Here is a 288,358-nt window from a genome sequence, read left to right as displayed (position 1 = left end):
TTACCTTAAGTTTTTTCACCTCTAGTTGCACAGGTGACATGCTGGTAGAAATGAGGTAATTTCAGTTTTCCTGCATTAAAATCACCGGCCACTAGGAGCGCCGCCTCTGGGTGAGCATTTTTACAGCTTGTTGAGTGTGGTCTTAATGCCAGCAACGGTTTGTGTGGTAAATAGACAGCTACGAAAAATATAGATGAAAACTCTCTCGGTAAATAGTATGGTCTGCAGCTTATCATGAGACATTCTAACTCAGGTGAGCAGAACCTCGAGACTCCGTTACTATTAAACATCACTCACCAGCTGTTGTTTTACAAAGAGACACACACACCCCCCCCCCTGAGCTTCCCTGCCGATCTATAGAAAAAACGACTAGATTTATAGCATGCTAAATGGTAACATATAATTTGAGTGGTAATGTGTCATTTGTGTGGTTTCGTATTATTTTGTCAATTCGATACAAAAAATGTCAGCTCCTAAAAGCGGACTATTTCACACCACTATCCATTTAACTTACTCTTTAATCTAACCAGATTTAGGCCCAGAGCTGTGGTTTCATGGTTATAGTATTTTGATGAAAGGCTATTTGTCTGAATGCTCCCTCTACCCATTATCAACGGGCTATATTGTTACAAACAAACATTCAGTTCTGTAGCATTTTCCCAATTTATGGGAAATATAATTATTCAACGGCAAGGACAAGGAATAGAGTATTGTCTCATTGTCTGCAGATTCTCCTAAATTACATTACCTGTCGTCATCATTAAACATTAGGAACAGTGCTTACTTTAGTAAACCATAGCTAAAATCTTCCCTACATAATATTTTTCCTCTTGGAAATTCTGAGAAAAGCTCTTGGAAAGTGTGTAATTTGTCTCAATTGAATACATAATACACCAAATGAAGTACTAATGCATTTCCAAGGTGTTAAATTCTGTCTCAGAGATTTATTAAATAAGTAAATCAGAGTGTAGGTATCCAGCAATTCACCAAATGACAAGATGCTTGTTGGATCCTCCCCACGTCTCCAAATGGAACTAATTTACTCAGTGAAGAGGAAGCACTTTCTCCAAGAGAGGGAGAGGAGTTGTTAAAACACTTCCATTAAACTGGGGGAATAAATATCCCAATTCCTGCCCAAGGTGTCTTCATTTGGACCCAAATGGGTGAAATGCTGTTGCCATGGGGACATGGCGACGACTGCAGCCCTCCTCCCAGCTGTTTTGGTAGGGTTTTGTGTGTGTGTGTGTGTCTCTCTGTCTGTGTGTGTGTGTGTGTGTGTGTGTGTGTGTGTGTGTGTGTGTGTGTGTGTGTGTGTGTGTGTGTGTGTGTGTGTGTGTGTGTGTGTGTGTGTGTGTGTGTGTGTGTGTGTGTGTGTGTGTGTGTGTGTGTGTGTGTGTGTGTGTGTGTGTGTGTGTGTGTGTGTGTGTGTGTGTATTGATGCCGCCTCCGTGCTGTGTTCCCCTTTCAGACTCCAGAATAGTGTCTCTACTAATCCGTGAAAGTTGCGGCGCTCTGAACCAGTGGCCAAGCCTTTTCCCACTGAATCGGGGCCCAGGGTCTGCACTCTACTTCACACTTGATTGGTCCCTCCCGTGGCAGGACTCCCCTCCCTGCTGGGTGTGGGCCCGTCCCCCTCGCTGGGCTGCTCAGCGCTACCTAATCGGCTTCTCTCCGCCATAATTACCAGCGCTGAGCCTGAGACTCACCACCGCATCACACTGCCCCATACCGTATCCCAAGCCTGCCTGGCCTAGCTGCCCAGGCCTCACCAGCACTGGCACTCCCAGCCCCAGACCTGGCCCGAGCCCCTGCAGCCTCTTCAAGGAGAGCACCTTGCCCTACAGCACTGTGGGCTTGGCTGAGTTTGGAGAGAGCTCCTGGGGAAAGCCTTGGAGTAGGGGAGAGGGTGGCACCAGCCAGCCAAAACACTGGTGCTGCTCTGCTGCCCGTCCCCCTGTCCCCCGTCCTCCGTCACCCCGTCCTGTTTGAGCTGATGTGTTTATTTGGGGTGAAATGGGATGCAGCACTATAAGGAGCTCTCAAAGGTACCTCCATGTGCCACAGAGCTGCAGTTGAATCCACCCTGTGGAGACAGAAGTCCTTTGAAATATCTGACCAGCCTAAAGACCCACTCTCACAATGGGACCAGTCAGTCGTAGTGGGAATAGTCTCTGTGGAGTCTGTGTGGGCTATAGGTGGGACACAATCACATTGTCCAAAAAGTCCTTCTACTTCATCTGCTCATCCATGTGTAGTATGAGAAATGTCAAACAAAAGATATGGCTATCTTAGAATGTCCTCTATCAAGTTAGGATTTGACAGAATCTAAAAGAATTCATCATAATAGTAATACATTTTCCTTTTTGCGCAGTGTCACGGAAGTCCTATTGCAATAGGATTACGTCCTATTGCAGCATGACTGCGAGCAGCAGAGCATATGGGACGGGCCAGGTGAAACGCACTGTCCTGGCAGAGAATCCAAAGTCTGTCAGAGTGGAAGACACGTCAAAGGGCACAAAGTGTGCTGGCACAAACAGTAGCCCAGAGTGTTTATCAGACGGATACCCAGCACTCGTTAGCTTATTACTCTCTTATTAGGGACATTTTTCCCTTGCATGGGTTGGCATAGTCCTGCTAGCTTCTCTTCACGCGGCCCAGGCTCTGTCAGAGCTGATCAAAAGATATTTCCTCACATCTCCAGACGCCGGGGGGAGAAGTAGAAAAGAGGAGAGAGAAGAAAAGAGCCAGAAGGGGGCATACTGCTCTCTCTTTACTCTGGTCTTTTGGTGAATGAGGACTTTTCTCTCTCTCCTTTATTCTCCTTTTCTTCTCATTCTTCCTTTGGAGAAGAAAAATACAATTGTTGCCGGTATTTCCCATCACATTTCGCCAAATAATTTTCAAGCATTTTCCATATCAAAAACAATTATCATCAGATAAACCCACACTAGTCCAATGTGGAATTAAGATAATTTTGGGGGGAGGGGAAGAAAGTCTCCACAAATCTGACTGGCTTCCAGGCAGCCAAGACCCCCTCGAAGTGGGAATGAAAAGTGTAACTCTAGCCTCTCAGTTGTACGTCTCAATCCATAATCCTTCCCCAAAAACCTCACCAGAGCAGCCCCGGCCGCCACTCCCATGGCGCTCCCCGCCGGTGCCATGCGGTGCCGGGTTGGCCTGCTCAGATGTATGGGACAGTCCAGTGTCAGACTATCAACCTGAAAGGGATTTTGGCTTTCTTTAGTGGTTAGCGAGGTGGTCAGGGAAGCAATGGTGGGCTCTCTCTAAGCATCTAATACCCAGTACTGGGCCTCTAGTCCATCACAGACACCTTATCCTGGTCTCACATATCTTGGACACACTGGACATTACCGACACCGGCCCGGTCTGGCTCTGGTAGCCACAGACTGTAGCAGTGTAGATGGCCGCAGCACCGAGGTGAGTTACCCTCTCTGGGTGTTTAATGCAGGTCTGAGGACAGTGGTCAGTGTCTCTATGAGGACCTGTTGCATTCTGACTAGTGTCTGAATGTCCAGGGCTATACAACTGGTCTGTGCTAGGCTGCTATGGACAGAGGGAGGGCCGTAACATCCATATTACTCGGTGACAACCTGGCTTCATTGGATGGTTCAGAGGGCTGGATGGGTGTGAAGACGTCAGCTGCCGGTTGGCTGTCTCGTTGTAGCATTGCAGTGTTGGTGGCGTGTCCTGATTGCACAATACATTGAAAGCTAGCATGTTAATTATCAAGGCAGACATATTTAACGTAGCACTGTGAATGTATTCTGTATATTAACCTGCTTCGTCCAGAGGCATATTTATATTTCAGAGGCAGCTTCATAAAATAGACACAAAAATAGATGGCACGGATATTCTCTTATTCTCATGATACATTGGTCCAACTGTTACCATGGGAGAAAAAGTGTATAAAAAATGTATTGATTTCCAAGAAAATATCCTGGGGATGTTGAAAAATAGGGGCTAATTGGAAGACCTATAACTAATTGATCATGGATATGTAAATTTCACATTTTCAAAGGGTTGGGAGCCGTTAATGACGTAAGAGTACATTTACCAAAATGTTTTATTTCCAACACATCTGTCCATAGCTACAAAATCCATGCTTGGAGCAGCTGTCTGAGGAAGACCAATGTGGGTACCTCACTACCAACGGCCCTACTTACCTAGAGAACCTGACAGCGGATCTACCGTAGGCACATAGAGTTTGGTAATATTCTACAACTGTTGATAAATGAGCTGCTCGGGAAGGGCCTTGGTCCAGTCTTTCACAGCTCAGTTGATCTCCATTGAAGTAAACAAACCCAAGGTCACCTCTGGACAGCTTGGTCTATACATCCCGTGGGTTGGTGTGTATGTTGTCAGGGTGGGGCGGTGGTGGCAGCGGGTGGTTGAGTCAACTCAGAGGAGGAGATCAGCTCATCCCATGTTGTGTGTGTGTGTGTGTGTGTGTGTGTGTGTGTGTGTGTGTGTGTGTGTGTGTGTGTGTGTGTGTGTGTGTGTGTGTGTGTGTGTGTGTGTGTGTGTGTGTGTGTGTGTGTGTGTGTGTGTGTGTGTGTGTGTGTGTGTGTGTGTGTGTGTGTGTGTGTGTGTGTGTGTGTGTGTGTGTGTGACAGCCATGTGGCAGGCTATTACTCAATACCGTCTGGAACATTCTAAGCAGGAAATGGAAACGTTGCGGGGAGGCATTTGTGCAATTGTGCACATACGTTACATAGTCTACTCTACCCACTCCCCATATATCGGGGCGAATGCCTCAAAAACATACTAGAATAGAAATACTTCTACGTATTTGCTATTACGAATATAGTTGGTGATCATTATTTAAAGGGAGAAAGGCAGGGCCATAGACAGCCGAGTGGATACAGTTGAATGCTTACAAAATGGTCGCCATGGTGCTAAGCAGCTGAAAGAGCAGGAAGAAGATGGAGCGTATATATACTGAATGTTGTTTTCCTGTTTGTGTAATATACTTTTTTGGAATTGAGAGTCTGAGAGGGTATAAAATTGTAGATACGTGGATCCTATGTCCCCCCCAAAAGCTGAGCCCATACAGTATGTTATTTTTTGAACATTTACCCCACCCACAGTTTAGATATCTTACTCGGTTAGTCCTCACTAAAAACAATTTGCTGATGTACAGTATCTACCTTCTGCACCAGCATCAAGCTCCATTCATCCTTAAAGAGAAGTATCTCTTCTCAACAGTGATAGTTACAATACGTTGCGAAGGGCAGACTGAATCATTTCCGCACCCCATTTCAGTTGATTACGATATCAAACAATATGTCTATATTCACACTTATGTCTTGAGATGGATCATAATTTCAACATTTTCAAATGAAAGTGGAAGGGGAAAAAGCCTATAGTGGAGGTTTACTGAAATACATCTTCAGAAAATTGTAATGTGAATACTGGTATCTGTACGTCAATAGCCAAAGCATGCTAGCAACAATGTTAGCCTAGCAACCTTACTTGGGAATTAGGAATATGGAGGCACTCTTCCAAAAAGTCCCTCCTTTCATTAAATCCTATGTATTTGTAAAATATGACAGCATACGAAAGTCTCTTTGAGCCTTTGTACTTGAAAGCGTTCATAGTTTCAAACTAGAAAAGCTTTCCAAATTCTTTACCCTTTTTTCTCCCCACGAGATAGGTTAACTTGGGGAAATCATGTGAGAGTCGTTTGTCTTTGTAATTGAGAATGAAAAGGATAAGGTAGCTAACTTTCTGTAACTCCTTTTAGATTCCGAGGGCTATAGCTACTAAGGAGAGGGGAACTCATGCATAGTTTGAGGTGTCCTCTATGGTGTACACATGGTACATACAGTAGGCTATGGAGAGTATTAAGGAAATACTTATGAATGAATACCTTGAAATATAATAGCGAAAGAGAAGTCCACATGTTTCATCCTAGCCACCAAAAACTGGATGTTAGGTGCTAGGTTTTACCTAAAGACATAGGATATTACTGTTGTGTTTATCATCCATGTTCAAGTATAACACTTACAACACTTTACGTTTTCCCAAAATATATTGTATTGTAGTATATTGAATATTGCCCGCTAATCATTGAAATAGCACCAAATAAATTGAACGGACCGATATAATACCCTGTGCCTTGATTATGATGCTAACGAGTGTCTGCTTGATCTTGTAAAAAAACGACGAGCACTCTGCTAAAAATCGAAACCGAGAATGACACAAAAGATTGATAAAGAAATGATGATGTGTGTCATTGTTACTTGGAGGGCCACTGTAAAGAGTCATGATGACTGTGGGGGGAAACACTGTTGAGAGAGTGTAATGTCCCCTCTACAGATGAACGTATGAAAGACAGATGGTGTGCTTTCATTTCACAAAACTCTGAGATGTTTCACATGTCAATCTCGCAGAGAGAAACATCTGACATGGCTGACAGTTTGGATCAAGTCTCGGACTTAGTTGATTCTCTCAATTCATTAAATGTCATTGGATTATGACTCAAGAGTCATCCATTCGTGGCCTTTTTCCCTTGAAGAAATAATGTGCCTCACTGGAAATAAAATAAACTTCTCCCAATTAGACGCCAACTTGAAATAGCTAATGAATTTCTCGTCCTTTTGATGCCGCCCATAAACTTTTACAAACAGAAAACAATTGAAATAATGAAAAGAAAACTCACAGACAGATGGTAATATAAAATGCAAACAAAGAAACAAAGGCAAAGTGCGTAATAATTGCGTCTGTATTGATGTTTCAGTCTTTCAGAGAAATTGTCTGACATAAGCTATAAAACTTTCAAACAATGCTGGATGACGTGTATCTTAGCTTTGCATCTGCATGCATTGTGTGATGTACAGAAAGCTCTCACCAATCAAAAGCTATGCATGTTTAGAATAATAAACATTCCCTATTACATTGCTCATTGTAATAGGTCTGTCTCATAGCTTGTCTTTACTATGCACTTACATTTCAAATGTCTTTACCTAATAGGCTAGTGCTACCCTGCACCTGCCTAACTACCATAGGTATTAGGGACACTATTCTAAAGAGGAATTAGAGTTACTGTCACAAAACGTATTACTTAGGGATGATTCTGTTTCATTCTTTAAAAACCATGTTTGTGTGTACCTTAACCAAAAGGCTAATGAGTTGCCTAGAAGCAAAGAAGTTGAGAAGTGTGTCTGTCTTGTGTGTTGGTCGTCTCATGAAAACTCATTAGGGCTCTCTTTGACAGTAAGGCCAGATGAGTTTATCTGTGTGCTGGATAAGGTTCTTTCTTTCCTGTTTCTTCAGCTTCTAGCATTTTGTGCAATAATTGGTTTAAACGCAGGCTCATTGCTCGCAGGAAACTTTTATAGATTGCTAGCAAATACAACTGGATATTCATTGGTGAGCAATGGCTGTGTATTTTTACCCTTTCAACCCTAGCAGCAGCCACAATACAGTGACAATTGAGGGTGTTGTGTCTGTATAGACGTACATGTACAGATCTACATTTTTACACATTCTTCCGAAGTTGGATGAACTTACATAACAAATTCTGTTTCAAGGATAATAATATCAAATTGATTTCAGATGAATAAATATATATATATATATACAATTACTCCAAACTGGTGTATTCATACTTGCTTATGTATTTTTACTGTATCGTATAAATCCATTTGTATCAGTATTCAAGTTAGTCAATAAATGTATCTGAATTTTAAAATAATTGAAAAAGTACAATGAACTAAACATTTGTATAAAGTTATTTTGGGGGATGCAGCGATTTGTTTAATTTTGTTATTCGGCTTCAATATTACTGATGTGTTTCGGTGAACTTAATAATTACAGCATAATGCCCTCTTGAAGGCCTTTCTATTTTTTGGTCATTTGAGTTTTGAGACAAGAAAAAAAATCTTAGTGAGATAAGAGGTTATTCTTTGTGGGACACTGTTTGTTATTTGTGTGGGATTCATTTCAATATCACATTTTATTGGTCACATACACATATTTAGAAGATGTTATTGCGAGTGTAGCGAAATGCTTGTTTTGTGAAACTAATATCTTGATACCTCTTGATTTTACACTGATCTGATAGCAATCCACAGTCAGATGAATCAAATAGAGAGAACATGTATTTCATAATATATCAATGATAAAATATCAATAAACACATTCATGGAAATCATGTAATGTGATTCAAATCAGAAACAACATATTGACAAATATTTATTATTGTTTCTCAGTAAATTCAAACTCATGGTCCTTCTGTAGCTCAGTTGGTAGAGCATGGCGCTTGTAACGCCAGGGTAGTGGGTTCGATCCCCGGGACCACCCATACGTAGAATGTATGCACACATGACTGTAAGTCGCTTTGGATAAAAGCGTCTGCTAAATGGCATATATTATATTATTATTATTATATTAAAAACATAAAATGCAACAATGTGGTCGGAGGTAGTAAACCAATATAGTACCTTTCACGAAAAAAATTGAAAGCAATCCTTTGAAAAATATTTATTTAGCTTTCTAATGTAATGTCCCATGAAAATAACTCAAGGAAAATGCTTCAAAATGCATTAGCAGGTACGGCAATAAATGTAAAAAATGCTGTCCCAAAAATTTTTCCATGAGGTGTTTTGCAGTTACTACGTATTCCATTTGGTTTTAAATGTGAGCCAGTGCCAAATGGCATGTACATGTGATACGGTCAGCGAAAGGATAACCGAGGATTTACCTCGTTTAGCAAATCAACATATTAATAACTATTAAGAGTATACTTACTGAGGTAATTTTGTCTGTCATAGTAGGACTCACTGTAACACAGAAGGAGAAACATGGAGCTAAAATGACGGCGCCTACTGAGGACACCGCTGTCTGACTGTCCCGTAGAAGACAGGTAATCAAGCGCGAGATTCAAACCCAACTGAGCATAGGTGTTGCTCAGTCAGTAGCCTAGTTGATAGAGCATTGCACTTGCAAAGCCAAGGTCATGTGTTTGATTCCCACGAGGGACCAGTAGGAAAATGCATGAACTCACTACTATACGTTGCTCTGGATAAGAGCATCTGACAAATTACTAAAATGTTTTAAAAAATTGCATATTAGTATTAATAGCTTTAATAACATATTGGTGTCTTCTTATTGTTTTTTTTGTGGGGGGGTTTCACACAATAAATATGTAGTTGAACTTGGCGCCTGTGGTATTGCCTGTTCAGCCATTTTAACACAAATAGCATATGGCCCCACAATAGTGTCACTATACTTCAGTAATTGTTTTAGTGTCTGTTTCCTGGCATTCTGTATATTTGTCAGGGCCACATGTGACTGGTGACCTGTTTACTTGGTTCCCCTTCCACACCTCAGAGAGGAGAATGGAAAGGGGCAGGTGCAGCTGACAAAGCCAGGCAATTCAATAACCTTGGAGTACTGTAAGGGGCATGTTTTCACGAACACGTAACTGCTTGGATCAATGTAAACAGTCTTAACACCTGTGCTACAGGGTTAATAGCACCATTTGTTGTGTGAAACGGGTAGTGGAGATGACGGCAGTTGACGTCAGACAGTGCATGGGGGGTAAATACAGGGAGTGTGTGGTATTTTTAGCCGATCTTCGTTCAAGGACAACAAAAGAAGGGTTATATAACTTCACGTTTTTCGCCTGCCATTTTAATTTGCCCATGTCCCCTGAGCAGGGCCCATAATCTTCCTTTCGGAAAAATGGGTCGCCATTATATAACCAGGAAGTGCCTGCCAACGTCCTGCAGCTTGTTTATGGTGACATCTTGTTGCCGGGGTGACGGGGTCCTGCCAGTGTGTCGTCTTTATTCATCCTTACGCACGGCTGGCATGGGTACCTCCCGGCAGCGGCAGCCCCAGGAGTCACCACTACCCCTCCCCTGTGCCCCTCCTCAGACCCATTCCTCAGTTCATGTTGACAGGCAGCTTGGGGGCAGACCCACAGCCTGACCCAGAGCAAGAGGAACGCCAGCAGTGCTCTGAAGGACCTCCATTCTAGGCAGGCATTTAGTCGGCCCACTATCACCACCATAGTCCTCTTATAACTAATTAATGATTGCAGAGTGCTCTGTTCTGCCCTGAAACCATGTAAAACCATGCTCACTTACTAAAATGTCTTAAATGAGCCTTTGATCCCTCTTAGACAATGGAAGTGTGTGCATTCTTACTCACACCTTGCACTCAATTGACTATTGAGTCTTTGAAAAAGAGGGGGCAGAAAATGCAAAAACAAATTTGGCCGCAAACAAGGCACTGACCCATCCATGCTCCAACAATCTCTAAAGTACTTTCAAAAGTTGGCCATGGCAAAAATGACGGAACATTGAATTATTTCTGAGATATCATGGGAAGAGCGTACCACAGCCTATTTTGCTAAATAATAAAACACTAAATAATCCAAATTTGAAACATGCTGCGACAGACTGTTGTGATTACCTTTTAATCTGAGGGCTGAATTCCTAATTCCAGGCGGGAAAGTTTCCTCCCGGGCAGCAGCAGGAGGCGCTGTAAATCAGTTAGCCTTTTGATAACGCAACGCGAGCGAAAACAAACATGGCTGATGAGGGGGGCAGGGTTAGAAGTACGTTTCAGTGGCTCTGCAAGTTAATGCAACATTAACATTGGATGAGCTTTTGGGAGCCTGGAGCATCGATATTAAAGAGATACCCCCTGCACCCCTCCTATCCACAGGCAGGCGCAACAACAGAGAGGAAGACGGACCGCTTTGACCTCGGCGCACCATCCCAATGTCATAGCCTACTGTAGGAAAGTCTGTGCTGCGTTTGGAGCTACGTAGCCTAGCCAGGAAGCAGTCAGCAATTTAGCTTGTGCAACACAACACAAAGCAACATGTATTAACCAAGGTGTTGTGGTAGCATTAAATCACGCCTGTAATGAGTTGTTTACATCTCTTTTCAGTATTATTTCTTCTCGTTTGGAATGCTGTAACCAACCGCATATCCAGTTTTCAATGCAAATGTTTAGGCCGCTTCCCTTTCGTCATTGTAATCCGTTTGATTGAATTTACGTATTTCATGTTTCTTTTGAAAGTATCTGTGCTGAGAGTCTCCTGAGAACAATGTGGTTTGCTGTTTCAGGTCATTTCAATAGCAGCGTTTCCCCCCCCCCCTCTCTATAGTTGTGCTAGAAACTCTGAGTGTGCGGTGCCCAGGGGTTTGACGAGAGAAACATACAAGGTTTCGATGCTTGTTTGGTTTCAGTGAACCCCAGGCTAGGAAGATATAATAGCACATTTACACAACCGCCCAACACACACACACACACAATCACAGCCACATCCTGCTTTCAGTCATTACGTCAAATCATGCCATTTATAAAAAGCGATCTCGTGAAGTTGTCGTTAACAGGATTGTCAAAAAGGTCAGGTGCCGTATTAGGGTGCAATTGACAGAAATATTATCATTGGTTGTAAAACGTAATTAGACACTGAATAACCATGTGAGTGACAGTATTTAAATTTATAATGGATTTTTGGGGGGAAATATTTTCCTGGAGTGATTGCTAACTAAATATTAATTTGGAACAATACATGTCTTTGACTGTATCCCTGTTGAGACATCCCTCTCCATTACATCTTATGGCCCAGTTTACCAAACAGACTGGGAATATTGGTAATTTGACAGCTCATTTCATACTACCCAACACTAGCAGGCCTGTGACTTTCCCACTTTCACCCAGTTATACAGATGATGGTGGCAGACAGAACACATGCCATGTTGATGGCCTGATGGTGCCCAGGTGGTGCCCTGATGGTGCCCAGGTGGTGCCCGGCTGTGTACTGTCTCCTGTGGTCAAAGCCAGACCTCACGGAGATGCTGTCTTACGTACTGTACTGGTCTCCTATACAGAACCAAGGTCAAACCGAATGGTAACCAAAACCACATGGTAACCACAACCAAAACAAGAGGAGACCATTACCATTTACATGAGCAGAGTATATGATTTGCATAGTGTTAATGTATAAATTAAAAGCAAAACAACATGATTTCACTGTGTAATAAACACTGCAAATGTGGTGTTACCGCAGTTACATTTTCCACATTTCTGATAAAGCCGCTGTTATTGCAATTATGTCTTGAATGACGAGCCAATTCTAATTTGGTGTCATCAAATTATTTGGGCGGAACATAATGAAGATCAATCGAACATAACTCTATATTTCTAAATAGGTCTGTGGCCATTAATCAACCATTTAGAAAAACATTGGATGTAGATTTTTATCCTTAAATTTCAGAATTGCATTTGATGTGTTTTGTACAACACAGTGTCCTTGTTTTAGTAAAACAGTCTCAATTACCAAATAAGAAATGATCTGTGTTGTCCTTCCACTGGTAACACCAGATAACATCTCCATCCATATAGCTGTGACGTCAGAGATTATGAACTGAGATACATCACCGTGAGCATGACCAATGAAAATACAACTCCATCGTTAATGGTTTGTCTTATCAAGGTCAAAGAGCGCTGTTGAATGGGGTATTACATTGAGACAGTAGTGGCTGATAGCATTGTGATAACCTAGGCTCACTCAGGACTAGCTATATCCTTTGGCTCTGTGGCTCGACGGTGCTGAGGGAAGCAGTACTTCGTGACTTCGGGGAACATTAAGAACCAAATCGACATTGCTGCTGGGCCTGAAAGAATAATCATGTGAGAGAAAGGGGAAAGAAATCACCAAAATGAAATTGGCAAAGCAGGCAGGGTGTGCAGCACACGGCAGTGGGCTCCTCTATAAAGACATCTGCTGATTACACAGTTTTGGGAGGCCTGGTAGAAAGGAGAGGAGGCTGGCAGTGAATCGTGTAAAGAGATTGAGACCACACGACGGCCCGCTGAAAGAGCACAGCACACGATTCCACAAAGCCAGCCGCTCGGAGCATGAAGCCATAAAGACGTGAAGTGGAAAGTTGCCTTCGCTCTATTTTACACAACAGGAAAAACCTGGCTGCCCAGAGTGGCAGAATACTATTAGGGCCTGAAATCCAGTCAAGGGGCTTTCTACCGTCTGGTTCAGGCCTTCTAGCACTCGGCAGGCCCACAAGAATATCCACCACACCACATAAGCTGACTTTAATTATTCTCGCTGTCATTGTGCAACAAAAAAGGAACACTTTTTTTTTACTCTGTTGGCACAGTGATGAAAAGGAACACTGACTGCGTGCACCTGTATAAGCTATGTTGTGTGATCGCCTCCCAAGATGGAGGCAGCTTGGTGAATGCCATTCTTGGATCTGACTGACATGCGGATAGATAGACAGAAAGTCATAGCTGCTTGCCTGTGTGTCTGCCTGTGGGGTTCTGGTTTGGTTGCCGTGTGGCTGGTGGAGGCGGATGCCTGTTTCAGGTGGCCCACGTGCGGCTGTGGTGTGGTGTATGGGGCTCCCCAGGGAGAGACACCATGTCTCCATGCTGCAGACACCTGCCGGTAGGACGCAGCAGGGGTAGCCCTGGGTGTCACAGTGCCTCGGTAAAGGGCCCAGAGCAGTCCACTTCACAGACACTGCTGAGATATGCCGCCCACGCCATTCTGTCACGCTCCTCCTAGCCTCGTTTTCTGTTACGAATCGATGGCGGAGATTGCCAGCTATGTTATTTCGCCCTTTACCTCTATCGTGCAGTCGATTCACCTTCTTTCGCCACACAAAATTGAGGCCATATGGAAATGTCTATGTATAATATAGCATTGACAAGGAGAGTATTGTAAATCTGAAGGAAATATACATTTTTATCGCTTATCAGAAAGATTTATTTACGTCAAGGGACAGAATATATTTGAGAGTTTTGATTTGTTGTAATGGTTCTCATCTATAACATCTGATAAAAACAGAATCAAGTCACTGTTATTCAAAAATATGGTAATGATGCAATAGGCTTGTATTAAGTAAGGGATAATCAACGAGGAGTTATGCGTTCTCTGGAAATAATGCACAACGTTTAAGGTGTGTGCCACTGACCTTCTGCAGAGTTCTATTCTTTTCCAGAAACGCATGGAGCCCCGAGTTGATTATCCCACTTATACCACACCTATAATTTAACACATTTGCCAGTAGAACTGTGCTAAACATCCAATGAAGTAGCAATCAAGTTCATTAGATAGTCCCAGTCGGTATTAGATGGAACTTTACCCGCCTGTGGGGAAAACAATCTGTGGTTACCTAGGTTACCCCACCTCACAGCCATTTTCTTGTTGTCTGCTTGTTTGAGTCAATTACAAAACTACATTTAAGAAAAGTACAACATGTCTAAAGATTAATTTTCAGCTCCTGAGCTTCTCGAGACTTTCTCAAGAAAAATGTAATATTGGAAGGATTCCCTGTATTATTGTAAGGATGTCCCTTTTCATGACGGTGCTAGCAGCCATGTGATTGAATGCTAGCTAGCTACCGACCTGAACATTTAGCTAGCCAAGACCAACAACACAAACAAACAGACTATATAGTGAGTGAAGTTGCAAACAGACTATACCAAACAAGTTAAATATCTTACCTGTGATTAAATGTTTTCCACACATAGCTATGTGTAGCCTACTATACACAATCTTGGTATTCTGTCAACAAGCTTCATGAGGTAGTCACCTAGAATGCATTTCAATTAACAGGTGTGCCTTCTTAAAAGTTCATTTGTGAAATGTATTTCCTTCTTAATGCGTTTGAGCCAATCAGTTGTGTTGTGACAAGGGTGGTATACAGAAGATAGCCCTATTTGGTAAAATACCAAGTCCATGTTATGGCAAGAACAGCTCAAATAAGCAAAGAGAAACGACAGTCCATCATTACTCTAAGACACGAAGGTCAGTCAATACGGAAAATTTAAAGAACTTTGAATGTTTCTTCAAGTGCAGTCGCAAAAACCATCAAGCGCTACGATGAAACTGGCTCTCATTGGGACCGCCACAGGAAAGGAAGACCCAGAGTTACCTCTGCTGCAGAAGATAAATTCATTAGCGTTAACTGCACCTCAGATTGTAGCCCAAATAAATGCTTCACAGAGTTCAAGTAACAGATACATCTCAACATCAACTATTCAGAGGAGACTGCATGAATCAATCCTTTATGGTCTAATTGCGAAGAAATCACTACTAAAGAACACCCATAAGAAGAAGAAAATTGCAATGGACATTAGACCGGTGGAAATCTGTCCTTTGGTCTGATGAATCCAAATGTGAGATTTTTGGTTCCAAACTCTGTATCTTTGTGAGACGCAGAGTAGGTGAACGGATTATCTTCACATGTGTGATTCCCACCGTGAAGCACGGAGGAGGAGGTGTGATGGTGTGGGGGTGCTTTGCTGGGGACACTGTCTGTCATTTATTTTGAATTCAAGGCACACTTAACCAGCATGGCTACCACAGCATCCTGCGCGTTATGCCATTCCATCTGGTTTGCGCTTAGTGAGACTATCATTTCTTTTTCAACAGGACAATGACCCAAAACACACATCCAGGCTGTGTAAGGGCCTGACCAAGAAGGAGAGTGATGGAGTGCTGCATGAGATGACCTTACCTCCAAAATCACCCGACCTCAGCACAACTGAGATGGTTTGGGATGAGTTGGACTGCAGAGTGAAGCAGCCAACAAGTGCTCAGCATATGTGGGAACTCCTTCAAGACTGTTGGAAAAGCATTCCTCATGAAGCTGGTTGAGAGAATGCCAAGATTGTGCAAAGTCATCAAGGCAAAGGATGGCTACTTTGAAGAATCTCAAACATAAAATATATTTTGATTTGTTCAACACTTTTTTGGTTACTACATGATTCCATATATGTTATTTCAAAGTTTTGATGTCTTCACTATTATTTTACAATGTAGAAAATAGAGAGAATAAAGAAAACCCCTTGAATGAGTAGGTGTGTCCAAACTTTTGATTGGTACTGTACATTGAACAACACAGCAGATTTTTGGCATGTTTTGTTATTTCTATATTACTAAAAATCAATATGAAATTGGCTCTTTTACAATGGGGGTCTATAAAAAAAGAATGTTTGTTTTCACCAATTTGTGGGTTTGGTCAAGGGGAATTCCTTACTATTACTATGAATATAGACCCAGAGTACAGCTACAGTGGTTGCCTTGGTAACCAAACAAACAGACTTGCTAGCTTAGCTAATCAAATCATCCGTCTTCCTAAATTTTGGCTTGCTATTATGAAAATCGAATTCAACAACGCCAATAATGTTTTCAATTAGATTTTTGCTTTCAAAGGCAGCTCAAACATAGAACATGTAAGAATGTTTGACAACACCGTTGGTTATTACCGTTCATTAGAGAAATAAAAAATGCCCTTCAAGCCAATCAGAAACGAGTAGGCCTAGTCAACAACGCTGTGGCATACGAGTGGAACAACAGTGTAACACTATGATTCTTAAAGCTCATAATGCATATGTGTGGCAAGAGAAAACTACAAAGAACGAATGTGTGCTGCAAGAAAAGACTGGATCTGGGTTAAAAGAACAACTTCATTTTTGACATCTCTAAAGAGTTGTGGTGGGAGGTTGTGTGAGGTGTCAGAATTATTCTCTTTGCTTTACGACAGTTCTGACTTATCCCACTGACTTTGATTCATATTTTCAGTGCAACATAACGTGTGGTGGATGATGGATGATTGCGCAACAGCTTTGATTCCATTACGTTTCCCTCAAAAGCATTGACTGATTGATAGACAGATTCAAAGGAAACGGAAGAGCGATTCAAAGATTCCTACTTCCATATTGAGTTGGGTGTCTTGAAGTATTATACTTTGCCTCAATGGGTTTGGAGTTCTGGTAGAGCAGCACATTTCTGTGTTCATACCTTACTTGCTTTCCAGCATTCGTCAGTAGTTCTGGCTGGAAGGATAGGAATACTGTACTGCCATCTTTGATTTGGGCAAATGGCATCCTTTCAAAATGATCTAGTGTCAGCCGATAAAGGCTGTATGTTGTCATTGTAGATTGTATCTGTATCTTATTAAGTCAGTCTGCATCTTGTTAATTAAGGCAAGGTTTACATTAAGCAAACTCCTTACAAAGACAACATGTGTAGGTCAGGCTTAAGTTTCTTTAGAACATCTAAACGGCATCTGTTTCTGCCTCTGTCCAGCGCATTTGTACCACTGATTATGTTCAATCAATGTGCCTGATGTGTGCTTTTTCTAAGCCTCCCCTCTGCTCCCGACCTTTCACCTATGCCCCCTCTCTCTCTTTGCTGTGCAGGTCAATGTCCCCTTACCGACGCCCATACAGCCACATGCCACACTTCAGCATGCAGACATCCAGTCCCAGGTAAGTCAGTCCCAGGTGCACCCCACAGTGCCCCTCATCCTCTCAGGCTCACCCCCCGGTCCACAGGTCAGACCCGGGGCCCAGCATGCGCCTGCAGCAGGTCACGGAGGACCCCTGACGGCCCGACACCCCAGAGATGGGACTCCAGGCTGGCATGTAGAGAAGTGTTTGAAGTGGGTCTGAGCAGGGCTGTGTTACTTTGCCTTTAATTAGCTCCAGCAGCTGCTGCTTCCTGGTTGAAGGACCCCGGCACACTCCACCACTCCACTGTCTCCCTAATCTCTTACAGGTGACTGTCAGACGCACGTCAACCTACCCGCCATGCAGGACTTAGCTGTCTAACCCCCTCTCACTTAGGTGTTGCTCTGTCAAAGAGAGGAATGCTGAGCTAAACAGTGTTGCTGAGAGGAGTCGCTTCCTAACATATTCCCGCTTTGTTTTGGTTTGTGAGAAACAAAATGGAGGACGCTCACATCTCTAGCTTAGTGACCAGAGAGCGTTTCCAGCCGAGCCAGTGTAAAATTATGCAAATATGTATCCAATTAACCACCATTTTCCCATTATATCGTTGTAGTTGCTCTTTTATCACTCTGTAGAAACATAAGGGGTCTGAATAAAAGGCAAAAAGCGGGGAGAGCTTTCTCCTGATGACAGTAAACGTTCCACTCTGCGTTGCTCGTCTGTGTTTTCGGCTCGGGCAAAGAGATCCTAACTGTTGGAAATTGCACTCTGAGGACTGACAGCTGGAAACTGATCTCAGATTAGAAGCACACACCTCTCTCTCTCTCCCTGCTCTCCTTTTTCACTCCCAAGTTGGCGGATTGCTCCTTAAAAACTCCACCAGAGATGAAAAAAGAGAGACTTCACAGTTGGCTTTGGCATACGAATGCCCTGGACTCATTAAATTAATGGGGGCCAGATTCCCCTTACTGAGCGTGCACCGATGCCCTTTGAGTTTGCTGGGGCTAGAGGGTGTGCAGCACTTTGAAAGCTGTGACCGGCATATTGAACCCGTTTTAATAGAACCCTTTGGAAGCTCCTGGTAGGATGCGCAGTAACTCCTCGCCTTTAAGTTCCCGCACCTCTCTGTGTGATCTCGTCAGATAGCCGCTTCAGCCTCGGATAGGGCCCAAACCGGGGAAGGGGGTGCAGGCGAGGCAAATTAGACCAGCGGTGTCCGTATCTCAGCCGAGGCCATTCTTTCCCGGAGACGTGAGTCCTTGAGAAGGGGTGCAGTGCAGTGCTTTGATGTGGAAAGTTACCCGGTGTATTACTCTGAAACAGGAGGCTTTAAGAGAGATTCAGTGGGATTCCCTTCAGGGAACAGCGGGGGAGTATGGCCTATCGTTGGTCAATTGTGCATACAGTGCTGATTTAATTACACCAGTGTCTCCTCTGCTGCTCAGACTGTACTGTACAGGTCAGGAGGACTCCATGACCATTATGACTGTCATCGCCCATTCAACGTGACGACACAAAGCCAAATCATTCCACAATAAGGGGTGAATGTCAAGAATGCAGAGAGGGGTTCATAAAGAGGGCTCTGTGGGAAACGACAACAAAGGTGGAGACTCTGGTAGCACAGAAAATAGCATGTAATAGTTTTGAATGGTAATCTATGCCTATGATGCACAAAGAATCCACGACACAAAGGACAAAAGTAGGACTTAAAAAAATAAGAATTTAAACGTGTGAATTTTGCATATGTGCCCAACAGCTGAAAGATGTGTGGATAAAAAAGCAAAGAAGGCTGCATGCTCATTTGCATAACAAAAACTCCCCTTAAGTACTAATAAGCCACCCTTAAGGTTAATCGCAACCAGGAATACTGATGTTAAGATAAGAGTAGAAAAATATGAGATAACTCTCTTTGGCTGCAATGAAGATATTACTCTTTGAACTGATTGAGCACTCAGTGATTTTGCTATTGATATAAGCATTAGGCAACAGCTAGCAAGCCCAAAAGCATTCCCGACTATTTCCTGGGAGGAGGCTGAAAGCGCACTATAATATAATGATTATCTTCCTCTGATTCTCCATTCAGTGCTGTGGTGTCACTATGACTACCTGAGATGCTATTGAACACAGCACCGCCGAATAGAAAAGCATCCCTCACAATGAAAGAAGATTACCCATAGCCGGGGAATGAGGTGGTGCTCCTTATTCAGGCAGGCTGAAATATCCTTTAAACACCCCCTAATAAGACAAGTAGCGGGCATACGCCACAGACAGACAGACAGACAGACAGACAGACAGACAGACAGACAGACAGACAGACAGACAGACAGACAGACAGACAGACAGACAGACAGTAGTGTAAATACCCCAGACAGACAGTGAGAAGAGGGGATCCAACTGGGGAGCCCACTGAAAAAAACATATCTACTGAGGCTAGAAGTGGCTGACTTATGTTGCCAAGCACGAGCAGAGTGAGATACATATCCAACTACTGCATCCCTTATCTGTTAGCATCTGTATGAGACAGAAACAAAACAGCACCATACCATAGGACCCTTCTTTGACAACCATGTTTGGCTGCTAGGATTTGATTCTCATACCCCAGCCTTGACAGTAATGATTTCATAAAGGCTTAGATTTTTTGGCTCGATCACTGTGGCTACAATATTGCTGGATCTCTCGTACTCATGAGTGATTCTATAAGCAGAGTACATTTCACTGCTGTGGTGGCTGATACTTACATGTCTCGCACTCTCAAGTGTGGCGGTAATTTATGCTCTCGCCAGCTCCCATCATCTTGATGCGATTCACACACTGACAAGAATCCATCTCCTTGGTATCTGGCAACAAAGAGGGTTGGGGGAGGGGAGAGAGACGGGTGCAGATATTTTGTGATCACCGCTGACACAGTCAGAAAGGGAGGGAGAGGGTTACAAGGCAGATAGAGATCATGCGAATGCCTAACCTGGCTAAGTCTATTCCAAAGTGCACCCTTCCTTTCCTCCCTGCCACATACACAGTCTAAACAGATTCTCTTACACCCACACACACAAACACACACACACACACACACACACACACACACACACACACACACACACACACACACACACACACACACACACACACACACACACACACACACACACACACACACACCGTGACATTGGTGCACAAGAATACAAAAACATCCCTTAAGCACACTGCAGCTCCCTTTCACTGAAACTGGAGTGCAAAGGTACATTCCTTGCTCTGGACGGTTGGTTTCCTGCTTATTCTGTTTGTTTGAGTGTGTTTAATTAGCTCACTGTAATTCTGATTGAAGACATGAGAATCTATGGGGACTCGTGGTAGTCCATGTATGTCCTCCTCCTCAAGAATGCAACTGAAACACTCTTGGGATAAAATACATTTCTGAAAAAAGTTTTCAAATATTTCTCATTTCTTTTTATCTTTTAAAATAGATTAATGTGATGTGGGCTGTGTACAATCATTCTCAAAACGAAAATAAAACACCTCAAGATTTGCTGCCAATGTGAGCAGACTTCTTTCTCCAATAGTTTTCACAGAAAGAGAAAGAGATAGAGAGAAAGAGAGAGAGAGAGAGAGAGAGAGAGAGAGAGAGAGAGAGAGAGAGAGAGAGAGAGAGAGAGAGAGAGAGAGAGAGAGAGAGAGAGAGAGAGAAATAGAGGTATAAACTCTTCAAAGATAAGTATTATTTAGAGACTACGATTCATTTGGCAGCTTATATTTTCAGCCCCCAAAAAGCTCAAGCTAGTCCGAGGCATACTGTGGGTTGTTTTCAGCTGCATCGAAGAGAAAAAATGTGGCTTGGTCCGAGGCCCCCAATCCCCACTCCCCTTTTCAAAGACGGACCTTTTTTCAGCTCCTAGTGGTCTTTGCACATTGGTGTGGTGACTATGTGCTTCACAGGTGGGAGTCTGCCTCCATCGAATAAGCCAGTTCACTAAGGACGGGATTTGGCGCTGTTATTTTTCTATTAGGGAAGAATTATGCTAAGCCTTCAGAAGCCATCTTTGTGTTGCTATGGCAGCCCATATTTCCTGCCGGGTTGCGACCTTGAATGACTACAGTGCAAAGCCAAGTAGCACCGAGATCCTTTGAGGATTAGGAAACGTGGGGCTCATAGTTATGCAAAACACCTCAGATATGATTGAACCTTGAAAGGCTGAATGACAAGTTTATTGAGATCGCCGCTCTTTTCATCTGATCATTGTCAGTCGAACGTTCCCAATCACATGGCATTCGTTGATCTGCAGCTTTTCCGCTTGCTTCTGTCTAGGTCAGATCTGTCTGATAGACATTTGCGGGGCTTTTCATTTATCCAGAAACCCAATAGCCGTATACTTCATATTAATCAGTTGTGTCTTTAACAAGATGAATCACATAATGATATTGATGCAAATCAATAAATATCTTGATCACAAAAATTGCCTAACATCTGATGGCATATCCATCACTTTGCTCAATAAAACAGTTGCATTTCAATGGATATTTCCTCTGATGCAGAGATTGTAGTGCAGCTGTAGGCTAGGCTACTGTGGCCCTGGAGAGCTCTGGTGTAAAGCTTTACATTATTCATATTTCAAATGCATTTCAATCAATACCCCTACACTAAAGAAACATCTAAAAATGATTTTGACATTTGAGTTGTGTTTTTACTGCTTTACTCTAAATTTGAATCTTAACATTAGTTTTGATGCGTACGCAACTGGAATCTGTATCAATATATATGTTTTTCAAATGTCTTATAATTTCACTAGTGTTTTAAAGCCAGCCTTCAAAGTCTCAAATGAATATTTTCAAGAGAGATGTATAGACAGCAACTCAAAGCTGACACAGGGATGGGGCTTTGAACATACGAGATTGACACTATTGTGGTCACAAAGCACAACAGGAGACTACTTTGAAGAGGAAAGTGCTTTGGGTATCAGATATCGCCTTGGAAATAGTGTCCGAAGATAAGCTCAAGTATTAGACCTGTTGAATCGGCATACTACTTAGGACAAGAGAAACAAGGCTTGAGTATAAAGCTACTTCCTTGACTACCCCCGACTGGAGATCTGGAAAGGTCAACACTTTAACTTCAGAGTTTAAACCCAAGATTAGCTAAAACCCAATGTTTTATCAGAGGTTTAGTTTCTCCACACTACCTACCAGGACTCAGGAGGGAGATGGGACTTGCTATGCAAAAAAAACATGACAACTTAGACAAACTAGACAGGAGTTTTTACAAAATAAAGCGCTGCTATCAGAGGAAAGTCTTGTCGTTGGCTTGGGAATTGATCAGTTTCAAGCTCAAGCTGTGTCCTTGTCAGTTGACGGGTCTGTAGAAGATGTTACACTTTCAGACTATGCCTATGCCTTGTCAATGTGGACGCTTGAGGAGTAGAAACAAACTCTAAACACTGTTTTGCGCGACACTAGCCACTCTCATCAACACGATTTCGACAAAATGTGTCAGTCACCCATCTCCCCTAGCAACCTAATCAATCTCTGAGGTCCCGACAGGAAGTAGGACTGTGAATACAGCTCTCTGTGTTTCTGTTCCTCAACCTTCTGCCATAAAATGGTTCTATAGTCTTTCTGTCAGTGTTCGGTTAGGTTTGACAAAAGTGACATTCACATATTGGGTTGTTCTGTTGTCACAGTCGTGCCTGGCTTAAAGTGCTCTCAATGTGAGGTTTGGTCCGCTTTGATGTCAGGGTCTCCAGAGACCTGGTTTGAGCATGCTATCTGCGTCAACTGTTCTCTCCCAGCCTATCCTGAAAAGAGTGACACAAGAACTGCCAGAGCAGAGATTGACTCTTTCATTTCCTACTGACTACAAATGAAGGATGCTCAGAAAGTAAATTCAGGGGGTGCCAAGCATACATTCACGCACAAACACACAGAAGTCACTAACTTTTGTTAATATTTTCTGCAACTAAGAAAAACTGCTGTATTTAACATTAGACTATTATCTCACCGTAACATTCTGTTTACAATGCTATGTGGCACACAGGAGGCTGCCGAGGGGAGGACGGCTCATAATAATGTCCGGAATGGACATATGGAATGGCATCCATGTGTTGGATACCATTCCACCTATTCCGCTCCAGCCATTACCAACTTCTTGTGATGTGGCAACATCCACCACTTCCAAAATCAGACAACAAATTATGTTGGGAGACAGATTCTACAGTAACATGATTATTTTTCCAAGCATCTCTAAAATCTATGTCATACAGTTACAGGTCTAACGCAGCCATTTTTATATCAATGTCAAATCATTTCTGGGTAGGGGCGCAACTTTGGTTTTAGAAGTGTGGGGGGTGTAATGTATTTTTAATTTTTTAAATGTATCTGGTTGGATAAACACTCTAAACAGCCTACCCGACCGCTCATAGGCGTCCGCCTGGTCCAAAAGAAAACTGTCGCCTCATTTTGTATCACATTCCAATTATAAAACTGGAGGGACAAAAATGCAATTTCCTATCCCTTGTCCCCTGTGAAAGTTGCGCCCTTGTTTCTGGGTAACAATTAAGTACCTTACTGTGATAGTTACATTAAAATGGGCTAAATTTATTTTGAGCAAAAAGATTTTTCTCAAGCAATAATTTTGCTAGGATTGTCTGGGAGTGGTCTGAGTGGGAAGGGAAAATTGAAAATGAGCTGTTAGAGGTTTGGAACTATTTGTTATTGGTATATTAACCAATTTACCACATGTTGTATTTGACCAATAACATTTTGATTTGACTTGATTTGGTGATGTCACCATGGAAAGCTGAAACTCCCATGCAAACCTGCTGATCAGGAAATAACACTGACTATAATGTTTCACACTTTTAGAGTGTTAGTTTCATTAACTGTTGTACAATATGATACAAATCACAGAAAACACGTAATTTTCACTGGACTGGACCTTTAATGTTGTAATCACTAATCAGGTATGAATTCACTGTTATGCCCCAAAAGTGTCACATTTTGATAAAACATAAAATATCAAACTCTAAATAACAAAGATGCTATGGTATTCCCAATGCTAGTCATGTAAGCTTATCCGTTCCCCTGTCACAAGGACGAAATGAGAGCATCCTTGCAAAGAAAACCTAATTCCATAATATTGATTATTTATTCATTCATTGAAATGGTAGGAATATGGGCTAGTTGGCCTATTTGATATACCGTCACAAGTTGCTATTCACTCATCACTCATTAGATAACGTGCATCTTAACTGGATTTACAATTTTAGGAAGAAAAGGCTTGATTAATAAATATCTGGTAATCATGTTATATGCCTGTAAAGTCACGAACAAATCCCTCGCGCCCCCCTGCAACGCAAGGCTCACCTGAGATGCAACCTGAGCACCACGTGACGTCTGCCCTTCATACCTTCGCACAATGAGAATTGGCATTAGCGGGGATTAAAGAAGAATATTTCAATTTACCGCAGGAATTTACCTGACAGTGCCAAAATAATTATCCGCCCTTCATGAAAAACCGAATTATGGGAACCCCAAAGACAGACATCTGAAATTGGGGTGAAGAGTATTTAAAAATGGCTGTCAGTCAAATAACTAGGGAATTTATCTTATTAATGTAAATAATTAAACGAATGATTATTGGCTAAATAAGGGCTTGGGACCCCTTTTTGTCCATATGTGATTGAGGGTAAAACAACAACAAAATATTCGGCTATCCTTTCGAATTTAAAAGGGACGGGTTTTTGCCTTGGTCATGTGTGTTACATCGTTATATATTTCATATTCCGTACAATGACAGTCCTCCACCATTTCATACCATATTTCTTGCAACTTCGGTTTAAAAAGTAGCCTATTTGTGCTGGTATATCACAATACCACGTTTTAACTTAGGCTAAATTACAATTATGTTGTTGTTTTTTAGAGGGGGTGAGATAGATGTAGTTATGTTATATGAATTTAGCAATTCATCTATTTGAAGAATTATTTAATATTTTGCGACAGGAAGACGGTTTACTTTTGTAAACCAAATTAGGGATTATACAACAATTGACTGATATAATAGTACGTGTGTAGCCTATGTAGGTTATAGGCTAAACTTAGATATGCCGATAGACAGAGCCATGCACCAGGCCATCAGCAATGCTTCAATTACCTCACATGGCGGTTATATGCAGCTATATTTACACTGGTCAAGGAACAGAGAAGTTAAAGGTCACTGTTTCGTTACTTTGTAGGTCATGTTATAATACAGCCTATAATGTCTGTCGTCAGTGGCCTATGTAAAATATATATATATATATATACATTTGAGGTGAATAAAGTACATGCATTAGTTTAGAGACTATGACAATACGCCAAACGTAAAACAACAATCTCTTCAAATTGTGTTTACATTTAGATGATCAATCTTATCATACATTGATGTGTGGCAGGTGTCCTAAAAGTTATGCATTTGTAGCGGATATTGTGCCTTTTACACCTGTTGAACACAGATTGTAGGCCTAATAAAATAATGCCACATTTAGAAATATTAGCAGACATACTGTCTGTCCTGTTAGATAATGTAGACAATTTCCCTCGTATGACAGATAGTTTTCCATGTAATTGAACATGTATTATAATTGCCTATTTAGGTACTAACTTTGATTATTTATTTGTCTTTCTTATTTTATTTCTTAGACTGGCAATAATATAGCCGACCCATAACAAAAAAGTCGGAAGCCTAATTTCATATAGCCTAACGATTTCTAAAACGGATATCTCTATTCAAGAGAAGTAAACACTGAATTAAGAAAACATTGTGAGAGTGCGCATTCAGGTTATGGTTTGACTTACCAAACTCCAGATCGAAGTAATGATAATAACCTTCCACGAATGCATGGTCCGGACTGAGAAAATAATGTAGGCCGATAAGCTAAACCCCTACTGAAAGTAACTTGTCAACGAAACCTGTAATACTTCAGATCGTTGAGTTTGTGTGATTTAAATGATTTTGACGGCATATGACAATTTATCCAACTAACGTTTTCAGTGACAAATTGGGATATGCTGCTAATTCACAGTAGCCAAAAGTTTTCACACACTTCGGAAATCATAGAGACTGATATAAAATGGTATTCGTCACATGCTTCATAAACAACAGGTGTAGACTAACAGTGAAATGCTTCATAAACAACAGGTGTAGACTAACAGTGAAATGCTTCATAAACAACAGGTGTAGACTAACAGTGAAATGCTTACATATTGGCCCTTCCCAACAATGCAGAGAAAAATAGAGAAATAATCAAATAAAACACTAGGAATAAATACACAATGAGTAATAATAACGTGGATATATTATATACATAGGGTACGAGGTAATTTAGTTAGATACATACATAGAGTTAGGGGTAAAGTGACTAAGCAACAGGATAGATAATAAACAGTAGCAGCAGCGTATGTGATTAGTCAAAATAGTTAGCGCACTCCACACGATTAAAATATCCAAAACATGTCTTCTCCATAACTCGTTGTGTCGCAAAAAGTAACATTAGGCTATATTTATATATCTGACGAAATATTGTGTCTATTAATCTCGAAATTGCAGAACTGTGTGATTCTCTGATTGTGAAATGATTAATAGACACCATTGAATAGGCGATAGCCGGAGCCTTACCTAACCTGCTGACTACATTCACAGGTGTGTTTTGGCGGACATGGCTCGTCCCTCGGGGGTGAAGCTCTCTTTAGGACACTTTAGCAAAACCAAAAGGAAGTTACAATGGGATTTATTCAAGGCTCCTGAAGTGTTCTCCACATATCGCCCCGAGAAGGCCCCTTTTCACTAGAAGGCGATGCACCACTTCAGCATTTATGTCCGGCAGAAAAAGATGAGGCCCTCCTCTATCCCATGTAAACACGGCGCTATGCATTGTGTAAATTACGTGGATTAGCCCCCTTTTGTTGCAAGAACACTGGACCTCAATGTACACACAGGAACTGATTCAAACCTCCCCCAAAGCCATTTGGCCTTAACTGACAAAGTTAAGGAAGCGTTACATCCATATCACTGCACGAATATTTTTACCGGAAATAGGTCGTCAAAAGGTACCTGATATTGTTGAATATGAGTTGTTTTCGGTGTCTGGAAAAGGCTGGATTGTGATGTGAAGGATAAAAATGTGACTTCTGACTTCACCTTTGAAGCATCGGTGAGAGTAGGATACATTCAGGATACATACATTTTGGTTGCCACCCCGAAATTGAAATGACTTTATATTAAGGCAATTTCCGGGTTTGTGCCCTGAAATGGCCTTACCTTATTTTCTATCATTTCAATTACAAAGCAATTATTTAATTGTTCACACGAATACTATTTAGGCTAGAGTACGCCATAGAAGCAATGTGTATAATTATATTGATCAATGCAACAACTGCTTAACAATTGTTATAAGTCTACAATGCGATAACAAAGTCTATATTAAATAGAAGGGGGATCGAATAATAAATGGTACTAGAACCTCATGCATTCCAAAGATGAGTACGGCAAATTGTTCCGAAATTAGTTCAATATTCGTTCATCAAGAAGAGGGTTATGGGAATAAATGTTTCCGTGGTGACCCTGATTTTGCGTGCGTTTTCCTATTTCTCCTATTTCAGTTGGACTAACTTTTATTGAATATTAACCTAACGTTTTAAACTATGTTAACTTTATAGGCATAAAGCCTAATGACTTCTTAGACGTATTACAGTTTTGTTGATGCCTTAGCCGAAAGCTAATACTCGACAAACAAGTATTTGTTTGATTGATGGCTCACTAAATGTGAATGGTACACATTTCAGAGGCCGAGAAGTTATTCGATTTTGTTACAGAACATCTCTCAAATATACGTGCCTTAATTACCTTTAAAGAGTATCATTTTTTGTTGTTGCTGAAAAGACACAACACGAAAATAAGTCTCAGGGCATCACTGTATATAAATAAAATAATGTATATATTAAGCTATAGGGACTGGCTAAATGATGTGTGTGTTAGAAATGTGTTCTCAAATTGTGCAAAAGGTCAAGTTAGCTTTTTAGTTGTAAAGTTTCTTGCATCTGACCTAGACCCTGAACATACCTTATCATGTGTTTGCCTATACATATACACATACAATGTACACATACATACAATGTACACAATGTACATGCCTTGTTATAAATGTAAAAAATGGGAAAATAATTATTGATTCATTGTGTGTCTCACGTGTTGGACTGTTTAATATCCTGAAATGTCTCTGATGTTGTGTTTTTTTTTTTACAATGTGTTATATAATAAATGTAGCTTCACAACTGAGTTTCAGTCCCCACTTACTTCTATGATTGAGGTCTGAAAGAGTGTGGCAGAAAATGATTGAAAGCCAGCAAGGCACTGAGAAATTAATTTGAGATAAGACATCACAATTAGTGGAAGTGTGCCTAATAAATGACATTACTTCATTTCTAATCATTTTACATGGAGGATTTGAAGCCAGCTAAAAAAAACGTATATAAGATGATATAATGACAACAAAATAACCACTTGATAACATTAATCTAACATGTTTATTTGAATGCTTTAATTTTTTAAAATGTGTTGAATGTTGTCTTGTAATTATAGGGCGTTCGGCATTGTATAAGTTATTCGTGATTTTGAGTGATTTAAACAGTGATTAACTGAACAGCTCCTTTTGTTTACCTTTCGATTGATGTAAAAAAAAAATAAGTAAAATGGAAACGTTTCTTTCTCATTCACTCCTTTTCAAATACTATGTCAAATTTAGTCATGTCAAAATAAAAACGACCAGTTAGAAATTTAAGTTTTATAAAAATACGATTTTTCTATAAGTCAAAAGGCACGGAAATCGTCTGAATTTGGATAGTGGTTCGAAATTGTCCTCTAAGCGTAAACACGGTCCACAGTAGCAAGGTACGAAATTAAAAAGATATAAAACAATAAGATAATGGAATAGTTTTAGAGCAGAACGTCTTGCCTTGACGAAATGTGACAGAAACGTTTCACTGGTTGTTTGTTTTGCGTCAGACGTACGGGAGTCAATCACATTTCACAGCAGTTATTGCCTCTTCTACGCACCTGTGACCTATGAAAACTTGACTTCAGGTGTGCAAAAGTTCATATATGTAGAGAAGATAGTCCATGATTTTTTAAACTGAACGAATTAGTAATGTTTTTCCCAAAAATAATCATTTATATGGACGTAATTGACCGCATTAACTAAGTAATGTATCAGTATGCGGTTTAACGTAGGAATGAAATGCAAATGAATACGAAAAATGAATCAGATCTTGACCTCATAATGTGTAGGCTGTATAATGTTAACACGTAGGCCTATTACTAGAAAACGTGCTTCTTTGTGAACCTGTCTCTTACCTGTCAATCCAACTTGGTGGACTGAAATGTGTTACCCCTCCTTATTGACTGAATTTGTGCTTTCTTCTAGTCTAAATTGTAAAGACATAATGATCTATGGTGTAATCCTAAACCAGAATGCATTGATAAAAGTGACCACCAGAACCTAGTGTTAATATTCATAAAACATTTTCAATGATTTTATTCAATTATGTTGATGCATATTTTACAAATTATTTTGAGTATTTCATTCATTTTGTCTCGGTGCCTGTCGGGCATTTAACTAAGGAATGCAGGCCTAACTTTCACTAAGGAATGCAGGCCTAACTTTCACTAAGGAATGCAGGCCTAACTTTTACTAAGGAATGCAGGCCTAACTTTCACTAAGGAATGCAGGCCTAACTTTCACTAAGGAATGCAGGCCTAACTTTCACTAAGGAATGCAGGCCTAACTTTCACTAAGGAATGCAGGCCTAACTTTCACTAAGGAATGCAGGCCTAACTTTCACTAAGGACTGCAGGCCCAACTTTCACTAAGGAATGCAGGCCCAACTTTCACTAAGGACTGCAGGCCCAACTTTCACTAAGGAATGCAGGCCCAACTTTCACTAAGGACTGCAGGCCTAACTTTCACTAAGGAATGCAGGCCTAACTTTCACTAAGGACTGCAGGCCCAACTTTCACTAAGGAATGCAGGCCTAACTTTCACTAAGGACTGCAGGCCTAACTTTTACTAAGGAATTCAGGCCTAACTTTTACTAAGGAATGCAGGCCTAACTTTCACTAAGGAATGCAGGCCTAACTTTCACTAAGGAATGCAGGCCTAACTTTCACTAAGGAATGCAGGCCTAACTTTCACTAAGGAATGCAGGCCTAACTTTCACTAAGGAATGCAGGCCTAACTTTTACTAAGGAATGCAGGCCTAACTTTCACTAAGGAATGCAGGCCTAACTTTCACTAAGGAATGCAGGCCTAACTTTCACTAAGGAATGCAGGCCTAACTTTCACTAAGGAATGAAGGCCTAACTTTCACTAAGGAATGCAGGCCTAACTTTCACTAAGGAATGCAGGCATAACTTTCACTAAGGAATGCAGGCCTAACTTTTACTAAGGAATGCAGGCCTAACTTTCACTAATGAATGCAGGCATAACTTTCACTAATGAATGCAGGCATAACTTGAACATCTATACACTTGAAAACAATCTCTTCAAATCAGCTGCAATGATGAAACCGTTCATAAAGGACCATGTCAGATTTGAGTTGCTGTATGATTCACAAGAGACATGCTTCCTGCTGCTGTGATGCAGTGAGCAGTGAATATGTATTAATCAAGCATGTATCCTGGATGGATACATGATCATTATATACGGTTCATTCATAAAACTCACTGCCAATGTTAATTTATCATATTTTACATTTGTTTTGCCAAACAGGTAAATAGCCTACACCACAAAACCCAGAAAACATGCACCACATAAACCATACGAATCCAGTTTTAGGAAAAAGCCTCAATATTATTTCCACCTGAAAGCATGACCTGACATTCGTGTATGATTCTAAACCAAAGCTGTCATTGTTGTGTCTTTTCCAGGCTGCCGACTGATTTAATTGGGCTGTATTTTACTTTGTGTGTAGGACGAGCCAACAGAACATCTGACCATGGAGCTTGCCAGGCAGTGGATCCTACAGGTCTGCAATCACAGAGAAATCATATCATTTTCCATCCATATTAAGGTAGAGAGATTGCCAAAATGTTTGTTGTCAAATGCACATCATACGCTTGGCGGGAATGGGCAAAAGAATTAGAATGGAATTTCAATCAATACATATCCTTCTCAGGTCAACAAATGGGCTAGATAGATTGTTACGGAGCGGATGGTGTAAAATGGAGAGAGACAACTAAGAGGACACTCGTCTCAAGGTAAGCCATCCATCTACTTTTAGACGAGTGTCCTCTTAGTTGCCTCTCTCCATCCCCTCTGTAAAAGTCTCTCTAGCCCAAGGCTGGACAATGACCAGGGGGAGAGAGAGGACAGGCTGTACAATTACGCTTGAGATCAGACTAGAGACTCATCTTAGAATAGGACATCTGGTAGAGAAGGATCTGTGTGACATCAGAAAGATACGGTGGCAGCGATAGCAACACGTTACAGTGGCATCATTTCAGACTAACTACAGGGGAGGAACTACAGTAAATTACATTGCACTAGACAGGTGATTGTAGGCTTCGGCATAGTACTTAACATTACAAAATCGGTACAAGCAAAAACTTCACATTTAAAGTGACAAGTGGTGCATAACTGTTAATAATAATAATAATAATAATAACTGCAACTTTTTACACTTTTTACATGGTAATTACATACATATTTAGTTACATTAATAGAGGGCTAATTAAATGGCAAAGGTGCCTGCAGGGATGAAGTCATTAGGGTGGAGGGGACTATAATATCATATAAGAGAAGGGGAATATTCCTACCCTGTCAGAAAGAGCTACCACTGAATAGGTCAAATGGGAAAAAGCTGCTGAAGATGATGAGGGTGAGAAGAGAGGGTAACCCTTCGGCCGTGTGAGGTAATGTCGTCCTAATGTAAGTGAAGCCAAGGTGAGGAGGCAGGTAGGATGGAGAGGAACGATTGGCCTGGCACAGACCAGGTGGATTGATATGCCCTCTTACACAGAATAAAATAGGAAGATTATTTCATTGTCACGTTGTGTAGTTCATATGCCAAATCACTGTTAATCATTTACATGCATTTGTACCCAAGTGTGTATGACAATGTGTGTGTCTGTGCTTGTGTATGAATGCCCATATGTGTGCCAGTGTATGTGTTACTGTGCATGCGTGTATGCCTATGTGTTGTCTGTCCATTAGTAAAGTTAAAAACCGTGTTGGAGGAGCCACGTCCCCTGAACACACCAGGCTCCATTCTAGCAGGAGCACGTTCAAATGTTCAAATTTTACTCTACACTCCCCCCCCCTCACTTTTGTCCTAAGAGGGCAATTAAGGAAACAAACGTTTTCCCCCAGATTAGCTGACTGCCAGCTTTGCATACTAATGTAATGCCAAGTGGTTACAAATAGTGAGTGCTCTAATTACCGGCACTGTTTTCAATCAGAAATTGCTCAATTTCCCAGGATGAGGTCTCCATGGCTGGAGGGAAAAAAACACAACCTGACAGAAGCAAGAGACAATCATCATCTGTGTGTGTGGAGTGTGTATATCTCTGTGTGTGTGGAGTGTGTACATCTGTGTGTGCATATGTGTATGTGTGTGTGTGTATATCTGTGTGTGGAGTGTGTATATCTGTGTGTGTGTGTGTGTGTGTGTGTGTGTGTGTGTGTGTGTGTGTGTGTGTGTGTGTGTGTGTGTGTGTGTGTGTGTGTGTGTGTGTGTGTGTGTGTGTGTGTGTGTGTGTGTGTGTGTGTGGAGTGTGTATATCTGTGTGTGTGTGTATGTGTGTAGTGTGTATATCTGTGTGTGTGTGTGGAGTGTGTATATCTGTGTGTGCGGAGTGTGTATATCTGTGTGTGTGTGTGGAGTGTGTATATCTGTGTGTGTGTGTGTGTGTTTGTGTGAGCGTGTTTGTGGCCTTGTGTGACTGTGAGTGTGTGTATGCAAATAAGTTCATCTGCCTTTCTGTGTATGCAACAGACGCAGGCAGGCACAGCCCTCTCCATCACTGGTGCCCCTGACAACACAGGAAATGGATCCCACCCGGTGGCAGCCTCAGCCTTCACACTATTTAGCACCACAATTATCCCCCATTCATTCACAGGCTGGATGAACCATATAAGGCCAACTGTGATTCAGCGATGATCAGCGCAATGTGAAACCACGGGTCTGGCCTGGCAATTTGATGTAATTGTGCTGCTGTGATCTTCTGTAGTAGGTGAGACACCTCCTTTATTGTGCCATTCTACTGGAAGGAGAGAATTGGAATGGAGTCTTTGATTTTAGGTGGACACAGTCATAATATCTGTAAGAAGTACAATGGTGTAGCATATCGTGGGTGATCAAACAGAGTAGGGGAAAATGAACAGTGATGTAAAGTACTTAAGTAAAAAATACTTTAAAGTACTACTTACGTCTTTTTTGGGGGTATCTGTACTTTACTACCTTTCAAAAAGTTAGGGGTCACTTAGAAATTTCCTTGTTTTTGAAAGAAAAGCACCTTTTTTTGTCCAGTAAAATTGATCAGTAAAATTGATCAGAAATACAGTGTAGACATTGTTAATATTGTAAATGACTATTGTAGCTGGAGACAGCAGATTGTTAATGGAACGTCGACATAGGTGTACATAGGACCATTATCAGCAACCATCTCTCCTGTGTTCCAATGGCACATTGTGTTAGATAATCCAAGTTTATCATTTTAAAAGGCTAATTGATCATTAGAAAACCCTTTTTGCAATTATGCTAGCACAGCTGAAAACTGTTGTTCTGATTAAAGAAGCAATAAAACGGGCCTTCTTTAGACTAATTGAGTATCTGGACCATCAGTATTTGTGGGTTCGATTACAGGCTCAAAATGGCCAGAAACCAAGTACTTTCTTCTGAAACTCGTCAGTCTATTCTTGTTCCGAGAAATTAAGGTTTTCCATGCGAGAAATTGCCAAGAAACTGAAGATCTCATACAACGCTGTGTACTACTCCCTTCACAAAACAGTGCAAATGGTCTCTAACCAGAATGGAAAGAGGAGTGGGAGGCCCAGGTGCACAACTGAGCAAGAGGACAAGTACATTAGAGCATCTAATTTGAGAAACAGACACCTCACAAGTCCTCAACTGGCAGGTTCATTAAAGTACCCGCAAAACACCAGTCTCAATGTCAACAGTGAAGAGGCGACTCCGGGATGCTGGCCTTCTAGGGAGTGACGGTTGCTGATAATGGGCCTCTGTATGTCTATGTAGATATTACATTAACAAAACTGCCGTTTCCAAGCTACAATAGTCATTTACAACATTTCCTGACACACAAAAGTACTCGTTACATTTCGAATGCTTAGCAGGACAGGAAAATGGTCCAATTCACACACTTATCAAGAGAACATCCCTGGTCATCCCTACTGCCTCTGATCTGGCAGACTCACTAAACACAAATATTGCATTTGTAAATGATGTCTGAGTGTTGGAGTGTGCCCTTGGCTATCGGTAAATATAAAAAAACAAGAGAATGGTGCCATCTGGTTTGCTTAATTTAATATAAGGAATGTGAAATTATGATACTGAAGTGTATTTTAGTAATTACATTTACTTTTGATACTTGAAGGGATACTTCAGAATTTTTGCAATGAGCCCCTTAATCTACTTCCCCAGAGTCAGATAAACTTATGGAGACCATTTTTATGTCCAGTATGAAGGAAGTTAGAGGTAGTTTGACGAGCCAACGCTAACTAGCGTTAGCACAATGACTGGAAGTCTATGGGTATCTGCTAGCATGCTAATCTCGGTTGGAATGGAGGTAGGGCAAGGAACGAACATCCTCCCACCACCATGGTCATGGGGAGCTGTAGGGACGGCACAGAGCACAGTGAACCCGGTGACCTTTAGCTAATGGAGGTCTGGCCTCTGATCAATGCACTGAGAGACTGACAGAGGCCATCTTGCCCTTTCACTGAGAGATGGGATGGAGGGGACAGAGGGGGACGGAGGGCGGCAGCCAACAGGCGCGCCATGCAGCCATCGACCCTGCCAGTCTCCCATCCTGTGGGTGACAGCTGTGCCAGCGGGCCTGGGGATGGTAATGTCAAGATGCCACTCTGCCCTGCCACCAAGGAAGGACAGCCAACCTCTCAGTCTCTGTGCTGTAGGGAGGGAGGGAGGGAGGGAAAGTCACTGCAGATTTATGTATTATGGCTTTGTGGTCAAATGGAATCAGCTTAACAGGTGTAGGATCTTAATTTAAACACCCTGTTGCAGGAGAAAATTCCTGAAATGCAATGCATTTACATTTTGAGGTTTAAAAAGGCTTCTGAAGGTTATAATTTTACCTTTTAAATTTCAGACTTGATTTTCCTTTATGAAAAATGGATTCTAATTCACATAATAATTCACATTTCCTCTTGCTGCAGGATTATTTTCCTGCTGTAGCAAACTGGCTCAAATTATGATCTTACATCTGTATCAGTATAGTGTAATTAAGAATCTGACGAAAGACTGAGAGAGCAAGTGTTTACAACAAGTTTATGGACAGTTTTGCATTTAAATGTAGTGTAATTACAGTATCAGCGAAGACATAAGCCAAGTTTAGGGCAGTGTAATAATATTAGCATTTTCTGTGGTTGTAACTTGAAATGCAGTGTTGGGGATGTAAATGTTTGTGTAAAGCTTTGGGGTTGAGATGTTGAGATGTCATTTTGTCGTGTGATGCTCGGTACAACCCAGATGGCTCATTATTGTGTCTTTCATCATAGTAGAGCCTCGGAGACACACATGAATGACATACAGCTCCATACACATTAGCATAGAACAACAAATGAACAACAGTTGGTGCACTGTAATGAATTGCACACCTCGTTACAATCATGCAAAGCAATTCATAAGACCAAGCGCACAAAAATCACATTCCATACGGAGGGGGAAAAAAAGCTCAGAGATAAGATTTGGAGCAGATTTCTCTTTTTATTATCGTTATCATTAACAGTAATTTGATACTCAAACCTCCTGTGACCTCTTCACAGCATCCTCCTTTCCCAGAAGAGCCACTCAATAGCATGAGCAGAAGGCAAAGTGCAGAGAGAGAGAGAGAGAGAGAGAGAGAGAGAGAGGAGAGAGATAGTGAGATAAAGATTGATAGTGTACACTGCACAGTACATTATACACAATATATGCATGCAGAGAGAGAGAATAAAGTGTGTTAGAGATTGATAGTGTGCACTATACAGTCAATTATACACAGAGAGACAGAGAGACGAAAGATTGAGAGAGAGAATAAAGAGAGAGAGAGGAGAGAGAGAGAGATAGTGAGATAAAGATTGATAGTGTACACTGCACAGTACATTATACACAATATATACATGCAGAGAGAGAGAGAAAAGTGTGTTAGAGATTGATAGCGTGCACTATACAGTCAATTATACACAGAGACAGACAGAGAAACGCAAGAGAGAGAATGAGAGAGAGACGAAAGAGAGAGAGAGAGAATAAAGAGAGAGGGAATAACGAGAGAGAGGGAATAGTGAGAGAGAGAATAGTGAGAGAGAGAGAGAATAAAGAGAGAGAGAATATTGAGAGAGATAGTCCGTAATATACATTATAAACATGATTATCATATCGCTGATGTACTTTTATATGGTGCTCCTCAATGCACATTCCTAAAATTCAAATGCAATCCAAAACAATTTAGAAGTGGAAACACATGAAGACGTCATGCGGTCACCGCGGGCCAGTGGTGGGGCATACTGTCTGTGTGTGATTACCATGCAGTTACACTTACTGTACATTTGGCCATAAGCCCCACGGACGGACCGACTGAGGAGAATATGGGGCAATCTGAGCGGGGCATGTCTGGCCTGTGACAGGCTCAACTTGCCAGCGTTTCCTCCTTATCAGGAGCTGGGGGTGGCGAAACTAATTGAAAAGCTACTTAGGTTTTCTTCCTCTCATATAAATGGATTACAGTCTTTGCCTCCATGCTTTGGTCCTATGTTTACTCAATGAGATTTGACACTAGAGTGGAGGGATAGGTCCACTCCCAATTTGATCCCACACGCCCAATTCCATACTAACAATCAGCGCCTGTCTCCGTCTCACACCCTCCTGTGTTTATTATCTTAGCAGGCCAATAAAATGGCCCATCATACTATATATACTGTACAAACATGTTAATATATGTATACATGTGGGGATATGGTATGGGGGAGGCTGACACCCTTGGCCAGGGACTTACGTGGGTGCAGGGGAGTGAGGAAAGGGGTGCAAGAGAGAACCCCGTGGATCCACTGAGTGGTGTGGCAGACTCCCCAACCTCCTGCTAGGATTTGTTGGAATGTAAGAGAGGAGGATTTTAGCACCAGGCGAGCCACGCCAGAGCCACGCAGACTTCATGCCATCTGTCTCCCCCCTCCGTCCTCCTTTTGCCAAACTCATTAGACCTTTTTTTCTCTCCTTTTCATCCCTTGTCACAAGACTAGGGGACATACTGGGATCTGCTAAGGCATTGGAGGAAAGAATGGAGGGAGGAAATGGAAGAAGAAGCTCAATAAACAGATTTAGAAATCTGGGTTCATTAATATGTATTCATGATGTACTGACAGCCTGAACAACATGCAGGCTCTGTATCACAGAGGAACTGAGTCTTCATATTGGGCATGTTGTATCAAAGTTTAATGACCATAAAACACTTCCCCGAGTCAGTAAAGTCAGTCAGTGAAGTCTAACACTGGATCTAAGGCATCAATGTCAAAAAGGTATTCTTTTTAACAACATATTCTCGTATATTTAACTTCTATTGTCCTTCAAGAGTGGCAGATTTGTTTTTATACTGCATGTAACGTTTTCCATTGGTAGGAATCTGTGAGGTAGTGACACATCATACATTATTATGTATGAGTTAGTGAAATTGAAGCCTGTTGTGATTAGTCAGAAACATGTCAGATTAATTATCATAACTGTCAATATGGTGTCATACATGCCCCAATTACTTAATGACCTAATAAACAGTATCATAAATAACAGTGTGTTGTTGATATGGTCATTTGAACCAGTAATTAAGTCAAGTGAGTATTGTTGTATATGTACTGTATGTTCAAATCAGGAAAACAGTCATCTACAAACCTTAATTGAGCAGGTCAACTTCACATCCATAAATCCCTGAAAACAAATGTTTTTACAACATGACGCTTTTGACAAACAGATTACACATTTAACCAAGTTGAGTAGGACTCAGGATCATGATTCAGAGGGCATTATGAAATCTAAAACAGATCCCCTCATCAAATGGCTCTGTGAGCCGTGTGGTGGTCTGATGGGGTTGACCCCTGGCCCTCTCCCTGTGGGGGGCGGCTGGGGAGGGGGCGCGGGAGATCACACGAAGGCCCTGTTCTGGCTCCATGTCCAAACAGCCTGGTCTGTTCAGGAGGAGGGTGGAGGGGTGGAAGTGTACCCCCTCGTCCTAAAGAGAGCACCAGGTGGCAAGGATGTGGGCAGGGGGCTTTTGATGCTGACCCCTGGTCCCTGGGATGGGATGGCTCTAGTCATTGATCCAGCCAGAGGAGGGAGGGGAGCCAGGTGCCCCTGGTGGCGATGGGGATCAGCTGCTACAGAATGGGTATGGAGGAGAGGAGTCTGGGCCACACTGGTCCCAGTCATGCCAGTAGTCACAGCCCCAGTGTTGACTGGCTGTGATGTTGTAGACAGGGTGCTGGTCTAACACTGAAAGCAAAAGGGAACAGATTAATGAGTCGGTGTCTCCAAACTTTTGACTGGTACATTCAAGGATTTTTCTTTATTTTTACAATTTTCTACATTGTATGCTGCCCTATTTGGTAAAAGACCAAGTCCATATTATGACAAGAACAGCTCAGATAAACAAAGAGAGACGACAGTCCATCATTACTTTAAGACATGAAGGTCAGTCAATACAGAAAATGTCAAGAAGTTTGAAAGTTTCTTCAAGTGTAGTTGCAAAAACCATCAAGCGCTATGATGAAACTGGCTCTCATGAGGACCACCACAGGAAAGGAAGACCCTGAGTTACCCCTACTGCAGAGGATAAGTACATTAGAGTTACCAGCCTCATAAATTGCAGCCCAAATAAAAGTAACAGACACATCTCAACATCAACTGTTCAGAGGAGACTGCGGGAATCAGGCCTTCATGGTTAAATTGCTGCAAAGAAACCACTACTAAAGGACACCAATTAGAAGAAGAGACTTGCTTAGGCCAAGAAACATGAGCAATGGACATTAGACCAGTGGAAATTTGTCCTTTGGTCTGATGAATCCAAATGTGAGATTTTTGGTTCCAACCGCTATATCTTTGAGAGACGCAGAGTAGGTGAACGGATGATCTCTGCATGGGTGGTTCCCACCATGAAGCATGGAGGAGGAGATGTGATGGTGCTTTGCTGGTGACACTGTCTGTGAATTATTTTGAATTCAAGGCACTCTTAACCAGCATGGCTTCCACAACATTCTGCAGAGATTCGCCATCCAATCTGGTTTGCGCTTAGTGGGACTATCATTTGTTTTTCAACAGGACAATAACCTAACACACCTACAGGCTGTGTAAGAGTTATTTGACCAAGAAGGAGAATTATGGAGTGCTGCATCGGATGACCTGGCCTCCACAATCCCCTGACCTCAACCCAATTGAGATGGTTTGGGATGAGTTGGACTGCAGAGTGAAGGAAACGCTCTTCATATGTGGGAACTCCTTCAAGACTGTTGGAAAAGCATTCCTCATGAAGCTAGTTGAGAGAATGCCAAGAGTGTGCAAAGCTGTCATCAAGGCAAAGGGAGGCTACTTTGAAGAATGTCAAATACAATATTTGTTTAACACTTTTTTTGGTTACTACATGACTCCATATGTGTTATTTCATTGTTTTGATGTCTTCAATAATATTCTACAATGTAGAAAAATAAAGACAAACTCTTGAATGACTAAGTGTGTCCCAAACCTTTGACAGGTACTGTATATAAAGTTCCCACATATGCTGAGCACTTGTTGGCTGCTTTTCCTTCACTCTGCAGTCTAACTCATCCCTAACCATCTCAATTGGGTTGAGGTCAGGGGATTGTGGAGGCCAGGTCATCCGATGCAGCACTCCATAATTCTCCTTCTTGGTCAAATAGCCCTTACACAGCCTGGAGGTGTGTTGGTGAAAAAAAAGTGCAAACCAGATGGGATGGCATATCACTGCAGAATGCTGTGGTAGCCATGCTGGTTAAGTTAAGTGTGCCTTGAATTCTTAATAAATCACTGACAGTGTCACCAGCAAAGAACCCCCACAGCATCACAACTCCACCTCCATGCTTCACGGTGGGAACCGTGAACCACACATGCGGAGATCATCCGTTCACCTACTCTGCGTCTCACAAAGACACGGCAGTTGTAACCAAAAATCTCATATTTGGACTCATCAGACCAAAGGACAGATTTCCACAGGTCTAATGTCCATTGCTTGTGTTTCTTGGCCAAAGCAAGACTCTTCTTCTTATTGGTGTCCTTTAGTAGTGGTTTCTTTGTAGCAATTCGACCATGAAGACCTGATTCACATAGTCTTATTTGAACAGTTGATGTTGAGATGTGACTGTTACTTGAACTCTGTGAAGCATTTGATTGGGCTGCATTTTCTGAGGCTGGTAAATCTAATGAACATATCCTCTGCAGCAGAGGTAACTCTGGGTCTTCCTTTCCTGTGGCAGTCCTCATGAGAGCCAGTTTTATCATAGAGCTTGATTGTTTTTTGTGACTGCACTTGAAGAAACTTTCAAAGTTTTCGAAATTTTCTGGATCTATTAAAGTAACGATGAACTGTGGTTTCTCTTTGCTTATTTGAGCTGTTCTTGTCATAATATGGATATGGTCTTTTACCAAATAGGGTTATCTTCTGTATACCACCCCTACCTTGTCACAACACAACTGATTGGCTCAAACAAGAAGGAAACAAATTCCACAAATTAACTTTTAACAAGGCACACCTGTTAAAGTTTGAATCCCCGAGCTGACAAGGTACAAATCTGTCGTTCTGCCCTTGAACAAGGCAGTTAACCCACTGTTCCTAGGCCGTCATTGAAAATAAGAATTTGTTCTTAACTGACTTGCCTAGTAAAATAAAGGTAACATTTTTTATTTTTAAATTAAAAAAATTGAAATGCATTCCAGGTGACTACCACATGGAGCTGGTTGAGAGAATGCCAAGAATGCCAAAGCTGTCATCAAGGCAAAGGGTGGCTACTTTGAAGAATGTCAAATATAATATTTGTTTAACACTTTTTTGGTTACTACATGATTCCATGTGTGTTATTTCATAGTTTTGATGTCTTCACTATTATTCTAAAACGTATAAAATAGTAAAAATAAAGAAAAACTCTTGAATGAGTAGGTGTGTCCAAACTTTTGAATGGTACTGTACATGTTCGTGTAGCCCAAAATGTTTGGATGCTACAAACAGAAGTTGGCAGATCGGCTGAAACAACTTCAGACAAGTCCCAAGAAGCTTGTGTGGGTCGTAGATCAAAATGGAGAACGCCATCGTGTTCGGACGCTACAGACGGTCTGACAAACACCGGTCTAGCTCTGTCACCTTTACCGCAGATGCGAAAGTGCGACAAATGCGGTGTGTTGAGAAAAATCCCAGATATCTTTAGCTTAAACAGACAGATTTTAAAAACATTTTTAATGCTAATTCGATTTCCGCGGCGGAGTGGATGTTGACTCTCGGGTGCTTTAAGAAAAGTTTTTCAACAGAATCGGCGGAATGACTAGACCCCTGCTCACACGCAAACACAGTTCACTTTCATAATTTGCTCCTTGTATAATTCCATCTCGCATCTGAGCACTCTCCTCTCACCTTTTCCCTTCGCTTATGGACTTCGGTGCAAAACACATCAGCTGCCATAACCGCTAACCTCTACACACAGCCTACATCATTGTCAACATATTATCTAACGTCATAATCAATATAGCTAATAGAACTAACGTGTTAGTAAACCCGCTACAATCATGCAGTACAGTGTACAGTCAGTAAGCAGTTCAACAGTTACACCGGCAAAACCCAGTGGCAATACATTTAGAAAACCAAAAGCTGCCCTTGACTTGGAAAAGTTCCAGTGTTGGCTACACCATGGTGCTACCCTACAGACTGTTGTTGAGGCTCCCATACACCTTCATTGCAAAAAAGTATGTTTTAATGAATTATTTGGTGATGTGAATATATTTAGTGTAGTTTTATCTAAAAAAAAAGGATAACTTTGTGTTTCACTACTTACATTTTTTCTGAAATCCACTGAGGAGGATGGCCCTTCCCTTCCTCCTCTGAGGAGCCTCCACTGATATCATCCTCACAATGTGATCTTGCAATTCCACATGTGAAAGTAAGATGAACACGTGGAGTTTTCTTACATGTGAAACGGCAAATGTGATTTCCACATGATAGTTTTCAGATGTGAAAATGCAATTGACATGTGAGGGGGAAACATGTTATTCACCTCACATGTGAAACGAAGGTGTTAACATGTGAACTCAAAATGTGGTTTCACATGTGACGTTTAAGCTCAACATGTGAAAACAGCCATTACACGTGAAAAAGCGATTTTCACATGTGAAACTGCAAATTTCACGTTTCATTTGTAAGGGGATGCATGGATTATTTGACTGGAGACGTTTTTTGATTGAAATGGGGTGAGAAAAACAGCAAAGTGACATCACCGTGAAAAAAGTCCATGTTGAATGACTGACAACCAGTGTTAGGTGCACAACTAGGTTAGAACAGAAAACATAGAATGAGCAGAATGCCTCACCAATGTCAGAGGTGTAGTAACAAGATCAGCCAGTCAATGAATGAGGAAGAATCTCTGTCAAATCTAAATGAATGTGTTAAATCTTCATTTCAATCGACTGTGGAACAAAATACGACTTGGGAAAAATAGGAGTGCGAGCAAGCCAGTGAGAAATCAACGTTTCAAATGTGAGCACCATTACACATCCAAGAGATGTAAATCTCAATTGAACTTATCTGGTTAAATAAAGGATAAATAAATAATACATTTAAATAGTAGTGTTGCTGGTCTCTCATTCATAATGAGCTGATGTCCTGCTGGAGTCGCTGGAAGAAGACAGTACCTCAAAATCTGCCAGCACTTCCAACACTGTGTCTGTATCTGGGCCAGGCTTGGAGGAGGGTTAGTGTTATCAGTGTCTAAACTCTGTACCTTCTGTGTCTGTAAGACGTTTACTACACACACACACACACACAGACATTCACGTGCGCACACACACACACGCACACACACACACACACACACAAACACACACCCAAAAGACAGGGACTATAATCCTCCCACTTCCCCGGGGCTTGGATGTGAAAGCAGGCTGGATGGAAGAAGAAATTAAGATGTGTCTGATTCCAACAGCAGCCAATAGGAGAGCAGCGCCTTACACCCAGTGCTCTCTGATAGGTTCTCCTGGCCCTCTTCATCTCCGGGTCCGTATCATTCTCTCTAATCACAAGCACACCAGCAGTCTGACCCAAAGACAACAAGACCCAGGGAGGGATGGAAGGAGGATGGAGGGATGGATGGAAAGAAAGTGTGTGGGAGGGAAGAGCAGCCAACGCACGGTGTCAGTAGTAGCCAGTGTGTTATTATTATTAATAAAGCATTAAAAAGTGAGCACATCAAAGCGTACAGGGGCCATGCTATCATACATGAAAGTAACATACTATAGCTTAATGTCTCCTAAGGCGTGTTATGGTGACGCTGCTTTCATTTGAAATGCATTGTGTGGCGAATGGATTTGTGAGAGTGGAGAAAGCGTGGCGTGGTTGCAGACCATAATTTAAAACCTGACCTCATAGGCTCTTCAAAGCCGTAGTGACTGAGGATATTTAGTGCTTACTGGTGTAGGAGACCCGCGCCAAGGCTGTATAAACAACAGATATGTACATACTGGCATAGCTGGTGATGCATAGGCCGACCACATGATCAATACTCACTGCAAACAACAACAACAACAACATTTGGGAAACATTTTATTTATGTTGTTCCTATTATCAGATCACACAGCACATTATATTGACATTCATTGGGAATAAAAATGTCTCATTTGATGTTACAATTTCTCTTTTTCCGCCCCATAAACCATGAATCCTCAATTCTGCAATTGGCACTATTGTGGTAATACTCGTTTTGCAAATGGAGACGGCTGGAAGTAAGACATCTCTCTCTCTCTCTCTCTCTCTCTCTCTCTCTCTCTCTCTCTTACCACCGACGCCAGGTAATTATCCTAATCTACCTTCCTTCTCCGCTCCTGCTCTTCTCTCCTCCACCGCATCACGCTGCTTTGGACCACCTCTGTGCCTTCATTATCAGCACTGGGAGTGTCTAATGGCTTGGCTCTCTCACAGCGCAGTCTGTCGGAGGAGAGACAGCCTGCTGAGGAAAAGAGATGGAGGGACCGGAGGAGAGGGGGGAATTGGGGGTAGGAGGAGGAGGGAGGAGGGGGAGAAGGGAAGGAGATACAGCACTGAAGGTTAACATCTCAATCACTTCGGGGCAATTCTGCCAGACTCCGTTAGCTCCAGCTTTTCAGGCGTCTCCCTGAAAAACGAACGGCGGTGGGACGAGTTTGTCTGTCGCAATGTCAAAGAGGTGGCGAGGAGGAGGACACTTTGGAGGTGGACAGTGTGCTTGTGTGTGTGTGTGTGTGTGTGTGTGTGTGTGTGTGTGTGTGTGTGTGTGTGTGTGTGTGTGTGTGTGTGTGTGTGTGTGTGTGTGTGTGTGTGTGTGTGTGTGTGTGTGTCAGGATGAGTTGGCCATGGGATGGGTGTATTTAGGGCGACGGGTCGTGTTTTAAGATGGGACAGGACGGCTGGTGCACCACAACATACAACAGACTCCCACCTTGTCTCTTGGAGACAGCAAGCCATTTAACATACAGAAGGACTGGGGGTGGCAATTCAGTTGCAACATTTTTTTCTAAATGACACCCTTGACGGATGGAAAAATGTTGGGGTCCCTGAACAGATTTATGCGCTACGAAAATAAAATGTGTGACATCGAGACAAAAAGACAGACATTTTCCAACCTACTTTTGAACCCCTAAAGAGAGCAGTGACAAACGCTACCACACCCACACTCCTTCTGTAGCATACCTGTTTTTCAACACTCCAAGAATGTCATATAGTCAAACTGTGATATTGTATGTTGTATATGGCACAAACACAATATACATGGACTCATTCCAAGTGTACTGTAACTGTACATTTCATCCATGGAGGAACGACACAGATTGAGATGGTCTCTGCTTCCGTCTAAATATACATATATATATATAATATAATATACATACCATACAGTATATATAATGAGTTAATGACTCTTGCACTACATGCCTTTAGAATGGTACTACCTTGTACTCCATTTAAATGCTAATGAATAGTAATGAATGTGTATTATATAGTGTTTACGACTTGCACACATAAAACAAATGTTTTAGCCTACACATAAACATACCACATGGGTGCACCCGCTCACTGAAATGACTCTAGATACAGTATAGCACATTCTGTTGAGTTGCTAAATACTATGCAAATACATAGAGAGCTGTGCACCACTGAGATGAAAGCATGATCTCCGTGTAGAGCCTGGGTACTGTTTGGTCACCCATAAACAATTGGGGCAGTGTTAGCCTAAAACGTGGCATTAGCGCAGTATTAGTCAACAGCCTGAGTCAATACACCCCACTGGGCTCCGTGTCCTCCTACAAACACAAACAACTGCTCGAGCAGGCCTCTGCAACTAGATGGAAACATCAATTACAGTAAATTACACCGAAACAGTGAGAAACACTTTCATTTGTTTAATCTCCTGAGCTGTTTTGGATGAAAGCAATGGGCGCTGGAGTAAGATAGCATTACATAGTCCAAAGTTATTACCCCCCCATAATGTTTATACATACAGCGGGAGTGGGCTATTTATATTTTGCTCCTCAGGATGTACTACGAAAGGAGCATCAACTTCAAATAATGTGTTCAGGGTGCGGCCCACTATATGGATGGAGACCCTGAAAATCCACGGCAGCTCCAATGTTTGTCTGGAGGAGCTGCAAGCATCCGGAGTTTCATAGCAGAGAAAATGGCCACAGTTCCATTGAAACACAAAAAGCTTTATGCGCTTGTGTAGGGGAGGAAAACACACACATTATGTGATTAGAAAATCATTTTAAGTCACAATCCTGGGATAGAGGCCTCTCCATTCTCTATAAGGTCGACTTTAAAGAGGAGAAGAAAACAATGGACCAAATACTCACTTGCTGCATCCGCTCATTCTCTCTGCACAGAGAAACCACAAATGACTAGTCTACTAAATTCTAGCTCTTTTCTAGCAACTCAAACAGTAACTATGCACCAAAACAAAAAGCGAAGAACTTCAACCAAGCACTGTAATGTTTCAATGAGCTGCTTTGCCATGGTTGATTATCGAGGGGGGTTGGATGCAGTGGACAGACAGATGAAGATTTTGGCTGTTCCAGAAAGCTTTTTTTTGGGGGGGGGGGGTTGGAGTAAATGAAAGACAAATGCCAGTAGTGCCCACTCAGCTATTTCCCCTGTCAAGATCAAAGGCTCCGCTGGACTGGCCTCTCCGCGGGAAACTTGAAATGGGCCCTGCCTTTGTTTGCTGTTGCTAGGAGACCTGCAGACAGCTGAAAGTGTTTGCAGTGGGGTACAAGATCAAAAACATTTCCAATATACATTTTTAAGACTGCTGTGTATTCCAGGCTTAGGCTTGTAATTTACAGGACAAAAATAAAAGACCAAGAAATAATGATGTCTCTGTGTGTTGGTCATGGACTAAATTGACGATTTGCTTGATTTTTGCTGTTGGCAAAGCAAGGTAGTTTAATAGTGACAGGGTTGCATGTTTATAACACACTTGGAAGGGTACATCACTGCTCTTTTCTGTAGTAGGCCTAAAAACAGTATGATATAAAGAGAAGTGAGAATCACACCTTATGTTATATCTTTTGATATTGTTATGGAGAATTAACATAATGGACATATTAGTTTGGTTAGTCGAATGCCCCCCCCCCTCTCACACACACACACCCTTGCCCACAAACAGTGGACCAATCAGGCCCACATCCAGTTTGATATTTACAGGGCTGAAGTTAACCTTAGCCACAATGCTAATTATAACATTGTTATGGTTTAATGGGCCCCTTGATAGTTTGGGTGCCTACACATGTGTCACTGGGTGCTCATTAGCCATTATTAGGTCGACACTCAACTAATGTCCAAACCTGCTGAGCCAGAAATTACAAGTGTCCCCTTGATATTTACAATACTGTCCTTGGTAGGTATGCAATGTGTCTGTTTGTTTAATGAGAGAGTAAAGGTGTGTTCAGTTTGTATGTTGACCAGATCAATGATGAATACATAGTCCAAGTAAGCCACTCCTATTAAATCTTCAATTACATAACATTTAACATTTAACATTTAAGTCATTTAGCAGACGCTCTTATCCAGAGCGACTTACAAATTGGTGCATTCACCTTATGACATCCAGTGGAACAGCCACTTTACAATAGTGCATCTACATAACATCAGTGTGGAGCCACTTAAACCAACTATATGACTTACTTTACCTGTAGCCATGTCTGAAGGACCAATCAATCTGCTTCCTTTCTATTCTTCCAATTAGGAAATGTATACCTTGTGCGTAATGGGTTTATCTTGTGCGTAATGTGTATATCTTGTGCGTAATGGGTATAGCTTGTGCTTAATGGGTATATCTTGTGCGTAATGGGTATATCTTGTGCGTAATGTGCAAACACAAAACGTGAAGCTATGGTGTTGCAGCAGTGGCATGTCCCATTTAAACTTGTTTAACCTCTGTTAGCTTTCTAGCTCTTCTCAAATGTCTTTAAAAATAGCTGTTTATGGTAGCGTAGTCTACTCAACCAACCTTATAGACAATTCTATAATTCTTACAATTCTTATAGACATGTAATTACAGTGGCCTCTGGTCCAAGGGCAAAACCGCCTCGTGTGGTAAATGTGTAATTAAAAAATACCAAATGAGCTCAATTGATATATTAAGGCGGTGGGATCTACGTTATACTTAATGTAACAAGTAAAACTGCGATCGCCATGAGAGTGACCTTCATGTCTGGAACGATTGAGATTAGAATCGTGCTGCGTCTGCCTGTTGTTTTCACCAACTCGGGCCAACTGGCACGGCATTGGCGTCCTCTCCCGGCTCCCAGTCTGCCGTGGTGACAATGACAACCAGATACCGCATGGCGTGCAAAGATGACAGAAATAGTTGCACGCCAAAGGATTGTTGGAAATTCCAGACAAACATCACGCTACCAGTAGTGAAAGTCGTTATGTAGCTTCTCGGCGTGGAAAAATGCCTTATAGGGTGGAATAGTCATCCCTGACCTGGGCTATATGTCGATTCACATTTGTAAAACATTTGCAGCATCGTAACTACACTCAAGTAGACTACATTTAAACAAGTGTTTGCTGTGTAAGTAAACTGTAGCCTATTTAAAAAAAATGTATGACATTTTATATTAATTAAGCTATTCTAGTATTAGCTTTGGGTGGTGTATTCAGAAGTGTATTCTGTCTAACCATAATGCTACGTATGCATCCGGTGCGTACTCTCTGACTAAGACAGATTTATGGACACTGTCGCTCGATTTGGGGATCCAATAATAACGCAGCTGGTAAAATTTTAACAGACTACAGTACAGAGCGCAGCAGACCAGATTCTACATCGACATCGTTTATGTCGCATCCCGCTCACTTTATCTCCCAGCCCTTTTTCGTCAACGGAGAGAGAGACGTCAGGGCTCTCCAGTCGCTGCACAGAGGGACCCACCCCTGTGTGACATCATTCAGAGAACGTACTGTACGGGAGCTGTTTTCAAAGTGTGCATCAGCAGTCTGAAAATCCTGCCAAAAACACATGAACAACAGCAGAGTAAAACGAAAAAGTAGGCTAACGTGCTAAACAGATTTGGGATTTGCACTCTCAGAAAATATAATGTATTCAATTTGTTGATGAGGACAGCACAATTTCTGTTTTTATGTGTTTGGTTGCATGTATTAAAAAAAATCGATATAAACTGAAACCAGGATATGAATCCAATTTATCCACAAATTGTTTTGCTTGTCTGACGTCATAATTTCCCTGTCTTGGCATGATTCATATGTTGGATTAAACACCATTAAGCCCAGTTTTAGGCGATAAGGTGACAAAAAAATGCTGTACTGCAGGGGTCTTCAACATTTTCTTGCCCAGAGCGGAACCTCCGCCCAGGCAATCCGGCAACCCAGAGCACAATACGTCTAAAGGCACCCTACTAAAATGAGAAAAAGCCTGATCATGCAAAAACGGCGATCCAGTATTAATAGGCAATTGCTACTTAATAAAAATATTAAATATACATAAGTAACTTAAAAGGCTAAGGTTTCGTTATTGTGCTAGACCATGAGCTATATGATCCATTTAAACCTGATAATGTATTATAGGCCTAAAAGCGCACAGGTGGGACTATTAGTGACCCTTTGGCAAATACATAGATATAATGACGCAAATAGTACAAATGCTGCACTGTAAGAGATTTTAATAAGCAAAATAATGATCATGAGACAATTATTCTGAAAACACACCGCAACAGGCTGCCTTTTTCGTTAGTCACAATATTAGGCTAAACAGAAAAGTAGGCCTAAACTGTTGAACGTTTCATCAAGTCAGTAAGAGTTATCCTTCCTCTAGCCCCTGGCGATAACAGTTCACCTCTCTTGTCGGACGGCTGTTGCTTGAACCCTGGTCCCACGTGGTGACAATAAAATGCCTCGGTTACTAGGCCTTGCATAAAAGGCGAACAGTTTATAACGTTGTGAAGGAAAGGTAGAGCCTGTGAAGGAGAAAGATTTAGTAACGGGGAGAGGATGGAATTCCTAGAGCGAGGTCAGAGGGCCAAAGTTACCTTTTACAAGCCCCGGAGGCTGTATGTGGAGACCATCGACGTAGAACCAACAGTTACAACTCATTATAATACCAAAGACTTGTCATTGTCATCAATCAATAGGCCTATCAATCATCAATTCCACTTGACAATTGTTTTCTATTATATAATAGTTTATTGGGTTAACCAACTTTAGGCTAAACAAATAGGGTTTCATATATATCATGCCTATGTGTTGGTCTAGCCATACGCCTATACATCCTTTCATCTTTCTGTCTGTTATATCTGTCTTTAATTTTAAAGCAGCTGCTATTCAAATTGACAAACAATAAAGTCAAATTCGTGAAGGCCTAGTCTATTGGATGCTGTGCACAACTGTTCTGGCGAACTGGGGAACAGAAAAGCCGTTGAGTTACAATGAACACAGATAGGTAACAAAATAAACAGAATAGGCATAATATGATTGGACTTCGACTCCAAAAGCGATTATATAAAAATGGGAAAGTTATCAGTGCATAATCATCAAGGAGATGAAAATATATTTAAGAGTAGCCTAAGAGTGTTGATCTTTTCACAGTCTTTCAAATAAGTGTTATTGAGGAGGATTTGGTGTGAGATTCCCTTTTCATTAGAACGGTATTATAAAGCGTAGAGTTGGAGACAGAAGGGCGAGGCTTACGTCACAGTCCAAGAGTCACCCGCCGTGTGTTCGGCGTCTCCAAGTAAAGATTTATCTGCAAAAAAAAGTTTGGACTGACAATGTGGGTGGACAGGGCGTGAAACTACTATCATCATCAGTTTTGAATGAAAGAAAGAAAACATATCTTCAACAAAAAGGGAGGCTCATTCCAATTCAGCTGCGTTGTTAGGACAACGAGAACCATCCCTCAGATGATTAGTTCCACTTCAAAAGAATTTACTTTCCGCGGTGAACGTCCCCCCTTTTGTGTCCTTACACAGGGGTTTCACACACCAAAAGAATAATTGTATGTTTAGCCAGTCTGTTTATTTTTTCCTCTGTTCGAACGACATTTGTATTAAATAAATATAATACTTATCACAATGCCCTAGAAGTCCATAAACATGTCCTACTCCAGACTAAAATGCTTGAACGCTCAGACATCATCATAATCTGCGCCAAAGAATAAAGACACATGACCTAAATAATACAAACGGTGTAGGATGGCAGCATCATTTAAATGGTACCCTTACCCACGCTGTTTGGAGTCGATTTCAAAAGTTGTAAAGAAATCCACAACTCCACCGTCATACAAAACAAACAATGTGGATAAGTGGAAAATAAAATGCGAAATAAAGCAGAAAGTTTTTTTCCACGTTCAAAAGAACTGGGAACTCATAACTCCACTTCGGACTTCAGTGGTTTCAAGACAACTGGGAACTCGGGAAAAAAACGAGCTCTGACTGGGAAAAATCGTTTTGAACGGTCATCCGACTTGGAATGTTGGAGATTTACCGATTTCCCAGGTGTTTTGAACGCAGCATATCTTGTTTGACATGGCAAAATACAATAATCAAACCTGTAAATAAACAAAAAAATGTAGTTAATAGTTTAATGGAACAGTGGATGGCAACAACACAATATGAACAACTGACCATAGTCAATATGGGCTTAAAAAGTTCGTCCCTCTTTGTTAAATGTTCTGAATATCCCTATTCAAGAGTTACACATACTGTTACACATGCTTGTGTGACCAATTCTTCCACATATTGCTTTCTATCAAAGTAAAGATAATACGTACACAACTGGGCTCAAATAGAGCAATAGTAATGTCGTCTTTTTGTAGGCACTAACGGAAGCTAACTCCACCATGTTTACTTGCAGTGGTGGAAAAGTACCATATTGTCATACTTGAGTAAAAGTAAAGATACCTTAATAGAAAATGACTCAAGTAAAAGTGAAAGTCACCCAGTATAATACTACTTGAGTAAAAGTCCAAAAGTATTTGGTTTTAAATATAGACCTATTTTAATTAATATTATCAAAAGTAAATGTAATTGCTAAAATATACTTATCAAAAGTAAATGTAATTGCTAAAATATACTTATCAAAAGTAAAAGTATAAATCATTTACATTCCTTATATTAAGCAAACCAGAAGGCACGGTTTTCTTGTTTTTTTATTTATGGCTAGCCAGGGGAACATTCCAACCAGTGGTGTAAAGTACTAAAGTAAAAATACTTTAAAGTAAGTCGTTTTTGGGGATATCTATACTTTACTATTTATATTTTGAGCAAGTTTTACTTTTACTTCACTACATTCCTAATGAAAATAATGAACCTTTTACTCTATACATTTCCCTGACACCCAAAAGTACTCCTTACAGTTTGAATGCTTAGCAGGACAGGAAGATGGTCCAATTCACGCACTTATCAAGAGAACATCCCTGGTCATCCCTACTGCCTCTGATCTGGCGGACTCACTAAACACGAATGCTTCGTTTGAAAAAAATTGAAGAGTGTTCCTGGCTACAGGTAAACAACAAATAAATACAAATTGTGCTATCTAGTTTGCTTAATATAAGGAATTTGAAATTATTTATACTTTTACTTTCACTTTGATACTTAAGTATAATTGAGAAATTACATTTAATTTTGATATCTAAGTATATTTAAAACCAAATACCTTTAGACTTTTACTCAAGCAAGTATTTTACTGGGTGACTTTCAATTTAACTCAAGTCATTTTCTACGAAGGAATCTTTTGACAATTGGGTACTTTTTCCACCACCGACTCCAAAACTCAGAAAATGTACAAACTAAGCATTTGTGTTTGGTGTGTTTGCCAGATCAAATGCATTATAGATGACCAGGGAGGGATGTTCTCTTGATAAGTGCATGAATTGGACCATGTTCATGTCCTGCTAAACATCCAAAATGTAATGAGTACTTTTGGGTGTCAGGGAAAATGTATGGAGTAAAAAGTACATTAATTATCTTTAGGAATGTAGTGAAGTAAAAGTACAAGTTGTAAATGAAAAAGAGTAAAGTAAAGTACAGATACCTCAAAAAACTACTTAAGTAGTACTTTAAAGTATTTTTACTTAAGTACTTTACTACTGGTTAGTTGGCCAAAGCCTATGGGAAATTAATGGGGTATTTGGAGTTTTTTTTGATAAACACTGAATATAAGGTCTGTGGTAAACACAGGCTTAGGAGATATTATACATTTTGTTCTATGAGATAATCTTCATCAGCTAACATCACTTTTTGTGAATTGTGAAGCATTTATGTAATCAAAACAAGTAAAAAGCTAATGATGTGCTGCTAACATGTAAAAAATAAAACTACACCTCATGTCCAATGCATTTGACATTTAGCTAACAGCCTTAGCCAACCTTATCAGGTGGACTTAGCCCAATATGTACTCTTAAAGAGCCTACCATTACTCCTTAAGGTCCAAGGACCATGTATGCTATTTCGGAGGTAGACTGGCTCTGGCAGCCAAAACAGCCAATTACTCCATCTAGACATGAATTGATTCTCAAGTGCGATATGGTTCTGGAAACATAAAGCCCTTTGCCTTCATATCACATCAAAATTATTTCACAAATGCAAAATATACACTTAATGTATACAGTTTTAACCGGCTGTATCACAGTGGTAGCTGGCAGTAATTTTCAGTAGCAACAAGTTTCTGGCGGCCTTCTTCCATTACACACTGACACACTGGTGTTCAGCACTTGCTAGATTAGCTAATCAGCACTGGTGGTCTCTCTGTCTTCCGTCTGTCTTCTGTAAACACCCGCTGTAACATGGAGATATGGCAGAGTGGGAACCCTAAGCCTATAAAGGTGTGTTTCAATGTAACCTGTCGTTTTTTGACAATTATTTCTCGCTAATCTGAAATATAATGTCCTTTACTTCCAAAACCGTTCCGCAGGAGACGTGTGTTAATGTTCAGACCAAGCGTTGGCGCTCTTAACAAAACTCCCCCATACAGAAGGCGCCTTCGTCCAATGACTCTTCCGTGTAATGTAACTGAACTGAGTGTCGTGATCAAGGGCTAAGGCTGACCCAAAGTCTGGATAACATCATTTGAGAATTGATAAAACAAGCACCTTACCGCTGAGGAGACATGGTTTCAGCCTCGATCAAAAAAATATACCATCCTTGCGTTTTAGTTCGAGCAGGTAAGCAGAAATCTAACTAAGCTAACTAGCTTTTTGGCGGACTAGTGTAGCACAGACTAGTTTGTGTGTTCGGCGTAGTGACATAAAACATTTTGCGACTAATGTTATAGTTCCATTTCTCTGACAGTTTAGCGATTCGTTAGCAACTGACTTATTTGGAGCACAAAGGATTGATAATTCATAAAGGTCATATTAACTGATTGATATTATCTCATTGAACGAAACGTATAAGATCTCCTAACCTTATTTTCTGTGTATATCCCAAAGCCCCATTCCTTTCCCCATTAATTTCCCCAACAGGAATGGCCAATGAACCAGAGGTAGAAAATTCTAACTCATGTACATTTTTTAGGACTACACGCTGGTGAGCTCTATTGACTTTGACTCTGGCTCTCTGTTAGAATTGCTTTCAACCTTTTACATTTTTAAAAATTGAACCTTTATTTAACTAGGCAAGTCAGTTAAGAACAAGTTCTTATTTACAATGACGGCCAAGGAACAGTGGGTTAACTGCCTTGTTGAGGGGCAGAATGACAGATGTTTACCTTGTCAGCTCGGGTATTCGATCAAGCAACCTTTTGGTTACCGGCCTAACGCTCTAAACACTAGGCTACCTGCCGCCCCTTATAGCACCTGAGCATTCAGCATAAGTATCAATCACATCCATAAACTCTGGGTAACATTGAAAGCATATTACAACTACAGAAGCATATGTCAATGAAAGAAGCATAGCCTATTACTTTATAGCATCTCACCAATACCCCTGCGTCTTTGATAAAGGCCTATATTACTAGGAAAATCTATTCAGGGAATCCTGTCCGGGTTTTGGCCCAGGAGTCTCCATCCATCCTCTCTCTTCATGATCTGTGATAACTCCCTGGCACAGGACACACCAGGAGCAGTCCTTTAATGTTGGCAACTGTCAAAGCTTTGATTTCTGATTGATGAGTAAGGGCTGTGCAACAACAGAGCTATCCAACCAACCATCCAGTCCCCCTCCACAACCTGGTACTTTCTGTACCTAAATGGGTTAGAGCCTCTGCCAATTCACCCAGCGTTCTGGAAACAGGACAAGGAGGTAGGTAGTAAGATATAAATCATTCATGTGGTCATCTGTAGCCTTGGATGATATGTCTGGGGTGCTAGCTAGCAAGTATGTTTGATGAATGGGGAACAATGGAGCCTCTTCAGAGGAGGAAAGGGTGGACCATCCTCTTCAGTGAATTTCATAAAAATAAAAATAGTGAAACATTTAAAAAGTTATCAATTTTAGATAGAACTATATTAAATATAGTTAATAATAACCAAATAATAGATTAAAACACACTGTTTTGCTATAAAGGTCAGCAGTAGCCTCAACAGCACTCTGTAGGGTAGCACCACGGTGTAAACAAACAGTTAGTTTCCATCCTCCTCTGGGTACATTGACTTCAATACAAAACCTAGGAGGCTCATGGTTCTCACCCCCTTCCATAGACATACAGAGTAATTATGACAGCTTCCGGAGGCCGTTCTATCAGTGCTTTTGCAGCATTAACTGACATGTTGCCCACCCAATCAAAGGATACTGTCATTAATTTAGTACTGAAACCATAACGTACAGCTAGCTAGCTAGCACTGCAATGTATAAAATGTGGTAAGTAGTTGACTCAAAGAGAGGGAAAGATGATAGTTGAACAGTTTTGAACAAATACATTTCTTCAAAAATGAAGGAGAAGCAAGAGAGAGAGAGACGGAGAAATAGCCATATTTCCTTGTATTTCACTTGTTTCCTTGTTTTTCACTTACTTAGCAAGCAAATGCAACTTGCTAGTTTAGCATACTCAAACACCTGGCTCAAACAGAGAGGGATACTATGTTAGCTAGCTGGCTATGGCTATCCAACACTGGAACTCTTCCAAGTCAAGGTAAGCATTTGGTTTTATTAATTTATTGCCGGCGAGGCCTGCCGGTGTAACTGCTAAACTGCTTGCTGATTGTACACTGTTATGCATGATTGCAGCAAGTTTACTAATGCGTTAGTTCTATTAGCTATGTTGACCATGACGTTAGCTAATATGTTGACAGCTATGTGGGCTGTGTGTAGAGGTTAGCGGTTATGATATGAAGGTTTGTCTTGGAACTTTTTTTTTTTGCCTGGTCACAGACATGTCATGTGTTGTGAACTGAAGTCCACAAGAGAAGGGAAAAGATGAGAGGAGGAGAGCGTGTAGATGCGAGAAGGAATTATACAACGAGCATTGGCTGCTATTAAAGTGAACTGTGATTGTGTGCGATCAGGGGTGTATCCATTCTGCAGATTCTGTTGAAAAACTTTTCTTCAACGGAAGCAAACAGGAATAAACGTACCTGAATTTGTCCAATAGAAACTCTCATTTGCAACTGATGGACTAATGACTACACCCTAGATAAGCTAGGAGCAAGCAAAAGAGTACAAGGTGGTATTGTGTCATTGTCTGTCACCTTGATTACTACATTTTCTTCTCTTGACCTGTGCACCTACGTTGTAAACTTGCATTCATAGGCTAGGTTGTAGCAACTTCATGATGGGTATAGGGAAATTGGAGTATCATGTAGTCTAAACCTATCATTTAGCTGGGTAAATGGAATATGAATGAGTCATCCATTATGCTGTAACAGAAATAAGTCAATTCTCATTAAAAAAATAATTGTCCTCCCTCATCTTAAACAGCACCAACCGCCACTGATGAGGAGTCTGTTGATCCAACACCACGGTAAGACATTGCATCCCGTCTACATTGTACTATAGCTCCGCGAATAACATTTCTCCCCAAAAACGGAAACATTTTATGGTTAAAATCAATACCACTTTAAATTAACAACAACTCATATTTGCTTTATAGCGCATTAATGAAGTATTCAAAGATGCTTCCCAGAGAAGCAAAGTTATTAGAAAAGGTGAGATTAAAAGCATCAGGTGCTTTGCCATATAGGCAAATGGGTATGTTTTGTTTCAAGTGGGACGATTACACGGATGAAAAACTGAAACAATGTGCAAATGAGCAGCCTTTCAGTAAAAATATGGGGGGCAATCCAAAATGACTGATCCATATATCCCATATCACTGATGTGGCATTGAATATAGTCAGTATGAATACATAAATGTTCATTTGAAAGCTTAGGGTTAAATAAAACCTTTGGGACATCAAGATGAAATATTATTGGTTTTGGAACATATGGGAACCATGCTGGTATTGGCTATTGGCTTCTATGCAGTATTACAGTGTAATAACAAAGCGGCCTCTTCAGTTTCAGACACTATATATGGGAGAGAGAACCTATTATGATTCTCTACATTTAGTTGAAGTCTGTCCTACCTGTGGTGAGGTCACACACAGCTGACCCTCTCTTCAGCTCCAGTCTTCTATGAACCCAGCATAACCCCTCTATGGAGCTATAGACATAGAGAGACATACTATGTCTATGCCAGGAACTTGGAGAAAGAATATTTAAGATCAAAAGACAGTGACACCCTCAGAAATAAATACAATTATGTTTGAACTTAATGCACAAAGAAATCAAAGCATAGCTATAACATACAATTTCCCCCATTCCCATTAAAGAAGGAAGAGTTGACTTGAAAAAAGGACACATTCTTGACTCAAGTGCAACTAATTGCTTCTTTCATCTATCCAATTAAAGGCAGAATTCTAATCCAAGTAGTTTATTTCTTGTTTTGATAACTCATCACGTGCCACAGCCTTGTAATCAGCACAAAAATGTGAGCATTGCATATTAATTATTTCACTGAGGGATGCTTTATGCTATTTACCCTGATGATTTAGATCTTCCTCCCACTGTACTGAATAGAATTCCTCTTGGGCTGCTCCGAGGACTTTGAGGGTCTTAACACTTACTAGGCTTTTCGCAAAAATACCCGCGGCTACACACATATAACACAATGTAAACTTGCAAACTTGTCACGTTTCGACCGCTACCTCTGCGGGTAGTGCACAACACTTGCCTGACAGTTGCACCCCTCTAAGCAGGGCAGTGTAAACAGAATTGTCTCGTTGAGCCAACAATCTTAAACGTGATTAATGCCTGATGTCCACCACATGCATATGCTTTTTATTTTGCTGGATGTCTTGCCTGTATTTTCTGTATTTACTTGACGCACATGTGCTTCGCTTTTCAACTAGCTAAAAGCTAGCTAGTTGGAGTCTGTGTGTGTACTTCCGCTTGTACCACCGCACAGTAAACAACGCAGGAGTCGAAAGGATGGAGCGCATGCGGTACACAGAACGCACCGCAGCCTAGTGCGGCACCCCCAACGTAGGGTTGTGGACTGCTCCATTGACAGTGAATGACTTCCGCCGGAACGCAAAGAGTTTGATGCATCTGGTGGACATGAGGCGTTATGCTTGATCCAGCAATGCGGAGCGGAGGCTCTGTACGTGGCTCTGGCTCTGTGATGCTGTGCACCTACCAAATTTTTTGTAACAATGCGAAGGGAAAGAGAACTCCTGGAAAGAAATCAGGGAGGTAACGGGGATAGATGCGGTAAAGAGGTCAAAGGATCGCAGACTGTGGGGGATAGAAGGATGCCGGATTGGTGCACATTCAAGAAGTGGATAGTTGTCAAATCCATCATGTTTTGTAACAGGCCCACAATGTGGTTACTAAAGTCAGGTGTGGATTTATTTGGCTGTTTTCACTGCATAACATTTAGAAGTTGTCCCTTTTCAGGTTTAGAAGAAGTGACTGCTAAATGCTAACTCTCGCTCGTATAAGCTGGTAGCATAGTTAGCATACAAAAATCAATGGTTGTAGTCAAAGTAATTTTTTAACTGTAACGCAGTTCATTGATGACGATGACATGAACATGTATTCAGGTTGACATCCATACAAACATTATATTCCGATTTTTACTTTGACATAGTGTGAAATACACATATACACAATAGCCTAAATGTACAGTAGGCTAATTTTGCTGGGGGGCAAGGAGGAGATTCGGGATCTTTCTCTGACACGTTTTCATGGCATTTACATTGTTTTGGTCGAGTCCATCTATGGATGGGGAAGCTTACCACAATAAGTGGAGGTAGTTGCGGAACAAGCTCATAAAGCTGTGGAAATGCAGGTGGGAAAACGGTTCTGCCTTTTTATATCATACTATCTTGGCTGAGCTCCTACGTCAAGCACCAGGAAAATGACTCCAACATCTCAGAAGAGGTAAGATTTGTCTTTTTGTTTAGCCAGTTGCTGGTATTTAGCTGGCTGACTATAGACATTAGCCCTGAATCACTACGAGTAGTGCAATTTAAGTTGTGTAGATCAATTTATTGGATGCCTATGACCAGTGGCATGTATTCGTGGATGGCAAGGGAAGCCAGGCTTCCCCCCAAAAAAACATACCAAATTATTTATTTAGTCTCTCTGTGTTTCATAAATGTCCTTCAATTCGCAAGAGGCTGAACGTATCTCACCAGAGAAAGCATTCGAGTGAACGAAACAGCGCCCCCCTCTTTCTCAATATGTGTAGCCCATCTATATGATGCTGTCTGGTCAAAAAGAGTTTGACACTGTTGTCGCCCATAGCATTTAATGCAAGTGAAGTCTGTGAGCATTTGGCTAGTATAAAATAGCCAATCAGCGTTGAGCTAAACTGAGTGAGCTCAGCTGTGAATGGTCCTGGCGCACAAAAAAAAAAGTGTCAAGTGAAGCAAGTTTGGATTTGGTTTCACACCAATAACATTACAACTGAAGCCAAATGTCAACGACAGAAAAGAAAACATGTAATTGTTGCATCTCATTGTGTTGTTGTCCTCCAGTGGCTAGCGAGCTGAAATCGGTCCTTTCCTAAATCAGCCATGGCTGCAGATAGGGACTTAGAATTGTGGTTTTACTTAATTCTCTGTACTGGCCAATGACAATAATGCAGATTCTGATCCAACCATAAATTCATACATTGCGCACCTGGCCTGAGAGGATGGAAGTTCAACGTGTAGCTAGATGTAGTAGGCTAGCATTAACTAGCTGGCCTGGCGCATCGTTGCCCATGAAAGGAAGCATTTTAGCCAGGTAGCCTAGGACAACAAAAAACAAAAGTGTGTAGTGTGTGACAGAGTCATAGACAGTTTATGCTAAATAAAAGAGGAGGATGGCATTGGAGTTTCTCTACAAGTAAATCAAATCAATTAAAAAGTAGGGTGAGTCAACATGTTTTTTCTACTTGCACACACACACACACACACACACACACACACACACACACACACACACACACACACACACACACACACACACACACACACACACACACACACACACACACACACACACACACACACACACACACACACACACTCACATAAATAAGTAACATGGACAGCCACATATTTATCTTACATTGATTGGACTAAATATTTGTTGGTATCTTTAGTTGTCACTGTATTAGACTATGCATAGGTGATTAGATGATGTTGAAGTGTTGAAGTTGAAATGGTGCTGGAATAGTGGAAGCAGCTCCTGTTTTCTTTGCGATTTGAGGTACTTCTCAGTGGTTCCAAATCAATAGTTGTTTAGTAGCCTGAAAATGTCAGAAAACATGAACTCAATTGACCATGCTTTAGGTCATATAACTGTTTGTTTACATAAAATATGTTTTGTGGACATGCTCTCCGGTTTTGTGATGAAACAAAGGTGTGGTTGAATATATTCTGCCCACTGTTTCTTCTTATTGTCTCAGCCTTAGGCCTATATAAACATCCTTTTTTCAAGACCGTGTCTTTTAAAGATAATTCGTAAAAATCCAAATAACTTCAAAGATCTTCATTTTAAAGGGTTTAATCACTGTTTTCCATGCTTGTTCAATGAACCATAAACAATTAATGAACATGCACCTGTGGAACGGTCGTTAAGACACTAACAGCTTACAGATGGTAGGCAATTAAGGTCACAGTTATGAAAACTTAGGACACTAAATAGGCCTTTCTACTACCTCTGAAAAACACCAAAAGAAAGATGCCCAGGGTCCCTGCTCATCTGCGTGAACGTGCCTTAGGCATGCTGCAAGGAGGCATGGGGACTGCAGATGTGGCCAGGGCAAGAAATTGAAATGTCCGTACTGTGAGCATTGATGAGACAGCGCTACAGGGAGACAGGAGGGACAGCTGAACGTCCTCGCAGTGGCAGACCACGTGTAACAACACCTGCACAGGATCGGTACATCCGAACATCACACCTGCAGGACAGGTACAGGATGGCAACAACAACTTCCGAGTTACACCAGGAACGCAGAATCCCTCCATCAGTGCTCAGACTGTCCGCAATAGGCTGAGAGAGGCTGGACTGAGGGCTTGTAGGCCTGTTGTAAGGCAGGTCCTCACCAATCATTACCGGCAAAAATATTTCCTACGGGCACAAACCCACCGTCGCTGGAACAGACAGGACTGGCAAAAAGTGCTCTTCACTGACGAGTCACGGTTTTGTCTCACCGGGAGTGATGGCCGGATTCGCGTTCATGGTTGAAGGAATGAGCATTACACCGAGGCCTGTACTTTGGAGCGGGATTGATTTGGAGGTGGAGGGTCCGTCATGGTCTGGAGCGGTGTGTCACAGCATCACCGGTCTGAGCTTGTTGTCATTGCAGGCAATCGCAACGCTGTGCGTTACAGGGAAGATGTCCTCCTACCTCATGTGGTACCCTTCCTGCAGGCTCATCCTCACATGACCCTCCAGCATGACAATGCCACCAGCCATACTGCTCGTTCTGTGCGTGATTTCCTGCAAGACAGGAATGTCAGTGTTCTGCCATGGCCTGCGCAGAGCCCGGATCACAATCCCATTGAGCACACCTGGAACCTGTTGAATCAGAGGGCTAAGGCCATTCCCCCAGAAATGTCCGGGAACTTGCAGGTGCCTTGGTGGAAGAGTGCGGTAACATCTCACAGCAAGAACTGCTAAATCTGGTGCAGTCCATGCACTGCAGTACTTAATGCAGCTGGTGGCCACACCAGATACTGGCTGTTACTTTTGATTTTGAACCCCACTTTTAGGGACACATTATTCCACTTATGTTAGTTACATGTCTGTGGAACTTCTTTAGTTTATGTCTCAGTTGTTGAATCTTGTTATGTTCATATGAATATTTACACATATTATGTTTGCTGAAGATAAACGCAGTTGACAGTGAGAGGACGTTTCTTTTTTTGCTGAGTTTATGACGTTGTCAAGGCATAAACAGGGTAGCCTAGTGGTTAGAGCGTTGGACTAGTAACCGGAAGGTTGCGAGTTCAAACCCCCGAGCTGACAAGGTACAAATCTGTCGTTCTGCCCCTGAACAGGCAGTTAACCCACTGTTCCCAGGCCGTCATCGAAAATAAGAATGTGTTCTTAACTGACTTTCCTGGTTAAATAAAGGTAAAATAAAAAAATAAATAATTAAAAATATAAACTAACAGGTTATAGAGCAAACACCACAATTATCACAACACATACAGCTTTTTTCCCCTGGCTTGGCTTCCTCTGTGATTTTACCCAGGCACCGCTACTGCACATGACACTCTCCGCTCTACTCTGCTCCCTGAAGCGCAAGAAGTATGAATGCTCTGACTTCTACGAAGGCCGTATCGCTATAAATGCTGTACGGCCACTGTAAACCCAGGGGTGACCATGAATCGGCTTTTACAGTAAAAATGGTAATAGTATAGCAATGTTTTTAAAACTGTTGAAATGTCCGGACATTTTCTTTATTTTGTAAGACTTGTTTTATTGAATTTTTACCTGGAATTGTAGTAACAGCCTGTTGCATTCTGAAATGATCAGTGAGCTTTAAATCTCAAGTGTATGTTTGTTGTTGTTGCTTGACTGCACTGAGCCACCTAGGTCCAGGCAAGAAGCAAATCCCCAGGGAATGATCAACCTTTTCAGGAGATGTTTGCTTTTACCTCATATAATGACTTCCATGATCTTGATGAAAATGAAACCTGGTTTGTTCTAAGGTTACTTTAATATGGTAGCTTGTGTAAGCCTAAGAGCTCCTCTCTAACGATGTTTCAGCTAAACGTCACTACAGCCAGCATGTTTATGTGAGGATGCAGCAATGATTTTGTTTAGCTAGCTTGCTAGCTATCGTTTCCTAGCTGTGTAGCCTATATTATAATATGAATGACTGCATGATAATGCTACTGTACTTTTATATTCTTATGGGAGGGGTAAACTTTCATTATTGATTTGCTAACATTACTTGATCAAATGTTGTTACTAAGCTAGCATGTGTCAGCTATGTAATTTAATGTGAACGATGAGAAAATAATGATAATAATTCTTGTGGATTGTTGCATTATTCAATAGTGTAATATGGTTTGGTTGCATTATTCAATATCGTAATATGTTTTAGAAGAAAAGTTGCTCCGATTTTTAAAAAAAGTGTGTGCTTACTGGCTAGTGGCTAGTAGGCCTGACCCATTTAGTCCACTGGTCGATTGTTTGGTTGATAGGCTGTTGGTCGGATGAGATAATTATGGCAGCTTGTCTGAGTAGACCAATCCATTGCGGAGGCCGCGGGGTTGGCACACCAGTATCCCCAGTAGTACATTTATCGTTAATTCCCACCATTTCTCATCTACAATGTGTGTTTGGTTATGGTAATTTCTGCTAATGCATTCAATATATTATTATTACAGTCTTACCGTTGTCATTGTAGGAGTGGACACATTGTTTGCAGAGCGCACAGTAGGCTGTGAGAAAAGAGTTTTGGTTTATTTCATTCCATTTACGAGTTGTCAATTTAATCAAAATGTGCATATGAAAATCATAATTGGCACCCAGGTCAGAAGAAATGGTAGGATAACTTGGCAGGTCAGAAGAAATGGTAGGATAACTCCTAATTGAAAAGGTTGCGGATAGCTGGTGTAGTCTATTACCGACAACTTCAGGAACTTAATGTCAGAATCTGCGATAGGGCAGCGGGAGGAGGAGGGTGGGGATTTTTTTTTCTTTTTTTCTGGTTAGGCTACATTGATCTATGGCTCTATCTTTAGTAATTTTGTAATTTTTAATCGTAGTGCTTAAAGCATCAGACAAGCTCAGTAGCCTACATATAGTTCATTTTATTCAAACATAGGGGGTGTCTATATATGGAAAAAATACAATAATGTGAATAATGTGAATTGAAAAGTCGAAATCTCCTTCATCACTACACTCCTCTAAATGTCTTTCATCTCTCGTAGTGGGAATAGGGCCTAACTGACAGATATGCAGGAGACGTCAGAGGATGTGGTGACAAAGCTAACCGCTAACTGATAACTCTTTCCATTTATCTCCATTTAGGTGGGTGTGACGCGGGTGTTAAAAAGGTGTTGAGGATCAATGGGATGTTGACATTAGTGCAGGGATCTTTTCCAAAAATCATCAAGGTAGGTGCCATCGCACTTTGTCATGTGTGATTTTTGCAAAAATGCCTCCCTGAAATTCCCCTACTCTACCTCAAGCTGCTACGTGCGTGGAAAACCTACAGTCAGTCACCACATTCAGCTCAATTCCCCAGATCTTCTAGTGATGAAATAACCCAGTTCCATGAAGTAACCACAGCTCTCAACCAGGCCCAAACGAGATGCTAATGTTTTCACTCAGGGAATGCAGGAAAAGACAGCACGCAACGCTCTCACAGGTTCTAGGAGGATATACCTCAAATGCAACTAATAATAGTGCATCCATTGTTCCATCTTGACTTGGAATTTCATATGATGTACTTCAAATATCAGATCAAATATATGGGTCAATGGGAACTCTGTGGAAAAGAAAGGAACACAAAAACAGAATGGAGGAAGGAAACATGGGGAAAATATGCACTGCTGACTACAGATCTAAGGAATGCAGCAGCTATTAAGGAAATGATTTGGGAAGAGTAACGGCACAGAAGATTAATTAACCGAGTTGGTTTTTAAACTGATTGAAAGGGAATATGTCCGCACACGCATGGAGGACTAATTATTTCCAACCCGTACTTGTCTAAATAGGCTTTGTAAACAGTAGTGCCAGTGACATGAAATGTTCAAAGGATATCCCCCCAAAAAAGGGGGTGGAATGATCAGAATGCGCTGTTTCATAACTGGTGACTTACAGTAGTGCGATATTGAAACCTCCCACTACCTCAATGGGTACTACTGTAGTACCCATCACACAGGCCAGGCACACGATGCAAATGCAGAATGTAAAACACAATCCAAACCCCAATGCCAGTTGCATTACATCTCTGAATAATACAAAGTGTAAACATAATTATGTCAGTCACTCCACTTTGCCTCTGGCGTCGTACTCGTTTGTGTGTATAAACAATGGCCCGCGCTGTTACACAGATGTATTACTGTGTTTGCCTATTCACTGATTGATATAATTTTTCTTCATAGAAGATGTGCATATCATCCCACTGGGCACACACTGGTTGAATCAACATTTTTCCCACATCATTTCAATGAAATTACATTGAAGCAGTGGCGACCCATCATTGAGGGCAGGTGGGGCCGGGCCCCACCTGTTTGGAGCCCCACCTGTTTATCTAAAAAAGAAATTGATGTCACATGTCAGTTTGCAAACAATGTAAAAAATAATTATAGAGTTAATAAAGCCGCATACAAACATGGTCTCTTTCTTGAGTAAGGCAGCTCCAAAATGCAGGTGTTTCAGCCGAGCTCAGTGCTTTCTGTGGTGGAGGGTCAGCCAGCAGAATATACAGAGTGTATGGGTTGGTTATCTTTTCTAGTTGCACCGTGATTGGCTCAGTGTTCCGTCACTCATGGGGACACTACGTCACTGCAGAATCTACAGCGAGAGCTAGGCAGTTCAAGCCCCCTTTGGGTGCTGCCATAGATTTACATTAGAAGTGCCCATCCAAGAAGGCTCAAGGTCATTGGTCACAGATAAAATGATGTCAAATCAAGTTATGCTGTATCTACCACCGTAGCTTTGATTGGACTGATCATGTTACTTATAAAATCTTAGCTAGCCAGCTATACAGGCAGTCATCGTCGACAGTTGGCAATCTACTGGCAAATCATAAAATAAAAAACATTCACTTGCAACACACCATGGGCCAAAGATGGAATACATTGACCATGCTGTCAATCCAGCATGACTTCTGCCCCGTTCAAAACAACCGGAAACTCGGAACTGGGAAATCTCAGACTTCAGTGAGTTCAAGACAACTGGGAACTCTGACTCGGAAAATACATTTTGAATGGTCATCCAACTTGGAATTGTAAGCCGGGAACTCAGGCCTCTTTCCAGAGCTCCGATCTGAAGATCACTGACGTCGTGGTTCAACCTTTCATTCAGAGTTCCCAGTTGTCTTGAAAGCACGATTGATGCCCAAAATTTGCCCACAGGAAGGACCGCCGCGCCACCTTCTTGTTCAAGTGAGCACAGCACAACAATCTCTTGTATGCTGCAGCATAAATTAGCTCATGTGCTTTTCTTCATGAAGAGGGGATGCTATCTAATGTTGTTGGGTCTGTAACCATGTTGACAGTCTCTTCCCATTCAAATATTTGTTCTCAACCGAAAGTTCAGTAATAGACCCCTGTAATTCCATGTTGGCGTTCGTTATTATTGAAGGACAATGAGGTTCTTATCGACTTACACACATCCTCAAGGAGTCAGTAGAAACCACATTTGTTTAAGCAAGTCAGCAATATCAGCTAAGGTTTGAAAAAGTGAGTAAATGAGGCTGAATGAACTGTTTCGCTGCCAGACGAAGCTCCGCTGATAACCAGGTGTAGCGGTGGTAAGGGTTCACTCCATGGTGTTGAAAGGAAAGCGCCGCTGTTGGGACAGCTTTCTGTAGGCACTAACAGACCCTCATTTATGTGTATGTTTTTAGTATTGAACTTACGGAAGTGTTACTTAACAACTTCAGTTCTGTATATTTTCTTGAAAAGACCATACATACCAAACAACCCCAACCCCATATGATCATTAAGGTCACTGATCACTAAACTTCACTTCATGAAACTTGGTAGCTAATCCCAATGGGATGCAGCCGTGACCCGATACTGTATATGTCAAGCCAACAGGGAATTTACAAAGGCACATCATGCACTGAACTTTCATGAGCAACTAGGTTTTCTTTTTTTAGACTGAATTAATATTTTGAAACCCCTCCCAGACACACAGGGCCATTGAGTAATTCTGTCACTTACATAACTGGGAGAATAACATCTGTGACATTCACAACAGCAGTAATGCAGGTTTATGATAATGTAACAGATATGGGTATAGAGCTGGGGATGAGTGCTAATTACCACAGCTATATCCCCCTCTAATAACGGGCTAAAAGAACTCTATAAAATACACTCTGTTCTTCCATGGGGAATGGATTTTTGATCCCCCACCCAATCAATATCATCTATATTATGATTATTCCAAAGGAGTCGAGATAGAATACCGTAATATCTGCCATGGTCTTTTTCAAAGTCATCGGTTTTGGAGGATATGGGAAAACTTTGCAGCTTTAAAAGTCGGATTGTGATCAACCCACAAATAGGGACACGTTACTTGACGGCGTGTCACTTCATGGGAAAAGGAGTTGTTTTTAGATGGAATGTGCTAGAGAGTACATGCAGACACAGTAGATCCCATTACCATATCGTGGCACATGTCCGATAAAAGGTTACAGTACCTTATTGATCATCAGAAAGATGAAGGGACAGTCCACTACTTTCCCTTTCTCCCTTCTAAATCCACTACCTGGCTTCCTCAAAGGGAGACTGTTGACTGCTTACCCTCTCCCATGCCCCATCATGCTCCCTGCCCTGTGGGTACAGATATGCAAAGGCTATCAATATCTCCCAAACTTCAGAGGTGCCAAAATGGCATGAGACGACATTGCTAGTTCCGGCCCTCGGCGATTTGCTGTATGTACGCATGATTTAGCATGTTATTTTTGGTGAAGACAGATAAAACAACCAAAGCGCCTCTGAGGTTGGTCTAAAACCTATTAACAGTGCATCCTTGGCTTCACCTCTGAATCTCTCCGTCTCGGGCCTACACTGTAGGGTCAGCACCACACAAAATCCCATTTGTCCTCTCCATTAATGTCACAGCCTTAAAGCAACATATCATCACAGTTCCCGAAGCTTGCTCTCTAGCTGTAATTGAAATGGCCCAAAGGGAATTCCTTGGTTCTGGTTTCCCCTTCATCCCCCCCATCCATCAATGTAGAGTCTGGCCCTGGAGCTCTTGTAATGCGGAGAGGTTAACAGCGAGATCGCCACACACATGCTCACTTACTGACTCCTGAACCGTGGCGCCTCAGGGCCTTTGCATGTGTATCTACTGTATGACATTTGTGAAAAACGCCATACATCGTCATGTCAAGTACATATTCATTTAGCTGCCAGGTGCCAAGGAGAGCTCGAGAGCATCAACAGCAAATGGATGGACTTCAATGGGGATGTGATCAGAAACGCCATGTTTCCTTCAGATGTCGAATTCACAGGCTTGATTACACAGCCCCCTCGCGACGCAACCTGCTACAGATCAAATTAAACACCTGCGATTACACGCGGCTTTGAAATACCCTGGACCACAATCAATGTGATCCCTCATTTAAGCTCATCCTCAAAAGATGGAGATTTGACGATTCATACAAAAGGTATTAAAATGCTATATCTCACAACAACCGCAAATTGTTACTAATTAAATGTGATGGACCTGAAAGACAGCAAAGACAAGAGGCACTTAAGGTCTCCTGGTGTTGTAATTGTCAAATCTAAGGGATTCTTCTCTTTGGATTATGATCAAATTCTATTTTAACATTCTTTAACAAGTGCTCAAAATGCATTCAGTGTAATGTAAAAAATAAAAAATAATGTCTAAGCTAATAACCAGCCATGGTGACGTGCACAGACACAGAAATGGGCTAAGATTTCTGCTCCAATGTGCTGTTTTAAGCATATTCATCTGGCTTTCACATACATGAAAGCTGCCAATTGCCCTTGCCAACAAGTGGAGGACATTAAGTCAATCGTCCTAGTTGATCTCTGATAACAAGGATCTGGATGGGAGATCATAGGCAAGGGGCAAAAGCTATGGTCATCCCCCTGAAAGGATGGAATTGCCCCTCGTGGGTCTTGGGCTTGCTAGAAGTTGCCCCATCTTCACACAGCGCCAAAGAAAACCTTAGAGACGTGGATTTTGAAAGATGGACACAAAGGATTCATTGGCTCTCCTTCGGAACACATGGGACCCCCCAACCAATACAGTGAGCCTCCTCTCAGAGGGTCTCCCGTTGACTTGCTGTTGCATCCTGCCATGAGATAACCATTGTCAGCTGCATGGGAAAACTCCTGAGCTGATTGGCTGGATAAAGACCTTTAAAATCTTCATGGCTGCCCAAAGACTGGCTCATCAGAAAACTATCAGAAATATCTCTTATGTAAGGCATGGATAATGAATGAAAACAGAGGGGAGAAAAAATATTTGTGAGAGCCATTCGGAGGGGTAAATTGGAATGCATCACAAGACAAAAATGCATCAGATACAAAGATGGGCGTGATCTTTCTCTCTTCCCAGATGCATATGTTGATAGCCTTATTTGGGAAAAGTCTGTGACAAAAAAAGTCTGTGAGCTCTGTATGTTGGGGGGCTTGGGCTTAAGTTGAAAGCGGAGCCCCAATTGCGAAGTGTGAATAGAGGGCTGTTTTAATAAGCCTGGTACCAGCTGAGCTACACAGGGGTCTGGCACCACCACTGACACCAGAAAACTGCACTGCAGATGAAGATGAGAGAGAAATCCAAGGGATCAGTCTGACCAAGTCACCAGATCAGAGCTCATGGGGATTTCTGATTTCTGATTCGCCATTTCGCTGTCCGTAAAAAGAAAGAAATATGAAAAATTAAGCTTTTATATGCTCAGTTGTAATCATTGCATTGTCTTACATAAGAGACCTGCCACTGATGGCGCGGTTCTTTTGAACGCTTGTTAATGTCAAGTTGTCAACAGGCACATAGAGGACCGTAAACAGATTACCTTGTGTGTCCCACGACTCAATGATACTCTCCATGAGTGACATCCTCCTCTGACACCTGTGCTTGATTTCTCTGATAGCCTGATTACATACTGTACAACCTAACCTTTATAATCAATGTTGAGTTCGTCTTCACCATCACTCTCATTACACCACTGTTAGCAACAGAGTTGCGTCTGTGCCAAGCCCTTCTGAACCCCACGTGCTCCGTTTCGAGAGAAAATTAAAATGAGATGAACACGACACTGAAAGAAAGAAGACAAGAGGCGCAGCTGCTTCCAGTTTACCATGTAAAGGGTTGCAGTTTAACGTGGCGAGAGCCAAGGACCAGATGAAAACACGAATGGGGGCATAGATAAGTGGAGCTTCATATATGGTGGGTGAATATGGTGGAGGGCACTATAGCTACCACAGGGCCACACTGGCGAGTATGCAGAGATTAGGGGGCCAGTGTGAAGAAGTCATGGAGTGTTAGGATAGCCAAGAGCAGAGAGAGAGACAGATGAGAGAGAGAGAGGAATGAAAGGGGGCGTGGAAAAAGAAGGGGGCGGTGGGCAGGGATGAATGAAAAGAAACAGAGTTAGGGAGCCACAACACTACTGGCTTGACCTGGGGAAGATGGAAAAAGCCAGGGATCCAATTAAAATCACACTTGGTCGGCCTTACCCCTCTCGCCATGCTGACGCAGCCCCACACTGGCCGGCCTAGCGAGGTGGCTATACCATAGCAGTGAGCTTATACGGGTGCCACGCAGCGCTTGCAGGTTACACAAGATGTCTTACATGGCGATCGGCTATCAAGCATCTCGCCCAAAGACCTGGTGTGAAAACGCGTCTCACCCTCTGACACATTGGTGGGAATCTGGCCCTGTATGCCATAACAGAGACCGGCACAGCAGATAGGCTATGTGCGACGGTGATTCTGACGGACTCCAAGGTGAAACAGACATAATCACGTGAGTTCGAATGTTACGTGTACAGCCAAAAAAAAAAGGGGGGCGGCTGACTCTTGTTGCTAGGCAGAGAAGCAAAATAAAGATGGCGGACAATAAACAGCAAACTGGGAATATAGGGTCCCATCATGCAGTACCAGTGATTAGCAGGGAGAGGGGGAGGGGCAGGGGTGTGGTAGGGCTGAGTGGTTATGGAATATTGCCATTGCTTTGTCAGGAAAAATAATATAGAGCGGGATCTGTAAAGGCTTTCTGCACCGAAGAATTGTGGCTATTAGGGAAAAGAAAATCTAATTTCAGGGTGTTCCGCTCTGGCCTTCCTATGTACACCATCACTGCGCTTGCATAACAGATCAAATTGAGAAATTGATTTCCCCAAGCAAACAGAGACAATTTCTTGGGCAATTATGTGCACAATGGAATTACTGTCTTCCCCCAAAAATGTTTTCTGAGAGCAGATGTACCATCTTCGGAGGAAGAAATCATAGTCGTGACATAATGGAGAATACATAACCTTCACAAGGATAATAGTTGAGGTTTGGATAGGATCATTTTGATGGAGGAGGAAATATCAAATAACCTTACTAACCTGCAACACGTCTCAGACAGACCCTAATCCCAGAATTAATATTGGTGGTATCCAACCAGAGAAACATTCGATTTTGATTGATATTTGATTGCATAGCCAATAAAGGTGAATTGAGCTTCCAAATCATGTTGTTGATTTCTGGTCAAAATCATGGATAAATTACAATTACTATGCACGTTGATGACTTTCTGAAAATTCAATCATGTTGATACTTATGTTGAAATAATGCAGGAATAATATTAAGTTGACCAATTCTTTTGCCTGGTAGGACAACCTTAATAACATTAAAAAATACAAAAATAAAGTGTTTAGTTACGACCGGTGCTCTCTGGGTAACATCGTTTCCTTATTATTTCACCAATAACATATCAATCTTATCATGTTGCATCGATGCAACTTTTTTATTCAATTGATCAAATAAAGTTATCAACGTACCTAGTTTTCGGATCAATTTAACCCAGGTCTTAAACAATATGGTTTAAGGTTTTGTTTGAGAATTGTATTCACGTTTGTTGACAACTCAATCAAACATCAATCAAACTCGATGTTGTTCTGGCGTCTTTGCCAAGTGGCTGCTGACTCATGAAGCAAGCATGACACACACCAGCTGTTGATAAAGTTCATCTAAATGAAAGGAAGGGGAAATGAAAGGGGATACCTAGTCAGTTGCATCACTAAATGCATTCAACCAAAATGTGTCTTCCGCATTTAACCCAGGGAACCAGATTTAACAGATCTTATGAGGTTCTGGAAGGAATAAGGCGAGACTCTCGGTCCATTCTAATGCTCATATTATTTAGGGGATTGCACCTCATCTCACGTTGGTTGAGAGCCTTCTACTCCTCTCCAATCTGAGGCTCTGACAATTGTATCATCTCACGTTGAATATTACAGTACTTTTTTTACGAGTTTTCTGAAAGAGGGCAACATAAAAAAACATCATAGCATCCCCAATCAAATGTCTACTCTCTCGAAAAGCAAACAGTCTCAAGTTAAGCAATTCAAACTAGCCAGCTTATTAGTAAGGGGATCCTTGTGGTGAGATTGGTGGATGACTTCTCAGACAGATGGCTTGAGTCTCTGACATGCTCATTATTTATTTCCCTGGGCTGACAGGGAGAGCAAAAACCCAACTGCGGTCTAACTCAGTGGGGTTCGCAAAATACACCATCAAAACATCCTGCCTTGTCTAAAGAGACGTCCTCATGAATATCGTGTATGACATACACTAATACAGCATACTTCAGTTTACATGAAAGCCCTAACACGCTTATCACCTTTTGCAGCATCCTGAAAAGTGCCACCTCGTGAGGAAATAGACTGTGTGCGCTGAGCTGGCGTTGTCGGCGATGGGTGCTGGAGTGAAAGCAGGCAAGGAAAGAATGGTTTAGATGGTGGAGAACTCGGCCAAATACATAATAGGACACACAGCTTGTGCAGCCATGTCCATTGATATCAAGAGGCTGCAGGTGATGGGCCTCAATATCCTGTAACTAAGAACATAAAGCAGACAGTCAGTCGGTCTGAGCTGTTACCATGACATCGCTGTAGGCCATGACATCATCGTTACAGGAGCATTGTGGGAGGAAGAAAATCAACAATGAACTTGTTTTAGTTTTATTTGGGAAAAAAAGTATGTGCCACCATATTAGTTCACTTTCATCAGAGAAACACTACTTTTAGAGAAATTGATGAAGATATCCGCTGTGACAATAATGAAAACACTTCTGGTCTATCAAACTTTCAGAGTAACACAATCATATTGTAGTCCAGATTTGCACATCAGAGGTAGAGGATAATATGCATGGGAGACCAAAAATGATTCAGAAAACAATCATGTAGCACAGTTCTATCTTCCCAAAATCGTCAGACACTGTCCCTACTAGCCACACTCGAACATATCCGTGTTGACGACTAATCTAAATCGTTGCTGCCCCCTTATACATAGAAGAGAGTATTCCAAGAAACTGAACAGTGTGTGACGAAAAAGTATGGAATGGCAGACTTTCTTATCTTTTGAATATAAGAAAAGCACATAGTGTGGTACACCAAAATGGTCTCCTTTAATTATAAACTGCCTGCACGTGTCTTTCACTGCACATAACAGTAAAAGACATCAATCCGCGCAATAGCTAGATCGTTGGGTAGTATGATTAGATTATGTTGTGAATGAAGCAGCAATGAGGTCATCATTGTGAGTGTGATCACCATCAGGTGGTATGGCTACTGTATACTGAACCCTTTCCTCCAGTCAACAAGTGGACATGGACACTTATTGCGTGCATCGTTTTCAGCCTGCCACAAATATGAGGCCTAGTTAGCTGTGCTGAATTCTGTGGTCACTGCTTTTCCAGAACCTATCCCTTTTAAGTAGACTGAAATGATTTGCGCCGGAGGCTCCATCTTTGACAGTGGGAATTGGGTATGTAAACTATGAATGAGTTATACTATAGTAATAACTATCTCGGGATGAAATGGGTAGTTTTAACAGTAATATACTACAGATCATTAGTGGCACTGTGTTCAGACACAGCAGACAGACAGGCGATGAATGGGATGGACGGCAGTAGGACGTTGTGCTGTACTAGTAGGATGTGTCTGTGTTACTGTAATATCTTTATGTGTAACTGTAATATCTGTACTAGGATATGTTTGTGTTACTGTAATATCTGTATTTAGTTCTGTCTGTGTTACTGACATATCTTACAGGATATGTCTGTGTTAATGTCATATCTGTACTAGGATCTGTTTGTGTTACTGTACCATTATCAGATGAATGGATGACTTATTAATACTGGAATAACATACGCTGGTTAGACAGGCAGCCAAATCTAATATTTTTCCACTAATTGGTATTTGGACCAATCAGATCAGCTCTTTTGCTAATAATTGGGCGAAAGATCAGAATTGGTCTGCCTGTCTAAATGCATCCATAGCCACACATGCACATGGTTATACAAAAAAGATAACAAATTGGTATATTATAACAACACTTGAAACAAATAATAGAACAATCTATATCAGGGATATCTAGGGCTGGCTCGCTCTAAACATCAATGAATGAATTGTTCACAAACTGATTTAAAACCAATGCAAGTACACTGCGATATAAGTCAGATTAAACATCTGAATGGCTACCTCCAAGACTGGAATTCCGCCAAAACTGCATAGCAAACTCCCACAGAGAAACAATGGTGCAGATCTGTGCACTTACAACTGGGATTCAATTGCATACAGGGATCAAAACCATAGGGCAGAAAGATAAAGTACATTAAACTTTGCTTTACAAGTCAACTGCATATAGTAAACAGTGATTGTTATCAACACCATGTATTTTCCCTGTACAGGAATAATGCTATTCTTCTGCAGTACACTTTTGATTGAATTTCACCTATGGTTCCAAAGGTCTTCTTAATAAACAGAGTCCGGGCGGGGCCATTAGTTTTGCTACACAAATCAAATAAATATAGATTATATTTCAAAACATGAGCAAATTGGTCTAATGATCTCACATTTCAAAGTTTGACACAGATTGCCAATGTAAGATGTTTACCAGACCCAACCCCAGAGAAACACCCACACTGTAAAGACATCTAACTATATTTTAAGAGTGTCGAAAAAAACGGATGCCATTTTTATTTTGAGGTCAAATGATTAGAAAATATGAGGAATTAATAGTAAAATGTAGTTAATCACAAAAAATGGATAACATTCACCTATAGGACTACAACTTTGAAAATGTGTGTTGTGCTTTTGCATGGTGCGCATGCAGAGATGGAGAGCTTGATGGGCATTTTAGGAAAACTATAGTGTGATAAATGGACTTGCAAAAGGGACCAGACAAACTTTACTGGAGGCAAATACGCACGTATTTGACATCAGTTGCTGCTTATCAAATAAAACCTGTCAACTGTCAAGAGCTCAAGCATTTGGTTTGAATGTTGATTAATGTCTTCATAAGTGTGCACTCCTAATAAGATTTTACAAATTCATGTACAGTATGGGCATGTGTATAACACATTGTGCAGCTCATGGTTGGCTATTTTAGTCGAACCAAGATTCTCAGAATTCAGCGTAGGCCTGTGCATAAACGCAATGAATTTCATAAAACGCCAATTCAATTCCAAGAAACCTGAAAGTGAATGCACGGATATCTAGCACAAATAAACAAAGGGCGTTGAGTCTGCGTCACTGTGGCACTAGCACATTTTCTTTGAGAATGCATTGGGTTTAATCACACACGGCCTGATCAAAGGGAATAGAGACACTTTAATGAAATATTGAATGCATAATTAATGTTACAGTATGTACAGTATAATTTTAATTAAACATTTTAATTCTTATCAAGGAGGCTGTGGATTGTGTTCTCAACTGATCCCGAAAAAAACGTATTTTACACAAAAATGCATAAAATATCCACACAGAAACAAAGAATGCAAGTGTATTCTGAGGAAGAATGGGGTGCAGGGGGAGAGGGGATCATACTGTAGGCTTCTCCACTCATCCTTCTTGGAAGAAAGCAAAACAGCTGAAAGCTGTATTGGCCTAATACACTGTCCTTTCATCTGATGTTTAACATTATATTTAACAAATGAGTGTAGTAGATCTTATAGTCAATATGTGTTTGAATTACATTACATTTGAATTACAAATCATAGGAATGCATAAATTGGTCCAATTGTTATTTGGCCTCAAAATTGAACTTGACGAGAAATAATAGGTTTTAATTCAGATTTTATTTCCAAGTACTGCCTTACATTGAACACGACATGGGTAATGCACTTTTCTATGCATTCCCACAATACAATACAGTAACATTCCATGAATACCCTGTCCTTTACATATGCTGGTTTAGCCTTCCAAGCAATAATACATGTATAGTTCCTTTTATAACACTTTTGCTACTATATTCACATATAGGCCATTTACACATAGACAATCCCGTTAAATCCATTTAGTTTCTTCATCCTATAGCAAGCATCATTCAAATGATAGGCAGCATTTGTATTTATGATGTCCTATTCTAATTCTCCAACAGGAGGGGGGACACACGTCACTGTAGCCTACACATGTGTTAAAACAGGCACGTTTCTTACACGTGACACAACTCAAGGCCCACCACACATAGACGCACGTAGTGTTCGTGCGTCACGGAACAGTTAAAGCTTGCCGTCACGCATTCTGCAACGCTGTGTATATATATATATATTAGCACGTTTTCAAAACTACGACACATAATGACTTCAACATGGCACATGTCTTTATGGCCTACAACATCAACCAAATACAATCAATAATATATAATCCAAGAATAGCAGATGTCATAACAAAAATAGGCCCACGTTTTGTAGGCCAACGTCACTCAGGCGACATGACTGACTCAAATGGATGATATGTCGTTATTACACTGCTTTGGTGAGAAAGAGTCCACGCCGCTGTGGCACGTATACCACCCATTGACAATACTTTTCTGAAAGGGTGAGGCAGTGTTAAATGTCCTGGAGCTCTGGGCGAAACTGTGGCCTGCTTGGTTGCATGGGTATTGGGTGGGCTCAGGTCTATAACCGCTCCTCTGGATCAACAATGGATCCAAGAGGCCATCTGACCTATGTGAGGAGTAGTCCAAACTGTTGTCGAATGTGTGATGGAAACGTGTCCTCATACTTGACTCGTTTCGAATCTCGGGGGATAGAGACTGTTGGGAGGAGGTGAGGGGTTGAGCGCGCGTCACGATGGTGGACGAGGCCGTTTCGCCTTGATCCGTTACTTCGGGTGACCTGGCCTCTGCAAGGTGCTCCCCGTCCCCTTCGCGCCCATCGCTGCGTTTCTCGCTGTAGTCCTTGCAGTGGAGCTTCATGTGCTTCCGGAGGGAACTTGGGTGGGTGTAACACTTCTCACACCCTCTGACCTTGCACATGTAGGGTTTATCACTGGAGTGCACGTGAGAATGCTTCTTTCTGTCGCTGCTGTTAGCAAACCTCCGATTGCAGCCCTCGAACTCACACTTAAAAGGTTTTTCACCTAAACGTGCAGAGAGAGAAATGACCGCTTGTTACGATATGGTGCCTAATGGGTTGTCAACCTCTGGGTTTGTAAACTCATCTAAACTTTGTTATACATTTGCACATAAACAAGACAGTGACGATCGAAATAATCAACATTTTATGTTTATGAGCAAGTGGTGTGTAGGCTATAGGCCTAATTCCAAAACTTTCCTAAAATGTTTATATTTGAAGTCCTGTCGATTTTAGTTTTGGGTGCATTTTTTTCCTGTGCAATGCCAATGTGCAATAACCATTCACGTGAATACCTACATTACAATGTTTCGTGTTTGAACACAATTGTGTTGTCTTACATAACCTTGGGTCTAATATTAACCTTAAACTAACTTCGACTGTAGGCCTAAACCCCGAATAACGTGTAGAATTGCACAAAGTGTAATGAACATTCAATGGAAACCGTGGGTTATATTATAAGACCCCCCCCCCCCCCCAAAAAAACATCTCAATTGACACTTCTGTCGAAAAGTTAACCTGTCGAGATATGATGATAATCATGAAGATTAATCAACATGGCAACAAGTGGAAGATATAATTCCCATAGAAGTTTACACTACCCGTGAAACTCTATTCATATCGTAAATTATTCATCCCAACAGTGAGACCAAGGCCGCAGTAAATAGGCCCATCATCTATCTCCCCAAGTCCTATTAATGTGCTAAAACTATGTTTGAACAATTCTGTCTTATATCCAGTTAAAAAGGCAGAAGATCACAAGTCATATTGCTACAGAGGAATGAGTATGTATAGGCCCAGTCTTCAAATTTCGATTAAGCCTATATGGCAAAATATGTTGAAACAGCATGGGTTTTATCATCTCAAAAAGTACCACCATTTTCTAATAAAATGTGTTTGACTATTTCTAGACGAACATTTATTGGAAATGTGATATGTTACTGTTTCCATACACGCATCTGCATGTACCATTCAATTAAATGGACACCATAATAATCATTCATTCGAAATACATTTTGGCACGTGCATTTTAACATCAATGTTTGCTATAACGTGGCTTGTGGCATGTATAATATTTAAGGGTTCTTACCATAAAGGTTTGCCACTGAGGATTTTTCTCATTGTGTTGATTTAGACAACTCTGGCCACCAACGACATAATTCTTAATTTATTTAAGTCCAAATTACATTTACCTTTAGGGAAGCATTTGACTCTTTTATTAAAAATATATATAAAAAAAGATCAACATAAACCGTGTTCAATTATCGACTAGCTAAATGTCAACTGCACTTTAACATTTAAATCCTGTTGATCTCTGTGAAACTTAGCAGAGATCAGACTACAAAGGCACTGTGTTGTCTATACCTCATAACCTACTTGGCATGTTGTGTTTTTCTACTACAGCGCTTCCAGCGTTGTTCCTGCGCCCGCGCAGAGAGGAGTCGTCCCTACTGGGCTGCAACTGTGCGAAGCGTAAAAGCTACGTCACTACTCTCCGGTGTCCCGGCATTCATTTATTTATTTATTAATTAAAGTGAATGAGTGGGAGAAGCACCCACATAACTGGGCCTGAACACTACTAGTTTGTATCTGTAGTACTACAGGTCTTCTGTCCCGCTATTAGCACTAGCTCATGCTTCTCTCCTGTACACGTACCCCCCCCCCCCCACCCCCCTACAACAATCACGACAGGCTGGCTATAAAGTCATCACAATATTACAGAAACTACACCCAGAACAACAGCACCACCAAAAACATAAATAATGACATCCACAGACAAAAATATAATCATCATCATCATCATCATCATAATAGGCTATGTACATTTTAATCATATACAATCTTGCATGGCAGACAGTGACCTATACTGTCATTCAAAACAATCAAAAGTTTGTTCAAATAATTGTTTTAGCTAGCTTTTTCTAATATGTTTGTGCACTATAAAATGCTACTATAATGCCATTATACTTAGGGAGATAAGTTTGAGTTTTATGACACAATCTAACTCTCACAATCGAACTATTTATATAATAATATAATTTGATAAAATACAAACATTTCGAATATATTTAAATTAGGTTATCAACATTTTCTCAGAGGGTAAATTTAGTCCCCCAAAAAGATAAAAGGTTTTGGCATGTTAAATGATTTGTTTTTTATGTATTTGACTAATTTTTATGTTAGCCTATTACTATTAATATTATTATTATTATTATCATTATTATTATTATTATAGTTGACACTCATAGTTACATACCTGTGTGTGTCCTCTTGTGAATCTTGAGGTTCTCTGATCTTGCAAAAACTTTTTCACAGCCGTGGAAAGGGCAGGGAAAGGGCTTTTCCCCTGTGTGGACTCTGACGTGATTCACCAACTTGTATTTCGCTTTGAAAGGCTTTCTGTCCCTCGGACAGTTCTCCCAGTGACACACGTATTGAGAGTGCTCTGGTCCTCCGACATGTTCCACTGTCACATGGGTGACAAGTTCATACATAGTCCCGAAAGTTCTGGCGCAGGGCTGCTTCCCAGCCCCCTCTTGGCTGTCACTCCACTTACACACAAGCTCATGCTTCAGGTTCTGTTTGGAGCACCTCAGGAAAGCGTCACCCACTCCACGTTGAATTGCCATGTTCAGCGGTTTGTAGAGACCCAGGAACTGAGAGACAAGTTGTTGGCTGTTTCCCCTGGGGCCGCTGATGCTCTGGCCGTAAGGGTGCGTCCGGGTGAGGAGGTCCCCAGGTAGACCCAACATCACTTGACCAGAGAGGTCTCGAGTCGCGTCGGAGGAGCCATGGGCCTGCTCGTGATAAGCGGTGAAAAAAGCGTGGCTTCTGCTATCTCTATAGCTAGGCAGGTCACGGTACCTTCCAATCCCGCCATGTTGGTTACTTCTTGATGCCAGTTGATCAGTGACGGGTGGCATGCCGGCTCCAGAACGATTGGCTCCAATGATGATGCCCCTAGGGCTGTGCTCTAACCGGTGGCTGGGGTATCCAGAGTCTGCAAAATGGGGAACCGAATGGTCAACATATGCACTGTACCTCGTCTCGGGATAGTCTCGCAAATTGTGCGAGGGGCAGAGCTTTAAGGAACTGCCAGTGGGGTGCCCTATGTGCTCCCCTGCCAAAGGTGGCAGCACCACGCTGGGTTCAGTATTGCTCTCCCCGGGGTTGACGCAAGAAAGAAGGCAGCCACTAAACCTCGACAGAGTTGTCATGTTTTGTTGTGAGTTTGCAAAATCAACCAAATCTGTGCTCAAGATTTACCTAGAAATATTGTTTCCATTTTCTTTGCTGTTTATCATCTGTATGTGAAATTCTTGGCCGTGAACTTCGCAGGAGCAAGAACCAGACTCAAGTTCGTTAAAGTTGGTGTGACTCCCATGCCGTTCACTTTGCCCTCTTGATTTGTGGCAATAACCGTGGTAGTAAAAATGCTTCGAAACAGGCCATGGTGCAATATAAAAGCACAGCAGGCAAATCTGCTTTAAAAAAATGGCGCTTTGGGATTGGTTGGAATGTGGTATGATTGACAGGCGCTGGGTTTGTTTTAAAAGGGACACGCAGGCGTTCACTGCACGACTCCGTTTTCAAATATCTCATAGAAAATGCTTTGAAATGTGCCGCGGTATAGGCTACACTGCCAAATATTGGTGTCTCTTTGACTCTAGGCGCCACATTACAACCGCCTATTTGTAAAAGTCTAACGTAAATGTCATAAATGTCTTCAAATGCTGGACATTTTTTGTGTGGAAGTCTAATAGACGATATTGAGATGCAATGTTAAAGTATCAAATGTCAGAACTTTTCATTTAATTCCATGTGTATTTTACTGGAAGGAATAGGTTAGAAAAATACATTCTAAGTTAAAGGTCCAATGCACCCGTTTTTATTTCAAAATCAAATAATTTCTGGGTAACAATTAAGTACCTTACTGTGTTTGTTTTAATATAAAATGGTAAAATGTTTTACAAAAATAGCATCTTAGCATAGAGCAATTTCTAAAGCAACATTTTTGCTAGGACTGTCTGGGAGTGGTCTTAGTGGGAAGGATAAAACTAGCTGTTATTGGCAGAGAGGTTTGGAACTCTCTTTGTTATTGGTCTATTAACTAATTTACCACCTGGTGATGTCACCAGACAGGCCAAAACTCCCACCGAAACAGCCTGAAATTTCAGGCGGTCTTTTCAGACATCTCTTACACTAAAAAGGCATTATCATAATTTTCACAATTTCACAGTATTATTCCAAACTCATAGTGTGGAAATATATATAAAACACAGAAAGATCACGTTTTTGACTGCACTGTGCCTTTACGTTTCCGTTTTTCAAAGTCCTGACCAAGTGGGGTAAGGCTGCAGACAAAAACAGGGTAAGGGTAAGCCCTATACCCTAAAAAGACCTAAATCAATCACATATCAATACATTTGGCGTACAACAACAACTATATTTAACTAAACAAAATAATTAAGCAACTTTAAAACATGGGTACATGAATGGTGGGGTACAAGCTTATATCCTCAAGGCAAAAGGGCAACAACACTATCAAAACAAACAGACAATATGCATACGGATTTTTCTAACTATTTTGGAGAGAAGAAACGTCAAAATGTATTTATTGATATTCGAATAGGCATACATTGACTTTCCAATGGCTTTCCATAAACCGCTCATTTCCTTCCATTATTGCCAGTCTACTTCTCAATTTCGCTGACAACTCTTACACACCGATTGGATTTTCTCACGTCGTGCTGCAGCACCTGTTTTAACGAGCATGTTTAGCAAAGTCAACCTTCTTCATATCTAGACACACAACTAAGTTCAACTGTAACTGCTGTCATAGCAATTCATATAGGCTATCCTAACGCCTTAAGGGTATGCACTCTGTCATGTCTTATGCATGTAGGCTACCATCATGGGAACAATATGTGATGTACAATTATTTGTAGATGTTCAAAATAAGTCCAATCTGTCACTTGTAAAAAATAAATTAAAAAGAACAGTGAAGAATATGACTATTGTGAAAAGTATCTCTCCAAAGGCTGCAGCGATACAACACAGGCTATGCAGCGATGCTGCAACAACTCATCTGTCTGGCAAACACATTTCAAACAGTAATTTATCCTGCCAAAGGATTAGAGTTGTATTTAGTGGGTTTAATTTGTAAATTATACAGGCCAATAAACCAATGTTCCCAAATTAATAGTCCATGCGTCTTCGTTTGTTTATAGTAGGCCTCTATTTTCCTTTAAGCCGTTTTGTGATTCGTTTTGATGCAGAGGTGCACATTGAATGTAGATTTAATTAGTCAACTATTATTTCTCAAGACTGTATTGTCCTCTAACTTTCAAAGTCCAGTTTCAACATTGTTGTTCTGACGTCACACTCAAGGGACTAGGCCCAGACAAAAGGAGTGAGAGGCCCACTTGACATAAAGTGCCGTAACATAGACAAACACCATTGGTCAAACTCGGTAATTATTGTAATGCATGCTCATGTTAGTCGGCCTTTAACCTGGCGCATTTCCGAACAAAAATGTAGAAAAACTTCACGTTTTAGTCACTAGCATAGTAATACGTAGCCTATGAAATAGTCTACAAGGGGGTTTCGAGGTTTTAGGGTATGTCTTCGTTCCTGAAATAAATTGTAAAAACAAAAAGTAGATCAACAAATCTGGTAAAAACTAACTTTTACGATCAGTTACGCCCCATTGCCACCTGTCTCTGCATCACCTTTCGTTGAGGCACACAATCTCTCAGATACGCTGTCTATTTATTGAATATTGACATTGCATATCGCCTGACTTCCTTATAATAATAGCAACATGCAACAAACGCATAAACAACCAGACATCTTTACATTGTGTGCTTGAACATTTCACGTAAACTTATCAATCCAAATATGTAGCTAGCCTATTTAAAGCCAAAATAACATTGGTGGTGCTTGGCGGTTTATGTCTGGTGTTTTGTGAAGAAGAAGAAGAACATTTATGCATAAAAATAGAAGCAAAATGAGTATAGACACTAAAATAAATAAATAAAACATTGCAGAGAAGTGATATAGGCTACTGTCAAAATGAAGTGAGTCATTCCAGCTTATGAAGTAGACAATTCTGCAGACTTGCTTAAAGCAGGATATTCATGTTTCCCTAATACACTATACACATGCACAATCCACATGAAGGCCTTTGTCATCAATAAACTGAAACATACTGCATAGTACAATATTTATTAGTGTGATTAAATGTAGTACAGTGGTAGCCTACAGATCATGTGCACATGTTATGGGGCAGTTGGAATGTTGATAGCCGTAGGATGTTAGTCGTTTTTCTTGAAAATGATTAGTTATATAGTACCCAGAAACGCAAAACTGTACAGTATGCATGTGTAATAGCTTTGACTGCGAACTCAAGACATACAGTTTACAGCTAAGTTGTGACAAATCAACACAAACAAGTAGTGTCACACTAATAATATTGATTGCATTCATTGTAGAATGATACATGTCAGGCTAACAGGCCTACATGAAATGATACACACGATCACAATCAAGTGTCTCACTTCACATTCAAGACACACAGCGATAGAATAGCAGAACCTGAGGTAAACAGTGGTTTATGAGGCCTGAGTTGTCGCCTATAGCCACAGCAGAATCAAAATGCACCCAGGCTTCAAAGATCACAAAAATGCTGTAAATGGTTGTTCGTCTAGAAGTATATATTATGAGGACAATATTATGACAGTAGTTGAATATCAGTGCAATAACCTAATGGATTTTACCTAGACTTAGCTCTATTTAGCTTTGTCAATGTGTCTGCGATGATCGGATACAGTTTAAAATGGCACCCATTGCCCATGTTAGAAAGGGCCCTCTGTTCAGCACACAGTAAATTGCACAGCATTGTTCATGACCTGTTATTACCTCGTCCTATATGGTAAATTAACAGGAATCATACCCAAATAAGTGACAAACAACTATGCTCAGGCTCTTTGTTACACTGTAATAGAGAGAAAAAAATGCACAGGAGCCATCGGGGACTTCATGTATTTGATATGCACCCATTTAAATTCAGCCAAGGTTGAAAAGAAGCACATGAAAAAGAACCTAGCAATATCAGTTCATAGGTCATCATTTTTGGTGATTTAGACCATTTTAACTCTCTGATAAATGGTAGAGTGTATCCGTGTATCCGCATGTGTGTGTAACCCTGTGTTTATCTGTGTGTGTGTATCTGCATGTGTATCCGTATGCATGTGTCTGTGTATGTCTGTGTGTGTCTCTGTGTGTATTCGTGTGTGTGTGTGTGTGTGTGTGTGTGTGTGTGTGTGTGTGTGTGTGTGTGTGTGTGTGTGTGTGTGTGTGTGTGTGTGTGTGTGTGTGTGTGTGTGTGTGTGTGTGTGTGTGTGTGTGTGAATAATGTGATAATGGATGAGACTATTCACTGGCACTGCACTCTTGTCATGACTTTATGAAATTTAGATGAATTAAGAGGTTTGGGGTGAGGCCATTTGCAGACAGATGTTCCAATACATCACAGCGAGGAGTCAATTAGTCATATTGATAAACCACATCAAAGATGTAATTAAAAAGCCAACAGAGAGTCAATGGTATATATCTTAAACTTGCAGTAGACTCACTTGTTCCAACCCATGAACTGACCACGAACACCAAAGATTGTACAGTTACTTCTTGAACTATCATGTTTGAAACGTGCCTTTCCAATATTAAAAGCTGAGTAGAACATGTCATTAGCAGTAGACGGGTTACAAACCCTGAAAGATGATGACTGATTAATACAAATAGGTGAATCTTTGAGCAAAGGGTGCATCTATGTAACTTCAAAACTAGTCCCCCAAAAATTGCAGGAAACAATTGAGGCACTCCATCCCACATAATGGCTAAGGCAGGAAGAAGATCCGGCAGATTTGTACTGTATTCCTCCTCCGTATCGTACATGACCTTTATGACCTTGGCTGCCTCTGAGTAGCAGAAGGGGTACTTGTGTCTTTAACATGGACAAACAGTGGTCAGGTGATATAATGTGTCCCAGATGGGACGGTAAACAAGTTACACAAAGCATACGAAACCACAAAGTTTCTAAGAGCTTCTCATTTCTTTCTAACCATAAACTACAGACAGAATCCCAAAATGGACCTTAGGTTAAGGTGTTTTAAATATGTATATGAGCACATGAACATGTATACCCATTTGTTATAGTCCCATGGGATATAGGCATTGTGTATTGTCCAATCTGTTCTAAGAAAAGATGTAGGGATCAGTTCAATTTTGACAAGTGAAATATGACCCTCTCTCTTGTTTTTTTTCGCTCCGCTGATTTTAGAGGTGAAAAGATAAGCCTTTCCCAGAAGCTGAGCACAAATCTATTCACAAAGTATATTTTAGACAATATTTTCCAATAACACCTTGTATCAAAACTTGCAACAGCTACTTATGTTTTCATAATCATACCCACATGCATACCTAAAACAAGATTGGTTGAAACATGAGTGCATCTATAATCCTACAAATATTGCAATCCATTACAAAAAGAACAATACATCGACACAACATAGCAGTAGCCCATTAATGTACTAGTGTATTAAACAGCATTTACCCATTTCATTCGAACGTCTTCATGTAGAGAATAAAAGACTAACTCAATTACTGTCGATCATGCAATAAATCATCTTTATCCTGTGATTCAATTCTGCAAGAGATTCAGTAGTTTTACAAATGTACACACACAAACACACATATGTATATATTCGATTAGGATTGAATTTGTTAACATCGATGGTGAATGAAATATAATATTTTTGTTTGGTGACTATTGGGTTAACTGTTGAGCAGGAAAGTTTCCTCAATAAACTTGTCGTGGGCTACTGCACGCGCGGCTTCAGCTCAGGCACCGCTACACCTCTGAGAGAGGCCCAGCCATGCTATTAATGTACAGGCATTGCACAAATACATCTACATTAACCTGGAACTTGAATAGTTTGTAAAATATTTCAAATGTGAGCTATCAAATCATTTGTTTACCATGTCCAGTATAGTTTTCATTGATTTTGTGTCGTAAACATCAATATAAATTACATATGAGTCCAGGTAAATTTGATAATATAGGTAGGTATATTTTCTGCAGGAACTTTGAATCGCAAGACTAATTAATTGTTCATTATAAAGGCAATGGTGTTATTATCAACTCAAGAGAGCGATTTGTATAGCTAAACAATAGTCTTTATAAATATTAGACTACCAGAACAGTGTTTCTGATAAGCTCATGCGCATGCTCAGGAGAAAAATTATGAGCTTGCAACCATCTACCAAAAATGATTTCCTCGCTAAAACTACATGAATTACCTTGGAAAATAGAACACTTAAGTAAGGCATAGCAAGCAATAAATAGGCATAAGTTATTTACAATTCAGATTGGGACATTCCACTATCTGTGGTTGATTGTTGAAAAAGTATCGGTGTACAATCATGAAGAGATAGCATATCAGTTTGTACTCAAGCAATCAAACGAAAGCAAAATAACTCTATTCATGACAGTTTCTACATTTTAAAAATGAGTGTTTGGCTGCACCATCAATGCAAACGAGGAGACGAGAATACATTTTGTCAGCAAAAAAACCCAAGATGTTATCCGTTCATCCAAATCAAAATGTTAGGCCTATACTGGCAATACAGACCGACAGTGTTGAGAAGCAATATATCGAGGGCAAAAGACACAGGCCTAGTTTTCAGTATCAGGACCTACTCCGTTATAATTGCAACAGAAACAACTTTAGGTACTCTTAAAAATTCTCCTCCTAATTTAATTTGTAGATAGGCAAAAGTGGTAGGTTACCTTTGCAGTCCTATTCAACAATTCTCTAAATATTTTTGTATACCAAAACAATTCATTATATTGTATAATCTTGGTGACATCTGAGAGGCCTACGCTTTGATAATTCTAAAAGGAGCGTCGGAGGTGATTGTATTTTAAAAAAAAAATTATATCGTGATAGTAAGTCCAGTATGTGATCTTCAGTTTGTTACATCAACATCGCAAAATGTGTTTTTCTTGTTTATATTACAACCAGATAGGTCATGGAAGGTGTTGTTGGACACTCAACTAGGCTATAGTATTTTCTAATAAGTTAATGTAATATAAATAAAGTAGCGTTTTATGTGGTGCTGTGGAAAGTTGTAGATAATGTAGATAATGCTCGCATCTGAATCAATGTACTCGTCTGAAATTCAAGAACATTCGAGTGTAGGCGTACCTGTAGGTGTTTTTTTTACATCACATTATGTGTTTGGCTCTCCTCGACGAGCAACAGTTGCTTTTGATTATTTGGTGAAGACAGTAACCTGTAACAACACACGAGGCCTTAGGAGGCCAAAGGTCGGTGAACCTATCTTGCCATAGTCTGAACTCCAAGACTCCTGATACTGCAGAAAAGTTGGTTGCTAATAGAATTGAATTGTGTGTTCCGTTGCAGAGACAAGTGTGCACGTGCTTCTCATCGTTAATAATTTTATAGTAACACCCTCACTGTGAACATACCACATATAATAACCTTACAGAGTCCTTTCGTTTCAACAAGTCAATAAAATATCGAAGAGGAAAAGTTAAGAAAACTTAACTGCCTGTCACTTGTGAAAGTTCAGAAAGGTCTCCATAAATCTCATGTTCTAAAGCTTCAAGGCTATTCACAGTTAACTCATGTGCTCCCTCTCTCACACAGTGTGTGTGTGTGTGTGTGTGTGTGTGTGTGTGTGTGTGTGTGTGTGTGTGTGTGTGTGTGTGTGTGTGTGTGTGTGTGTGTGTGTGTGTGTGTGTGTGTGTGTGTGTGTGTGTGTGTGTGTGTGAGAGAGAGAGAGAGATGAGAGAAACTAAAAGGGGTTTGTGTGTGTGAGTGTATGCGTGTGCGTGCGCGTGTGTGTGTGTGTGTGTGTGTGTGTGTGTGTGTGTGTGTGTGTGTGTGTGTGAGTGAGTGAGTGAGTGAGTGAGTGAGTGAGTGAGTGAGTGAGTGAGTGAGTGAGTGAGAGAGAGAGAGAGAGAGAGAGAGAGAGAGAGAGTGTGAGGAGGGAGGGAGGGAGCGCACGATAGAGAGGGGAATCATGCCATTTTCCGTTAAAAAAAATGTTGTTGTTGAGTTTAGGAACGCAGCTGAGATCTATCTGTTCTAGAAGAAGCACACACGTTTAACTTTGATGAAACAAGATGACTGATAGGAGTAAATGATGAACATGTATCTTAAAAAAGTTACCACAAAAAAAAGAAAAAGTTCTGAATATCATAAACAAGTGTCCCGAGCTGACTTTCAACGAAAGCACAGATTCACACACCCCCACAGCATCCGTACAATTACTCCACGGTTGCTTTCCTTCAAAAGAAAAGTAACCGTAACAATTTAAATATTACATAAATAAGAAAACTCACCTTGCAATTTAAAATACTTTTTCTCGAAGAGGAATATGTTGTGGGAATGATTGCGGGGAGGAGGGCGAAAGCAGACTGAAGGACTGATTTGAAGATTTTTCTCTTTTTCTTTTTTCAGATGTCTAAAATAAAGAATGTGAGCTCCTTCCTGGGACAGATTGAGGGGAAAGGGATGTGAAAGGATTGGAGTTATAAAGCGCCGCTTGAAGCACTCAACGCGTCTCTGAACTTGATCAGATTTTATGTGTCCTGCAGCGAGTCAGCGGCAACCCTGTGAAACTCGCTCAATGGCACGAATTTTTGGATAAGCAAAAAATCTCAGGATATTACAATTACTGCCATCTTTCTTTCTGTCTTTTATTCCTGCGTCTTACACCCAATAGAGCTTGGCAAAAAAACGACCCCCTCCTTTCTCAAGCGGCTTCAAGAAAGCCACATTTCGGATCTCTGCCAACTACATTCATGTTCTCAGTTAATAAGAGACTAAATGCTCAGATAAAAAGATAGATAAAAAGATAGATAAAAAGATAGATAGATAGATAGATAGATAGATAGATAGATAAACATTAACATTAGTAAACATTAATTATGTCGTGTTACACATGTATTTTTTTTAAAAACTATTCAGACATGTAGGCAGGCTATAACCAAACGTTTACAAAATGATGTCCCCACCAAAATGCACCAATTAAAGTGTTATGTTTTTGCATAGAAGCTGAATTGTGTTTGTTGGTAAAACAGCATGCTCGTGGTATGCCTGAATTCTTCAACATCGATAAAAAAGAAAGGCCTTGGTTTGGATAATGGTATACTTTTTCCTAATGTTGCGAGAACCCATTTTCAGTAACTTTGTTTCATTTCATAGCCTACGGGCATATCTACAACAAACATTTGCAATGACTATTGGCCTCTGGTTTAATATTTACAGTTTATAATGGTGTTAATCCAACTTCTGCAACAGTTTCTGCGTTATAAGACGGAAAATAAATAAGGCTCATGGTATTGAAGCGAGAGTGCTCCGATGCCTTACCTGAAAAATAATGCCTGCACGAACCAATCAAATTAAACCATTGAGACGAACTGCCATTTTCAATAGCAAACCGTGCCAATCAACAGACATCTAGCCAATTAACTCTCTTCTTTGGCGTCACGTGCCAAATGGGTAGCTGGGTTCTCATTGGGCGTCGTAGCACTGCCTCCCGAGTTCATTTATGTGCAGGGAGTGAGTGATTGACTTTATCAGTCCAAGGACATCATTCGTCTGGAAAGGGGGGGAAGTTTGATCCTCTTTCTCACGGATCCCAGTTACTGGAGTTTTTCTCCTCGCTCTGTAAGCGAAGGATTGTTTTTTTGGTGTTTTTACAGTAAAACAAATCTTATTCTACGTTTCAACGCACTGAAATCGGGTTCCCGTTATCCGCGGTTAGAGTGAGCTCCACTAACCTGGGGTTTCAGTTCATTTTTTCTTTTATTTCGTTTTCTAAGTTCGTTTGAGCCCAATGACTATGCTCCTTGACAGCGGTCCGCAGTTCCCATCGCTAGGAGTGGGGGGTTTCGGAACACCGCGGCACCATGAGATAGGGAACAGAGACCCCGGGTTGGGGCTCAATCCCTTCGCTGATTCATCCCACTCCGCAGCTTTCAAACTCAGCCCAGTGGCTCACGATATAACCTCCAGCCAGACTTCAGCTTTTACCCCGCAAGCCAGTGGATATGCTGCTGCCCTGGGACACCATCACAGCGGACAGGTGGGTTCGTACGGCGGGGGACCGTTCAATTCAACCCGGGACTTTCTATTCAGAAACCGTGGCGTTGGAGAGTCTGCTGCATCGAGTGCCCAGCATGGGATCTTTGCCGCTTCTGCTGGGAGCCTGCATGGACCTCCTGGAATCTCCGATAACCCTGGACATCTGTTGTTTTCAGGGCTCCACGACCAGGGCGTGAGCCACACTTCCCCAAGCGGACATGTAGTCAACAGTCAAATGCATCTTGGTTTACGCGGGGACATTTTTGGAAGACCCGATCCGTACCGTCCGGTCGCCAGCCCTCGGACGGACCCCTACGGCGCTCAGCTCCACAACTACAACCATCCAATGGGGCTGAATATGGGGATGAATGTGCCGACACACCACGGTCCTGGGGCCTTCTTTAGATACATGAGGCAACCCATAAAGCAAGAAATGTCCTGTAAATGGATAGATGAGAACCAGATGAACCGACCCAAAAAGACTTGCGAAAGGACTTTCAGCACAATGCACGAGATGGTGACGCATGTCTCCATGGAGCACGTTGGCGGCCCCGAGCAAAGTAACCACATTTGCTTCTGGGAGGATTGCCCGAGAGAGGGGAAATCATTTAAGGCCAAGTACAAACTTGTGAACCACATTCGAGTGCACACTGGAGAGAAACCATTCCCTTGTCCATTCCCTGGCTGTGGGAAAATTTTCGCCAGGTCGGAAAATTTGAAAATTCACAAACGAACACACACAGGTAATTACTTTCGTCAAGTTTGCTGACAAACAGCAGCTACACATTGTGCATGGGGAAAAGAATAGACCGAGGCAAATATTGTTGAGAGATTGTTGCATTTTATAGAGTAATCCAAGAACGAGTGAAGGCCGCAATTTGGTTTGTATTTTAGGATGGGATAAGAAATATGTTGGAACGGAAATAAAATAGGATTATACGCACTGAAAATGGCATTTGTTGAACGCTCGGGATAACCTAATTCACATCTCAATATCAAACGTGCATATGTTGAAGTTGTATTGTGTGGACATATTTCTCGATTGGAGATGCTATTCTTGCTCGCTATCAAGGTGTTGATCAAGTTACATTGTGTGTATTAAGGGAGAGACAGACACATACTTCCCCCAAACTAAGGTGTGAGCGAATTATCTTAACTAGGCCCACATTTAGACAGACACCCCTCAGTGTGGTTTTGTGAGTCTGGTCCGCTAGTCCTTGTTTACTAGGCTAGCCTATGTGCTACTCCATCCTATTCAAATCAGTGCAGCAGTGGGTTTTAACACTGTAGCCTATTTAAACACACTACGGCAAAGCACACAACAGTAATATCAAAGTCTATATACTACATCAAACATTCCTATAATAGCATTCACTGGTCCATATGTGTTGCCGTTGATGTGTAGCCTAACAAATGTAGGCCTATATTGAACATATCATGCTTGCTGTTGCTATTCACAGAGCACTATTGTTATTCACAGGGCAGACTTCATCGATGGTGAATCAAGCCAGCATCCCTATTATATCTTGCATAGGCAGGCCTATGTCGGGAGGGTAGGTTTATCAATCCACTGTGTACAGGGGTTAATGAATTGTGCTTATTCCATCTTGCAGGTGAGAAGCCGTTCAAGTGTGAATTCGACGGCTGCGACAGACGCTTCGCCAACAGCAGTGACAGGAAAAAGCACATGCACGTGCACACTTCGGATAAGCCTTACATCTGCAAAGTGTGCGACAAGTCCTACACGCACCCCAGCTCTCTCAGGAAACACATGAAGGTAATTAAACGTGTTCATTTCACCCTAAACACACAAACACAATACTCTCCCTACACCAAGGAATCAGCGCCCAAACAGTATCACGTTTTCTCTGCTATCTCACTGGTTTGGAATGTAATAGAATGCATATTTATTTCCCAAACATTAGGCTACTACTTGTGGGCTAAATTGGAGAAGGAAATAGCGCAGCAATGCATTAGAAATTTGATAGATCAAAGGGTAAGGTGTATTGACTTAAGCTGAGTTGACTCGTATTGAGTGTGTGCAACATATTCAACGTTAATTCTTCATGCTATAGGGCCTATAGACATACAAATATATCATAGCAACTCCTCTTGTTTTATTGTACTATTATTACAGGTACACGAGTCTCAAGGTTCTGAGTCGTCTCCAGCAGCAAGTTCTGGATATGAGTCGTCCACACCACCAGTTCTGGTATCAGCGAACACTGAAGACCCAACAAAAACACCACCGTCAGCCGTGCAAAACACGTCGGGGCACAGCGATGGACTGCCACCCAACTTTAATGAATGGTATGTTTGAAGTCATAACCAGGCTCTCAATGTGGACCAAGATTAAAAACTCACACCAAGGTGTACACAAAATTGGATTGGAGCAACACGAGGAGATGAGAGTAAGCCAGCAGTAGCAGGCCTCGTCCTTTCTCAGGATTGGGGTTTGACTTTTATTCCGAGTTCGAAGAAAACAAATAAATCATAAATAATGAAATAATACTTTCTAAGAATAAATAAAACGTTTTTTTCCCTTTTTTAGTTTACAGATATCAAATGATTATTTTATTTTTCATTTTATGTATTTTCTCAAAATTGTATTTAAAAAGAAAGAAAAAGGAATAATATTTCACGGTGTTTTATATAATGGTGACATACTACAGTCGCCTTTCAATTGATTGTTAAAACTTCAGACAGTCTTAAGAAACGTGCCAAAGTCTTTGTCTTGAACTTGAACAAAAAATAAATCATAAATAAATATATACTCGTGAATGTATTTCCTTGTTTGATGGGGTCGAATCTGTTGTCAATGTCAGTTTTCAGGTGGAGAAATGTGGTATTAGGTTACGATTGTTACCGTTGAATATAACGTTGCCTTTTGTTAATAACGTTGTAAATACATATCCATGCTGCCATATTTATCAATTTGTAATTTAATTATGGGTATAAGTTCTGAAACTTAAAGATATTTATGGAAATGTTTTCTAACAAGACTGTACAGATTTGGGTCATAACCATCTTAACATTGAACAAAGTGATCAACTCTAAAGCGCCAATATTGCGATTGTATCTTTTTTAAGCAATATATGTGTCTTATTTGGATCCAAGATATCATCTATATAAATATGATGAATTTGTCTATAATTTGTCTATATGATGCCCATTTTTCCATCACTTATTGTTTAGCTTGTGAGACCATTGATATGTGAATCATCAATTCTGTAAATCTGAATTGTTTTCAAGTGAGTTGACAAACTATATAAAACGGTTCTGTCCATATCCCTATAGTCAAATTAACTTTTTTTGTACATTTTACTTCGATAGAATCAGAGAATAGAGCTCAACTGTAGCATAATTTCAGTACACATTCGAACGATCCATCAGCTATTGCACCCGTCGCATTTACAGATGTTATACCTAGTTCATTCATGAATTCCAAGTATTTCAAATTCGGGTCAAATACCCAAACATATGAGCCAGTATGGCAGTCCTTTATAGTTCCAAAAATGTCTTTGTGCAAGTAGGCCTCTGTTAAAATGTGTGCATCGGCAACAATGGAACTGTCACAACACAGTATCTTCAAAATAAAAGTGTTTTTGTCTGTCAGCTTGCATTGTTTTAAATGTAATTATTCTGTGAAACTAAGCGTGTTATTTGTTATAAGTACTGTGGTGTTGCATATAGAGAAGTTTGATTACACATTTGCTTGTTTTGTGTGAATAAGCTGTCGAGAAAACATTTTTGTGTGAACAAAATTTAGTCTGGGAACACTAATAGATATATGTGGGTTGGGGAAAATATGTTCAGTGGCACAAAGAGTTACAGCATTGCATTGTAACCTATTTTCAAGAATTGAATCTTATGCATACCACAAAATATATTGTGCTTATGAGAACGATTTCAGACCACCAGCACTACAAAATGTAAAAACAGTACCTCGTAAGTGACAGTGATAAATAAAATACGTTTATTTAAATAATTTAAGGAATATATGTTTTATATACTATTTTCTATACATCAATTTAAAAGAAACACTTTTTTCTTATTCCCACAACCCGTATGCCCCATGTCCTGTCAAAGCAAATTTTTTGATGTATAAACGCAGCTAGAATGTGATGTTGTAACACTTTCTGGGAGAAATGGGTCACGCACCAAGTTATTCCTGAAAAGCAAAATGTTTTACTGATGAACTGTGTCACTGTGCCACAATCGAGGCAAACGATGATACAACAGCGAGCCTATTTGTTATTTAGCGGAAAGAGGCAAAGGTTCCTTATACTTTTTAAAGTAGGCTATTGTTTGTTGGTTTGTTTGTTTTACCAACTATTTATGAAGAAATGTGAACATACATTTTGACTGAAATAAAATAAATAAAAAAGTAACAGACTGCGACGTTTATCATTCTTTGTCATTGTTGTATTACTCTCGGCTAAGATCATATATACATTTGATTTGTCTTCGAGTCAGTGAGACTCGGCACTTTACTTGAACTTGACACTGAGGAAGGCGCCATCTTAGCATCTTGTTTCTGGGGCGATAGAAGGACAGGAAAAGTTACCGACTGTAGCCTTGGTGCTTTTTAAAAGAAGGTGCAATTGGGGGAAACATTCGCCTGTGGGTATGAAAGTGCCACTTAAATGGGATCACAACGTGAGAACTATCAAACTAGCAACTACTAAAAAGTAAGCCAAGAGAGTGAGTCAAATGAGGACATAAGCTGGCGCGAAAGTATCGTCATACAGCATGCTAGTCAGGCTGCCAAATGTAATCACAACACTATATCCTTCGGTTTACGCGTGCATTTGCTGAGTGCTGCTGACCGTTGACAATGTATGTATGGCCCACTACAGCGAGAAAAAGTTTGAAAAACCTTGTAGTAGTTTATAAACTGAGGAGTCTCATCAAATATGAATTGTATGTTGGCTACTTCGCAAATATTAAATCATATAGGCTATCAAACTAAAATGAATGAAAATAAGTAATCATGCTAAACAACTTTATTTGCATTAATCAAAACCCTTGAAACAAAATGTGTTTACCAACTGGTAGGCTAACGTCTGCATTTTCATCTTCAGTAATAATGCGGGAAGCCTATTGTGTTTGAATCGTGATTTAACTTGTGATGATTGTAGGCTATAATTGTAAATGAATGTTGTTTGCTATAAAACGTATTTACTGCGCACTATTTGGGGCCCAACCCCCACAGAATCTACCCCAATTCGAGGCCTGCCCTACCCCCCATCTTCAAATATAAACAGATTTAACAATTTATTCAAATTCCGTTTTCCCTCCTCTTGCGCAAGCGCACTTTTGTATTTCACAAGGACATGTTTTTCCCTTACCCGTGCAGTTCAAGTTCTTTCTAGCGGACCCCATGACGTCAAAAAATGGGACAGGCTTTCCCTGCAAGTAGCTCTGTGAAACAGAACGCTCACGAAAGCTGAACCACGCATTTATGACGATGATGATGGCATAACGGAAGAATAGCCTAACTCATACCTTATGCAGGCAAATATAACCGAATAGAACCCGATAACTCCAAACAGAATCGTGTTTTGAGATGATGAGAAAACGGGGTGTAACCAAAAGAAAAACATGAAAGGCTCCTTTATGAGGACTCTCAATGGGATTAGAAAGCACTGGCAGTCACGTGGTAGGAGATGTGTAGCGTTTGTCTGACAGTGTTGTTTGTGAATACAGTAGTAGGCTCTATGTATTTGAATAGCAATAATATGAAGTGTTCATTCATTTCGACATATGGACGGGGATATATTTGGAACCACATAACAGCACGGCGCACACAATCTCTCCACGACTCTCGCGCTCACAGTCACAGATGAGCTCACATCACATTGGGAGTAGCCTAGTCATTTTGAAGAACTATCCTGGTCATAATGGGGAAACAACAAACTGGCAAAGTCTGCATAAACTGTTACGATATTATTCATTGAAAACTAAACCAACCCACCCCTTAGCCTTCCTCCACCAATCTCACTCTCATAGCATGTGCTGGCTAAGCGCAGAAGCACCGTCTGTAAGAGGATAAACCGATACAAGCAGGTTCCAAACGCTTTTTGTCACGCAACCGAGTTTGTGATCTTAATAAACTCGCTGGCTAAAAGATCTCGCGCAAGGCATGCTGAGTGAGCGTGTATCAGAGTTTGGGTCTGTCACGCAGTGCCATAGAGGTATGTGGAATTTGGAAGGCACAGCACGCCTGTTTAATATTATGAAAATTATTTTAAATCATGGTGTTGGGTTCCCAGTGATACAATAAAGTTCAAGCGGTCAAAAAAAATAGGCCTATATGCAGTTGGGCCAAATCTTGAACTGGTCTCTTTCTTAACGCAATTGCAATCTAAATCTAAGACAATCAAATTCCAACATCGGTTTTGGTTCTGAAATAAATAAAAAATACAATAATAATCAGATAACAATCAGATGTAAATACTTAAATACTACTTAGTTGTAAATAATGTATTAGGCCTACTACGTTTCTTTTTGAGTGATGCGGCAGGGTAGCCTAGTGGTTAGAGCGTTGGACTAGTAACCGGAAGGTTGCAAGTTCAACCCCCTGAGCTGACAAATCTGTCGTTGAACAGGCAGTTAACCCACTGTAGGCCGTAATTGAAAATAAGGATTTGTTCTTAACTGACTTGCCTAGTAAAATAAAGGTTTAAAAAAATAAATGCTGTTGTGCATGAAGAAAAAACCCCAAATGTGTTCATTTGGAGATGAAATAAAACAGGCGCCTTTACAATAATACAACAAAATGTAGTGTTAGAGCCTTGAAAAGGCTTCCATTTTAATAAAAACAACTGTTAATTTAAAGTTCTCAAATCAGTGAAAACAATGCTGCCTTGGGACACTATTAAGCATATGCGTAATTAGCTCCTTATAACCTCAGATGGATTTAGTATTCGGGTTAAATGCCACGCATTGCAACAATCAAAGTAACACTTAATAATATCATTAACATTTGCATACAGACTAACAGTCATCAGAGAATTACCTAGCTGTGGCCCATCACCATCGATTTGCACGACCATCATATTAACCTGCTTATCAATTACTGATGCTTATTTCACCTGCAGATCGAGGCCTGTTGATTATGCATAGGTATTCACTGAGAACCGTAATCCAGGATGTGTGACATTTCTTTTTTTCTCGGGCGTGTTACATGACTTTTGTGATGGTAACCAGGTGGTACAATGGCATTGTTATTTACTTCAATGATTCCTAAATTGACTATTTAGAAATATTTACATTTCCAATTTATTTAGCAAGTTATCAGAAAACATTTAATTTGCAATGTTAAGTCTGTACCTTTACTAATGGGAAACTATTTATACAAGTTACAAATCATTAATTCAATCTGTACTGGTATTATTTGAAAACAACTCTGTCGCTTGAAATCATTACATTTACATTTAAGTCATTTAGCAGACGCTCTTATCCAGAGCGACTTACAAATAATATCAGTATAATAATATTCCCTTGATGTAAAAAGTTTAAGAACCCCTAATGTAATTAAGACAAAAATCTGTCTGACACAAATAACTGCAATTTAAAAAGCTTTGTTGGAAATGCACTTTTCAAACAGCACCATTCAAGTACAGATGAGTGTAGCTAAATCAGATACATGATCATTTAGTTTAAATGTGATGTATTCCTCCAGTCCCAGTTCATTTCTACTCTTTTGACATGCTTCAGACCAGATGCATGCTTCACTTCAGTGTACTGAATTTGCTATTCAGCACACCAACAGTAGGCCTACTTTCACACGCACATGCACACACATTTACAATCAGATACATACATGCTTGAAGTTTATGCAGAAAATATTTTCTTTTCTTTCATTTCCAGCTAATTTAGCTTGACCAGCTTCCTATTAAAAACAGATGAACGGAATGAACGAAAACCTTGTCAAACTTTCTGTTGACCCTCCCTGGTCTCTCATGTTAGGCCTACTGGAAAAAACACGACACAATGGCACACAAAGATATCAACTCAATAGCCTATTAACACTGTCTGCTTCTCAAGTTTCCAGCTCATGGTGTCATCACAGTGTCATTAATTCAATATTGGGACCCCCGCCTCCTCCCCCGCCAATTACTCCCCAAAATAATGTTTCCATTGCAAAACTGGCGCAAAACGTAAGATTATCAATTAGGCGTCCAACAAGACAGTCTTGATTAGATTGAATTGCCTAACATCTGGGAGGGTGTCAGAGTCTTGATGAATTCCTCATCAGCGCAGGCCTGGGAGTCGTCGCTAATATCCCCAGAGTGGAAGTTGAAGCAAACGCTCTACCCTGCAAGCAGGTGTTCAGCTATAGTGAAGTACATTTGTCTTTTGACAGATAAATATTCCACACTTTCAGAGGTGCTAAATTAGCAATTGACATAATTTTTATACTTGCCATTTCCGAAAACCACTCCAAGACGAATTACCCCCGTACCCCGTAACTCATCACAAGAAGTCTCTGGAGAGAGAGACCACCTTTCTGCCTGGACTCTCATAGGATTTCAAATAGACAAGGGTAATTACACCTGATTATTGAAGATGATATACAAAAAGCTATTGGTAGTCCTAACCATTGTGCCCTGTTGAAAATGCCATCCATACCAGCTTCTTCTCATCACTCTCCCACCCATATATATATACGCATGTGTCGGACCTTGCCATGTTTTCTTCAATTAATCTCGTGTATTTGATTTAGTTTAGCTCAGGTTGTAACATTATAGTTTTCAGTTGTTGTCTCAACCCGCATGGGCCAACGTTTGCTTCAACAAAGTTTGCACCTGAAAGCCGCTCCGTCTTTTGTTATTGGGCCGCGAGGACACCCCACTGTGGCAGTGTCTCGCCCCGGGGAATGGGTAACAGCAGATCACTGCCCTCCCGCCTACCTTAGCCTTTCAAACTGAATATCTAGGACAATGCTTGTTAATGTCTCTCATTTGAAAAGGTGAATTAGAAGAGGGGGTTCCAAAGTCTTTCAATTTAGACCTGAAAATACTGCTAACGGCCAAAAAGTAACTTTCACGCGAGTTAGAGGATGTTTGAATGGGAAGATAAGACTTAACAATGTGGGCACTGAAAATGTGTAGCAGAGCTGTCAACATGCCAACTAGCGCGCCCACCACCGCTCCAGTTACGTAATGTGGCTCGCCACATGATCCACAGTTTCCCGCGGGGTTTTAATGGTTAGGAACATGACGAGGCAGATCAATTCACTCTCCACGAACTGACTAATGAGTTAACTCAATTTCAATTCACACAAAAAAATGTATAGGCCTATATGGATGTGCTAATATAATAACCTTTTCACAAGTCTTTATCCAGAAGATTTATCCAAACGTTGACACAGAAAATCAAGGAAAGGGAGAAATAATCGAAGATCTAATACAATTTACAATTTTGTCATGGAGCTGTCAATCAGAGCAAAACTGTTTCAAGGCAGCTGGAACTATCGGTGCATAACAGTTGTGTGAAATATACCCAATATTTTTTGCGCATTCCATACAAAATTGCCCCCTGCATCTCCATCCGGTTAATCCAGTAGATGCGTCTGCTCTGCTCCATTGCATATCCCCCCTGTACAATTTCTATCACATAACACATCACAAACAAATTATTTTGATATGAATTTGTTTTGTCATATAAGCTTACTCTGGTTGTTGCGGCATATCTAATCACCATAAAATATTTGTGGGATGGCTTGGATAGTTATCTCCCCAATACCCCACTGGCAAGTGATGAACAAAGGATGAACTACATCAGTCTGCTGTTATCATTCATTATCAGATGAGCTATTCGTTCAACATGGAATGGCGTCTTCTATGAAAACAAACACCATTTAAGAACGTTAAACCTCTCCAATATGTCTAACACAGGGTAGCCTACGTCAAATAATGTCTAGAAATCCAAAATATAAGAATCATGTCGGACTTTGGTCAAAAGCGGTAATATGTTTATATTTTTAATGTGAGAAAATAAAAACACGTGTCCATAACTCATGTAATGTCATAGGGAAAACAATGCTCTCCATTTCACCTACACAAATCAGTTATGAGTCCAATTACTGTACATCACACTTGAATAATCAATTAATTGTATGACCACCAAGACTCTTATCAGGGGACAACTTTTCTGACTCATGATACACATGGATTTAATTTCCCCCACTCGTATAATAACATATAATGTTAGTGAAATGTTCAAAATAACAGAATGCTATTGCACAACCGAGAGAGAGAGAGAGAGAGAGAGAGAGAGAGAGAGAGAGAGAGAGAGAGAGAGAGAGAGAGAGAGAGACAGAGAGACAGAGACAGAGACAGAGACAGAGACAGAGACAGAGACAGAGACAGAGAGAGACAGAGACAGAGACAGAGACAGAGACAGAGACAGAGACAGAGACAGAGACACAGAGAGAGAGAGAGAGAGAGAGAGAGACAGAGACAGAGACAGAGAGAGAGAGAGAGAGAGAGAGAGAGAGAGAGAGAGAGAGAGAGAGAGAGAGAGAGAGGGAGATAGGTCTAGCCAAAAGAGATGCAACAGAGACAACACTGTGAGCAGTGGCTGATTGAGAGGGGAAAGGTGAACAGACACACTGCTCGGTCACCTCTTCTCTTCCAGGGCCATGGGTGGTGACAGTGGACCAGAGAGAGCAAGACAAAGTGGCGACATCATATGAGTTGGGGCTAAAGTCTTGCCCTGGGCAACGGACCCCTTGCACCAGTAAATAAGAAGGGGAAAACCTCAATGAGAAAACAGTGCCTCAGCTCCACACATCCCAGGGGGTCAGAACATGGGATGAGAGAGATCTTAGGGTGCATGGCCCCAACAGCCACCAGAGCACCTGTATAAGGACTGTAGGTGAGGAGTAGACGGAGGGTTAAGTTTACACAAGTGTTGATGCTTGCACTAGATGACAGAGCCCAAGCATATGTTCAATGGATAGGGTAGTGAGATATTCTGCTCCTTATGTCTACAGCTGACATAACACTGGAACATTCCTCTCCAACCCACTCTCTCTCCACATCTCCATATGCCTTAGGCCCAAACAATAAGGCCAGGGTTATATTTCCCTGTAAAGAAATAGCAGCTATTATTTCATTGTCTGAAGATTTTGTGTCTTAGTGAATTATCACTGTTCCCATCTCATACCAGACTTCACACGTTCCCTTCGCTACAACCGAGCACACAGTATTCAACATCCATTTTCACCTGGGAGCCGCCTACTTCACCCACGCTATGATGGAAAAACATCTGTGCTATTGCTAATAACGTCTACCATGTCTACTGGACACTATTGTCCTTGCATGTTTTTGTCTTAGTTGCCACTATGGCAGCACAATGAGAAAGGTGTGTGTTAGGCTTGGAGAGGGAGGGAGGGGGGACAGGTAGGGCCTGGTGAGAGGGGGATGTGGGGGCTGGGGAGCCAGGTGCTGGCGGAAATTGCCAGACTATTGCTAAAGCGACCTCATGCCAGGATAATGCAAGGGCCATAGGTGTCCCTGAGTCAATCCAAACCCTCATGCTGATAGTCTTTCAATGCCTGTGGGACAATCTCTCCCGTAATTGCTTTTTCCTGTTTCAATTCTCCTCTGGACAAGGCCTAGGAGAGACAAAAGAGAAAATATTTTGTTTTCAGCTTTGCAAAAGTGCACAACCATTATTTATGTGTCATGTTTTAGCATTTCTTATTTATTTGAAAGTGCAAATTGTGTCTCTCACTTGGATTATTGGTCACAAATATTGAGAGTGTTTTTGTTGTTGTTGTGCAGCTAAAAAAACGTTGAGGTTAAATGTAAACCTGGAATATATCATACATTTGATTGTGAAGCATTGTGATAAAATAACCAACAACATTGTAAAGTTTATATTTTATTCAGATAGCCTACTAGCCTAGGCTAGTCAATAGGTGTGACTGAAAGTGCAATTTTTTACTTATTAATTGCTTTGTGATCGGCAACATTTCGCATGTCTTCTCACCCACTTGTCTATCCACTAATTATGGGATTAGCGAATACCTTTGAAATATGTAAATGATATTCTCTCAGTTAAAAAATAAATATTTTCATATGCTATTTGAGAAATTCTATCCATACACCGGTATGATGAACTTTGACATATTTTTATTTTGGGATGAAGGGAGTTCACCCCTGTGCGCCAATTGAAACCCAAGCTTCTCGCTCCAAATGTTCCACTTCTTGCCTTGAAAGTACCTCATAACAATAATGGCCCATTTGACAGTCTGAAATGGTTCAAGTTTGTTTTCGTTTTTTTCCCCTTTGTAGTTTTATTTATTTTATTTTATCACAATAACATCGAGTTTAAAATATATTCTCATTAAATGAAGGTAATGTATGATTATTATTGTCTTAATTAGCTCTATATCAATCAAGGCTGGAAATTCATATAATAAATCAAACAAATGAGGTTTACTGTTCTTCCGGAACAAAATAATTTAAAAACAAAATTATTGGTCCTAAATGTTTTTAATAATGAAGGCTACAATAAAAGCAGCAGGAAAGTTTCAAGTCAAACTATATGTGTCGATGTTTTAGATGTGATATAGTCTCCCTAATACAGCCTATTTCTGACGAAAAGAAACTGTGCAGCCAGTGGTTTGCGTTATTAACGATTCACTTGACATGTCCTTGAAAGGCTCAGGCGAAATGAATGTCAAGGAAACTTCAATCATGCACAATGGGTAAAATTGTACCAATTTCCCGTTAAAAACTATTAATGTGCCGCATGGTAGTGTGCAGCTGCAAGCGAATTGAATAAAACTCCAGCCATTTTAAGTTGATATGCTTCAAGAATTTGGGCACTTATTTTTATATGACAGAAACATGGCCACGTGTTGACGATAAGATCCATGAATCCCGTTACTACAAATTATACATATATCACATGAAACTCTCATGTAGCCTACGTGTTATTTATAGTCACAATGCTATGGCTTATTAAGTGTCAATAGACCTAAATAAGTGGAATGATGCAACAAGGATTAATGTTCATGCATTTCTCAAAAACATAAACAGAATGCATCATATTCCATCTCAGCCAAATTCATATGACCCTAAGTATAATGCCATCTGCACAGTTTGTTTTAATTGTTGCCTGATATCAATAGAGTATCGTCTCTCCCGTCTGCCTGTTACATGTAATATGCTGTCCTTCATGCATTTGAAATGATAAATTGACGGAGATGAAGGGGGAGGCAAACATCTGTTGGCCTAAAAGTGATATTGTAAGACATTACTTTGGCTTACCAGGCCCTAGTGTACTAAACATTCACACCTATACAGGTTAGGACAGTTGACCATGGTTATGAAGAATCAAAACAAATCTCTACAACAACCAATCCAATGATTTGTTTGTACAGTACTTGAATGAATGACATAATGCAAATTTACACCAGCTAAAACAACACAAGCCTATGGTACACCTTACATTGTGATAAAACTGGGGTCAGATATTTTCTAGAGCAGATGGTCAGGGGGGCAAAACATAATTTTCAAATCATTTGTAGATTGCAATTTGGCCGCAATAATCCCAAACAGATATAACCATTTGACTAAAACATAATAATTTGAAACCTTGCCTACATTTGCATACAATCACATATATCTATCTATTATGTGTGGGAATACTTTGGAACAGATTTCCAAAATTAAAATCACCTGGAGTTGATTTGCTGGTGTATTGACAGTATTTTATGTCTAATAATAAAAAATACATGGGGGGCCAAATAAAATCACCAGCAGGCCAAATTCAGACCCCTGGCCGCCAGTTGGGGAACCCTGCTATATGGAAAAATGCTCCCTAGCCATTAATAAGTGTCTGTGTGTCTGTCCAAATTTCCGATAGTGTGTCTGCCAAATACTCCGTTTAATTTACCTTGTCTAGATAATGATTTTTCGTGTATTACCTAAATAAGGTGAAATCTGGGGCATGCAGACGCTTGTAGACTGGTTTTTGGAGTCAGTGAAGTGTGAAATTGCAACACCAGACAGCCGGCATAATAGCACAGAAGGGGGCTAATGTCCCTGCTACATTCACAGAACATTTTTATAATGGCTAAATTAAAAGAAAAAAACTATAGATTTATACTCTCGTCAGTTTTGACATTGTTTTTCCCCATTTTATGTCAGTCTTTCTCAGTGTTGGTGATTCTATGTCCATTTTGTTCTCTCATTAAGATTCACTAACGAGATGATTACCCTTAGTTCTCTGTTCGAGGGAAACAATATGAGTAGTGGAAAGAAAGAGAAAGAAAGCGAGAGAAGGGGGGGGGTGATGATTGGGTATCAGACCCAGCATTCTGGGTTGATAATTTGAGCCCCTTAACAACCCCCCCCAACAGCCTGACGTGTCACAGGAGGAAGTGACAGAACAATTCAAATGAATAACTGTGAGCTGCTCTGTTTCCGCTCCACCCCACCTAGTTAACACACTCAATCACACACTGCACACACACACACGCATGCAGACACTCAATCACACAATACACACAAACATGTATGCATATGAGTGCAGTCAGTGCACACACACATACACTTGGGCGTAGGAGGAACCAAGTTTACGTTCTGAGAGAAAAATCAACAGAAACGTTTGTTTTGTTGGCCTTGGCCATTCCCAAGTTCATTCTAGGTGGTGTCACTTATTTAAGATCATTCTGGTATCATTACACACCAAAGTGCCACCAAATCCCTCCAACTCTCCCCTTAACACTCCCTCTGGTGCAGAATGTAACCTCTCTTAGAGCGGAGGTCACTGTTTTGGTGGTCTGGACTCCCCAGTCACTGGACCAGCTCCTCCTACCAACACAACTCCCTAAGAGCTTGGACTCTATCGTCTCTATAGTCAACATCAAAGGCCTTTATGGTTCAGAGTAAGACAGGGTTTTGGGGGGTCTTTTTGATGCTGGAAACATGTTGAAGGGTAAAATACCGCCCGTGATTGATTGATTGGCATGTTTCACGGCCCAATCAGCGTCATTTGCCTTTTTAGGAAAGAGTTTAATGTCGGCCACGAAAAAAACAAGACGAGCTGAAGAGTCCAACTGTGACCTGGACTATATTAATCCAAAACACACGGTCGTAGAGCAGAGGTCGTAACCTCTGGTGCAGAAACAAATCCATTGTTTGTATAAACTATACAGAATCATAGAGATGTGGTGATCTGGTGTAAAGATGTTGCAAGACAAATATGATATGCATCCAAACTACGCCCCAAAACTAAAGTCGCAGAGTTCTTTAACCCAATGAGAGGCCCACTTTTGGGTTTTCCGAAAGTTACAAAGCAGATAAAATCTTGATAGTGAAACATTTTGGAGTTAAAACAACGTTGCTGATCGTGAGACATTCGGGTTAAATATTGTTTTGATGAAGGTTCTCATTGGTGGCAGCTGTAGACAGACTTTTGGCTAAGTATGGGAGGATAGTAGACAGACAGACATCCCAAGCGGTTTAGCCTTGTTTAAATGTATTAATCCACTTCTAATTCCAGCTGGCCCCCTGAGAGTGGGACCCCTCCAAAAAAAAAAAATCTGCCCATTAATTGTGAGGTCAGGCAGAAGGGGAGGACTGGGCGTATTTTTTTCTGCTCCAATCAGTTTGTAGAGGTCCAGCGATTAAAAAATGAAGCCCAAACCTTTGCTCAACGGGGGCAGTAACAAAATCAGAAATTCTCAATTAATTTCTGATTGTGCGAGTCAAAATACTGTAAGGGCAAAGTAGAAGAGAATTTGTAAGAAGCTGCAGACTGATACAAGCATCTTTTACAAGCTTCCTGCATCTGACAATGATAAAAACACCTCTGCCTGTGAGCAGAGCAGTCAGTCAGTTCCCCCATGCCACCAACCCAACACAGCCACAACCTAACTCCAGGCAGCTACAACTGACAAGCAGCCTTTATAAAGCCTGCCACACCTAACTACCAACCAACCCCCCCCAATTATGAGGGAACTACAGCTAACCTCTGAGGGGGTCCCACACTGTCACTTCCGATATAAACATGACACAATACATACAGTAATTAAGGGCCATTTCCAGGGCCATAATCAGGGTTTGAGTTTTAGTGAGGTCCGGATGGGGGAACCTTTTGTCAGAGGCCCAACCCAAAACTTTGGGCCTCTGATTCCTCGTTCTCCTCTGCATGCATTGCAGCCTGCCTCAGCCTTACCGCTGAGCGCCACATCACTGTCTGTCTCAGTAGCCTACTATCTGTAAATCAAAATTAATCAGAGAATTTCGTAGCATATCTTTTGCTGCTGCTGAGGTAGGCTCCATTTAACATTAGTTTCTTACTTCATCTTTCTAGCTGGCTAAGTAATACTAGCCAGAGCCCTTCAATGTTACTGCAACCGACCTCTCTGCCGGCAGCTAGCCTGACTGACATTTATATAAGCGACTATTTAACAATTGTTCACTCATTCTCTGTTTTTGTTTGTTTGGGGCATGTCTATAGACATGGCCAATCTTGTCTCAGAGTATTTCGTATTATTCTATACGTATAACCGAGACATTCCATTTAGTATGGTATGTATTCATTTGTGGATGTCCATCCCTCATTTGGTATGATATGCTACGTATTATCATTTGTATTATATGGTACAAATTTGCAAAACTTACAAGGCACAAATTAGTTAAACGTTTGACATGTTACGAATTCTAGCGAGGGGACTAACGTCAGCTAGCTTGCTAATGTTAGCTAAACTAGGGGTTCGGGTTAGGGTTAAGTTTAGGAATTAAGTAAAAGGGTTAAGATTAGGCTTGGGGAAGGGATAAAGGTTTTAAAATTGCCTTTTGTCCGGCATCTCACAAACACACTGTCAGCAGCGTCTCTAGTTGCCTACTTGAGCTGACTGCGAGCTGGGGTAGTTCATTTCACTCTGCCTGTGGCGCGAGAGGGAGGATTTATCAGTTTGTGAGAGTGTTGAATGTGATGATAAAAAGCCAAATTCAGGGAGGCAAATCTGGGGGATGCAGGTGAACATAAAGAACAAACCACTGTTCATGCTTCCACTCATTCGCAAAGAAGCAAGCGCAATTAAAACTCTGTCAGATCAAAAATATTGTCACGCCCTGATCTGTTTCACCTGTTCCTGTGATTGTCTCCACCCCCTCCAGGTGTCGCTTATTTTCCCCAGTGTATTTATCCCTGTGTTTCGTGTCTCTCTGTGCCAGTTCGTCTTGTATGTTTAGTTAAGTCAACCAGGGTGTTTTTCCCGTACTCCTTTTCTATTCTCTTTTTATAATCCTCCCGGTTCTGACCCCTACCTGACTGTGGACTACTTTCCTGCCTGCCTGATCATCCTGCCTGCCCTTGATTCTGACTGCCCTTCGTTACCTATTGGACTCTGATCTGGTGTTGACCTTTTTGCCTGTCCACGAACATTCTCTTGCCTACCCCTTTGGATTAATAAACATTGTAAGACTCCAACCATCTGCCTCCTGTGTCTGCATCTGGGTCTCGCCTTGTGCCTTGATAGTTCGAACTGGCCATGACAGACCCAGCAAACTTGGACCAGCTCCGCCACGCTGTCTCCCTGCAGGGAGCCACCATTGGGAGATATGAGGAGTTGTTATAGGGCCTTTTGGAAGGGCTTAGTACCTTGACGGAAAGCCATGACCATGGATTAAAGGCTATTATGGAGCAAATCAGGGAGTTAACTCAGAGGTTGTCTGCCACCTCTGAAAACCCCAATCAGACAGTAATTTTTCTGCTATCTGTGGTGAGTTTGTATAGCGTACCCCGATTCCCCGAGAACCCAGCTTACCTCCTCCAGAACAATATTCGGGGAATCCTGGTACCTGCTGGGGTTTTCTTTCTCAGTGCTCGCTTATTTTTGAACTACAGCAATCTTCGTTTCCTTCAGACCAATCGAAGATGGCGTATAGTATTACGCTAATGTCGGGAAGGGCACTCTCCTGGGTTACCGCAGTTTGGGAGCAACAATCTGCCATTTGTGGTCATCTGGAGGAATTCATGGTGAGAAAGTGAGAATAAGTGAGAAAGGTATTTGAGTCTCCGGTTTCCGGGAGAAAGGCGGCCAGTAAACTGCTTGACTTACGTCAAAACCCCCGTAGTGTGGCAGACTACGCGGTTCATTTTTCGCATGTTGGCCGCCGATAGTGCCTGGAATCCGGAGTCTCTTTTCGATACTTTTTTGCACGGATTATCTGAGGAGGTAAAGGATGAGTTAGCTGCTCGGGAATTGCTGATGGATCTCGACTCCCATATCGCCCTAACCATTCAAATTGATGGACGCCTAAGGGAACACAAGAGTGAGAGGAGGTCTGGTCTCGGTCACACTAGTGCACCCACTATGGCGTGTTCACCTCCAAGGGAATCCGGACGTTTTCCGAAGGTAGTTCATCAGAGAGGATTCGAAGCCACCCGAGCACTCTCGGGAATCTACGACAGGTGAGTTGGATACTCCTGAGCCTATGCAGTTGGGAAGAGCTAAGTTATCAGTTGGGGAATGCTCACGAAGGATGGATAATAACTATTGTCTCTACTGTGGAGGGGCAGGACATTTCATAGTTACCTGCCCTATTAGGAAACCCTTGTCTCTAGTGGGTACCAGTAGTATGGTGAGTCAGACTGGGAGTTCCCTAATTCTCATCACCCGCACACCCCTTTTTGTGCTTGTGCTGTGGGGAGACCAATCTAAGTTTCTCAGAGTGCTCATTGACTCTGGGGCTGATGAAAGTTTTACGGATGCCATGATAGCTTCGGAGCTTGGTTTTCCCACTCAGCCTCTCTCTGTGCCCATGGATGCTAGGGTACTGGACCGCCGCTCTATAGGGGAAGTCACCCATAGTACTGTACCCGTTCAATTACGGGTTCCTGGTAACCACAGTGAGACAATACAGTCCCTCCTCATAGCATCTCCCCATGTTCCGGTTGTTTTGGGATTTTCCTGGCTTCAAAAGCACAATCCGATGATTGATTGGACCACAAGCTCCATCCTGGGTTGGAGCCCATTTTGCCATTCCCACTACCTTCAAGCAGCACAGCCTTCCTCATGTCGTCTTCCTCAGGATGTTAGCAAGACATTTACATTTACATTTAAGTCATTTAGCAGACGCTCTTATCCAGAGCGACTTACAAATTGGTGCATTCACCTTATGACATCCAGTGGAACAGCCACTTTACAATAGTGCATCTAAATCTTTTAAGGGGGGGGGGGGGTGAGAAGGATTACTTTATCCTATCCTAGGTATTCCTTAAAGAGGTGGGGTTTCAGGTGTCTCCGGAAGGTGGTGATTGACTCCGCTGTCCTGGCGTCGTGGGGAGTTTGTTCCACCATTGGGGGCCAGAGCAGCGAACAGTTTTGACTGGGCTGAGCGGGAACTGTACTTCCTCAGTAGTAGGGAGGCGAGCAGGCCAGAGGTGGATGAACGCAGTGCCCTTGTTTGGGTGTAGGGCCTGATCAGAGCCTGGAGGTACTGAGGTGCCGTTCCCCTCACAGCTCCGTAGGCAAGCACCATGGTCTTGTAGCGGATGCGAGCTTCAACTGGAAGCCAGTGGAGAGAGCGGAGGAGCGGGGTGACGTGAGAGAACTTGGGAAGGTTGAACACCAGACGGGCTGCGGCGTTCTGGATGAGTTGTAGGGGTTTAATGGCACAGGCAGGGAGCCCAGCCAACAGCGAGTTGCAGTAATCCAGACGGGAGATGACAAGTGCCTGGATTAGGACCTGCGCCGCTTCCTGTGTGAGGCAGGGTCGTACTCTGCGGATGTTGTAGAGCATGAACCTACAGGAACGGGCCACCGCCTTGATGTTAGTTGAGAACGACAGGGTGTTGTCCAGGATCACGCCAAGGTTCTTAGCGCTCTGGGAGGAGGACACAATGGAGTTGTCAACCGTGATGGCGAGATCATGGAACGGGCAGTCCTTCCCCGGGAGGAAGAGCAGCTCCGTCTTGCCGAGGTTCAGCTTGAGGTGGTGATCCGTCATCCACACTGATATGTCTGCCAGACATGCAGCGTATTGCCTGCCTTGTGAGTAGGGGGGGAAGGTGAGAGGGTGAGGTCAAAAGAGGAGAGGAGTGGAAAGAAGGAGGCAGAGAGGAATGAGTCAAAGGTAGACGTGGGGAGGTTAAAGTCAAGACTGTGGACATATCTGCTATCCCCACAGAATACCATGACCTCTTGGAAGTGTTCAGTAAGGCACGTGCTACTTCCCTTCCCCCGCACCGTCCTTATGATTGTGCCATTGATCTTCTCCCAAGCACTACACCACCCCGGGGTTGGTTGTATTCTCTGTCTGGACCAGAGACCAAAGCTATGGAGGAGTACATAGAGGAGTCTCTGGCCACTGGGGCTGTCCATCTGTCTGCATCTCCTGCTGGAGCAGGGTTTTTCTTTGTGGAGAAGAAGGACTAGACCCTTCGTCCATGTGTTGACTACCGGGGACTTAATGACATTACTGTCAAGAATCGTCTCCCCCCCCCCTACCTCTCCTCTGCATTTGAACCTCTCCAGGGAGCCACATATTTTCCAAGTTGGGCCTTTGAAATGCCTACCACCTGGTTCGGATACACGAGGGGGATGAGTGGAAGACAGACTTCAACACAGCCAGTGGATATTATGAGTACCAGGTCATGATGTACCTTGACGACATCCTGTTTTTTTCCCGATCTGCACAAGAACATGCTCTTCATGTAAGACAGGTCCTTCAGCGCCTCCTGAAGAACCAACTGTTCGTGAAAGCCGAGAAGTGTGAGTTCCACTGCTCTACAATCACCTTTCTAGGATATGTCATTGCTGAGGGCAATGTTCAGATGGATCCTGGAAAGGTGAAAACAGTGGTGGATTGGCATCAACCAACATCCAGGGTGCAGTTGCATTGGTTTCTTGGTTTTGCAAACTTCTACTGCCATTTAATTCGGGACTACAGCACCATGGCGGCCCCCCTCTCAGCACTCACCTCTCCCAACATACCGTTCAAATGGTCTCCTGCTGTCGACAAAGCCTTTGTGGACCTGAAGCATCGGTTCACAACAGCACCCATCCTCATCCATCCAGACCCCTCGCGTTCATTTGTGGTGGACGTGGATGCTTCTGATGTTGGAGTGGGGGCCAGCCTGTCCCAGCAATCTGCCCAGGACCAGAAGCTTCATCCCTGTGCCTTCCTGTCCCATTGTCTCAATCCTGCTGAAAAGAACAACGATGTTGGCAACCGCAAACTCCTGGTGGTGAAGATGGCGTTGGAAGAGTAGAGGCACTGGCTGGAAGGAGCAGAACAGCCATTCCTGGTCTGGACCGACCATAAAAACCTGGAATATCTCCATACAGCCAAGCACCTCAACTCCAGGCAGGCCCAGTGGGCCCTCCTGTTCACCAGATTTAACTTCACCATTTCCTACCACCCAGGGTCAAAGAATGTGAAGCCTTACGCCCTCTCCCACCTATACAGATCCTCTACCACACCCTCGACCTCTGAAACCATTCTCCCTACCTCATGCCTTGCTGCCACACCCTCATCGGTTTCACCTGTTCCTGTGATTGTCTCCAACCCCTCCAGGTATCGCTTATTTTTCTTGGTGTGTTTATCCCTGTTTCCTGTCCCTCTGTGCCAGTTCGTCTTGTATGTTTAGTCAAGTCAACCAGCGTGTTTTTCCCATTCTCGTTTCATAGTCATCCCGGTTCTGACTCCTGCCTGACTCTGGACTACTTTCCTGCCTGCCTGATCATCCTGCTTGCTCTGACCTTGATTCTGCCTGCCCTTCGGTACCTATTGGACTCTGATCTGGTTTTGACCTTTTTGCCTGTCCACGACCATTCGCTTGCCTACCCCTTTGGATTAATCAACACTGTAAGACTCTAACCATCTGCCTCTGTCTGCAGCTGAGTCTTGACTTGTGCCTTGATAACTATAAGTGTTGCGTTCTGAGCTTTGATCAACACTGGAAGCAATATTAAGATGATTTATTTTCTTTATTGTGTACAAAATATATATTTGTATTCCCGTATTATAAGAAATTACAGAGGTCAATACCTCGGTGTCCTCATATGTAGTTACGGCCGTGCCAACATTGCTCCCAATATCCGCTGCTCATTATGGCTGTCCGTGTCAGCCTGACGGCCTTTCATATCTCTCTCTCTGCACCCACCGCTTGGCCATTTACCATACACTCAGCCATCAGACATAAGCCACGTCCCACACAGACACACATATATGCACACACACACACAAATCCACCCACCACTGCTACTCTGACAGAAAATTAGGCCCAATTAAAAGTAACCAAAGGTGAAGAAGTAAAAACCCAATTATTTTATTTTTATTTTTATTTTGCATTCTTTAAAAAATATCTCTCTTTCTTTACCATTCTCTCACCATCCCCCTCATATAATGATGTTTGAGTGCTGCAAGACTGACAGAACAAAATAGATTGTTGTGGAGATACTAATTATTGAATACATTATTTATTTTCAAAGTGGTGAACGTGCCAAACTGTTACAGTAGATGGAAAATTACAGGCTGGTGCGACAGTGACTGACATCTGAACAGAAGTGTCGGGCCAGGGGGTGGGCAATGCCCACTGAACCATCCAAACGTGCCCATGCCCTTAATGCCATGGCAACAACACCTACCCAACCAGGCCTCTGCTTCTATTTCCAAACATTTACCCTGTACAAAAGTGTCAAATTAATCATGGGCACCCTTTCCCCTCCACCTCCCACTCTGTTATTGTTGCCATCCTAATAGTCAACCTTTATCTTCACGGCTTCTCGGCTAAAAACCACAATCAATTTACCTCAGCAGGAGCCCAGAAACATCCACAACTGTAAACATACAGTGCCTTCAGAATGTAGCCCTATTCACACCACTTGACTTTTTCCACATTTGTTGTGTTACAAAGTGGGATTAAAATGGATGAAATGTAAAACAAATTCTACACAAAATACGCTGTAATGTCAAAGTGGAAGAAAAAATTCTAGCATTTGTAAAACATTTTTGAAAAATAAAACCCTAATATATCTTGATTAGATAAGTATTCAACACCCTGAGTCAACTTGGCCACGCAGGAACATTCACTGTCTTCTTGGTAAGCAACTCCAGTGTAGATATGGCCTTGTGTTTTAGGTTATTGTCCTGCTAAAAAGTGAATTAATCTCCAAGCAGCCTGAACAAGGTTTTCCTCTAGTATTTTGCCTGTGCTTAGATCCATTCCATTTATTTTTTATTTTGAAAAACTCCCCAGTCCTTAACAATTAAAAGTATACCCATAACATGATGCAGCCACCACTATGCTTAAAAATATGGAAAGTGGTACTCACTACTGTGTTTTATTGGATTTGCCCTAATATAACACTTTATATTCAGGACATAAAATTACTTGCTATGCCACATTTCCTAGCAGTATTACTTGAATGCCTTTTTGCAAACAGGATGCATGTTTGGAATATTTTTATTCTATACAGGCTTCCTTCTTGTCACTCTCTCAATTAGGTTAGTAATTATGGAGTAAGTACAATGTTGATGATCCATCCTCAATTTTCTTCTATCACAGCCATTAAACTCTGTAACTGTCTTAAAGTCACCATTGGCCTCATGATGAAATCCTGAGCGGTTTCCTTCCTCTCTGGCAACTAAGTTATGAAGGACGCCTGTATCTTTGTAGTGACTGGGTTTATTGATATACCATCTTAAGTGTAATTAATGACTTCACCATGCTCAAAGGGATATTCAATGTCAGCTTTTTTTCTCTCTTTTCTTTACCTATCTACCAATAGGTGCCCTTCTTTGCGAGGCATTGCAAAACCATCCTGGTCATTCAAATCAAATTGTATTTGTCACATGTGCCAAATACAACAGGTTTAGGACCTTACAGTGAAATGCTTGTGTTTGAATCTGTGTTTGAAATGTACTGCTCGACTGAGGGACCTTAAAGATAATTGTAGGGGGGACGGAGAACACCTTCATGAGAGTCTAGTCTTTCCATATTAATATACAGGCCAAATCGTTTGGACGCTACCGAAATCTTCGTGAGAAGACCATTTTTTAAAATTTATTTTACCTTTATTTTACTAGGCAGGTCAGTTAAGAACAAATTCTTATTTTCAATGACGGCCTAGTGGGTTAACTGCCTGTTCAGGGGCAGAACAACAGATTTGTACCTTGTCAGCTCGGGGATTTGAACTTGCAACCTTTCGGTTACTAGTCCAACGCTCTAACCACTAGGCTACCCTGCCGCCCCAATCTTCGGGTGTCCACGACAGATGAGGAAGGCCGACATAGGAGGATGCGGTGGATTGAGATGCAGCCCATCCAAATAAAAACGTGTTTAAAAATGATGTTACACGGTTGAGTTACACGGTTGAGTCAATAGACTCTTAAGGTTAAACACTATTATTGCACACAGAGTGAGTCCATTCAACTTATTATGTGACTTGTTAAGCAACCTTTTACTGCTGAACTTATTTAGGCTTGCCATACAGTCTTGAAAGAGTTCCCACATATGCTGAGCACTTGTTGGCAGATTTTCCTTCACTCTGCGGTCCAACTCATCCCAAATCCTCTCAACTGGGTTGAGGTTGGGAGATTGTGGAGGCCAGGTCATCTGATGCAGCACTCCACCACCCTCCTTCTTGGTCAAATAGCCCTTACACAGCCTGGAGATGTGTTTTGGGTCATTGTCCTGTTGAAAAAGAAATGGTAGTCCCACTAAGAGCAAATAAGATGGGATGGTGTATCGCTGCAGAATGCTGTGGTCGCCATGCTGTTTAAGTGTGCCTTGAATTCTAAATAAATCAAAGACAGTGTCACCAGCAAAGCACCCCCACACCATCACACCTCCTCCTCCATGCTTCACTGTGGGAACCACACATGCGGAAGATCATCTGTTCACCTTCTCTGCGTCTCACAAAGACATGGCAGTTGGAACCAAAAATCTCCAATTTGGAATCATCAGACCAAAGGACAGATTTCCACTGGTCTAATGTCCATTGCTCATGTTTCTTGGTGCAAGCAAGTCTATTCTTATTATTGTTGTCCTTATTATTGTTGCATCAATTCAACCATGAAAGCCTGATTCACACAGTCTCCTCAGAACAGTTGATGTTGAGATGTGTCTGTTACTTGAACTCTGTGAAGCATTTATTTAGGCTACACTCTGAGGTGCAGTTAACTCCAATGAATCATTTTCAGCAGAGGTAACTCTGGGTCTTCCTTTCCTGTGGAGGTCCTCATTAGAGCCAGTTTCATAATAGCGCTTGATGGTTTTTGCGACTAGACTTGAAGAAAGGCTCAAAGTTCTTGCCATAATATGGTATTTTACCAAATAGGGCTATCTTCTGTATACCACCCCTACCTTGTCACAACACAACAGATTAGCTCAAACACATTAAGAAGGAAAGAAATTCCACAAATTAACTTTTAACAAGGTACACCTGTCAATTGAAATACATTCCAGGTAACTACCTCATGAAGCTGGTTGAGAGAATGTCAAGTGTGTGCAAAGCTGTCATCAAGGCAAAGGGTGGCTACTTTGAAGAATCTCAAACACTTTTAGATTTGTTTAACACTTTTTTGGTTACTGCATGATTCTATATGTGTTATTTCATCGTTTTGATGTCCTCACTATTATTCTACAATGTGCGGAAAAAGTACAAAATTAAGAGAAATCCTTGAATGAGTAGGTGTGTCCAAACTTTTGACTGGTACAGTACATGTTAAAATATTGGCTGTTCCTATGCCAAACTCGCTTGCTCCCGCGACTTCGCCGTGGACCTTATGAGAACGTTTTATCAGTGATACATTGTAACCACGGCATGAATAACCATGTCCATGTCCAGAAAGTGTTGCATCAAACAGCATAGGATACCAAACTTGGGTGATTCTAAAATGACTAAATAGGCCAAGATTACGAAAACTTTGGAGGGGTAATACATTTCTGTGTCGTGTTGTATATAAATAATTGTTTAAAAAAAAAATATATATATAAATACATTTCTGTGTTAATTAATAAAAGTGTATGAAAAGACAATAGTGAAAATGTATAGTTCATTATAATAAAAAAATACAAAATCTGGCGCAGCATAACATTATCAAGATTTTAATTTGGTAAATCTGGTCACCTTACAGTGCCTTGCGAAAGTATTCGGCCCCCTTGAACTTTGCGACCTTTTGCCACATTTCAGGCTTCAAACATAAAGATATAAAACTGTATTTTTTTGTGAAGAATCAACAACAAGTGGGACACAATCATGAAGTGGAATGACATTTATTGGATTTTTCAAACTTTTTTAACAAATCAAAAACTGAAAAATTGGGCGTGCAAAATTATGCTTGTGCTTCTAGTTCCGACCATGCAGTAATATCTAACAAGATATCTAACAATTTCACAACTACCTTATACACACAAGTGTAAAGGAATGAATAAGAATATGTACATATAAATATATGAATGAGCGATGGCCGTGCGGCATAGGCAAGATGCAGTAGATGGTACAGAGTAGAGTATATACATATGAGATGAGTAATGTAGGGTATGTAAACATTTTATAAAGCGCCATTGTTTAAAGGGACGAGTGATACATTTATTACATCCAATTTTTTATTACTAAAGTGGATAGAGATTTGAGTCAGTATCTTGGCAGCAGCCACTCAATGTTAGTGATGGCTGTTTAACCTCTTGGAACACTAGGGGCAGTATTTCATTTTTGGATGAAAAAATGTTCCCGTTTTAAACAATATATTTTGTCACGAAAAGATGCTCGACTATACATATAATTGACAGCTTTGGAAAGAAAACACTCTGACGTTTCCAAAACTGCAAAGATATTATCTGTGAGTGCCACAGAACTGATGCTACAGGCGAAACCAAGATGAAACTTCAAACAGGAAATGAGCAAAATTTTTGAGCCGCTGTTTTCCATTGTCTCCTTATATGGCTGTGAATGCGCCCTGAACGAGCCTACACGTTCTGCCGTTTCTCCAAAGTGTCTGCAGCATTGTGATGTGTTTGTAGGCATATCATTGGAAGATTGGCCATAAGAGACTACATTTACCAGGTGTCCGCCCGGTGTCCTTTGTCGAAATTGGTGCGTAATCTCCAGCTGCCATCATTCTTCCATGTGATTCAGAGGAGAGAGGAGACTTCCACGAACGATATATCATCGAAGAGATATGTGAAAAACACCTTGAGGATTGATTCTAAACAACGTTTACCATGTTTCAGTCGATATTATGGAGTTAATTTGGAAAAAAAGTTTGGCGTTTTGATGACTGAATTTCAGTTTTTTTTGGTAGCCAAACGTGACAAACAAAACGGAGCGATTTTTCCTACACAAAGAATCTTTCAGGAAAAACTGAACATTTGCTATCTAACTGAGAGTCTCCTCATTGAAAACATCTGAAGTTCTTCAAAGGTAAATTATTTTATTTGAATGCTTTTCTTTTTGTGAAAATGTTGCATGCTGAATGCTACGCTAAATGCTACGCTAGTTATCAATAATCTTACACAAATGCTTGTTTTGCTATGGTTGAAAAGCATATTTTGAAAATCTGAGATGACAGTGTTGTTAACAAAAGGCTAAGCTTGAGAGCTAGCATATTTATTTCATTTCATTTGCGATTTTCATGAATAGTTAACGTTGCGTTATGGTAATGAGCTTGAGGCTGTATTCACGATCCCGGATCCGGGATGGCTAGAATCAAGAGGTTCTGGCCAGTCTGATGACCTTGAGATAGAAGCTGTTTTTCAGTCTCTCGGTCCCAGCTTTGATGCACCTGTACTGACCTTGCCTTCTGGATGATAGTGGGGTGAACAGGCAGTGGCTCGGGTGGTAGTTGTCCTTGATGATCTTTTTGGCCTTCCTGTGACATCGGGTGGTGTAGGTGTCCTGAAGGGCAGGTAGTTTGCCTTCCCCTGGTAATTCGTTGTGCAGACCTCACTACCCTCTGGAGAGCCTTATGGTTGTGGGTGGAGCAGTTGCCGTACCAGGCGGTGATACAGCCCGACAGGATGCTCTCAATTGTGCATCTGTAAAAGTTTTGAGTGTTTTCGGTGACAAGCCACATTTCTTCAGCCTCCTGAGGTTGAAGAGGTGCTATTGCGCCTTCTTCACCACGCTGTCTGTGTGGGTGGACAATTTCAGTTTGTCCGTGATGTGTACGCCGAGGAACTTAAAACTTTCCACTTTTTCCACTACTGTCATGTCGATGTGGATAGGGGGCTGCTCCCTCTGCTGTTTCCTGAAGTCCACGATCATCTCCTTTGTTTTGTTGACGTTGAGTGTGAGGTTATTTTCCGGACACCACACTCCAAGGGCCCTCACCTCCTCCTTGTAGGCCGTCTCATCGTTGTTGGTAATCAAGCCTACCACTGTAGTGTCATCTGCAAACTTGAGGATTGAGTTGGTGGCGTGCATGGCCAGGCAGTCATGGGTGAACAGGGAGTACAGGAGAGGGCTGAGAATGCACCCTTATGGGGCCCCAATGTTGAGGATCAGCAGGGTGGAGATGTTGTTTCCTACCCTCACCACCTGGGGGTGGCCTGTCAGAAAGTCCAGGACCCAGTTGCACAGGGTGGGGTCGAGACCTAGGGTCTCGAGCTAAACACTATGGTGTTAAATTCTGTGCTGTAGTCGATTAACAGCATTCTTACATAGGTATTCCTCTTGTCCAGATGGGTTAGGGCAGTGTGCAGTGTGATTTCGAGTGCGTCATCTGTGGACCTATTGGGGTGCTAAGCAAATTGGAGTGGGTCTAGGGTGTCAGGTAGGGTGGAGGTGATATGATCCTTGACTAGTCTCTCAAAGTACTTCATGATGACGGAAGTGAGTGCTACGGGGTGATAGTCATTTAGCTCAGTTACCTTAGCTTTCTTGGGAAAAGAAACAATGGTGGCCCTCTTGAAGCTTGTGGGAACAGCAGACTGGGATAGGGATTGATTGAATATGTCCGTAAACACACCAGCCAACTGATCTGCGCATGCTCTGAGGACGCGGCTAGGGATGCCGTCTGGGCCGGCAGCCTTGCGAGGGTTAACACGTTTAAATGTTTTACTCACGCTGGCTGCGGTGAAGGAGAGCCCGCAGGTTTCGGTAGTGGGTAGTGTCAGTGGCACTGTATTGTCCCCAAAGCGAGCAAAGAAGTTGTTTAGTTTGTCTGGGAGCAAGACGTCGGTGTCCGTGACGGGGCTGGATTTCTTTTTGTAATCTGTGATTGACTGTAGACCCTGCCACATACGTCTCGTGTCTGAGCCGTTGAATTGCGACTCTACTTTGTCTCTATACTGACGCTTAGCTTGTTTGATTGCCTTGCGGAGGGTATAGCTACACTGTTTGTATTTGGTCGTTTCCGGTCGCCTTGCCATGATTAAAAGCGGTGGTTCGCGCTTTCAGTTTTGCGCGATTGCTGCCATCAATCTACCGTTTCTGGTTAGGGAAGGTTTAAATAGTCACCATGGCTACAACATCACCGATGCACTTGCTAATAAACTCGCACACCGAATCAGCATATACAGTGGGGCAAAAAAGTATTTAGTCAGCCACCAATTGTGCAAGTTCTCAAACGTAAAAAGATGAGAGAGGCCTGTAATTTTCATCATAGGTATACTTCAACTATGACAGGCAAAATGAGGAAAAAAATCCAGAAAATCACATTGTAGGATTTTATATGAATTTATTTGCAAATTATGGTGGAAATAAGTATTGAGAAAAACACGTGATAGAAGCAATCTTGAAGCATGGAATCAGATTGGTCGGACTAGCGTTGAACAGACTTGAGCACGGGTGTTTCCTGTTTTAGTTTCTGTCTATAGGCTGGGAGCAACAAAATGGAGTTGTGGTCAGATTTGCCGAAAGGAAGGCGAGGGAGGGCTTTGTATGCGTCGTGGAAGTCAGAGTAGCAATGATCCAGAATGCTGCCAGCCCGGGTCGCTCATGCGATATGTTGATCAAATTTAAGGAGCCTTGTTTTAAGATTAGCTTTGTTAAAATCCCCAGCTACAATAAATGCAGCCTCAGGATATGTGGTTTCCAGTTTACATAGAGTCCAATAAAGTTCTTCCAGGGCCGTCGAGGTGTCTGCTCTCTTACCAGAGAGATGTTTGTTTCCATCTGGCGCGATTTGTTTCCATCTGTACCGACTTTGATAACGTATCTCGAGTGAGCCATGTTTCCGTGAAACAGAGAATGTTACAATCTCTGATGCCTCTCTGGAAGGCAACCCTTGCTTGGATTCCGTCTACCTTGTTGTCAAGAGACTGGACATTGGCGAGTAGTATACTCGGAGGTGGTGAGCGATGTGCCTGTCTACGGAGCCTGACCAGAAGACCGCTCCGTCTGCCCCTTCTGCGGCGCCGTTGTTTTGGGTTGCCTACTGGGATCCGATCCATTGTCCTGGGTGGTGGTCCAAACAGAGGATCCGCTTAGTGAAAGTCGTATTCCTGATCGCAATGTTGGTAAGTTGACGTTGCTCTTATATCCAATAGTTTTTCCCGGCTGTATGTAATAAGACTTAAGATTTCCTGGGGTAACAGTGTAAGAAATAATACATAAAAAACACAAAATACTGCATAATTTCCTAAGATCGCAAAGCGAGGCGACCATCTCTGTTGGTGTCATTATACCTCAGCGAGCGCATTATAAAGGAGCTAGGTAGCAAGCTAAACAAATAATGTAGGCTATGCATCACATAATTGATTAACATTGCTAGCTAGCTAAACAAGCCATCTAGATTATATTACAATTTAAGATAGCTAATTACCTCAAAACAAACCAGGATTAGTTTTATCCTATAATGCAAATCATTACAATCACTACACAGGATATGGCTGAGCAAATTGTGCCTGAAAATGTTAGCTAGCTAATTCACAGTGCAGGGAGTTCTTGTTGTCTTGCCTGCCAACACTGTCTCACTCGGATGAACTTTTGGCAGCTGTTTTCTTAAAGCCACAGCAACCATGCAACAGGCAAGGCATTTGAAGCTAAATAAAAAAAATCTATACATTTGAGCTGTTTCAAAAAAAATTATCTGCTATTAAGATTTAGTTTTAAAAAATCTCTGCTATTAAGATTTTTACTGTAGGAGTATTTGGCTACACGAGACAATTCTGTTTACATCCGAAGACTCGGTGGGGGATGACTCTTGAGAAAGGCTCGCCTGCAACCTCCGGAGGTGACACAGGAGACGCGACAAGTTCGCAAGTTTACATCACAGTCAAAGTTCTAGCCGAGGGTATTTTCTTGAAACCTCTAGAGAATCTCTCGTAGTGAGAATACACTCCCACTAAAACCCTCCTGGATTTGACGAGCCTTCATCAAAATGATCTGTCCTCTCCCTAACGTGATAAGTAGGCCATGAGGAGAGTGGGCTGGGGAAGCCTGTGTCATTATTGATTTGACATGTTAATGAATAATTCATTTTCAGTGGCTGGCATCAGCTGTGTCCACTGTTTATTAGTGCTGAGTTGGGATGGACAGAGAGAGAGAGCGAGAGAAAGAGAGTCTGCACACACTTTTACATCACCTCACTTCACTCTCCAGTCCTCTCAAGCTCACTCCGTTGGATACAGATCTAGGATCAGCTTACCTTTCCCAAATTATAACCTGCGTCATTGGGGAGAAAAACTCCAAAATGACCTATGATCAGTGTCTAAGCACAACTTTATCCTACCTCCTTTAACCCAGCACCATTCTGCTTTAGAGCTCAGAATACGGAACCCAGGGACCACTACACTCCACTACTCTGGGCCAAGCTTCTTTATGAGAGTAACATTTATGATTTCCAGTAATAATTTAAAATGTTGCTTGCAATCCCAGATTTCATATGAATTCTTCATCCGATTGCTAGGTGATTTATAGTTGTTTCCAGCTTTCCTGGAGCTCTTTGCCAGGACTACACAGGCCCAGCTTTATACATGGACATAATTCACACACACTACACTGGCTGCCAAAGAACCCAACAGCTGCCTGCTATACGTCTGTCTTGAACTTCTTATCTTCCTAACTTTGCTAAAACTATAAAATCTTTGTTGCGAAGTTACTACTTTATCTAAGTCTCCTGGTATGGCCTCTGGCCGGCCCTGAGTTGAGGAGAGAGACTGAGTATAGTAACCCTGCTGCAGGTAAATCTCTAGACCTCTCGCACAAACACTAGTGGCATTCAGATGCAGAGCAACCTAATGTGTTGGACCCAATGGCAGTCAGAGGCTGGTGACAGGATTTACTGACATGACTTAGTGAGGATATCCCACACCATAACCTTCTAACACACAGAACTGTTGTTGTAACATCATGGCCTTTTCACGAGACAGTTGACGTTCCAAAAGGGTTCTTTGGCTATCCCCAGAAGAGAACCCTTTTTTGGTTCCAGGTAGAACCCTTTTGGGTTCCATGTAGAACCCTCTGTAGAAAGAGTTCTACCTGCAACCAAAAAGGGTTCTACCTAAAACCAAATAGGGTTCTTCAAACGGTTCTCTTATGGGGACAGCCGAAGAACCCTTTTGGTTCCAGGTAAAACCCTTTTGGGTTGCATGTAGAACCCTTTCTTCAGAGGATTCTACCTGCAACCAAAAATGGTTCTTCAAAGGGTTCCCTTATGGATACAGCTGAAGAACCCTTTAGGTTGTAGATAGCACCTTTTTTTCTAAGAGTGTAGCAGTTGTAGCAGTTCCAGAGAATGACCGTTATTTTTAATGTGCTCCCTGACTGCCTGTGGAGTTACAAGATCTCCAGCTAGTGTGAACTCAGCGAGGAAGCTTAACTGACTTCAGGCCAGCCATCACATTACTATATCCAGGATTTATTTAATCAAAAACAGAAGGAATTCTGGAAAGATGACTCAAATGTTTTCAGTGAGCTGTGTGACAGACGGAGTCCACCTCCATCCAGATCCATGATATCCTTTGTCTGTGCTTATGCACTGCCCTTTTCAATTCAAACCACACGTTTTCAATGACATTTAAGTCCGGAGACTGATATAGCCAGTGCAAAATGTTGATTTTGGGGTCAATTAATAATAATAATAACTTTATTTGTATACGGCTTTTCAATACAAGTAGCAAGGTGCTTCACATCATAAAATAAAAGTATGACAAAGAAACAGACAGGGGGAATAAAAAGAGGCACTGAATCGGCATGTCTGATCTCCTCTGGCAGACCACTCCAAAGTCTAGGGGCCCTAATGGCAAATGCCTGGTCTCCTTTTGTTTTCAACCTAGGCGTTGGAATGGTCAACAGGTCCCTTGCCAGAGGATCTCAGGCTGCATCCTGGCTCATAAGGAGATAAAAGATCACAGATATGATGGGCCTAAACCAAGCCTTAAATGTGATTAATACATTTTCTAAATGTATTCTAAAAGTTACTGGTAGCCAGTAACTCAGAAGCTCAAATATGACATTTTAGTCATTTAGCAGATGCTCTTATCCAGAGTGACCGAGCGCATACATTTTTCTGCATTTTCAAACTGGTCCCCTGTGGGAAGCGAAACCACAACTATGGTGTTGCAAGCACCATTCTCTACCAACTGAGAAACATAGGTGTGATATGGTTAAATTTCCCGGTGCCTGTTAAAAGCCGAATTACAGCATTTTGAACTAACTGTAGACAATAGAATGATTTCTGACAGACGTGTACAAAGAGTTACAGTAATCTTGGCTTGAGGAAATAAAAGCACATGTAAAAATGTCTCCAGATCAGTGACTAAAATACTTGACTTTAGCTATATTTCTTACATGATAAAAGCAGGACTGGACAACTTTCATTACATGCAGCTCGTGGTTGAGGTCAGGGTCAAAGAAGACACCAAGGTTTCTGGCAGTAGGCTTCACATTGGTGGACAGATGACAACGGTTATTTACAATCTGGGTTCCAGCAAAGGCAAATAAAACAACCTCATTGAGGTGGAGAAAAGGGTCAGAGTTCCAACATTTGATGTCAACAAGACACGTGTGAAGGGTAACTACGTTGCCTTGGTTACTCATCTAAAAGAACAGCAAACAGAAGGTAATTTTCTGGCTTTCTGTAAAGCAGATTCCGTGCTGTGAAGTGAGCGAAAGCCCGACTGTAATGGTTCAAGTTGTTCATACTCAAATAAGCCAGCAATTGCTTGAAAACAACTTTTTAAAAGAATCTTAGATTTAAAAAAAGGAAGTTTAGAGAGGTCTATAATAGCTCAGTGGTGTCTAGATTGGGAATTTTAAGGAGAGGTTGGACAAGAGCCGTTTTAAAATTGTCTGGAAAGGAGCCAGAGGTCAGGGAGGTATTTACAACAGACAGAATGTTGGGGCCAACAGTAGACATAACCTCTTTTAGTAGTCTAGTAGGGATCATGTCCAAGGGGCAGGAGGAGGTCTTCATGTGAGCTACAGTATCAAGGATGGACTAGCAGTAGACAGTCTCAGAGTAGTTGCCTCAAGTGTCTTGTTGTGGAAATTACCACCAGGGACACCTGAAGCCAATCTTAAATGAACATTTATTTATCATCAGCAAGTTGGAGAGGTCACAGTCAAACTTAAATTGCATAAAGTACATGGTGGTAATTTCCACAACAATTTGGCGTCAACGAACAGGATCAGTGATTCCCCCTGTGGAGCATCCCAGTGAAGGTCTGCGAGGGAGACATCGGTGCCGCATTTTGTAGTGGGGAAGCGTAAGAGAATTTCCCGTCTGACCAAAGACGACGTGGATCCGCCCAGACTAGGCTTATACTGAGAGCTGCCCGGGGGAAGATAACTGATCCCCGAACCTCTGAGGGACATGTCTTCTGAATTTCTGTAAGTCAAAGTAACATATGAATTTGTATAAAAAATAAATATATAAACCAATAAAACTAAACATAAAAATCAAGGAGGGTACAACTATTCTTAAGTAATAGCACAAGGTGTTATTCTATATGTATGGGAGGCGGCAGGACTTAAGAGCCTATAGCGTCTATAGCATTTGTGACTATATAAACTATTGAGACCATGCTGTAGGGACTATAGATGCTGTAGGGACTATAGATGCTATGGGGACTATAGATGCTGTGGGGACTATAGATGCTGTAGGGACTATAGATGCTGTGGGGACTATATATGCTGTGGGGACTATAGATGCTGTAGGGACTATAGATGCTACAGAATGAGACTATAGGGAATAGCGATGCTATAGGGACTATAGATGCTACAGAGAGAGACTATAGGGGATATTGATGCAAAAGGGACTATAGATGCTTAGGGACTGTAGATGCTACAGAGTGAGACTATAGGGAATATCGATGCTATAGGGACTATAGATGCTGTAGGGACTATAGATGCTGTAGGGACTATAGATGCTACAGAGTGAGACTATAGGGAATATCGATGCTATAGGGACTATAGATGCTGTAGGGACTATAGATGCTACAGAGTGTGACTATAGGGATTATCGATGCTATAGGGCCTATAGATGCTGTAGGGACTATATATGCTATAGGGCCTATAGATGCTGTAGGGACTATATATGCTCTATAGGGACTATAGATGCAGGAGGGACTATAGATGCTACAGAGTGAGACTATAGGGAATATTGATGCTATAGGGACTATAGATGCTTAGGGACTGTAGATGCTATAGAGTGAGACTATACGGAATATCGATGCTATAGGGACTATAGATACTGTAGATACTGATTATAGAGACTATAGAGGAACGTTTGAAGATACATATAACGTAGAAGAAGGCTAGAGCTAGTCTAATAGAGAAGACTAAGAGCGAGGGCAGGTAACGGTACCATGCCCCTCTGACAGCTGTCTGTAGGCATTTATTTGAAGTGTCTATGTGGTCTGCAGCCACAGGTAATAGCACAAGGTTTTATTTTATATGTACAGGAAGATACATATGGTGCATATGAAGTAACTAGAAGAGAATCGTTGAAGATGCACATGGAGTAATAAGGGAGATTGTGTGACAACCGGCCGTGATTGGGAGTCTCATAGGGCGGAGCACAATTGGCCCACCGTCGTCTGGGTTAGGCCGGTGTAGGCCGTCATTGCAAATAATAATTTGTTCTTAACTGACTTGCCTAGTTAAATAAAGGTTGCATGTGTTTGGGAATAGTACTAAGTGAATGTGGATGTGAACGTTGTGTGAGTGTGGAAAGGACGTGTTAAGCTGATTGAAACGTGGATAATAAGAGATGTTATTAGTGTTAAGGGAGCTCCTGAAAGACGGGTCCTACTTGGTGCTTTAAGTTTGTTGGAACCTCTCCAGCTTGCTGATAATAAAGAATGATTCATTTAAATATTAACTTCAGGTGTCCCCGGGGGTCATTTCCACGACAGTCTCCTTTGCCAGAAATGCTGGTAAAGTGTTGACTACTGTCAATCGTGTATTGAATATTTTACATGTTTTCTGGAAAGAATCGTAAAAACTGTTTGCAGAGATCATGGGATGCGAGCATGTCACTGATCGGGTTTACACCAACAACACGCTCAATTGTCTTCAACAGAATTGTTGTGGGAGTTCTCAGAGATCAGGGTAGAGAAATAGTTTGCTATTGCATCTTTAATAGCAATATTGTAATTGCTTATCAGATCCTTCATTATCTCACAGAATACTTGAAGTTACCAGGCCTTCCATTTGTGTTCAGCCTTTCTAAGTTCTAAGGAAAGAGTGTGTTCATTTAACCAAGGTGAGACTCTGTCAGACAGTTTCCTCTTGGTTTTAACTGTTGCCACTGAGTCTCAAGTAGCTTGACATATTGTAAATGCATGAAGTTTGCTAAACAGCATTGGCAGTTGGATTGGAACCGTTGCTTTGGTCAGATGACATGAAAATAAAGCTCTTTGCCACGCAGACCAGCGGTGGGTTAGGTGTCGAAATGAGAATGCATGAGCAGAAAATAACCCCATACCTACCATAAAATATGCTGGTGGATCTTTGATGTTATGGGGCTATTTTGATTCCACTTGTCATGGGGCCCTCGTTAAGGTCATCGGCATCATGAACTTTACCCAGTACTAGAATATTTTAGCCAAAAACCTTGTTGCCTCTGCCATAAGGCTGAAACTTGGCTGCAAGTGGCTCTTCCACCAAGACAATAACCCTAAAACACACATCAAAACAGTTCATGGTTATTTGGCCACAAAATTAACATTTTGCAATGGCCATCTCAGTCTGCAGATTTGAAACCCATTGAAAACCTGTGGTTTGAATTGAAGGATTTCAAGGTTCTGGAAGGATCATGTCTGGAGGAATGGTCTAACATCTCTCATAAAACATTTTAGAAAAGGCTCAGTGCCGTTATCCTTGCAAGGCGAGGTATTGAAAGGTATTGAAAACGGGTGTCAATCATTTTGACACCTACCGTTTTGAGAGAAAAAAATATTACTTGTCAAATAAAATCTCTCTGAGCAATTGCATTAGTATAAAATAATATGATTTCCCAATGTTTTTGAGCATACAATATAGCTCACTATTTAAATAATTTACTTATACAGTCATTTTTGCTCATCTTTATCAAGGGTATCGATCATTTCGGATGTATGTATAAGTTGGAGACTTTTATCTCCCTCACCAACTTCAAACATCAGCTATCTGAGCAGCTAACAGATCGCTACTGCTGTACATAGTCTATTGGTAAATAGCCCACCCATTTTCACCTACCTCATTCCCATACTGTTTTTATACTGTTTTTATTTATTTACTTTTCTGCTCTTTTGCACACCAATATCTCTACCTGTACATGACCATCTGATCATTTATCACTCCAGTGCTAATCTGCAAAATTGTAATTATTCGCCTACCACATGCCTTTTGCACACATTGTATATAGACTCCCCTTTTTTTCTACTGTGTTATTGACTTGTTAATTGTTTACTCCATGTGTAACTCTGTGTTGTCTGTTCACACTGCTATGCTTTATCTTGGCCAGGTCGCAGTTGCAAATGAGAACTTGTTCTCAACTAGCCTACCTGGTTAAATAAAGGTGAAATAAATAAAAAAAATATATGTTTTCTGTGACCTTTGACACTTGTCCATGTGATATTACTCAGACTGGACAAACCCTACCGTGCTGTTTATTCCTGCCCATTCCACTGTAAACCTGGATACCAATCACAGTGGATCCCAATCACAGTGGATCCCAATCACAGTGGATCCCAATCACAGCGGATCCTTTCCTTTCAGCTGCCTGGTGTACAACACAATATCTAATACAATCTCCCCTTCTCCTCCCATTCCCTCACTCTCTTTCTCTCACGCCTTTCTCTCCCATTCTCTCTCTCTCTCGCTCCCTCCCTCTCACTCAGAGCCCAGACTCTCCTAGGGGTGGATTTACATGAGAAAAGAATGTCTAGTGAGAGCTATCTCTCTTCAACATAAGATTTGCAACTTTTCTGTTTACCCTAGCCTTAGGTGTGAAGTGACCAAAGCCACATTCCTGCTTCATGAGTGAGGACAGCTATTATCTTACCGTAACTACAGTAGAATATAGACAAACAAAATGAGGATAGCATCTCAAACTACACAGGAGCTTCTCATCTAAACCAGATTGCACATAGTGTTGCACACTTGATTCATGTAATGATTCACAAAAGTGTGGATATTTTAAAAGCCTTTCATTTTCAATTTGGCTAATAGAGCAAAAATTCTGTCTACTGGTTTTAAGGTTATTCCTGCAGGGACATGTGGTGTTGGAGAGCTGCTGTCTTTACAAAGTACAGTACACAGTACAATTCAGAGAGGGGTTGGAGGTGTAGATGTCTGCAACGCTACTGCTGGACCTAGTGTGGGAGACATCTCTTTAAGAGAGATTTGAATCTAGCTCTGTTTCTTTACACTACACAAGTATCTCTCCTGGACCTGGTTTGTGTCGTCAAAGTAGTGTAAAGAAGCCCCTAGTCTGCTTTTGTTAGCAACACCCTTTGTGCATGTGTCTCTCATACCCTTATCCCTATCTTCCTCTCTGTCTGTCTCTCTCTCTCTCTCTCTGTCTCTCTCTTGCTCATGTGCTCTCTCCCTCAGGGGCCACAAGGAGCTCCAAGTTTCCATTCATGCTTCTCATTATCGGGGCATGTTGCGGTTTTATGGGCCTTGTAAACCCCTGAATTACGGCACTTTAAAATGGATTCTGACACTATTATGTGACCGTGCTTATGGAAAAGCCTTTCATTGCTGGACCGAGGACTTAAAATGGTGGACGACAAAAGAGCATGACTTGTTAATTATTTTTAACAGCCGGATAAAATGATTACGAACTAGGTAGGATACACAAATGACCAGTACCAGAAATGTTACATAATAAAATGACTTCCTCTTTTGGAAAATAACATGATGTCTTTGAGGAAGAATGTGAATGTTGAGACTACACTCTTAGAAAAAAACTAAAATGGTTCTTTGGTTGTCCCCCATGGGAGAACCCTTTGAAGAACCCTTTCTGGTTCCAAATATAACCCTTTTGAGTTCCAAGTAGAACCCTTTCCACAGAGAGTTCTACAAGGAACCCCAAAAGTTATACTTGGAACCAAAAAGGTTTCTACCTGGAGCCAAAAAAGGGTTCTCCTATGGCGACAGCCAAAGAACCCTTTTGGAACCCTTTTTTTCTAAGAAAGTATAACTGTCTTTCTCGAAACAATACAAATTAAACCTGTACATAAGACAATATAGTACGCAATTGTTTTTGAAAGGGAGAAGTTAGCTTGTTGCAGATTTATTTTCTCTCCAAAGTTCTCATGTATTCCACCTTACTTCATAAAACAAATGAAAGAACAAATGAAGTCCAATTATGATCCAACATTGATTTATGAGGCGTAATTTCATTTAAGATGATGATAATAATGTAAAACACAATTCTTTCAATTAAGGCACTTCAAATTCAACAACACTAGATATTAAATAATGAAGTTAATGGCAATGGTAATCTATATTGTTATAGTCATAATAATAATTCTATTGTGATATAATATAAATAACAACTCATTTGTATGTATTGCTGCGCAGAGAAAAATAATTTCTGAATTATAACAACTTCAAAATGTAGAGATATTTAATTATTTTCTCATCACACAGACACAAACAGATTAATTTAATTTCGATGTTCACCGGTATATAAATATATAAAAAGATATCATTATATATTAAGTTCATTTATATTTGTGTGTGCATGTGTGTGTAACCTTGTCCATGTGCACATACATGCTTGCGCCCATGTGTGTGTGAGCATGCATATCTCATCCTGGGCTGTGCACAGGCAGGAGCAGGTTGTTGGTTGATGGAGCAGACCAGAGCAGAGCGTTGGGTCACAATAAAAGGTGTCAGGAGATGTCAGCCAGTCAAAACAGAGCCTGTTATTCCAGCCTGGACCCAAGTGCTGGTGAAGAGGCTCTTTTCAGGCGCCCTTAATGTGGTAAAGTGATCTCCTGCACAATTGGGACACTCCAAGAGGCCATCCCTGGCAAACAGCCCCCCCACACACACACACACCAACCCTCCTCCAGCCCCCTAATTAAGACCTCATATCCCAGTGTGCACCACTGGGGGCCCAGCCACAGGCAGACGGACCCAGGTGATCCATCATGAAACACTGTATCCTCACAACCTCACAACACATTCAACTGCTATGAGAGATTTACTGATAACACTATGAAGCCGTGTGATCCACTTGACAGTGCCTGGAAATGTTAGCTACATAATTATGGAAGTTAGCATGGGCTATGTGTGTGGTGTGGATTATAGGAGATAAAAATGCATTATCATCTGGTCCAAAACTGCACCCTCTGAATTCATACAGATCTTCCCAGTGTCGACATTCACTATCACCACTACCCCAACTTTCTGTGCATACTGATATACCATTGCTTTTACAACTACACATTGCATATTCTTGGCTATGGTCTAAAATCAACATCTAACTTATCCATCCACCTTTCACTCTAACCTCCACAGTCAGGGAACAACATAACTCTGTGTAAGTTAGGAGAGTGTTTTCGCCTTCTCTCTTTGAAAAGGCCTAGTGTTCCTGTTTCATACTGTGAGCTGGTTCACTGGGGTTCACTGGGGTGACCTCTGTGGGTCCACATGGGGCCGTGGTGATTTTGTGGAGCAGGGGCCTTTCAATCTTTCTTAAACAGGCAGAGTCTGAGGCTGCGGATAGGAGGAGAGATCCTGAGCAGTAGCAGCCCAGCTGCCCAGCTGGGCTAGTGACAATTTGGCCGACAATGGCATCAGAATTAGCACTCACTTTTACAAGCGCCGCCTCAAATTACTTCTCTCTCTCTTTCTCTGCCACACTCACAAAAGAGAGAAAAAAGCAAATTGAAACCAAACGTTTTAAGACGCTGCAGAGGCCAGACATTGTCGGTAATAAGTAGAGGTTGCTGGGCTCCAAATCCATAATCATGATCATAAAACAAAACTGTTTACAACACAAATTAAACAATTATACTAGATAGCTAACTCTATCTCTCTATGCACAGCTCCTGGACTGGAATGGGGCTGAATGAATTAAATGGTTTTGTCCCCTTCTTCTTCTTCTTCTCTCCTTCTCCCCCCTCTTTTCTCTATACCACCTCTTCCTCTTTTCTCCATCTCCTTCTTCTTGTCTGTTGAAACATGTGGTCAGCTGTTGTGCTTCCATGTGGTCAGATGATCAAAGCCTGGGAGCATTGGTAATTGTCCCCCGCTTAAGTGATGCCCTGTCTGGGATCAGGCTCTCAGCAGGTGGGGGGGACAGCCATGAGAATGGAGGGAGGATGGTGGAGGAACACAAGAGGCCCTGCCTGGCAGAAATAAAGACTTCCTAAGGGCTGCTCTCTGACAACAGAGCCCCAAAGGGAGATTGAAAAATGAAGCCTCGCTCCCTACATTAGGAGGGGTTAGAGCAGGGAGGAGAAAGGGGCCGTCGCTGGGGGGGAGGGGGTTGGAGGGGGTTGGAGGGGAGAGATGGAAGCATAAGAGAATGGGATTATAATATTTGTTCAGAGAGGGGAGAGCAACGATTGTGAGCCACATTTTGCATTGGAGCTTAGAAGTCGTCGAATGGCAGGTTTTTTAAACGTTTTTTTTATGAAATATGGATGCAGTGTTACTTCACCTGCTAACCTGCCTCATCGCCGGACGCCTACCTCTTCTCACCCTCACACACCCTCGCTCGCACGCACGCACGCACGCACGCACGCACGCACACACACACACACACACACACACACACACACACACACACACACACACACACGAATACAGTGGGCAGTCATTCTAACACTACACACACACAGACTCACACAAATAAAGTGAGCAGTTGTTCTAACACTATATACACACACACACAGATTGAGGCTGCGAGGCCATATCATGCCAGGCCTAGTGTTTACCTGAAGACCAGGGGGAGCTGTGAAAGCTCACAAGTCGGGCTACTTCACATGTATGTGGGAGCCTGCAAAACACTTTTCACTGCTGTCCGTCATTTTGATTGCCCAGCACGGCTCCCCCACCACACCCCCACCACTCGGCCAGATGGCTCTTTTTTAACCGTCTGTGGGCTCTTGCACCTCCATACTAAATCCCTGGGCTCTGGGATGGGCTTGTGGGTAGGGGAGGGGCGGGAGGGGGGAGGAGAGTAGAGGAGGGGGGAGCTCTGTGGACAAATGGTTTCAGAGGTAGCTGAGCAAATAAAATGGATTAAGGGAGTCTTTTCACAGATACTTCAAAACTACTTTGGAGCTCGTCTGCCGACCGCTGTGGACGGAAGTTAGTCAATAGATTTCATTGAGGATTTTTAAAAGCGTTAAACAGAATTTATACATCCATCCAAACTAAATAGATTTGCTTCTGTGTCCTCTGTTTAGGGGTTCTGTTCAAGTGGAAGTGGACAGTCTAAGTCCATGTAACATACTGTACATTTTTGTGATTCTATTTTCTGGTATTATTTGACTCACATCGCATTGGATTGCCAAGCCAATCACTGAACAAGAGAGGTAACCATGGCTGTTGTTGATTGCATGTGCTGTCTTTTAAAGTCTTGGAACAGCCTGCTTTCCATGCACCACTCGGACGTGGCTTTGGTAAATGCGGTAAAAACACATCATGTGCAATGTCATGTTCCAATGGGAATGGGACTCAATTGTCACCTTTTGACTAAGACCGTTTTTACACTATGATAGATTCTCGAGAGGTTTTTGAAAGAATACCCGCGGCTAGACTATTAATGTAGTGTCAACTTGCGAATTTCTCACGTCTCCTATGCCACCTTTGGAGACTCCTCCGAGCAGTCGGATATAAACAGAATCATCTCTTCAAGCAATATGCTTGTACAGTAAAAGATCTTTAGAAAGTACTACATGTAACAATTCAACAATGAACTGTCTCTTGTTGTCAAATTAACTGGTGCCAGCAAATCTCTTCTTGTTAAATTGACTGGGTCCAGCAAATCTCGTGTTGTCAAATTGACTGGTTGTTTGTTGAATCGACAACAAGAGATTGGCTGGTCCTAGTCAAATTGACAACAACAAGAGCCAGGTCCGTCTTCTGTAAACCAATAAGAAGGCCGCACCATTAGAATGCAATTTTGTGTAAGTCCAATACATTTTTGGGGGGAAAGGTTTATGAAACAGCTGAAATGAATTTCTTATATTTTTTACTTGTTTTATTGAGTTTTACAGCCTGTTATATTCTGAAATTGTTGCTGTAGCTTAAAAAAATACTGTTTTTGCTGAGTGCTAGGCTGCACTGAGCCACCGTACATTTGGCCAACAAGAAGCTGACCAACTCCAAAGTGAATTACCCACGTTTTCAGTCACAATTTTATTTTACTACATTATGATTTGAATGACATTGATCAAAATTAAGCCTGGTTTGTTAACTTCGATATGCTAAAGTTGTAATATAGGCCTACTGTACTTTTATTTGTATTAGTATTGTATTGTATTAGTATTGTATTTGTATTGGAGAAGTAATCATTCATTTTTGATAGGCTAACGTTACTTGATGAAGCATATGTTGTTAACTATAGCTAGCTAGTTAGCAGTAGCTTTGTCTTGCAGCTAAAATGTAATGAGTGTACGGATGAAAAAAATCAACCCTTTAATTTTTATTTCATTTATTTATTTCACCTTTATTTAATTAGGAAGGCTAGTTGACTAGTTCTCATTTACAACTGCGACCTGACTAAGATAAAGCAAAGCAGTGCAACACAAACAACAACACAGAGTTACACATGGAATAAACAAACATACAGTCAATATTACAATAGAAAAAGTATACATAGTGTTTGCAAATGAGGTAGGATAAGGGAGGTAAGGCAATAAATAGGCCATAGTGGCTAAATAATTACAATATAGCAATTCAATACTGGAGTGATAGATGTGCAGAAGATGAGTGTGCAAGTAGAGATACTGGGGTGCAAAGGAGCAAAATAAATAAAATAAATAACAGTATGTGGATGAGGTAGTTGGATGGGCTATTTACAGATGGGCTATGTACAGGTGCAGTGATCTGTGAGCTGCTCTGACAGCTGGTGATTAAAGCTAGTGAGGGAGATATAAGTCTCCAGCTTCAGTGATTTTTTCAGTTCGTTGCAGTTATTGGCAGCAGAGAACTAAAAGGAAAGGTGGCCAAAGCAGGAATTGGCTTTGGGGGTGACCAGTGAAATATACCTGCTGGAGCGCGTGCTATGGGTGGGTGCTGCTATGGTGACCAGTGAGCGGAGATAAGGCGGGGCTTTACCTAGCAAAGACTTATAGATGACCTGAAGCCAGTGGGTTTGGCGACCAATATGAAGCGAGGGCCAGCCAATGAGAGCATGCAGGTCGCAGTGGTGTGTAGTATATGGGGCTTTGGTGACAGAACGGATGACACTGTGATAGACTGCATCCAATTTGCTGAGTAGAGTGTTGGAGGCTATTTTGTAAATGACATCGCCGAAGTCAAGGATCGGTAGGATAGTCAGTTTTACGAGGGTATGTTTGGCAGCATGAGTGAAGGATGCTTTGTTGCGAAATAGGAATCCGATGCTCAATTTAATTTTGGATTGGAGGTGCTTAATGTGAGTCTGAAAGGAGAGTTTACAGTCTAACCAGACACCTAGGTATTTGTAGTTGTCCACATATTCTAAGTCAGAACCGTCCAGAGTAGTGATGCTGGAGGGGCGGGCAGGTGTGGGCAGCGATCGGTTGAAGATCATGCATTTAGTTTTACTTGCATTTAAAATCAGTTGGAGGCCACGGAAGGAGAGTTGTCTGGCATTGAAGCTCGTCTGGAGGTCAGTTAACACATTGTCCAAAGAAGGGCCAGAAGTATACAGAATGGTGTCGTCTGCGTAGAAGTGGATCAGAGAATCACCAGCAGCAAGAGCGACATCATTGATGTATACATAGAAAAGAGTCGGCCCGAGGTTTGAACCCTGTGGCACCCCCATAGAGACTGCCAGAGGTCCGGACAACAGGCCCTCCGATTTGACACACTGAACTCTGTCTGAGAAGTAGTTGGTGAACCGGTGTTCACCTTAGCAATCTTACTAGGAAAAAGACCTCCTCCATTCCTGTCATTATTGAAAGAGATCGTGATACCTCACATCTCAAAATAGGGCCACTTAATGTTAGATCCCTTACTTCAAAGGCAATTATAGTCAATGAACTAATCACTGATAATAATCTTGATGTGATTGGCCTGACTGAACCATGGCTTAAGCCTGATGAATTTACTGTGTTAAATGAGGCCTCACCTCCTGGTTACACTAGTGACCATATCCCCCGTGTATTCTGCAAAGGTGGAGGTGTTGCTAACATTTACGATAGCAAATTTCAATTTACCAAAAAAAAAGCATGTTTTCGTCTTTTGAGCTTCTAGTCATGAAATCTATGCAGCCTACTCAATCACTTTTTATAGCTACTTTTTACAGGCCTCCTGGGCCATATACAGCATTCCTCATTGAGTTCCCCAAATTCCTATCGGACCTTGTAGTCATAGCAGATAATATTCAAATTTTTGGTGACTGGAAAAGTCCACAGACCCACTCCAAAAGGCTTTCGGAGCCATCATCGACTCAGTGGGTTTTGTCCAACATGTCTCTGGACCTACTCACTGTCACAGTCATACTCTGGACCTAGTTTTGTCCCATGGAATAAATGTTGTGGATCTTAATGTTTTTCCCCATAATCCTGGACATAATCGGACCACCATTTTATTACGTTTGCAATTGCAACAAATAATCTGCTCAGACCCCAACGAAGGAGCATCAAAAGTCGTACTATAAATTCACAGACAACACAAAGATTCCTTGATGCCCTTCCAGACTCCCTCTGCCTACCCAAGGATGTCAGAGGACAAAAATCAGTTAACCACCTAACTGAGGAACTCAATTTAACCTTGCGCAATACCCTAGATGCAGTTGCACCACTAAAAACTAAAAACATTTCTCATAAGAAACTAGCTCCCTGGTATACAGAAAATACCCGAGCTCTGAAGCAAGCTTCCAGAAAATTGGAACGGAAATGGCGCCACACCAAACTGGAAGTCTTCCGACTAGCTTGGAAAGACAGTACCGTGCAGTATCGAAGAGCCCTTACTGCTGCTCTATCATCCTATTTTTCCAACTTAATTGATGAAAATAAGAACAATCCGAAATGTCTTTTTGATACTGTCGCAAAGCAGCATTCCCCAAGTGAGGATGGCTTTCACTTCAGCAGTAATAAATTCATGAACTTCTTTGAGGTAAAGATCATGATTATTAGAAAGCAAATTACGGACTCTTCTTTAAATCTGCGTATTCCTTCAAAGTTCAGTTGTCCTGAGTCTGCAAAACTCTGCCAGGATCTAGGATCAAGAGATACACTCAATTGTTTTAGTACTATATCTCTTGACAAAATGATGAAAATAATCATAGCCTCTAAATCTTCAAGCTGCATACTGGACCCTATTCCAACTAAACTACTGAAAGAGCTGCTTCCTGTGCTTGGCCCTCCTATGTTGAACATAATAAAAGGCTCTCTATCCACCGGATGTGTACAAAACTCACTAAAAGTGGCAGTAATAAAGCCTCTCTTAAAAAAGCCAAATCTTGACCCAGAAAATATAAAAAACTATCGGCCTATATCGAATCTTCCATTCCTCTCAACATTTTTAGAGAAGGCTGACTTCCTGAAGACAAACAATGTATATGATATGCTTCAGTTTGGTTTTAGACCCCATCATAGCACTGAGACTGCACTTGTGAACATGGTAAATTACCTTTTAATGGCATCAGACCGAGGCTCTGCATCTGTCCTCATGCTCCTAGACCTTAGTGCTGCTTTTGATACCATCGATCACCACATACTTTGGAGAGATTGGAAACCCAAATTGGTCTACATGGACAAGTTCTGGCCTGGTTTAGATCTTATCTGTCGGAAAGATATCAGTTTGTCTCTGTGAATGGCTTGTCCTCTGACAAATCAACTGTAAATTTCGGTGTTCCTCAAGGTTCCGTTTTAGGACCAGTATTGTTTTCACTATATATTTTACCTCTTGGGGATGTCATTCGAAAAAATAATGTTAACTTTCACTGCTATGCGGATGACACACAGCTGTACATTTCAATGAAACATGGTGAAGCCCCAAAATTGCCCTCACTCGATGCCTGTGTTTCAGACATAAGGAAGAGGATGGCTGCAAACGTTCTACTTTTAAACTCGGAAAAAACAGAGATGCTTGTTCTAGGTCCCAAGAAACAAAGAGATCTTCTGTTGAATCTGACAATTAATCTTAATGGTTGTACAGCCGTCTCAAATAAAACTGTTAAGGACCTCGGCGTTACTCTGGACCCTGATCTCTCTTTTGACGAACATATCAAGACTGTTTCAAGGACAGCTTTTGTCCATCTACGTAACATTGCAAAAATCTGAAACTTTCTGTCCAAAAATTCTGCAGGAAAATTCATCCATGCTTTTGTTACTTCTGGGTTAGACTACTGCAATGCTCTACTTTACGGCTACCCGGATAAAGCACTAAATAAACTTCAGTTAGTGCTAAATACGGCTGCTATAATCCTGACTAGAACCAAAACATTTGATCATATTACTCTAGTGCTAGCCTCCCTACACTGGTTCCTGTCAAGGCAAGGGCGGATATCACGGTTTTTACTGCTAACCTACAAAGCATTACATGGGCTTGGTCCTACCTATCTCTCTGATTTGGTCCTGCCGTACATACCTACACGTACGCTATGGTCACAAGACGCAGGCCTCCTAATTGTCCCTTGAATTTCTAAGCAAACAGCTGGAGGCAGGGCTTTCTCCAATAGAGCTCCATTTTTATGGAATGGTCTGCCCACCCATGTGAGAGACGCAAACTCGGTCTCAACCTTTAAGTCTATACTGAAGAATCATCTCTTCAGTGGGTCATATGATTGAGTGTAGTCTGGCCCAGGAGAGTGAAGGTGAACGGAAAGGCTCTGGAGAAACAAACCGCCCTTGCTGTCTCTGCCTGGCCGGTTCCCCTCTTTCCACTGGGATTCTCTGCCTCTAACCCTATCACAGGGGCTGAGTCACTGGCTTATTGGTGCTCTTTCATGCCGTCCCTAGGAGGGGTGTGTCACTTGAGTGGGTTGAGTAACTGATTTGATCTTCCTGTCTGGGTTGGCACCCCCCTTTGGGATGTGCTGTGGCGGAGATCTTTGTGGGCTATACTCAGCCTTGTCTCAGGATGGTAAGTTGATGGTTGAAGATATCCCTTTAGTGGTGTGGGGGCTGTGCTTTGGAAAAGTGGGTGGGGTTATATCCTTCCTGTTTGGCCCTGTCCGGGGGTATCATCGGATGGGGCCACAGTGTCTCCTGACCCCTCCTGTCTCAGCCTCCAGTATTTATGCTGCAGTAGTTTATGTGTCGGGGGGCTAGGGTCAGTTTGTTATATCTGGAGTACTTCTCCTGTTTTATCCGGTGTCCTGCGTGAATTTAACTATGCTCTCTCTAATTCTCTCTTTCTTTCTCTTTCTCGGAGGACCTGAGCCCTAGGACCATGCCTCAGGACTACCTGGCATGATGACTCCTTGCTGTCCCCAGTCCACCTGGCCATGCTGCTGCTCCAGTTTCAACTGTTCTGCCTGCGGCTATGGAATTCTGACCTGTTCACCGGACGAGCTACATGTCCCAGACCCATTTATGAACATTTGAACATCTTGGCCATGTTCTGTTATAATCTCCACCCGGCACAGGCAGAAGAGGACTGGCCACCCCTCATAGCCTGGTTCCTCTCTAGGTTTCTTCCTAGGTTCTGACATTTCTTGTGAGGTTTTCCTAGCCAACGTGCTTCAACACCTGCATTGCTTGCTGTTTGGGGTTTTAGGCTGGGTTTCTGTACAGCACTTTGAGATATCAGCTGATGTATGAAGGGCTATATGAATACATTTGATTTGATTTGATTTTGAACCAGGCGAGGCAGTCATTTGAGAAACCAAGGCTGATGATTACAGCTGCACAGTTTTGTCTCTTATCGATGGCGGTTATGATATCTCTGCACATGCTTGTGAATTGTTGCATTATTCAAGAGCATATTGTGGTTTGGTTGCATTATTCAAGAGTGTAATATGGTTAAGATGAAAAGTTTCTTGAATAGTTGAAGAGTTTGTTTAAAGCACGCTAACTGTGTAATGGCTACTGGGATATTTACGGTAAATTTTAGCTGTGTAGCAAATTGTTGAGTCGCAAAACCCATGAACCCTCTCTCAGCACATGACATTCTGTTGATAATGTAAATAGAACAGCATATGAACATATTATGCAAATTGACATTTTTGCATGACTAGGGTTGCAAAATTTCTAAGTTCACTAGTAAATCAGAATCTTTCAAGAATGTAATCTATCACAAGACATCAAGTGGCCCTTTTGAGTACTTCAAATTATCATAGGTCTCTGGAGTTATCAAATATAGGAAATAATTGAGGTCAGTTGAAGTCGGACATTTACATACACTTAGGTTGGAGACATTAAAACTTGTTTCTCAACCACTCCACACATTTCTTGTTAACCTCTCTGGGACATGTGGAACGCTAGCGTCCCACCTGGCCAAAAGCCAGGGAAAATGCAGAGTGCCAAATTCAAATAAATTACTGTAAAAATCAAACTTTCATTAAATCACACATGCAAGATAGCAAATTAAAGCTACACTTGTTGTGAATCCAGCCAACATGTCAGATTTCAAAAAGGCTTTTCGGCGAAAGCAACCAATGCTATTATCTGAGGATAGCACCTCCGTAAATAAAGAGAGAGAAGCATATTTCAACCCTGCAGGCGCGAAACAAAACGCAGAAATAAAAATATAATTCATGCCTTACCTTTGACGAGCTTCTTTTGTTGACACTCCAATATGTTCCATAAACATCACAAATGGTCCTTTTGTTCGATTAATTCCGTCAATATATATCCACCTGTGGATGTATTTCAAGGCCTACCTTCAAACTCAGTGCCTCTTTGCTTGACATCATGGGAAAATCAAAAGAACTCAGCCAAGACCTCAGAAAAAAAAGTGTAGACCTCCACAAGTCTGGTTCATCCTTGGGAGCAATTTCCACGTGCCTGAAGGTACCACGTTCATCTGTACAAACAATAGTACGTAAGTATAAACACCATGGGACCACACAGCTGTCATACCGCTCAGGAAGGTGACGCGTTCTGTCTCCTAGAGATGAATGTTCTTTGGTGCAAAAAGTGCAAATCAATCCCAGAACAACAGCAAAGGACCTTGTGAAGATGCTGGAGGAAACAGGTACAAAAGTATCTATATACACAGTAAAACTAGTCCTATATCGACATAACCTGAAAGGCCGCTCAGCAAGGAGGAAGCCACTGCTCCAAAACTGCCATAAAAAAGCCAGACTACGGTTTGCAACTGCACATGGGGACAAAGATCATACTTTTTGGAGAAATGTCCTCTGGTCTGATGAAACAAAAATAGATCTGTTTGGCCATAATGACCATCATTATGTTTGGAAGAAAAAGGGGTAGGCTCGCAAGCTGAAGAACACCATCCCAACCGTGAAGCACAGGGGTGGCAGCATCATTAGGTGGGTGTTCTTTGCTGTAGGAGGGACTGGTGCACTTCACAAAATAGATGGCATCATGAGGAGGGACAATTATGTAGATATATTGAAGTGAACATCTCAAGACATCATTCAGGAGGTTAAAGCTTGGTCGCAAATGGGTCTTCCAAATGGACAATGACCCCAAGCATATACTTCCAAAATTGTGGCAAAATGGCTTGAGGACAACAAAGTCAAGGTATTGGAGTGGAAATCACAAAGCCCTGACCTCAATCTTATATAATATTTGTGTGCAGAACTGAAAAAGCATGTGCGAGCAAGGAGGCCTACAAACCTGACTCAGTTACACCAGCTCTGTCAGGAGGAATGGGCCAAAATTCACCCAGCTTATTGTGGGAAGCTTGTGGACGGCTATCCGAAACGTTTGACCCAAGTTAAACAATTTGAAGGCAATGCTACCAAATACTAATTGATTGTATGTAAACTTCTGACCCACTGGGAATGTGAAAGAAATAAAAGCTTAAATAAATCATTCTCTTTACTATTTATTCTGACATTTCACATTCTTAAAATAAAGTGGTGATCCTAACTGACCTAAGACAGGGAATTTTTACTAGGATTAAATGTCAGGAACTGCTAAACACTGAGTTTACATTTTTTTGGCTAAGGTGTATGTAAACTTCCGACTTCAACTGTATAAATAAATAAAAACATTTATTATATATATATTTTTATAGTTATCCAACAATACATTTCCTAAATTACTGGAACTTTGATAAATTACCGGTAGCTTTGCAACCCTAGTCGTGACACTTTCTGAAATAATAATTAGTCACTAATTCTAGCCAAAGGTTTGATTTTTCACATCCCGCTGCTCTGTGTCATTATGTTGCCTAGCAATGTGCCATGACTTATTGTTAGACACACAAAAATTAAGATTTCCATTTTGTTAACACAAAAACACTTGACTGTCTGGCATATATTAATTTGTATAAATTATGAGTCTAATCAAAAAGACTGTCTGGCATATATTAATATGTATAAATTATGAGTCTAATCAAAAACACAATTGAAAGAGGAAGTATTTGCATAAATTCTGAGTTTTTAAACTATTGCTCAATCTTACTGAATTGACTGTGCAACCACAGCAACCGTTGTCTTTGTCATATTTTAGAGGCAGTGCTCCCTGACGTCCTGCTACAAGCATTTCCCTCCCATACCGTGGACATGGCCCAGAGGCCTGGTGTCACTTTGTGCTAAGGGCGGTAAGCTAAAAACCCTCCTCCTGATGACATGTCCCCATGCAGGGACCTCTGCAGGGACCTGAGGGTCACTGGGATCACTCAACTAGTGTAGGAGGCAAAGGCATCAGCATGATTCTGCCCAGCCAGCCCTGAACCCTTGAAACTGACACAGTGCTTGGCAAACAAACCCTGCTAGGCTCCACTGCACTGCCCCCCCCGCCTGTGGGTGTGGGCGTGTGTGGATGAGTGAGGGGGTGCGGGGGCACGTGTGTGTGTTCCTGCCTGCCTCTTTCTCTCTGCCACTCTACCTGCCAGTCTCTCCATTCTTCGTTTGTCTGTCTATTTATCTATCCGTCTGTCTACCCATCTGTGTGCATCTTTGCATCCTGCCAACCTGACTGATTGTCTGTCTCTCCTGTCGCTCTGTGGATTATTGTCTTAGCTCCCCAATGACTGTGCTTCAATGCATTGTTACAGATCCTGTGTTATTCATGTGTAAAGAATATTTCCTACAGTGTTCATGCTTTAGTGCTAATGGTGTCCAACTTAAAGAGAGAGAGTCAGTTAGATAGAGCTGCCAGTGGAGGTGGCAGAAGTTAAATTAGCATGTTCTCCTTGATATGTCCCAACCTCAGCCAACGGATATAGGGCCATAGTGGGAAGAGGCACTCCAGTCTGCTTGTGAATCTGGAGAGAGATAGTAGCACAAAGTAGCACACAGACATACACACACACACACACACACACACACACACACACACACACACACACACACACACACACACACACACACACACACACACACACACACACACACACACACACACACACACACACACACACACACACACACACACACACACACACACAGCTAAGAAAACAGCTACTCTCCTTGGAGTAGTGAAAAGCAGAGAGAGTGAAGAGTGTGTGTTGTCTCAGATCCCATGATGAAGGATGGGTTCTAGCTGAGCTTCACTCTGACGGAGGGGCTTGGGGGGGCTCGATAAACTCATTCTCTCTTTGTTGTTCTAGGAACGTATTCCCATTGCTACCTCTTGATGATCATAGTAACCTGCTGTCAGCCAGAGAGACGGGGGCTCTCTGCGATTCAACTTAGATGTGCTCTTGAATCAAGAATATGTTTAAAAAAAATAATATTTAAAAAAACAACAACAAAAATATCAGTCACTTCCTGGGAGGCACATGATCAAGGAGCGGCAGCTGCCTGTTGCTAGGGAAAGCAGAGTTATCTTACCTGCCCCCTTTTCTGTCACCTCTCTCTCTTTTTAGAGACTACCTCAAAACTACTCAATTCAGCCCTGGGATGCAGTCCCACAACATAATCATACAGTACTATCTATATCTGCCCTCCAAGTTGAGCAAAGTTAGTAGAATAGTAGACACACACGCAAAAAAAAAATCCTGTAAAGGATCCTTTTGATCTCTAAAACTTTGCGTAGTCAGTGGAACACAACAGCTGGCACTACAATTTACATAAGAATACAGCAACTGCTGCAGCTGCTCTCTCTCTAGGCATCTGCCGAGTAAATACTGTAATGAAAATAAACACTCCTGTGAGACCACATGCACTTTATATCTCAATCCATTCCTCAGGCATAATGACACACATTATCATATAAGACCAGGTATGGTAACGCCTCGCATTTCAATTTCAAGTTTGTTATTTTAGAGCCCCCACTCTACACCCCAGGCCCTTAGTCTCCGCCCTCTATCCCCAGCTCCCCAATCACCCGTTTGCACTTCACTAATGGTGCCCTTTTGGTGCCAATTAATTGCCCAATGATTATCTTTACATTCTTCAAACAGTCACACGTTGCCTTGTGTCCTGCTGGCTGACGGCATACTGGGAACGGCACCAGCATAGGGAGAGGGGAGGTAGGTATAAGGTCACCACTGATCCCAGCTCAGATGTTGTATCATCCTCTAATGGTTTGTGTTATGACCTGAGGTAGTGTAATCTGATCCTAGATCTGTAGTACAGAGCCTTGTAGTTTGAGAGAGGGCCGTAATCACACCTGTGTGTGTTGACTCTACACGTCTAGATATTTCATTAGCTGTAATCTAACTGAGGAAAATGGCTTCCTGTTAAGCGAGGTGCAAAGGGCCTAAATAAACAGGTTACAGGACAATTAAACACTAGCTGGTCTACAGCCCACTTCAGCCCATTCCACCAACAACAACAACAGCACTGTCAAAGTGTATGTCCTCTGCTACACTGTAAACTGAATGTCTGGTAGGTAATATGTTTTGGTTGCAGCTCCACAGCAGTCTATGAGTGATCTAAAAGAGCTTGGTCTTAATAATATCATCAAAGAAATGGAGGGAGGGAGGGAGAGAGAGAGCACGGTTTGGGAGCAAAGTTCAGCTCATATTGACATAAAAGCTTATTTTCTGACTTTTTTCTTATCTTAGCCTGGAGGTGCTATTTAAGGTGTGTTTTTAGAAGTCACATTTTCAAGGAAGATCAAGAAAGTGTGACTAACGTGTTTTTAACTGCAAAACAACACAAGTATTGTTTGGTTATTACGATAGAGATCTGGTCGACTTTCATCAAAGGGTGATTCCTCACGAAATCAGGACAAAAAAATAGTCCAAAATGTCATAAATATGCCAACTTTGATGAATTATTTCTCAATTATGCTTTTAGATACAAATGTCAAATATACAGTATGTCATCAGTCCTTCCTCCAAGTGACCTTTCTATGGATTAAATGTTGTGAAAATCCCCTAAATCATGGTATTTGTCTGTCCTGGTTTCGTGAGGAATCACCACAAAGCCTTCACTTTGCAAAAACAGTGAGCCCGAGATCGCTGGTTGAAATGATTTTTGTCCAACAGGTTACAAAAAAGGGGGAAATTAATGAGCATTCTGTTTGGAGAACAATTGGTCCGTGTTCTGTAACAGTTGGTTCCTACAGAAGGCATGGGTTTAATAGGAATAAATAAGGCTGAATGGCCTAAATACACTGATTTGAAAATGGCTGATAACCATGGCAACAGCCTCTTTTCCTAAATAGTTTATTGAGGCCTGAAGCACAGTAGGAACTTAAGTGGTTTGGTATGTCAGCCTCCCACTAATATAACCAGAACTTACCAACACCTCCACAACAAGCTCCATGTGATGCTCTGGAACAGATGTGTTTGTCAACTCTGTGGAGTTTGGACTTCCTGGTTCTCTAAAGCTGTGTCATGCCTGTCACAGAACACAAACAGCTGGGTCTGCTGCCAACCCTGTATGCCCACTGGCCAAATCACTACCACTCACTGGAGTAGTCCAAGGGATACTTAAAGTCTCTTTCTGCGTGTGTGTGTGTGTGTGGTTTGGTTTTACTATCCTTGTGGGGACCAGAAGTCCTCACAAGGCTAGCAAAACAAGGACAATTTGGACAAGTGAGACATATCGCCGGTCCCACAAGGCAAAAGGCATTTTTTTTTAGGTTTATGGGTTAGGTTTAGGGATACAATTAGGGTTAGGTTTAAGGTTAGGAGTTAGGGTTAGGTTTAAGGTTAGGAGTTACATGCTGACCAAACCGCACGCTCGAGGCGATCAACTCTGAACCGATTATATTAATTTGGGGACAGGTCAAAAAGCATTAAACATTTATGGCAATTTAGCTAGCTAGCTTTCTGTTGCCAGCTAATTTGTCCTGGGATATAAACATTGGGTTGTTATTTGACCTGAAATGCACAAGGTCCTCTACTCCAACAATTAATCCACACATAAAACGGTAAACCGAATTAGTTTCTCGTCATCTCTCCTCCTTCCTTCAGGCTTCTCTTTCTTCTTTGGACTTTATATGGTGGGCTGGCAACCAACTTTCCAGCATTACAACAACTGACCGGAATGTGGACCTAAGTGCATCTTTCAATCACCCACGTGGGTATATGCTCCTAAAAACCAATGAGGAGATGGCAAGTGGGTATACGCTCCTAAAAACCAGTGAGGAGATGGGAGAGGCCGGACTTGCAGTGTATTGAGTGTCACAAATAGAACCAATTTCTATTTAAGCGCCTGGCCACGCAGACCCTCGCTGACGTGTGTGAGCAGTGTGGGTGCAATGATTGAATAACATGTACAATTGAAGTCGAAAGTTGACATACACTTAGGTTGGAGTCATTAAAACTTGTTTTTCAACCACTCCACAAATTTCTTGTTAACAAGCTATAGTATTGGCAAGTCGGTTAGGACATCTACTTTGTGCATGACAAGTCATTTTTCCAAAAATAGTTTACAGACAGATTATTTCACTTATAATTCACTGTATCACAATTCCAGTGGGTCAGAAGTTTACATACACTAAGTTGACTGTGCCTTTAAACAGCTTGGAAAATTCCAGAAAATTGTCATGGCTTTAGAAGCTTCTGATAGGCTAATTTACATTATTTGAGTCAATTGGAGGTGTACCTGTGGATGAATTTCAAGGCCTATCTTCAAACTCAATGCCTCTTTGCTTGACATCATGGGAAAATCAAAATAAATCAGCCAAGACCTCAGAAAAAAGACCTCCACAAGTCTGGCTCATCCTTGCGAGAAATTTCCAAATGCCTGAAGGTACCACGTTCATCTGTACAAACAATAGTATGCAAGTATAAACACCATGGGACCACGCAGCCGTCATACCGCTCAGGAAGGAGACGCGTTCTGTCTCATAGAGATGAACGTGCAAATCAATCCCAGAACAGTAGCAAAGGACCTTGCGAAGATACTGGTGGAAACAAGTACGGAAGTTTCTATATCCACAGTAAAACAAGTCCTATATCGACAGAACCTGAAAGGCCGCTCAGCAAGGAAGAAGCCACTGCTCCAAAACCGCCATAAAAAAAGCCAGACTATGGTTTCCAACAGCACATGGGGACAAAGATCATACTTTTTGGAGGAATTTCCTCTGGTCTGATGAAACAAAAATAAAACTGTTTGGCCATAATGACCATCATTATGTTTGCAGGAAAAAGGGGAAGGCTTGCAAGCCGAAGAACACCATCCCAACCGTGAAGAACGGGGGTGTAAGCATCATGTTGTGGGGGTTCTTTGCTGCAGGAGGGACTGGTGTACTTCACAAAATAGATGGCATTATAAGGAGGGACAATTATGTGGATATATTGAAGCAACATCTCAAGACATCAGTCAGGAAGTTAAAGCTTGGTCGCAAATGGGTCTTCCAAATGGACAATGACCCCAAGCATACTTCCAAAGTTGTGGCAAAATGGCTTAAGGACAACAAAGTCACGGTATTGGAGTGGCCATCACAAAGCCCTGACCTCAATCCTATAGAAAATGTGTGGGCAGAACTGAAAAAGTGTGTACGAGCAAGGAGGCCTACAAACCTAACTCAGTTACACCAGCTCTGTCAGGAGGAATGGGCCAAAATTCACCCAACTTATTATAGGAAGCTTGTGGAAGGCTACCCAAACGTTTGATCCAAGTTACACAATTTAAAGGCAATGCTACCAAATACTAATTTAGTCTATGTAAACTTCTGACCCACTGGGAATGTGATGAAAGAAATAAAAGCTGAAATAAATCATTGTCTCTACTATTATTCTGACACTTCACATTCTTAAAATAAAGTGGTGATCCTAACTGACCAAAGACAGGGATTTGTTACTAAGATTAAGTGTCAGGAATTGTGAAAAACTGAGTTTAAATGTATTTGGCTAAGGTGTATGTAAACTTCTGACTTGAAATGTATGTGTACATTTATTTTACTAACACTTGCGCACAGTGTGGTCAACATTTTAGTGGGTAGGTTTAGTGTTGGGGTTTTGGGGTTAAGTTTAGGTTATTGTTCGGTAAAGGGTTAGGGAAAATTGGATTTTGAATGGGAATCAATTGTTTGGTCCCCACAAGGATAGTAAAACCAATGTGTGTGTGTGTGTGTGTGTGTGTGTGTGTGTGTGTGTGTGTGTGTGTGTGTGTGTGTGTGTGTGTGTGTGTGTGTGTGTGTGTGTGTGTGTGTGTGTGCGTGCGTGTGTGTAAGGCACAATGAAGGACGATTCACACAACTATATTGTTCTCATCAGTGCCCATGTCAAAATCAATGTCCTTCTACCCTCAAACGAAAGACCATCAACACTCTTTCTGATAGTTTTTTTCTTGGTTTGAAAGTTTAACTGTCTACACTCTTTCTAAAAGGGTTCTTCGGCTGCCCCCACGTATAACCCCTTTTGGGTTCCATGCAGGACTCTCTGTAGAAAGGGTTCTACATGGAACCCAAAGGGGTTCTACTTGCAACCAAAAATGGTTATTCAAAGGGTTCTTCTATGGGGACAGGCGAATAACACTTTAAAGTTCAATACAGAACCTTTTTTTCTAAGACAATCTCATATTAATGGTGGTGGGAAACCACAAGACGAAAAACATAGCCAGAGAAAAGAGAGACATGGGGGTGGAAATTCAGGAAAATATGTATGAGTCTGCAGTATATGGCATGGCAGAGGTTCTTTATGTTGACCTCCATAACCCTGACAACCATACAGCATTAAATACCACAGATCCTTCTAAAGGGCTCGAGCCAATCATAGCTGACCTCCAGTCTCAGATCAATAACCAACCAACAAAGAGAACCGAGCTATCGTTCAGACTGGCTTCGAAAACAAAGTTGTCTGTTTAGTTCTAATCATCTTCAAACCTATTCTACCATAGCTCAACATTCCTCTGGTTCCTTTCATTTATAAAACCATTTTGTCACTTGCCACTGATCATCTATCAGAACAAAACAATGAATTAGGTGTTGAAAAACACAACCGAGGGCAAGGAAGTAGTCATTGTTTTCGAAAGAGAGAGAGAGCTGCTACGGTGTTCACTGTACACCATCTTGGCAATAGTGTCAAGAAGTGGCGCTCTCATGGAGAAGCAGCGATGGGGGGCTGAGCCAGTCCAGATGCCCGCAGACAGACCACCTTGCCTGGGAGAAATTGCCCGAGCTGTCTGGGGCTTCCGAAAGCGCTCTCCATCACCACACACACACACACACACACACTCCACCCTCCTTCTGCCATCTGTGAACACACACAGCACTACCAGCACCCACCAACCAGCAGAGGCCAAGAGACAGGCAGCCACGTTAGCATCATGGCTAGGACCGTAACGCTGCTGACTGCTGACACACATTAAAACTAAGTGGCGAGTATGAGAGAGAGAGAGAGAGAGAGAGAGAGAGAGAGAGAGAGAGAGAGAGAGAGAGAGAGAGAGAGAGAGAGAGAGAGAGAGAGAGAGAGAGAGAGTAAGGAGGAAAGGAAGGGAGGTAGAGTTGCTGAGCCAGATGGTTGTCCTAAGAGCTAAAGATTGAGATGCCAGCCAGGCAGGGAATTATTTTTGTCCTTCAGGCAGGCGGGATGAAGATGGCCTTCGGGGTCCGCTCTGGTGCTGCCATGTGTGGTGCTACTGTGTGTGTGTTTTGGAGGGACGTGTCTTTTGTGGTGTGTGTAGGCTACCTGTGTGCCTCTTTGCTTGTGTGTGTGTGTGTGTGTGTGTGTGTGTGTGTGTGTGTGTGTGTGTGTGTGTGTGTGTGTGTGTGTGTGTGTGTGTGTGTGTGTGTGTGTGTGTGTGTGTGTGTGTGGCATAGCGTGTTGCGTGTAGGTTAAGCCCTCTCTTGTGGCGGCGCAGCCCTGCACTTGCATCAATTACAGTGGATGGCGGTGACAGCTGTAATCACAGTGCTGTAACTGTGATTCCCCCATGGCTCTGTCATGGAAACCAGCACGCCACCTATTCCTGGTTCAGCAGCACTCTGACTGTACCTCGGCAGCCTGCTGTCAGGGCAAAGTGGCCAGGAGGGAGGCTGAGGTGAGAGTCAGAGGGGGAAGGATAGGCAAGGACAAGGGGGGTGGAGGGGGGTAAATCGGGCCACCACCATACACACAGGTAAGTGTCCATACATTAGAGTCACACACACACACACACACACGCTCTCCTGCTGCTCTCTGATAAAGGTAGCTGCATCAAGCACCAGTGTTACTATAGTCATAATAACGGACGATTGGGGGAAATTGAACCAAACCTCTTATGTAGTGTTTTATCCTGCCTCTAGTAAACATCAAGCACATGCAAACCGATTTCATTGTCAGTACCTTCTATCATCTTAATGGCCAAACATAATCACAAGTTCCTATTTAGCCTACTCTGGAACCCTGCCCTCATCAATAATATTGCTAATCATTGTTTGTATTGCAGCTGTGATACCACTGGACAGTGACACAAATCTAATGTGCTGAAGCCATTGAATCGATTGGTGATTCCAACTCGGAACCGCCATTAAAAATGTAACGATTCGTCTGGGCCAGGCCAATGCATTCCGTGATCACGTCAGGGAATCGAGACCGTGCAGATTTGCTCATAGAGGATGGAGTTATCTCGCACAGATAAGCTGCACAGACACACACACTCGCAGACACACGCACACACACGGCTCATAAGCTGTAACCCATCCAATATGCAGAACTGTCAGGCAGCGCTTGGGGAGGCCATGCTAGACAGCGCAGTTAATCCTGCACGCTACCTTCTATCCAATCCCAGTCCTCCCTGGCCCAACCCGTACTAGTGGACCAATCCGGTGCACCAGACACAGCCCCATCCCAACCCCCCATCGCCACACACACACATTTAAAGCATCCGATCCAGCTGTGATTATTGGCCAGGAGCCAAGCTGTCTGTCTGGCCGGGGTGTGGCATGCATGGCAGGGAAGTGTGTGTGTGTGTGTGTGTGTGTGTGTGTGTGTGTGTGTGTGTGTGTGTGTGTGTGTGTGTGTGTGTGTGTGTGTGTGTGTGTGTGTGTGTGTGTGTGTGCGTGCGTGCGTGCGTGCGTGCGTGCGTGTGTGCGTGCGTGCGCTTGCCTGTGCCTGTGTATGCACACATCCACGTCTGTGTGTGTGGCAGGGGGTGGGATGGCGTTCCCTGGTACAAATAGAGCAACATCTGAACTCTGGTAGTAGATAGTGCCTCGGCAGCACGCGAGACAGACAGAGAGGGAGGGAGGGAGGGAGGCACGGAGAGAGACGGGGTTACTATGCCAGTGTGTGAGAGAGAGAGTGAGTGAGCGTGACTCTGGAGATTAGAAGAGGAGCAGCCAGCTGATGAATCATCCTCAGCTCACAAACCTCTCTTGGCCCAGATCACAGAGATAGATAAAATAGAAAGGCAGACTTACACTCTGTAATACTCAGACTGGGATATATCCACTTTGATCTCAGATTCTAGGTTTGAGTACTAGGAGGTCTACTCTGACAATAGCAGTTTGATTATACGTGGGATAGATTGAGGATTTCCCTGCTCCAATATAACACACGTAGATGTACACGCACACACACACAAACATGGACACACACTTCTAAGATGAGGCTGATGTATGAGTGGGGACTTACCTGTGGTTCAACAGGAGTAGCCTGCCCCAGAGCCAACTCTTAGGAGTGATATCCAGTTGAAGGGTCACAAGCCAGGTGAGGGGTCATACTCAAACCAGGAAGAAGAGGAAATAGAGATTTCTGAAATAGAAACAAAGCATATACTTAACACATAATACCTGCATTAGTTTTATTTCTAAACAAATATACCTCTCCTTATTTCCTTACGTATATTGGCACCATAGGTTTTTCATATATTCTGTCAACAGTACTCGCTCCTTTAAATTTGTGATGAAAGGTCATTCACGAGTGTGAATAAGTATTTTCCCCTTTTTTCTGATTGTTTTTTGTCATGTCGGACATTTCACTCCTCTTCTATCCCCTCATTTGGCGCCAAACACATATTGCAAATGTTTGTACACGTTGCTAGCGTGTACAACACAGGAGGTTGGTAACACCTTTATTGGGGAGGACGGGCTCGTGGTATTTGGCTGGAGCGGAATAGGTGTAAAAGTATCAAATACATCAAACACATGGTTTCCAGGTGTTTGATGCCCTTCTATTCACTACGTTCCAGCCATTATTATGAGCTTTCCTCCCCTCAGCAGCCTCCACTGGTGTACAAGCATATTCCCAGAGCAAAAAAATGTCCCGCGGTAAGAGCAAGATCAGACGTGAGAACAACGTTTAATCTTTTTTTATTTCGAAGTTAAGTTACATTGTATCGTCGACCTACTCACCACCTCGGTTTGTTTGTGGATGTGTCAGGAAAGGATGCGCTGGCCATGTCCACAGGTTATCCAGCCAGTACACACACGCCCAGTAAGAAAGTTCTATGTTGAGGCCATTGATATGACAACTACTGAGAATGATTTATTATAGAGTGACATAATATTTTTTTTGATGAAATAACTGTTTATTAGCATTTTGGATTATTCCAGTGTTCGTGGTTGGTATTTTAGTGTACTGAGTTTGTATAGAACCTGCTCAATGTATTTTTGGAATGAATGACTGGTAAATCAAAGTATTGGATTGTCTGGTCTCTAAGCCACCACTCCATGCTTTCACTCCAGACTAAGGCTTCACAATATGGTGCGGCTGCTTTTTTATAACATAAATACTTATTGATATCTGTCAAAGCGAAGGGGGCTTACTTTTTTATCTGTGTTTTTTTTTTCCTGGAGTACTCCTTTTCTTGTCTGGAGTTGTCAGGGTCATCTTTATTGTGTTAATACAATGGCAAATAGATGGTTTTCAATGGTTTAGAGGGGGGAAACAGGCGCATACACAAACACACAAACAACTCTCTTACTAAAGCTGAGAGTGTGCTGCTCTGTGTTTATTTGTCTAAAAGGGTTAAAGGCATAATGGTGTTTAATCCCCCTGGGTCTCCCCCCCACACACACACACACACACACACACACACACACACACACACACACACACACACACACACACACACACACACACACACACACACACACACACACACACACACACACACACACACACACACACACACACACACCAGCTCTAAAGACAAAGACATTTCCCTCAGCAATCAGCTGTCGAGGTCCCCTGGCTTTCCTATTCTGATTGCCAGCCCATTGTCATATTGCCTATCGACTTGTTAGATTAAACAACATTTCACATGTCAATTAAATGAGTGTTGCCCTGGTGATTAGCAAATCCCACTAATTGTCTCCTCCTCCCTCCTCCTCCTCCTCCTCCTCCTCCTCTCCCAGACATTTTCCACATGGAGGAGCAGGAAATGGTCTTTTGTCCTGACGGGCCCCAGTAGACATGTCAAAGATGTCTCCTCTCTTCCTCAGAATCCCCCTCTCTCCCTGTTTAGGGTATAGAGAAGAGGGCGGTATTAGGAGGGGGGTAGGTTCATACATAGGAGGATATAGGATCCAGTTTACAGGAGAGCCCGCCCCACTTCGCTTGGGTAGTCCATTGACATGGTGCTGTGAGAATGCAAACATTCAGTACTAGCCAGCCAGCCAGACTACACACACTCATCCTCCCACACGTGCAGCCCGGGCTGATAATTACCCAAGCAGCCTCTGGAGACCCCAACGCCTACAAGGGGCCCCTAACCACTTTAGACAAGGGCCACGGCACTCCCAAGACCCTCCTTCTTTGTCCCTTTCTCACTGGCCATGCTTAGCTTAATGAATTTGATCTCTGGATCATCGTCCCATTTGTTCCATCTTATCCCAAGAGGTGTCTGGGAAATGCTAAGTTGGGCCAGGAAGCATCTTTTGAAGTGTCACTTGAAAAACGCGAAACACTAGGCGTAACTGGTCATTTTCCTTTAACGACAGGGAAAATTTGTATTGCAAAGTTATGCCTTCTTAATACGGCAACATTTTGCATGTGGAAGTAACTGAAAAGAAGAGGACAAAACAGTTGCTGGGAGATTCTACACACCCTCAAGATTCTGATTATCTTGACATTCCTCTTATCTTGATATTATCTGAAAATCTTCAACACAAAAGACAACAATCCGGTCCCTCAATAAACTCCAGAAAAAACGTCCCTCTCCTCCTCCAGTCCTCCCGTCTTAAGGAGCCGCCCAATCATCCCTCGTCACAATTAACGACAGCGGACAGCAGCTCCAAACACTGGGGTGACATCTTAAACCAGTCCTCAATGGTCCCAACGCCCAGGCCCTCCCTAGTTCCCCCCCTTGTATTCAGCACTAACCAAGCATTACACAGACCTACATTCACAACACACACAACTGCTCCCCTTCATAATGGAGGACACAACACCGGGTGGACCAGCCCAGATCCCAGACGGTTTAGTCCGCACTTTATCAGACCTTACAAAACGGCGACGCCTCATTGAGCCTACATTGACTGGTGGTTTCCTTTAAGAGCAGCACAATGAATGGGTCAGGCCTGGTCTTCCCTTTGTGCCTGGGCAGCGGACCAGAGACGACGCACCATATAGACCTTCTGGAGGAGGGATGGATGGAGAGGGGGAACGAAGGAAGAGAGGGACCCTGCCTCCTAACAGGAAAACACTCCTTACCGTTGTAATAAATAGCCTATCTAGCAACACAAATAAATACAGCACACCAAAGTAACACTCCTTAGCATGTGTCTTATACGCAACCAGGAGCCATAATTTTTCCTTTGCCATGGCCAGGCTCATTGCTCACTGAGAGATAAACTCACTAGCACACCCTACCTGCAACATTGCTAGCTCCCTTCTCTCGTCTAGTTTAACCTACGTTCACAATTTGTGTTAACTAGACCAACCACCTCAGCCTCACGGCTACGTCGGTCGCAGGAGCACTCCATCCGAAGGCTAACTCTGCCCCCATAGTGGTCCTTCTGTGGCTCAGTTGGTAGAGCATGGCGCTTGTAACGCCAGGGTAGTGGGTTCGATTCCCGGGACCACCCATACGTAGAATGTATGCACACATGACTGTAAGTCGCTTTGGATAAAAGCGTCAGCTAAATGGCATATATTATTATTATATTATGCAGTTTCCTTCAGCCATCACTGAGCTAGCCACGGCACACCTTCACCATAAGGTAGCTGCTAACTAGCAAACACATCAGGTAAGCTAACCAAACAAGCATTACTACATGCAACACAGTAACATTGCTAGCGCCATTCTCTTGTCTAGTTTAACCTATGTTTATTCGTGTCAACTAGACCAACTGGACAGCCCACCGGCTCTGCGGTTGTGGAAGAATACCGACCCAAAGTCGAACTGCCCCCACGCGGTTCCCTTTGGCTAGCACTATGCTAGCTACAGCATACCTTAGCCACAAAGTAGCTGCTAGCTAGTTTACGCATTACAATGCGCACCGAAGCTAGCAAAGCGGTGAGGATTCTACTAGCTAGCTTACAGTGGCTAGCTGTCTGGAAAGCAAGCTAACCACACAAGCATTCCTACCTGCACATATGGTTGCATTAGCATGTCTAGATAACGCGGAAACCAGTTCCCCACCTGCCCTGATCGTAGTATTGCTAGCTCCCATCTCTCGTTTAGTACAACTCATTTGTATGTTCACGTGTTTGTGTTGACTAGACTGACCGGTTTAGCCTCACAGCACTACCGTTGAGGGATTTTCAGCCCGAATTTGAACAACACACTCACGCTGTTTCCTTTGGTTATTACTGTGCTAGCTATAGCTTACCCGTAGCTTCACAAGATGGTTGCTAGCTAGCTAACGCCTACACTAGACACACAACAATTGCGTTCATACACAGTGCTCACTTCACCTAGCTACAGGGCCGTGTTATTTTGAGAAAAGTGTCTCTCTTTGACGCCACCTGGGGGTGCCACCACACTACCTCTGGAGAGCGCGAGTCATCAGGCTTGTGGACAGCACTTTCTCATTCCGGAGAATTGAGGTGCATGTGCAGTTACTCCCTAAGGGCTGTCTACTATTACGAGGGGAAACAAGCTTCAGTTTGCTTATGAAATCACCCATTTTCCACTGGGTTTTATTTTCAAATAGTAAATGGCAACTCGTCAAAAGAAGTGTCACATGCGCAAAAAACAAGGGGAAGACTTCAACTTCTCCCTTCCCCGCAGATCCGGGCCCCATGGCAGCCCGTTGGTGTCTACATCCTGCTCCAGCCTCACAGCTGGGAGGGGGCAACAAGCTGGCCTTGGTGGACTGAAGATCCCGGCGGCGCAGCAGTCTGACAAAACTCAGGCTAGGCCCCTGAACCAGGTCAAACCTGTAGGGAAGCAGTCTTACACTAAGGAAGGTAAGAAGGGTCGGCCAACCTAGGGGGCGGTCCTTGCAGCTGAGGAGGACAGTATGCAGGGCCTACGGCTCTCTCCCCTAACCTCTCTCTATGGTTTTAATGGCTGCTCCTCCTTCCCTCCTCCGAGATTATCAGCAGTGGGAAGGCAGCGCTGGGTTAAGACAAAACCCTATTCTCTGTGCAGCAGCTCACTTTTGTGACTGAGCTCACATGAGAAAATGGAGGAGTCAGACTTTTTGTTCCACCCACGTGCCTCACTCCCTCAGGCTCTCCCCCCAGCGCCTTCTCAGGTTTTCAGCCAGTGGCAGAAGTCAGCATGTCGGCCATCCCTCCGATCTCACCAACACACAGAGCAGGACAGCGATTTGTCTTTCGCCATCCACTGTGGCCCTTTTTCCCCATGCCTATGGCCATTTGCTATATTGCCTGATGTTTTACATCATGTCGCTGTCTGCTATATCCCGAGAGAGCCCAATTCCGGCATCTATCCAGACTGACTTACTAAAGCCTGTTAGAAGCAACGATCCTATGAAAGCCCGGGGAGCTCCCATCCCAAAACATGGTGACCATAGCGTTTGAAGATCTGACAGTCCCAGGAAAATTGGGTAATGCCGTATGGTTTCCCTCTTCATCTTAGATCTCCTCGATGACCAGCGATTCTCTAGTCGGCAGTCAGTCGTCATGCAGGGCTTATACACTCTTGGAAAAGAGTGCCAACCCCAATGCATGCTCTCTGTTTTACAGTGGAGAAGTGGTGTGACTATACAGTTCCTTCCTACACTCTGTTTTCCATGGTCCCATGCTCCTTGCAGGATCTTTTGTACAGACAGAAGGTTCATCGGCGGTTAAGGTCCTTTAGCCTCTTTCTCGGCCTGCCAAGGCCCCGACAGCTATAGAGTTTACCATAATTGTTGTGTCATCTCTAAGGGGGGCACGTCGCTTACATCCAGTCTCTAAGCCGTTAGCTCATCCTGGGACATGTCCATTGTTCTTAAGATCCTTTCGCAGCATCTACCAGCCACTGTTTGCGCCGTGGTATGCCCAGGGGTTTTTCCAGTTTAATGTACCTCACCCCATCCTTGGCCTGGGTCGACTTTTTCCCATTGTCATAAATTGGAACCTATGGCTTTTCGCCTGTCGTCTTTCCTAGAAAGGTGTCCCCGTCGTTGTCCAATACGTGCGGACCTCATCTGCTTGGATTATAGGAGAGCTCGGGCAAGGGTGTCATGCTCTTCGCTCATTGGGCAACCACCCTCGGAAGATGGTGGACCCTTCTCTAGTTGAAGATATCCTGCTGGATCCTGGGGACCATTATACTGATTTATAATGGCGACGGTGACAGCCTTCGGAGGGGACTGACCGGGCACTCTACTACATAGGAGTTTATATTTTGGGCACTGTTTTTGGGGTATATCTCATTATACTGAGCTTGTATGCACCTTGTATTGAGCTTCCCGTCACTTTGTTATGAGGCTTTTCCTCGTTGGATTGTCTCTGCATCTTTCGGTGTATACTTAGTTTCAGGACTAATGCTAATACCCACTTGTGAGATATCGAAACAAAACATTTAAAGAGATTTTAAGGTTACCTGTGTAAACCCAGTTCTCTGATATCTGATAACCAGATGGCAGGAGAGTGGCTCCTTTTATGGAATTGATGGTCTCACCTCATTTGTCACTCTGTCTGTCTCCAACAGTCGCTTTTGATAGGTACTTCAGAGAGAGCAGGAGGTCCTAGCGGACCCCAACATGTGACATGTCGAAAGTGTACATACACCTTAGCCAAGTACATTTAAACTCAGTTTTTCACAATTCCTAACATTTAATCCTAGTATTCCCTGTTTTAGGTCAGTTAGGATCACCACTTTATTTTAAGAATGTGAAATGTCAGCTTTTATCACATTCCCAGTGGGTCAGATGTTTACATATACTCAATTAGTATTTGGTAGCATTGCCTTCAAATTGTTTAACTTGGGTCAAACGTTTCAGTAAGAGATCTTCTGTTGAATCTGACAATTAATCTTGACGGTTGTACAGTCGTCTCAAATAAAACTGTGAAGAACGTCTGCATTACTCTGGACCCTGCTCTTTTTCGACGAACCTATCAAGACTGTTTCAAGGACAGATCTTTTCCATCTACGTAACATTGCAAAAATCAGAAACTTTCTGTCCAAAAATGATGCAGAAAAATTAATCCATGCTTTTCTACTTTCCGGCTACCCGGATAAAGCACTAAATAAACTTCAGTTAGTGCTAAATACAGATGCTAGAATCTTGACTAGAACCAAAAAATGTGATCATATTACTCCAGTGTTAGCCTCCCTACACTGGCTTCCTGTTAAGGCAAGGGCTGATTTCAAGGTTTTACTGCTAACCTACAAAGCATTACATGGGCATGCTCCTACCTATCTTTCCGATGTTGTCCTGGCGTACATACCTACACGTACGCTATGGTCACAAGACGCAGGCCTCTTAATTGTCCCTAGAATTTCTAAGCAAACAGCTGGAGGCAGGGCTTTCTCCTATAGAGCTCCATGTTTATGGAATGGTCTGCCTACCCATGTGAGAGACGCAGACTCGGTCTCAACCTTTAAGTCTTTACTGAAGACTCATCTCCTCAGTGGGCCATATGATTGAGTGTAGCCTGGCCCAGGAGTGTGAAGGTGAACGGAAAGGCTCTGGAGCAACGAACCGCCCTTGCTGTCTCTGCCTGGCCGGTTCCCCTCTCTCCACTGGGATTCTCTGCCTCTAACCCTATTACAGGGGCCGAGTCACTGGCACTCTTCCATGCTGTCCCTGGGAGGGGTGCGTCACTTGAGTGGGTTGAGTCACTGACGTGATCTTCTTGTCTGGGTTGGCGCCCCCCCCCCTTGGGTTGTGCAGTGGCAGAGATCTTTGTGGGCTATACTCGGCCTTGTCTCAGGATGGTAAGTTGGTGGTTGAAGATATCCCTCTAGTGGTGTGGGGGCTGTGCTTTGGCAAAGTGGGTGGGGTTATATCCTTCCTGTTTGGCCCTGTCCGGGGGTATCAGGCTGGGTTTCTGTACAGCACATTGAGCACTTTGATGCTTTGTAGGTTAACAGTAAAACCTTGAAATCAGCCCTTGCCTTAACAGTAAGCCAGTGTAGGGAGGCTAGCACTGGAGTAATATGATACATTTTTGGGGTTCTAGTCAGGATTCTAGCAGCCGTATTTAGCACTAACTGAAGTTTATTTAGTGCTTTATCCGGGTAGCCGGAAAGTAGAGCATTGCAGTAGTCTAACCTATAAGTAACAAAAGCATGGATTAATTTTTCTGCATCATTTTTGGACAGAAGGTTTCTGATTTTTGCAATGTTACGTAGCTGGAAAAAAATCTGTCCTTGAAGCAGTCTTGATATGTTCGTCAATAGAGAGATCAGGGTCCAGAGTAACGCCAAGGTCCTTCACAGTTTTATTTGAGACGACTGTACAAACCATCAAGATTAATTGTCAGATTCAACAGAAGATCTCTTACCTGAAAGTTTGACCCAAGTTAAACAATTTGAAGGCAATGCTACCAAATACTAACTGAGTGTATGTAAACGCAGTCTTGGCTGGTTTCTTTTGATTGTCCTGTGATGTCAAGCAAAGAGGCACTGAGTTTGAAGGTATGCCTTGAAATACATCTGTAGGTACACCTCCAATTGACTCAAATTATGTCAATTAGCCTATCAGAAGCTTCTAAAGCCATGACATAATTTTCCGGAATTTCCACAGCTGTATAAAGGCACAGTGAACTTAGTGTGGTGTCAACTTCTGACCCACTGGAATTGTGATACAGTGAATTATAAGTGAAATAACCTGTCTGTAAACAATTGCTGGAAAATTACTTGTGTCATGCACAAAGTAGATGTCCCAACCGACTTGCCAAAACTATAGTTTGTTAATTAACAAGAAATGTGTGGAGTGGTTGAAAAAATACTTTAAATGACTCCAACCTAAGTGTATGTAAACTTCTGTATCTCACTCCTTACATCAGAGAACAGGAGTTATGCAAGTAACCTTAAGATTTCCCTGTTAGTCATCTTCCATGAAATCCCTCTCGCTCTATTATTCTCTCGTGAGCGTGCATGCGTGTGTGGCTGGTCAGACTGCCTGGGTGTGTGTGTGTGTGTGTGTGTGTGTGTGTGTGTGTGTGTGTGTGTGTGTGTGTGTGTGTGTGTGTGTGTGTGTGTGTGTGTGTGTGTGTGTGTGTGTGTGTGTGTGTGTGTGTGTGTGTGTGTGTGTGTGTGTGTGTGGTCATGTGTGAGCTCGTGTGAATGGGTGTGTGTGAGTCTGGATGAGTGATCTAGTCTAGTAAGTGTGCAGTGTGCACACACAGGCAGACAGAAGTGTGTGAAGCCAATCTCTCCAGTCAGACAGACCAGTTAGAGATCAGTATGAGGAGTTCACCTTTGAAGTAGTATGTTTGCGTCTATTAATCTTTAACCAGAGCAAAATAACCTGACTAATTTTGCTACTGTAAATTCTGCTATTCTAAACCAAAAGAAAAACATGCAAATGGAAACAAAACTGAATATACTGCAAACAGATTTAATCAAATCCACATCTGACCTGATTTTAAAGGAAGAAACACTTAAAGAATTCATTCATTATATAAAGTCCTTGGGACTAATGCATTCCTGATTATAGAGTCACTATAGGGTACTGTACTGTACACTACATGCAGAGTTACTAAAAAGCCCCTCAGCCCACGGCCATTACTGTGCAGTTTGGGGAGAGCAGAGAGAGCCACAACGCTGGGAGGGGGCTTAGGGAAGGGGGAAAGTGTGTTTCCATGACAATGGTGAAGTTCACCTCCTGGTGAGTAGGTGGGGCAGGGGGGCTTGACTGAATCCAGGAGGGTCCCATACTCGACTGTCACTCCTATGTTTATGGACTGGGGTCCTCATAAGACAGGGTGGGTGTTGGCTGCCTGCCTGTAAATAAATAATGAAAAAAGAGGGTCTCCGGAACAGCTTCTGGTAGTAGGATCAGCTTACTATCCCCAAATCCTAACCTTAACCATTAGAGAGAGACACACAATAGTAACCTTAGATCAGTGCCTAGAGTTAACTTCACCCTACTGCACAGGGACAGGTCAGTGGGAGGAGACCAGGTCTACTATGTGAGGACCCTCTGTGGTCTTAAAGGAGAGGTGGTGTTGGACTGGCACTAATTGAAAGTGGCGAGGTGATCTGATGACACTGCGGGGATACTCTGGTTTGTCACAATGTGTTTAGGCTTGGTGTTCAAGGGTGGCTGCCCACATAGCAGAGTTAATGAATGAGCCAGCTTAACACAGAGTACTCAGGACATAGCACAGCGGAGAGCAGTGGCTGGTCTAGAGGAGAACTGAGGTGAGATGAGGAGAGAGACTTTAGTATGACCACTTTCACTGGCCTCAAACTGAGCAACAAGCTAAAGCACGCCTAGCTATCAGTCAACACTGTCTATCATCATGAATAGAAATAAACGTTTTTCTCATAATTGTACCTTATTTTTAGCTGCACAGCATCTTGAGCAGACCACTTAATAGCTGTCGAAGAGAAAATAAAAATGTAAATCTTAACCCTGGTAGCACTCTGGTTAACCCTGGTAGCACACGGTTTTGGAGTGTGTCAGTAAGATTTTTGTTACTTTCACAAACATAATTATGGGTACAGTAGCTGGTGGTGGCATGAAAGGGCTGGGTTTTGATTAATAAATAAGTTGCAGGTGTGTCGAGGCTAGACCCCACAGCCAATGTTTACTTTTTTATTTGGGGCAATGGCAGCATCAATTGCAAAACATTCTAACAGTATTCTCAACTCACTATCATATATTTTTTTATGTGGGTTTAGGACAGTCAATTGCTAATTAGAATGACATATTTTTTCTTATCTCACCACGAAAAATGAGATAGGTGTCCATGATGAATGTATTGCCAGAGCTTCTCGAAGTCAGGGGGCGTGGTTGACAAGTGTGCACCTCATCTTTCCTGTCACATCCAACCTGGATCGATATTTGTTTTTTAATGCAAACGACAGCACTGAATCCGTGTTCCATGAGTTTTAATGCTCGGAGGGAGACGTAACAGTATTCCCTTTGAGTCAGGAATCAAAACTCCTCCATAGTGACCCGTGAATGCGTTGTCTGCAGCTTTCGGTCACATGACAGCTCGATCAGCTGTTAGATTTCACTTACCGGCATGTCAACTGAGCCAGGATAACAGTTAAATAGATTTCACTGATTCAGTCATTCATCTGTAGAATTATTTTGTATTTTCCCTGCATGCTGTCTGTTACAGTGAATTCGTAAAGTATTCAGAAACCTTGACTTTTTCCACATTTTGTTACATTATATCCTGTGTGCTTAGGGTCGTTGTCCTGTTGGAAGGTGAACCTTCACCCCCAGTCTGAGGTCATTAATGCTCTGGAGAAAGTTCTCATCAAGGTCTCTCTGTACTTTGCTCCGTTCATCTTTCCCTCGATCCTGACTAATCTCCCAGTCCCTGCCACTGAAAAACATCCACACATGCTGCCACCGCCATGCTTCACCGTAGGGATGGTGCCAAGTTTTCTCCAAACTTGACTCATGGCATTCAAAGAGTTTAATCTTGGTTTCATCAGACCAGAGAATCTTGTTTCTCATGGTCTGAGAGTCCTTTAGGTGCCTTTTGGCAAACTCCAAGTGGGCTGTCATGTGCCTTTTACAGAGGAGTGGCTTCCATCTGGCCACTCTACCAAAAAGGCCTGATTGGAGGAGTGCTGCAGAGATGGTTGTCCTTCTGGATGGTTCTCTCATCTCATCTCCACAGAGGAACTCTTGAGCTCTGTCAGAATGACCATTGAGTTCATGGTCACCTCCCTGACCAAAGCACCTCTCCCCCGATTGCTCAGTTTGGCCGGGCAGCCATCTCTAGGAAGAGTCTTGGTGGTTCCACTGTGTTCTTGGGGAACTTCAATGCTGTAGATTTTTTGATACCCTTCCCCAGATCTGTTTCAAGGCTCTAAGGACAATTCCTTTGATCTCATGGCTTGTTTTTTTCTCTGACATGCACTGACAACTGTGGGACTTTATATTAACAGGTGTGTGCCTTTCCAAATCATGTCCAATCAATTGGATTTACCACAGGTGGACTCCAATCAAGTTGTAGAAACATCTCAAGGATGATCAATGGAAACAAGATGCAACTGAGCTCAACTTCGAGTCTCATAGCAAAGGGTCTGAATACTTATGTGCATATGTTAATTTTTTCTGTCTTTTATACATTTGCAAGCATTTACAAAAACCTGTTTTCGCTTTGTCATTAAAAGGGTATTGTCTGTAGATTGAGGAGGAAAATGTTTTATTTAATACATTTGAGAATAAGGGTGTAACGTAACAAAATGTGGACAAAGGGAAGGGGTCTGAATACTTTCCGAATGCAGCGTTTATAGGCAAGGAGATACACACAAAGTCAACAAAGTCTGTTTTTTACATTAATTGCGAATGACAACAGTTACTCTCTCAATTCGAAAAATCTTTCCAACACTCCCACTCAATAACCACCAAGCCTCGGTGTGAAATAGATCATTGTCATGCTCTGATCCCATATCTCCACATACACTATATATGGAAAAGTATGTGGACACCACTTCAAATTGATGGATTTGGCTAGTTCTACCACACCCATTGCTGACAGGTGTATAAAACCAGGCACACAGCTATGCAATCTCCATAGACAAACATTGGCAGTAAAATGGCCTTACTAAAGAGCTCAGTGACTTTCAACGTGGCAATGTCATTTATTTTACTAGGCAAGTCAGTTAAGAACAAATTCCTAATTTCAATGACGGTCTAGGAACAGTGGGTTAACTGCCTTGGCAGTGGCAGTTAACTGCCTCTGGAAGCAACGTCAGCACAATAACTGTTCGTTGGGAGCTTCATGAAATGGGTTTCCATGGCCGAGAAGCCGCACACAAGCCTAATGTCACTATGCACAATGCCAAGCTTCGGCTGGAGTGGTGTAAAGCTCGCCGCCATTGGACTCTGGAGTGATGAATCACAATTCACCATTGGATACCAATAGAACACTTCCTGCCCCAATGCATAGTGCCAACTGTAAAGTTTGGTGGAAGATAAATATTGGTCTGGGGCTGTTTTTCATGGTTCGGGCTAGGCCCCTTAGTTCCAGTGAAGGGAAATCTTAACGCTACAGCATACAACGATATTCTAGACGATTCTGTGCTTCCAAATTTGTGGCAACAGTTTGGGGAAGGCCCTATCTTGTTTCAGCATGACAATGCCCCCGTGCACAAAGCAAGGTCCATACAGAAATGGTTTGTCGAGATCGGTGTGGAACTTGACTGGCCTGCACAGATCCCTGACCTCAACCCCATCGAACACCTATGGGATAAATTGGAACGCTGACTGCGAGTCAGGTCTAATCGCCCAAATCAGTGTCTGACTTCCCTAATGCTCTTGTTGCTGAATGGAAGGAAGTCCCCACAGCAATGTTCTAACATCTAATGGAATGCCTTCTCAGAAGAGTGGAGGCTGTTATAGCAGCAATGGGAAAACCAACTCCATGTTAATGCCATGATTTTGGAATGAGATGTTCCACGAGCAGGTGTCCACATACCTTTGGTCATGTAGTGTAGTTTACAATCAAAGTTACCTGCTGCATATCTCCAAATTCCGCGATCAGCTCTTCTGCTTCCAGTTGCTCTCGGTGTATCCATTATAGCTCAGTGGGTGTATCATACAATGCGTCCATATGACAGAGGGAGACACATTCATAACGAGAGTGCCGAGGCCTGCCCGCCGTCCCATGATAGATTGAGCCCCATCTGTGCAAAAGCCCATCGTTCGATCACATGTATTCAGTTTTTTGTCAATATAGCCACACAGCACACTGAACATCCCCTGTGCCGTTTCATGCTCGGGAATCGAGAGGCAGAACAATATGTCATCGTGAATAGCATCCCCCAACATGTAGCAAACAAAAGTCAATGCATGGGCATCTCTGCCTTCAGCTAACATCTATTTAGAGAGCATAAGGTGGGGAGTTTTTGAGTCAATCAGTCAGAGCTATAGCATCAATTGTTAGTTTCACAGTGTTACCTGATAAAGGTACTGATGTGAGTTTCTGCCTCCCCACGCATTGTTTTCAGCATTTCAATTGCGGCCGGTAATATCAGTCTGCATTAGTGTGTGGTTTCATAGCATAGAGGGTTTAGCCATTCACCATGGAAATGATTCAAGTGCAGCGGTCAAGTGCGTCTTTTCCCACAATCTAAGGGCGCTCTCTGGTTGAATTTGAACTTTTAGATTTGAATCATTTTCATTCCGATTTTTAAGGTTAACCTTACATTACAATGATTTTGAGAGACAAAGACGATATTATGACGGTCATTTTTTTTTTTTTTACCAGGATTTTGGAAATTCTCCCGCAACCCCATTTTCATATCAGGTAACTCTGTTGAACATGTTTGCAACCCACATTGTTCTGAGTAATTTAATGGCTTCAATATGGAAAGGTATTGTTCAAACACAGCAATCCCACTGAAAAAAGGCCCACTATGTCTATAAAATGTATTATGTCTGAGCCAAGGACCAACACTGTCAATAGGCCAGATTAAATTCACTATTGATAAGACAAAAAAAATAAAAGGTGAATAAATCCAATCAAAGTCTAATAAAATACAAATAAACTTGTTTCAAACGTCTAAATACAGTTACAGGTACCATAATTGCTCCCTGTGGGCACATAATAATCAGACCTAAAACAACAAACTATGGAGGGTTTCACACACGTCCTAACTTTTTTTACAAGAGCTGGAAAAACTATCCAATAAAAAGAGATAGGGGGAAAATGTCCACTCACCGTTATACTGCCCTCAAAACACACAGTACCAGTTAGAGGTCGACCGATTAATCAGAATGGCCGATTAATTAGGGCCATTTTCAAGTTTTCATGACAATCGGTAATCTGCATTTTTTGAACACCGATTATGGCTGATTACATTGCACTCCACGAGGAGACTGCGTGGCAGGCTGACCACCTGTTATGCGAGTGCAGCAAGGAGCCACGGTAAGATACCTGGCTCCTTGTGACAAGGTCGGGGTGGTATAAAAAAGTTAACCCTATTTGGTAAAAGACCAAGTCCATATTATGGCAAGAACAGCTCAAATAAGCAAAGAGAAATGACCATCAATAATTTAAGACATGAAGCAGTCAATGTGGAAAATTTCAAGAACTTCAAGTGAAGTCGCAAAAACCATCAAGCGCTATGATGAAACGGGCTCTCATGAGGACCGCCACCGGAAAGGAAGACCCAGAGTTGCCTCTGCTGCAGAGAATAAGTTCATTCAAGTTACCAGCCTCAGAAATTGCAGCCCAAATAAATGCTTCACAGAATTCAAGTAACAGACACATCTCAACATCAAATGTTCAGAAGAGACTGTGTGAATCAGGCCTTCATGGTCAAATTGCTGCAAAGAAACCACTACTAAAGGACACCAATAATAAGAAGAGACTTGCTTGGGTCAAGAAACACGAGCAATGGACATTAGACCGGTGGAAATCTGTCCTTTGGTCTGATGAGTCCAAATTGGAGATTTTTGGTTGCAACCGCCGTGTCTTTGTGAGACGCAGAGTAGGTGAACGGATGATCTCTGCATGTGTGGTTCCCACTGTGAAGCATGGAGGAGGAGGTGCGGTGGTGTGGGGTGCTTTGCTGGTGACACTGTCAGTGATTTATTTCGAATTCAAGGCACACTTAACCAACATGGCTACCACAGCATTCTGCAGCGATACACCATCCCATCTGGTTTGCGCTTTTTCAACAGGACAATGACCCAACACACCTCTAGGCTGTGTAAGGGCTATTTGACTAAGAAGGAGAGTGATTGAGTGCTGCATCAGATGACCTGGCCTCCACAATTTCCCAACCTCAACCCAATTTGGATGGTTTGGGATGAGTTGGACCACAGAGTGAAGGAAAAGTGTTCAGCATATATAAGAACTCCTTCAAGACTGTTTGGAAAAGCATTCCTCGTGAAGCTGATTGAGAGAATGCCAAGGGTGTGCAAAACTGTCATCAAGACAAAGGGTGGCTACTTTGAAGAATCACAAAAATAAATATATTTGGATTTGTTAAACCCTTTTTTGGTTACTACATGATTAAATATGTGTTATTTCATTGTTTACATGTCTTCACTATTATTCTACAATGTAGAAAATAGTCAAAATAAAGAATAACCATTGAATGAGTAAGTGTGTCCAAACTTTTAACTGGTACTGTATATAAACTCATCAAAAAAAGAAGCATCCCTTTTTCAGGACCCTGTCTTTCAAAGATAATTCCTAAAATTCCAAATAACTTCACAGATCTTCATTATAAAGGGTTTAAACACTGTTTCCCATGCTTGTTCAATGAACCATAAACAATTAATGAACATGCACCTGTGGAACGGTCGTTAAGACACTAACAGCTTACAGATGGTAGGCAATTAAAGTCACAGTTATGACAACTTAGGACACTAAAGAGGCCTTTCCACTGACTCTGAAAAACACCAAAAGAAAGATGCCCAAGGTCCCTGCTCATCTGCGTGAACGTGCCTTAGGCATGCTGCAAAGAGGCATGAAGGCTGCAGATGTGGCCAGGGCAATAAATTGTAATGTATAAATGTCCGGGAACTTGCAGGTGCCTTGGTTATAAGAGTGGGGCAACATCTCACAGCAAGAACTGGCAAATCTTGTACAGTCCACGAAGAGGAGATGCACTGAAGTACTTAATGCAGCTGATGGCCACACCAGCTACTGACTTTTACTTTTGATTTTGACCCCCCCTTTGTTCAGGGACACATTATTCCATTTCAGTTCGTCACATGTCTGTGGCACTTGTTCAGTTTATGTCTCAGTTGTTGAATCTTGTTATGTTCATACAAATATTTACACATGTTAAGTTTGCTGAAAATAAACGCAGTTGACAGAGAGGACGTTTCTTTTAAGTTGCTGAATTTAGATATCACTGCTGAAAGGTTGAATATGGCCAGCAGTGACATTGCCACGTTGAAAGGCAAATATAGCCTACAAGCGGATTCAGCAGATTCAGCACTGGTCCAACAGACAAAAGCAGAAGAAAAACAATAAGCAGCCCTTTTAAATAACATGATGTTCTTAAACAGGCTCCCTAGTGTCACTGACATGACACCTTTCACCCAATGGACATCGCACATAATGAGTCAAAACCTTTTCCCGAAGCTGAACAAAGATAATGTCCAATATAAATAAAATGGGAATGTGGTTTGACTGTTTTCCTGCTCGTGATATTTTAATAAAACTTTGGTGATGTGCATAAGGCTTCTGTGTGCGCCTCTGCTATTCAAATCAATGCCATTACCAACTGCGTTACCGCTAAGACCATGTTTAGGTCGGTATTAAATATCTCTAGTTGCGCTTACTGAAATTAGCATATTTGCACATGTTTTTAAGGACACATCTCAAATATTTTCACCCCTCCCACCTCTGAGCTGGTGTTAGACAGGTAAATTGCCAACCCTGGTGTAAGGGGTGGAAAATGCCAGTGCGCTATTTTTTCACACATGACATAATTGCAAACTAACGTGCATTTGACACATGCGCCTCAGCGCAAGCCAGTAATAGATCCCATTGTCTGAAAATGAGGGTACTGTGCAGGTTTTCATGGGTGTCATGTACTGTACAGTATGTTCATGCTGCACATGATATATGCCCAAGACAGCCAACCACAATTGTTTCTACATTAGACATGGGAGAAGGGAAGGGAAGTAACGAAATATGAGAAAAATAGATCTTCTGGACTGGACGGCACCAGGCACACACAGACATACACACTCCTGGACCTTCAGTAACTGTAATATATCATTAGTGCCACATTGGAGCCCTCACACAAACACCATCAAACATAAACACACACACACACACACACACACACACACACACACACACACACACACACACACACACACACACACACACACACACACACACACACACACACACACACACACACACACACACACACACACACACACACACACAGAGTATAACGGACAGCCTTTACCGGTACACTTGTAAAGATATGATTTACACTTGTGTACTAAAAACACATTCAAAGTGCAGATGGCTCAAGCCTTCAAAGTATGCCAGTGTTTGGGCAAAACCATATTTTTTTTAATAACACCGTAACATTTTTACGTGGCAAACAACTGTTGTTATGCAATCTGATTTCCGAGCTGGTCATGGGTGCACCTCAGCCACGCTTAAGGTCCTAAACGATATCATAACCACCATCGATAAGAGACAATACTGTGCAGCTGTATTCATCGACCTGGCCAAGGCTTTCAACTCTGTCAATCACCACATTCTTATCGGCAGACTCAACAGCCTTGGTTTCTCAAATGACTGCCTCGCCTGGTTCACCAACTACTTCTCAGACAGAGTTCAGTGTGTCAAATTGGAGGGCCTATTGTCCGGGCCTCTGGCAGGCTCTATGGGGGTGCCACAGGGTTCAAACCTCAGGCCGACTCTGCTGGTGATTCTCTGATCCACTTCTACGCAGACGACACCATTCTGTATACTTCTGGCCCTTCTTTGGACACTGTGTTAACCAACCTCCAGACGAGCTTCAATGCCATACAACTCTCCTTCCGTGGCCTCCAACTGCTCTTAAATGCAAGTAAAACTAAATGCATGCTCTTCAACCGATCACATCAGACTCACATTAAGCATCTCCAATCCAAAATTAAATCTAGAATCGGCTTCCTATTTCGCAACAAAGCATCCTTCACTCATGCCAAACATACCTTCGTAAAACTGACTATTCTAACGATCCTTGACTTTGGCGATGTCATTTACAAAATAGCCTCCAACACTCTACTCAGCAAATTGGATGCAGTCTATCACAGTGCCATCCGTTCTGTCACCAAAGCCCCATATACTACCCACCACTGCGACCTGTATGCTCTCCTTGGCTGGCCCTCGCTTCATATTGGTCGCCAAACCCACTGGCTCCAAGTCATCTATAAGTCTTTGCTAGGTAAAGCCCCGCCTTATCTCAGCTCACTGGTCACCATAGCAGCACCCACCCATAGCACGTGCTCCACAGGTATGTTACACTGGTCACCCCCAAAGCCAATTCCTCTTTGGCCGACTTTCCTTCCAGGTCTCTGTTGCCAATGACTGGAACGAACTGCAAAAATCACTGAAGCTGGAGACTCATATCTCCCTCACTAGCTTTAAGCACCAGCTGTCAGAACAGCTCACAGATCACTGCACCTGTACATAGCCCATCTGTAAATAGCCCATCCAACTACCTCATCCCCATACTGTTATTTATTCTATTTATTTATTTTGCTCCTTTGCACCCCAGTATCTCTACTTGCACAGTCATCTTGTGCACATTTATCACTCCAGTTTTTTATTGCTATATTGTAATATATTTAGCCACTATGGCCTATTCATTGCCTTACCTCCCTTATCCTACTTCCTTTGCACACACTGTATATAGACTATTTCTATTGTATTATTGACTGTATGTTTGTTTATTCCATGTGTAACTCTGTGTTGTTGTTTGTGTCGCACAGCAAACGCTTCAGTCTGGTAGTTTAGGTACCTGAGGCAGCTAAACAAGATGTCTTCTCGCCTTTTCTCTTGTCTGGGACTTGTGTGCACTCTAAACCCTCTATGTACACGGTGAGAGGACTGCGCTGGGATGAGTCTCCAAATAAAATGAGGAGGGAGGGAAACCATTTGCATTGCAAATACACCATGGATGCAAATCCTGTTTGCCTTGTCGGTTGGAGGGCTGATGTGGAGCTGGAGGATGGAGAGAAGAACTGACAGATCTAGGAATCCCCCCCTGGATCTGGACCACCATCCCTGGTCCTCCTCTCCCACCCAGCCACCCCACTCCCCCGACATGGGTCCAACACCCTTACCTCCTCCCCCAGGGGGGTCATGGGGAATTTAACATGCAGGTCCCACATTCCTCCAAGGTGATAATTGCCCTGGCAGCAGGCAGGGGACCCTCATGAGCAGGGTAAACAAGCGGAGGGGTGTATCTCTACCCCTCTCCCCTAAAAACACTGGCCCCCGCTACCTCTGCATTCCCACTCCTCAACGTCAAGTACGGCTGTTGCCCTGTGAATTATGGCGTCAAAGCACGTCGGCCCCTGACAGCGTATGTCGCCCATGACGCCCATCGAACCGGCTGCTGTGTTTATTTAGTCGCTGAGAGGGCAGAGCTGTTTGCTAGAAGAGCCCCTATCAGCCCCTACTACCAGGTCAGAGCAGACAAGCCTCTTCACACATTATAGATCCTATTCAACCAGGGCCAGGCTAATGCCCTTTAAATAGACTGTTAGAGTCTGGCTGGCTGGGATTTATGGAGGAATCACCACGGCCGTCACCGCTCCCACAAACATCCGCTCGGCTTAATCACCCCCCCTCAATCATCTCTCCACCTTTTCCCCCGTTGTCGGTGGACAAAGAGCGGTGTAAGCAGAGGGTGATGGATGGAGCTGGCCTACCACAAGTCTGCCCCTGTTACTGTAGAGCTGCTGCTCTCTTTCCTTCCACTCATCCATCAAACTACAGTCCGATCATCATCACTCCATCCTAAGCTTATATCTTAATGGCCAATCATATGTTCACCGCGTATATGTGACATGTAGTGTATATTATTAGCCTGAAGATGTAACTAATACGACCAGGGTAAATGTTCAGTAAGGTGACTTATGAAGCCTTCAGTATGTGGGGAATTCAGCTCTCTACACATAAATCCATCGATAATACTCTCGCAATCTCTCTTTGACAACCCCAGCAGGATCATATAAAATAATGTACCCTTTACCTTCTCATAGGCATCAATCAAATGCAGCAGAGCACTTCTCGCTGTGCCATTTGCCTATTGTGTTCAGCCCACTGAGCTTACAGAGCCCAGACTGTTTGATCTGGGAGGCGGGGAGAGAGGGCCTATTCTTGTGGGCCTGTGTTTCCTGGTTTGTGCCCACATGTGGTTCCTTCCCTCCAGCCACACACTGAGGCTGAGGGAGGTTATAAAAGCTGAGGTGGTGATTAAGAAACAGGAATAATGACCTCCATAAAACCAGGAATGCGTTTAACTGCTACAGCAGCTCTGGAATCATTCTAAAGCGGAACGCCGGCATTAATATCAGGAATTATACCACTATTCTCAGGAAGGAATTTACTTATTGTATTTAGCGTATTTACTGTAATAAGGGACTTGAAATTAGGGTATACATGGGTATTAACGTCGTTTAGAAAGGAAAGGGGCATGGTAATGCATGAGAGGCATAGCCAGTATTTAGTGTAGTGTGATTCTGTCTCCATGGCTTGTAGGGTGAGCCGAGAAGATTTGAGCTCTACCTCAGTGGCGGTGCTGACCTAACTACCGGATTTACATTGTTGGAAATGTGTGGATCCTTCCAAATCCAGGATTAGAGGAGTCAAGCGTGTGCACTCTGACTTCCACTCTCTTTCTCCTTCTCCTCCACACGCACACAAACACACACGCACACAAACACACCCGCACACAAACACACATGGTATGGACTTGTAGCGGCCTTATGCTCCACAGGGAGCAAAGGGAAGTTTAAGTAAGTACACACACTCTGACTTCCTCTCTCTCACACACACACCCACGCATGCATAGGCGCACACACACACACACGCACACACTAAACTTCCACTGTATCTTTCTTTCTATACACCCAAACACACACACACACACATGAAAACACACATGCGTGGTGAGTCCCTGCTGCCTGCGTGCTCAGCACACCCAAACCCCATCACTTTCCTCATTACAAGAGATTCATGGCTTTTTAGGGGCTCTGCGCTTTATCAGGGGATTTCACATTTCCCAGGCTGCCACTTGACATGGCTCACCCAGCTGCCAGCAATCAAGCCAGGCTGCAGAATGGAGGGCTGCAGAGGGGCAGTGGCCGCCCAGCCTCCCCAGACTCCAGGCTGCACCTTGATTTGAGCCAAGCGCCAAAGAGCCACTGCTCCTGCTAAGCCCCCATAATTATAGGTCACAGATCCCTTCCTGCCTTCCACCCACATCACATACTGACCTGGCCTAATAGGGGTACTGTGTGAGAGAGAGAGAGAGAGAGAGAGAGAGAGAGAGAGAGAGAGAGAGAGAGAGAGAGAGAGAGAGAGAGAGAGAGAGAGAGAGAGAGAGAGAGAGAGAGAGAGACAGAGAGAGAGAGAGAGAGAGAGAGAGAGAGAGAGACAGAGAGAGAGAGAGACAGAGAGAGAGAGAGACAGAGAGAGAGAGAGAGAGAGAGAGAGAGAGAGAGAGAACGTATGGAAAAGATGTGTATTCATGCACGTAAGTACCAAGGACAAAAACATTAAACTCAGGGGATTTTCTCTCTACTTGAGACAGTAAAAAAAAGTGTGTTTGTGTGTGTATGTGCGTGTGCACTCATGCACGTGTGTGAGTATGCGTGCGACTTGCGTAAAGTGTGTGTGTTTGTCTAATTGAGAGGTAAGCAAAAAAATGCCTTTAAAGTTCCCAATAAATATCCTGCCCGTAATTTTAAACACCTGCCCATAAACCCCTAAGGAATGCTAAATGAAACCAAGTTGCAGAGCCAGTCTCCTGTCTGGAGTCTCACGTCAAGACAGCAGGATTTGTAATGGCTGTAACCAGGATTAGGGAGTTCAAGCAGAACAGCCAGGGAGAAGAAAAGAACTGCACAGCAACAATACAGTACCTTTTTCCCCAGCAAGACGAGTAGCCTTCATAAGTCTTTCAACTTCCCCGTCAAACTTCAAGTTACGTACTCAATGGGGATAAAAACAAAGATCAAAATAACCTGATCATGTATGGAACTGGAACAAAGTGTGAGATCATCGCACGTGTGAAATCATGTCAAATGATTGTAATCATTAGGACTGGAGCATTTGTTTTGGTGAGTAATGGAATGCTATGAATGAATACATGGTGGATCTACCCTGACCCCCCCCCCCCTCGCCCTGACTGAGCTAGATATAGTAAGACAGATGATGATTATAATACACAATAACACATCCTACTGAGCCCCCCAACATACACACACACACACACACAAAGTGGCTGGACAGGAAGAAGCTCTTGAACTTGCTTTCGCTTCGGACCCCCAAGGGATGGGGGAGGAGGGGGTATGTGGAGCTATCTGACCCCAGGGACGCAGACACTACCCTCTTCGCCCCCATCTCTAGTTTCGATTCCCCTGGCTCCTGACGCCTACCTCCCTCTTGCACCTGTCGGCCGGCAATAGACCCCCCTCCCGGGACCTTTCAGCAGCCTGAATATATGGCCCTGCTCGCTGGCTCTGCCTGGCTAATTACTGCTGGGCCCATAGGCCATGCTAGGGCCAGGCGCTTAGTTACTACTGTTACCCTTAGCCTCTCTTAGCCCGGCCTGGCCCAGCTGCCCCCCCCCCCACACACACACTCTACAGCATAGCAGGCAGCCTGGGCTCCTAGCTACATAGGCAAACTGAGCCACGAGTTGCCACAGTCGACCTGGAGATTAAGCCCCCTGTCTACACGCAAGCCATGAACAATAGAGCTATCACTCCAGACGAGCAGGCAACAGCTTGAGTCATACACACTCTTAATCCCATAGGTCGCTGCACGAACACATCACACACATAGGCTACATTCATATACAGTGGTATGCAGGAGGCAATGTGCATTATTGTACAGTTATGGAAATGTTTACTCCATTCGTACAGCATCAGTAGCCTAGTTAAAATATTCCATAAAATACCAGATATTCAATTAAATAATGGATACCGTACCATGCATGCAAATCATGAGGGAATTCTTATAGGATAGCCTACCCACTGGGCACACACTGGTTGAATGAACGTTGTTTCCACGTCATTTCATTTCAATTCAAGATGTTGAATTGACGTCAGTGCCCAGTGGTACATTCATGTAAATAATCAAAATACTTTCAAATTATGAAATATTTAGGCCTATTTGGAGAAAATGTATTCATATGATCTGCATATCACTTCATTATCCAATCAAATGCGTGCCCTGATAGATTTGTGCAGCAGTACATCCGAATATTCCACTAGAGTGTTATGAAATAAACAGCTCCCCCCACACACTACAGAAGCCTACCTCAGTTGAAAGAGGGCGGACAATAACAAACACCACGTGACTGAATGCAGTAATTTGAGCCTGGACGCACGAAAGAATCGGGCTCAGAGCGTCCTGTTGTCCCGCGGAGGAGGAGATGCACCAACTCATCCCAACACGGGGTGTTTCTTTTCCTATCACTAGTTCGTAAATTCATCTGGCAACCTTAGGGTTTCAAGACAATATCTTATATGAAAACATTTCCGTTTTTAAAACACATAATATCGCTCCAACATGCGCAATAACATTTATAGTACAATCGAAACAGTTAGGTAAGCTATTCAGCTGTTCTGAGTCTCGTCTCCCCCCTCTAAGATCGTTACATAGATAATGTTCCCTTTCGATCTAATTGCAGTACATATATTGTCGCCCTTTACATTACAGCCCTGCCCGTGGCTCAAAAGAGTGCGACATCATGGACGTTATTTGTCTCCATAACACCTCTCGTTTACTGCATCACCGGCGTGAGACAGAGGGGGAAAGTGTGGCATAGCATCTGAACTTGTGCGTGGATGAAAGTAGACCGGTTTTAAAAAGCGCTCAGTCAGCACGCGACTCACTCAGTCTCCTGTGCCTCTGTCTCGCCTGCTTGGTTTACTCCTACATCCTCCAGCGAGCATCACTCGACTGGACCCCGCTGCGAGGAAGCATCCTCCAGCAGCACGGGTTCTGGACATCCTCGGTAGCCCGTCCTGACGTTTGGACCCGGTGATGTCACATCCTGTCTGGGTAATACATAACAAGCCCAGTCATATCAAAATAAAAGATGAGAATTGGAAGTGATTTTTCCGGGTCACACGGACGAGTTCACAAGGTCAAGCAGGAAATAAGCGGCAGGCAGAAATACGCCATCCTGAGAGTTGTGAACATTTAAAGTGATACCGGACATACCATCTCGATCATCCGTTGGTGACACGGGCACATTATACTTTTATATAATCATCTGATCCACTACCATCCTATCCCTTGCAGATCCGCAGTCGAATTTTCATTTCCTGGTACGATGTGCGCATTTACGTTGAGGCGTAAGCTATTATGCAATATGAGCTGCTGCATTGTCAGATACTGTTTTAACATACAGTTTTTATCCTGAGGATATAGGCTAGTGAGCAGCTGGGTGGCTTTAAATGAATAGTTTACTGAGAAACGGAAAGCAGCAGTTGATGGAGAAAAAGAGACACTTGTTACATTGTACAGACCAAGTCTTGTCGTGTCTGATTCAATTCCCTAACAAATCCCTGACCTGTTTTCACCCTTGTAGAGTTGCAAAGTGTTACACAGTGTGGTAATTGTTAAAAGGCACACTTGAATTCAGCTTTCAACAGACTAGAGCAACACGGTTTTAGAACTTAGACCCTCTCGGCGGAAGTATGCCTTTAAAAAGAGCCATTTTTCATAGCTAACATGTTGGAGACAGGGCTGGCCTGTAGAAACAGGAGATTGGACACTTTTAGGGGGGTAGAGGGGAGCCCCTGTTGGGTGGCAGGGGCGTGGGGTGAGCCAGGTCTGGGTGATGGTGGTTGGTTTGGGCGTGGCCCCCTGCAAGGAGCCAGATCCTCTTTCTTTAGCTCAAGTTTCTCCTGTTTACCTTTGAACCCTATCCCAGCGGCCCATCTCTGATCTACAGAGCGCCTCCCCTTATGGGCCGTCCCTTTGCCGGCCCTGTGACAGATTGGCCATCGGCATGCCAATGCTGCACAATATTTCCATTTCCTGCCCAGGCGGAGGTATTCGGCGGGGTTGACTGGAGTTCAGCTGCACAGTGTGGTGCCTGCAGCCGCCTGCCACCAGGCCCACTGGCCCTGCGCTGTAGCATGGAGACCCAGGACCCAAACATTTGGCCGGGAACATTCCAGAACCTAGGCCCTCTCTTTCTCTCTCACTCTCTCTCTCTCTGTGTCACAAAACAGCCCCCTACGACTGCTCGCCGTCCCGTTGTACCCCAGCCAACAGACAACAGCACAGCTTACAACTGGGGCTCACTACAACCTTGGTGAGTATAGAAGATATAGCTATGTATAATACAGTAATAAGCAAAAAATAAGAGCACACTCTCTGCAGGTAATTTGGTTTCAACTGGCTTCTATTACTTTTACAGTTGGTTTACATCTGTTATCATTCTCTTACCATAAATGATACATATTCTTATGTGTCTTTTTCAGTATTCATATCTTGACAGACAGAGAGGAAAAAAATGTAACTTTTATCTGGTCGAATACCTGGCAAATATTTCATTTTTATCTCTGTTACTGGGAACCTATGCCAAATACTTTTGCAAGGACAAAAAATATGATTGTTAGAAACACAAGCAGGAATGAAGCCATGGATCAAGTTTGACATTATTATCTGGGTCAGTTATATTTATGTCACATGGTGGTTCAAGCAAACAGGATTATGTACATTAATATCTATGTGACTAAAGCAAGCAAATATCCAGTGTGTGTGCATCTGTGTGTGTAAGTACAGTCTCTAGTGAAAGTCAACAAACCCTTTACACAGTCATCACATTAGCTGCCTTAAAATTCAATCTAATTGAAAGATTTCCCCCCCCCCCCCTACCGATTTACACAACCTGCTCCCCATTTTGAAAGTTAATGAAAAAATATAGAAACATTTCCAAACTAATAAAGAAATGAAGATGTATTGATTGCATATATCTTCACACCGCAGAGTTAACTATTGGTGGGAGCACATTTGGCAGCCATTAAAAAGCTGTGAATCATTTTGAATAAGAGTCTACCAACCTTGCACTCTTAGGGCAACATATCAACAACAACAAAAACTGAATTGCTTAAAGATCAAAACATTTTGTTGGGAGTCATTTGATGGACAGCAAAATGTAAACCTTGACTCTAAATTGTCAAGCAGATTAAAGTCAGGACTGAGACTGGATCATTTAGGAACGCTATTTGGAAAGCCATTCTCATGTGTCTTTGGCATTCAAATGTATACAATTATCCCGCTGTAAAATAAAACTCTATCCCAGGGTTAAGGCTACGGCGGATTCCCCTCTAAACTTCTTACTTGAGCTTTGCTCCTTTCATATTTATTTTGATCATTACAAACTCCCCAGTCCCTGCCTGGGACAAGAATACCCATAACATGATGTTGCCACCACAAATGCTTGAAAATACAGAGGATCAACAACATTGCATTCGCTCCACATTACTGGCCTGTATGACAAAGTCAAAAAAAGAAGGAAGCCTGTGTTAAAATAATCGACTTCAAATCATCCATTCTGTTTGCAACAAGGCCGTTAAGTTATACTGCAACACAACACGGCAAATAAATGAACTTTTTGGCCTCATTTAAAAATGCTAGGTTTTGGTCAAATCTAATACAACACAATACAAAGTGAAACTCTCTGTGTTTTCAAATATTGTGGTGGCAGCATTATGTTATGTGTATGCTTGTCACCAACAGGGAATGGAGAGATTGTCAGGATCAAAATAAATATGAAAGGAGCAAAGCCCAGGTAAAAATCTAGAGGAAAACCCTGTGATAGTTTTATTTTTGAGCAGGACAGTTACACACATTTTAAAGCCAAAGACACAACAGAATGGCTTTCAGATAGGTGTTAAGTGTTCCTGAGTGGTCCAGTCTCAGTCCTGAATTAAATTTGCTTGAAATCAGAGGCAAGATTTGAGTATTGCTGTCCATAAATGACTCCCAACCAAATGTATATAGCTTGAGCAATTTTGACAAACTCAGTGGATATATGTTGCCCTAAGAGTTGTGCAACGTTTGTAGAATCGTATTCAAAATTATTCAAAGCTGTAATCGGTCCCAAAGGTGCTTCCACCAAGTTTTAACTCTGGGGTGTGAAGACACACGCAATCAAGACATCTTTGTTTTTTACAATTAATTTGGAAAATGTTCCATCTTTAAAAATGTGGAATAGGTTGTGTAGCTCTGTAGATTTCATTTTAAGGCAGCAAAGGGGTGTGTAGACGCACACTAGACACTGCATGTGTATCTGTGTGCGTTCTATAGTGATTTGTGATTGGTTGGAGGCTGCAGTGTGACAATGCTTTTGAGGGTGGTGATTGGCTGGTGTGAGCCAGGAGGCTGGAGTCAGGCAGGAGCGAATGCTGTGAGGCAGGCAGTGCGACCTAGTGGTGGGAGAGAGGGACGGGGTGTAGCACGTACACACACACACACACACACACACACACACACACACACACACACACACACACACACACACACACACACACACACACACACACACACACACACTCTGACACACACACGTCTAGACTAGAGCCAGTAGCACCGAACCATGCCCCCCCCCCACACACACACACAACCCACACGCATGCAAACATCCTGTACAAACACATTTGTAAATTGCCAGCGTAGAGCATCTTTATCTTCCTGTAACACATGTTCTTTACAGTACTAAACCAACTAAATACTCAACCCTGGATTTACAATGTGCTTGATGAAATTGCAACAGCTTTCCTCAATGCCCACTGTTCCAGTTCTAAAAATAACACGAAACCACATAACCCCTCGAACAACCCCCACCATAAATGACTTTACGCTCTGCGATCAGAATTGTATTTGTCATCCCCCCCCGTGATCCTACCCCGCCCCCCGCCAAATGGTGCTGATGGCAACTTCAAAGTCAATAGCTCTATGGCTGTTCAACCTTCAAAAAAACCACAACCAGAAAATACAGAGACATGGTTTGGTTTGTCTCCACCAGTGGACGTTATTTAAGGGACATAATGGACCTGTTTTGTTTAAATACAAATAGAAAAAATGCAACCATTGACGGTCAGAGCTCCAGCCTTGATACTGTTAGGGAGTGGTCACCCCACTGTGCCCCCCCAGGATCAGCCCCTCGCCCCCCTCAAAAATGATAGCAGATTATCCCCCCTTCCAGATGTGTTTTGGGAAAGATTGAGGCTTGATGAAGGGGGGTGGAGGGGGACTTGATCTGGGTGGGGAGGGACAGTGATTTCGGGAGGGGTGGGGGAGTATGATAGCGTACAGACGAGCCATAGACAGAGACCCTAAATCGGGGTTTAGTAGGGGCCTAGCCTAGCCAAGTCCAGGCAGCAACAGCCCCGTTTTCCTCTGAGGGGATTAATAATGAATTAAGGCATCCCCCTCTTCTAAAAAGATATTCATGCATGCTAATGCATCCATTATTTATGGGGTGCATACAGGCTCACTAGTGGTGGCCACATGCAAGAGGGAGGGGTACTGGGGGTGGAGAGGGGGAGAAGGAATCCCCCGATGGGGTTCAGAGGCTGCAGAGTGAACATCCACCTATTGTCGCTGGGGCTAGGGTTAGGGCTGGGGCTATGGTTGGGGTTAAGGCTGGGATTAGGGCTGGGGCTTTGGTTCGGGCTGGGACTAGGGCTGAGGCTAGGGCTGGGGCTGTGGTTCGGGCTGGGACTAGGGCTGAGGACAGGATGGGGACTGTATAAGGACGAGGAGGGGGAGAGAGAGGGGCTCCTACCACCAGACAGCCAGTGTATGGGGAGTGGGCCCGCCAAGTGCTGTAGGGGGAGGGGTGGATTAAACAAATAAGTACATGATAAGAAATAATCACCCTGGGGAGGTAGGGCTCAATGGAGACAAAGAGGCTAAGGGGGAGAGCGGGGGGTCGGGGGGTTAAGTCAGCACGGATTTATACTGTCTGATCGGTCCCATTCTGGACTGAAATAATGTTGGGGTCACAACAACTTTGTATTCCTTTAATTCCTCTGCTGGGTTTGGGTTAATTCACACTCACACAATCACGCTCTGGAGATAGAGTTTACCAGTGGTGAGCCGTAGCAACAAGGCCATCTCTTCATCTATAGAAAGAGTGTAAATAGATATCTCTGAATTTGGGTTTTAATGATCTGGCCATGTTTAGCACTATCTATGGCTGCTGGCCAACACACCATGACATTCAAACCATGGTACAGTTTTAACCACAGATTTAGAGATTCACAGAAAATAGGAAATAAATGTGTGCCAGAAATACAGAGAAAATATGCAAGGCATTCACAGAGCTAGTGTGATGGCAACACGTGAAGGTGAGAGACAGAGAGTCAGGTGAGGGGGCTAGAGCAGCCAGAGCATAAGACATGCCAGGTATGCACTGAGGCCACGGGAGGTTGGTGGCACCTTAATTGGGGAGGACGGGCTCTCAGCAATGGCTGGAACGGAATTAATGGAATGGTATCAAATTCATCAAACACATGTGTTTCCATGTGTTTGATGCCATTCCATTCACTCCATTCCAGACATTATTATGAGCCGCCCTCCCCTCAGCAGCCTCCTGTGACTGAGGCAGAGGACAGAGGCGGAGGAAAGAGATAAGATAAAGAGAGAGAGCGATAAGATAAAGGAGAGTGCTGAGACCACCAGGCATACCCATTAGCATAGAAACATAGGCATCAGGCTGCCACCCGGTGGGACGAAGGTGACAGGAGGGGTGGCCACCACCGCCAGGGCACCCCACTCTCATCTCCATAGATAAAAGGGGGGCTCCGCAAGGACCAGGGATGTCACTGACATAACTGACTTATCTGAGCAGCAATGTCTTGTAACATTTGGTATCCTTCGCGGTCTCTCAGATGTTAAATCAAGTTCGTCCCCAATACAATGCTGATTGACCTCAAATGGTGAAGTGGGGGACATCCTAAAAAACCGGGTGGTCAATCAGAAACCAATGGATGTCTGTGAGTTAATTCTCCACGTAGAGGCTGTTAACAGAGTAGTACTAATGTTGTAGGACACTCACACGCAGGCTAGGAGAGGCTACTGAGAGTTTAATGTTTTTGTCCTTGGTACTTACGTGCATGAATACACATCTTTTCCATACGTTCTCTCTCTCTCTCTCTCTCTCTCTCTCTCTCTCTCTCTCTCTCTCTCTCTCTCTCTCTCTCTCTCTCTCTCTGTCTCTCTCTCTCTCTCTCTCTCTCTCTCTCTCTCTCTCTCTCTCTCTCTCTCTCTCTCTCTCTCTCTCTCTCTCTCTCTCTCTCTCTCTCTCTCTCTCTCTCTCTCTCTCTCTCTCTCTCTCTCTCTCTCTCTCTCTCTCTCTCTCTCTCTCTCTCTCTCAGTATGGTTTGTCAAATGTGTACCATGGATAGATAGTTAGACAGATAGTTAGACAGACCGGTAGGCCACTTGGCTAAATAGTCACTGATGAGTCATTGTCTAAATAGTCTATTGTTAAAGGACAGAACATTTGATGAACAGGTTATAGTAAAACAAAACCTCTTCCAAAAACAGTTATAGAATACAGTTTGATGAATGGATTAAATGTTGACTCTTAAACAGGTAATTTCCATCAGAATAAGGACCCATTAGAAGCTAGGTATATTTTACGGTAGGTAGCAACACAAGATGGTTCTCATGAATTAGCACTGGAAGCTAGACCTCCCTGAAGGTAATCTGCATTGTGCAAACATTGCAACTTTTGTTCCCCATACGAACACCAGGTGAACCACTTACAGCTTTTACACAACCATCTCACCACACATAGGAAAATCCATAAATGTTGGAATGATGTCAAAACAACATTGTGAGGTTGTGACAAGATTTAATTTTCCGCTGTTCAAAGTGAAAAAGGCTACATCGGCTCCTGCTACATTTCCTGCTACACCCCCTGATTTTTATGACAAATACAACAGCATCGTAATTATACGTGCAAACACCGCATAAACACTCTGCTAGATTGGTCTATGTAATCCTTCCTCTCTTCTGTCTACTGCTTGGCACAGTTCTGAACATTCATGTGACAGAGCACACACCTCATGTTGGGGCTGGTTTGAATGAGCCGTGTAGGAGAGGGGAGCTCAGTAGGCCACAGATAGGTGTACTATACTGATGAGACACACTCTTAACTTTTCGCCTACACACTAGAACTGACACACAATCTAACCGACATACACACTAGAACTGACACACAATCTAACCGACATACACACTAGAACTGACACACAATCTAGCCGACATACACACTAGAACTGACACACTCTAACCGTCATACACACTAGAACTGACACACAATCTAACCGACATACACACTAGAACTGACACACAATCTAACCGTCATACACACTAGAACTGACACACAATCTAACCGACATACACACTAGAACTGACACACAATCTAACCGTCATACACACTAGAACTGACACACACTAACCGTCATACACACTAGAACTGACACACTCTAACCGTCATACACACTAGAACTGACACACAATCTAACCGTCATACACACTAGAACTGACACACTCTAACCGTCATACACACTAGAACTGACACACAATCTAACCGTCATACACACTAGAACTGACACACAATCTAACCGTCATACACACTAGAACTGACACACTCTAACCGACATACACACTAGAACTGACACACAATCTAACCGTCATACACACTAGAACTGACACACAATCTAACCGACATACACACTAGAACTGACACACTCTAACCGACATACACACTAGAACTGACACACAATCTAACCGTCATACACACTAGAACTGACACACAATCTAACCGTCATACACACTAGAACTGACACACTCTAACCGACATACACACTAGAACTGACACACTCTAACCCACATACACACTAGAACTGACACACTCTAACCGACATACACACTAGAACTGACACACTCTAACCGACATACACACTAGAACTGACACACTCTAACCGACATACACACTAGAACTGACACACTCTAACCGACATACACACTAGAACTGACACACTCTAACCGACATACACACTAGAACTGACACACAATCTAACCGTCATACACACTAGAACTGACACACTCTAACCGTCATACACACTAGAACTGACACACAATCTAACCGTCATACACACTAGAACTGACACACAATCTAACCGTCATACACACTAGAACTGACACACTCTAACCGTCATACACACTAGAACTGACACACAATCTAACCGTCATACACACTAGAACTGACACACAATCTAACCGACATACACACTAGAACTGACACACTCTAACCGTCATACACACTAGAACTGACACACAATCTAACCGACACACACACTAGAACTGACACACAATCTAACCGACACACACACTAGAACTGACACACAATCTAACCGTCATACACACTAGAACTGACACACAATCTAACCGACATACACACTAGAACTGACACACAATCTAACTGTCATACACACTAGAACTGACACACAATCTAACCGTCATACACACTAGAACTGACACACAATCTAACCGTCATACACACTAGAACTGACACACAATCTAACCGACATACACACTAGAACTGACACACTCTAACCGTCATACACACTAGAACTGACACACAATCTAACCGACATACACACTAGAACTGACACACAATCTAACCGACATACACACTAGAACTGACACACAATCTAACCGTCATACACACTAGAACTGACACACAATCTAACCGTCATACACACTAGAACTGACACACAATCTAACCGTCATACACACTAGAACTGACACACTCTAACCGTCATACACACTAGAACTGACACACAATCTAACCGACACACACACTAGAACTGACACACAATCTAACCGACACACACACTAGAACTGACACACAATCTAACCGTCATACACACTAGAACTGACACACAATCTAACCGACATACACACTAGAACTGACACACAATCTAACCGTCATACACACTAGAACTGACACACAATCTAACCGTCATACACACTAGAACTGACACACAATCTAACCGACATACACACTAGAACTGACACACTCTAACCGTCATACACACTAGAACTGACACACAATCTAACCGACACACACACTAGAACTGACACACAATCTAACCGACACACACACTAGAACTGACACACAATCTAACCGTCATACACACTAGAACTGACACACAATCTAACCGACATACACACTAGAACTGACACACAATCTAACCGTCATACACACTAGAACTGACACACAATCTAACCGACACACACACTAGAACTGACACACAATCTAACCGACAGACACACTAGAACTGACACACAATCTAACCGTCATACACACTAGAACTGACACACAATCTAACCGTCATACACACTAGAACTGACACACAATCTAACCGTCATACACACTAGAACTGACACACAATCTAACCGACATACACACTAGAACTGACACACAATCTAACCGTCATACACACTAGAACTGACACACAATCTAACCGACACACACACTAGAACTGACACACAATCTAACCGACAGACACACTAGAACTGACACACAATCTAACCGACATACACACTAGAACTGACACACAATCTAACCGTCATACACACTAGAACTGACACACAATCTAACCGTCATACACACTAGAACTGACACACAATCTAACCGACATACACACTAGAACTGACACACTCTAACCGTCATACACACGAGAACTGACACACAATCTAACCGACATACACACTAGAACTGACACACAATCTAACCGACATACTCACTAGAACTGACACACTCTAACCGTCATACACACTAGAACTGACACACAATCTAACCGACACACACACTAGAACTGACACACAATCTAACCGACATACACACTAGAACTGACACACAATCTAACCGTCATACACACTAGAACTGACACACAATCTAACCGACATACACACTAGAACTGACACACAATCTAACCGACACACTCTAACCGACACACACACTAGAACTGACACACAATCTAACCAACACACACACTAGAACTGACACACAATCTAACCGACATACACACTAGAACTGACACACAATCTAACCGTCATACACACTAGAACTGACACACAATCTAACCGACACACACTAGAACTGACACACAATCTAACCGACACACACTAGAACTGACACACAATCTAACCGACACACACTAGAACTGACACACAATCTAACCGACATACTCACTAGAACTGACACACTCTAACCGTCATACACACTAGAACTGACACACAATCTAACCGACACACTCTAACCGACACACACACTAGAACTGACACACAATCTAACCGACATACACACTAGAACTGACACACAATCTAACCGACATACACACTAGAACTCACACACAATCTAACCGACATACACACTATAACTGACACACACTCACTGACACACACACTCTCTGAAACACACTCAGCACAACCTCCAGCTGTAGAGAAGAGACCAGGATGTCAGTGACCTGCCCCAGGAAGTCAGGGGGATACCCTTTGAGTCTCCTAATAACGATGAACCTCCAACCTCCTCCCGAAGAGGCTTTCATTAGGTTTCAAAGGCTTCCTGGTTTTACATTACTGACCAAACACAGTGCAGCTGGACACAAGAAGTGACCAGTCTCAATGAGACACTATGGAAGCAGAAGGAGCAGAGAGGGAGTAGCGGGAGCAGGGACGTCCCGTGACGTAACCAAACATCCCAATCAAAAGGCCTGCAGGATCCAGAGGAATGCCATTGATGCTGATGTTTGGTTAAACAAGTCACAGTGGTCCCTGATGGCAGGTGTGATATTACTCACACAGCCAAGTGGTGGAGGGAGGCTGCTTGTCTATGGTCTTGTTGGGAGTGATGAGTTCAAACGTCAAACCTCTCTGACTGTCTCCTGGAAAAGGTCTGGTTTCATAGAGATCGGATGATAATAAAAAGGTGTTGGAAATGTTTCTGGATAATCTACTACAGTCTCATCTACCTCAAGCTCATTTACCTCCGCTGGCGTGAAACTACCTACACGCTGCCTGTCAATCTACAAGAGGTGACCCTAAGTTAAAGGATGAACAGGCAGAGAAAATATACCCTCCTGAATCTTATTCTAAATCCTGCCGGATGCCCCTCAAAGTGGCCCTTAAGACGTGTTAAGACAAGAAGGCCCTCTGTTTCGGGAATGGGCCCAAATCAATTATCATAGCAACTGTCGGTTGCTTTTTAACATGTCAATGGTCCTCTGGCTACATGCATAATTATGCAGAGTCATTGAGGTGGCCTCTGTTGCCCGCTGACAAAAACCACAGGCACGGGGTCCTATTGTCATGGGCGCATCCATCTGAAGCAAGGCCATTAGGATGGAGAGAGGATATTTGCACTTCCTCTGTGGCTCCTGGCTGCTTTTTGACATGCGGCAGAAGGACCAGGCTTTGACCAGGCTTGGTCCACCAGCCCCGGGCCGATTGAGGTGTAGATTTGGCCAGGGGGACATGGGGACCTGTCAGGCCCTGTGATGGACAGACACGGGGGCGGATGGGGGTGGTTGTTGGCCCGAGGTCCCTGAGAACCAGGGGCGATTGATGGGACAAGGTGAGGAAGGGAATCGTGGGTGCCCTGGACTCACCATTTTGTCACAGGGGACTTTTGGGGCTGTTGGAAGGTGTTTTGGTATGTCAGGGTATTTTTGGTCCACGGGACACAATTCTGTTGTCGAGCACTGAGTATATATATATAACTAACCCCTCCCTTTGCTCACAGATGCCGTGTACACAAACACAAGTACAGTAACTGTACATGCAGTTGAATGTGCTACAGAGCCTACTGCAACCCATTAGTGATGTCCTTAGAAGCAAAGAAAACAGGCAAATAGGGGAAATGGATATGCCTGATGTTGTTATCACTCAATCTCACATCCTAGTCCTTAGTAAAGGCCTCAGGTGCCCACTCAGGGAGTGTGTGTATGGGAGTTTGTGCACAGGTGAGTGCAACTCAAATGAAACAGAATTTATTGTGGATAGTAACATAAACTAGACATATAAGTCTCTACCACAACAAAGAAACACCCTAAACCTGGTATGAACGCTAGAGTCCCTTCAGTTCTGTACGAACACATAAACACAAGAGCCTGTCAATCTGCATCTCCTCACATGTAACATATACGCTTGTTGCTGCACTTTCCAGCTCACAGTGTTGTGTTGGAATGCTGACGGGGAGATAAAGAAATCTTGATTTGATTAAGCACCAGTGTGTAGGGGCTGGGTGCCGCATGGGGCAGAGGTTTGGGGTGGGTGTTCAGGGAGACCGGCGAGGGGGAGAGGGAGGACTAGGAGATGGGGCAGGGGGGTTACCTGTGGGCCCGTAGCCTACTGGGCGTAATTTGGAGCAGACTGCTCCCAATGTGTTCATTAGGTTGTGATTGGGAGCCGAGCGCAGGTGGGGAGGGCTCGCCCGGCTTATGCTGAATAGTCCTTATTGTGCTCAGCATAAAACGCCATCTGTTTTGGTGGGGAGAGAGGAGAGGTGCGGGGGATGGGGGGGTGTCGGGGGCTACTACCGGGGAAAAACTCTGCTCTTTTTCGTCTCCATTTTGGACGACCCCGGTGGGGGTTGGAGAATGAGGGAGATACAGAAAGAGGAAGAGAGAGGGAGTGATGTACTAATTGTGTTTCTGATCCATGTATTGTTCCTATTTATGAATTGAGTGATACAAAATGTAATCGAACAAAAAAAAATGCCTATAAATCAAGGCCCCAAATGTCAGTGACTGTCACACAAAACTCATCCCTCTATCTCTTGTAAACCACTGACCGGCCATTTCAGCCAAAGGAGTTTGATTGCCCTTACAAAAAAACTATTTGTTGCGGCAAACTTCCTGCACGTTTGTGGCAAATTTGCTGCATACTAAATAGACGGATCGGTTGTTTAGCAACAAAACGTATGGGGCAAAACCGACAGGGTTGGCTTATATTGTTGACAACATGTAAACTGTATTTTGTCTCCAATGTTTATTGAAAACATATAAATAAATTGTCACAATGAGCACTTTTTGTCTCAAATACATCGGTACAGTTGTTGGTTAGCTAGCTAGTGAATTATAGCCATATTAGGATAGACGTGACATCAGTCAAAACACCTCAAAACAAGACATGGTATCAAGAACAAGATGAAACCGGCTGAAACTGGCTGAAATGAGCCACCTTCAATTCCCCACATGGCAGCTTTTTGTAATTGTTGATAGCTATTTGGCCATCCAGAATCACCCATGGAAGTGTGCACATCGTTTTCGCGATATTGTCAGCTACATTGTCAGCTAACCCATCTATAGTGTGCCACAAAATAGTGCCAGAAGTGTATCTGTGGAAAACCTTTGTCAACAATAATATGTATTGCCACTAGTGGCAAGTTCGCCAGAGGTTTTTTTTCTGGCAAACAATTCCCTCAAGATTTCATTTTAATCTGGCAACAATATTTATTGCCACTAGTAGTTACAAACAGAAGTTGTTTTTAGTGAACACATGAGTTCCAAGACCAGTAACTGTAGATGACCAGTCAATGGGAGAAGAAAAATCTGTTGGAAAATGGAAACAAAGTTATCTAGCTACCTACCGAAGTTGTCAAGTGAGTGTCTATCTTGTTAATGAAACTTCTTAATCAACTTTCAAATTGTGTTAGATAATTGATGACTGGTTAGCAATGTCATGTTTTATGGGAAAGAGTGAAACATATTTTGTCGCTGTTTCAGTCTGTCAGCTAGTGGCTAGCGCTTAGTTAGCTGGCTAACATTAGCTATCATATTTTGCTCAATTGATGTGATAGCTATCCAGCTAACTAATGATTTGCCTAAACATGTATATTTTTAGGTGAATACTTTGCTGTCTTTTAGCTAATACCACTAATATGCATGTCAATATGCTAGCGTCACTGTTCAGTTGCATGTTAGCTAGTTAGCACAACATGGTAGCAACAGCAAAGATTTTTATAACTAACCCAAGGTAGGCCACAGCCTGTCATTTCCAATGGGAGAAAATTAATCATAGTGGACAGAACAAGCAAAGGGTGTTGACAGAGCCAAGCACGAGCTAGCGAGATCCTATTGGTGCGTTTTAGCATGTATTTGCATATTTCCATTAGGGAACGGCTACTCTATGACGTGTGTGTGTGTGTGTGTGTGTGTGTGTGTGTGTGTGTGTGTGTGTGTGTGTGTGTGTGTGTGTGTGTGTGTGTGTGTGTGTGTGTGTGTGTGTGTGTGTGTGTGTGTGTGTGTGTGTGTGTGCGCGCGCGCAACACCTCAATTCGCCCTTGTGCTCCTTCTAAAGAATGCCATTTTTTAGTCTACAAAACTTAGTCCACTCTGTTTGTGACAGATTCTAATTTTGGAAACAGAAAACTGTATTGAGAAAATGAGCAGAATGTTGACCAAAATCTATCTTCTCCCACTAACAGCTACAGGGCTTCCTTTCATCACCATATTTGGTAGTGAGTGGAAATGCCAACCGGATGCTTCACATGTACATATCCGGTGAAATATCTGGCTCATTGTTCTATCTGTGGCAACAGTATGAACTGACTTGACATCAAAGCAACAATGTCACTTTTGCAGATGGATACCCTTCCCCTAACCATGGTGTTCGAAGAGGATGTATTGGGAGGAGGATTCATCAATAAATACCCTGGAACAATGTTTGTGGTGCACTCACTCATGACACTTTTCTAAGTGATAAATCGTCTTCAAGCTTAATAAGGTAGATAAGCAAATGCATGTAATATTCTCATACATGTAGCCTGTACATGAATACTTTGTAACAATTGCTTTAAACTAGTACCTAGCTCATCTTGACCATGTGTTATACCTTCTCTCTTTCATAAGCAACCAGTCACAAGGGGAAGAAATACAGATTGAGGCCTTCAATCAAACTGAGGACAGAGAAATTTGTGTGCACCAGGTCAATGTTTCTTGCATGCATGACTTTGAGATGTAACTTAACAATAATTCATTTAGGAAAAAATAATACAAATTTGCCATATTTTGGCGTAACTCAATTTGATGTTGCTTTTCTACCATCCAAGCCTTATACACCTGAGCCAGGAAGAAGAGACGACTAGTAGACAACTGTCTCTTAGCGATGAAGTTCCCATTCTAGATTGAAGATCATAACTAGTTCAATAGTTTGAATCAATTGTGTTGAGGCTTGGCTGGAGAAAAACACGTGTATACTGTGGGTCTCTAGGAGCAGTAGCCACACATTTAAAGGGAGATTTGGTAGGCCTAAGTCCCAGTTTATGCTCGTTACATTGTCTGTTTATACAGCTTTTATATAAGACAGAAACAGCTTTTATACAAGGCAGAAGCAATGTTTCCTTGCTGTAAAACATAGAATGCCAGTTTCAGTGAGAAGCAAAGCAACATCAAGGCCACTTTGTAACAGCTGACCCTGTTTTTCCAAAACCAGACCCACCCATTAGCCGCTGAGTCTACCTTTTTAACATGCCAAAATAGAAAATGTTTTCAGTAATTGTTTTCAGTATCCTAATGTTGTTTTTGTTTGGTGTTTTCTGATTGTTTCAGTTCATGCATTCAACAAGCTTTGAACGAAGGGCTTCCACGGGGCCGCCGTCTCCAAAGACAATAGTGCTGAACTGGGTTTGATTTTGTTTTTGTTGTTTTCATTATTTCAGTTTTGTTCGTTCTCTTTTTAACATCCATGGGTTGAAAGCTCATTGTTCAGTTATCACTTTGCCCGTGTAAATTCTGTAGTTGTCCCTTTAAACCTAATCCTAAAATCAAATCAAAGTTTGTTGGTCGTGTACACAGATTTACAAATGTTATGGCAGGTGCAGCGAACTGCTTGGATTTCTAGCTGCAATAATAAAAAAAATACACACAAAAATAATGTGTTTATGTAGAATGAGCCATGACTAGAATGCAGTATATACATTTAAAGTGGGTGAAACAGTATGTAAACATTAACGTGACCAGTGTTCAATGACTATGTACATAGGGCAGCAGTCTCTAAGGTGCAGGGTACAGTACCGGCTGGTAGACAGGCTAGACCAGTGGCTAAGGTGCAGGGTAGAGTACCGGCCGGTAGCCGGCTAGACCAGTGGCTAAGGTGCAGGGTAGAGTACCGGCCGTTAGTCGGCTAGACCAGTTGCTAAGGTGCAGGGTAGAGTACCGGCCGGAAGCCGGCTAGACCAGTGGCTAAGGTGCAGGGTAGAGTACCGGCCAGTAGCCGGCTAGAACAGTGGCTAAGGTGCAGGGTAGAGTACCGGCTGGTAGCCGGCTAGACCAGTGGCTAAGGTTCAGGGTAGAGTACCGGCTGGTAGCCGGCTAGACCAGTGGCTAAGGTTCAGGGTAGAGTACCGGCTGGTAGCTGGCTAGAACAGTGGCTAAGGTTCAGGGTAGAGTACCGGCTGGTAGCCGGCTAGAACAGTGGCTAAGGTGCAGGGTAGAGTACCGGCCGGTAGCCGGCTAGAACAGTGGCTAAGGTGCAGGGTAGAGTACCGGCCGGTAGCCGGCTAGACCAGTGGCTAAGGTGCAGGGTAGAGTACTGGCCGGTAGCCGGCTAGAACAGTGGCTAAGGTGCAGGGTAGAGTACCGGCCGGTAGCCGGCTAGAACAGTGGCTAAGGTGCAGGGTAGAGTACCGGCCGGTAGCCGGCTAGAACAGTGGCTAAGGTGCAGGGTAGAGTACCGGCCGGTAGCCGGCTAGAACAGTGGCTAAGGTGCAGGGTAGAGTACCGGCCGGTAGCCGGCTAGAACAGTGGCTAAGGTGCAGGGTAGAGTACTGGCCGGTAGCCGGCTAGAACAGTGGCTAAGGTGCAGGGCAGCATACAAGGCTGGCTAGTGGTGACTGTTTAACAGTCTGATGGTCTGGAGATAAAAACTGTTTTCTCAGTCTCTTGGTCCAAGCAAAGCTGTTCGCACCTGTACTGTCTCCACCTTCTAGGGTGAACAGGCCGTGGCTCCGGTGGCTGAGGTCCTTGATGATCTTCTTGGCCTTCCTGTGACACCGGGTGCTGTAGATGTCTTGGATGGCAGGCATTTCTCGTATGTAAATGTGGCTACATGAAAATATTAAATAAACCATTTATATTTAGGGAAATATTTAGCATGCTGATGATTTCAAGTTGTATTGGATTTATTTATTATTTGTATCTGTTAAGACATTGAATGCACGTTGTTTAGTATAGTTAGTACATTTAGTATGTTTAGTTTTTATTATTATTATTATTAGTTTAGTTTTCTCTGTGAGGAGCACGTTCATATGTGATTTGGTTTATGTAGATATGACATTTCACTGTTGTTAATACCCAAAGTAAACAAAAACCGGATCTAATTTGCATATTCATCATGAGTTTGCAGCAAATTTAAAGCAAACAGTAGAATGTTCGCCACAAGTTTCCCAGAATTGTTTGCAAATTTGCAGCAACAGTTTGCCACAAAACACATTTACGTGTGAAAATATAACCAAATTGGCCAAAGACTTGCCACAGCTGTTTGCCAGAAGCCTGTTTTTTCAGTAATGGTGTTTTGGAAGGATACTGTCAAGCTGTGGGTAGTCTGTCTCTGTGAGAAGAGAGATGAGGGAGATTGTTGATGGGGTTCCAGAGTTCATTAATAGGTCGCCAGCCTCAAAGCTGGGGATGTTTTTGGATAATCCTTTACTCTTCCTCAAAAACAAGCGTACACACACTAATCTATACGCTTATGTACACATTTACCCTACTCTCTGTCTGCCTAGTCTCCTCGGCAACACATAGCTATTTATATGCACAGACCTCGAACGCAATGTCAAAAATACAATAAGCGGAAAACTAAAATATAATATTTTTCTCTTTCATTCCCTCTCTTTCTCTTTTCTTTCTTATTCTGTCACTCCGGGACCCTGGGAAGAAAGAGAAGGAGCGACAGAGGAGGGCCGCTGCTCACAGCTCGACTTTTGAAGCGTCTTTATCGGGCCTGGCAGCGTGGTCCTGCGTGTCCAAACCTCGCCGCGCTTTTCATCCTTTGTGCTGTCCAAGGTGTGTCCAATGCACTGGGGCTTTGTGTTGGGGAGGAAGACGACACATCGCATTCTGTCTTCTGTCTCTAGTGGGGGTTGGTTGGGGGATGGGTGCGGCGTGTAGGACGATGGGGGGGGACAAAAGGCAACTTATAGAGGGACCCGGCGCTTCAAAGCTGAGATGCACAAAGGACTATAAAGCGCTAGTTCATGCAGAGTTGTGCCAGATGTAATTGCGGGGTTCCCGGAGATAGGGAATCACATGCAACGCCTTGGCCCCGCCCCTGACACCATGAAAGGGCCGCGGCTAAGAGGCTTCGATGCCGAGAGAGAAGAAAAAGATGAGAAAAGTTTAGCTCACTTTGATTCGCAATAAACAAGTGAGTAAATAAGCTATCCTTAAGGCCTTGTTACAAATCCACCACTTGCTAACGCAAAAAGGCAATTTCATGCAGCTTGATAGATGCTCGGTGTGAATGACTGCCTCCGTCACGACAGGAGGCGTGGAAGCTCTGCCGGGGCGACAAGTGATTCCCCTCCCTTTCCTATCTGAGCGATCGGCTTCCATGGCAGCCTCTTTCAAGTCCAAATTGGTCTTTCTACAGAAAATGATGTCGATTCATTGTTGATAATGGCAGTGGTTTGGCGGTGCAACGTTGCGACACGTCACTCAGGGACATGTAGGCCACATTATGTCCTGATCAACCTGCCTGCATCTTCATCTGTTTCCTGTGGCCTCCTGCGGAGATATAAGGGTGTGGAAGCGTGCATCTTTAAACATGTTCCTGGGCACAAACAATTGGCGTGGGGGGGCAGGTAAGTTTGCGCATGCTGTGCCTTTGTGGTAGTCTATCTATTTGTGTGTAATTGGGGGTGAACACTGATGGGTGTGGAGGAAGGGGAGGTTCCACCATCACCACCATGGGCCTGCAGATGGGGTTCCCACAGGACAGACACGCCCCTGTCTGTCTCCGAAAAGACAGAGATGATGAGCACTTTGTGCACAAACAAAAATGGCGCCGGCTTCGTCTTCTTCGCCCAACCTGACTTAGAGCACTACGGTCCTACGCTGTTCGCCTATTGTCTCTCCACAGACCTACTGGAGCCATGCTAATTCACACTCGGAAGGTGTACATTCCACACACTTGATGGGTCAAGAGCCAAATCTCTGACAGGATACTGTCTTTTTGACCCTTATCTCTAATGCTATGGCGAAATAACGATGTTAAGACGCGTGGCGTTCTATTGTGACGGTGCACCCTAGGTGTTACTTCTCGTGGGGAAAGAGTTTTGGCGGCTTGAAGCCTAGTAGGTGGGGGATTATGTAGAAGGGCCAGGGTCTAGCCTTAGAGGATGCTGCCCTTAGTACCTCAGATCCCATCTCAGGTTTACAACTCCTACTCAGCCATGGGAAAGAACTCGGCAGTATCTTCCTCCTCGAGAGGCCGGTGAAATTACAATGGCTCTGTTTGGAGTGAAATCATCCCCCTGATTAGAGTAGAAATGAAGGATCCGGTGTATTTCCAAGTGATATTAAATGGATACCTGGCAGGGCCCAGGGCAGTAAAAGCCATGCCAGGCTCTCCTTTGCATATCAATGAGCCGTACAGTGGCCCTATGAAACAGAATAATTCATCCCTCTGTATCACCGTACTAACGTCACTTTCAATGGAGGAGTCGCAACCTGCCGCACTGACCCACGCAGAAACAAAATGGAGGAGCAGATCTGCTACACAGAAGCACAGTGGGCCGTCACTGCCGCGATGGAAAGAGACAGAAGAGAACGCCCACGTCGTGTTTCATAATAGCATCGCCCCCCCGTTAATAAAGGCGGCTAAGAATGAGGACAAAATTACACTAGAAGTAAAAAGTACGATATGTACGGCGTACATTTTGAGCTTCCATTATCCAAGTTGGCTATTGGTTAGAGAGGAACACGGAGTCCTTTAGAAATTGGTAGGTCAGAGCAGTGTAAAACTCAGTGGGTGGGTTCATAGCTCGTAGACCCACTGCTACAGCACATGTCCAGAGGAATATTTCTGCCCAGCTTCAAAACTGTATATCATCAAAAACACCCAGCCCTGATCCACTGAGGTCACAGTACAAAGCATTAGGGTTGGCTAGCAGGTCTCAGGGGTCAGGGGTCAGCCTATCCCAAGGGTAACACATCTCACTCACCCCTCGTCTCAAAAACGAACTCAGCCCTCCTACCAGCCAACCCTGCTCAACCACTCATCTCCAAGTTTCCCCGATGCTCCCATGCGGCCCCATGCCCTTCTCTGTTGGGCAGCAGGGGTGGAGGGGGCATCAGGGGTGGAGGGGGCAGCAGGGGTGGAGGGGGCATCAGGGTGGGTCACTTGGAGCCACCGGTACATAATAGCCAGACTGGTTCTTTCCTAGACCCAGTCAGGGACACAGTGGGGGGGGACAGTAATGATGCATAAGGGGAGAACACATCCAGGGGGTTAGCTTCCACTTGTTCAGTATTTCATAAAAATCCCTTCTCACATTTTGGTGCAATTCAAATATGAGTGAGAGAGGGGTTTACCCCATGAGAGATAATTAGCCATAACCCAATGACCCTGCTACCACAGTTCATGTACATAAACAGTACATGTACACAGTACAGTATCCTATCCCCCTCATCTCTCGGCTTAACAGAACAGGAAGACAAGCCACAATAGGAAAAACAGCCTGTTTGTTTTGAGATAAAAAAGAAAAAAAGTTATCCACACTTTCATCCATGACTTTTGACCATCAATCTACGTTGCATTTCAACACTTTCAGAGGATATATATACTCAGGCGCTACTTTATCAAGCACAACACCAAAGCACAGCACAACGGCAATGAACGCAAGGTGGACTGGATTAGTCTATCTTCTGCTACTCTTGGCCTGAATTGATCTGTCGGCGAATGTGCTTATTTTGCTTGATAAAGACAAAGCGATGGGGTTAAAACCATTGAGGCAGGAAATCCAAAACCTCCTTCCCCTTGTCCGCCCAATCAACCATTGATAACGTCTCTCTTCCCTCTCTCCCTGGCCCTTCTCTAGACACACATAGAGCTGGGCCCTAGTCCTACACAATGAAGCCTACTGCACGGCCCTCCATACGGTTACATGCACAAGATTAAGGAACACAGTTACACATATCTTAAAAGGGCTTTTACCCTTGTGCTTGTTTCAAGAGGAAGGAATAGGGAAAAACAGCAAACTGCAATCCAGTCTAAATACCTAAATGGGAGAATATTAAGACGTTTTAGTGTGGGCTGCGGCAGTTAAACATATGCATACAACATGTTGGGGCTGGGGACCCCCTGCCAGGGCCAGGCACGACAAAGCCTCTCTAACAGGAATACCTCTGGGATCGCTAATGATTAATTAGCTTGTGTCATTAAGTGAGGCAAATGTCACCCTAGCTTCCTGGGGAAGCTGTCACACCACGTGTACTACTCTGCAAGCTTCCCTGGAGCAGCGCCGGGAGCAGAGCTCTGTTAACAAGGCAAACTCTGACATCTAGTGGCCAAATACTACAGTACACCCGTTTCTACCAGCTCTCATACATTTAGCAGTGTAATCGGATACAATACATGGTCCTCCCTTTCTCCTATTACGTAGACGTGAAAAACTACTCTACAATACAACAGCAAGAGAGATACAGATGCACCCGCTGGACTAATCCCTGGTGTAAAGAGGCTTGCTACACTCAGGCAGTAAACATGAGGAGTTGGTGACCTTTGACCTGGAAGTGCCACTCACCCCGACAGTGATGCATTATTACTGTCAGACTGGGACGACCTGACACATGATGTCTCTGTACACCCCAGTGGTGCTATGTGGTGAGCCTGGCACTATCATAACATTGCTAGTACATATGACTTATACACTTTAGCAAATCTGTCTTTTTTAGGATATAGCTTAAGTCAATGAATTAAATAAAAAAATAGATATATATTTAAGTACAGTAATGTTATACTTAAATCCAGAGTTTATACTGATTGTTTTAAAAAGTATCCTTACCAGGTATCCAAAATATCCGCTAGGTTTTTGGGGTTTTGCGTTTGAAGACTTCCACAAGTCTTAGATGAACTGCCAGTGGACCATTTTGAAAAGTTCTCGATATTCATGCACCAAGGCCTTTCTTTCCTTCCATCTATTAGCATTGAACCGGTGTCTGTCTGCTGTATCCACTGCATCCCTATGTCCCTATGAGCTGAACTGCTGGCCGTCTGGTCTGTTAAGACTGGAGACCAACAGAGTGTGAGAAGATGGCCCCTCATTTCCAAACCATGATGAGGGGTATGAGGAGGTAGCCAGGGAGAGGCATTAAACACACAATTTAGAGAAGCTTAACTGGGGACACACATCCATCCATGCCCACGCTTATACACACACACTGCTCTCTCACACATACACGCCGCATGAACACACATGCACATACAAAGGCACACCTGTCAGTGCCTTTCCACTGCATGAGCACGAGCAAAGAAGCCTGGCCCTCCCTCGGCCTCTCTGTATGTGGTAGTCCATGTCTGTTTTATATAGGAAGATCAATCCCCCCTTTCTCATCTATAACCCGGAAATAATTGCATGAGCAATTTCACATTTACGCAACGCATTCGGACACACATGGTTTGTTCTGCCTCTCCTTTATATTTCTCTGTTTCATGCTTCTTCTCTTCTCTTCTCTTCTCTTCTCTTCTCTTCTCTTCTCTTCTCTTCTCTTCTCTTCTCTTCTCTCTCTCCTTCTTTCTCCCTCTCTTTCTTTCTCTTGCTCATGCATACACAGAATGTGAAAAGGCAGGAGTCTGAATCTGACCCATGTGGCCACAGTCCTAGACCCATCTTATTAGCACAGGCACTTCAAAGCTCAACCCTGGGCCTCTAGATGCAGAGTACGGGAAAACAGACTTTTTCCTCTATCCTCAATTTGTTGCTGCTCGTAGTCTAAGAGACTTCCTGAAGTCAGGAAGCATAAAGTGTAACGTGTATCCTTCAGTGCTCTGTTTGTGTGTGTTGGTATTATGAAAGACTCACTCAGACAGCCGTATATATCTGTGTTCTTGCAAAGTCTCTGTGTGTGTTTCTTGTGTGCTTCTTGCTCAATGCAGGGGGCCAGGGGCCTAGCCAGGAGACTCCTCGTTATACTGGTGTGTTGGTCTGTGACGTCCATTTCCAGGGGAACTCTGTCAGATAGAAAGGTTTAATTAAAGAGCACTTTGCTCCGGAGTGGTGCCCTCTCTTTGGAGCCCTTCCCCACAACACTGCTTGTCTAAAATTAATTAGCTTGGGGCCTTTGGTGGTGGAGCGGGCAGATCCTCAATGGTCAATGGGAGGAATCGTCTGTCCGTGAATGGAGGCCTCCCATCTGAGAGGACACTTTATTTTTCTACACTTGAGGTTTGTTGCCTTTTGTGACCATTATCCCATTCACTTTCATGCAGCTGTGGCCCCTCTAAAAAACTCTTTGTGCTTGCTCCATGAATACGGCAAATGTGTCCATGGCAGGTAGCCCTTATAGCAAGTTAATCTCCTGAAAGAGCCCCATACAAGTACTTTTAAATTCTCCCTTGGCCACTGAGGGCTGTCATCAATCGGGCACTTCTCTCCTTTGTGGGCCGGGCCCACTTGCGTGAATGTGAAGCATGGCCGGTGACAATGGCTGCCAAGTGTGGCGAAGTAATCACCTTCTGGGGAAAACACAAGTAATTACTTCTAAACTGTTTGGGCTCTGGAGACAAACTCAATTGTGGTGAGCAGAAGAAGTGAATGGGTCCTTTTCAGGGGCAGTAGTGTGACGCTCGCTCTGTGAATCTCCTGTTTATCTGTTTGTTTATGGATACAGCTCTCTTTAGCCACTGCCCCTCACAACCACAGTAATAGGGGACATGTTGGATGTGTGTGTGTGTGTGTGTGTGTGTGTGTGTGTGTGTGTGTGTGTGTGTGTGTGTGTGTGTGTGTGTGTGTGTGTGTGTGTGTGTGTGTGTGTGTGTGTGTGTGTGTGTGTGTGTGTGTGTGTGTGTGTGTGTGTGTGTGTGTGTGTGATTGAGTCATTTGTAAAGTTCATATTTCGTTTAGTGATCAGCACAATATTTAGCATATTTGGAGTCTCTGTAAAACACCATTTCCAAAGTTCTGTTTGTGACAATCAAGTTGCAGGTTGTTGGTCACTAGATTAAAGCTAAATGTTATTCTCATATCTGTTGATAGTGTTTGAGGCGAGACTGGAGGTACAAGGACCGAGAACGCACTGATTATTCACTGTTGTATGGTACTGATGACATTCTGTGACCACTGTGTGATTCTGTAGCAGCTGACAAAGTCACTGCCTTTTTGTTTTGAAGTCCTTACCAGCCTCCCCGGCTGGTGTTTACAGAACAGTTGGTGCTGTCGGATTAGGACATAAAGGGCCTGTCTCCAAGAGGCTGGTGTTTACAGAACAGTTTGTGCTGTCTGATTAGGACATAAAGGGCCTGTCTCCAAGAGGCTGGTGTTTACAGAACAGTTGGTGCTGTCGGATTAGGACATAAAGGGCCTGTCTCCAAGAGGCTGGTGTTTACAGAAGTTGCTGCTGTCTGATTAGGATATAAAGGGCCTGTCTCCAAGAGGCTGGTGTTTACAGAAGTTGCTGCTGTCTGATTAGGATATAAAGGGCCTGTCTCCAAGAGGCTGGTGTTTACAGAACAGTTGGTGCTGTCTGATTAGGGTATAAAGGGCCTGTCTCCAAGAGGCTGGTGTTTACAGAACAGTTGGTGCTCTCTGATTCGGACATAAAGGGCCTGTCTCCAAGAGGCTGGTGTTTACAGAACAGTTGGTGCTGTCTGATTAGGACATAAAGGGCCTGTCTCCAAGAGGCTGGTGTTTACAGAACAGTTGGTGCTGTCTGATTAGGATATAAAGGGCCTGTCTCCAAGAGGCTGGTGTTTACAGAACAGTTGGTGCTGTCTGATTAGGACATAAAGGGCCTGTCTCCAAGAGGCTGGTGTTTACAGAACAGTTGGTGCTGTCTGATTAGGATATAAAGGGCCTGTCTCCAAGAGGCTGGTGTTTACAGAACAGTTGGTGCTGTCTGATTAGGATATAAAGGGCCTGTCTCCAAGAGGCTGGTGTTTACAGAACAGTTGGTGCTGTCTGATTAGGATATAAAGGGCCTGTCTCCAAGAGGCTGGTGTTTACAGAACAGTTGGTGCTGTCTGATTAGGATATAAAGGGCCTGTCTCCAAGAGGCTGGTGTTTACAGAACCGTTGGTGCTGTCTGATTAGGACATAAAGGGCCTGTCTCCAAGAGGCTGGTGTTTACAGAAGTTTGCTGTCTGATTAGACATAATTAAACAAGAGTTGGTGCTGTCTGATTAGGATATAAAGGGCCTGCAAGAGGCTGTGCTGCTGTCTGATTAGGACATAATTAAAGGGCCTGTCTCCAAGAGGCTGGTGTTTACAGAACCGTTGCTGCTGTCTGATTAGGATATAAAGGGCCTGTCTCCAAGAGGCTGGTGTTTACAGAAGTTGCTGCTGTCTGATTAGGATATAAAGGGCCTGCTCAGAACGGGCCAGCGAGACTCGTAATAAACCGGATGGATGTTTGATTGACTTTACCAATGACTGCTCTCCTTTTTGTTTCGCCTGGAACTTCCCATTAAAGTGTGTGTGTGTATGTGTGTGTGTGTGTGTGTGTGTGTGTGTGTGTGTGTGTGTGTGTGTGTGTGTGTGTGTGTGTGTGTGTGTGTGTGTGTGTGTGTGTTTGTTTGTGAACATTCCCTGACCCCTAATGAACAGGAGTTATGGAATTTTCCAAGAAGAATAAAGCAAAACATGTATGGGAAGGTAGACTTGGTAGTCTCTAAATACATTTGACTCGGCTGCTACCAGAGTGTTTTAACTCAGTAAGTTCATCCATTTAACTTTTTCATTTTGGCTCAGTTACAAGAGCAGTGAGTCTGACTTGCCTTCCAGCAATGTAATGTCTAGCTGCCCTAATGAATTGTCAATGTAAAATGTAACTTTACATATGTGTTTTATGCATGTCCATCAAAGAGCTTGGCTCTAACAGGGACTCTCTAAGCTTGGCTATATAGTACTTAATATGCCTAATACATTTATGATGAGGCAGCACAGCAGTAGATTTGAGGCAATTGTTGAATAATGTCATGGAGTTTGATGTATTAAGCATGTGGATGGGCAATGTGAAGGGAATGCTAATCATGAAGATTTGGATATCAGTGGTTTAGAAACAGAATGACGTGGGCTAAGCTGTTGCTCATAACATTGCCACACACTTCACTCTGCATACATTTTTGGTAAGTGCTAAGTTAATATTCGTGGTTATATGAAGTCTTTAGATTTTTTTCTAATTATTTACATTAATCCGTTCAATTAAAATGAATGTAGTGATGTATGGTGAAATAATTACGATAACTATGAATCAGTACATTTCCAGCCCCCCCAAAATAAATCTGATTAAAAGTCTTAATTTCAGCACCAGATGGCAGTATAAAACCACTCTGTTATGACAGTTGAAAACCAATGGCATCACTAAACAAATGGTGCATTTAAAATCTTCCTCATTTACAACTGTAATAAGAGATTTCCTCACATACTACCCACACACATTGTTGTAATGTTTGACAAGCCACTGCTACACAGAAAACATTTGATGGCTCAATCTTCATCTGACAAAAGAACAGGGTTCTGTGACCTTGGCCTGCTACCTGGGTGTTGGGAAAGAGCCCCTCAGAGAGCTAACACAGACCTTTAGCCACTTCACACATAGAAGTATTGTTTTTCTCCCACTCACCTATTCGTACTTTACACCTCCAAGGGCAGTAGCAGCTGGGCCTGGTCTGAAGTATCATGAGTGCCCAAACCCAAAGTGCAATGCCTCTCCCAAATATAGCTCTCCCTCATCAGACCGGTTCATATTACAACTTGATTTGAACTCATCGAGGAATCAATTTCCATGGCTGATCATTGGGAACGTTAGTTCTTCCGATCAACAGTCTGGGGACTAAATATGTTTCATCTCATCTCTCTCTCCTCTCTGTGGTTCTTTTCAACACTGTGACTTTCTCTTTTGATCCATCTCATCTCTGCCAAAGGTTATAATGAGCACTAGTTAACAGCCTGTGTGTGAGAGAGAAAAAGAGACAGAGGGAGTTATAGGGGCCTCACACCTGGGTAGTATTGGCTGGAAGTCTCCAGAGAGAAGGGGGCCCTTCCTGCCCAGTGTGTGTGTGGCCCCTGAGGGTTTCCCTGACAGAGCCACAGGAACAGAGTGTAATCCCACAGGCCACTGCAGGCTGCTGGGCCCGCGGGGCTCCCTTTGAACCAGGGGCCATGGTGCAATAAGGAGGAAGAAGAGGAACGTCTTCCTAGAGCCACCAAGCATTTAATATGCAGTCAAATCTAACAGGGACTGCTTACTCAGCACTTCAAAGGACTTTTTGATGCCTGATTCTGCAGACTGGTAACAAGAGGCTTCAATACAGACGATGAATAGAACGAGGCTGCGGATGCTACAGTTTAATTGGATTGGGCAGAGTATCCTAGATGCTTTTGTTTCTCCACGCTTTCAACTGCAAAGACTTCCGGATGGTGATGTAATTAACACATTCAATCTAGGATAGTTTCAAGTCAAAACCAACCTAGTTCTACTTCTGCAAGACGATTGGTCTATTTATATTAATTATGAATGATTGCATACATGGTTTTACATATTTCCTGATCATATGATCTGAACAAGAAACAAATCCAGAGCCAATTGTAGCCTGGTTTAAAGATCCAAACACCCAGATTTCTTACTGGTCAGTCTCAGATCATGTGGTCAGGATCAGGAAAAGCTCTATCTCACTCACTGCAGGTTGTGTCCAGTTGCTGTGCCAGCTCCTGACACACTATGTTGTTTACATCCCAGACATTATGATACCCACTTCATCAACTGTCTGATCGGATTATTTAAGAGACCATTAATATTATTGAAGATCCAATAAAACAAACTGGGATAGAAGGCCTACACATGAAACTCCACACATTGTCATGTAGCTATATATAGCTTTAGGATTTTCCTATCAAATCATTTGACAATGATTCAAATGATTCAACATGTGGATTTAGTTATTTCAGCCACACCCGTTGCTGACAGGTGTATAAAATTGAGTACACCGCCATGCAATCTCCATAGACAAACATTGACAGTAGAATGGCTTTATTGAAGAGCTCAGTGACTGTCAACGTGGCGCCGTCATAGGATGCCACCTTTTCAACAAGTCAGTTTGTAAAATTTCTGCCCTGATAGAACTGCCCCGATCAACTGTAAGTGTTGTCATTGTGAAGTGGAAACATCTAGGAGCAACAACGGCTCAGCTGTGAAGTGGTAGGCCACACAAGCTCACATAACTTGACCGGCGAGTGCTGAAGTGTGTAGCGCATAAAAATCATCTGTCCTCGGTTGCAACACTCACTGTCGAGTTCCAAACTGCCTCTGGAAGCAACGTCAGCACAACAACTGTTCGTCAGGAGCTTCATGAAATGAGTTTCCATGGCCAAGCAGCCGCACACAAGCCTAAGATCACCATGCGCGATGCCAAGCGTCATCTGGAGTGGTGTAAAGCTTGCTGCCATTGGACTCTGGAGCAGTAGAAACGTGTTCTCTGGAGTGATGAATCACGATTCACCATCTGGCAGTCTGATGTACTATTTCTGGGTTTGGCGGATGCCAGGGGAACGCTACCTGTCTTCAATGCATAGTGCCGTTTGGTGGAGTAATGTTTGGTGGAGGAGGAATAATGGTCTGGGGCTGGTTTTCATGGTTCAGGCTAGGCCCCTTAGTTCCAGTGAAGGGAAATCTTAACACTACAGCATACAACTATATCCTAGACGATTCTGTTCTTACAGCTTTGTGGCAACAGTTTGGGGAAGGCCCTATCCTGTTTCAGTATGACAATGCACCCGTGCACAAAAGCGAGGTCCATACAGAAATGGTTTATCGAGATCAGTGTGGAAGAACTTGACTGGCCTGCACAGAGCCCTGACCTCAACACCCTCTTGAACACATTTGAGATGAATTGGAACGTTGACTGCGTGCCAGGCCTAACTAATGCTCTTGTGGCTAAATGGAAGCAAGTCCCCGCAGCAATTTTTCAAAATGTAGTGGAAAGCCTTCCCAGAAGAATGGAGGCTGTTATAGCAGCAAAGGGAAAACCAACTCCATATTAATGCCATGATTTTGGAATGAGAGGTTTGATGAGCAGGTGTCCATATACTTTTGGTAATGTAGTGTACATCGATCTAAATCACGGTTGAAATATGAATGCAGGGGGGAAGTTAACCATGCGGGGGTTAACCAAAAATCCTTTGCATTTTGCACAAAGAGAAAATGGGGCTAATGTAGCTGATTACAGATGAGCAGCTATCAGTCTCACAAGGCAGGTGTCGTTGTTTTATGACAAGCTCGAATCGACTGTGTATAGGGCTAACCCACTATCAATGGGTAAGCGCAGTATTTCTAGTCCGTTGGGTTTGATCTGTCATGAAAATGAACAGTAAAGAGCAGTGGAGGTTATATTCTTGTGAAAATAAGATGCCCCCGCTGAGTGAGTGATGACAAGCCGTGGGGAGGCGGCTGACATTGACGATATAGCAGTGACTGATTAAAATGGGAGCGCGGCGAAGCAATGACAATCGAACCGTATCAATGGGGGAACCAGCGATCTGGTGCTGAGGAGAACGGAGCATCATCACCGACCAAAACACCAGCCTTCAGCATCTCAACAGAATCCGCCACATAACAAAGATGGCCATTTCAAGGTAAAACGTATGCCTCTGCCAGTGATATGTTTGTTGCTGTTTGGAAACAATGAAGAGCAGAAGATAAAATCAATTGTAGACATGCAATTGATATTGTATGGGGACATCAATGAGCAAGGATGAACAATGGAAATTCGGAGGAGGTTGTTTGAATCCTTTTCCTTCTTCATTTCAATTCGCCTATGTTTCAAATATATATTTATTTGCATTTAAAGTGGGGTATGTATTCATACTGTGTCTCGTGGAATTGTGGATTTTGGTCCGTGAGATCAGGAGCCTGATGTGTCTGGTGATTGGGTCTCAGATTGGCACAGGCAAACTCATTGTGATACTCTCTTTACATGTCTAGTGCAGCAGTTCCAAAGAACAATTGCCATAAAACAAATTATACAAACCCCCAAAAATCTATTTTAATTCCAGGTTGTAACAAAATAGGAAAAATGCCAATGGGGGTGAATACTTTCACAAACCACTGTATGTGTGCAATGGTCTTGCAGCTAAATGAATAAATTCAGTGTGAAATGAATCTGCCTCAACAGTGTTGTCCTTTAGAATTAGAGTGTGACATGTTATGATGTTTGAAAGCAGACAAAGCCCGTTTGAGCTTGTGCTTTTCTCTTCTCTGTCATCCTCTCCTTCAAGATGGAAATGCGACTGACAGATAAGAAGGACCTGTGAGACGTCGGGTGGAAACTGGGGACCCTGTCGGAGCTACAGCCACACATGCTGTCTCCCTCACCCCACCAGCCTCAGCATGCCCACTTCCGAGGCGCCCAGTGTGGGCAGTAACTCCAGCACCGTGCCCTGGGACCCTGGTTCCTCTGGTCCTCCTGGCCCCACAGATTGGCCGTCGGTGGCCAACAGCGTAGTGAAGATGGTGCTGATCTCAGCCATCGTGTGTGTGTCTCTGTTTGGTAACGTGGTGGTGTTGTTGGTGTTCCAGAGGAAGCCTCAGCTTCTCCACGTGGCCAACCGCTTCGTGCTCAACCTCCTCCTGGCAGACCTGCTCCAGACCGTGCTGGTCATGCCCTTCGCCATCGCTGCCACTATGCCCGGCGTGTGGCCCCTGGACGCCCGCCTCTGCCAGGCCCTGGTGGTGCTTATGCACCTGTTTGCTTTTGCCGGGGTCAACACCATCATCGTGGTGTCAGTGGACCGTTACCTGGCTATCATCCACCCACTGTCCTACCCCACCCGTATGACCCCTCATCTGGGCACCAACCTCATTGCATGCACCTGGGTGCTCAGCCTGCTCCAGAGCACACCACCCCTCTACGGCTGGGGGGCCATAGACTTTGACCGCAGGCATAACGTGTGTTCTGTGGTGTGGTCCTCTAGCCTGTCCTACTCAGCCCTGGTTGCCACGTTCTCCTTCTGGCTGCCTGTGCTCATCATGCTGGGCTGTTACTGGATGGTGTTCAGGGCAGCAAGGAGGCAGAACGCCCTGGTGCACCCCATCCAGACCCACTCTAAGTCCCAGCCTAACCAGCCTCCGGACCCCCAGGCCCCCTGCATCGGCAGCCCTCAGCGCCTGCCCCAACAGCCACCCCCACCCTTGGACTCCTTCTCGGCCGGAGGGTACCCCATCCGGGGCAGGCACAGACGTTTCCACTACCACTGCAAGGCAGCACGGGTGGTGTTTGTCATCATGGCATCGTACATCCTGAGCATGGGACCTTACAGTGTTCTCAACACAATGTCCATTCACTCCAGTGCTGCTGTGCCTCCATGGCTAGCCTCCCTAGCCCTGGTGCTCTTCTTCTTGCAGTGCTGCCTCCACCCCTACATCTACGGCTACATGCACCGCAGTGTGAGGAAGGAGTTCCTGGCCCTACTGTGTGGTCCGCTCTGCAGGCAGGGCCTTCTCTGCCACACCTCTGCACAGGACAGCTGCTTCACCGTGACCGATGGACGATACACGCAGCCCCATCTGCCCAGCCTGGCTGCCCGCGTCTGCCCCCTCCGCACCTGGGAGGAGGGCACCACCACGGAGGCTACCTCCTCCACCATGGATAGGAGGTCCAGGGACAGCCGCAAAGACACCACCTCCACCAGCCTGAGCTCTGAGAGAGAGCTCACCGTCCACACCACCACGTAGAAACAGCCTGGGAGATGGGTTGAACTGTTTTTCGTGTGGCAGTTTTCCCCTCCAGTGAAGACATGGTTATTCAGCATGGCTAAACTTGAGCAGATTTGCCTTCTGGTCTACAGGGTTTTCCATTCAATAGCTATGTTTCCATGAACTTGTCCACAATTGTTTTGTTGACTTTTAGAAAGTTCGCATAGATGATAGATTCGACAATTACCTGCTACAGTGAGTTTCCATTTAAAACAAACTTATGTCGATAAAAACAGCTGTACGCAATGACGTCACAACTAATTAAACACGTTTTCGGAAAAACCTATAGTGTCGAATAAAAATTAAGTGGTTGAAGTGTTTCCATGACCCGTTTAGGCAAATTGCGCATTAATAAATTGTCGACAGCCTAGAATAATTGTGTGGTGAAACTTGCATCTAGCCAACCAGAAAATCTATGTGAAGCAATTCAGCCATTCTTGAAAGTCAGGACAAGGATCCTGCAAAGAAACATAATTTTTTATAGTTAAAACATTGATTTAGCAGGCTGTAGGCATTTATAATTCACATGTGGAGTGGCGCTTCATAGTACGTGTTGAAATCACGTGCCCTTGCGTACCTTCAAAAGTATTTGGCAATACATTTTTCAGAAAAACACAGTTTCTATCATCATTTGTTGCAATAAAGAAAGTTTGACAAAAGAAAACCCCACCCCTGTTGAATGGATAAAAATGTTGTCGATCTGAAGAAAATATTTGCCGTTTCCATTACACATCACAATGAGACCTGTCCTGCAGTGTTTTCCGTGAAAAGCCATTGTTAGTTCTCCTATTGTTCATTTATGGTTGATACGTAATTTTGAGTGTTTTCTACTCTCAGAGAAAAATCTCTGTCAAACGTCCACGAAACAGATCATATCAAATTGAAAGAACATGCCGCAAATGTATTTGACTGTTCTAACCGTTGTTACAGAACACAAACTCCTCATGGTGACAGCTTATTATGTTTGTCTCCTGTGAGGAGTATTACTACTCACCCTGCCTGTAGTGCAATAATGTTGTAACTGTACTGTATAATATAACACATGATGTCAAGGAAGAGATGGCTGAGAGGGACCAAAATGACCGGTCATTCATGTAATTCATGAATCTGATTCACTAGTTTAGCACCAGAATTGTCACAACTAGCTACCTATCATATGCACAGTTGTCCTGCATTTCCAGAATCTCATCTACTATCCCCATTGATCTCTGTGCCCCATTACTCAGTAAGATTATCTCTGTGCCCCATTACTCAGTAAGATTATCTCTGTTCCCCATTACTCAGTAAGATTATCTCTGTGCCCCATTACTCAGTAAGATTATCTCTGTGCCCCATTACTCAGTAAGATTATCTCTGATTATCCCTGTGCCCCATTACGCAGTAAGATTATCTCTGATTATCCCTGTGCCCCATTACGCAGTAAGATTATCTCTGTGCCCCCATTACTCAGAAAGATTATCTCTGTGCCCCATTACTCAGTAAGATTATCTCTGATTATCCCTGTGCCCTATTACTCAGTAAGATTTTCCCTGTGCCCCATTACTCAGTAAGATTATCTCTGATTATCCCTGTGCCCCATTACGCAGTAAGATTATCCCTGTACCCCATTACTCAGTAAGATTCTCTGATTATCCCTGTGCCCCATTACTCAGTAAGATTATCTGATTATCCCTGTGCCCCATTACTCAGTAAGATTATCTCTGTGCCCCATTACTCAGTAAGATTATCCCTGTGCCCCATTACTCAGTAAGATCCTCTGATTATCCCTGTGCCCCATTACTCAGTAAGATTATCTCTGTGCCCCATTACTCAGTAAGATTATCTCTGTGCCCCATTACTCAGTAAGATTTTCCCTATGCCCCATTACTCAGTAAGATCCTCTGATTATCCCTGTGCCCTATTACTCAGTAAGATTATCTCTGTGCCCCATTACTCAGTAAGATTATCTCTGTGCCCCATTACTCAGTAAGATTTTCCCTGTGCCCCATTACTCAGTAAGATCCTCTGATTATCCCTGTGCCCCATTACTCAGTAAGATTATCCCTGTGCCCCATTACTCAGTAAGATCCTCTGATTATCCCTGTGCCCCATTACTCAGTAAGATTATCTCTGTGCCCCATTACGCAGTAAGATTATCCCTGTGCCCCATTACTCAGTAAGATTATCCCTGTGCCCCATTACTCAGTAAGATTATCTCTGTGCCCCATTACTCAGTAAGATTATGCCTGTGCCCCATTACTCAGTAGGATTCTCTGATTATCCCTGTGCCCCATTACTCAGTAAGATTATCTCTGTGCCCCATTACTCAGTAAGATTTTCCCTGTGCCCCATTACTCAGTAAGATCCTCTGATTATCCCTGTGCCCCATTACTCAGTAAGATTATCTCTGTGCCCCATTACTCAGTAAGATTATCTCTGTGCCCCATTACTCAGTAAGATTTTCCCTGTGCCCCATTACTCAGTAAGATCCTCTGATTATCCCTGTGCCCCATTACTCAGTAAGATTATCCCTGTGCCCCATTACTCAGTAAGATCCTCTGATTATCCCTGTGCCCCATTACTCAGTAAGATTATCTCTGTGCCCCATTACTCAGTAAGATTATCCCTGTGCCCCATTACTCAGTAAGATTATCCCTGTGCCCCATTACTCAGTAAGATTATCTCTGTGCCCCATTACTCAGTAAGATTATGCCTGTGCCCCATTACTCAGTAGGATTCTCTGATTATCCCTGTGCCCCATTACTCAGTAAGATTATCTCTGTGCCCCATTACTCAGTAAGATTATCCCTGTGCCCCATTACTCAGTAAGATCCTCTGATTATCCCTGTGCCCCATTACTCAGTAAGATTATCTCTGTGCCCCATTACTCAGTAAGATTATCTCTGTGCCCCATTACTCAGTAAGATTTTCCCTGTGCCCCATTACTCAGTAAGATCCTCTGATTATCCCTGTGCCCTATTACTCAGTAAGATTATCTCTGTGCCCCATTACTCAGTAAGATTATCTCTGTGCCCCATTACTCAGTAAGATTTTCCCTGTGCCCCATTACTCAGTAAGATCCTCTGATTATCCCTGTGCCCCATTACTCAGTAAGATTATCCCTGTGCCCCATTACTCAGTAAGATCCTCTGATTATCCCTGTGCCCCATTACTCAGTAAGATTATCTCTGTGCCCCATTACTCAGTAAGATTATCTCTGTGCCCCATTACTCAGTAAGATCCTCTGATTATCCCTGTGCCCCATTACTCAGTAAGATTATCTCTGTGCCCCATTACTCAGTAAGATTATCTCTGTGCCCCATTACTCAGTAAGATCCTCTGATTATCCCTGTGCCCCATTACTCAGTAAGATTATCCCTGTGCCCCATTACTCAGTAAGATCCTCTGATTATCCCTGTGCCCCATTACTCAGTAAGATTATCTCTGTGCCCCATTACGCAGTAAGATTATCCCTGTGCCCCATTACTCAGTAAGATTATCCCTGTGCCCCATTACTCAGTAAGATTATCTCTGTGCCCCATTACTCAGTAAGATTATGCCTGTGCCCCATTACTCAGTAAGATTAAGCAGCCTGCCAGTGTTGCCAATAAACTCAGGGTGATATGGGGACTGTGGAGTGTCCATGCATGTCCTTGAAGCCTCTTGAGCCTGTGAACACCACTCTCTCTGCCCCTGTACCGTCTGGTTCCCTTTCAAAGCACCTCTTGTTACTGAGCTGAGCAGTGTCTCATTGACTGTTCCCCTCCACTACCAAGGGAACTGCTCTAGACAGCCTTCTGAGAGGTACACTGTTCATGTTTGCCTTAGCCAGTTTGGCTCTCTCATCTCAGAGGTTCAAAAGAGGCCAGCTGAGAGCTCTAACAAAATCCCCATCTTGCCTGAATGCGGCCATGCATCATGGTAGGGCTCCACTGACTCCATATTTGCCCACTTTGCAGCTTCTGTAAAGCGTAGATAGTATTAGTATACCATGTCAGTATTGGTGTTACTTTATATTTGCACTTTATCAGAGCATAGTGCATTAAGTATCCGTCGATATGAAACAGGTTGCAATGTACTGTAAACCATTACCAGGGATTTTATTCATGTTGCGACCTCAAAATATTGGTTAAAATATTAAATACGGTAAAATGTACATAACTCGTACAAATGTGTGCATATTGATTCGGAAATGTATTGCTCAAAGCCATGATGAATGTACAGTATATGTAGAGATCAGTCTCTGACCATGGTCTTGAGGAACCATAACGGTTGGTTTTCATAGTACCTCAAGTGAAATTGTTCAATCTAAAGCAAGCTCATCACAGACCTGTTGGTTACCAAACTGGAGCATGGTGCTGATATTGTGTTACAGTAGTTCTTTTCAGCATTGGTTCTTCTCTGTTCTGAGTGAAAGTCCTTCAAGCAAGTGTAATCTGTATGCATGTTGAGAGGCTGAAGTGTTACGTATGAGTGAAATAGACTCGAGTGCTGAGAACCTCAATTTTCAGCTATTTTGTTTAAAAGGTAGTTGACTTGGAGAGATAGTTGACAATAGACACTATTGTAAAAAGTACTGTGTGATAAGTTTCCTGTTCAATATGTCATAGTGAAACTAAAAGTAAACATGTTTTATATGCAGTCCTTATTTAAAAACTAGAGATGTGTGGATTTCTATTGTGCTTTTTTTTTTATAGTTCATAATTTTCAACATGGTCCGAGGATGTGTTCATTTATAAAAATTAATAAAATGTGAGTTTCGACAACGCTGAACAGAACTCCTTCAATGCAATGTCAGTAGTAAGAGTGATGCTTTTCCTTTAAAGAGGCAATCCGGCATTTGAAAAGCAGAGGCAACCCAGTCATTTGTTTTGGTAAAGTGTTTGATTCTTGAAGAATATATGCCTTCATTTAAGTAAAAATAAATAAATGTGTGTACCAATCCCAGGTTGCCTCTTTAAAAAGGTGGGAAAATGAGGTCACCAAGTTCCATCTGAGTATAGAGAAAGTGAAAATGCAGTAGTTCTTCCCAATGAATCAAATGTATTTATTATTTGTAAAAACATTATCACCTTAGGCGATGACTCCACACTGCTAAAAAGAAAAAGCTGCAGTAGTTTTATACATATTAGTTACAGTAAGTTACCTAATAAGAAATACTGTAATGCATTTGCGTAAACTACCAACTTGCTTCCTCCTGTGCCGTGTGAGATATTACAAAAACAAACAAAAAATATATATATATAATGTCGATGAGCCATAAGCTTGGGCTTACATTTCCACTGTTATAGCAAATTGATCTATGACGTGCTTCTTAAGCACGGTTGCTATTTATTCTTATTTTCATATAAATCAAAATATAGCCATAATAATAAGAGAACAAACAGATTCTATCATGGCATGGTCATTTATACAGTAAACTATAATACAGGTCATTAATGGTTAGGATTCTATAGCCCCAATCTTCACCTGTCCAAACAGATAAAACTTAACATTTTCTCTTTATTTTTTAAAAGGACAGTTCCATATAGGTCACATTTTTAAAGTATCGACATTTATATATTCTCATTACAGCAGAGGTTTTGAAAAACAAAACACGCAAATAGACGTTTGGGGTTCTGAGAATATAAAAGCAAAATAAAGTACGTATTTGATTTACATTAGAAAGGGAAAATAAAAGTATTCCAGCTCATCCTTCACCACCCACCACTATGTAGTCGCCCGTTCAATTAGATGTTTGGAACTAACCTGGAGGATACAGGGCGCAAGTCAAATCAAACATCACTTCATCTTAGGCAGACGGTAAAAGCAAAAAACAATGACAGCAACATATCAAGTTTCCGAGCATAAAACAAAGGAAGGCCTTCTTCAGGTCTTTTCTGAGATATGTGATGGTTTCAAGTCAGAGTGTATTCAAAGGGCTTCTTTTCCTCATAACGGTCCAGTGGAAAAGCGCTGCACTGGGAGAGCAGGGATGCCTGGCCTCCTTCCTTTAGTCCACCTTGACCACACTGTAGATTTTATTTACAAACCAGAAGCAGGCAAAGAAGCCAATGGTACCTGCGAAGAAAGGACAGGGTTTAATTTCTAGAGGGGAAAAATTGTCTTTAGACACACATTACTGCTGTATACAAATGACCCAATGTACATTACACGCAACATAATACATACAATGTGTCTGACATGGGTAATGTGCAATGTACACGTCTCGTACAGACACTCATACATACTACATATTTACACACTGCCCTCGCAAGAAAGGGTCACGTTAGGACACCGAACTTGAAAAGAAAAAAACATTGAATTTGTAATCTTGCAAGAACCCACATCAGCCTATTGAAACACCTGGGTAAGGCAGGGAGGTAAGGCGCGTGTGGCTTTTGAACGGGATGCGGTTTCATCGACACAGGGATGATTTTAGCAGGGAGACGCGGGCCCCCGTGGGGCGCAGGGAGGAGGGGAGCAGAAACGAATTTATAAAAACACAAAACTAATGAAAGAGCTCAGGGCGTGGCACTTTAGGAGCATATGCTCCCAAAATAACCCTGGCGTCACATCGTGTAGCCGCCCGGCTCGCTATCCCACTCAGCACCACCAAATTCTCCTCCTTTAAAAGACTGATCAATTCCGACTGAAAGAGGTGGCTGGAAAAAAAGAAGATGAAGCCACAAGTCTGCCAAGGCAGTAGGCACCAACCAGCATTCCGTTTGGCAGAAAGAAATCAAGAGATAGCTCAGTTTGTTTCAGCGCCTCTCTGGAGAGAACCCAGTAGATAAAATGTTAATTGGGCAAAATCCCAGGAGATGAAGAATTCGTCAAACTCAAAGCCTGTATCTGACATCTCAATGGGGGCCGTACAAGAAACTCCCGGCTTTAGTTTTGATCAAAGTTTAGAGGAAGTGAAAAGAAATAAGAAACGTCTTTTCTTAAAAAAAGGCAATTAGGAATAGGGCAGATTAGGATTATTCAGATGAAGACCCTGAGCGGCCGGGGAATGAAGATCTTTTTATTAGATTTATTTTCGGTAGCGATGATCAGCCCTTTCCAATACTGATTATCCCCGTCTTAAGATAGGGTCTGACACTGCTCCAGCAATAGAGGCTACTTATTTGGCCTTAAAATGCCAAGTTCCTATGAGGATGTCATCATAAAACCACAGGCCGACTACGGAAAAAAACCCGAATGGCTTCAGTAGTAGTTTTGTATCGACTTTCCTTACATGGTGTCCTATGTCACATACAGTGGGGCAAAAAAACATTTAGTCAGCCACCAATTGTGCAAGTTCACACTTAAAAAGACGAGGCCCGTAATTTTCATCATAGGTACACTTCAACTATGACAGACAAAATAAGAAAAAAAAATCCAGAAAATCACATTGTAGGATTTGATGAATTTATTTGCAAATTATGGTGGAAAATAAGTATTTGGTCAATAACAAAAGTTTCTCAATACTTTGTTATATACCCTTTGTTGGCAATGACAGGGGTCAAACCAGGTCGCAGTTGCAAATGAGAACTTGTTCTCAACTAGCCTACCTGGTTAAATAAAGGTGAAATAAAAAATTAAAAAAACGTTTTCAAACAAGGTTCACACACACTGTTGCTGGTATTTTGGCCCATTTCCTCCATGCAGATCTCCTCTAGAGCAGTGATGTTTTGGGGCTGTTGCTGGGCAACATGGACTTTCAACTCCCTCCAAAGATGTTCTATGGGGTTGAGATCTGGAGACTGGCTAGGCCACTCCAGGACCTTGAAATGCTTCTTACGAAGCCACTCCTTCGTTGCCCGGGCGGTGTGTTTGGGATCATTGTCATGCTGAAAGACCCAGCCACGTTTCATCTTCAATGCCCTTGCTGATGGAAGGAGGGTTTCACTCAAAATCTCACGATACATGGCCCCATTCATTCTTTCCTTTACACGGATCAGTCGTCCTGGTCCCTTTGCAGAAAAACAGCCCCAAAGCATGATGTTTCCACCCCCATGCTTCACAGTAGGTATGGTGTTCTTTGGATGCAACTCAGCATTCTTTGTCCTCCAAACACGACGAGTTGAGTTTTTTGGTTTCATCTGACCATATGACATTCTCATAATCTTCTTCTGGATCATCCAAATGCTCTCTAGCAAACTTCAGATGGGCCTGGACATGTACTGGCTTAAACAGGGGGACACGTCTGGCACTGCAGGATTTGAGTCCCTGGCGGCGTAGTGTGTTACTGATGGTAGGCTTTGCTACTTTGGTCCCAGCTCTCTGCAGGTCATTCACTAGGTTGTGATCATTTTGACCCCACGGGGTGAGATCTTGCGTAGAGCCCCAGATCGAGGGAGATTATCAGTGGTCTTGTATGTCTTCCATTTCCTAATAATTGCTCCCACAGTTGATTTCTTCAAACCAAGCTGTTTACCTATTTTGTTTCTGGTGTCCTTTGACAGCTCTTTGGTCTTGGCCATAGTGGAGTTTGGAGTGCGACTGTTTGACGTTGTGGACAGGTGTCTTTTATACTGATAACAAGTTCAAACAGGTGCCATTAATACAGGTAACGAGTGGAGGACAGAGTAGCCTCTTAAAAGAAGAAGTTACAGGTCTGTGAGAGCCAGAAATCTTGCTTGTTTGTAGGTGACCAAATACTTATTTTCCACCATAATTTGCAAATAAATTAATTAAAAATCCTACAATGTGATTTTCTGGATTTTTTTCTAAATTTGTCTGTCATAGTTGAAGTGTACCTATGATGAAAAAAGATGAGGCCTGTAATTAAGTGTGAGAACTTTTGGTGGCTGGCTAAATACTTTTTTGCCCCACTGTATTGGGTGTGTGGGTGTGTAAGACAAGGCACCAAAGAGCACTGTTACCATGTCAACCCTTTGTCCATTTCTAACTGTTCCACACCACAGTAAGGACAGAGGGAGGCAGCTCTGTTCATCACAGCATTGTGTGTGGACACGAAGTAAACGCCCACATTGCTCTCATGGTACACAGCTATATATTTTGAGTGCCAGCGCGGGGAAGTTGCCATAACAGCCGTAGTCAGGGATGCTGGTGCATCTAATAGAATCCATGGCAACTGGTAAATTGGGCGCTGCCTCACATCGATTTTCTCGGAGATGAAAGTCGCCATCTCTAAAATGAATACCTTTAGGATGGTTAACCACAGATCAAGTACTACAAGCAGCAATGCCTAATACGTCCGTTACTTGTTTACTGATGACCTAAAAAAAAGAGGCGTGTGCTCCGTTTAAACAGTGCTGATAATAGCTAAAGTCCAGTCAAATGTCTCACTGAGGAGACCAGGGGAGGGTCTGTTGATCTTGGCTAACATGTCAGGTCTGATGAACACTATATGTGCACATAATGTGCGTTCGGAAAGTATTCAGAACCCTTTAATTTCCCCACATTTTGTTACAGCCTTATTCTTAAATTGATTAAATTGCCCCCCCCAATCTATAAAAAATAATAATAATATATATATATAATATATATATGGAAATATCACATTTACATAAGTTGGATGGGGAGTGTCGCTGCACAGCAATTTTCAGATCTCACCAGAGATGTTAGATCGGGTTCAAGTCTGGGCTCTGGCTGGGCAACTCAAGGACATTCAGAGACATTCCAGATGGACAACCATCTCTGCAACACTCCACCAAATCAGGCCTTTATGGTAGAGTGGCCAGACAGAAGCCACTCCTCAGTAAAAAGCACACGGTGGCCCGCTTGGAGTTTGCCTATAAAAGGCACCTAAAGGACTCTCAGACCACGAGAAACAAGATTCTCTGGGCTGATGAAACCAAGATTGAACTCTATGGCCTGAAAGCCAAGCGTCACGTCTGGAGGACACCTGGCACCATCCCTACGGTGAAGCATGGTGGTGGCAGCATCATGCTGTGGGGATGTTTTTCAGCGGCATGGACTGGGAGACCAGTCAGGATCAAGGGAAAGATGAACGGATTAAAGTACAGAGAGATCGTTGATGAAAACCTGCTCCAGAGCGCTCAGGACCTCAGACTGGGGCGAAGGTTCACATTCCAACGAACAAGTCACTGAATGGCTGGGCCACTCAAGGACAGAGCCCGGACTTGAACCTGATGGAACATCTCTGGAGAGACCTGAAAATAGCTGTGCAGCGACGCTCCCCATCCAACCTGAGAGCTCGAGAGGATCTGCAGAGATGAATGGGAGAAATTCCCCAAATACAGATGTGCCAAGCTTGTAGCGTCATACCCAAGACGACAAGGCTGTAATCGCTGCCTAAGGTGCTTCAACAGAGTACTGAGTAAAGGGTCTAAATACTTGCGTACATTTGGATTTGTTTTTTTACATTTTTAATGCATTTGCAAACATTTCTAAAAACCTGTTTTTGCTTTGTCATTATGGGGTAGTGTATGTAGATTGATGAGGGGGAAATGTCAAGGGAACTGAATACTTTCCGAATGCACTGTATAATGCATGAGCAGGAACATGGAGGTGACCAGAGAGCAAGGCTGAGTGCTGTTACGCCACAGCTCCTCTGACCAGTCCCCCCATACAGTTGAGTGAGAAGGTGTACTGTGTAGAACAGTCAGTCTGGCAGTCAGTCTGGCCTTTCTAGACCTGACAGAGGGAAGCCTTGTCATGTCACCTCCCTTCTCTCAGCATATGCATGAGCTGCTCAGAGCCAGACTTGGCACAGGAACCAGGAAGAGGCAAAGTCACTAAATATAACCGATTCATAACACTGGTCTGTTTCTCTGCAGTATAAATTACCACATTTATACTACAAGCTAACTGCACACTACTCCTTTAACATTATGATCAACCATAAAAATTGCCTTTATTTAGTCTGTTTCAAGGATCCACTCCAGCATCAAAGACAACTTAAAGACGTTGCTGTAAATCGGAGACATCTACAGTAAACGTTATAAAAGGTTACATTTAGCACAGCGTAGCTGTACCATGGCCTCATTTCTATTACAGCATATTGGATGACTCATTCATATTCCATTCACCCAGTTCAATGTAACATTGACATATTTAGACTACTACATGATACTCAAAATGTCCCTATACCCATCATGAGGTTGCTACAACCTAGCCAATGAAAAGTTTACAACGTAGGTGCACAGGTCGATATAATTTTTTTTTAGTAATCAAGGTTACAGTGACAATACCGCTTTGCACACCATTGCCTGCATCTAGCTGATCTTGGGTGTAATCATTAGCCCAACAGTTGCAAACAAGAGTTTCTATTGCACAAATGTAGGTATGTTTATCCCCGTTTCATTCAGTTTGCTTTAATAAATGTTTAACAGAATCGGCGGAATTAATAAACCCCTGATCACAGTTCATTTTCAGAGCATCCACATGCAAACAGCATGATCCCTTTGATCGTTGTATAATTCCTTCTCGCATCTACACGGGTGCGTGGCCACGCTGTCATGGGTGAAAAGGGAGTACAGGAGGGGGCTGAGCATGTACCCTTGTGGGGCCCCTGTGTTGAGGATCAGCGAAGTGGCGGTGTTGTTTCCTACCTTCACCACTTGGGGATGGCCCGTCAGGAAGTCCAGGACCCAGTTGCACAGGGCGAGGTTCAGACCCTGAGCTTAATGACGAGCTTGGAGGGTACTATGGTGTTGAATGCTGAGCTATAGTCAATGAACAGCATTCTTACACAGGTATTCCTCTTGTCTAGATGGGATAGGGCGGAGTGCAGTGTGATGGCGATTGCATCGTCTGTGGATCTACTGGGGGTGGTAAGCAAATTGAAGTGGGTCTAGGGTGTCAGGTAAGGTCGAGTTGATATGAGCCTTGACTAGTCTCTCAAAGCACTTCATGATGACAGATGTGAATGCTACATTTAGTTTCGTTACCTATGCTTTCTTGGGTACAGGATCAATGGTGGACGCAACACATCAGCTGTCTGACCAGGCAAAAAGAAAATAACCTTCCAAGGCAAACCTTCATATCATAACCGCTAGCCTCTACACACAGCCTACATCGTTTTCCCCCACATTAGCCAATGTCATAGTCAACATAACTACAAGAGCAGTTACACCAAGGGGCCCCAGTGGCAATAAATTAATAAAACCAAAAGCTTACCTTGACTTGGAAGAGTTCCAGTGTTTGATAGCCATAGCCAGCTAGCTAACATAGATAGCATCCCTCTGAGTAGGCTAAACTAGCTGCATTCATTAGCTAAGTAACTGAGAAAAAAAAATATATATATATATATAGCTAGCTCCTCCATTTAAGAAATGAATGTTAAAAACTGTCAACTAAATTCCCACATGCTTAGCTGTAGCTTATGCTTTCAGTACTAGATTCATTCCCCGATCCTTTGATTGGGTGGACAACATGACAGATCATGCTGAAAGTTCAGTATAGTTCTCTAAAAAAGGATAACTTTAATGTCTCACTATTTTAAATGTTTCTGAAATTCACTGAGGATTTTCGCTCCTTCTTCCTCTGAGGAGCCTCCACTGAGCTGTACTGGCAGTAAAACCAGAGGTGTGACACCTGTGAGGGGGGGGTGAACCAACAAAAGTGGCGCAACACTAGTGCATCCCTAGGTTTATGCCTTCACTGGAACAGGATACGAGTTCCTGGAACCTTGTAAATGTGTACAGGAATGGGCCGAGCTGCCCCTTCTGACATTAACCGACTGGGATTCTTCAGAAACTAACCAATTCCCATTCCCCATGCAGAAACGGAAGATCAATATTCAGTTTAGAGTAATTAACACGTTTAGCCTATTTATACATTTGACCCTTTCTGTTATACACATGTTTTACAGTGTTCTGTTTGTGACCCCTCAAGATGCAGGTTGATGGTCACTAAACTTGGAGATGGCTGTTGGATGGACTGTTCTCATCTGTTGATAGTGAATGATGCCAGACTGGAGGTACTGGGACAGAGAACACACAGATAGCTACTACAGAGGACCTGTCACCGTCATTCATAAAACTGCAAGCAGCAGCACTCTGACACCCAAGTACTTGGTGTTGAAGGATGGGCAAGTTAATGCCTCTTAACCATAGTCCGTGAACAAACAATAGCACGGGTCTTTGCAACTTACACATGGTAAATGTTTCATTGAGGTGACGCCAACCTGTTTCAGTATCACAATCAAAACCTGGCTTACGCACTGTTCCCAGTTCACTCACCTGTGAAGAGGAAGAATATGAGCACCATGATAGAGGTGTAGCCAAAGTAGAGGATGGTGCTGGCGGCTCCTACGATCTGCAGCTTTGAGAAGAAGTAGTGGACGGCGTAGACAAACAGGTAGACGGCCGTGAAGCCGCTGGTCAGGAAGGAGCGCCACCACCAGTGGTAGTCCTACAGGAAACAGGGCTTAGGTTAGGCTACAGACAGTGGCAGTCTGACTGTAAACCTTCAAACACATTATCATTAGGTAAGTAGTAAGCCAGCAGTCGAAATTAAGTCATTGTGTTGTCATTTCCACCCATTTCGCCCACTGGGAAGTCCCAGGAAACTCTACCCTGGAAAATGTTTGTAATGTTATTTCGTAGTACACCACAATCCACATCTCAGTAACTTAACACCTAAACGTTTCAGTAGACCGTTACTCTGAGAGAAAGACCCGTGAACAGTAGTTTACTCTCACCTCTGCACACAAGTGGAAGTAGCACAGCAGGATGGTGGCCTCAGAGCAGGTGATGAGGAGGATGATGAAGACCAGGAAGAGGAAACCAAACATGTAGTACATCTGGTGAGACCTGGAACAGAAGATTAAAAAACAACAACTTTATTACATCAATCAGTCAAACAAGACTCCCAGCTAAGAAGGTGGGTTGCTTCAACCACAAAGACACAGACAGATGGTCGGACAGATGACAGACACACAATTGTATTACTCCCCCCCCCCCTACCAGATACTGTTGAGGATGAAGAAGAGCTGGATGAAGATGCAGCCGAAGGGCAGGATGCCCCCCATGACGATGCCGGGGACAGGCTTGGTGAAGAAGGACTGTTCTGGGATCTGTCTGGGGATCTGGTTGGTTCTCACTGGCTGCTCAATGGCCTGTAAAATGGAGCAAGACAGAGGTGTGATAACTCACCAAGACATGGAAAGTTGTACGCAATACCATTTTTATTTTTAAGGGCTGGGTATTAACATGGACAAAATATCATGGTCCGTAGTAATAATCCATCTTAAAGTAGGACTGCTGATCTAGGATCCGTTTTGTAATTGAGATTACATGGACAGAGGGGAAGGTCTGATTTTGGACTCACAGGTTTCTTGAAGCCGAAGTAGGCGCCGACGAAGGTGAGGGGCACGGAGATGCCAAACCACAGAGCTAAGATAGCCACTAGCGTGCCGAAGGGGATGGCAGCCGACGATCCCTCCACCCACAGGATCAAGTTCATCAGGAAGAAGTCTGCAAATACAATCCTGGGGCGGGGGCGAGAGAAAGAAAGGAGAGATGTGAACCTTCTGTACACATCTCCCTGTTAAAAGGAGGAGAGGGTGTCAAATGAATGCAGCTATGGATTCTACAGTAAGAGGTCGTCATTGTAAATAAGAATTTGTTCTTAACCGACTTGCCTAGTTAAAATTACTTTTTTTATTTTTTTTATTTTTTTTACAAATGAGAACAGCTGACCTACCCTGGACACAACAGTGCTGTCAAGAGGACATTGGTCTTCCATTTCTCACCACCGAAAGCTGAGGACACACAGGAAAACAAGGGTTCAAATTCTAAGCTGTAAACAGGGCATACAGAATAGAGAGACTGTTCAGGCAGAACAGAAATACATATCTAACTAAATGGTTGGATGGAACGTCATGGTCCTGAACTGACAATGACCTGGCTTTGCATTTATATCGTACCTTTCTAAAAACGCAAATCTCAATTTGATCATTCACGTGTGGTACGCTGATGTGTGTGTGTCAACGAGGCTTACTCTTGTAGAGGCGTGACGACACGTATCCTGCAGGGGTCCCGAGCAGAACCCACAGCACCACAGAACAGGTCATTAGAGCCCCTCGGTTAGCTGGAGACAGGAACCCCAAGCAGGCCAGGACTAGAGGAGACAAACCTACATCACTACACAGAATACTCACACTACAGTTATACAACAACTCAAGTCAAATAAGAGACGGTAATAACTATTATACTAAAGAAAAACCATTCTGAAGACGCTGTAATGCATTGCGAGTGTACATTGCTTATTAAATCTGAGGAAGAGTTACTTACAGAGGGTGATGAAGGTCATGATGAAGATCTGGGTTCCCTGGCCGAGGAACACAGAAAGCAGCATGCCCTTCCTGGGAGGCCGGAACACATCCCCGTGCACCTGCTTCCACCCAGACTCCTCCTGGGCATCCTCCTATTGGGTTAGAGTGAATCACAACCAATCAGAACGGTCAAAGTTATGCACATATAAATTGCTTTGTTACGGATCAGCCAAATCACCAAGAATGAGTCATTAGCCTATCTTCCAGCTTGTCTAACACATGCCAGTGCAGCAAAACACACATCAAGACACATGACGTTGCCACATTAGCCAATGGCTGTAAAATATGGTGTAGACATGAACTCTCAGCTTAGCCGAAAAGCAGACAAACATTGATGGAATCTTTTTTTGTTTTTTTTACTCAAATGACTTGGCAGCTGTAAAATGATGGCCTGCACTACACCATATTTTAAAAGGTTGAAGTTTTATGACGCCTCAAGAGATGGCTCCCAGAAATCACAACACCAATCCCCAGTTTGTGCTCAAATGGCTTTCGATAAGCTTACATAGGATATGGATTTTCCTTGTAGTGATGGAACCTTTATCAAGTCTCCCTGTGAATGTGAAATGTTACATGGGTTTCATTCTTGTAGGTCGGTAAGAAACAGAACACACATGAACTTTTGGCAGACAAATCCTCTGCCATGTCCGTCTCACCCATTCACTCTTGATGGATTAATTTGCGTACAATAGAATAATCTGGTTTACCTGGTCCACCTGGTTATACCTGGCGATGTCCTTGTGCAGGGTCCTCAGCATTATCATAGCCACCATGCCAGACAGGAAGAGCACAATGACCAGAGAGTTCATAATGCTGGAAAGAACACAGGTCATACACAATTAACATGGCTAACAGCAGCAGAGGAGCACCATATTCTAATCTACTGTATAACAGCACTGGAATGGGAATATTTAACGTGACTAAAGTTCCTATCACATTTAGAGCGATCAACAACATGTTTAGCATATTTAGAGTTTCTGTTAGACACATGAGTTCCAGTGTTCTGTTTGTGACATTTAAGATGTGGGTTGATGGTCACTAAACTTGATGCTGCGTGTTATGGATTAAACTGATATCTATTGATAGTGATTGACGTCAGACTGGAGGTACAAGGACAGAGGACTTACTGATTCTTATTGTATTTTGTGAAACACTGATTTTGTAGCAGCAAACAAAGTCACTACCTTTTGTTTTGACTTCCTACAAGCTTCTCGGGTTGGTGTTTACAGAACATGTGTCTGCCTATTAGGATATACGGGCTCTCTCAGAGAAGGCCTGTTAGACATTTTATCTACTGTAAGATTTGGCCGGGGTAGACCATCATTGTAAATAAAAATGGGTTATTCACTGACTTGCCTAATTAACAATTATAATAAAAAGTATCTTATGAGGGCTGTCTTGAGAGACCTAACGGACCTGAACCACTGGATGTTGGTGTGAGGCATTGAGACCAAAATGTAATCCCATCTGGAGGCCCACTTGATGTCATTGTTTTCCTGTGAATGAAGAAAGTATTATTCGTAAAAGAGAATACTTCAATTAACTATGCTGAGGACCACACAAATTAAAAAATGGTATACTTATATGTGCAAAACAAATCATTGTGGTTAATCGTTATATTGGTCTAACATACCTCGAAGGTGACAGAGTAGGTGTATGTGATCTTCAAGTCACTGTCAAACTCTCCAGGAACCTCCATAGGAAGGCCTTCACATGTCGGTTTTTCATCATCAGCATTTTTGATACTGTAAATCAAACAAACATAAAAACCCACTTATATCTGGGCAAGCGGAACAGTTAAGTACCGTCGCTTATTTTTGAATTAAATTCAGAGCATGTCGGTGTGTGTTTGAGGCCGTAGGTTGGAATTCTCCTGAAGAATCTGATATTTATCAGTTTGCCCTACTTTGACACTAGAAAACCACGAGCCAAATCACCAGAGCGCGCAGGTGTTCCCAAAGCATATCCTTAATCTCACGTGGGGAAAAATAGCACATCTCAGTATGGATGGAGCGTAGTTCATAAAGCATGAACCATCTCATCAGCTCAGTGACAGGTACATAGCCTTTATATGCTACAGTAATAGGCCTAATATATCTGAATGATAAATGTATATTAACCTCCATCGACCACTGCGTATTATGGCTAGTCCTACAGCCGGTAGTTCCCGGGGGGGTCAACTATTTTTTATTATGTAGACTAAATAATATTGTTTAAAAAAAAATGTAATTGCAGCTGCAGCAAAAAAAAAAAAGCCCTATCATTCGAATATTGTCGCTTTAAAAAAAAAAAATTGTTGCGCACGCGGTCACAGTCTCAATCCCATTCAATTCCTGTTCAAGGTTTATATTAATGACCTAGATGTCAGAGGTCCTACATTTGTGGGCAGCAGTCCGTTTTCCTGAAATACCAATTTGAATCGATTGATCAAGTGGTTATAGCCTATTGTTATAACCTGGCATACAGATTGATGCCATATCCAAGTTTTTATACGGCATATTTTATTTTAAATCATTTGAATAGGCTTACAACATCTGTAAAAACGTTTTCGTTAGGCCTATATAAAAGTGTCCAGTTCTGAGATATGCAACATCGCAGTTGCTTTTATGACAAGTATGCCTAGCCAGGGCTCGAAATTAAGGGCGTCACAATTCTTCTTCTTCTTTACATCAAAAACTCCGGGACAGTTCTGGGACGATAGATCCAATTCATACAACCACTGCAAATCCCAAAAGTTTAAAAACGACAAGACTGATGGAACAGACATTGTGCTTGTTAAAATGTTGATGCATTATTATTTCTGCACATTGTAGGCTAATGCGCAGCAATGCACACATGGCAATACGAGCAAATGTTCCATAATGCAAGTAGGCCTAGCGGAAAACACCATTCTAATGCGCACTGCACATGATAGGGGTTTCCTTTTTAGAGGCAAATATATGCATGTGAATTTGCAGCTCAGTTGACAGCCGCATTCATCTATTTTAGTACGGTTTCTATACTTAGCCTATTAAAATACATGTCCTACGCAAATCAAGGAACAGTCATTGTTGTGTTCTCTCCCAGCTTCATGGTTTGAAAGAGGCACATCATTCCAGTCCATACTACAGGCCTACAGTATGCATAGCCGAATCACTATATATTTAAGAGTCCAGCCACCCGGCCCTGACCCCTTTTTCCCCCACGCTGGCGGGACCACCATTCGGACTGGTATACATTTCTAACTGGGCCGTGGGGTGGGGGCATTCCAATGATTTGGGGCCGGAACTGTTGTAACCTAATGCATTGTATTTATAACCAGCTACAACACAAAACCCTTTAGTATTATTATACGAGGGTGCTTTCAGTGCTTCATAAGCAGAGTTTCATGTGTATACAGACGATTGCTAAAACTGTTCATTCAAGCACACATATTCATGAATATGGTTTAATGGATTGTATAACTAGGTTTGAACATTTGGAAATCATGCCATAACAATAGAACTGCCAATTAATTTACCTAATGATACATGGTGAATTTACACCTGCCAGATACAGCAGTGGAAAAAAAATATATATATATTACTTTTTTAAAATTTAAAGTAGGTGTTTCGGCCTCCTCTTGTGATGTGGAAATGACACTGATCAACAATCAAATCAAACAAACGAGTGGCAAACAGTTTTTCAATGAGTATAGGACAGTGCATATTCATAGACACCTACGGAAGCGTCGGAGACAATAAGTTCAAGAGCTGCTATTGAAAAATGAATACATCTGCTTACACAAACACCTGATTTCCTCTGTCTGGGTCTTCCTGAAGTGCTTACCTCTTGGGCTCCAGTGTGGCAGCCACCAGACGAGCTCCTCTCCACCCCTCCCCCTCCCCATTGTGGTAGGTGATTTTGATGGCCACGTGGTTGAAGATGTAAAACGTATTCTTCTTGTTGAACTCCGACTGAAAGTGATAAAGATGCCAGCCAATTACCCCCAGATTCCATAGTAAATACTTATACTAAACACAACCACGTACAAAACAGGTCATCATTAGAGCTATTCAGCATGTCTCAGTCAAGGTCCAAGCGTATGATGGTGTTATTATATTACTATAACAACACAGCCTGGCTTGAACTACAATTGCCATAGCTTCAAATCTCTGGCGTTATCAGATTGATATTGGGCAACAATCCTGTATGCGAGACAACGTAACAGTATGGCTCACATTGATGACACAGGCATCTTTAGCCCGGCCATCGGTGGTGACGAGGCAGCCAATGGGGAATCCAGGATTGCAGTATTTCTGGCTGTCTTCCACATCATAGCACCAGGTGACTGGCATGTTGTCAACAATCCTGAAAACACACGCATTTTTTGTTAAATCCAATTAAAATACTCTAAATACACTGGGGGGGGGGGATCACTTGCAGGGTTTTTAGTTGAAACAAATCTGTTCATCCATCTCGGTCTAACCAAAAGCTGTTCAAAAACACAGTCTTAACCAGTTGTATAGGATTAGTGTCATGCTAAGAGGCCCTACTATACTTGGGGGGGTAAGTAGAACGGTTTCTGTAAAATTACATACAATTATCTCAACTTATTCATGAGAAAGATTAGCCCACCAATGGTGCTGGTAGTTCAACTGCATTCCTCTCTTAAGGAAGTCCAGCATGTTCTTATCCTCGGGTTTGCCCTTCGTATAGACTTTGGTGCACAATTCCTGGCATTTCACATCTTTTTTGAAGTAGAACTGAGGGAAAATGGAGAAGAGAGAAAAAAAAAAAACTTTGTAAGACCTACTGGGTATAACAGGAAGAACAGGGCAGACAAGATAGCGTGAATAACCGGTCTTTCCAGGAGTGATTTGACAACACAAAACAATGCAATCCAATACCTGAAAGCTGAGCCCAGAAGACCTTTAGGGTAATTAAAGCCCAGTGGTAGATCAGACTATGAATGAAACCTGCAAGGAAGAGTCACTGTTTGCAGATGGACCTGCAAACTGCATTGTTAGGGGATCTGAAAAACCACAAATCAACGATAGGAAATATCATTATACTCTTAGGTAAATTGTTTATTTTTAGAACACTATCAGTAGAAATGCTACAAATAGGGAGGTTCACTGTCAAAGTATTATACCATTTTGCTCTTTCCTTTTTGCAATACATCCTTTGCAATACATCCTTCATATTGCAAAAGGAAATAGCAAAATGGTATAATACTGGGAAATATGGTGGACATCGGCACAATGGAGTTAAGGTTAGAATGAAAATGGTGGATTGGCTGCCTGTGGGTGGAAATCCAGCAATTGCAGAAAGAGGAAATTAGGAATATATGTGTAGCCTAATTAGTTAACTACACGTACCATACATGTGAGCGAAAATAGCTCCAAGTAGCAGTACTGCTGTAAGTATTATTTTAACCAGGTTCTCCCCCCCATTGCTGCAACTCCCCTACGGACTCAGGAGAGGCGAAGGTCGAGAGCCATGTGACCTCCGAAACACGACCCTGCCAAGTCGCACTGCTTCTTGACACACTGCTCGATTAACCCGGAAGCCAGCCGCACCAATGTGACAGAGGAAACACCATCCAGCTGGTGATTGAAGTCAGCTTGCAGGCACCCAGCCCTCCACGAGGAGTTGCCAGAGCGCAATGGGAAATGAAATCCTGGCCGGCTAAACCCTCCCCTAACCCGGACGACGCTGGGGCAATTGTGCACCGCCTCATGAGTCTCCCACACACAGCTTGGGATCGAACCCAGGTCTGTAGTGACGCCCCAAGCACAGCGATGCAGTGCCTTAGACCGCTGCGCCACTCGGGAGGTGCTGTTAGTTGACTTCAATCAAGTGGGGATTAGAACTTACTCAAACAATTAACAGAACCCAAAATATATCTGCAATATTTAAAGGTGATCTTACTACCCCCCCCCAAGGAAGACATATGATGATTGAGTTCCACCTTGTATGGTGACGTCTCAATTCTCTCGCCAAATAGCACTTGGCCCAGGTTCTCAGACGGTCTCCTCTCGTTATCATCTTTGCAGAAATCAAAGCTGTGAAAAAAAAAGAGATGACAATGACTGAGCAATGATCCAACAAAAATAAGATAAAGTAAAGACGTATCTGCCAGTCAGAGCAACTACTTACACATCATATTCATATGGCAGAACTGATTCCACTGAGTCCAAGCGATTCACAAATAGCTGGATGAGAGTCTGTAAGGAAAGAGAGAAGGTCTGTAAATAGGCATGCGACAGTACAATGTAAAGGGAAAACATGGATAATTATTGAGTTGTCAGTATTGGTATTGTTTCTAGCCATTTCAATCTGTATCTTTACACACACAGGGGCCAAACATTTCTACTTAAAGAAATTACAATATGTTTTCCAATCATTATTCTAGCTACAAACTCTGCTAGTTAGCTATAGCGTAACTTACAACCAGGCACGGATTACCAATCTGAACAGACTTGTTCGTCAACCTTATGAAAAGATAAGCATTGCATGATTCATGTTTTTCTAGCTAGCCAGCCACTGAGCAGCCAGCCAGCTGTGGGGCATAAGCTGCTAGAGAGTTAACGAGTTAATGATCTTGGCTAACTAAAAATCAAGTCTAGTTCTCTAACTAGTGAACAATAATTGGGACATCGTCAAATATCGTATAGCCCACTTCAAATAATGATATCAAAGTATATTGGTCACGTGCACAGATGTTATTGCAGATGAAGTGAAATGCTTGTTTCTAGTTCCAACAAGGCAGTAATACCTAGCAATAAAAACACACAATCCATAAAAACAACTAAATGTCAGAATGCGTTGCTCGTTCTGACATTTTGTTGTTTTTATGGATTGTGTGTGTGTGTGTGTGTATATATATATATATATATATATACATACATACGCAGAACATACATATAAATGGTGTGTAAAGATATATGAATAGAAAAGGTGTGTACAGCAGTAGTTTTATAGGATGAGCCATGACTAGAATACAGTATATACATATAAAGTGGTTAAACCGGCATGTAAAAACTATTAAAGTGACCAGTGTTATTACTATGTACATAGGGCAGCAGGGTAGAGTACCGGGTGTTAGCCGGCTAGAACAGTGACTGAGGTTCAGGGCAGGCTACTGGGCTGAGGCCGGCTAGTGGTGACCGTCTGATGGCCTGGAGATTGAAGCTGTTTCTCAGTCTCTCCCAGCTTTGATGCAACTGTATCGTCTCCGCCTCCTAGAAAGTAGCGGGATGAACAGGCAGTGACTTGGGTGGCTGAGGACCTTGATGATCTTCTTGATCTTCCTGTGACACTGGGTGCTGTAGATGTCCTAAAGGGCAGGCAGTTTGCCCCGGTGATGTGTGACCGCACCGCCCTCTGGAGAGACCTCCAGTTGTGGGCGGTGCAATTGCCATGCCAGGCGGCGATACAGTCCGACAGGATGCCCTCAATGGTGCATCTGTAGAAGTTCATGAGGGTCTTTAAGGGCCAAGCCATATTTCTTCAGCCTTCTAAGGTTGAAGAGGAGCTGTTGCACCTTCACCACGCTGTCTGTGTGAAGGGAACATCATTGTAAGTGATGTGCATGCTGAGGAACTTGAGGCGGTTGACCCTCTCCATGGGGGCGTGCCCTCTTTGTGGATGGGGGCATGCGCTCTTTGCGGTCTACTGTAGTTCACTATCAGCACCTTCATTTGATTGATGTTTAGGGAGAGGTTATTTTCCTGGCACCACTCTGGTGGTGGTAATCAGGCCTAGCACTGTGTCATCCGCAAACTTGATCGAGTTGGCGACGTGAATGGCCACGCAGTCATGGGTGCACAGGGAGTACAGAAGTGGGCTGAGCACGTAACCCCACTTGTTACGTCAACGTTTTGATAGTTTAGCATGTAATAATAATAGCTGATAACACCACATGTGTGTGGCGATGCGTTTTGGCCGAGTGTACCTCCGACTAACTTACATCGAGACGGTAAACATGTACATTCTTTAATGCATTCCTTGTACCTAACTATGTTTGTCCTGTGCAAATGCGTTATTTTTTTAGATGCTGCTCTCCGTAGTACTTCCAACTCATCACCACTTAACTCCATTGTATCGTGGAGTTGAATTCTCAGCTAATGATAGTTACAATAATAACTTACTCCTGGTGTCACTTGACTAGTTAGCATGTAGCTAACGTCATCAACTAACTAACTAACTAACCACCTAGCTAGCTAGCTCGCCAGTAGGAATGAGATAAAGTACAAATGGAACATTTATAAACTTCAATCTGAAAACATGAATATTTCAAAGAACACCACCATCCGTGTTAACACCACCATCCGTGTTAATTTACCTGACAATCATCACCTCCTTTACCGTCTTCACAAAAGCTCACTGGGGCTAAACCCGGAAGGTAGAATCCTGAACAAGTACTGAAGGCAACTAACGTGAACACAAGTACAAAATCCATGTCTATCCGCGTCTTCATTGTCCCGGTTTTGTTGCAAACGTACATTCACTCGATGTGTAGTTACGTTTTTAATTCTGCAAGGAGAAGTAACGTTAGCTAGCCAACTTGTCAGCCACTACGAAGACGGCCAGTTGAGTTTAGATGGGTAGCTAGTAAGCGTCCAACACGTCGTTTGTGTGATTGTCGTGAGGAAGAGGGAGGGGCGATACGTTTGATTGGTCGGTCTGTCAGACTCTTCCTCTTTGTTTTTATTGGCGAACTACACGCAAAACTTGTATTATCGGCACCAACTGGACCGCGGTGAAGAAAAAAAAATCACTAGAAAAGTTAATTCCACTACAGGGAAGAGAAAATGTACAGGGTGGGACCTGAGAGGGTGGGACCGCACGGATTCATTAATCCATGTAGCGCCTCAGATGTTACATCTTCTAATCATAGAAATACCTCAGCTGCAGAAACAATGATGTCAATCTTTGTTGACATATTTTTAATTTTGCGCTGTGCTGTTTACCATCATTGCCATAAAAGTAACGCAGTCCACTGTCTTCACATGTAGCATGCCTGGATCCTGCTGATGACACTCAGCCCTCAGTGCATGTTCTTCCAGACTCTTGTCTTCTCTGTTATTTTATACATCATTGGTCTTCTCGGTAACATCATGTCATTTGAAATTTAGCAAACTACCTAAATTCTTATTCTTCCATGCTTTCAATGTTCTATATTTGTATGTCTTATTTAGAAAGTATGCTGAATATCCCATTACATTAGGAAAACATGACATGTACATATATATATATATTTTTTTTTTTAAACAGCTGGATCCTTACTATCTGGGGTCCTTGGGGCGGTATTACCACATTGAAGTTGACATTTACAATTGTTATCGTTAGGAAAAGGGCTAGGAGGTTATCGAAAATGCTATCCTAGCCTGCTACGAAAATCACTTCTGGTCTGAACTGTATCGAAGTGGGGTGAAGTTAAGGCAATTCCACAAATTATAGATGGATGTCAATTCTTAGATAAAATGCTATAGCAAATTCTTAAGAACTACTCTTACTTCTGAGTGTTTCTCTTCAACTTTGAAACGGAAATATATACGACAAGATTTCACAAGGATTTATATAGTCATAATAAGAACCAGATACCTTTCTTTTCCCGTATCACCTAAAGCTAAATCAATTCTGTTCATCTCAAAACAGTGAATGACATTTGCCCATGTAATGATTTCTTAAGACACATATTTAAACTTGACCACTGTCTTTTTTGTAACTCTGCTATTCTACATTGTCGTCATTCAGCAGACGCTCTTATCCAGAGTGACTTGCAGGAGTGAGCGCATACATGTCATACTTTTTTCTTCTTCTCTGTAGTAGACCCCCATGGGACTCGAATCCACAATTCTGGCGTTGCAAGCGACTTTTGGCAAGCGACATGCCAACTGAGCCACACGAAAAACATCAGAACATGTTTTCTTCACATGTCAACTCACTAAAACCTTTTGGGATGCATTTCAATATGGTTTACATATAATAATCTTATTAAACCCACTTTAATTTAAAACAGTGCCAGATTTGGTTTCCTAATGTAGGATAGAAATTATGAATTTATTTACAATAATTGTATTATTATGGAAACATATTTCAAACACAAATGTTGTTTCTTAAAATCTACCCCTCAGTTTGTAGTATTTTTGAATGAGGTTACATGAAGTCTTTGAATTTAGTCCATTCTAAACAAGCCCTATGTCTTTATAGTAACTTTTGTATTCTGATGCTACCGCACGGCAAGCGGTACCAGAGTGAGACTTCTTAGCAGATCTACCCGCAAGCCATTTTAACAGCTCTAACCCCAAGCCATAAAAACCCCGAGCAGCTAATCAAAGGGCTACCCAGACCCCTCTTTTACGCTGCTGCTACTCTCTGTTTATAATCTACGCATAGCCACTTTAACTCTACCTACATGTACATAATTACCTCACTTACCTCAACTAACCGGTGCCCACGCACATTGACTCTATACCGGTGCCCCCTGTATATAGCCTCGCTGTTGTTATTTGACTGCTGCTGTTTAATTATTTTTTTCCTTTTATTTTCTATTTTTTACTTAACACTTTTTTTGTAACGTATTAAAGCATTGCTGATAAGGGCTTAATAAAGCATTTCACTGTAAGGTCTACATCTGTTCTATATAACAAATACAATTTAATTTGATCCCTGATTAGAAAACCTGGTCTTTGTTTTGTTTACTTCTTTGTTTCATTTTATGTTGTAATATTTATTCGTGATTTTTCTAGTTGCTCGGTCTGTTAATTAGAACAACTGTTTTTTGTATGTAAAAAGTGACAATTTGATTGTGAACATTTTTTTATATTTTTAGAATAATTTAACAAATAAAAAGGTTGGCAACTCCTTCCGTGTGCGTGATACCACGTGATCAGTATACGTTTACCTTCGTCGTTTCGTATTTTCCTGGAGGAGGCTTCGAGCGTGTCGTGAAATTTTAAAAGGTAGGTTAGACACTGCTCACATTTGTGCACAATGTCTTGTCTGTTTTACAGATATTAAACGGCCAACACACTTTAATGTTTTATAAAAATCCGTTGAAAGATACATTTATGCACGCACGTTTGCTTTATCGACCAACAGCTAGCCAACCAGTCGCCATTTTGAGCTTTGTTGAATGAATCCACAGTTTCGTCTTTTTTTTTTATTTTCTTGTTAATGTACTAATAATGCACTTTAACTGGCAATGCCCCCCACGTGGTTATTTTATTGTAAACTAACTAGCTAGTTTGTAACGTGGCTTACTTGTTTGGAAGCCATCTTAACTGGAAGGAGTAGCCACAAATGTTTGGAAATGCTAGTTAGCTTGTCATTCATTCCCCATTTGACGCCATTTTGTGCTGTTAAAACGTACCATTCTAGTGGACAATGCTGTTGTTGGTAAACGTGGCATACTTCCAACAACTAACGCGTATATTTTAATTTAATATTATGCTAGCCAAGATGGCTAACTGCATGTTTCGAAAACGAGTTCGGGACAGGTTGTTTTCTCAAATATGCCCTAGTCCAAACATGCTCATTTGTTTCACAAACGTTGATCTGGTGTCTCCATGGAATAACGACTATTCTCTTAATAGCTTAAACCGACCCAAATATGGCAGAGGCTGACCGACCAGGGAAGCTCTTCATCGGTGGCCTGGACACTGAAACTAACGAGAAGGCCCTTGAGAAGTACTTCAGCAAATATGGCAGAATAGTAGAAGGTAAAAATAAATGCGTTAACTCAATCATTTTAAATGCATTGCCCATGCATGGCTAATACTTATTTATGCAATTGTATGTGGACAGATTCAGCAGTACCAAGCTGCAGTCTTGATTCCTTTAATGGATAAACTGTTATGACTAAGCAAAGTGTGAGAAAGTAAATTAATAACCAAATGGTTTTGATCAGCAATAGTTTTGGAAGAAATGCACAATACCTCTAAAAAGTTCTGAGTATCAGTTCGGATTAATATTTTGTAACCTAGTACAGTTCCTGTGTGAGCACTAAGTAGATATTTTTCCTTTCCAGTTCTGTTGATGAAAGACCGTGAAACGAACAAATCAAGAGGTTTTGCTTTTGTGACCTTTGAGAGTCCGGCAGATGCAAAGGATGCTGCGCGCGAAATGAATGGGAAGGTAAACAATTGCATTGTTTTTTAAATTAAAATGTTCATATGACCCCTAACTTATGTAGATCGTATACATTTCTAATTTTAACGGTATAATCTATTTACTTCTCAGTCACTTGATGGTAAGCCAATAAAGGTTGAACAAGCAACAAAACCTCAGTTTGAGTCAGCAGGCAGACGCGGCCCACCCCCCATGCGTGGCCGCGGTCCCCCTAGAGGTCCTAGAGGATCTAGAGGAGCACCAATGAGGGGTCCACCATCCAGAGGTACCTTTACAGAAGTACTCACAGGGGTTGTGGTATTGGGCATTTATGCAAAGTATTATTGTAAAACCACCTAAATTGGATTAAGTATGTAGGCTATGAAACTGGATTTGTTTTGTGAGTTCTGAGCTTGCCATTAATATTTGCATTTCTTGTCTGCCGAAAGACTACTATGATAACGTAGGGATTGTAGAACCCTTTTTCAAAGGGATTTCGTCCAGAGGCCCTCCACCACTGAAAAGGGGACCTCCGATTCGTAATGGAGGCCCCCCACCCAAGAGACATGCTCCTTCTCCAATGGGCAGACGTAAGTGTGAGGACCTCTCGACTTTATCACTATGAGGACTGACTAAGCATGTAGTGCCACAAAGACATGATGATTACATGGGATCTTGTTTTCTTTAGCTTCCATGTCTAGGGACAGGGACCCCTATGGCCCACCCCCTCCTCGCAGGGACTCAATGTCCAGAAGGGATGATTACCCATCACCAAGAGATGAATATTACAGCACAAAGGACAGGTGGGTGTTCCCGTGCAAAAAATCTCTCACTACCCATTTGGGGTTGGTTACACATTCTGAATTAAACTTCTTTAGAAATTTCACATTGCTTGTTTACACGTGGCATATTTTCCCATTTGACAGCTATTCTAGCCGGGAATATGTGAGTTCCAGGGATACACGGGACTACGCACCAACGCCACGGGACTATCCACCAAGGGATTATCCCCAATCCAGTTCCCGTGATGAATATGGGTCAATGTCAAGGGGCTACAGGTATGGTTGACTTGTGAGTCTAAAGATTGTGTAGGTTTCTGTTGGCATCAAAGTGAAGTAATGTTACACCATTTCTTTCACCAGTGATGGTTATGGTGGAGGCCGGGAACCCAAAAGCTATATGGAGCGCCCTAGTGCAGCCTCTTATCGAGAGCCCTACGATGGTTACGGTAAGATTGACCACTTAAGTGTAATGGCAACAAGTTGCTCTAGTCTCGCAACCTGCTCAATGTGGCCCTGGGATTTGGTGACCATATACGCATCACGAGTCCATGGAAACGCCCAACAAAGCTTCTTGACCAATCATTGTTCGCTCAACAGTGTCGCAAAGTAATCCCTCAAGGAGTCATGCACACAAGTCTGTTTTTGGGGGGTAAAACGACCCTCACAAAACCACCAAGACCTCACTGAAAAAAAACGTGTGACCAATGTGCACCTCGAACAACTGGAATTCTAAAAGGAAAAAAAAACAGCTACTCAACAAAACATGGCATGCTGAAAGGGGTTTCATTTGTATTTTATGTTCTGCCAAGCTTGGATAAATAATCTGCCAAAGCACCTAAATGTTCAGTGTAAATTTTTGTTCAGATCCCTAGCATATTGGAGACTTAAACGTGTAGTTGCTATTGATTGTCATTAAGAAATACTCACGGAAAAGATTGGCTCATAACAATTCAGCAAAGTGTGTGAAGTGAAACGTGCCAATTACCTGACCCATTGACCCTGCAGGTAACTCACGCAGCGCCCCACCCTCAAGGGGCCCCCAACCATCCTACAATGGCAGTGGCGGAAGCAGTCGCTATGACGACTATGGAAGCAGTTCCCGGGATGGATATGGCAGTCGTGAAAGTTACCCCAGCAGTCGGAGTGAACCATACCCTCCTAGCCGTGGTGAGCGAATGGGCAAACAGGAGCGGGGGCCAGCACCCCCAATCGAGAGAGGCTATCCCCGTGAAGCGTACAGTGGCTCAAGTCGCGGGGCGCCCCGTGGTGGCCGCGGAGGCAGCAGAGTCGATAGAGGAATTGCCCGCAGCAGATACTGAGATGGATATGACACCAGAGCGATCGTTACACAATGCCTGCTCATTCGCTACTTGTATAGTGAGGGGAAAAAATTAGGGATGTCAAATTCCATGGACAAGCTTAGGTTTTGAGCTGTTTATCCTCAGCCTGTCAATTTCTTTTTGTTTTAAGTGTTAAAATTACTTGTTTTATATTTCCCCGGCCCATGTGATACCATTGCCAAGTGATGAGTGTTTATTTTTTGTACATTTAGTGCTGTTATGTCCTGCTATAGTCTTGGATATGGCTTTCATACACTAATAAAGTTTTTAACCAAAGAACTTTCGCAACGCTAATGGATGTTCAGAAAGAGACCAGAAACTGACATAAATGTACACCCATATCCCAGCGCACATCTACAAGTTCTGTCCACTAGAGATCAGTTGAGATGCAGTTAACTGAAGCTTGTAGATGACACTTAACAGTCCTGTACTTTCAGTCAACCAACCGGTTGTCTGAGGATAAAGCAAATGTCACTTTCCAAACTCTTCATCGGTGTAGTTTTCTCTGGATATGGCTCCTTCACCATAGAGCCAAACAATGGTGGCTTGCAACGACCTAACCAAAGAAAGACCCCAACAACCAAACGCAAGAGTCTTTTCAACACGACTGATAGTGTCAACAGCTGGTAAGCAAAGCAAACCTTTTTGTTTCTCGTCTGTGAAATTAATTTCATGCCCAATTAGTCTGCTCAAATGGTTGGTGTGCGAGCCACTGGGTGCACCAGGGAAAAAAAAAAAATGGCGTTCAATTTAAAATGTCATATTTCGTCAACCAAATTCATATCAGCAACATAAGGAGTTATATTTCGCTTGATAAATGATGACTTTGCCACTAAACCTAGGTTAAGGGTCAACAGGTAACTTGTCAACAATGTGCAGAATCACGAGATCACCTTTGCCGGAGACTTTTTCTTTTTCTCCAACTTAAGTATGGCAAATTAGTTTATTTTACTAAGGTGCAATATTGATAAGGTGTTTTTGTGTACCATGGATTTAATTTTCTTTTTTTAGTAAGTGGTGTAGTCAAAGCTCATCTTGTCACAAGCATGCCAACTCACAAATGGAGACAACTCGGAAGACCAGCCATGTCCTAACAACCAAACTGGGAAGTGAATGGGAGCGAGAAAATCACATCGGACCATTGACTTATTTTCAAGGGAAACTGGCGGGTTGGGTTATCAACTTTCTGTAATACAAAATCAAAGAAATGGCAGGACATTCATTTATATTTTCTTGTTTCAGGTTGAGCTCTAATGGAGCAATCTCCTGGAACTATTGCTGATTCAAGCCTTCCTGTTGGTTGATGTTGGACCATCGCACAGCGAACCGAACAGGTATGTCCAGCACCAATTCAGTGATCAAAGAACAGTGTTTTAAACACATTTGAAGAACACCTGTGGACAGCCACATGCCCCATGTTAACTTTGTGAAAGACTGCATCTTTTCTTCACTGTTTCAGGTACCTGTGCTGGCACCGCTCCCAATTACAACTAATAGTGGCAGGTGCCTGCATGGAAACAACCAACATCATTGGACACAAACCAGGCAGAGAAATGAGACTCAAAAAGGAAGGTCATTCTAATGCCTGGTCTAAAAAAAAATGACCTTCGAACAGCAAAAATTATACTGTTCCCTAAAGCACAACCATTCATTGCTGGAGTTAAGCAACTTCATTAAGATGGTACACCAGAATTGGAATGCAGATTCTGTTTGGTTTGCTGAGCCACATTTGTGATAGGCATCTAGATTATAGAATGTTTCCTTGCCAGATATGGTGGAGCCCATCAGATAACACAATTGTCTGTTTCCTGATATTGCAGTGGAATTGGAAGCACACACAACCATTGCTTAGAATTATCCAGTGTCTCCCAGGTGTGGACAGAAGAACAGTTATTACAAAGAATCGAAAGCTAAATTAACCCGTGTAGTGTTTTTGTTATTCACCTAATGTCCGTGGGTCTGATGTACTCGCAACATTGTTGGGTTAAAACAATACAGCCATAACAATGAACTTAGTTGTGAATCAATTACACGTAATATAGACAGCATACATGGTTAATAATTATTTACCTCTGCTACATCACATTTATCAATAAAACTGCTGTTTTCTGTGATTTTTTTTTTTGCAAACCAAAAATCTATAACCAAGACATTGGTGGAATAAATCATGTTTATCTTAAACAAATATAAGTGAAACAAGGTTTTTATCACTATTGATGTTTATTGCTTTGAACTGAACAAATTGGAAGGAAACATTTTACATACAGAAATGATAAATGGGCCCCCCTGAACATAAGTAATTAAAGCCGGTCTGCACACCAAGAGGGACAATTTTACTCTGTGTGTGTTGCAAATGTATTTCTTGCACTTGCATCTGTACTGTGTCTTCCTGTCCTTGTGTCCACGCGCAGCTTCTTGGTGCTATAGTTACAACATCACTCTTCTGGTGGTGGAGTTGTTGGTGCCAGCATCCTCATGATGGCTACAGAACCTGGGGACCTTGGGATATCTTTCCTATGGATTTAAGGTCTTGCCCAGCTCCTTGAGAAAGAGCCATCTCTTCTGGAGCTTCCCTCTGCTCCAATCTGAGTGCTACGCCATCCAGATGACAAATGCGTTGTATGGCAAAATGTTGAATATCACAAGTGGCCAGTGTAGGGTTATTTTACAGCTGTAGCCATGCACTAGCTTGTCTAAATTGTCCACCCCTCCTTTTGTGGCATTGTAATCCATTATGAATTGTTTTTGGATATTTCTGGCCACATTTTTGCCTTTCTTTGGCACTTAGGAGACTAGTGATGTGTTGGCCGTGAACACAAACTTAAAAGAATCTATTGGTCTGTTCCGTGTCGTCAAAAGCTGAGGTGGGAGCTCTGGGTTGTTTTTTTTTGTACTGTTCCTACCATTGTCAGCTTTGTCTTGAGGAGCTTGTCCGAAGTAAAAAAGTTATTGCATGTGATGGCCAAGGAGTCCCTGTGTCTTGTCCAGGACAACCCGCCTCCCTTGGTTCTTCTCAGGGGCTTCTTCTGGCTTCCCCGTATACACTTGTAAGTTCCACACATATGATGAAGCAGTGTCATAGGTAGCCCAGATCTTGATTCCATATTTTGCGGATTTAGACAATGTACTGCCTGGCATAAGCTGCTCATCAACAGTAACATTGGGCCCAGGGTTGGAAAACGGGAAGGCGGTCCACCCATTAGTCCCACACTGACCTGATTGTGGCTAGCTTGTCTCTGCTGCAGAGCTGGTCTGGTGTCTCGGTTACCGAGGCAGATAATACTGGAAGGAATGTGGAAGATTTCCAGAGACATTGTTACACAGAAAAGTTCTCTGCCAGTTTCTGTATCCTACAGGAATTCTGTGGACTCCCCATTGGATCTGAAAACACCAGCAAGGATAAGAACACCAAAGTATGCATGTAAATTAGTTTGGTCCATCTCTCCCAAAATACCCTCCAAATTAGTGCAGTCCAGAATGATTTTCTGGGTGGTGTCTGGGATGAACAGTTCAAAAGAAGACTTTATGTCCTACACATGAGTAACCACCATCCAAGTCGGACCTGGTTGCATCCTTATCACATTGGGAGCCAAGCGAGGTGGCTCGTTCCTTGGGCAAGAAGACCATTCAATCCCAACAAAAATTGGACATCCATATTTCTCCTCCTGCAGGTTGCTGACGGGCTTTTCCTGTGGCTGGCTGAGGGTCAATCTTATCCTCTTCTTCCAACTCACTGTCAGACTCCGAATTAATAATAATAATAATATATGCCATTTAGCAGACGCTTTTATCCAAAGCGACTTACAGTCATGTGTGCATACATTCTACGTATGGGTGGTCCCGGGAATCGAACCCACTACCCTGGCGTTACAAGCGTCATGCTCTACCAACTGAGCTACAGAGACATGATCATATTCTGAAAATTCTTCATCTTCCAAGTGGAAGACGCTCCTTACAAACTAGCTTCTCTCTCTACAAAAATGATTTCTAAGGCCCTCTGAGCAGAGATTATTTTTGCCCTACTGATTGATTGTGGTAAGGAGCCACACATGCAAAGCTATTTATTTGTTGTGTCCCTCCCCCAATTTGCACCTGGCTGGGGTAGAGTGGGAAAATACTGATGTATTAAAGTAATGTATTGTAATAGCATTGTGCAGGTTCCCACAAGACATTGTGTAGTTTCACACAATATAAAGGGTAAAGAGTGCAAGAAAACCGGGAAACGGAGGTTCTTGGTGCTATGTTGGAACAGCAGTTCAAGTCAACATTTTGGACACACCTACTCATTCAAGGGTTTTTCTTAATTTTTACTATGTTCTACATTGTAGAATAATAGTGAAGACTTCAAAACTTAAATAACACATGGAATCATGTAGTAATGAAAATGTGTTAAATCAAAATACATTTTATATTTGAAATTCTTAAAAGTAGCCGCCCTTTTGCCTTGATTACAGCTTTGCACACTCTTGGTATTATCTCAACCAGCTTCACTTAAATGCTTTTCCAACAGTCTTGAAGGAGTTCCCACATTTGCTGAGCACTTGTTGGCTGCATTTTCTTCACTCTGCGGTCCAACTCATTCCAAACCACCTCAATTGGGTTGAGGTTGGGTGATTGTGGAGGCCATTTAATTTGATGCAGCACTCCAACACCCCTTCTTGGTCAAATAGCCCTTACACAGCCTGGAGGTGTGTTGGGTCATTGTGCTGATGAAAAACATGTGATTGTCTCACTAAGCGCAAACCAGATGGGATGGTCTATCGCTGCAGAATGGTGTGGTAGCCATGCTGGTTAAGTGTGCCTTGAATTCTAAATAAATCACAGACAGTGTCACGAGCAAAACACCATCACACCTCCTACTCCATGCTTCACGGTGGGAACCACACATGCGGAGATCATCCTGTGTCTCACAAAGACACGGCGGTTGGAACCAAAAATCTGAAATTTGGACTCATCAAACCAAAGGACAGATTTCCACTTGTCTAATATCCATTGCTCATGTTTCTTGGCCCAAGCAAGTCCCTTCTTCTTGTGATGTCCTTTAGTAGTGGTTTCTTTGCAGAAATTTGACCACGAAGGCCTGATTCACACAGTATCCTCTGAACAGTTGATGTTGAGATGTGTCTGTTACTTTAACTCTGTGAAGCATGTATTTGGGTTGCAATCTGAGGTGCAGTTAACTCTAATGAATTTATCCTCTGCAGCAGTGGTAACTCTAGGTCTTCCTTTCTTGTGGCGGTCCCCATGAGAGCTAGTTTTGATTTCGGGCTTGATGGTTTGTGCGACTGAACATTAAGAAACTTTCAAAGTTCTAGACATTTTCCAGATTCCCCCCCACACACACACACATATTGTCACAACACAACTGATTGGCTCAAACGTGTGAAGGAGAGAGAAATTCCAAAAATAAACTTTTAACAAGGCACACCTGTTAATTGAAATGCATTCCAGGTGACCACCTCATGAATCTGGTTGAGATAATGCCACGAGTGTGCAAAGCTGTCATCAGGGCAAAGGGTGGCTACTTTGAAGAATCTCAAATGTAAAATATAAAACACTTTTTGGGTTACTACATGTGTTATTTCATAGTTTTGATGTCTTCACTACAATGTAGAAATTCGTTTTTTTTAATAAGAAAACCCCTTGATTGAGTAGGTGTCCAAACTTTTGACTGGTACTGTACATAATAGAAATGAAAATGTGTTCTTTTACATGTTTTTCACAGAAAATGAGCCAAGGCCAATAAGTTTAAAAAAGTTTAAAAAATAAGTAATTGTATAATTTTTTAAGGTAAATATTGAAAATGGTTCCCTTAGACCCAAACGCCACACAAGGGTTAATGGCTATATGTCTTTGTACAGTGCTTGTTATTAACCAGTAGGGCTACCCCCATACTAGTGCTAACGGAGTTTTTACAAGCAGAAGTGTGATACGGATGTGGGTAACAACATTTTGATACAGAGTTCTGGAACTTTGCGCCTTCGTTGGGGATGCATAATAAGGAGGGTTAATTGGAGCTATGAACCCAGAAGAGCAGACGGTTACGTGGCTGATATCATTAGGGGTACTTAATTCACCCAAGAAGAACATAGCTGACCCAGAGGAATTTCTGAAAACATCTCTGAAAGATGGGGTCGTCCTGTGCAAACTTATGGAGCGGCTCGTGCCCGGCTCTGTTCCAAAGGTAAGCGCAGCATTTTAAATGCACTGTTATAAGTGCAACATAACAGTGAGTGATAACGGGAAAAGTCATGTACAAAGTCATAACGCTTTTCAAATGCGAGGGGAAAAAACACTGGCAGCGTCTCTGGAGAGGAAGGGAGGGGTAGAATGATCAAATTGCTCATCTCCATTCGAGAAATGTAATGTAACATGTCTTAGTTAAAACATTTGGAATAAATTAATGTGCCACATGCAACTTTACGATGAGCCATATCAATAATGTAAAATGTTGTTAAATTTGTATAGGATAACTTGCTGACTTCCTGTGAAGTGAAAAGTGTTCCGCATTCTGAAGTTCACTAACGACTCGAAAGAGTTTATTTATTTTTCTGTGGTTTAGTCTTAAAAGTAACTATAACGTTCCAAAACACATTAAGTCACCAAATATTCTTATATATTCAACCTGATGCACATTCTGCTATCCAATGTTTTTTCTCACCTGTGCTAGATGCATTTGCATCTGTTGTTTATGTTGAAGTCATATCACATGAAAGACTATCCAGGGTACACTTTTAGAATGATATGATGGCTACAAGTTAAACTTTTAGAATATCACTTTTATTAATTGTGGTCTTATGAATGTATAGTAGTTCCACGTGCATTTTGTGATACAAAAAGTAGGCTCCGAGACAGAATGACAAACAATGAACATGCACGCATATCGATATGCAGCGTTGCACTTTTAGCAGGTTGATTTATATGGGGCACCCGACATTCACTGTAATATATTTTGTACAGGCCAACTGAACGCAGTCCGTAAAACAAAGGAAAACATACATGATTAACTTAGCTGTAATGCACTCTTCTAAATTAATTTCATCCTATTTAAAACGGATGATTGTCACTGACTAGACAAAAAAAATAAGACGCAAAGCAGCGGAGAAGTGAGAGGTCATCTGCACGTCACTTCCTCCTCAAAGGCTCGCTTCCTGATGCGACTGCCCCCTTGAGCGAGTTTGAGCGAGAGGTGGGTTTATGACCTGGTGGGTTTATGTATACATGAATGAGACAGGCGTAGGAAGATTCCACAGTTACTTTGTAAACTGTAAGATATATACCAACATCCTAAAGCATACCGTGTGTTGTTACTTTGTTTCTTTTCCCATCTTGAGTTGTCATTTGCGTCAACGCCTATAATTAAACCAAATTAACCCGTTATCTTTATCTCCAAGGTAGGCTATGTTTTTATATATTTGTTTCGTGTCTCTTTTTAGTACTGTCAGGATCCGAGAAACGAAGCCGACTGCATCGCTAATATCAAGGACTTTTTGAGAGGATGTACATCCTTGAAAGTAGAGGTAAGTCATTTCAAACATCTTTTCTTTGTGGTGGTTGTTTAATCTGCAATGTTTTTCTTTCTTACATCACATTTTAATGGTCGCATACACATATTTCGCGGGGGTGTAGTGAAATGCTTTTCTAACACATCTTATATGATAGTGTGTTTGTTGTTGTTGGACATTTTGACTGGAGTTGGTTGCCGAATTCTTGTTTCTAGGCTCCAGTAAATGGTTAACTACAAACTTATTTGAGGATTGGTGTCATAGCTGAGAAATGTGAAGCCATGGTTAGAAAATAATACTGCATGACTGTGGCAATATATTCAACACAGGTTACAGTCTTAACTTGCCTAGAACTGGTTTGCTGTTATTTCAGCACAGGTTGTTTTCTTCTGCATGTAGAATTTGTTTGGCACATGTCTCTTGCTTGCCTTGTGGAATGGGGCTACCCTCTTAAGTAGGCATGCTTTCAGTCACTCCCACAGAACACACAGACAGACAGCGGCTTGTTGATGGGTCTCAACTGAGACTGCTGCTGTCTTGAATAAGGCTCCACTGTCCACTGTTTGAGCAGTGTACATTGAACAGCAATGCAATTCAACAGAAATCTAGCTGTACTCTCTACCTTTCAAGTGAAAATGACCCCCCCCTACAGCCACAATAAGAGGTCACATTGATATTTATGTCGGCATGTAGCATATTCAGCAGAACCCGCACTAAACTCGTCTCTCCCTCAGGCCTAACATATTTCCAGCACAATGAATGGTGATGCAGATAATAAGAGGGTGATGGAAGTCCTTTCCTTCCCTATGCAGTATAGTGACTGCCGTGTTGGACAGTCGTGCCTCTCACTCCCCAACCTTTTATAAATAGTCCTTTCTGGTCTTGAACCACAGAAGTTGGTTTGTTAAAAAAAAGTAATTGAATCAGCCAGGCTCGCTGCTGCAAGTCAAGTGGTTGAGGAAGAGAAACGCTGGCTGGCCTGTTTTTGTTTTGGGAGGTCCCTTCTGCTTTCATGCAGCGATCCCACTTCTCCTCCATAATTAGAGCCTTTGCGGCAGTGCAGTAGCTCACGACCGCAAGGATTTGGAGAGTCCCAGTAAAATGTCATCTTGACCGTTTTTTTTTCCGGACCATTGCAGTTCGGCCCTTCCCTTGCTCTGGTCAGTGATGCCCTTCCCTTGCTCTGGTCAGTGATGCCCTTCCCTTGCTCTGGTCAGTGATGTGATGCTGAAACCCTCTCTCTTTATCTTAACCACAGACAAAATAGGCACGTGGGGCTGTCATGTGACGAGAGAAAGCGAGCAGTCACTCTCTCAACTTTTCCTTCTGCGCAGAGATGCAGAAAGGGGAAGCAGCAGCAACGGATTGAGGGCCAACTTGACCAGTTCTAGTCGACTACAGTATAGTTGAATATATATATATACAGCCTGAGCCTGCAGTATTTTTTTTTTCATAGACATCTACAGTAATATACAGTTATAACATATGTGAGTCATATACTACCCAGCCCCTGCTCAAGGCTCTTTGACAAAGACGGACAAGTGAGTTTCATATGTCATATTTTAGCCTCCGATGGCAGATTGTTTAGCTATTATGTCACTGTGTTTTGATTCACACTTCGGTTCTCTGTGGATGTTGTCAAAAATGAACAAGCAACAGATTGACATATGTCAGTATTACAAGCTGCCCCAGTAGTCTTTCATCTTGACATGGTTAACAGAGAGCCAGATGTGTTGTGATAGTCTTACCAAAACTGAAGCGTGACTTATGCACTACCACTGAGTCACAGTAGCTTTGGCTCTGAAGGGCTAGATAGTCAACCAATTCCTCATGCCCTGCTACCCAAACTCTATATCTAAGATGTTTTATTTAAAATGTGAAACTATAGCTGCTAGAGGAAAGTGGATAGCTGGCTGTCTGTGAGGCCGGGAAACAGAGAGCGAGTGCTCAGTGTGCATCGAATGGCAAATGAGGAGGGAACCGCCTGTTTCGTTACCAAAACCACTATGCCACTAAAAATATGGTTCACATTCAACATGTCTCTGTCTTGTTGTGTGCAAGTCGTATTCCATTGTGTGTTGTTGCTGGGCTGCAGTCAGGCTTCTCAGTGTGATAGTTAGCAAGGCAGCATCTCCTACTTCTTTGTTATCAGTGAAAAGCCTCTCTTGATGCTAATGATTTATGACCTACTTCTCTTCCTCTGCTGTTTTTAGTCCGTCATATGAGCAGCTAGGCATTTTGCTTTTGAATTGAAAGTGTCTTCTTTGTGTCTTTTCTCCTCTCCTGCCAGCGATTTGAACCAGAGTGCCTGTACACTGGGGAGAACTTTAACAAAGTGCTGACCACTCTGCTGGGAGTCAACTTTGCCACCCAAGGTCAGTCTGATGACTGTATTGATCTGCTCTGGGCCTTATTCAGGAGGATGCAAAGCTACAACATGTTCAGATAGAAATGCACTGTGTAAAACGGGCATGATTCTCACTCTATACAGCTAGCTTATACTTCTATCTTCAAGGTTGTAAACGTTGCACCCCACTGAATAAAGACCATAATGTTTTTTTTAAGGCTGAGACTGAAATAATATATACTCGTCTTCATTATCATGCAAGTTAACGTTGTAATCATTGATGTGTATGCTACTAAAGATAATACACATGTATGCCACATGACTAATCTGCCCTCTCTAAAAGAGGAGCCAAGTGGAGTGAATCATTTTACAGCTACGTGTTAGCGTGTGCACTGCCGAGACTCCTAATGACCACGTGTAGCGTTGTCGTTTTTCTAACGCACTCTGCCATGTCTGTGAGGGTGTAAACATGCTTGTCATGTTTTTGTTTTGTCGCCTGGATTGGTCCCAGAAGGCCTTGTGAATCATGAAAGGTGTCTTGTTCACAGGCAGCTAGCATGGCTGTGTCTCGCTGTTTCTACGGGCCTCCTGCAGAGTACCATATTTACTATGATGACTACCGTGTCTTTGGCTCTCGTCCTACTGAACACGCCTGGCTCTTTTCTGTCACATTGCATTCGAAAGACACCTGGCTGAGCTTGAATAAGGCTTTATTCGTTGCAGCAAGTTCAGTGGTATCAGTGGAATTGACTTGGCGGATACAGTGTTTCATTGTCAATATGAGGAAATTGTATTTTAAGTCAAAGCAACGGTGCAGCTTGGCTCTAAGACGTGCACGTGCTAAATGGCAATACTGTCACTCCAATCGAACCAGTGTTTGTCTTTTTTGCTAGTGCGAAGCTTTTGCTGCGAAGTCTAAAAGCTTTCAATGTCTTCAAAGCCATCAGTTCACTGTATCTGTTACAGTCTCGTTATCAGTTTGAAGTTCTCTTAGCGCCAGTCCTCATCAGAGAGCATGGATAGTACAGGCCACAGCATGAAAACTGGACCAAAAGCTCTCGCTCTGCCCTCTCTCCTCTCAGTGATGTGATCAGCTTGATATGCAAATCATCTAATGGTGTCTGAGAGGACCAGAAGCTATTTGCCAATCTTCAAAACATCTAGTGCTGTTCATTTGGGCTGAATTAGTCACATGCACTTTAATGTGATCAAGAAGAGGCATCTCTCTGTAATTCTGCTGCCTGTGATTTTCTGGCAAGCCTCCGCACAGAGTGTCCTCTCTCTGTCGCTGTCTCTCTGTGTGCTTGTGTGCACAATCTGACAGTGCAGCTGCAAGAAGCAGTGGTTGCCAGGCCACAAGGAGGGAGCTGCTGACTACAGGGCTTGTCTGGGCGTCTCACTGCATGTGCTGAGGCATGTGGAATCCGTGTGATAACCCCCCCCCCCACACACACACACACAGCCCTAAGAGAAACACAACAACTTCTACTATACTGGCCTGTCGTTTTTGCTCTTTTGGCCCATCTGCAGCTGCAAAATGATGAGGAATGGGAGTGAGGTCAAGATTGGCTTTGACTCTTGGCGGTGCCCTAGAAATTGTTGGCTGAACCAACATGGATATCCACTACGTAGGCCTAATGCTGATGGGAGTGCCCTCAATTGTAAAAGGGGAACTCAGAACCCCGGAGGCACCTTTTGTAGTTTGATATCTTTCCTGTAGCATACATGGCCAGGTCTCCAATGGATTTGTTTTTCTCAGGTCTAAAAGGTTGAATAAAAACATGATCGTGGTGTTTTTTCCTCCAGAGTCATCTCCAGACTGTAGCAATATGGTAAATAACATGACTCACTGATCAGTGTCAGAGATACTGGCTTTGCCAATCTCTCTTCATCAATTCTCGTTACAATGGTCTCAGTCTGTATAGCTAAGAGGATATCTGGCTAATCCTGTCTTCCAGATGGTTGGCTCTCTATCAAAACATGTCTAAATAGCTTAGCGATGATCTACTCTTATAATGAAAGGAGATTAGACAAAGGTGTTACTCCGGGACACTGTCCCTCCTTTAGACTCCTTACCAGCCAACAAGGATGCACATGTATCATGTAAAGTCATGTGTTAGCTCATTAAAAGATTATTGATTTGCTGTCACTTCCCGACACCGATACAAGTATAGATCTAATACTGTGCTGACTAAGTTGTAAAGGATGGCTATGGGTCCATATTTGGCTTTGTTTTAGCAGCTTGCATTGGGAAAGAGTGTGGCTGTGGCAGAGACATACCCAGGTCTGTTGGTACTGCTGTGTCTGGATGGCTGTTTGTCTTATCTCTATGCGAATCATAAAGAGCTGATGCATCACTGCGCCTTCAAGGGAATCCTCTCACATGATGGCTGCCAGGTGTTTTCCAGTATTAGTCTGGTAGTCCTACAAGGCTTTCCTCCTGTCTGAGAATGCTGAGGAGAGTTTGCTAGTCAGCTCTTTGAAGATGATTTTGTTTATGTCCAAATCAACCTGCAATACATTATTTACCATTCATAATCTGAAACGCAACCAAAACAAACTGCAAATGCATCCAACAAGTTTGTAGAGTCACAAGCTTGATGTAGTTATTGTGTGCCAGGAATATGGGACAAAATATGATACTTTTGACTACTTTAATACACTATAAGTGAATTTGTTCAAATAATTATGATGCCTTCAAATGGAGGTACTAGATGCATAAAGTGCTTTAATTTCTAAACAGATAGAGTACCAATCAGTTTATTTTTACAATTTTTCTACATTGTAAAATAATAGTGACGACATTGGAATGATGAAATAACACATATGGTATCATTTAGTAACCAAAAAAGTGCTAAACAAATCAAAATATATTTTTATTTGAGATTCTTTAAAGTAGCCACCCTTTGCCTTGATAACAGCTTTGCATTTTCTCAACCAGCTTCATGGGGTAGTCATCTGGAATGCTTTTCCAACAGTCTTGAAGGAGTTCCCACATATAATGAGTAGAGGTCGACCGATTAATTGACTGGCCGATTAATTAGTGCCGATTTTGTTATGAAAACTTGAAAATCGGCATTTTTGGACATCAATTATGGCTGATTACATTGCACTCCACGAGGACACTTTGGCAGGCTGACTACCTGTTATGTGAGTGCAGCAAGGAGCCAAGGTAAGTTGCTAGCTTGCATTAAACTTATGAAAAACAATCTTAACATAATCAGTAGTTAACTACACATGGTTGATGATATTGCTAGTTTATCTAGCTTGTCCTGCATTGCATATAATCAATGCGGTGCCTGTTCATTTATCACCAAATCACAGCCTACTTCTCCAAACGGGTGATTTTAAGAAGCGCATTTGTGAAAAAAGCACTGTCGCTGCACCAATGTGTACCTAACCATAAACATCAATGCCTTTCTTAAAATCAATACACAAGTATATCATTTTTAAACCTGCATATTTAGTTAAAATTGCCTGTTAACATGAATTTCTTTTAACTAGGGAAATTGTGTCACTTCTCTTGCGTTCTATGCAAGAAGAGTCAGGAAATATGCAGCCGTTTGGGCTGCCTGGCTCGTTGCGAACTGTGTGAAGACCATTTCTTTCTAACAAAGACCGTAATTAATTTGCCAGAATTGTACATAATTATGACGTAACATTGAAGGTTCTGCAATGTAACAGCAATATTTACACTTAGTGATGCCACCAATTAGATCAAATGCGGAACGGTTCCGTATTTCACTGAAAGAATAAACGTCTTGTTTTCGAAATGATAGTTTCCGGATTTGACCATATTAATGACCTACGTCTCGTATATCTGTGTGTTATATTATAATTAAGTCTATGATTTGATGGAGCAGTCTGACAGCATTCATTCAAACAGCACTTTCGTGCTTTTGCCAGCAGCTCTTCGCTGTGCTTCAAGCATTGAGCTGTTTATGACTTCAAGCCTATCAACTCCCGAGATTAGGCTGTAAATACTATAGTGCCTATAAGAACATCCAATAGTCAAAGGTATATGGTATACTCTTCCTTTCCTGTGGCGGTTCTCATGAGAGCCAGTTTCATCATAGCTCTTGATGGTTTTTGCTACTGTACTTGAAGAAACTTTTGAAGTTCTTGACATTTTTCGGGTTGACTAACCATCATGTGTTAAAGTAACATTATTTGATATGTTCTTGCCATAATAATATGGACTTGGTCTTTTACCAAATAGGGCTATCTTCTGTATACCACCCCTACCTTGTCACAACACAAGTGATTGGCACAAACACACTAAGAAGGAAAGAAATTCCACAAATTAACTTTTAGCAAGGCACACCTGTTAATTGAAATACATTCCAGGTACCTCATCAAGCTGGTTGAGAGAATGCCAAGAGTGTGCAAAGCTCTCATCAAGGCAAAGGGTGGCTTCTGAAGAATCTCAAATACATTTAGATTTTGTTTAACACTTTTTTGGGGTTACTACACTACTCTATATGTGTTATATTATAGTTTTGATGTCTTCACTATTATTCTACAACGTAGAAAATAGTAACAATAAAGAAAAACCCTTGATTGAGTAGGTGTGTCCAAACATTTGACTGATACTGTATGTATGAAAATACCCTCAAATAAGTACATTCTGTACTGTTGCTTCATATAAAACACAACTAATCCAAAATGTGGTAGAACCGAAATAAATGTTTTAGCTTCACCATCCAAATAAATATGAGTGTAAGCACATTAGAGGTATGAATCATTAGGCCTTTGCCCTCTTTGATGTTTGTCATTGATCATGTACAACAAGGTCTCTGGGCTTGTCTGTGTTAGATGGCTGCTCTGAGCTGGCCAGGGATCAATTCTAGCTTGCAGAGTTGGTGATTCTGTTAAGCGCAGCAGAGCCAACAGCCTGCACTGAGACACCTTCTCATCAACAAGCTGCTACCACTGTGCAGTCCTCAGCCCAATGCTGTTTAACCTAACTACTGAAGCAGCACTGACGTGTATGAGAGAGCGAGATATTTGTGTCATCTCATCTGTTATGAGTAATGTGTAATTGTATAAATGTGACAGGGATTTTTGTACTTGATTATAAGAATGATGTAAGTTGTTGTATTCATGACTGACTGACAAACATCTATATAACCTAAGTTATTTGAGTCCTTGCACTCACAATGTCTTTTTTTTTTTGTGGATCATAATGAAATATTCAAAAGTCTCGGTCTGTGTTTTTGCTCCACAGACTGTGGCACTGAGAGGTCATGTCCCCAGTCCGGCACATCCGCTCCTAGTCAGTCCACCTCTTCCCACACACTATCCTCATCCAAGTCCAAGTCCCTGCGCAGACCATCCAAACCAGTGGTAGGGTCACACAAACACGCGCACAGCTCACAGAGTTCATGTCAATTCCATTTCAAGAATGTCTGTTTTATGTCCTGAATTGGCTGCATTGAAATGGAATGGACCCCAATACTGGTTGTTGCGGTTGTTTACCACTCAGTAAACTGACATGCATTCTACCCAACCAGGAGATGTCGGAGAACGGCGGGGGCGGGCTGCTGCTGGTGAAGGCGCGCTTCCAATTCAAGCAGAATAACGAGGATGAGCTGTCCTTCAACAAGGGAGACCTGATCGGTGTGTCACGCCAGGAGGAGGGCGGCTGGTGGGAGGGCACGCTCAACGGCAAGACGGGCTGGTTCCCCAGCAACTATGTCCGCGAGGTCAAGCCCTGCGGTGGGTTGGGTTGGGGACTGGTCTATGTAGTACCTGGAATGGATTTAGACTAGATCATTTTGCATGTCACTTGCTGCTCCAAAACTCGGGTTCTAATTCCTTTATGCCCTGCAGATAAGCCTGTGTCTCCTAAAGCCACTCAACTTACCAAGAACTACTACAGTGTGGTGAGTGGGCCCTCTCCCATTGGTTCTCTCTTTTCTACAGCTCTGTATGCGCTGGGCCATAACAGCTTTACTTAGGGGAACTGTATAGGCTGTAACACCATGGATGTGGGATGTGGCTTATTTCAATGATCTTTCTCAGGTGGTGCAAGACATCCAGGAGCATGAGCGGGAGTTTGTCAAGGAGCTGCAGACAGTCTTGAGCTCTTACCTACGACCTCTACTGGCAAGCGACAAGTAAGCTTCAAGAACAAGGATGGAGGATTCATTCAGATGTTTATTAATCTTAAAATACCAATTACTTAAGAACGTTGTCATTGTGAATCTCTCTTAGAATGACCTAGAGTGGGGCAGAAAAGTATTTAGTCAGCCACCAATTGTGCAAGTTCTCCCACTTAAAAAGATGAGGCCTGTAATTTTCATCATAGGTACACTTCAACTATGACAGACAAAATGAGGAAAAAAATCCAGAAAATCACATTGTAGGATTTTTTTAATGAATTATTTGCAAATTATGGTGGAAAATAAGTATTTGGTCACCTACAAACAAGCAAGATTTCTGGCTCTCACAGACCTGTAACTTCTTCTTTAAGAGGCTCCTCTGTCCTCCACTCATTACCTGTATTAATGGCACCTGTTTGAACTTGTTATCAGTATAAAAGACACCTGTCCACAACCTCAAACAGTCACACTACAAACTCCACTATGGCCAAGACCAAAGAGCTGTCAAAGGACACCAGAAACAAAATTGTAGACCTGCACCAGGCTGGGAAGACTGAATCTGCAATAGGTAAGCAGCTTGGTTTGAAGAAATCAACTGTGGGAGCAATTATTAGGAAATGGAAGACATACAAGACCACTGATAATCTCCCTCGATCTGGGGCTCCACGCAAGATCTCACCCCGTGGGGTCAAAATGATCAAAAGAACGGTGAGCAAAAATCCCAAAACCACACGGGGGACCTAGTGAATGACCTGCAGAGAGCTGGGACCAAAGTAACAAAGCCTACCATCAGTAACACACTACGCCGCCAGGGACTCAAATCCTGCAGTGCCAGACGTGTCCCCCTGCTTAAGCCAGTACATGTCCGGGCCCGTCTGAAGTTTGCTAGAGAGCGTTTGGATGATCCAGAAGAAGATTGCGAGAATGTCATATGTTCAGATGAAACCAAAATATAAATTTTTGGTAAAAACTCAACTCGTTGTGTTTGGAGGACAAAGAATGCTGAGTTGCATCCAAAGAACACCATACCTACTGTGAAGCATGAGGGTGGAAACATCATGCTTTGGGGCTGTTTTTCTGCAAAGGTACCAGGACGACTGATCCGTGTAAAGGAAAGACTGAATGGGGCCATGTATCGTGAGATTTTGAGTGAAAACCTCCTTCCATCAGCAAGGGCATTGGAGATGAAACGTGGCTGGGTCTTTCAGCATGACCATGATCCCAAACACACCGCCCGGGCAACGAAGGAGTGGCTTTGTAAGAAGCATTTCAAGGTCCTGGAGTGGCCTAGCCAGTCTCCAGATCTCAACCCCATAGAATATCTTTGGAGGGAGTTAAAAGTCTGTGTCGCCCAGCTACAGCCCCAAAACATCACTGTTCTAGAGGAGATCTGCATGGAGGAATGGGCCAAAATACCAGCAACGGTGTGTGAAAACCTTGTGAAGACTTACAGAAAACGTTTGATCGCTGTTATTGCCAACAAAGGGTATATAACAAAGTATTGAGAAACTTTTGTTATTGACCAAATACTTATTTTCCACTATAATTTGCAAATAAATTCATTAAAAATCCTACAATGTGATTTTCTGGATTTTTTTTCTTCTCATTTTGTCTGTCATAGTTGAAGTGTACCTATGATGAAAATTACAGGCCTCTCATCTTTTTAAGTGGGAGAACTTGCACAATTGGTGGCTGACTAAATACTTTTTTGCCCCACTGTATGTACCTTGTTTAACATATATTTTTTTAATGAGTATTCATTCTACTCATTATAATTCTATGTTCTCTGTTGTGTGGTGTCCAGGCTGAGTGTTACAGACAGTGGCATTCTGGGCGCTAACCTGGAGGAGATCCTCACCTTCCAGCAGGGCCTGGTTCTGGCTCTGGAGGAGTGTACCAAGTAAGCGTGTGAGAGTGTTAATGGCTGTGGTGGAGGCACTGCTAATTTGAGGCAACTGAATCAAACCACATTACCCTAACCGCATGTCAAATCTGCCACTAGACGTTTTACATGCCGGACTGTTTCTATCAGATATTCTGTTGAGATGTTGATCTAGATTGGATGGCCTCGGACGACGTGCACCCCCTAGTGACCGATATCTGAAACCAAAGATACAGGAACAACCCAACTGTTGTCCTACCAACTAACTCACCCACTTCTCTCTGTGCGTGTTGCAGGGTTCCAGAGAGCCAGCAGCGAGTGGCTGCCTGCTACCTCAACCTGATTGGTCAGATCAGGATGCTGTACCTGTCCTACTGCTCCAGTCACCCTTCAGCTGTCTGCGTACTCACTGACCACAGGTCAGGCCTTATTGGCATCTCACTTCTGCATTACATTAATCTAAATTTTATTCACATTTCATTGCATTTAACAGTCAGTATAATAATGCAAGGAAAATGGCATGTTTTTGTGGATAACTTTGGAATTAGTTGGTGTTTTTCGTTCACCCACTAGGTGTCATACTTTCTCTCTCTAAATGTAGAGGTGTAACCAATGATGTGTATATATAAACCCTGGATGACTGACAGGAGGCTTGTGTTGAAGCCACCTCGCAGCCATCTTGGTACTCCTCCTGCGTTGTAAAAAAAAATAATAATAATTTTGGAAGTTATGGAGATACTAATAAATGCATCTGCATTTGTTTTTCTATTACAGACTCCTTAATGCATACTTTAAATTATATCTGAGCTAAACATAAAAAGAAGAAAAAATATATATATATAAACATTTTCCTTTTAAAGTATTTTTTGTGCGTGCTAATGTTACTGTCCCCAGTACAACAACAAAAAATACTTATATTTTGTCCTTGAAAATGTTTAATTGAAATACTGTAGAATTTCATTCATTCCTATGGAGGACTCCTACTTGGGAGTGCCAAAATGGCCGACCAGTGGCTTCAATGCCTCTCAATGGCCAATGCATATCGTTACAAATCCAGGGTTTATATACATTATTGGACACGACAGAGGGGTTTCTCGCTTATCAGTTGTAACTATGAATGAGTGACCTTCAGTGTGTAGCCAACCGTCATCATATCCTCACTGTGTCATTCACTACAATCAGCCCGGAGCCTCTGTGCACCTCTTAATGGATCCTCTGCTGTCCTTCACACACGGTAGTGGTAATTAAAACCAAGAAATGAATCAAGCGGTTGTGTAATTATTATGTTAGTTTAGCAAATTAATCATGTATGCTATTTTGCAACAATTGTTTATTTCCCCCGTCTCTTGCTGCACAGTTAATGTGAAAAGATGCACTGCAGAGAAAACACACACGTACAGGAAGCTGCACACAGGATATCTATAGTTGTGGTTGTTGTTCAAGACAGATGAGGCACTTTCGATTTCACACTAAACTAATTAGCATCTTTCATACTGTGGGATCTTTTTAAGTTTTGTCCTTTCACTATCAAACAAATTCAACATTGACTTAATTGATTGTTCACTCCAAAATCAATGTAGAATCTTTCCCCTTTATCTCTTTACATCGTGTGTGTGTGTGTGTGTGTGTGTGTGTGTGTGTGTGTGTGTGTGTGTGTGTGTGTGTGTGTGTGTGTGTGTGTGTGTGTGTGTGTGTGTGTGTGTGTGTGTGTGTGTGTGTGTGTGTGTGTGTGTGTGTGTGTGTGTGTGTTGTAGTGAGGAGCTGGGTACGTTTATGGAGAGCCAGGGGGCCAGTACGCCAGGCATCCTGACCCTGACCACCAGCCTGAGTAAACCCTTCATGAGGCTGGACAAGTACCCCGTACTGCTGCAGGAGCTGGAGAGACACGTGGAGGTACAGTAGGCCTCATCTAGACCCAACATGGAGGGCAGTTGCTTAACTCTCTATAGGCCCATCTATGGAACCATATGCAACTGAAATGTAACTCTCCTCCGCTGTCCCAGATGGCACTCCGCTTCAATGCTCAAATACCATTGCTATACCACCTTTTGATATCCCTCCCAAACATCTTAATGTAGTTGGATTATTTACATTTTATTTTTTTACATCCACCTTTTATTCAGGGGTGAAAGTATATTTAATTTCTTACTGGTACGGTACTCTGTGTGTGTGTAATAGCCTAGGTGTAATCATAGAATTACATATAGAATCCCTATTCATTTCTTATGATCTCTGTAGGCTTAGTAATGGATTGTCGTAACATTTGGCATGTATTACATTTTAATGTGGCATTAACACAACCAGTCATGTTGTCTTCATCTGATTGTCGAACAATCACTTGAAAAAGGTTCTCCTGTAAGCTACCCGTGCACGTTCGTCCACTCACAAAATAATTCCAGTGTCCGAACATTGCTCTGTGCGCCCACCATTTGATGAATGAAAACGGCCTTCTGTTACGAAACCCCTAAACATGTATTGTAACTACATCCTGCGATGGTCATTAGACTACACGATGGATGCGTCCACTGCTGTCTGCGCACGTCTCCGTCTCGGCCACTCGTCTCCGCCTTGGCAAAATGGAAGTGTTCTCATCAAACCACTATGTAACCCACTTATTCTTTTCCATTGACTTCCTACCGGCTTACTTTCAACCCTGACTTTTTATGAGGTGGTGTGTATAAAACCTTAAGTTAATTAACAGTTTTTGTTGTTGTTGACTGTCTTGCAGGAGGCCCACCCGGACTACAGTGACATCTTGAAGGCAACGGTGGCTTTTAAGAGCTTGGTGGTAGGTACAGAACCCCTGTGCATTGTAGAATCTTACTAGTCTATAGTAGCATCATCTATTCTATATCACTAACACACTACAGAGAGAGAGTTTTCAGTGACTTGTCTATCAGTGAGTACATTTACATATACAATAATAATTTAATATTAAACTGATTATGGCTGTAGGCAAATGATGAAATAGTCATGTAAACAGGGTACAATGTTTATCCTAATCGGCGTACGGTCAAAATCTAATACAGCACATGCCGATTTAAAACGCCTGGGTTTCTGCGCAATCTTTTGAATGATTAGGACATGTAAACAGCTTAATCAGCGCTCCAGCGGTGTATTTGATCTGTGCATGTGCCAGGACCCGTAGGTCAGAGCCTTCCTCTAACGCGCGAGTGAAGTGAGTTCAGAAAAACTGAAAATATGCTTCTTAGAAATAGTTTTCACATACAAACGTTATATGTCTGAACTCCGAATCAAAAAGCTTTCGTAAAAATAACAAGGTCACTGTGGCAGGTTTTATTTTGATTGGAAATTTTCTGCATTTCTCAAAAGTCCCATCAGGTAGCCTGATTTCAGATGTGTCCATGTAAACAGGATTATTCTGGAAATCGTTCTTCTTCCCAAGCATGTGCAAGTTTTAAACAAACTATTATATTCACCTTACTATCCACAATAATCGCATTATTGTGTGCAAATAACCGCGATCAGTGTCTTCATGAAAGCACATTTTCATTGTATGAAATGAATAAAGGCTTATCTGAAGATGGGTCAATGTTTTCTGTATCTAGTTCTTATGTTGCCAAACTGAGTGGGAGGAGCATCACATAAAAAAGGTCAAATAGGCGGTGCTTATATTAACCTGTGTGAAAGGGCATTGATACGCCCATCTCAGCAGTTTTAATAAATAAAATATATTGCTTCCTGTGTAATATGTCCTCAGTGAAAAGCTATTTCCTACGGTGGGTTGTTACTGAAATAGCAGCACAGATTTTGAAGACGAGCGTTAGATGAGAGTCAATACAAGGTGTCTGTTGGAGAAATAGTTTGAGAGGCAGTTTCCACTGTGGCTGAGAGTACTTTAGTCTCTTGAGGTGTCTGTGTGTGAGATGTGTGCTGGGGGAGTGTGTTTGTGCTTCCCAAAGGTTAACTTGTTCTTTTGGGTCCGCCAGGCCTATTTACATACGCTCCTGCTCTTTATGTCTGAGTCAGAACTTGGTGGATGTTGCTTTGTCATTTTGTCTTTGTGAGAGGGGGATTCCCCCTTCTGGTCCCGTAAACTGTTCTCTGTAACTCGTTATACCTGTTGCAGTAATGCTGTATCATGGACATTTTATATTATATTAACCCAGGCTTAAAATGGCTCTCTTATTGTCTGTCTGTTTCCACCACACACTAACAGTGTCTCATATGCACTATACATTAATTGGCACCTCTCCCTCTCATTTCAGACCCAGTGTCAGGACCTGCGGAAGCGTAAGAACCTAGAACTACAGATCCTGTCAGAGCCAGTGAGAGGCTGGGAGGGAGACGGAATGAAGTCTCTGGGTCACGTGGCCTACATGTCCCAGGTGCACATGCAGAATGGGACCAATGAGGTGAGAGCAACAGATACGGGTGTCCTTATATGCTGAACTAAGATGAGTTTACCAATGGTTAATGTTAGGATTGGGGGCGGTAAGCTAATCATAGATCTGTGTGTATCGGCAACTATCCAGACGGAGCGCCACAGGCAACCTCCGAGAAGGTCAAAGTTCAAAGTAACGACTCCAATGGCTCCTTTCACAGCCATGTGGTTGAATGGATATTCATGTTTTGAGCAGCATGCATGTGTGCTTGGGCAAAGCAAATAACGGGAAAAGTGAGGTGGACCAGTTACTTTTTATGCTTGACAAACAGGAAGTAAAATTGTTGCTTGTTTTTTCACTCACAGGCTTAGAATCGATCCAAGGACATATTTCCCCTTTCAGAATTGTAATATTTCAGCACCTGATGACTTTATTCAGAGCAGATAAGTTTGTTTCCGTCCAACACGTTCTGAAGATGAGTCCTATGTTGTGATCGCAACCGCCTCTCCCACATTAAGCCAATGTTATTCAAATATTTGAATTCATTATGAATCAGAAACCACAGACTGTAGAGTGAAAAGTCATCCCCCCTGTAGTGTGGTTTCTGTGTAGGGGTCGAATATGAGGATCTGAGGGCTGAGGGGAACAAATGTCTGGCTTTGTTTTGGTCTTATTGAAGCACCAACCAACATCTATCTAATATCTTTCAAACAGAACCTGTTTTCTTTACCTTTTTAAAGCTGCAATATGTAACTTTTTGGGAGACCTGACAATATTCACATAGAAATGTGAGTTACAAATCTTTCATTCTCATTGAAAGCAATTCTAAGAAGTGGTAGATCTGTTCTATGTGCGCTTTTTCTAGGCTTCCCTTTTTTATGTTTTGTTTTTGTATCTTACTTTCGGTTTTGTAAACTAGCTTCAAACAGCTGAAAATGCAATATTGTGGGAAAAAATACTGTATTTCACAGCGGTTTACATGGTACAATGATTTTCTACACTATATTCACTTGCTCTGTCACATAAACTGAAATTTGGCGAATTATTTAGAATTTTAGCAACCGGGAAATGGCAGAGCAATTTCTTTATAGTGCATCTTTAACTTAGCTGAAATATTATGATTTGTGGATTCATAATCTACGATATTGCTCCCCAAATATCATCGATGCAACTGATTTTCACGTCCCGTTGCCAGAGTTTTCAGACACTCATCTCTGTCTGTGGGTGTCAATGTGTGTATTTGACACACAGCCATGTCTGATTCGTTCATGCTGCATCTGTGTTAATGTGTGTTCTCCATAGGAGAAAGAGGAGCGCTATCTCATGATGTTTCCCAGTGTGCTCGTCATGCTGTCTGCTAGTCCGCGGATGAGTGGCTTCATATACCAGGTAACCTACAAGCACCAGATGTGTCCCAGGTGATTCCCAAGTATCTGTGGCAGTGTGTCACCCCCCCCCCTCCCTCTCTCTCTTTTCCAACAGGGAAGGCTGCCACTGACGGGCTCCACGGTCTCCAGACAGACAGACGACACAGAGAACGGCCACTATGCCTTTGATATCACAGGTACAGTGAATTAATCTCAGAGGAGATGGAGAAAGACCAGAATACTCTATAATCTGCGGCACAATTATTGAAAGGGCCGTATCATACACAGGTCCTGTTGAGTAGATTGGAGGTCACTGGTCCGTTATCATATTCCTGTTACATCAGTGGATTCTAGGCTATTAATGGCCATTTGCGTCTCATTTAAGTGAACCAATGGAGTTTTACTTATATAGCATTCCTTTAATAAAATAATATCAAGCTGCTTTGGCAGCCATTCTTATTCCAGTCCTTTCAGTACAAACTCTGGCTGTGTAAACCTTGATTAATGTCTGGTTAAATGATTTTAAGACTTATGATATTCACTGAGGGGGAAAGGAAGCGATACTAAGTGAGTTATGCGAACTATGAATCATAGTGTTTATGTAATGCTATCATTTAACATGACAAGACTGCTGGGAGAACCACTCATCAGAGTTGTCTTATTTACTTGCCACATGCTATGATATATGCCGAGTTCAGAACAACTGGGAACTCTGAAATAAACAAGCTCAGACTGGGGAAAATTTGATTCAAACAGTCTTCCAACTCGGAATTCCAACTCTGGAACTCGGGTCTCTTTCTAAGAGTTCTAACTTTCCGACCTGAAGACCTCGTATTTGACCTCGTATTTTTCAGAGTTGCCAGTGGTTTTGTACTGAGGCTTACTTGTTTTGTAACAATGACACCATGATCCAGTTTGTCATCCAGTCACGACACTGTGCCATGGTGGGCGTTTATGATTCATGTCAGACTTGTGGGCTTTAACGAAACAGCTCGCTAACAAAGTGTTACCCGTACCTAACTTTAAGTAGCTTAGCCTGGAACTTCCCAGCAAAGTGCAACCCACTGAAGTGTGTGTGTGTGTGTGTGTGTGTGTGTGTGTGTGTTGCAGGGAGCATGTTTGATCGTGTCACAGTGATCTGCAGTAACCCCCAGGAACTGCAGGACTGGCTGGACCATCTCAATACCTACACCAAAGGCGGAAGCCCTGTGGGCACCATAATCAGGGTAAAGACATGACACACACACACGTTCATACACTGCATTATTTATTGTTTCAAAGATACAGGAAGTGCTGTTGTGTGTAGAGAGTGTGCACTAAACAAAATGGTGTATTTCCCTTTAGACATGGCCAGTGATGTGACAACGTGCACACCACTCCACACGTAGCTAGAACTCGCATTGCACTGAACTATGAACTACCACTGAACTTCACACATGGCTGGCACTTGCATTAAACTTCCATTGAACCTCACACATCCCCTCTTTCTGACTGTGGCTTACCTCTGTGTATGGATGATATAGAACGAGGGGGGGAAACCGCTCAGTATGGTGGGCACTCCCACTCACCAGTCCCACCTGCCCATCTTCATCACCCCCAGCCAGGGCAACCGGGGACCACTGGAGCCCCCCAAGACCACCAAACCCTGGTCCCTGAGCTGCCTGCGTCCTGCCCCGCCCCTCAAGCCCTCTGCTGCACTGGGCTACAAGGAGGTAGGCCAACCCAGATTTATAGTCCATCTATCTCTGGGTTCTTCACTCTTGATTCTGGAGAGCTGCAGTGTGCGCAGCTCTCTAGCCCAGCATTAACCCTCCAGATTGTTCTTATCGAGGTCTGAAAGAATAGTTGATTACTTGAATCAGGATGTTGTGCTGGGCTAGGACAAACGCCTGCATGCGCTAAGTTTCTTCAGGAGCTGGGGTACAGAACACTGCTTTACGTCTCACAGTAACTTGACTCTAATAGGACTATGGAAAATCCCTCTGGGATATAGCTCTGTCTGTGTGGGCAGAGCGCTTAGCAGATGAGTAGGCAAACGGTGCTCCCGGAAGCTATAGGATGACCATGTAGTGGGGGGGGGGGTGTATTCCTGTTAAGTAACCACGTTAGTTCTGGTAAAAACTTGTTTGACCTGGTGGTCGGCTGCACTAGATACAGCTGTGGTCATTGTGAGATGAGGGTGAGCTAGAATGATCAGGTGTTAATGTTCTCTCTAGTTCATTCCATTTCCATTTTTTTTTTGCCAGAATAGTCCTTTTTAAAAATGGCTATAGTTTTGCGAGTCCTGACATCCATTTAAAAAAAAGCAGACAAACGATGTTACATACATGCAATAACCAAAAATGAGTTATGTGTGGTAGTTCATCACTGAGAATTACGAACCATGCTCTCTGCCCCCAGGGTTAAAGCAGCTAATAACGGGGACTCCTTCTCTACCCTTTTGTATAAATGCATCCATCTCCCCTTTAACTCTCTCCCCTACCATGTTATATTTTCATCACGGTTTTCTTCACACTACAGGATGGGGGGGGCACTGAAATGTTCACTGTTAATCTACTTCTATCAACATTCTCAAAGAAAATTCTCTCTCTCTCTCTCTCTCTCTCTCTCCAAACTGGCTTCTATAGAGAATGTCTTATATATTGAAGGTAAGGCTAGATCTATCTCTCTCTTACTGTGTGGATATGTGTGCTTGTGTGCGCCCTTGTGCTAAAGTGGCAACCCATTGCTCTGTTTTCCTCTTCCTCTGCTGTAAGCTGTTGGTTTCCTGTGTTCTCTGCTGCCTTGTCTGTCTTTTATCCCCCGTAGTCACCCAAAACCTCTGGCAGACGGTCTACCTGAGATCTCTATCTGTTTTCTAGGTAACAACAAAGCCCGATTTCTAGGTAACAGAAAGCCATACTTGTACAAGTGGAATTTGGCGCAGAAACACTCATTCCCTTTCCAGGTTTTAAAATAGAATCGTTTACAAATGGACTACAAATGAAAGGATTACATTGATTTATTCATTGTTTCAATTAGGATCTTCATCTTTGGCTCATGAATGGTGAAGGATATCTATTTTAGCTGCCATGATGACATCATAGACCACACAGTTTGCTCCAAGTGTGTGACGTGTGTGCTGGAAATCACATAATTAATGACTCAGAGAAAACAATTTATTTTAATATAAGTGAACTGTTTAAAATGACACCAGGGTCATGTTCATTAGCCACCAAAAGGAAGAAACCTGACAGAGGGAGTGACTACTTAGACTTGTTCAATAAGAAACACCAATTTTCTTTTCATGTTGCGTGTCCTACTGAACATGACCCAGGTTTCTTTGGTTATTACCGTCCCATGCTTATGCAATATGTAAGACTTTGTCGACCTTGTTTGTTTTTGTCCATGGTGGCAATGTGTGTTACTGTAGGCTTGCAGTTACCGTGGTCTTTTTCCCCTGGCTTGACGACGTTTGTCACTGTGTACTCTACCCTGCTAACACTTCTCCCCGACTCCTACAGGACTCCGGTAAAAGTCCGAGGCCCATTAAGAAGTTCCTCCCGAAACGCAAAACGGAACGAAAACCTTCCGACGATGAGTTCCTCCTGCGGAAAAGTAGGTTTGATCCATTACACACTATTATGTATAATGTCCTAGTGTCCAAATGTGTTGCCACCAAGGAAAGCTCAGATTCACACTCTGTGTGACAAATTCCACCCGCCGGTTTATTTTTTGACCAATTTCTAGCTCTGTGAATCAACACAATGTAATTCTCTGCATATTAGCTCAAACGTGTATCTCACGTGGTTGATGGTAACTCGCAGTCTGTGCGCCTTCTCAAGGTGAGTGAGTCAGTTACTCATCAAACACATCCAGCTGCTTCTTATTAGTGTTTAAAAGTTGAACTCGTGCCCAAATAATGTTGTTGACTCGTCCTATACTCGTATTTGTGGCCAAAGTGTAAATTAGAGAGGGGGACACACACACCACCTTGTATCTCAAGCAGACTGTTTCAAAAATGATTTCTCTTTCGTCGTTTAACATGACGGTTGGTTCGTTGGCTGAGCTGGCCAATCAGCTGTTTACTTGTTGTCATTCATATATTTTTTTATGACCGGCATTAACAAAACTGTTGTTGGGGTACGCCCACACCGTTCCAACACAGAAAAGCTGCTTTATAATATTCTTAATTGCCATTTCTTGGAAGGAAAACTATTTTTCTCATGTTATAATGAAATAAAGGTCATATTTCATAGACATCTGGAAACACTGGACTGTTACTTTAAATTGCATGGAACGATGAGAGGGAAATGGACCATCGGTAGCATAAATCCATAGAGATGCTGCAGCTAAATCTGTTGGACCTGACTGTCAGTGGAATGTTGAAGGTTTGACTATAAAGTTAGTTGTTGTGGTTCAGAAGCCGCCTGACCCATTGTTTTTCCCCTGCGTGCCTTTGATTGACAGGTACAGCTGCTCTGGAGGAGGATGCACAGATTCTGAAGGTGATCGAGTCCTACTGCACAGGGGCCAGCCTGCATCAGAACAACACGGGTGAGACGAAGGATAGTGTGTGTGTGTGTGTGTGTGTGTGTGTGTGTGTGTGTGTTCGTATTCGAGCACACGCCACCGCGTTTGTATGTGTCTGTGTGATTGTCTGTTTTCAACCTGTCAATCAAAAATATCTATATAGTTGAAGTCGGAAGTTTACACACATGTGGGTTGGAGTCATTAAAACTAGTTTTCCAACCACTCCCCAAATTTCTTGTTAACAAACTATAGTTTTGGCAAGTCGGTTAGGACATCTACTTTGTGCGTGACACAAGTAATTTTTCTAACATTTGTTTACAGACAGATTATTTCACTTATAATTCACTGAATCACAATTCCAGTGGGTCAGAAGTTGACACACACTATGTTCACTGTGCCTTTATACAGCGTGGAAAATTCCAGAAAATGATGTCATGGCTTTAGAAGCTTCTAATAGGCTAATTGACATAATTTGAGTCAATTGGAAGTGTACCTGCAGATGTATTTCAGGGCCTACCTTCAAACTCAGTGCCTCTTTGCTTGACATCATGGGAAAATCTAAAGAAATCAGCCAAAATAATTGTAGACCTCCACAAGTTTGGTTCAGGCGTTTGGAAATTGCTCCCAAGGATGAAGGCACCACGTTCAACTGTACAAACAATAGTACGCACGTATAAACACCATGGGACCACGGAGCCGTCATACCGCTCAGGAAGGAGACGCATCCGGTCTCCAAGAGATGAACGTACTTTGGTGCGAAAAGTGCAAATCAAGTATCTATATCCACAGTAAAACGAGTCCTATATCGACATAAACTGAAAGGCCGCTCAGCAAGGAAGAAGCTACTGCTCCAAAATCGCAATAAAAAAGCCAAACTACGGTTTGCAACTGCACATGGAGACAAAGATCGTACTTTTTGTAGAAATGTCCTCTGGTCTGATGAAACAAAAATAGAACTGTTTGGCCATAATGACCATTGTTATGTTTGGAGGAAAAAGGGGGATGCTTGCAAGCTGAAGAACACCATCCCAACCATGAAGCACTGGGGTGGCAGCATCATTAGGTGGGGGTGCTTTGCTGCAGGAGGGACTGGTGCACATCACAAAATAGATGCCATCATGAGGTAGGAAATGTATATGGATATATTGTAGCAACATCTCTAGACATCAGTCAGTAAGTTAAAGCTTGGTCGCAGATGGGTCTTCCAAATGGACAATGACCCCAAGCATACTTCCAAAGTTGTGGCAAAATGGCTTAAGGACAACAAAGTCAAGGTATTGAAGTGGCCAACACACATCCCTCCCTGACCTCAATCCTAAATAAATTTTGTGGGCAGAACTGAAAAGCTTGTGTGTGCAAGGAGGACAACAAACCTGACTCAGTTACATCTACTCTGTCAGTAGGAATGGGCCAAAATTCACCCAACTTTTTGTGGGAAGCGTGTGGTAGGCTACCCAAAACGTTTGACCCAAGTTAAACAATTTGAAGACAATGCTACCAATTACTAATTGAGTGTATGTAAACTTCTGATCCACTGGGAATGTCATGAAATAAATAAAAGCTGAATTAAATCATTCTCTCTACTGTTATTCTGACATTTCACATTCTTAAAATAAAGTGATCATCCTAACTGACCTAAGATGGGGAATTTTTACTTCGATTAAATGTCAGGATTTGTTAAACTGATTTTAAATGTATTTGGCTTAGGTGTATGTAAACTTCCGACTTCAACTGTATATTATATTTGTCACATGCGCCGAATACAACCGGTGTCGACCTTACTGTGAAATGCTGACTTACAAGCCCTTAACTCTATTTATTGAACTGCATTGTTGGTTAAGAAAATATTTACCTAAATACATTTAAGTAAAACATTGAATAAAAAGTAACACAATAAAATAACAAATTTATGTACAGGGGGTGCTGGTACCGAGTCGACGTGTTGGGGGTACAGGTTAGTCGAGGTAATTTGTACATGTAGGTAGGGGGGTAAAGTGACTGCATAGATAATAAACAGCGAGCAGCAGCTGTGTAAAAACAAATGGCGTGTTAATGTAAATAGTCTGGGGGGCCATTTGATTAATTGTTCAGCAGTATTATAGCTTGGGGGTAGAAGCTGTTAAGGAGCCTTTTGGACATAGACTTGGTGCTCTGGTACCGCTTGTCGTAAAGTAGCAGAGAAGTCTATGACCTGGGTGACTGGAGTTTTTGACAATAGTTTAAAGGTCCTGGATGGTAGGAAGCTTGGCCCCAGTGATGTATTGGGCCGTTTGAACTACCCTCCAGCACCTTACGGTTGGATGCCGAGCAGTTGCCATACCAGGCGGTGATACAACCGGTCAGAATGCTCTCGATGGTGCAGCTGTATAATTCTTTTGAGGATCTGGGGACCCATGCCAAATCTCTCTTGAGGGAGAAAAGGCGTTGTCGGGCCCTCTTTTCGCGACTGTCTTGATGTGTTTGGACCGTGATAGTTTGTTGGTGATATGGACACCAAGGACCTGCTCCACTACAGCCCTGTTGATGTGAATGGGGGTGTGTTTGGCCCTCCTTTTCCTGTGTTTCACGATCAGCTCCTTTGTCTTGCTCATGTTGAGGGTGAGGTTGTTGTCCTGGTACCACACTGCCAGTTCTCTGACCTCCTCCCTATAGGCTGTCTCATCGTTGTCGGTGATCAGGCCTACCACTGTTGTCGTCAGCAAACATAATGATGGTGTTGGAGTCGTGCTTGGCCACGCAGTCGTAGATGTACAGGCGGGGACTAAGCACGCACCCCTAAGGGGCCCCCGTGTTAAAGATCAGCGTGGCAGATGTGTTGTTGCTTACCCTTGTCACCTGGGGGGCGGCCCATCATGGAAGTTCAGGATCCAGTTGCAGAGGGAGGTCAGGGAGAGGTTGAAAACGTCAGTGAAGACACTTCCCAGTTGGTCTGCGCATGCTCTGATTACACATCCTGGTAATCCATCTGGCCTCGCGGCCTTGTGAATGTTGACCTGTTTAAAGGTCTTGCTTACATCGGCTACGTAGAGCATGATCACACAGTCGTCCAGAACAGCTGGTGCACTCATGCATGCTTCAGTGTTTCAGTAACTTGCCTCGAAGCGAGCATAAAGGGTATTTAGCTAGTTTGGTAGGCTCGCGTAATACGTGTGTGTGTTATACAGACAAATAGTTTTCTTCAACACGTCCAAGATGTGTGTGTACCACACCTTTTAATGGCCCATAGATAGACATGGCAATGACAAAGGCTTACGTGTGTGTGTGTGTGTGTGTGTGTGTGTGTGTGTGTGTGTGTGTGTGTGTGTGTGTGTGTGTGTGTGTGTGTGTGTGTGTGTGTGTGTGTGTGTGTGTGTGTGTGTGTGTGTGTGTGTGTGTGTGTGTGTGTGTGTGTGTGTGTGTGTGTGTGTGTGTGTTATTGTGTATCTGCAGCGGTGAGGAAAGATTCTGTCCCTCAGGTCCTGCTGCCGGAGGAAGAGAAGATGGTGGTGGAAGAGATGAAGAACAACGGTCAGACCATCATAGAGGAGAAGTAAGACTGCCATCACTCAGGAGAATAGACTTTGATTAGGCCATTACATTATTGTGCACATGCATCTGCAGTTAGTTATTGTTCAGCTGGACGTTTCAACACGTCTAATCCGAAGCTTTTTCACGGATACTGTAGGACACTAGTTTTTTATTTATCAGTTCAAATGGAAAAATGTACGTCTTTACATGATGACCTGGAAGTGTTGGCAAAAACAGGGGTTTTGTCTTGAACGTTGAATAGCAAGAATTTGGGACTTTAAATATTTGTGAAATTGTTATGTTCAACTACCTCAACCACTCATTCCAACGCCTTTATCATATTATACATATTGTAACATGACTAATATGCTATTGTCTGGCTTTTCTGTTAACCTTTTGTTTCTTGACTTGCAGGAGTCTGGTTGATGCGGTGTACGCTTTAAAGGATGAGGTCCATGAATTAAAGAAGGTAAAATAACTGTTGATCTAAAACTCACTCTGACACATTTAAAGTCTGACAAGCCATTTTGTTCAGGAGTGTCGGTGTTGTGGTTTATGTGGGTGCGTGCGTGTCTATCTGCAGGTACATGTTTTGTGATTGTGGGTTCCTGCTTGTAGGTGTGTGTGCATGCGTGTGTTCTCACGTCTTTGCGGAGTTTCAATGGATATTTGTGTATGTCTCGCCAGGAGAGTAAGTGGATCAAGCAATGTCTGGAGGATGAGCAGAAGTCTCGTAAGGAGCTGGAGAGAGTGGTCAGGAAGCTGGCCAAGCAGAAGAACGACTGTGCCTGGGAGGATGGAGACCACTGAACAACCCCACACACCTATCCATTTACCTATCCCGCATATGTGTGTGTGAGTGAGTAAGTGAGCAGTGTGTGACTGTGTGCAGTGTGTCCATGCTTCCATCTCTACAACACAGAAGGGTTGGATTAATTTAGCTGGACTCTGTTTGGAACAACTCGCTGTTCTGATGCTTGGCCTCACATGCTGAACTATTCATTACCTGTCTTCCTAATCCAACCCTGTTCGAGGATTTTCAAGTCATAACCATGGGTCTTACTCAAGCACCCGGAAAAGCTAACTGAGACCAATGGGAGGGGAATAACCAGAATTGAAAATTCTGATTGGTTGCATCCCTTCTGCTGCCACTGTAATTGGTCAACACTGATGGAACCATTTTGGACAAAGGATAAATAACTAGTACTGCAGTGTCACCAGCTGCATCGCCACTCTGGACTACTATGTCTACATTTCAATAGGAAATCTAATGGGTGAAGAGAATCCTTCTTTAGGTACAATGGGTGTTTTCTTGCATGCACTTGTTTCAGCGGGAGAGCGACTCCTTCCACCATAACTAGGGCTCATCTGTCCCACTCTACATCTGTTACAGCATTGTTTGCCGTTTGTTTGGTGTTGAGGACACCCCCGCAGCCTCGTGGGGAAAGAGAGAAGCTTGCATCGAGTTTCAGTGAACACGATTGGCATTTTGCGATTGCAAATTCTAGACGTGAGACTCTGCATCTCCGAGATATTTTGTAGGCTTTAGCTTTTCATTTCAGATAGGTGAGACCTTTCCATAGACTATCAAAACGGTCTTCTAGCTCATGGAGAGTGGATTTCAATACTGTTCCATGCTGGTATTAATTTTATCGAAAAAGGTCCTTGACTGTGTACCTTACAATCTGCATGGGTGTACAGTGTTTCTAAGATAGTATTACGCATTAGACATGCTAATCAATATATAGTCCAAAGCTATCAGGGATATAGATATTTATAAACTGGGTGGTCCGAGCCCTGAAGTGCTGATTGGCTGACAGCCGTGGTATATCAGACCGTATATCACAGGTATGAGAACACATTTATTTTTACTGCTCTAAATACGTTGGTAGTCAGTTGATAATAGCAATAAGGCACATTTGGGGTTTGTGGTATATGGCCAATATACCACGGCTACGGGCTGTATCAAGGCACTCCGCGTTGCGTCGTGCTAAGAACAGCCATTAGCCGTGGTATATTGGCCATACACCCCATCCCCTCGTGCCTTATTTCTTAAAAGTGTATTGTGTATAGAATACACACATACTTTCTTACCGAGACAATTTACAAATAACAATTCAATACATGTACTAATAATTCATAGCTTTGCTTTATTCTTGGGTTAAATAATATATATTGCTTATTTATTTTCCATTAAAACATTTAATTGTGTAGAAAAGTGTATGTATATGGTACTGGGAACCCACTTGGGGCGGTCGTTATGGGTTTCTGCCTTTTTTAAAACTGGGCTGGAATTCAATCCAACCCGCACTGCAGAAAACCACCTCTACAGAATGTTAACCTTGTTCTGGTGCCAAGGGGGAAAAGTTTAAGTGGTCTTATTTATTGGACATTGTCCATTGGGGAAGACAAAACAACTGTTTGATTTTTAGAATTTGGTACAACAGGAACATTCTTATTTGTATGTAGTAGGCTATGTCCCACATTTTGAGTTTGGTATAAATTCCAAGAAAGTGTCATTACATTTAACATCAGTGTTCTGGGCCTGTATTCACAAAGCATCATAGAGTAGGAGTGCTGATCTATAATCAAGCCCCTCCTGTCCATATGATCACTTTTAATTATGGAATAAATGATCCTAGATCAGCACTTCTGTTCTCAGACACTTTAGGAATACCGTCCCTCGTCTCATAGTCATTATTATGCTTCCTTCCCATATTGGAACTATTCCAGGCAGAGTGAAATATGTCCCCACTTTGATTGTGTTGTTGGAGAGTGTATAGAGTGAGTCAGTGTGAGTAGTGTAGGAGAAGAAGTGATCAAGTGCCTCCTGATCCACTTTACGAGGAGGGATAAATTAAGTGACAGGGATTAAATGGGTTTTCTAGCAAATTGCCCAGGTTGGTTTTTATGTCATGTATTTCACATTTCAATGCGTTTTATGGCACTGGTTAGATGTTCATGGGGAGAGGTAATGGTATTATAACATTTAGTGTGGATTTGGGCTTTGGTGCCTTATGTCAGGGATGTCCAAACTCCCAAACTCTGTCCTAGCCCCCCCCCCCCGAGCACGACACAGCTAATTCAAATAACCATTTGATTATTTGACTCCGCTGTGTAGTGCTAGGGCAAAAACCAAAACGTGCACCCAGGGGGGGCCCCAGGACCGAGTTTGGGAATCCCTGCCTTATGTCGAGGCCTTAGGTGAGAAATGATTCATTGCAATCACAGTACTTCATCCCAGGATTATATGTAGTGCATACACTGTAACACCTGATGCCAACCTCCTACTGCACTGCAGAGCAGTGCACTAAGTGACTGCTTCAGTTTGACTGTTTTACTTTACAGCATGGTTCCCCAACTGGCGGTTATTTTGGCCCCCAAGTATTTTTTTTATTTGTTATTATTAGAGTTTTTGTTGTTGGACATAAGACTGTAATAACAGCATGAAATCAGCACCAATTGATAAACATTTCAGATATCTGTTCCCAAGTATTCTCACGCATTCTCACGAGACCTGTGATCGTATACAAATGTAAGGTTTTAAATGATGTTTTAGTCAAATATTATATCTGTTTGGGCTTCTTGCGGTCAACTTGCAGTCGAAACATTATTTGTAAGTAAGTTCAGGCCCCCCAACCAGACACTCAAGAAAAATAATCAGCCCGTGGCTGCTTTACAGTGTCACTCTGAAACGGTCAGTTGGGCAATGTAGACCCAGGATGTATGAAGAAATCATTTGCAGTGATGACTCCTCCTTTGCCCCTTAACCAAAAAGGGCCTGTCTCAGCAGTGTGTTCTCTCTAGTCATGATGGATAGCAGCATACTGGAACACACTGTTGTGTTCAGGTCCCACTGTCAATGTCAGCTCAGTTCTGCATGTTTTGTCACCTGTACAAATGTCCTTCAGTATCATTTGTTCATGTTTTATTGCTAAGATTATTATTATTATTATTATTATTACATCAATATTTGTATTGAATAGTTTTCATACAGTGTTTTATAATGTTTAATGCCTGAAAGCCTAAGTGAGTACTTGGAGAGATATAACCTATCCCATCCTTCTCATCGAGACTTGTCAGACTGCTCCACGTGTATCGTTTAAAAAAAGTTATTCTATGCAAAAGTATGACTGTTAGAAGTATTGTAAGTCTTTCTTTTTTTTTTTGTAGCGGCTGCATACTTTCATGTTATGCTTTCAGTATGCTCATTATTTTAATAAAAATTTAACGCAAACCATAGTTTTTTTTAACAGTATTCATTCATGTTGTGAAAGTCCATTGGTAAGCCTATTCCACTACAGGGATCATCAACTGGCGGCTGGTTTTTATTTGGCCACCTAAAGTTTGCTGATAACTTTATTTTAAATGTAAAAGTGTACATACATACATACATACATACATACATACATACATACATACATACATCACCACTTTATTTTAAGAATGTGAAATGTCAGAATAATAGTAGAGTGATTTATTTCAGCTTTTATTTCTTTCATCACATTCTCAGTGGATCAGAAGTTTACATACACTCAATTAGTAATTGGTAGCATTGTCTTCAAATTGTTTAACTTGGGTCAAATGTTTCGGATAGCCTTCCACAAGCTTCCCACAATAGGTTGGGTGAATTGTCCCATTCCCCCTGACAGAGCTGGTGTAACTGAGTCAGGTTTGTAGGCCTCCTTGCTCACACACGCTTTTTCAGTTCTGCCCACAAATGTTCTATAGGATTGACGTCAGGGCTTTGATGGCCACTCCAATACGTTGACATGGTCATTGAGCCATTTTTCCACAACGCGACCAAGCTTTAACTTCCTGACTGATGTCTTGAGATGTTGCTACAAAATATCCACATCATTTTCCCACCTCATGATGCCATATATTTTGTGAAGTGCACCAGTCCCTCCTGCAGCAAAGCACCCCCACAACATGATGCTGCCACCCCCGTGCTTCACAGTTGGGATGATGTTCTTCATCTTGCAAGCCTCCCCCTTTTTCCTCCAAACATAACGATGGTCATTATGGCCAAACAGTTCCGTTATTGTTTCATAAGACCAGAGGACATTTCGCCAAAAAGTACGATCTTTGTCCCCATGTGCAGTTACAAACCATAGTCTGGCTTTTTTTAAACGTGGGTTTGGAGCAGTGGCTTCTTCCTTGCTGAGCGGCCTTTAAGTTTGTCGATATAGGACTCGTTTTACTGTGGATATAGATACTTATGTACCTGTTTCCTCCAGCATCTTCACAAGGTCATTTTCTGTTGTGCTCTGATTTATTTGCACTTTTTGTACCAAAGAACATTGGAAACAAAGGTTTCTGTACCAAATATTAAGTTCTGCTTTTCTGATGTATCAAATACTTATGTCATGCAATAAAATGCTAATTAATTACTTAATCATACAATGGGATTTTCTGGATTTTTGTTTTAGATTCCGTCTCTCACAGTTGAAGTGTACCTATGATAACAATTACAGACCTCTACATGCTTTGTAAGTAGGAAAACCTGTGAAATCGGCAGTGTATCAAATACTTGTTCTCCCCACTGTATGTGTGTGTGTGTGTGTGTGTGTGTGTGTGTGTGTGTGTGTGTGTGTGTGTGTGTGTGTGTGTATATATATATACATACACACACACAGTCGTATGAAAAAGTTTGGGCACACCTGACAATTTCCAGGATTTCCTTTTATAAATAATTGAGTGTTTGGATCAGCAATTTCATTTTGATCTATCAAATAACTGATGGACACAGTAATATTTCAGTGGTGAAATGAGGTTTATTGGATTAACAGAAAATGTGCAAAAATTAGACTGGTGCATAAATTTGGGCACCTCAATAGAAAAATCACATCAATATTTAGTAGAGCCTCCTTTTGCTAAAATAACAGCCTCTAGACGCTTCCCATAGCCTCTAATGAGTGTCTGGATGAAGGTATTTTGGACCATTCCTCCTTACAAAACATCTCCAGTTAGGTTTGATGGTTGCTGAGCATGGACAGCCCACTTCAAATCATCCCACAGATTCTCAATGATATTCAGGTCTGGGGACTGGGATGGCCATTCCAGAACATTGTACTTGTTCCTCTGTATAAATGCCCGGGTAGATTTTGAGCAGTGTTTTGGGTCGTTGTCTTGTTGAAATATCCAGCCCCGGCGTAACTTCAACTTTGTGACTGATTCTTCAACATTATTCCCAAGAATCTGCTGATATTGAGTGGAATATATGCAACCCTCAACTTTAACAAGATTCCCAGTACCGGCACTGGCCACACAGCCCCACAGCATGATGGAACCCCCACCACATTTCACTGTGGGTAGCAAGTGTTTTTCTTGGAACGCTGTGTTCTTTTGCCGCCATGCATAACGTTCCTTGTTATGACCAAATAACTCTATCTTTGTTTCATCAGTCCACAGCACCTTATTCCAAAATTAAGCTGGCATGTCCAAATATGCGTTTGCATACCTCAAGCGACTCTGTTTGTGGCGTCTGTGCAGAAAAGGCTTCTTCCGCATCACTCTCCCATACAGCTTCTCCTTGTGCAAAGTGCCCTGAATTGTTGAACGATGCACAGTGACACCATCTGCAACAGGATGATGTTGTAGGTCTTTGGAGGTGATCTGTGGGCTGTTTTTGATCGTTCTCACCATCCGTCGCCTCTCTGATATTTTACTTGGCCTGCCACCTCTGGCCTTAACAAGAACTGTGCCGGTGGTCTTCCATTTACTCACTATGTTCCTCACAGTGGACACTGACAGCTTAAATCTCTGCGATAGCTTTTTGTAGCCTTCCTCTAAACCATAATGTTGAACAATCTTTGTTTTCAGGTCATTTGAGAGTTGTTTTGAGGCCCCCATGTAGCCACTCTTCAGAGGAGAGTCAAAGAGAACAACAACTTGCAATTGGTCACCTTAAATACCTTTTCTCATGATTGGATGCACTTGTCTATGAAGTTGAAGGCTTAATGAGCTCACCAAACCAATTGTGTGTTCCAATTAATCAGTGCTAAGTAGTTACAGGTATTCAAATCAACAGAATGACAAGGGTGCCCACATTTTTGCAGAGCCTATTTTTCACATCTGATTTAATTTCATACAACTTAATATTGCTACACAAAACATCTTTGTCTGGACAATACCCCAGTACTCAGCTTTTATTAGAAAATGAATGGCATGCCACTGTGCTCATTTTCTGTGACGACAGAGTAAATGATTATGCAGCCTCAGGGGGGTGCCCAAACTTTTTCATATGACTGTATAAATATATATATGTGTGTGTGTGTGTGTGTGTGTAAATATGTGTGTGTATATGTGTATATACACATATATATATATATATATATATATATATATATACATACACACACACATACATATATATACACACACACATACACACACATATATATATATATATACACACACACATACATATATATATATATATATATATATACACACACATATATATATATATATACACACACACACACACACACACACATATATATATATATACACACACATATATATATATATATACACACACACACACATATATATATATACACACAAAATAGCTGTGCAGCGACTCTCCCCATCCAACCATACAAAGTTTGAGAGGATCTGCAGTGAGGAATCGGAGAAACTCTCCAAATACAGGTGAGCCAAGCTTGTAGCATCATACCCAAGTAGACTTGAGGCTGTAAACGCTGCCAAAGGTGCTTCAACAAAGTACTGAGTAAAGGGTCTGAATAGTTATGCAAATGTTTTTTATTTTTAATACGTTGGTAAAAGATATGCGCTTTGTCATTATGGGGTATTGTGTATAGTTTGATTAGGAAAAAACAAATGTAATCCACTTTAGAAAACGGCTGCAATGTAAAATAAATTGGAACATTTTCCCGAGATGATGTATGTGTTTGTTTTTACACACACACACACACACACACACACACACACACACACACACACACACACACACACACACATCTCTACATGACCAAAAGTATTTGGACACCTGCTTGTCGAACATCTCATTACAAACTAGTGGGCATTAATATGGAGTTGGTCCCCCTTTTGCTGCTATAACAGCCTCCACTCTTCTAGGAAGGCTTTCCACTAGATGTTGAAACATTGTTGCGGGGACTTCCATTCAACCACTGGAACATTAGTGATGTTGGGCTATTAGCCCTGGCTCGCAGTTGGAGTTCTAATTCATCCCAAAGGTGATCGATGGGGCTGAGGTCAAGGCTCTCTGAAGGCCACTCAAGTTCTTCCTCACTGATCTCGACAAACCATTTCTGTATGGACCTCGCTTTGTGCATTGGGGCATTGTCATGCTGAAACCGGAAAGGGCCTTCCCCAAAATGTTGCCACAAAGTTGGAAGCACATAATCATCATTCTATGCTGTAGGGTTAAGATTTTGCTTCACTGGAACTAAGCCGGAACCATGAAAACCGGCCCCAGACCATTATTCCTCCTCCACCTAACTTTACAGTTGGCACTACGCATTGGACAGGTAGTGTATCTGCCAATGTTTGGTATCTGCCAAACCCAGATTCATCTGTCGGACTGTCAGATGGTGAAGCATGATTCATGCTCCAGAGTCCAATGAAGGCCCGCTTTACACCACTCCAGCCGACGCTTGGTATTGCGCATGGGGCTCTTATGCTTGTGTGTGGCTGCTCGGCCATGGAAACCCATTTCATGAAGCTCCTGACGAACAGTTATTGTGCTTCCACAGGCAGTTTGTAACTTGGTACACAATATGTGCTTCAGCACTCGGCGGTCACATTCTGTGAGCTTGTGTGGCCTACCACTTCGCAGCTGAGCCATTGTTGCTCCTAGATGTTTCCTCTTCACAATAACAGCACTTTTACTTGACCGGGGCAGCTCCAGCAGGGTAGAAATTTTACAAACTGACATGTTGGAAAGGTAGCATTGTCATGCTGCTTTTTGTTCTATGTTGCTCTGTCTGTATGCTATGTCTTGCTTGTCCTATGTTGCTCTGCGTGTGCTCACTGCTCAAGGATTGTATATATTGTAATTGTTTTTAATAACCTGCCCAGAGACTGCGGTTGAAAATCAGCCGGCTGGCTAAAACCGACACTTTTACTGAAACGTTGATTAATGTGCACTGTAATAATAAAATAAACTCAATAAATTTTTTTTTTTTAAACTCAATAGCATGTTGAAAGTTACTGAGCTCTTCAGTAAGACCATTCTACTGCCAATGTCTGTCTATGGAGATTGCATGGCTATGTGCTCAATTTTATCTGTCAACAACAACAGGTGTGGCTAAAATAGCCTAATCCACTAATTTGAATGGGTGTCCACATCCATCTACCATCTATCCATCATATCAAGAATCTGATTAAACAGCATGATCCTTACGCAGGTGGATTTTGTGCTGGGGACAATAAAAGGCCACTCTAAAATGTGCCGTTTTATCACACAACACTATGCCATAGATGTCTCAAGTTTCGTGGGAGTGTTCAATTGGCATGTTGACTGCAGGAATGTCCACCAGAGCTGTAGCCAGAGAATGTAATGTTCATTTCTCTACCATAAGCCGCATCCAATGTCGTTTTAGAGATTTCGTCAGTATGTCCAATCGGCATCACAACCGCAGACCATGTGTAACCACACCAGCCCAGGACCTCCACATCCAGCTAATTCACCTGCGGAATTGTCTGAGATCAGCCACCTGGACAGCTGATGAAAATGACAAGTATTTCTATAGGTAATAAATCAGTTTTGTGGCGAAAAACTCAATGCCTATACCCTCCCAGGGCCACCCATGGCTGTGCTCCTGCCCAGTCATGTGAAATATATATAGACCAGAGCCTAATTCATTTCTTTAAATTGAGTGATTTCCTCAAGTAAAATCATTGAAATTGCTGCAATTTGTGTTTATATTTTTTGACATAAAATACTGTAACATCAACAGAAATTCACCTCAAAATGATTTGAATTCAGGAAACCTATTAAAGTATTCCCACTCATAGAGAGACGTAATCATTTACCAATGTAATCAATATTTTAAATGATCATGTGTTTGTCCAATGCTATACCTATTTGGGCTTCTTCTGTCAATTTGCAGAGTACAAATCATTTATAATTATGTTCAGGTGGCCGGAACATAATTATGAAAAAATGTGTTCCACCACTGAATCTAGTTGATGACCCCTGCACTACAGGTACATAGGCTAGTCACTGTAGCATATTCTATGTTGAGAGACCCATGACATGGGTGAGTATAGATGACATCCTGTGAATGCAACCTCCCCTCTACACCTCTCGCTGGGTGTTCTGCACCTCTGTGCTGTAGACTCACACTTTCCATGCTGTTAAACAACTCACTCACTCGATCTCTGGAGTGGAATGGTATAAATGACAGCGGGGCTGTGTGGAGTTTTAACCTTTGTACTGCGCTTACCTTTTTAAAATATATATATATACACATACACACACGATAGTCAATGAATAGATGTTACTTTACAAAGGAGCTTACCGTCAGCGTTAAGATCTCATATCGTTGTCAAAGCATCATCACGTTATGGTCTGGTAAAGAACCTCTTCCACACATGCCCTGATCTATTTCCAGTCTGTGGTTTTCCTGCACAGATCTTCTTGCTGTGGTGCATAGTTCTGGAAGGTCACTGTATTACATTTGACGTGAGGGGATGCAAAAGGATGCAGAAGGTTTGAGTGCAGGGCTGCAACTTGGTTTCATAAACTTTGTCGCTCTGTGGGGAACCATAATGCCTCCTTACAAATTGCATGACATTTGATATGTCTGTGGTGATGTCTCATGCTCTTGATCAGCCTATTTGGTGGTGTTCTTGAGCCAAACAACCAACCATTGGTTTGATCATTACTCTTAGCAACCCACAGAACTGCAGGGAGATGGGGGGGACATGGCCTGTGAAATTAAAGGTTTCACAGGCTGCATCAGTTCCAACCACCAAGCACTGAGCCGATACTGTATGTGATAAACCAAGTGGAAACGTAGCACAGAGATACTGTATGTGATAAACCAAGTGGAAACGTAGCACAGAGATACTGTATGTGATAAACCAAGTGGAAACGTAGCACAGAGATACTGTATGTGATAAACCAAGTGGAAACGTAGCACAGAGATACTGTATGTGATAAACCAAGTGGAAACGTAGCACAGAGATACTGTATGTGATAAACCAAGTGGAAACGTAGCACAGAGATACTGTATGTGATAAACCAAGTGGAAACGTAGCACAGAGATACTGTATGTGATAAACCAAGTGGAAACTGTAGCACAGAGATACTGTATGTGATAAACCAAGTGGAAACGTAGCACAGAGATACTGTATGTATGTGATAAACCAAGTGGAAACGTAGCACAGAGATACTGTATGTGATAAACCAAGTGGAAACTTAGCACAGAGGTACTGTATGTGATAAACCAAGTGGAAACGTAGCACAGAGATACTGTATGTGATAAACCAAGTGGAAACGTAGCACAGAGATACTGTATGTGATAAACCAAGTGGAAACGTAGCACAGAGATACTGTATGTGATAAACCAAGTGGAAACGTAGCACAGAGATACTGTATGTGATAAACCAAGTGGAAACGTAGCACAGAGATACTGTATGTGATAAACCAAGTGGAAACGTAGCACAGAGATACTATATGTGATAAACCAAGTGGAAACTTAGCACAGAGATACTGTATGTGATAAACCAAGTGGAAACGTAGCACAGAGATACTGTATGTGATAAACCAAGTGGAAACGTAGCACAGAGATACTGTATGTGATAAACCAAGTGGAAACGTAGCACAGAGATACTGTATGTGATAAACCAAGTGGAAACGTAGCAGAGAGATACTGTATGTGATAAACCAAGTGGAAACGTAGCACAGAGATACTGTATGTTATAAACCAAGTGGAAACGTAGCACAGAGATACTGTATGTGATAAACCAAGTGGAAACATAGCAGAGAGATACTGTATGTGATAAACCAAGTGGAAACGTAGCACAGAGATACTGTATGTGATAAACCAAGTGGAAACATAGCACAGAGATACTGTATGTGATAAACCAAGTGGAAACATAGCACAGAGATACTGTATGTGATAAACCAAGTGGAAACGTAGCACAGAGATACTGTATGTGATAAACCAAGTGGAAACGTAGCACAGAGATACTGTATGTGATAAACCAAGTGGAAACGTAGCACAGAGATACTGTATGTGATAAACCAAGTGGAAACGTAGCACAGAGATACTGTATGTGATAAACCAAGTGGAAACGTAGCACAGAGATACTGTATGTGATAAACCAAGTGGAAACGTAGCACAGAGATACTGTATGTGATAAACCAAGTGGAAACGTAGCACAGAGATACTGTATGTGATAAACCAAGTGGAAACGTAGCACAGAGATACTGTATGTGATAAACCAAGTGGAAACGTAGCACAGAGATACTATATGTGATAAACCAAGTGGAAACTTAGCACAGAGATACTGTATGTGATAAACCAAGTGGAAACGTAGCACAGAGATACTGTATGTGATAAACCAAGTGGAAACGTAGCACAGAGATACTGTATGTGATAAACCAAGTGGAAACGTAGCACAGAGATACTGTATGTGATAAACCAAGTGGAAACGTAGCAGCAGAGATACTGTATGTGATAAACCAAGTGGAAACGTAGCACAGAGATACTGTATGTTATAAACCAAGTGGAAACGTAGCACAGAGATACTGTATGTGATAAACCAAGTGGAAACATAGCAGAGAGATACTGTATGTGATAAACCAAGTGGAAACGTAGCACAGAGATACTGTATGTGATAAACCAAGTGGAAACATAGCACAGAGATACTGTATGTGATAAACCAAGTGGAAACATAGCACAGAGATACTGTATGTGATAAACCAAGTGGAAACGTAGCACAGAGATACTGTATGTGATAAACCAAGTGGAAACGTAGCACAGAGATACTGTATGTGATAAACCAAGTGGAAACGTAGCACAGAGATACTGTATGTGATAAACCAAGTGGAAACGTAGCACAGAGATACTGTATGTGATAAACCAAGTGGAAACGTAGCACAGAGATACTGTATGTGATAAACCAAGTGGAAACGTAGCACAGAGGTACTGTATGTGATAAACCAAGTGGAAACGTAGCACAGAGATACTGTATGTGATAAACCAAGTGGAAACGTAGCACAGAGATACTGTATGTGATAAACCAAGTGGAAACGTAGCACAGAGATACTGTATGTGATAAACCAAGTGGAAACGTAGCACAGAGATACTGTATGTGATAAACCAAGTGGAAACGTAGCACAGAGATACGGTTATATGTCATTAAATAATCGAGAACGTTTTCAATAAAAAATAATTTATTATCTATACAGACACCATACGTCACAATAAATACACAGTCATTGCCATATTCCTAGTAATTAATATTAATATCTAACATCGTCGGGCTGGGATACTAAGTTATCCAATCAACAGCAATTAAGTTCCAGGGATTTGTGGGTTTCACCATGGGCTTGGTAAGAAAATTAATATTTTTTAATTGATCTAGTCCAGATATTCCCAAACTGGGGGGTTACGCCAAATACAAATGTGATTCACTTTCTTTTTTGAATGTATTATTACATTAAAAAAATCTTCCCATTTTCAAACAGTACATTTATATTTTCCAACGGGGCTATACATTTGGGTGAGTTTTTTCTCTCTCCTGAGTAGCCTCATTTCACTGCCAAAAATAAAATTAAACCATCTAGTGTTCAGCAAATAACAACACAATGTCAAATACAGCTAGCCTAGTCAAATAATTAACATCCAATCGCATTAAACGTTACTCTCTCGCGGAAATTCCACTAACGGTCCGTATGTAGCCAAACGTAGCTGCTGCTCATGTTGGTATCTGTACTGATGGCGCAAAAGCCATGACAGGGAGACATAGTGGAGTGGTAACGCACGTGCAAGCAGTTGTTCCCGATGCCACTTGGGTACACTGCAGCATCCACCGAGAGGCTCTTGGTACCAAGGGAATGCCTGACAGCTTGAAAGATGTTTCGGAAACTACAGTGAAAATGGTTAACTTTGTTAAAGCAAGGCCCCTGAACTCTTGTGTATTTTCTGCACTATGCAATGATATGGGCAGCGACCAAGTAACGCTTTTACAACATACTGTGCTGGTTATCAAGGGGCAAAGTATTGACACATTCTTTTGAATTAAGAGACGACCTTAAAGTTTTCTTTACTGACCATAATTTTCACTTGTCTGACCTCTTGCATGATGACGAGTTTCTCACATGACTGGCCGATCTGGTGATGTTTTTTCTCGCCTGAATGATCTGAATCTAGGATTGCAGGGACTCTCTGCAACTATATTCAATGTGCGGGAAAAAAATTGAGGCTATGATTAAGAAGTTGGAGCTCTTCTCTGCCTGCATTAACAAGGACAACCAACACACAGGTCTTTCCATCATTGTATGATTTTTTTTGTGTGCAAATAAACTCAAGCTTATGGACAATGTCAAATGTGATTGTAGCTGAGTGAGTGCGCAATTACATAGGTACTTTCCCGAAATGGATGACACAAACAACTGGATTCGTTATGCCTTGCCCTGCCTCCAGTCCACATACCGATATCTGAACAAGAGAGCCTCATCGAAATTGCAGCAAGCGGTTCTGTGAAAATTTAATTTAAATCAGAAGCCACTGCCAGATATCTGGATTGGGCTGCACTCAGAGTATCCTGCCTTGGCAAGTCGTGCTGTTAAGACACTGATGCCCTTTGCAACCATGTACCTATGTGAGAGTGGATTCTCGGTCCTCACTAGCATGAAAACTAAATACAGACACATACTGTGTGTGGGAAATGATTTAAGACTGAGATTCTCTCCAATACAACCCAACATTGCATAGTTATGTGCATCCTTTCAAGCACACCCTTCTCATTAACCTGTGGTGAGTTATTCACAATTTCCGATGAACAAATACGGTTTCATATGTAAGATGGTTAAATAAAGAGCAAAATTATTGATTATTATTATTTATGCTCTGGTCCTATAAGAGCTTTGTGTTACTTCCCATGAGCTGGGTTGTGACAAAAACTCACACTAATTCTTATGTTTAATAAATGTATCGTATAGTGTGTGTGTGGCAGGCTTACAATGATGGCAAACAAACAAAACAACATTTGAGAGTGTGCTGACCCTGGTGCTAGAGGGGGTCCGCAGCTGGAGGTTGAATGTTTGAAGCGGTATGGGACTATAGAAAGTTTGGAAACCACTGGTCTAGTCCATGTTTAGATCCCTTTAGGAGATTTGTATTCAGTCCTGTCCCACTCACATGGCCTGGATTCCATTCATCGCTCCAAAAACAGGCCCAATCCAAAGTAAAGTAGTCCATCATCTCCATACTGTAGGCAATGTCCATTGTGATGACCAGCCTACAGCTTGTACAATCCAAAGGTGGTAGTCCCCTCCTCATAGTTGACTAGGCTGGGGTCCGTCACCCACACACTAAGCTGATCGTCTGGCTCCAGACGGAACACTCCTCCCTGGAAAGCTGTACACACGTCTGTATGATCCTGGTCCCCCAGGCTGCAGTAGGCTGTCATCAGGTCTTTCTCCTCTCCCGTCTCCCCCTTCCTCAGCTTCACCCGGCTGGCCAGAGGGGTTTTGGGGTGCCATTTGGAGAAAGCCACCTGGGAGTAGATGTTGTAGTCTCCAGGCTGCAGCACCTTCAGCCAGCTGGACATGTAGTACTGGACGTTCTTCCGCACTGAGTGGCCTATGTTCCACTCCAGATACTTTGCTGTTCAAGCAGACAATTTACAAGTTGAAGTGCATTTTAAAACCTTATACTGAAACTCATATCTTGTAGGAACATAGGCCACTATGTTCCTACAAAACAAACCTAGATGTATAGTGGTAAGTAACATCTCTTACTTGGGGGTGTACCAGAAACGGGTTGCTTTACTATCATGCGTGCCATGGCTCCATACGAGGGCCCATCCCCAATGAGTTTAGCAGCTGAAACAGAACAGACAAACAGTTAAGTCTTCACCCTCTCAGAAGAGAAGGTTCTCTGCTGACAGAAGGTGAGCTTGGTAGAGTAGCAAGTCAAGCAAATTATACATACATAGATGCTATAAAAGATTTGAACATACCTCTTCCTTCCTCTTGTGAGACCTTGAGCGGAGAGACAGGAGTGCACAGCATTGCTTAATCATATGTTAATATTGCATGTTTTTTCTTCTACAAAATGTACTCATGAAACCTCTATCTTAATTTGAGTCTCGGCAACCTCGGCCTACCTTTGCCAGGATGCTTTTGTATTTCTCCACAAGCTTCTTACAGTCCAGCACTGACTGGATGTCTTTCTCACACTCTTCAAGTCTCTTCAGGATGATCATATCATCCAGGTACTTGCTGTCAAGGTCCTTGTGATACTGAGCCCCAACAAAAGCAGGAATAAACGTTACATTTAGCTAGAATAGAGTTATCTTAATATCAACACTGCTTAAGAATGATCATATGTCAGTCTTTCAAATCAAATCTTATTTGTCACATACATGGTTAGCAGATGTTAATGCGAGTGTCGCGAAATGCTTGTGCTTCTAGTTCCGACAATGCAGTAATAACCAACGAGTAATCTAACCTAACAATTCCACAACTACTACCTTATACACACAAGTGTAAAGGGATAAAGAATATGTACATAAAGATATGAATGAGTGATGGTACAGAACGGCATAGGCAAGATGCAGTAGATGGTATGGAGTACAGTATATTCATATGAGAGGAGTAATGTAGGGTAAGTTCGCATCAGGACAAACTCTTGAAACGGTAGGACTAAGCGGTGGTCGTGTACGAGCTGTTTCTGAATGCATCTGTTGAAGTTTTTATTCGGATCCTGGGAAGTTTCCTGAGACCCCCTGTGCTTGAAGAATAAATAGGCCTAGGTTTTCACTGAAATATTTGTATGTTGAAAAGATGCTCTGCATTAAACCCCATCGCTCTTTGAAGAGTGAAGATATCCAAGAGGTCTTTCTCACGTGTAATCAAACAACATCCCGCTCTAAGACACCCCGGGATAGATTTACGCTATATAACATACTTATTATACATAACTAAATGAATACATTTATATCATTCCCACTCACACGCACATTCTTGAGAATATTTGAAAATTAAACTTGAGGAAAATAGGCCTACTGTCTTCATAATATATATATATTTTTAAAGTAAGTACAGTGAAACATGTTATTCTCAAATAGGCTGCATAACAAAAGTAGACTTGTATCCAAGATCTATGATAGTTCTGAACTTGGCACTAAGAAACTTTGCCCAACACCAATGAACCTGAACGTTAGACCCACTCTTAGACGTTTAAATAACCGTGTCTATATATTTAAAGAGAGGTGAGTTCGTACCTTGTTGTCCGTGTGGTACAGGTAGGCGAATCCCCCCAGTAGCAGAACCATTTGAAGCACTATCATGCCAATGAGAAACCTGAGAAGAGGCTTGCTGTGGCCTGGTCCTGGTGCCGACATGACAGAGCCTAGCCGTGGGGGAATAGGTGGCGGAGGCATGCTGGTCTGGTAAGTGTTGATCATGGTGGTGCAGAGGGATCTAGATACAGAGAGGAGAGATCTGACTGCCTTCACACACCATACACATCTGAACAGCTACTGTCAGTTGTCACTAACTAGTGTATTTTTCTGAGTTCACTTCCTGGAATCTCTCAACTTTAAGAGGTGTGTGTGTGTCTCTCTGAATGCATGTGTGTGTCTGTACAGTGTGTATGACTTGAAGGCATCAACCCCTCCCAAAAAAATCTACTTTTATTCTTCACATGCTTCTTAAACAACAGGTGTAGACAGAGAAATGCTTACTTACCAACAATGCAGAGAGAGAAAAACAACCCTGTTTTACATTTAGTGTTCATTCCTTGACCTTTCACCTGTTGGTTTCTCAAGTCCATGTTTCCCCAAGGATTAATTCCAAACAGTTCCCTTCTTAAAGTGGTTGGTGTGTGATATGACAACAGCATATCAGAAATGCCCATGAAAAACTCC

At 42.5% G+C, this 288,358-nt stretch overlaps 7 protein-coding genes and 2 long non-coding RNA genes across 35 annotated transcripts in view; 6 read left to right on the top strand and 3 right to left on the bottom strand.

Moving 5' to 3' along the window:
* Positions 1-3,120: 3,120 nt before the first annotated feature.
* LOC118383782 (uncharacterized) lies at positions 3,121-35,403 on the top strand. Of its 2 annotated transcripts, none has more exons than XR_004825717.2 (4): positions 3,121-3,438; positions 17,218-17,286; positions 31,237-31,290; positions 33,259-35,403. It is a non-coding gene; the product is annotated as an uncharacterized LOC118383782 (long non-coding RNA). The 2 variants fall into 2 exon arrangements; XR_004825719.2 differs by having other exon boundaries at positions 31,237-31,335.
* A 41,247-nt stretch (positions 35,404-76,650) lies between these two features.
* On the bottom strand, positions 76,651-199,505 carry LOC118377058 (zinc finger protein ZIC 4-like). Of its 5 annotated transcripts, XM_035763894.2 has the most exons (5): positions 177,492-177,577; positions 177,161-177,325; positions 152,703-152,822; positions 80,206-80,949; positions 76,651-77,955 (listed from the first exon to the last, which is right to left on the bottom strand). In XM_035763894.2, the coding sequence occupies exons 4-5, from the start codon at positions 80,870-80,872 to the stop codon at positions 77,315-77,317; spliced, it is 1,308 nt and encodes a 435-aa protein (XP_035619787.1). In that variant the 5' UTR covers positions 80,873-80,949; positions 152,703-152,822; positions 177,161-177,325; positions 177,492-177,577; the 3' UTR covers positions 76,651-77,314. The 5 variants fall into 5 exon arrangements, with proteins under 5 accessions (XP_035619787.1, XP_035619795.1, XP_052365297.1 ...); XM_035763902.2 differs by lacking the exons at positions 177,161-177,325; positions 177,492-177,577 and adding an exon at positions 199,375-199,505; XM_052509337.1 differs by lacking the exons at positions 152,703-152,822; positions 177,161-177,325; positions 177,492-177,577 and adding an exon at positions 89,380-89,485.
* LOC118377075 (zinc finger protein ZIC 3-like) lies at positions 90,542-95,527 on the top strand. The gene is made up of 3 exons (XM_035763916.2): positions 90,542-91,869; positions 92,740-92,903; positions 93,264-95,527. The coding sequence occupies exons 1-3, from the start codon at positions 90,879-90,881 to the stop codon at positions 93,444-93,446; spliced, it is 1,338 nt and encodes a 445-aa protein (XP_035619809.1). The 5' UTR covers positions 90,542-90,878; the 3' UTR covers positions 93,447-95,527.
* Positions 177,464-194,431, top strand: LOC118377079 (uncharacterized). 2 transcript variants are annotated; one of them, XR_008118437.1, is made up of 6 exons: positions 177,464-177,598; positions 178,511-178,593; positions 191,954-192,095; positions 192,221-192,296; positions 192,920-193,839; positions 193,934-194,431. It is a non-coding gene; the product is annotated as an uncharacterized LOC118377079 (long non-coding RNA). The 2 variants fall into 2 exon arrangements; XR_004824155.2 differs by having other exon boundaries at positions 192,920-194,431.
* Positions 199,506-206,671: 7,166 nt separating the features above from the next.
* LOC118383769 (probable G-protein coupled receptor 101) lies at positions 206,672-214,005 on the top strand. Its single transcript, XM_035770200.2, has 2 exons — positions 206,672-207,156; positions 207,799-214,005. The coding sequence occupies exon 2, from the start codon at positions 207,911-207,913 to the stop codon at positions 209,252-209,254; it is 1,344 nt and encodes a 447-aa protein (XP_035626093.1). The 5' UTR covers positions 206,672-207,156; positions 207,799-207,910; the 3' UTR covers positions 209,255-214,005.
* A 272-nt stretch (positions 214,006-214,277) lies between these two features.
* On the bottom strand, positions 214,278-233,104 carry LOC118377041 (transmembrane 9 superfamily member 2-like). 2 transcript variants are annotated; one of them, XM_035763868.2, is made up of 18 exons: positions 232,795-233,104; positions 230,607-230,674; positions 230,419-230,512; positions 229,083-229,210; positions 228,686-228,815; positions 228,294-228,421; positions 226,120-226,231; positions 225,903-225,982; positions 225,194-225,299; positions 224,992-225,039; positions 224,446-224,578; positions 224,153-224,272; positions 223,856-223,913; positions 223,481-223,640; positions 223,117-223,268; positions 222,852-222,963; positions 222,391-222,562; positions 214,278-215,314 (listed from the first exon to the last, which is right to left on the bottom strand). In XM_035763868.2, exons 1-18 carry the CDS (start codon positions 232,954-232,956, stop codon positions 215,247-215,249), a joined length of 2,031 nt encoding a protein of 676 aa, XP_035619761.1. In that variant the 5' UTR covers positions 232,957-233,104; the 3' UTR covers positions 214,278-215,246. The 2 variants fall into 2 exon arrangements, with proteins under 2 accessions (XP_035619761.1, XP_035619768.1); XM_035763875.2 differs by lacking the exon at positions 224,992-225,039 and having other exon boundaries at positions 232,795-233,103.
* A 2,191-nt stretch (positions 233,105-235,295) lies between these two features.
* Positions 235,296-241,044, top strand: LOC118377028 (RNA-binding motif protein, X chromosome-like). Of its 3 annotated transcripts, XR_004824145.2 has the most exons (10): positions 235,296-235,417; positions 236,051-236,176; positions 236,485-236,591; positions 236,697-236,850; positions 237,014-237,154; positions 237,253-237,367; positions 237,491-237,622; positions 237,707-237,792; positions 239,929-240,020; positions 240,146-241,044. XR_004824145.2 is itself a non-coding variant. In XM_035763854.1 (9 exons), the coding sequence occupies exons 2-9, from the start codon at positions 236,068-236,070 to the stop codon at positions 238,663-238,665; spliced, it is 1,131 nt and encodes a 376-aa protein (XP_035619747.1). In that variant the 5' UTR covers positions 235,296-235,417; positions 236,051-236,067; the 3' UTR covers positions 238,666-238,965. The 3 variants fall into 3 exon arrangements, 2 of the variants coding, with proteins under 2 accessions (XP_035619747.1, XP_035619738.1); XM_035763854.1 differs by lacking the exons at positions 239,929-240,020; positions 240,146-241,044 and adding an exon at positions 238,352-238,965 and having other exon boundaries at positions 237,041-237,154; XM_035763845.1 differs by lacking the exons at positions 239,929-240,020; positions 240,146-241,044 and adding an exon at positions 238,352-238,965.
* A 3,530-nt stretch (positions 241,045-244,574) lies between these two features.
* On the top strand, positions 244,575-274,498 carry LOC118377005 (rho guanine nucleotide exchange factor 6-like). Of its 2 annotated transcripts, XM_035763818.2 has the most exons (22): positions 244,575-244,870; positions 246,123-246,206; positions 248,482-248,566; positions 253,766-253,884; positions 254,052-254,256; positions 254,371-254,423; positions 254,563-254,657; positions 256,447-256,542; positions 256,821-256,943; positions 258,279-258,417; positions 259,253-259,312; positions 260,754-260,900; positions 262,173-262,259; positions 262,353-262,434; positions 263,348-263,463; positions 263,761-263,949; positions 264,865-264,885; positions 265,741-265,834; positions 266,687-266,773; positions 270,179-270,278; positions 270,671-270,725; positions 270,944-274,498. In XM_035763818.2, the coding sequence occupies exons 1-22, from the start codon at positions 244,706-244,708 to the stop codon at positions 271,064-271,066; spliced, it is 2,325 nt and encodes a 774-aa protein (XP_035619711.1). In that variant the 5' UTR covers positions 244,575-244,705; the 3' UTR covers positions 271,067-274,498. The 2 variants fall into 2 exon arrangements, with proteins under 2 accessions (XP_035619711.1, XP_035619720.1); XM_035763827.2 differs by lacking the exon at positions 264,865-264,885.
* Positions 274,499-285,109: 10,611 nt separating this feature from the next.
* Positions 285,110-288,358, bottom strand: part of LOC118376928 (CD40 ligand-like) — a 19,038-nt gene continuing 15,789 nt past the window's right edge. For all 17 annotated transcript variants that reach the window (XM_035763748.2, XM_052509244.1, XM_035763759.2 and 14 more), the window contains 5 exons: positions 287,714-287,912; positions 286,595-286,729; positions 286,448-286,469; positions 286,227-286,310; positions 285,110-286,092 (listed from right to left, as the gene is read on the bottom strand). In XM_035763748.2, coding sequence (XP_035619641.1) covers positions 285,725-286,092; positions 286,227-286,310; positions 286,448-286,469; positions 286,595-286,729; positions 287,714-287,912 — 808 coding nt within the window. In that variant the 3' untranslated portion in view covers positions 285,110-285,724. The remainder of the gene's footprint in view (positions 286,093-286,226; positions 286,311-286,447; positions 286,470-286,594; positions 286,730-287,713; positions 287,913-288,358) is intronic.

This window comes from Oncorhynchus keta, chromosome 4 (genome assembly GCF_023373465.1).
Source record: "Oncorhynchus keta strain PuntledgeMale-10-30-2019 chromosome 4, Oket_V2, whole genome shotgun sequence".
Lineage (NCBI taxonomy): Eukaryota > Metazoa > Chordata > Actinopteri > Salmoniformes > Salmonidae > Oncorhynchus > Oncorhynchus keta.
Note: the sequence above shows the minus strand (reverse complement) of the source record. Positions and strands in the feature narration are given on the sequence as shown.

Excerpts from the sequence above, each read along its gene's own strand:
- LOC118377058 (XM_035763886.2), bottom strand. The coding sequence starts at position 81,166 with ATGACAACTCTGTCGAGGTTTAGTGGCTGCCTTCTTTCTTGCGTCAAC. Across the intron at positions 77,956-80,205 it reads TCACAAGAGGACACACACAG|GTGAAAAACCTTTTAAGTGT; the intron begins GTATGTAACTAT and ends CTGCACGTTTAG.
- LOC118377075 (XM_035763916.2), top strand. The coding sequence starts at position 90,879 with ATGACTATGCTCCTTGACAGCGGTCCGCAGTTCCCATCGCTAGGAGTG. Across the intron at positions 91,870-92,739 it reads TCACAAACGAACACACACAG|GTGAGAAGCCGTTCAAGTGT; the intron begins GTAATTACTTTC and ends TCCATCTTGCAG. Across the intron at positions 92,904-93,263 it reads CTCTCAGGAAACACATGAAG|GTACACGAGTCTCAAGGTTC; the intron begins GTAATTAAACGT and ends CTATTATTACAG.
- LOC118383769 (XM_035770200.2), top strand. The coding sequence starts at position 207,911 with ATGCCCACTTCCGAGGCGCCCAGTGTGGGCAGTAACTCCAGCACCGTG.
- LOC118377041 (XM_035763868.2), bottom strand. The coding sequence starts at position 232,956 with ATGTACGTTTGCAACAAAACCGGGACAATGAAGACGCGGATAGACATG. Across the intron at positions 230,675-232,794 it reads AAGGAGGTGATGATTGTCAG|ACTCTCATCCAGCTATTTGT; the intron begins GTAAATTAACAC and ends CTTTCCTTACAG. Across the intron at positions 228,816-229,082 it reads TTGAACTACCAGCACCATTG|GATTGTTGACAACATGCCAG; the intron begins GTGGGCTAATCT and ends GTGTGTTTTCAG.
- LOC118377028 (XM_035763845.1), top strand. The coding sequence starts at position 236,068 with ATGGCAGAGGCTGACCGACCAGGGAAGCTCTTCATCGGTGGCCTGGAC. Across the intron at positions 236,851-237,013 it reads GAGGGGTCCACCATCCAGAG|ACTACTATGATAACGTAGGG; the intron begins GTACCTTTACAG and ends GTCTGCCGAAAG. Across the intron at positions 237,623-237,706 it reads TCAATGTCAAGGGGCTACAG|TGATGGTTATGGTGGAGGCC; the intron begins GTATGGTTGACT and ends TTCTTTCACCAG.
- LOC118377005 (XM_035763818.2), top strand. The coding sequence starts at position 244,706 with ATGAACCCAGAAGAGCAGACGGTTACGTGGCTGATATCATTAGGGGTA. Across the intron at positions 262,260-262,352 it reads TGAGTGGCTTCATATACCAG|GGAAGGCTGCCACTGACGGG; the intron begins GTAACCTACAAG and ends CTTTTCCAACAG. Across the intron at positions 263,950-264,864 it reads CTGCACTGGGCTACAAGGAG|AGAATGTCTTATATATTGAA; the intron begins GTAGGCCAACCC and ends TGGCTTCTATAG.